The sequence below is a fragment of the Microcaecilia unicolor genome, chromosome 10 (assembly GCF_901765095.1).
Source record: "Microcaecilia unicolor chromosome 10, aMicUni1.1, whole genome shotgun sequence".
Lineage (NCBI taxonomy): Eukaryota > Metazoa > Chordata > Amphibia > Gymnophiona > Siphonopidae > Microcaecilia > Microcaecilia unicolor.
Genome location: NC_044040.1, coordinates 154,555,206 through 154,811,674, shown reverse-complemented (window position 1 = coordinate 154,811,674; position 256,469 = coordinate 154,555,206). Strand labels below are relative to the sequence as shown.

Genomic DNA, 256,469 nt, shown 5'->3' with positions numbered 1-256,469 from the left:
CACATTCTCTGGCAACGAATTCCAAAGTTTAATTACACATTGAGTGAAGAAACCTTTTCTCTGATTTATATTAAATTTACTACTTTGTAGCTTCATCACATGCCCCCTAGTCCTAGTATTTTTTGAAAGAGTAAACAAACGATTCACATCTACCCGTTCCACTCCACTCATTTTATGGACGTCTATCATATCTCCCCTCAACCGTCTTTTCTCCAAGCTGAAGAGCCCTAGCCGCTTCAGCATTTCCTCAGAGGGAAGTCGTCCCATTCGCTTTATCATTTTTGTCACCCTTCTCTGTACCTTGTCTAATTCCACTATATCTTTTTTGAGATGCGGCGACCAGAATTGGACACAATATTTGAGGTACGGTCACACCATGGACCGATACAAAGGCATTATAACATCCTCATTTTTGTTTTCCATTCCTTTCCTAATAATACCTAACATTCTATGTGCTTTCTTAGCTGCAGCAGCACACTGAGCAGAAGGTATCATCAATAACGACACCTAGATCCCTTTCTTGGTCAGTGACTCCTAACATGGAACCTTGCATGACGTAGCTATAATTCGGGTTCCTCTTGCCCACATGCATCACTTTGCACTTGCTCACATTAAATATCATCTGCCATTTAGACGCGCAAGTCTCCCAGTCTCGTGAGGTCCTCTTGTAATTTTTCACAATCCTCTTGTGATTTAACAACTTTGAATACTTTTATGTCGTCAGCAAATTTAATTACCTCACTAGTTACTCCCATCTTTAGATCATTTATAAATATGTTAAAAAGCAGCGGTCCTAGCACAGACCCCTGGGGAACCTCACTATCTACCCTTCTCCATTGAAAATACTAACCATTTAACCCTACTCTCTGTTTTCTATCCTTTAACCAGTTCTTAATCCATAATAGTACACTACCTCCTATCCCATGACTCTCCAGTTTCTTCTGGAGTCTTTCATGAGGTACTTCTTTAAAAAAGCTTGTTCAGAACAAACAAAGATGGGTCTTGAAGTGGAAGTAATAGCAGATATAGTTTTGCTGCAAGAAATAGTTTTGGTCATGAAATCGATAATACATGTGCTTCACCTTAGACTCTGGAGATATTTATAGAGAAGGTAGCAATTAGCCAAGTCAATGAATGAGATAATAAAGAAGAGATAGAATAGTTTTTCTCAATTGCTGTGTATTGTAGCAACCTTACCCTAAGTGAAAATTTGAGTATCTCCATAGGTTCAGACCATTGACATTCAAGCCCAGTCTCTTGCTTCATGGCCTCCTGCTGGCAGGAGGAGTCAGTGAGCAGGGTTCCTTATCTATTCCTGTCTCCTCTGCCAGCATTTCTTCTGAAGTTAGAACCATGCTGGTCCAGCATTTCTTATAAGACGGTGAGGCCCCATGCAGTTCCAACTTCAGAAACAAACCATCAGATGAGAGTGCAGCAGCAGGTAAGGAGCACTACCTGATCGATTTTTCTGTGATGGCAGAGGATTGGCAAAGATTGGAAAATGACGCTGATGTCAGAAAGGATGAGGGGGAGAGAATGAGATATGAATTCCAGAGAGATGGAAAGTACTGCAGTGGTTTAAGAAGGCTGAACTCAAACTTAATTTGGAAAAATCCCATTATATATGGATTAGTAGGTATCAACATGTACTCACTATCATCCCTGTTTACTAAGCATCGTGAAGGACGCACAAGTGTTTTTAGCGTGCACTAACCATTAGTGCATACTAACCATGTAGACACCCATACTATTCCTATGGGCACCTACACAGCGCGCGCTAATTTTAGGCACATGCTTAAAATGCTAACGCACCTTAGTAAACATGTCCCTATATTTCCATCTGCCGAGGGCACCCCTTTGTTGGGGAAAGAGGTTGTAAAGAATCTTTGTGTTAGATCTGACAATGATGTGTCCTTAAATAACTGTATTGCATTGGTTGTTTGCTCTTCTTTTGCAAGCATGAGACTTCTTAGACATATCTTGGCTATATGTAAAGGATGGAGTCAGTCTAGAAAGCAGCTATTAAAATGGTCAGTGGTGTTCTTCATAAAGCATATAGGGACAAACTTATAGATCTCAATATGTATGAAAAGTAGGAGAGGGGAGATATGATACAGATATTTAAATATTGCCATATAGCATAAATACACAGAAAGCAGCCCTCTTTCAACTGAAATGTGGGGGCGAAGAATGAATGTGAAAGGGGATGGACTCAGGAGAAATCTAAGGATATATTTCTTTAAGGCAAGGGTGGTGGATGCGTGGAACATCCTCCCAGTGGAAGTGGTGGAGACAAAAATTGTATGAATTCAAAAAAGCATAGGACAAGCACACAGGATTTCTAAGGGATAGTAGGCAGTATGGATAAACAGATCAATGGGCCATATGATTTTTATCTGCTGTCATGTTTCTTTATCTTTATGTTTCTATGTATGCTAAATCAAGAATAGATTATTGTAATAGCCTTTATGATCTCCCTATATATCAACTGAGGATATTGCAGCTAATCTTTTAATGAGCAAAAAGATTGCTGATCCTATATCCCCAGATTCATTTTGAGCTTCTCTGTTTGGTCTTTTGTGATCTGTATCTGGAAGTTTCCTTGTACTTGTAAAATTCATTACATATGTAACGCTCCTTTGCCTTGGTGCTTCTGGGTCCGGGGTCCGAATGGGCTTGAGCCTCCATGAAGGGCGGACTCCATCGGACCCTCATTCACTTAGTCACTTGCCGCGCGGTGCCTCCACCTCGAGAAAGGTTAGTGGGCGGGGTGACCCTCTTCTCCCCCAGGACACTCAAAATCAGGTTCAAACCCTCTGTGGGAAGCAAAGCTGGCAGTTAAGCATAGGCTGTCTTGAGGGGACAGCCACACACAGTCTAGTCCAAAATGGCCACTCTGTAGTGAGCAGCTTAAAACTCAGTTTATTCTCCAACTTGAAACATCAGGAACATTCAAAGCATGAACTCTTCATCAAATAGTGCAATATTTAAATAAGTCTTCCTATAGAATTCCTCCAATGAAACACCTGTATTTTCCTTCTTTAGGGTATATTTTACAAGGTACTCTAAAATACAGCTATTTACACCCCAGTCCATGCCCATCCCCAAAGGTAGTGTTCCAAAGGCTTTGCTCCTTTCTGTATCAGGTTCAGACCCCTGTGGCCTGACCTCCTCCCAGGATGACCTTTGTGTTGGCTCACCTGGCTACAGGATGAGCTCTTCTGGCTCTGGTGTTCTGTACACAGTGGTGTGCTGGAGCCAGCTCGCACCGGCTCGTAAGAGCCGGTTGTTAAATTGTCTTCCGACTTGCAAGCCGGTTGTTAAAAAGAGCGAGCCGGCTCTCCTCCCTCCCTCCAGATCCGGTCCCTCACCGACCTGACTCTGAGGAGTCACCCTTGTCCTTCGAATTCTTCGGGGCAGGCAGTCTTGCCTGCCCGCAGCCAGCGCTGACTCTCCCCCGCTGCCGGTTTGTGCTTTAAAAATGCCTCGCGAGACTTCTGCCCTCCTTCCCTGTTCCTCTTTACCCTGTAATTCCCTTGCCCATAATGTCTTGTCTGTCTGTTTTACTTAGATTGTAAGCTCTTTGAGCAGGGACTGTCTCTCTATGTCAAGTGTTCAGCGCTGCATGCGGCTGGTAGCGCTATATAAATGTTATTAGTAGTAGTAGTAGTAGAAAAACAGTCACCAGACAACAAAGGTAGAAAAAAATCATTTTATTTTCATTATAGTGTTTGGAATATGTTCACTTTGAGAATCAGGTGCTCAATATTACAAGTTTATATTTATTTACTTATTTATGGCATTTTATCGCACATTAAACATGAATTAGATTGGAACCTGGGATCATTTAATTTTTTTTCCTGCATTGCCACCTCCCCCTAGGCTCTCTCCCCAGCTATAGCCAGCTCTGCAATTTGGGGGGGAGGCGCAGAGGGGGGCTGGGGAGAGAGCCTGTTGTTAAACATTTACCAGCACACCACTGTCTGTACAGATGCATATCACGTAACCATTAAACATTTGGATGGCAAATAAATATACCCTTGTATAAAGTAGAGAGTGTTATCTATTGTTGGGCATCTATGAGGAAGAGGAAGCTCAGAGAAGTTTGTTTTTTCATACTGTTCTCATTGTTTGTGTTGGTTACAGTAAGACACAGGCCTGTATTTAGTACAGGATACACACTGCCAAAATGTTAAATGCAGAGAGTGCCCATGTGGAGTACAGCCACAGAACACATGTAACCAAAATCAAAAACCAAAAACAAGGAATACACAAAATATATGAAAGAGAAAATATCCCCCCAAAATATAACAACAGTGCAAGGGATGCAAGAGATTACAAAAAAAAATCATATAATTGTGTGAAAGAAATAGTGACTCTCAGTTACATAAACAGGAAAAACCTCTACATCAGAAAGAGCAAAGAGGAAAAAGTAGAGACTGATCAAAGGACAAATCCAAAATGTAAATTTGAAAAAACTAACAAATACCAATCACCACTTTACAAATTAACAAATAGAAATAAAACATATACAGAAAATAAAATAATACCATTTTATTGGACTAATACATTTAGCTTTCAGAGGCCAAAACCTCCGTCCTCAGGTCAATACAGTATAGAGCTGTTACAGTATCCTATCCTGACCTGAGGAAGGGGGTTTTGTTCTCCGAAAGTTAGTCAAAATGTATTAAAATTAGTCCAATAAAAAGATTACCTTATTTACATGTTCTATTTATAAACATTTATTAACACATCTACAATACTACTTTATCCTAAAGCAAAATAAATAAAAATATATATTTTATTTACAGTTTGTTGTCTCTGGTTTCTGTTTTCCTCATCTTCTTTTCACCTTTCCATCCAGCATCTGTCTTCGCTCTCTCTCTCTCTCTCTCTCTGCCATCCCTTCCATCCACTGTCTGCCCTTTCTCTCTGCCCCTTCAATCCACCATTTGCCCTCCCTCTCCCATCCATCCAGGGTCTGCCGTCCCTCTTGATGCCTCTTCTTTTCGGCCCCCAGTTCGAGTCCCAGCCCACATCTCCCACCTGCCCCTCCTTTTCAGCCCCCAGTTTCAGCCCCACTAGCCCACCTGTCCCCAATTTCAACCCCAGCACTTTTCTCCCACCAGTCCCGAGCTTCAGCCCCAGCCACTTCTCTCTGTCCCCTTTTCAGGCCCCAGTCCGCACAGTTTCAGGCCCTGCCCCTTTGCAGCCCCCAGTTCCAGTACTAGCCCCCTTATCCCACCTACCCTCCTTTTTAGCCCCCAGTTCCCTTTATCCACATGCCTTGCATTAGGACCCCCCTTTTCAGCCCCAGACCCATTCTCTCACCTGCCCCAGGCATGGCCCCATTCTCTGAGTCCCACTTGTCCCCTTCTCAGACCCCAGACCCGGTCCCCTTCTCCCATCTGAGCCCCTCCTCTCCCCACTCCACCCCACCTACCTACCAGCTCCGTCGATGGGTTGACGACCCTCTTCTCCTGCCACCAGCCCGGCACCCAGCCTTAAGGAAAAAAACCGGTGAAGCGCCTCATGTCTGCTGTGCTCTGCTGTAAAGCAAGCAAGCAAATCGCCTCATCGGTCCTTCAATCACTGTGTCCTGCCCTCGCGGAAATAGAATTTTAGAGGGCGGGACACAGTGATTGAAGAGCCGATGAGACGATCTGCTTGCTTGCTTTACAGCAGCGCAGAGCAGACACAAGGCGCTTCACCGGTTTTGTTCTTTAAGGCTGGGCCTGGGTGCCAGGTGGCAGGAGAATCAGAAGAGGGTCGTCAACCCGTCGACGGAGCTGTGGTAGGCAGGTGGGGTCTGAAGGCGGTCGGAATATTGAGGACGTAGGAGCAGATGGACGGCATAGCGGTGCAGGGCAGGGAGTCGACTCAGAGTCGGGACGGTGCAGGGAACAGGACCGGCGGGAGGGGCTTTATGCCCACGTGCCACTGCCTAATTATTTGGGGTGCTTGAGCACCCACAGCACCCACAGAGTCGGCGCCTATGCTGTGCACCGCTACCTAGGGTACCTGGTTGGTGTCCTGGCATGTGAGGGGGACCAGTGCACTACAAATGCTGGCTCCTCCCATGACCAAATGTCTTGGATTTGGCTGGGTTTGAGATGGCCGGCATCAGTTTCCATTATCGGCAAAAACCGATGCTGGCCATCTTTTTCAATAATACAGTTCAGGACCGCTCTTTGCAGCGCCGGCCATATAGATGGCCGGCGCCGTTCGATTATGCCCCTCTAAATATCCCTGGATAGGCGGCTGAGTGCCATTTACCCGAGCTGGAGCTTTTCCTACCTGGCTAAATGGTTTTGAATATTGGTCCCACCATGATCTACCTTGGGTGATTCACTTAGCCTGCCCTTTGCCATACCAGGTGGTCCTGAGGTTTCATCAGCTAATGAGAACATTACAGCCTCAAAGCCAAGGATTACTGTATTTCTTTTTTGCATATTACTAAAAAAATTCTACTTAAAATCAAGAAATTTATTTTATGGGTCCCATAAAGTTTATGTTGTAGCTAGACCTGAAGTAAGATGTTCATGCAAGGAAACCATCAAGTATCAGAGCTGAAACTGTTCTGTGTGGAAGAATGGGTCAAAATTCCTCAAGAGTGATGTGCAAGACTGATCAACATTTACAAGAAATATTTAGCTGAAATTATTGCTGCTCAGGGAGGTGCCGCCCAGTAATAAAGTGAACGGTTCACTTACTTTTTGCACAAGGATATTTACCATTGAATCTCTTTTTTGAATAACTAATCAAAATAGAATCCTTTGGTTTGTGTTATTTATTCAGTGAGTTTATCTTTCTTCCATCAGTGTTTAGCACTCAATAATGTTTTGAGTATAAATTTTTCTAAAATATAGACCTTCTTAGGTGCTCACAAACCTTTTCTCACAACATCAAAATTTCCATATTGATATAAAAAGTGCTATTAAAATGTATAAGTTGAGCAAGACAGAAGAATTACAGTATTGTAATTTAAGAACTTCTAAAGTCTAGATACAAATTTTAAAAAATACTAGTGTTGGTAACAGCTGAGAGCTGTTACCCACGAGCTCTAGGGGCCCTTTTACTAAGCCACGTAGGCACCAATGTGCACCCAACGTGCATCAATTTGGAGTTACCACCCAGCTACCATGTAGCCCTTGTGGTAATTTCATTTTTGATGCATGTCCGCTACGTGCGCCTAAAAATAATTTTTATTTTCTGGTGTATGGCAGAAACCGGGCGGCAATCATAATTCTACGTGCGTAGACGATTACCGCACAGTTAACACTTGAGACCTTACTGCTAAGTCAATGGCTGGTGGTAAGGTCTCAGACCCAAAATGGACATGTGCCAATTTTTATTTTGCTGCATGTCCATTTTCGGCAAAAATTTTAAAAAGGCCTTTTTTACAGGCTCGCTGACAAATGGATCTGCACGCGCCCAAAACAGCACACCTTAGTAAAAGGACCCTTCAGTGTCAGTGCTGGTGAAGAAGTTGTTTTGGGTCCTACTCTAGTTTTTTATTAGATGCCATCAATTGTTCTTCCAAAAAAAAAAAAACACTCTTGGTTTTAGCAATCTCTTTCATATAAATTGTGAATATTCTTTGCTAAAATTAATCTTTTCTGGGTCTTTCTCTCACTTTTGTTCATGATGCTTACCTGCTGCTTTAAAATTGCAGATGTGAATGGAATCAGGCAGCTTTTTCTGTCATTTGGAGGATGCAAAATATTTTTACCCATAATGCACTTTCTCTTCATTTGCTATAACAGAGCTAATAGTAGGTGAATGACTGTGGCAAGATGTGGCTTTGCGAATAAATATAATTTACCATGACCTTTAAAAAAGCCATCAGTTTGTCATGACATGTGTATAAAAACACACTTTCTTATCCAAACTGTCATCACATTGACATTATCAGTGTTATCTCTGCAGGCAGGGATGGAGCAATGAAGGGGTTAGCAGGTTTCTTAGATATTTGAGGTATTATTCTGCCAGCAGAACTGAGTGTACTACTATGTTGGTGTCTCCATTTTGATCATTTGTAAGAAGGGAAAACTTTCAGGGGTCCTGGGCGTACACAGAATTATTTTTAGTGCACCTACAAAAAAATGCCTTTTTAAACTTTTTGCCAAAAATAGACCTACGGCAAAATGAAAATTGCCATGTGTCCATTTTGGTTCTGAGACCTTACCGCAACCCATTGACCTAGTGGAAAGGTCTCATGCGGTAACCAGGCGGTAATGGTCTATGCACGTCAAATTCCACTTGATGTGTGTAGCTGCCACACGTCAGAAAATAAAAAATACTTTTCAGATGTGCGTAGCAGACGTGCACCAAAAGTGAAATTACTGCAAGGGCCAAGTGGTAACCGGGCAGTAACTCCAATTTGGCGCGCATTGGGCACACGTAGGTGCCTATGCAGCTTAGTAAAAGGGCCCCTCAATTTGGTAATCTCTCCCAACTTCACTCAAATGTAAGAAGGGGTCAAAGGCCCTGTTATTGCAGGGGGGAATGTTTTTCCTGTATGCCAGGGCCCTTTTTACCACATCGGGTAAAATGCCTCCCAAAAAATGGCCACGTGGTAAAATAACCTTTATCGTGTGGCCATGCGGTGGGGAGCACTTACTGGTACCCACTGAGGTGGTGGTAAGGGCTCCCAAGGTAACCCAGCTGTAACCAGGCAGCGCGTGGCGATGCCCGATTTCCTCCAGGTTAGTGCTGTGCTACAGAAAAAATTTGCAGAGCACCGGAAATGGCATGCGCTTCAGCCAGAACTACCACCAGCAGCCACGTTGGTTAGTTTTTGAGCAGGATCTAAATATGATTATGAAACTGTACTTAAAAAATTCTTCTGCACTATTCTGTGGTCAAAAAATATGGGTATACCCAGATGTTACCGAAACAACACAACAAAGAAGGAAACAATTTCTGATTCTGAGAGAAGTGAGAGACCTAGGAGCAACTTTTACATTAGCATATCCTTGGAAATGTTTGTTAGGAATTAAATATGTATTTTTCGAGCCAAACCAGTTAAGGATTTTTCTGGACTAAAAAAAACCATCTAGCCAATGGATTGGAACAACTGAATCAGCTAATAAAGAACAGGACTATGCCAATTTGGACTTTAATTATAATTTTTCTACTGTTAAATCTCCTTAAGTTTTCTAACCCCTCCCCCCCAAGAAATTGTTGTGGTCTAAGGAAGAGTTAAAATGTTACTTTGTTTAAAAATCTTTGAATTTTCCTTTTAATAATTATTTCTCTGTATTGCCTTACAAACTGTTATTCGTTTGTAATAATTTGAAAATCAATCAATCAATCAATACATAAATAAAAAATATTAAATAAAAATAATTTTTTTCTTTTCTACCTTTGTTGTCTGAACACTTTACTTTTCTGGGGGAACTGGTCCCACTCTCTTCCACTTTCCATGTGTCAGTCTTCTAAATTCTTTTCCAGGTTGGCTTTTCCATTTCTTGTCTCTCCTCTTGTCATCATCCTTTCCCATTCAATCACCAAGTCCCACTCATCTTCTGCTCTGTTCCCCTTCCCCCACCCCACCCCTAGTCCCATTCATCTTCTGCTCCCTCTCCCTCCCCTCACATCCCCTAGTCCCATCCATCTTGTGCTCCTTCTCCATCTCTTACTCTCCCCCCCCCCCCCCATGGTCTTTTTTTTTACCCTTCGCCAGCCGGTCTTGCCCCTGTCTCTTTCTTGCTTTTCTTCCAGCACCCCTCCCCCCCCCCGTCGCCGCCGCCAGCACTGGAGTCTTCCAGTTCTTTCTCTCCTTGCAGCCCCGTGGTGCCCGGTATCCCCCCACCGTCTTCCAATCCCTCGAGTCGCCAGCAGCTTCAGTGAGAAAGCAGTACACACACTGCTTTAGACCTACCCCGGAAGTCCTTCTCTCTCCTACAGTTTCCCTCCTACGCGGGAACAGGAAGTTGAAGCAGAAAGAAAGGCTTCTGGCGGCAGGTCTAAAGCAGCATGTGTACTGCTTTCTTGTTGAGGCTGCCGGCGGCTTGGGGATTGGAGGATTCGGGGACGGGGGGGAGCAATACCGGGTGCTGTGATGCTGGAAGGAGAGAAAGATGGATGCTGCTGCAGTTTGTTTAGGGGGGGGGGCAATTGGGCATTCTCGAGAGCTGCTCTTTTTCCTGTTGGCTGTGCACTGATTGGTTGGAGGAGTAAGGAAAACTGGGTGAGCCTGAGCTGTGATGGGGTGGGCCTGGGCCCACCCGCAGCTACACCCCTGTCTGGGTGACTTTATTTTCATTTGTTTCAAATTGTAGAACTGTATACAACAGGGTGATGTTATTTGTCATGATTATAAGCACAAGGAAATCTTTCCAGGGCATAAGATACAATTTAAACCAAAATGACTATTACAGCAGAACCTACTTGAAGTTAATTCATTTCTCATTAAGCAGTTATTGTATGCATGGAAAGCTACAACACGGGCATTCGGCACTCACTCAGTCATACCCCTTCTATATCCAGCACCACTCCAGAAGCCAATTTCTTTAACAAATGTGGATTTATTTAGGCTGCAGCCAGGTCCGCAACAATTTATTTAGCATAAACCTTCACATAAGCAATCTTTGATAAACATCATTGATAAACATCTCACTCCGAGTACACAGCCCTTCTTTCTTATATTACCACAGGCTGTGCCGTCCAAGCACCCTGTTCCTCCTCAGTGCTGTCTGCTATAGCACACGCTGTCAATTCAAATGCATCCCGTACAAGGATACATTTACCAGTTTAACCAAAGCTATTGGCCCCCTGGCCGTCCAAGCCAGGAGACTAGCCGTGTCCATCTTATTCTGTAAGCCTGCCGGCATGCAGGCATACCATTTCGCTCAGTATTGTAACTTTCAACAGCTCATTAACATATATATAGTAACTCACTTTGCCATATTATCCGCTGAGGTGCTGTGTACTCGTCGCTAATGTTACCTAACTCCCATAGCTTACACCACTGCCCACGGCAACGACTCCTCGTTTGCCGTGGGCTCCCCCCCCCCCCCCCCCAAACCCTGGCTGCGACCTACCACTAACGTAATGGCTTCAATATAATTTTGTAAATCACAGTTGAAGATATCCAGACCCACATCAGACAAGTGGACCCCGTCCGCTCTATACAAGCCAGCACAGGATTCTTTGAGCAACTCATGCACAATCACCTGCCCTTTAATTAACCCCATAAATTTTCCCATCCACCTATTAAGTTTCTTGCGCGTACCATCAAGCGCTTTGTGTGACCTCTCGCCCCTCCAAACTCGCTGTGGAATAATATCCGACCAAACGAGCCTGGTCCGGGGCATCAAACATGCCAATTTTAATAAATCATTTTGTATCGTCTTCACCAATAAAACACTATTCATCCCCGCTAAATCATTTCCCCCCAAATGCAGAATAAGAACCTGTGGTGCCACTGCAACCTTCAACTCCCACCCGATGGTCGGCAGCAATTGAGCCCACAGCATCCCTCTCTTACCCAACCATCGGACATCCACCTTCCCCCTGGGAAAGCCCAAATTTACTCCATCCGGTCGTACAGCTGCCCTCTTATGCGCCCAATGCACATAAGAGTGACCACAGATCCATATCTGGTACTGCTCCACCACGTCACCTGCAAGTCACATGCAATTAACATATTATCAACTAGGACAACAACAGGAAAGCAACACAAGTAACCCCAAAATGCAAAAGACCACCCACCATAATATAATAATAACTCACTCACCCTAAGTGCTCCATAAAAAGTCAATGTGAAGGCACAGCGGAATAACCGTACCTCAAATGGAGAGTCACATACCCCATCCATCGCTGCAAACAAGGCAGACATGTCACTATGCAAGATAGGCTGGCGCTTATCCACCGGAGAACCTACCACCCTGTGCCACCCTTTCATCATCCTTGACACTACAAAGGCCTTGGTGGGATTCTCTAAGCCCAACAACTTGGAGAAAAAATTAATACTAGCTATTGTAATAGCCACCTGTGCCCTACTGCGACCCTCCTTTTGAGCCGTTGAGATAAAGTACACTAATGCATCTGTGGTGAACAACCCTCCATTACCGAGCTCCGTCACATGCTGCATATAACAGAGAAAAGCTGAGATATACTTCTTCCTCGTCACCGATGACAATGCCTGCAGAGCTAATTCCCACACTTCACGGGGTCATATGTCCAGACGATGCCTGGCACCGGCGTCAGCCTGTCGTCTGCCATGGGAGCCTTGGATCTGAAATCTGTAAACTTAAAGCGAGAAAGAGCATCCGCTATGATATTCTGTTTTCCAGGAATATGCTTCGCCTGTAACGATATATTCCTACAAAGACACTGCAAAACTATTGCTCTTATTAAATTAATCACTGGCACTGTATTAGCGGATAATCTATTCAACACCACTACCACTGCCATATTATCGGAATTAAAGACAATGGCTTTATTTGCTAATCGCGGTCCCCAGATATGCAAAGCAGCCATTATAGGGAACAATTCCAAAAAGGTGATATCCCGAAAATCCCTGCTTGAATCCACGACTCCGGCCACTTTTCTGCACACCAAGTCCCTTGAAAATAAATCCCAAAACCTTCACCCCCCGCCGCATCTGTAAACAGTTCCAATGCATCTGCGGGCTGCGGAAGGTCATGCCAAAAAGTTCTGCCATTAAACTGCTGTAAAAATAATTCCCAGACCTCTAAATCCTGCTTAATACTCTGAGTCACTCGAATATGATAGTGGGCTTTCAGTACCCCTTTAGTCGCTAAAGCTAGCTTTCTAGCAAAAATGCGGCCCATTGGCATTACCCTGGTCGCAAAGCATAACAAGCCTAATAGCTCCTGAAACTGCCTAAGAGTGGCTTTTTTAACTTGTTGCATCCCTCGTACCACCTCAAGCAGGCGCCTAATTTTGTCAGCTGGCAACCGAGAACACTGTGCCAGCACATCCAATTCTATACCCAGGAACGTTATAACATTCACAGGTCCAACAGTCTTATCCTCAGCCAAAGGTATCCCAAAATGAGTCGCCACTCGCTTAAAGGTGATCAACAAAGCCTCACAGTCCTCTACATCTTTACCCACCAACAAGAAATCATCCAAATAATGGACTACTGCCCCAGCCGAAGCCACCTGCTCAACCACCCAATGTACAAAGGAACTAAATTGCTCAAAAAAGGCACAGGAAATGGAACAGCCCATTGGGACACACTTGTCAAAGTAAAAGTGCTCATTGAACTGGAATCCCAGCAGCGGAAAACAATCTGGATGCACCGGTAACAAGCTAAAGGCCGACTCCATGTCAGCCTTAGCTAAATATGCCTGGCTACCATGACCCCTGATTACTTCTATCGCCTTATCCACAGAAGCATAATGCACCGAACAATTTATAGGATCAATAAAATCATTGACCGACTGTCCCACTGGATAAGAAAGATTATGTATTAAGCAAAACTTCCCAGGCTCCTTTTTGGGGATAATCCCAATTGGGGATATTATCATGGCCTCAAAAGGTGGCTCCCGAAACGGCCCCGCTATCCTACCCATAAACAACTCCTTCCGTATTTTGTCTGCTGCTATCTGATGATGAGTATGTATTGATACCGCATTTCTGGGGTAATGTGTGGAATGTAGTAGAGGGCCCTGATAAGGAATGACATAACCCAAAGCAAAACCTGATGTTATGGCCTGCGCACTTGCTCTATCATAGTACCGTGCGAGCCATACTTTCATATGTTCCAACCTAATTGGCGAAGGAGCCAGTTGACCCCAATGACTGACCAGAGTACTCTGACTGCTGACTCGAGTACCCTGGCTGCTGCTTCCTGTCCCTTTGTTGTCGACATTGGCCTGCTGAATGTCCCCCCCACACACACTGCACAGACATGCCTGAATTTGCAGGGGTGCCAAGTGCAATGTCCATTGTTGAATTGTCTACAGATTCTCTTTCCTGCCGGCGCCCCAAATTGTCTTTGAGATGCCGGCCCAGACTGAAAGGGCTGGCCACCCCGTCACCCTATACCCTCCATGTAATTAAACCCTTTAACCTGTATGAAAGGCCTTTGTACGGACATCTCATCTAACCATAAATCCACTACTCGATGCTTCCAGGAGATATCGGGATTATCAGCCATGCTTTTCCTAAACTTAATATCATAGTTTAGCCAAGCCCACCCCCCATATCTCCTGTGAGCCCGAATAATGGAATCCATGTACCTTACTAAGTACGGACTCATATCCGGCTCCTTTTCAATAACCACGGTCATGAATATATGAAATGCCGATGTCCAATTGGCAATAGACCGGAATATTTTAGGTTTCTTTTCTCTTTCCAAAAAGAGGGTGAGCTTGTCTTTCAAAGAAGCATTCTCATCCTCCTCCTCCCTTAACAAAAGGGAAAAGATATCTATGAATTCACGTTTCCAGATCTTGTCCTTCAAACTCTTGGAAACACAAGATGATAAAGTATATACCCCACAGAGCACATCACGTTTTGGATCTATGACACCTCTTGCCACCTCTTGACTAAGTCCACGCTGTACTCCCATCTCACTTCCCCCCCCCCCCCTACCTGCACTCCCGACCCTTCCCCTGCCTCCCCCACCTGCCCTCTAGTCATTCCTAAGGACCGACCCCTCTCATACTCCAGCAGCGCATTTCGAATGCCTTGTGCTAGTGAGACATCATTATTAATATTATTATTAATATCATGTGCCAGAGTGGTAAGAGTACCACTACTTTGACCAGTAGGCAAAGCACCGCTACACCCAGACTCACCAGCCGACTGCAGCGGCGCCGCACCATCCTGCCTGGACGACGGCCCTGCCTCCGCAAAGTCATCAGCCAATGAGTCAGATGGGCGCACCGGAGCCCCCATAGTTTGCAATCTCTGAGTAACAGATGACACTCCATACTGTTCTATTTGCTTCCTGAGCTCTATCATCAACGCATCCAAATCTTCTTTTTTCTTTCCGGAACTCCCTGTAGCCTGTCTGCTCCGTCCAGGCACCGCCGTGCCTTTCTTAGCCACCGCCTTCCTGGGCACTGGAACTGTTCCCTTTTTTGGTGCTGCCGATCTGGACTTACGCTGAGATGGCATATCTGCAAAACAGAGCTAATATGACACAATTTAAACAAAGCTTGTACACATGCTGTAACCCATCCTGCTCTCTATACCCTGCTATATCTGCAGCTATTCCGAAACATAATAGTGACCTATAGCAGACACCCTTCAATACAATGTGGGATACAAATGCAACAAATAAAATAATATAACTAACATTGCCCCCCAAAGCTGAAAGTCGCATCTTACTATCCCCAATCGCCCGACTGGAATCCCATCACTAAAACATACCCATTCATATTACCTATCCTCTAGATTAACCATTGCACTAATAACAAGGCAAAAATCCTATTAAACCCACATGTTGCTAATATAAGAATCTCCACTAGATGTCAGCAACGCATCACCATCACCAGAAATGGAAATGTCTGCAACTAGCCCTGCTGCCAATATATAAATAACCACTAGATGTCAGCAAAGCACCAGCATTAAATGGAAATATAACATCAGACATCTCCACTAGATGGCAGCACTGCCTTATAGCCTTATTGCAGTGCATTGCAAAGCTAGGATTCATCATATATTTTAAACTAAAGAACTGCTAACATCGGAGCGACACAGAAGCTCTGCCGCAATGGGGAATGCAGTCCACACCGCGGAAAACCCCACCTGGCCTATGATCTCCCGTGGCGCGAAAAATTCATCCTCTGCGCCCCAACGAAATTGCCGGCGACACAAAATGGCCGCTGCAACATCGCAGGTCACCAAAACAAAGGCAGAAAATGGCGCGAAACGCTCCAATCACCCCAAAATCACCGCCCTGACCCTAGAACCAGCATCGCAACGTCCGCAAGGGGAAAGGACAAGGGCAACCTGAAAATAGGCGCAACACACCCGCGCAGCTCACAAACCCTGCTGGCGTCTCCCACCCGGTGTATAACTGAAACAAAGACGCAAAACCGACCCAAATTCCCACCGGGAGCTGTCCATAAGGCAGGTAAGATCTATGCATATAATAACAGCAGCAGCAGCAATATTGATTAACCTGCTCCCCAAACTTCACAGCATTATCCCAATCACCCTCAGGTCTGCCCCCCCCCCCCCCCCCCCGTACCTCATCCCCAAAACCTATATCGAGATGTTAACCCCACACCCACATGTACAGCAAGCATGAAATGTTTTTTTTTTTTTAAACTGTTCCCCCACACCGTACCTGAACAGCTTTCAAAGCACAATATTGAAAACACTATCTTCACTGCCCCACCAACTGCAATGAGTATATAATGTAAGGAGCTTGCTGATACCACACCAATCAATTGTGTCAGCACTGATCCCTTCGCCTGCTTCGCCTGCTGAAAACCAAATGGCGCTGTGTTTCCCTACCAACCCCTTCTTCACCACTCCTCCCTACCCGCCCCTTTTCCCATTAACCCTTCATTCTCCTATCCCTTCTATCTACTCCCCCTCCTCCCCCCCCCCCCCCATATTCTTCCTGAGCCTTCAGCCCGGTTGTAATCGGCCCCCCTTTAAGGGGTGAGCCTTTCAATTTTCCCCACTAATATGTGTCAAGAATGAGAGAAATAGTCAAGATGTATAAGATTAGGGTTACCATATTTGCCCTAAGAAAAAAGAGGACACATGCCCCGCCCCTTGACACACCTCTTCCCCGCCCCCATCCCGCCCATGCCCCACCCCTTGCCCCGCCCCCTATTCAAGACTTCAATGGAAGTCTCATGAAGCTGCCGCTTGAACTGTTAGCAGCAATTTTGAACACAAGGGTTCAGCTTTAATTGGCATCTAAAATCACACCAAACACTACTGGATGTAATAAAACTGGGGTTTTCTTTTATTACCTCAGCATTGCAGTGTTAACACGCTTGTCTTTTAAGGAAAGAAAGAGAGAAGTTAGAACAAACCTTTGTAGCCTTTCTATTCTTTTTTTCTGTATATTCCGCTCCCGTTGCAGGCAGGCAAGTTAGACAGCACTTAAAAGCTGGAGACACAGAATAACAAGTCACCCTGCAACCCACAACAAGATGATTAGTTCCGCATGGCCAGGGGGCGGGGCACTTTTAAGAGAAACAACATTGGGCAATAAAACGTTTAACAGAAAAAGAAAAAAAAACCCAGCCAGCGTGATAGGGACAGAGGATACCACTTGTACAGATAGATGAGGAGAGGAACAGTAAGGAAGCCCTGGAGAGTTGAAAAAGATAGCACAGAGAAGCTGCCCGACATTTGTGCACCTTTGTTCTAATCCAAATGAAATCGAGAACAGGAGGATTTATTTTAACCAACGGGGAGAGAGAAACCAATTGAATTACCCAGCCAGTTCCATTCTGGTCTCCCCCCCCCAGGCGGGCCCCAGTTTTCTTTTACTTGAACAACTACTTGTTTTATTACTCCGGTTTTATTACTTTCCCCCCCCCCCCCCCCCCCCCCCGAATCCCCACACTACTGCGACTGCCTGCCAACTAAGTGAAGTAGCAGCTACATCAAGAAAGTGGCTCAGTCCGTCCGACCCTCACCCAGACCCACACAACTCGGATAAAAAACAAATTTACCTCGTGGCTGCAGCAGGCACTACTAGTTGACTCGTGCGTGCAGGAGGACTGAGGACGGAGGGAGGGCGGATCGATCAACTAATCAGCTGACTGGGGCATGTACGTCATCACGCACGGACGCTGCACGTCGGACGAGGGGAGGAGACTGAAAGTCAGGAGGAGGAGCGGAGGACTCGGAGAAAACCCGGACAAAGCCAGCAAACAAAGAAATCCGCCCGGACTCCCGACAGCGCCCTCAAAAAGAGGACATGTCCGGGGAAATCCGGACAAATGGTAACCCTATATAAGATGGTCATCTACATGCATTTGTAACAAATAAATATATTGCTATTTATTTATTTATTTAGAACTTTGGTTACATGCTTATTCACTGAGGTTGATGCACAGAGAAGCCCTTTTACCAAACTGTGGTAAAAGCTGGCCTCTGTGCACCCTTACACGGGTCTTTCCTGTGCACTGAGGCCATTTTTACCATAGCAGTAAAATGGCCAAAAATCCTAGTTTCTCTATTAATGGCCATGTGGTAATTTTACCATTAGTGTGTGGCTATTAGTACATGAACCTTTAACTATACCTTTTTTGGTGGCGGCAAGAACCACACACTAACCACGAGCTACTCAGTAGTTGCGCTAACCAATTTGCGTAAAATGCATCTACTCTCTAACTCCAAACACTCCCCCAGTGCTAAAAATAAAAAAGTATTTTTTAGCGGGTGGGTAGCAAGCACAGATGGCAAAATTATCGTGGGATGCCTCAGCGCACCCTGCAGTATACCATTTTAAGAGAATATGAAGAAAAACTTGCCATAGAGACAAAAGCTCACAGTAATAACTTTTTTCAAGTAGATCAGAAGCAGAAAGCCTGTGAGGGAATCCATGGGACCATTAGATCATAAAGGTGCAAAAGGAGCACTCAGGAAGGACAAGGCCCAAGCAAAAAGACTGAACTAATTCTTTGCTTTGGTCTTTATAGAAGAAGATGCAAGAGATCTACCTGTACCAGAAATGGTTTTCAAGAGTGACAATGTGGAGAAACTGACAGAAATCTCGGTGAACCTGGAACACATACAAATCGACAAATTAAAGAATAGTAAATCACCTGGACCAGATGGCATGCACTTTAGGGTACTGAAAGAACTCAAACATGAAATTGCTGATTTACTGTGGAGTTTATATTCCTACCCTCAAACTTTTCACAGCATGCACCCCAACCCCATGGTCCAGTGAGCAGGGAGCAGCATTGGCAGAGGATGCCAACATCCTGCTGCCAAAGGCAGATGAGGAATATATTGGAGACACAGGCATGGAGGCATTGAAGTAAGAAGCTGATCTGGATCAGGAGCAGGAGCAGCCACCAGAGGAGAAAAAGCTGCATGAAGATGATGATGAGGAAGTTCTTGCCCACCCTGAACAGGATCAAGAAGAAGATGGAGTGAATGTTAGAGTGCAGGGAACATATAATTCAACAGCAGGTCCTGCTCAGGGAAGAGGTCACTGGCATGTGGGAGGAGCTTGGTGATATCCATCAAGAGCAGGTTGGGGTGTGGCAGGAGATAACAGAAACAATGGAAGGGGGTGGGGAAACACGGGGGGCCATTCTTTATGTTCATTTGTATCACTTATTTGACTGTACTACACAATGGGGGTGAAACAGAAGAGGGAAGAGGGGGAATTGTGGCATGGAATTGACAGCTATGTGCTCGTCACTAATAAATATCTCACCATTGTCACAAAAAAATGATTCCAGACCTCCTGACCTCTTTGTCTTACTTGCTGAGGTGGCAGATCATCTCAGGGTCCCTGGGGGTTTTCCTCTTCATCAATTTCCTCTCTGACCTGTTCCTGGGGTTCAGGCATATGGTGGGATATTGCCAAACTGTGCAGCATGCAGCAGGCAATGAAGATGTTGCAGACCTTTGATGGGCTATACAATAGCTCACCTCCAGAGCAGTTGAGACATCTGAACTGGGACTTTAGGAGTCTAAATGCCCATTAAATCACTGCCTGGGTTGAAGCTTAGACCCTGTTGTATTTTTGCTTCTCTGAGCTCCAGTGGCGTAGCCAGACAGCCAGTTTTGGGTGGGCCTGAGCCCAAAGTGGGTGGGCACAAACGTTTCTCTGCTCCGCCCTCCCTCCACCACTATACCCATTTCTCCCTCCTCTCCACCCCTATGCCTACCATTTCTCCCCCTCCCCACCTATCCCCTCTGTATGCAGCATGTGTCCCTCCCCCCACCTCATACACAGCCAAGACTTCTCCCTTCCTCACCCCTCCACCCCTTTGCTGCATCTCTCCCTTTATCCCCGTGCATCTCCCTCACCCACCAACCAAGCCTCATCTTTCCATCTTCCCTCCCCCCTGTGCAGCATCTTTCTTTCCATCTTCCCTTTCCCATGTGCAGCTGCTATGTCCCCCGTCTTCCCTCCCCCATGCGACATCTTTCCCCCATCATCCCTCCCCCCCCCCCCCCCCCCCGTGCAGCTGCAGCATCTCACCCTCCTTGCAAGCCCGCCCAGCAGCAGTGTTCCTGACGGCAATTCTACTCGCAGGCTCCGCTCGCAGTCGCAGCGATTCCCACACGCTGCCTGCCGGCTGCCGCTCAACAATCTCCTTGCGCTACTAAGCACTAACCCGGAAGTCTCTCCTGCAGAGGAGAGACTTCCGGGTTAACGCTTAGTAGCGCAAGGAGATTGAGCGGCAGCCGGCACTGGCAGGCAGCGTGAGGGAATCGCTGCGACTGCGAGCAGAGCCTGCGACTGGAATCGCCGTCAGGAACTTTGCTGCTGGGCGGGCCTGACCCGAAATTGGGTGGGCCCAGGCCCACCCAGGCCCGCCCGTGGCTACGCCCCTGCTGAGCTCTAGGGGTTCACTATGGGGGGTCATTAGGCAGTTCCTTAGTGGATAGTCACAGTCACCTTCAGTGAGGACAAGAGAGAACAGAAGATATTCCTGCTATGTAGCCACTTAACCAATGTCTACCCATGCTAATGTCATGCTGATGGTCAAGCTGCCCAAGAGCAGGCTGCTGAGAAGGAGGGAGGCCTAGCAGCAGCAGCAGAACTCTAAGTGGAGGAAGTGGAGGGAGCTGAAGCGCTTCAGCCAGAAGAAGAGTTGGAGTGGGATCACCCAGGCCCCATGGAGGAGGAGCAGGAGGAAAGATGAGAGCCCTGAATTATATCAGGCTGACACTCTCCTGGTAAGCACCACTCAGAACATCGACTATGAGCAAAGCCTGCTCATGGAAGAGGTCGAGGAGCTCAACTAGCATCTGAATGCCCTCATTAGGGAACTGAGAACCAGGAGGCCATTTGAGGAGGAATGTATCTCCTGCCTCACCTCCCTTTGTAACTGCCAGGTGGACACACAACGTGCCCTGGAGGACACCCAGATGGTCCTCACCACCTTTCTCCCCAGCTCCTCTGCCAAGCCACATCATAAGGCCCCTCCTGCATCCCTCCCAGCTCTCCATCCCCTAGCCAGTTTCTCACCACCAGACTCTCCACCACCAGGGCCTCCTGCAGCTAGGCCTCCACCCCTGGACCATTCCATGCTATTTATTAATTTTTGCTATTTTTTGGGGAGGGAGCGTGTCATAGACAGGGAATTGGCATGGAAGAGTTATTCAGCTAGCTGGTCTCACACACTAATGGAACAATTAACACTGGACCTGCAAAAAGAAAAAAAAAGCCCTATTTTTGGGCCACATTAAAAATGGGCTTAGCCCATAGGAAAGCCCTGTGGTAAAATGCACAGAGCTCATTTCTTCTTTTTTTATTGTAATTTTAGAAAATAACATACAAGTTATACACTTGAATAAGCAACATGGAACCACAAGCATAAGCATTAAAAAACCCCCAATGTCATTCTTTCTTAGACTTAAAACATCAGAGGGAGACCAGAACACCAAGATAAGGAAACCGTAATAAAGAAAAATAACTAAAGAAAAGGCATTAGCATGAAAATAGAACCCTTCCAATTTATATAAGTCATGCAGTAGAATCCATATTGGACCTTTCTTTCACATGACAATCTTTGTAACATTTAAGAAAGCTCTCAATTGCTCCAGCTGAAAAAACAACAACAACAACAACACAGATTTTATACCCAAATATCTTATCAGGCATTTACAGGTGTACTCTAAAAGAAAAGGCGCTCCCAAAGTCAATGATTCTTGCCTCATAGCTAGAAAGCTTTCCTTCGCTCTTGAGTTTGCCTTGTTACATCAAGATATATCCACACCTTTTTACCATAAAAAAGAGCCTGAGCATTCCAGAAATATAACTTCATAACTGCATTCAAATCCTGCTCAAAAACAAATGATGCCAACAACGTTGCCTTTTCTGAGTATTCAGTCACAGATGATTCAAGTATTGCAGATATATTAAGATTCTCAGTTCTTGGAATTTGAACTTTGGAGGGGCATTTTTGATATGATGTCTAAGTTGAACTTTGTACACTTTGAGCTACATGTCCCAAATCCGAATAGCAAATATAAACATTTTCGAAAAAGCAAAGTGTCTATTTTTTTAAATACCATTTGTAACAAGGTTTTGTGCTCACACATAAAAAAAACTTAGAAAATCAAGTCATTGGGATATAGGAAGGGCCAGAATTTTTAGCAGACTGATTCTCCAGACATCCCAGGAGAGCAATGGGGTACACATCTCACTGGTGCTCCCTTATCTTGTCTGCTGAGCCCTCTAAAACCCACCCAAAACCCACTACCCCCAACTGTACACCACTACAATAGCCCTTATGGGTTAACGGGGTACCTATATATGGGTACTGTGGGTTTCTGGTGAGTTTGAACAGCTCATAGTTTCCACCACAAATGTAACAGGTAGGGGAAGGTATGGGCCTGGGTCCACCTGTCTATAGTGCACTGCACCTACCACTACACTATTCCAGGGGCCTGCATGCTGCGCTAATGGACCTGGCTATAACATCTGAGGCTGGTGAGTATAATTTTTATTCACATTTTTTGGTGGTGGGAGGGGGTCAGTGACCACTAGAGAGTAATGAGTAATTACTCATCACTGAATCTCTTCAGTTGTCATTTAGGGCACCTTTTGTGTCTTATTCATTAGAAAAACAGGTCTAGACCAAAACATTGAAGTTTTCACCCTAAACATTTTGCCTCGGGGCTCGCCCCTCTCACCTACACTGTTTAACATCATGCTGATCCCACTTGCTACCGCCCTCAGCAACCTGGGCCTAAATCCTTACATTTATGCTGATGATGTCACCATTTCCATCCCTTTCCATGACACGGTTGCCGAAATCTCGGACCTGATTGCTACAAGCATATCTACAATGGAACATTGGGCGAGGGTGTTCCGGTTCAAGTTGAATAAGGATAAAATGCAGTGCCTAATTCTCCACTCCCCTTACTATTCTGTCCCTACTGATACCCTCACTATAAATGACTATGTTCGCCCTCTATCCAGCAGTCTGAAGCTCCTTGGGGTGACCTTGGATAAGCATTTGCTTCTAGATGACCAGGTACGAGCTGTCACTAAGAGAATGTTCAATGCAATGTGGAGGCTTCGGCAGGTCAGATACTGCCTAACTAGAGAACTGTTTCGCACCCTTGTTCATTGGTTGGTGCCAGGTGGACACACAACGTGCCCTGGAGGACACAACGTGTACCTGGATTACTGCAGCGGGATTTATGCAGGTTGCCTTGGATACCTTTTGCAGAAACTCCAGACTGCACAAAACACTGCGGCAAGACTAATCCTGGGTAAATCGCGTTTCGAGCATGCTCAACCTCTGCGTTTCCTTCTCCACTGGTTGCCTGTGAGGGAATGTATCTCTTTCAAAATCTGCTCCCTAACTCACAAAATCATATATTTATTTATTTATTTATTTATTGCATTTGTACCCCACATTATCCCACCTTTTTGCAGGCTCAATGTGGCTTACAGAGTGTTGTGATGATGCAGTTATTACATGATCTTAAATACAGACGATAATAAGCTGAAGGTAAATATATGGGTTGGCTCCGGAATATATGCTTCGCCTTATCGACCTGCCTCCCAGGAATGCAGTTGCCACCTCGAGGTCATATCTCAACCTGCACTTTCCAAATTGCAGAGGCATTAGATACAAGAAGATCTTCACTTCGTCCTTCCAATACTCCTGTGCCAAGAATTGGAATGGTTTGCCGAAATGCTTAAAGCTGCAAAATGATCACCAGCTGTTCAAGAGGCTGCTGAAAACCCACCTATTTGGACTGGTCTACTCCCCCCACTCTCTTACCGATCAATAGTCCCACTTTCTTACCCCTGCATCTGTTATGCCCCCTTCCCCTTCCTTGCCTATTCTTGTCTCTTACCATTTTCTCTTATTGCATTGTCATTGTTAATTCTCCTATGTAAGCCACATTGTGCCTGCGTGTGTGGGAAAATGTGGGGTAGAAATGTACTATAAATAAATAAATAAATGCTATCAAAATCCAAGTGTTACGCATGCCCTAAGCCCACCCTAATCCTTCCTTTAAAATGCCCCAACACACCCCGTTCTAATTTGGACACACTGCAGATGAAATGCATTGATAGACGTCTGCAAAACAGGTTTCAAAAATGCCAATTTGGACGTTTTGAGAAGAAATCCATCCAAATGGTGCTTTATGACACTTTTTGGATGTTTTTCTATTTCGAAAATGAGTCTCATAGTCTCTGGCTGGTCCCCTGACAATAATCTTGATGGAACATAGTAAATCTTATTTAATGGAGGAATAGCTTCAGAGGGAAACTTTAAAACTTCTAAGTATCTTTTAAACACATTAACAGGAGTAGATCTAGGAGACTTTGAAAATTTCAAAAAACAGAGGTTTAATCTTCTATTATAATTCTCAATAAGTTTAATCTTTCTGTGGATAATTAATTTATCTTTAATTATAACTGCAGATGCATCTTGCAAAGTTTTTACCTTGCTTTTAAAAGACGTAATCTGGCTAGAAAACTCAGGGGCCCTTTTACTAAGCCACGGTAAAAAGTGGCCTGCGGTAGTGTAGGCGCAGGTTTTGGGTGTGCGCAGAATTATTTTTTTAACGTACCTATAAAAAGGCCTCTTTTTTCGCGAAAATGGATGTCCATTTTGGGTCTCTGACCTTACCGACAGCCATAGACCTAGCAGTAAAGAATTTGGGTGGTAAGGACCAACGAACGTCAGATGCCACTTGGTGTGCGTCCGTTATGCACGTTCGAAAATAAAAATTATTTTTCAGACACGCATATTGGATGCATGCCAAAAATGAACTTACCACAAGAGCCACATGGTAGTCAGGCGGTAAGTCCATTTTGGTGCACGTTGGGTGTGCGTAGGCGCCTACGTGGCTTAGGAAAAGGGGCCCTCACTGTTAGTTCATCCATTTTCTTAGTGAAATCATCAGTTTTACTCACAAGTGTTGAAACTTCTTGTGTTGAGTCCAACCTCTACAAAGTCTCCCAAATACTCTCCAGAGACACTGCCCAAGGAGTCTTATTGCCAGCACCCATTGTTGACTGCTCCCCAACATTGACAGTACCTCCAGCAGGTCAAGCAGCAGCATTGCACCTGACTGGAGCCTCCAAACTAGCACTTTTTGCATGTAGACCCCCGACAGCTGCCACTGAGATTGATGGGTGGGGTGGTGGGTAGCACGCTGGAGTAGAGAGTGACATTTCAGACCCTGAAACCGAAAGTGCTCATTCATTCTAGGTTAGTGCCTGGGATATTTCTTCTCCAGTAGTTGGGGGGGGGGGGGGGGTTCTGGACACGAAGCACTCAATCTTCTGCTGATGAGGGGATAAAATTTTGGTGGTTGAGGAAGCCACCTTAATAGTCCCTTTTCGTTTGGTATGGGGCATAATTATTTGAAGAAACAGGAAGACCAGCAGAAATGTAGAGCCCTTCCAAATGGGACCAGCTTCATGCCACCATACAGTTACAGTTAGGTCTCTTACAGCCCGCTAATACCAATATCGTAGCTCATAGTGGGTTACAACCAAGAAGCTAGAAAAAATAAATCTAGGATGACAAAGTTGGTCAAATATGGTTACAAACAACTAAAATAATTTGTATTAACAAAAAACCATAGTCTTAAAATATAAACTATAATAAATCATTTCCTTAATACATACTTATTAAAAAGCAAAGTCTTCAATCCTTTCTTTAAAAGACCATAAGTGGGCAGGTTCCTTAAGAAAAAGGGAATTCCAGAAGCTAGCTGCCTGATAAGCAAATAGGCAAGTGAATATTTTCTTAGAGGTGATCCCCTGAAGACTAGGAAAAATAAATAAAGATGAAACTTGGGTATTATAAAACTGGTCAGTGATTGAGTAGTGTACTAAAGAAAGCATATATTGTGGGATCAATCCATAAGTAATCTTAAATAACAGACATTCCATCTTGAACCATCCTCAATAGGAAGTCAATGTAACTTCACAAAGTGAAGTGTAATTTTATCTGATTTCTTTAAAGAGAAGATCAAATAAACTGCCACATTTTGAACGGTTTGAATTTTTCTCAACATCCGTCTTGCCAATCCCTCTGGAAAATCATGCACTGAGCCCATTTCTTAATGTTTTTTTTAATAAAAAGCTCTCTAAAAACTGAATAAATTGCAATGTCATTCTATACTTTCTATAGCTCTATCACAGATTTTAATGTGGTTGCCATGTTAGTCCACTTTGAAGGTTCATAGAGAGCAAGAAAATAGCAACAACAAAAAGAATATAAGATGATCTGACTTGAAGAAGGGGGTTGCAAAAAACATATTGTTAGTCCCATAACAGTCATACTTTTTTTTTTTTTGCTACTGTTTTGCTTTATTTTTATCTATTAAGATTTTATGGGGCTGTTGATTTTGAATGATGAAGCTCTATGTTAGCTTTATTTAATTTACTGCCTTCATAAAGAAATTATACAACCTGTAAGAATCTTTGAGACCTGGATAAATAAAGAAACAAAATTCTCGCTCATGACTGAGAGAATCATAAAAGAACAGTTATATGGCAAAGTGCTGTCTTTCAGCACCTGCTTTCAGTTCAACAAAGTCCAGCCCTCTGCTATTATTAGTTGCAGCTCCCTGGACTCATTCCCCTGCCTACTTTTAATTACCATGTTTTTCCCATTCTGTTTTTCTGCCTGCTCATCTGGCAAGCATGAGAAGGCAAGAAAACAGCAGCTACTAAATGGCCACATGGTGGAGCATAAAACAAAGAAATACATTGGTCTTAGGACCCAGGAAGCTCTGAATTTTAACTTGGAAGTAGAGAACATATCTTCCCCTGAATGTATAAGCCACCTCAAAAGTGTACACCTATCTTCTGAACTCAAACTAGTTTGGGATAATGTGGGATATAAATGTCACAAATAAATAAATAAATAAAATTAATAAATGATTTCAAACATGGCATTCTATCCATTCTACCCATTATTTCCCATCATTTGTCAATATTCAAAGCGATTTAACCGTGCAGGGGAGGATCCTGCATGGTTAAATCATTTTTGTGGGGCTATCTGCTGATATTCAATGGCATTTAATTGGACAGTGCTGTTGAATGTCAGCACTAACTCAAAGTCAGCAATTTTCTGGGTAGTCCAGGGGCAGAGTCGTGCTGATATTCAACATTTACCACCAGATTCTATATATGACAACTATAGTTGCATGGTAAATCAGTGTGCATAGCCAATTTGCGTGTGCAACTTAATTGATTAATGAGGCAATCGGTGCCAATTATTAGCTGATAAAACCAATTTGGGGCACTAATAGGCATTAATTGGGAGTTACGCACATATCGTGTGCTGTAATGCTGTGTGCAGAACCCCTATAGTGCATAATTTCAAGGGGGAATGGACAGGGGCATTTTGGAAGCATTCCAGGGACATTCCCAGAATTTACACACTTTCAGCTTTCAGCAGGCATAATATTCTGCACCTAAAGTTAGGTGTTGTTTGCACTTAGCACTATTCTATAAAAAATTTGGATCCTTTATAGAATATGCTTAGGGAGAGATTCTATATATGGTGCCCAAAAAATCGGCAACAACTAAGTGTATGCTATAATCACGCTGATTATAGAATATGATTAGTTGAGATTTCAGTGCCTAAATCTATGCACATCCATTTACACCAATCAAAATGTGGTGTAAATCCCAGTGCATAGATTTAGGTCCACTGGGCCATATTCTATAACTAGGCGTGTAAATTTTAGAACACCCATGAATTGTCTATTTCCCTGTCCATAACAATGCCCCTTTTTGCTTGTGCTTGTTGGAAATTTGGCGCACTTCATTACAGAATACACTTAGCGAGTTGTATGCCTAAATTCTAATCAGTTCATATTCTTGATTTTTAAGTGCTGTTATCAACGCTCATTAGCTTGTTAAGTTATACACATCCTATATAATAATTCTCACCTCCAACGTTCTGAGGCTGCCTGGAACCGTGGAAAGATGGAGTAGATCATCCCACTGATTGGCTGCGACTCGGATGACGTCAGCAGCCCGGCGCACAGCAACAAACCGCGACCCAGGCAGGGGGAGGAGTAGGGAAACAACCCACATAGCCCCCCCTCGGCGCAACACCCAAGTTCCTTCGCGACGGCGCATCACATAAGCACCTACCCCCCCCCCCCCCCATGGCGCAGCACCCAAGTCCCTCCCCTCGGCACATCACCCAAGCTCCTACCCACCCCTTCGGCCACATCAACCCTCTCGCCACAAGCAGACGCAGCAGCCGGTACACAAACAAAAAAACAGAACAAAACTAAAACAGGGCTCCGGAAAGACATCTGCCATTGGCCGTCGTCTCTGCAGCCACTCCTCTCCCCTGCACATCACTGCCCCTGGAGGAAACACCAGAGGAGTACAGCGACGTCTGAGGGGAGAGGAGCGGCTGCAGAGACAACAGCAAATGCTAGCTGCCTGTCGGAGACGTGTTTCACGGAGTTGAGAGGCGCCGCCAACCCCCCCCCAAGCAACGCTCACCCCCCTCAAAGCCCCTGAACCCCCTCTAAACCCCCACCGCTGCTGCTACACACCTCCCACCCTGCCCCCTCCCAGTCCTCCCGATTACTACACAAAGAAAACAGAGCTCATCCAATCAGAAAAAAAGAGGTGAGCCTATTTAGTTTCATGTAAGCAAGGAAGCCAATTTGGTTGATCTCTGTTTCCACTCTCCCGAGCAGCTGTCATTGCTATACACTCAAAATACAACAAGCAAACTTAAGAGCTGCTGCATCCAGGTTGTCATTCTTTATTATTGGTCCATCTGTAACAACTCTAAAGCTGTTTCATTTGGACCCCTCCAAGCCCCTGACTACCATCCAAGCCAATAGCCATTCCCTTACAGTTTGCCATCCGCCCACCCCCCAAACATTCACACACACACACACACACACACACACACACACACACACACACACACACACACACACACACTCTCTCTCTAGCATACACACACAAAAAAAAACCTGACAGCCACCAAAAACACGACCTGAAAGATCCCTCACTTTCAACCCATCACCACAGGAACGCAGACCCCCACTTCCAAAACCCCTCGCCACTCCCTCACAGTTCACCATCCGCCCCGCCACCCCAACCATTCACACACACACACACACTCTCTAGCACAACAACAACAAAAAAACCACAATGACAGCCAACACAAACATGGCATGAACGATTCCTCACTTTCACACCCCCCTCCAAGCACCCCGCCACTCCCTCACACACAAACCCCGCCCCCTCAAACATTCACACATACACACACGCACAATCTCTACCACACCAAAAACCAAAAACCTACACTGACAGCCAGCACAAACACGACCTGAAGGATCCCCCACATTCAACTCATCACCACAGGAACGCAGACCCCCCCTTCCAAGCACCTACTCACTTTCAACCCATCACCACAGGAACACAGACCCCCTCCTTCTAAGCCCTCCCGCCACTCCCTCACAGTTCACCATCCCCCACCCCCTCCCCCTAACATTCTCACTCACACACACCATCACATCCTCCCAACTAGCCAACCCCACCCACCCCTCCCTTTCCCAAACCTCAAACAACATTCTGAAAACAAAAGCACAATATCTATCACACACACAAAAACACTTCACTAATGACAACAACCCACAACACGACCTGAAGGCGGTGGGGCACAAGCAGGTGGCGGCCAACCACATGGCCGTGGAGAACACCTGGAAACCTGTGCACAAAGTGGTGAGTTGCAGGGGAGTGGAAGAGGGGAGGGAGGACGGCCTGTAAATCAGAAGAGAGGAAAGGGGGCCGTGGGACTCGGAGGGGACAGAGGAAGACAGCAAGGGAGGGGGGGATAATCTTGCTAGCGCCCATTTCATTTCGTACAGAAATGGGCATTTTTACTAGTTATTATAGAATACACGCTGATTTTGGCTCAAATCCCTAGGCACGTTATATAGAATCTGGGAGTTAGCAGTTAAAATTTTCAGTGCTGATTTTTCAGCACCATTTGTAGAATCTAGTCTTTTCTGGACAAATAGGACTGCATAATACATAATTCAGCCCATGGTGGTACGTGGCTTGCAAGCCGCTTCCAAAAGCAGGCTAAGCTTATCTTGGTTATTCAGTGCTGGGGCATGCACAGCTCCCAGCATTGAATATCTGGATATGTCTGCTGACTCGGAAGTTAACCAGGCACTGGCCGATATTCAGATTGGTGCCCAGTTAACTCACTGTATAAAGTTAGGACAGCTGTTTTGTTGTGCTAAATTTATGCAGTTACTTAGCCGGTTACCAGGCTGAAAATCTCCACTAACCCCTGGATTCCATATATATCGTGCCGAGATTTCCATGCAAAAATCGAAGTGTATTCCATAACAATGTGTATAACCTAATTAGTTAACAAGACAATCAGTGCTGATATTTGCCAATTAACATGCAATTATTGACACTAATTGGCATTATTAGAATTTACATGCAGAAATGTCTAAGCATATTCTATAACGTGCTGCACGTAAATTCTAAGTTGCATGGTTGAAAAGGGGGTGTGATCATAAATGTGGAATGGGCAGGTCATGGGCATTTCTAAAATCTATGCGCATGGTTATAAAATACACCTTGTATGCACATAATTTAGGCATCAGCATTTACACCAGGTTTTACTTGGCATAACTGCCCATAACTAAATTTAGTTGCATGGACTGGAGCTCAGCATATATTATAAACCATGCAGAAATTTAGGCTTATTCTATAAAATAAAGTCGTAAATTAAGGCATACTTTTTGAAATGCGCTTAGGCAAAATTCATTTTGGTGCTGAATTTTTAGGCATGATATATATAGAATCTAGTCCTAAATGGCTAAGTTGATTTTCTGCCCAACCTCCACTCCCACCTGCCCCTAACCTAGTCAGTTAGGGAATGGCTGGTTAATAGGGATATTCAGTAGCATTAACTGGTTAAGTGCCACTGAATATCCCAAATTGACTAGCACAGTGGGGGTTATCCAGGTAGGAGCCTCTCCTTTCTGGTTAAACTCTTTTGAATATCGATCCCCACAGTCCTGTGTTTGTCTGGTTTAACTTTAAGTGTTGAATATTGCACATATCTGGATAAGTGATAACCAGCTGAACAGACCTGATATTAAGTGCTAGACATGTTCCTGGCATTGGATATCTGGGTATAACACCACTGCTGGCCAAACAAATGCTATCTACCCATAGTCTAAATACAATTCATTATGACATTTTGTTGCTTTCAGGGGAGGAGTCACTAGGACCTCACCCCAGTGACGTCACCAACCCAGTCTTGCTCAAAGCACAGAAAACTCAAACGGAACTCTCTGTGCAGGTCCCTGCCTTCTCGCCACTAATAGCCACTATATATATTGAATGCTCAATCATCCCGCCTTAGTTAATGAAAAAGCTGGTGGCAACTCTGGATGGGAGGGTGGGTCTGTGTGGCTAGATGATCTACTCTCCACGGAGAACCAATGTTACAGGTAAGTAACTATTTTACTCCATGGACATTGATCATCTAGCCACACAGTTGAAGTCTCCCAAGCTATAAAAGGGAACAGTCCAAACAAGTGTATCAAACATATGCATATGCACTGTTAATAGGCCTGTTTCCTTGAAGTGGAGGAGGTAGTGAGTTCATGCCTCCATTTAATGAAAATAAATATTTGTTGCAGAGTCTACTGAATAGGTATCCAGAATATAAGAGTGTTTTGTAAAAAAAACAAAAAACAAACCAGATCTATTTGCTTTTAGTATTATCTAGTAAAAACATGTCAGAAGAACTCCTGATCTCCACATAGTTCTTCTTCTATGTGCTGAGATAAGGATTGTTTGAACAGAATGATAACGGTCAGTAAAGCCCTAGTAGGAAAATGGTAGACGTGAGTCCACCGAGAAAAAAGATGTCCTATGAGACAGGAGGTCAAAGGATGTATTACAAAGCAAAATATAGATGAAAAGGATGAATATATAGAGAGATATGCATTCCTGTGCTAACCAACCCAACATTAGGGAAATGGGCAGCATATTGGTAATAGACAATGCTGGAGTAAGAATAGAACAGCTACTGTAGAACACTTTCCCAGTCATATTTTTGAAAATAGATAACTGTAGGAATAAGAAATATTGAGAAAGAATAAGAAGTTCGAATGCACAACTGAAAGGTCATACTGTGGCCAGAAAAAGGAAGAGGTGTCACAAAAACATTGAGTAAACTGTTGAAGATTTATAGGATTATCAGCCATGGAAACGTGGAATACTGTAATTGTAGGCAGATATCCACTCAGATTGGAAATAGAAATACTGTTTTGAAAGACAAGTAAAGTACTCAACATCTGTAAAATTATATATGTGGTCAGATTCAGGCTGACATACCACATGCAAAAATATAATCAGTGACATCTGAAGAAGGTATTAAACTGGTGAGGTATCGACCTGTACCAAAAGAGTAGATTGAAGAACAAAGAAATTCAGTTAAATTGAATGAGTGATGATCCGTATTGGTAGGGAGAGATTGGAAATCTTGAATAGAGAAGTGTCTGTGGCATGAAAATCAGTACCATTGCAAAGAAAACGGGGTGATACTGAGGTATGAAAATTCAGCATCTATTTACAATGTAATGCAGTGGCGTAGCCAGACAACCAATTTTGGGTGGGCCTGAGCACAAAGTGGGTGGGCACAAAATTTTCTCTCTCCCCCTCTCCCCCAGCACTTCCCCAACTCAAAATATAAATACTTTAGCTGATGAGGATCCCCAATGTCTGTCAGCTGGGGTCCTCCACTAGAGATGGCCAGAACTCCTCTCCGCCAAGCCCAGCAGGCAGCAGCAATTCCTCGAGCCACTGATGCCAGCACCCCATACATGCTTAGTTGTCAGTGGCTCCAGGATGCTGCCCCATCTGCCAAGCTCGGTGGAAGGCAGCTCTGGCCAGCTTCGGAAGAGATCCCCAGCTGGTAGAGCTTGGGGATCCCCACTAGCTATAGCAAGGGTCAGGGCTGCTGTTAACCATGCTGGTGACCAGGGCAGAAAATAAAGAAGCCCCTCCCCAATTCCCTCTCCTCTCTAATCTCTTCATCTGCCGTTACAGTCACACTGACAGACCCTCACAAATTACAGAACAAGGGATCACAAATTAAAAATAAAAATATGTAGACAAAATTGAACTGGGAACCTCAGCATGCACTGCAACACTGGAGAAAAAAAACCCAAAAACAAAAGTGCATTTCCTTTTCTACTTAACACGATAAAAAGACATCCACCATGCACATTTCCCAAAGTTAACATATTCCATTTAAAACATTCAAAATAAAGTGATTTTTCTACCTTTATTGTCTGGACATTTTATTTTTCCATCATGTTGGTTCCAATTTCTCTTTCCCGCTTTCCTGTCTTCTGCTAATTCTTCAAGCGGCTGTCCATTTGTCTTTTTTCTCCTGTCATTTCATTTCCTCACTGTACCTGCCTCTAAAATATTGATCTTTCTTTTCTTTCTTTCTTTTCTGCTTCTGTACACTCAAATTTCATCCTCTTTCTAAATCTTTTCCTTCAGATATCTATCACATTTCCATTTCCTTTCACCCACTAGCTCTCCCATTCCCCATCTCTACTACTACTACTACTATTTAGCATTTCTATAGCGCTACAAGGCATACGCAGCATCTCTCCTTCCCAGCCTATCATTCCTTTCCATCTTCAATCTACGCACCATTACCATATACCTCTGTACTCTCATTTATTTCCTTGCCATCTCCACTCCCTGGGCCTCTCCCCATGCTTTCCACCATTCCCAGTGTCTCCCTCTCTCCACCCTTCCAGCCCAGCATCTGTTCCCTCCTTCTCATAGCCTGATATCTCCCTATCTCTTTTACCACCAGCATTTTCCTGTCCCATCTCTCTCCCCTCTCCTCCTCCATTGTTCAGCATTTTGCCCTTTCTCTTCCCTACCATCCATTGTCCATCTTCTCTCCCTAGATTCATCTTCCCTCTTTCTCCCCTCCCCCGCTTGTGCATCTCTCCTTTCCTCTCCTCCACCTTCATGTCCAACTTTTCTCCCTCTCCCTGCCTTGAGCCCCTGGTCTAACATCTCACAACCCCCGCCCCGCCCCGCCACGCCACGCCACACAGCATCTCTCCATATTTCCTTCCCCTCACCTCAATGCCATGTTCAACATTTCCCCTCTCTTCTCTCCCTCCTTTTCTTCCACTTCCATGTCCAACACTTTTTGTTTTCTCTCTGGTCCTTTACTACTACTACTACTACTTAACTCCTATGCAGCCTTTCCCTCCCTCTCTCCATCCCATCCCACCCCTATCCAACAATTCTCCCTCTCTTTCCCCTTGCAGCATCTCTCCATCCCTCCCCCCACATTGAACAATTATTCCTCCACCCCATCTAGCACTACCCTGTCTCACTCCCTACCCTCATCCCAAGTGCTCCTGTCTCTCCCTCTCTCCTTGATCCCTCAAGAAAACCTGCCAGCATGCTGTAGGTTTATTTCTCTCCCTCCCCCCCTCAGCCAACCACTGCAGTTTTTGCTCTCTCCCACCTTCCAGCCACCCGTGACCCGCCAGCGCGCTGCAGGCCTACTTTCCCCTCACTCCCCTTCCACCTCCATCCATCGGCGATCTAACTCTGCAGCAGTGCAGCGGAGCCGAGCCGCTACATGCCTCCTTCCTTCTGGCTGGCTTCACATTCTCCGACCCGTCCGAAGTTGAACTCTCTGAAGAGGAGGCGGGGCCAGCGCCGCGGCAGAAGAAGCATATTTTGTAGCAGCGTGCAGCTAACACACAGCTGCCCGACGACGCGGATGACGGGAGGGAGCAGGGAGGGAACAAAACCTGCATGCCGGCAGGTGGCTGGGAGGAGGGAAAGCGGAAGTGACGGTAAGCAGCAGCAAGGGAAACGTCGTTTGGGCTTGAGGTGCACTGTTGCTGGGCGGGCCTGAGCCCAAAGTGGGTGGGCCCAGGCCCGCCCAGGCCCACCCGTGGCTACGCCCCTGATGTAATGTTGCGATTCCATTACATAAATGTATTTAATGTGGAATAGTGGAGTGGTAGCAGAGAGAGGGAGCAAAGTACAAACAAAAGTCCAAATAGCAAAAGAAAAAGTACCAGGAGCCTTCAAAAAAGGGGACTTAAGACCTTTAATCACATGCGTTGGTGAAACAATCTTTGGGTGGACCCGACACAGTCCGTGTTTCGGCACGCAACGCCTGCGTCAGGGGTCATGAAGAGTAGCAGAAAACATGCGGCAGTATTGTGAAACTCAATACAGTTGTTAGAAGCAATATGTTGCAACGCCGTGTTATCCCTTTGCACAAAATCAAGTAAAGAAATACTTTAGTGAAAAGACGCACTCCTCCAATCACGGAGTAGGTAAAGCTTTTTTGAAGGCTCCTGGTACTTTTTCTTTTGCTATTTGAATGGTGGAGTGGCCCAGCAGCCAGAGCACAGTCCCTGACATCCAGAAGCGGTCACTTCCTGTGCCACTGCTGCCACCCATGATCCTGGGCAAACCACTCAACCCCCATTACCTCAGGTACAAAACCAGATTATGAGCCCTCCAGGGACAGGGAAATACCCCGTGTACCCGAATGGAACTCCAAGCCACCACTGACAAAGGTGTAAGCAAAATCCAAACAAATTGTATTATATGTAGAAAGTTCTGAGTCCATGATCAGAAATGTAATAGGGTGATAAAATTATTATTCATGATAGTGTGATTTTCTGCCCACAGAAAGTAGCAGAGTGATAAATGTTGAGAAGTTGATTAGCTTGTTTGCTGAGTAAACAAGAGTGTGTGTGATCACCTACTTATTGGCATAATTCATGGTAAACAAGTTGTGTAATGTTGTGAAAGCACAGGAAGCTAAAGAAATAGCCCTCAGTTAAGAGACTGAAGTTTTGCATACACTGCATATTGTCCAATTAGTCTGGCCACATGAAAGTACAAAGCAATTTGTAGTCTTGTGAAGAGATATCTGATATTAGTAAATTGCTCTAGAGGAATCACAACCCCTGTGAATATTTAAGGGAAAAATAAAGTGTTAACTGAACTAGCAAAAAATGCTGAAAAGTTTTAAAGATACATGGGTAAGTACTGGAAGTATGATGTGAAGTCATGCTAAGGGAGAAAAGAAGCAAAATGTTAAATGGTTGAACAATAGTTGAAGGACTATAATGTTCTGACAGAAACCGTTTGAATATTTATAAGAAGATAGATTGTATACAAATTATAAATTGTACAGTAACAGTGATAAAATGATCACTTGCATACTGGCAATAAATGGAATCTGTCAATGAATACAAGAAAAAAAGTTATGGTGCAAGAGAATCATAATCATGTGGAAGGTTTGCTGTAAAATTCTCTAACAGTTGAAAACTGAAATACAAGTAGTCCACTCTGGATAAGGTGGTTTTGTAATGGGCAGTGCTTTTTTTGTAGAAAAAAAGGTGCCGGTACTCATTGTGGGCGGAGTCATCACATATGACCCCCACCCCTATTATAACCACACCCACATTAGCCACACCCCTTATACCAGCCATAGCGCATATAAACATAGTAACATGGTAGATGACGGCAGAAAAAGACCTGCACGGTCCATCCAGTCTGCCCAACAAGATAACTCATATGTGCTACTTTTTGTGTATACCCTACTTTGATTTGTACCTGTGCTCTTCAGGGCACAGACCGTGACATCATTGAAAATATTATACTAGTATAGGAGAAAAAAATAATGTGATTTTTTTTTCATTATAAATAATTTCTGTAAACTGTTACAGTTCCAGTATACCCAGTGCAAAATAAGACAGCAGATGTAAATTCTCAAATTGGACATATTCCAGACACTAAAATGAAAATAAAATGATTTTTTCTACCTTTGTTGTCTGGTGACTTTGTTTTTCTGATCATGCTGGCTCAGTATCTGATTCTGCTGCTATCTGTCCTCTTAACTCCGTTTCCAGGGCTTCCTTTCCATTTAGTTCTTTACTTTTCGCCTTTCTTCTTCATTTCTTGCCCTACATCCGTATGTAAAAGCTGGGTCCTCCGCAGACTTGACTGTCCAGTGGATCCAGCTTCTGCCTATTTTCTACATCCATGTGCAGATTTTCTCCTCTCTTCCTTTTCCGTCATCTCATCTCCTTCCTCACTCTCTTCCCTCGCCTCCATCCATGTCCAGCATTTCTTTTCTCCCCCTGCCCTCCACTCCATCCACCCATGTCCAGCAACCCTCCTCTCCCCCTGCCCCCCTCCAGCCACCCATGCCATGCCCAGTGATTCTCCTCCCTCCCCTGCCCATGTCCAGCATGTATCCTCTCCCCCTGCCCTCCTCTCCACGTCCAGCACTTCTCTCTCCCCTCCCCTGCCCTCCATGCCCAGCATGTTGCCTCCCTCCCCTGCCCTCCCCTCATCCATGTCCAGCAATTCTCCTCTCTCCCCTGCCCATGTCCAGCATGTCTCCTCTTCCCCTGCCCTCCCCTCCATGTACAGCGATTCTGCCCTCCCTTCATCCATGCCCAGCAATTCTCCTCCCTCCCCTGCCCATGGCCAGCATGTCTCCTCTACCCCATGCCCTCCCCTCCATGTCCAGCATTTCTCTCTCCCCTCCCCTGCCCTCCATGCCCAGCATGTCACCTCCCTCCCCTCATCCATGCCCAGCAATTCTCCTCTCTCCCCTGCCCTCCCCTCCATGCCAGCAATTCTCTCTCCCCTGCCCTGCATGTCCAACATGTCCCCTCTCTCCCCTGCCCTCCCCTGCCCTCCATGCCAGCAATTCTCTCTCCCCTGCCCTGCATGTCCGACATGTCCCCTCTCTCCCCTGCCCTCCCCTCCATGCCAGCAATTCTCTCTCCCCTGCCCTGCATGTCCGACATGTCCCCTCTCTCCCCTGCCCTCCATGCCAGCAATTCTCTCTCCCCTGCCCTGCATGTCCCCTCTCTCCCCTGCCCTCCCCTCCCCTCTCCAAATCGCAACGAACCGGCCGGCGGTGAAGACAGCGGTACTCACTGACGAAGGCATGCAGAAGATGCAGGGCGCGCGCAAGCAGGTTCGTCTTTTCCTCTGATCTCGCGTTGCTTCCCTCTCAGTGCGTCCCGCCCTCGAAGGCTGAGAGGGAAGCAACGCGAGATCAGAGGAGAAGACTAACCTGCTTGCGCGCGCCCTGCGTTTTCTGTGTGCCTGCATCAGTGAGTACCTCTGTCTTCACCGCCGGCCAGTTTGTCGCGACTTGGAGAGGGAAGGGGAGGGGAGAGAGGGGACATGTCGGACATGCAGGGCAGGGGAGAGAGAGTTGCTGGCATGGAGGGGAGGGCAGGGGAGAGAGGGGAATCGTGACTGGAAAAATTAAATGGACGGGAGCGGGACCTGAAAAAAAAGGTGCCGGTATGCCGTACCGCCGCGTACCGGCACAAAAAAAGCACTGGTAATGGGAGTTCAGTCTGTGTGCACACTAGGGGATGTGCAAAGAAAATAGAATGACACTGAACAAAAATAACAGCATTGTTGTTAGTAACAAGGTAGTAGCACTACTTGCTATCCAAATATTAAAGGCATAATGGAGACAAGTTCTTACTGGAAGATGTCAAAAGACTAGCTTTGTAGTATGACATCAATAAGAAGGGTGCTGAACTGGACTTTTTGTTCATAATGTTAAAGACATAGTGAAGACAGGCCAGTATACAGATGGTCAAGCAATCATGAAAGGTGGGTAGAACTGAGTCAATGGAGATGGGTAGAGATGGGGCAATCTCTTTTTTTTTTTTTTTTTTAATCTATACAGGTTATTCATGGCTTTAGAGTAATGATACCGAATTACAAGTGTGAAACGTAATACAAGCAGTAAAATATAAAGGAGTGATACTGCACAGTTCTTAGCCTATTATTCATTGTTAGTGCTGAATTTCCACCTCTGTGGAAATCAACTTGTGGAGTTCCTCCAGGCTCTCCTCTATCGCCCACACTCTTCAATATAATGATGATTCCATTGGCCAAGACCTTAAGTAAGTTAGGACTTAACCCATTTATATATGCGGATGATGTTACAATTTATATTCCCTTCAGGTATGATTTGTCCGAGATCTCTAATGAAATCAATCACGGTCTAAACACAATGCACTTTTGGGCATCTTCTTTCAAACAAAAACTAAATGCTGAAAAAACGCACTGTCTTTTTCTATCATCTCTACACAACAAGTACAGACCTTCAACCTTAAACACCTCCACCCTTAACCTTCCAATCTTACAGAGCCTAAAAATATTGGGAGTCACCCTTGATCACAACCTTTCACTAGAAAGCCAAATAAACTCCACTACAAAGAAGATGTTCTTCTCGCTGTGGAAACTAAAACGGATAAAACCTTTTTTCCCGAGAGAGGTATTTCGACATCTAATACAGTCTATCATTTTATGCCACTTGGATTATTGTAACGGAGTATACGCAGGATTTAAAGAGAAACTTATTAAGAAACTGCAGACCACCCAAAACACAGCGGCAAGATTAATTTATGGAAAAACCAAATTTGAAAGTACAAAACCGCTCCGTGAGAAATTGTATTGGCTTCCTGTCAAGGATCGAATTGCATTTAAAATCTGCTCCCTAGTACACAAAATTATCTATGGTGAAGTCACTGATTACATGATTAACCTAATCAGCCTGCCACCCAGGAATGCATTAAGACTATCCCGTTCATATCTTAACCTTCACTATCCAACCTGCAATGGGCTTAAGTATAAATCCACATATGCTTCATCCTTCTCCTTCATTAGCTCACAATTATGGAACTCCTTACCAAAAGCTTTAAAAACAATTCACAATCATCTAAATTTCAGGAAATCTCTTAAGACTTCATTATCTGGAAAAGCCTACACCAAGGACTCAGCATGTGTCTCCACCTCTTGAGTCACATCAATATAATGACAATTTTGGACTCATCAACCCTTCCCTTCTCTCCCATGGTTTCCTGTTCCTTTCTTTCTTTCCCCATCCTCTCCTTTATTTCTTATGCAGGTTTAAAGATGTACTAGCGTAATTTACTGTGTTGGCGGCCGCCTTTGCGGTGCAATGTATGCCACATTGGGCCTGACACAGTGGGAGAACATGGGATATAAATGAGATAATAAATAAATAAATAAATAAAAGAGAGGAATAAGGCTGATCACGAGGCTATAGAAGCTATATACAATCAGATTGCTGCTGTTGTAATAGGAGCCAATGCTTCAAAAATGATTGGGGGTGCTAAACCCAACAGAAATACATCTCCCCCGACAGAGTCAAGGAGTTTGTTCAATCTTGGAGTTACTGAATTACCCACAGAGCCCACTGCTAGATGTGCTGTTATTAAATGATTTAACAGAGTAGCTAAATTATTACAACAATAAGAGGAAGCGTCAAGACTGTGACAATCAGGCTTATTTTCAAAAGTGATCGCCGCTGATCTTCCGACATAAATCGGGAGATAGCCGGCGATCTCTCAAAAGCAGCCAAATCGGTATAATTGAAAGCGGCTTTTTTGACACCATCGCTGCTTTCCCGTCACCGTGCCGGCGAAAGTTCAAGGAGGCGTGTCGGCGGCGTAGCAAAGGCGGGACATAGGTGGGCATGGGCGTGGCTACCAGATGGCCAGCTTTCATGGATAATGGAAAAAAAAGTGGCGTTAAGCAGTATTTCGCCGGGTTTACTTGGTCCTTTTATTTTCACGACCAAGCCTCAAAAAGGTACTGACCAGATGACCACTGGAGGGAATGGGGGATGACCTCCCCATAGTCCCCCAGTGGTCACCAATCCCCTCCCACACTAAAAAAATACAAATAAAAACCTTTTTTTACCAGCCTGTATTCCAGCCTCAAATGTCATACCCAGCTCCCTGACAGCAGTTTGCAAGTCCCTGGAGCAGTTTTTAATGGGTGCAGTGCACTTCAGGCAGGCAGACCCAGGTCCATCCCCCCCTACCTGTTACACTTGTGGTGCTGTGTTGAGCCCTCCAACCGCCCCCTCCCAAGACCCGTTGTACCCACATGTAGGTGCCCTCCTTCACCCATAAGGGCTATGGTAATGGTGTAGAGTTGTGGGGAGTAGGTTTGGGGGGGGGGGATTTGGAGGGCTCAGCACCCAAGGTAAGGGAGCTATGCACCTGGGAGCTATTTGTGTATTTTTAAAACATTTTTAGAAGTGCCCCCTAGGGTGCCCGGTTGGTGTCCTGGCATGTCAGGGGAACCAGTGCACTACAAATGCTGGCTCCTCCCATGACCAAATGCCTAGGATTTCGCCGGGTTTGAGATTGCCGGCATTTTTTTTCCATTATCGCTGAAAAACAAAACCGGCTATCTCAAACCCAGCGAACTCTGGCATTTGGTCGGGCTAAACCGTATTATCGAAAAAAAAAAGATGGCTGGCCATCTTTTTCGATAATACGGTTCCGGCCAGCTGTTGTGCCGCCACCAAAATAGATCGCTGGCGATCTATTTCACCAGCGACGTTCGATTATGCCCCTGAATGTGAACTTGAAGAACATTTTTAAAATAAAAATCTGCATTAGGTTTGCATTACTTTCATAGAGCAGTAGGATTATCAAGTCCATAAAAAAAGTGCAAAGTTTCTGAGACCTCTGTACCCATGGAATATTTTCCCCAAAAAAGTGTGCATTTACTTACCCTTTTAGCCTTCTTATTTTGATTCAATAAAGGCTTTCCATAAATGTTTAAGAAATTATGTACAAAATTTGCACCTAGGTGGACTGATAACACATAAATGGAACACAACAATGGAGTGGAGGAGTGGCCTAGTGGTTAGGGTGGTGGACTTTGGTCCTGAGCAACTGAGTTCGATTCCCACTTAGGCACAGGCAGCTCCTTGTGACTCTGGGCAAGTCACTTAACCCTCCATTGTACCATGTAAGCCACATTGAGCCTACCATGAGTGGGAAAGCACAGGGTACAAATGTAACAAAAAAAAAAATCAATCCTTGTGTACACTGGAAAACAGAAACATTGTTTCAGGATTTTTAATAATAGTAAACTAAAAATAATGATTACAAACTTGAAAAAATCTCTCTTCAGGTTTTTTGCATTCTCTTATCTGTGGTCATGCTTTGTTTGGAAGTTTTCCATTTTATTTTTCACATATCTGCTTTCATCATGAGGAAAAAACTAATTTCATTTATTTTAGAAGAATTTGAAATACAATCTTAATCAGATCTGAAGGACAATTAAATGAGAACTGTATCATTTTCATGCTTCCTCCTTACTCATCCAATTTTCTGTTATTTGCTCCTCACTTACTTGCCTAATCCTTCTTTTTTAATTTGCTTACTTTTACCCTCCTTTTTGCCTCTTTCCTCTTTATCTTAGCTTTCCCTTCTTATTTCTCTACGTTCTGCTTTTCTCTACTCATTCTTCTATCCTAGTCAGGTTTCTCTTCTATTCCTTGTATATAGTACTTGTTCTCTCCAATTCTGACTCTTTAGTTTCTTCTAAAGTATAAAACTCAACTCATCTTCATTGGAAGTCTGACTCCCTTAGGGGAGAACAAATATTTCTTCTCCGGAGCATTTCATATACACATATATTGATATTCTCCTTGAAAATACAAAACTTCCTCTTCAGATAACCAGGTTAAGCACCTTCAGGACATGAAACCACCTACTCCTTCAGTTCTTTTAAAAGTGAGGTGTATATCTATAAGTAGAAATATAAAGGGGATTTGCTGTCCTCCTCAAGAATTTAATTGTAAAACATTTATCAAAAATATAGTAAATAATTGACTGGGAGGCTATGCGTGACTTATATGTGGGTGCATTAGGTTTTTGCTAGGTTTCAGAGGGCAGACACTTTACACCACAAGTGTAATAGAGTGGGTTATGGGCCTGGGTACCCATATCTACAGACCACTGCACCATCCTCTAATCTACTCTAGGAACCTGCTTGCTGCTCTTATAAGCCTAGGCATAACATCTGAAGCTGTCATACAGCCTGGTTTGTACTGTTTCTTTTACATCTTTAAGGGATGGGAGGGGGGTCAGTGACCACTGGGGTAATAAGGGGGGGCCATGCCTTAATCCATCCAGTAGACATTTGGTCATTTGGGGCACCTTTTTGTGACTTAGTCATAATTAAAACCGCTCTAGCTCAAAAGGTCTAGGTTAAGGCAGAAAAATATCCAAGTTAGGAATGCCAAAATCCTGCCTCTAACACACCCCAACATGCACCCTTGTGATTTGGACACACAGCAGATGAACTGCATAGAAAAACATCTAAAAAATGTGTTTTGAAAATAGCAATTTGGACATTTGGTTCTAGCCTTCAGGTTGCAGTTGTTTTGAGTTTATCTGCTCTTGCTATGCCGATCATGATTTGCAAGTATAATGACCAAGTCATTAAGATTTCTGGGGTGTGTTTTAGATGTGATTGTTTCTCAATTTAATAAATAATTTTGTTTTCATTTAATTGTACTTTATAAGAGCTTTCTTTTTTTGTATTGTTTTAACTTAAAATTGTTTGAGGGCTACTAAGTACATAAGTACATAGGTATTGCCATACTAAGACAGACCAAAGGTCCATCAAGCCCAGCATCCTGTTTCCAACAGTGACCAGTCCAGATTACAATCACAAGGCAAAATCCCCCCAAAAGTACAAAACATTTTATGCTGCTTATCCCATAAATAGTGGATTTTCCCCAAGTCCAATTTAATAATGGTCTATAGACTTTTCCGTTAGGAAGCTGGCCAAACCTTTTTTTAAATTCTGCTAAGCTAACTGCCTTTACCACATTTTATTTGTGACTATTATATCCTACATTATCCCAAACAAGTTTGAGTTCAATGTGGCTTACAATAAACAGTATAGGATACATAACAAAGAATAATGCATAAGAAAGTAATTTGTTGTAAGAATCCAATTTTACAATACAGTATCATAAACGTACTGGGATAGCTATGGATGTTTAACTTTTAGAAAATCTGTTATGAATGAGAAATTGTACATGAAACAAAGAGAAGGTTAATGATAAATAGAGTAATAACCAATTCAGTTAATAATTAGTTGTTTGAGATATGGTTCTTTGTGAGGGTTTGTTTGAATAGGAACAATTTCAGAATTTTGCAGAATCTAGATTACTCCTGTTTTATTTCTAATGCATTTCCTGGGAGACTGCAGACAAAAAGATATTACAAACATGCCAGGAAAAATCTGACTAAAACATAGGTTTGAGGACTGTCATTTCAGAGCCTGAACCAAAGTAGGTTGTCAGGCCTGCATAATACCCATAATATACACTACTGCCTTGACACATTGTTTCAGCACCTTAAGATTATCAGACACCATCACCCCAAAGTCCCTCTACTGAACTGTGTTTATTGGTTTCTCACCTCCTTTCTCATACATCTCCTTTGAATTTCTGCACCCCAGGTGCATCACCCTGTACTTCTTTGCATTAAATTTTAACTGCCAGACCTTTGACCATTCTTCTATTTTTTTGGAGATCTCTTTTCATGGTTTCTATTCCCTCCAGGGTATGCACTCTGTTGGCAATGTTCATGTCATCCACAAAAAGGCATACTTTCCTTCTAACTCTTCATCAAAACTGAATAGAAGGACAATTTTTTGCCCCCATAGAGTTTATTATAGAATTAGGATCTATTGTCCCTATACCACAATCTTTTTTAGGAGGGGGGGAGGGAGGTTAGTCAAATTTGTTTGTAAATCTATGGTACTGCTATGGGAACAGCTATAACTCCAGGCACATCAAATTTGTATATGTTATCTTTTGAGGAGTCTTATTTATATATATTGTGCTCGTGTAATCATATGGTGGGATGGCACCAATACAAAGACTATATATATATATATATATTTTTTTTTTTTCAATTGTGGAGCATCCAAGAAGAAACTTTATTCTTTATCAGAATAACTAAATTTATAAGATGCCAATCTGAAATAAACTATAACTTACCATCAATCAGGGATATCAATTTAAGATACTAAAATTTTTAATGAGGTATGATATATGGCATGTTATTTTAAGAGATATGTATTGAGTATGTGCTTTTTATGAGGCTGAGTGGGTTGTTCTGCTTTAGGTTCTTTCAAGTATATCTCTGTCAGATATATACTATAGAGGTGGTCAAAGGCTATTACATAAACTTTATTCAAATAAGTAAATCATAAATCATACATCACCGCTTGAGTTGCCAACATCTCCATCAGCAGCTGGGGAGGCTTGGATTGCAGCCAGGCAGAGAGTCTCAGCAGGCACAAAGGGCCTGGGTAGCACGTCTGCTCCCTTTGAAAAAATCTCCACCTCTCTGCCCTAGCTCCCAGCTTTTATATTGACCAATAAACATGATCTCATTCAATTGAATAAGGCTGATGTGTAGTTAAGGATGTAACAGTTTCTTAATGCATCCCCAGGAACTGGCCAGGTTTCCAGAGATTCATGTGAAACATCATCCTTAGCCCTAAGCATGTTGTCATTCCATTTAGTACAAATCACTTCATCATTTAATATGATAATGCTATAATTCCTGTCCTGAGAGTCCATTATGTACTTTCAAGAGAGCATTAACTATGATATCATTACTTCATTATGCACTTTCAATAAACATTAATTATGATAACAATACTTAGGCAGAACTCAATATCAAGCATAAACCTTTCCATTACAGTTGTATGCTGAATGAGTGTTTCTATGATATGTGTTTAGTAAAGGGTGATATGTGCAGTATATATTAGATGAGGGGGAAGTAGTTGGTTTACACTAGATGGGAAGTTGTGTTGTGTGGTATTTTGAAAAGGTGAACAGGTAGTATATGGGTTGTGATAGTAGTTGTAATATATGTTGTCAGTAATGGGTGACATGCCTGTGCGAGCCTGACCCATACAGAGTCACTGTGGGTAGTCACCAAGGGCCCTCTTTACTAAGGTGCACTAGCGTTTTTAGCGTGTGCTGTGACACCCATAGGAATATTATGGGCATCTACACGCTTAGTGTGCGCTAATGCTTAGCGTGTACTAAAAATGCTAGTGCACCTCTAGCGTGGTTTAGTAAACAGAGCGCCTAGTGTTTACTTCAAAGCATGAGGGTGGGCCAGGTACATAATATTTGAGCCAGGACTGGAGACCTTTCCAGGAGGCCAAAAAAGGCCGGTACTCTTCATGCATAGTTCACACACTCTCCTTCTTAAATAATAGAGACCATATGCTAGATATGCTCTGAACCACTTTTGTTTACTGAATAACTTCAAGTAAATGAAAATGGACATTTCTTCAGCAGAAGCAAGCATCAAACATATTTACAAATGCAAAGGCTCCAAATTTCTCACATAGAAAAACTCCCTTGACTCCATGGGAAAAACAGATCATTTCCCAAAATTCACTTCTGCAATTATCATTACTTTTCATAGCAGTACTGATTATAATAAGTGAACCACACTCACTTAGCTCTGATGATCTCTCTTGTACTTGGGACTCCTCATGCTGGGGATAAGCTGGTGTCCTCTGGGACCTGCCAGGGCACTTCTGGAAGGTATGTGAGGGTTCATTTCCTCAGTCAAGGGTGGAAATTTCAGCTGGATTCCAAGTATGTAAGTTACAAAAAATAAAGTAGCTTACTTCCTCTCATATCTATTAAGTAGGTAGGCAGTATCTGTGTGATGGCTAAAACCTGATAGCTTTATCTTCCTTGTTAGCTATTTTTAAGATTCACTGTGAAGTAAAACACAGCTAACAATTTGCTGTGCTGCTTCTGGCCCTTAAGGCATTAGGTCTGAAGACCTCCGTAACTGTGGGGGTCCTGGTGGGAGGGAAAACCAAAAGATGAAAGGTTTGAATTATGCTCTTTTATATCTAAAGAAAATTCCTTCCTAAACAAAACTTCTCCTTTAATTATAATAACTGACTATCTAATCCCTCATTCCTGGTAGGACAAGAAAGGAAAAATCAGAGCTGTGGTTCTGCCACTGACAGATTATGTCACTGCATACACAATTTGTCCTCTGATTGACTTGGGCTACACTCTCGTCCGCCACCCTTTTGAAAAAATGGAATCGTGTGGACCATATTTTGTTTTGCCCTCAAAACCAGTCATTGATCAACAATATCACAATCAAGTGGAGAAATGTGCTAGGGGGCTCTTCTATTACATCTACTTATTCATGTGAACAGATACCTTTCATAATGCCAATTCAGAATGTCAATGGGACTGCTGGGTGCAAGTCTCAGGTCCTATACTGCTGTAGTCACGCAAAGGAAAAAAAATCAATTTTAGAAAAATTTAGTTCCTTACTATTGAAATATCCAAATAAGAATCATATATGCTTCCACGTGTGAGAGGTGATAACACAGTATTTCTCAAACTTGGGGTTAGTCAACTCACAGGTCCATAGTAATAGCGAGGGGCTAACCACAGGCCAATGGTGCAACTGTCACCAAAGGCTGACCAAAAAGTACAAAAAGAATGTGTCAAAAATTATGTAGGTATCCACCAATGTGTTAGTGTTCATTGCTGGACACATCAAAATATCTTTTAACCCTAAACGTGTTAGTCCCATCAGAAAACTGGAGGACTTATTCACCATCTCAAAGTCTAAGGTAGGTGTCACCATGTGTGAGAAATGATCACAATGCTCATTCAAAAAAAGTTGTGGCACAAATGCCTACCACTCTGGAGTGAGTGCAGAAGAGCATGACACCTGTACTCAAAAATCCAACACTTTGGGGTTGCACTCTTAGGCTCATGCAAAACAACTTAACACCATCAACTTTACTAAGTCATTTGTAAAGACTTCTATAACCAGCACCTCATCATTAATGGGAAAAGTCTCTAAAGTTAGAGACATCCCTTAAACCACATTTTACTCCTTTTTACCATTCATCATGTATCAATACTTATAGAATAATTATTAACCTACTACCCCTAGTTCAAATGAGGTCTACCGACAAAGGAAGACCAATTTAGCCAGAAAATCCCAATTGAAGTGTGTATCTACTTAACTATTTACACTAAAAATTTCCTTTTAAGAAGGAGCTATTCCAGAATGTGATATATTTACATTACAATTTTGAGTAAGTCTGTCATTAAGTTAGACTCACTAATCAAAGTCAGGACACCTCTGTACTAATCACGGTGACTGCCTGAACCCTTTTTCTATTTTATAGTCACAGTTTGTTAGTTTGTCCATATCAATATGTCATCCTGAAATTTAGTATTATCCTGGTATGGAATATAATTTAGAAACAGTAAAGTGTGTGTGAATGGTATACTCAAAAAAGCATGCTCTAGTTCTCCTACTCTTTCATCCCATGAATATATTCTACTGTCAGAAAATCCTAATAATATGGTAATGTATAAAATGAGGGGTTCTTATACTAAGGTGTGCCAAAAAATGGGCTGCTCTAGTGTAGGCGCGTGTTTTGGGCACGCGCAGATCCATTTTTTAGCATGCCTGTTAAAAAGGCCTTTTTTTATTTTTGCCGAAAATGGATGTGAGGCAAAATAAAAATTGGCATGAGTCCATTTTGGGTCTCAGACCTTACCGCCAGCCATTGACTTAGCGGTAAGGTCTCACGTGCTAACTGTACAGTAACCATCTACATGTGTAGAATGATGATTACTGCCCGGTTTCTGCTGCATGCCAGAAAATAAAAATTATTTTCCGGTGCGCATAGCGGACGTGTGTCAAAAATGAAATTACCGCAAGGGCCAAGTGGTAGCCGGGCGGTAATTCCAAATTGATGCACATTGGGTACACGTAGGCACCTACACAGCTTAGTAAAAGGGCCCCTGATTAGTGCTATGCCTCTATCTCTCTTTTCCAATCTGGTCCAATGAGTGATTTTATAACCTGGACGACATAATTCAAGGATTATGAGGTCCTTTTGATTGTGGATCTATGTTTCATTGATAAAGATAAGATCGAGGTTTTCTGAGGTGATCCAGTCTGATACTGTTGTTGTTTTGTTAATTACGGACCTAGCATTGATGTAGCCCACCTGGATATTTTGGTATGAGGCTGCTAGGTTTGGTGTTATGTGGATTTTTGTTAGTTGTTGTTCCTTGGGTGGTGTGTTTGTTGTGGTCATTCCTCCTGTTTTGTTGGTGATGTCCATGTTTAAATAATCTTCCTTTAGTGTGGTGAGTGACAGTTTGATGGAGTGTGGAATGTTTGATCAGTCTTTGGTGATTTTGTAGGATGGGTATGAAGTAATGTTCTGTGAGTGGGATGGATAATGCTAGGTGGATCAGTGAAAGGGAACAGATTACCAGAAGTATTTTTATTGTGCTTATTTTGGTGACAGTTTAGGATAAATAGATTACTCACAGTCAGATGCTCGGGAGTGATGTCCTGGGCACAGAGCACTGTAGCTCTAGACACTGTTCTGCTGGTTGGAGGCAGGAAGGCTCCGTTAGAGAGGTCATAGATTACGCACAGTCAGATGCTCGGGAGCGATGTCCTGGGCACAGAGCACTGTAGCTCTAGACACTGTTCTGCTGGTTGGAGACAGAGAGGCTCCATTAGAAAGGTCGTTATGTTGTTGCTTTGAGGCAGGGACCGGTCAGTAGTCAGTCTGGAGCAGCAATCATGGGCCGTCGTTGTCACCGTGTTTCGAGTTGGTCTGATGCTCGGAGTGATGTCCTGGACGTGTACTCTGGGCACCGTACTGCCGGTTGGGGGCAGGGAGGCTTCATAAAGAGGGTGATAGTTTGTTGGTTTGAGGCAGGGTCCGTTCAGTAGTCAGCCTGGGGCAGTAGTTACAAGCCATCGCTGACGTCGTACTGCAGTTTCTCGGGACTGTATCCGGGGGGTTGTCTCACGCACCTCACTCCACCGCCGCCGTTTCGACCACCCCGACCGTGGCACCGTCAGGTGATTCCTGCTGGTCTTTGATGGTCTTAGGTGGGATCGCCCATCAGTCCTCGTTTCCACTCTCGTCTGGAGAGCTTTGCTGGCCTCGGCTCCTCTCACTCTCTTGCCGCTAGAGGAGGTTGAAGGCTACAGATAGATCCAGAGAGACTGCAAGCACAATTTTATGGCATTCAAAATATGAATGTAGCTTGCTAAGGAGTGCAGTACTGAAATGTTTTCTAACTTGGATTGTCTTGGGTGAAGGGCCTCTCCACTCTCATCTCTCCCTACATTCCTCCACGGGAACTCCATTCACTGGGTAAATCTCTCTTATCTGCAACCTTCTCCTCCACTGCTAACTCCAGACTCTGTTCCTTTTATCTTGCTGCACCATATGCCTGGAATAGACTTCCTGAGCCGGTACGTCAAGCACCATCTCTGGCCGTCTTCAAATCTAAGCTAAAAGCCCACCTTTTTGATGCTGCTTTAAACTCCTAACCCTTATTCACTTGTTCAGAACACTTATTTTATCATCCTCACTTTAATATTCCCTTATCTCTTGTTTGTCCTGTTTGTCTGTCCTAATTAGATTGTAAGCTCTGTCTAGCAGGGACTGTCTCTTCATGTTCAAAGTGTACAGCACTGCGTATGTCTAGTAGCGCTATAGAAATGATAAGTAGCAGTAGTAGTACAAAAGAAGTTAATTGATCAAAAACAGTTTTTTTTCTAGAATTTTTGACATGTAGCAAAGATTTTAAACAGGACGGTAATGACTACTTACTGAAGTGTCCAAGGTTGTTTTTTTAAGAGTAGGGTGGACTATTGTGAGTTTCCAGGGATTTTGGGACTATTTATTACATTAATTATGAGGTCTAGTTCAATCCTCTATAGCAGAGGGGTGGGAATCTCCATTGGCACATTCATAGGCAGCATTATGGTCCAGTACAGTCTTGTTGGCAGGGGCTGAGAACCTTTCTCAACTCTTGCAGTTGGCTCACTGTTCTTCCCAATATTTGGTGCACTTTGGGGCCCTTTTACTAAGCTGCGGTAAAAGGGGCCCTGCACTAGCAGTGATGGCTGTTTTTGCCATGTGCCAGGACCCCTTTACCACAGTGGGTAAAAAGCCTGAAAAAAGAAATGGCTGTGCAGTAAGTTTGCACTTGCTACAGGGCCATTTCAGAGGGAGCGCCAGAAATGGCATGCGCTGGGGGAGGAACTACTGCCAGCACCCGCGTTGGGCCTGCGGTAGTTCTGGGTTGCTATGCGGCAACCCTTTAGTAAAAGTGCCTCTTTCTTCAGTCATACCAAGGTACCTGACAGGATTAGCAGAAAATGATAGAGGAGGTATGCACATTGGGCTATATGCATACCTGTGACATCAAACAGACAAAACCCTGGTGCTATTATATAGATAGACACAAAAAAGCAGTTTAGATACAATCTGTGATTTAGGGTCAGATATAAAATATAAAAAGGTAAAGCATATTTTTGCAGGTCTACCTCTATATAGCTTCTTTAAAGAGGCTGCCAGTGACTTTATAATTTAATACTTCAGGAACTTGCATACTGCCTTCAAAATGGTTAATGGCCTATTAGATGAAGGAACTGTCATTTTTTCCCAATTGCTGTCACCCAACTGAGAAGCTAAAGTTATCTGCTAATGGTAATATAGAAGAACATCAGAGGCAGACCGAAGACTCTGATTCAAATTCCAGAACGCCTTACAATTTGGGGTTCAGTTGTTATGGCAGTCAAATCCTGATCTGTACAGCAGGACATCACCACCACTTGCCCTTGAGCTGATCCCTTACAACAGAATTTTTGACTAACAAATGATACCTTTTTTAAAAATCTCTTAGGTTTCTTTTTTTTCTAATGTTCTGTTCCAATCATAACATCTTTTGATTAATAGGATTAACTGTGATTTTAGAAAACATAATATAAAGAAAATTTCTCATTACACTTCAAGAAGATGAAACCCCTTTTAACTTGAAATACTAAGAAAGTAATCAGCAGCAGGTTATTTTCTGGGGAAATTAGTTTTGTGATATGTATCTGATTCCTTTCCTGAGCAAGTAATTATTAACTTGTGACAGATTAGCTTTCAAAAGATAGAGCCAACCATCCTAAATACTTATATTAAAAAATCAACCTGTTTTACATTTTATCATTTTCCAAATATGTCATTATGATTTATAGTTGTAATGATAAAATAAATTCTAAAAGAAAGGCCATTATAGTTTTCTTCTTCCTATTTTATCTTTAGTTGCATTTATTGTTTACTTTTTTTGCTATTATAATATGGAACTGTATTCTACTGCAAAAACAAAAATAGTTCTTCCTTGCATCATTAAGGGGACCTTTTACAAAGCTGTAGCAAAAAGTAGCCTTAGTGTACCCTTACATGGGTCTTTCCGAGAGAAAGACTGACAGTGATCTGGGCCCCCAGGCAATAAAGGTCATTGGGCCCCCCAGGCCAATGCCCACCACCCTCCTACTGCCATGTTGCTCCCCCACTGCCTCGCTGCCACCGCCCCCTTCCACACACTACAGTCCCCCTACCATTGCAGCTGGTGCCTCCCTCTTGCACACTACAGTCCCCCAAGCCTCAGTGGGCCCTTCCCGGTCTTACCCTGAAGGGGCCTAGTGGTCTAGTGGTGTCTTCAGGGGCAGGAAAGAACCCCACTCTTTCCTGCCCACTACCACTATTCTGCCTGGCACCACCGTGTGTTCAAAATGGGTGCCGAGACTTCCTACAGTGAGGTTCGGCAACCATTTTAAAAACACAACAGTGCAGCACCGAGCAGAATAGGAAAGAGTATTGTTCTTTTCTGCCCCCCGCAGAGTCCACTAGACCACCAGGTCCATTCAAGGTGGGACCAGGGAGGACCCACTGAGGCTGAGGAGGCCGTAGTGTACAGCAGCAGGGGAGAGAGAGCCTCTAGGCCCCCTAGAGTCTCTGAGCTTTCCGGCACTGCCTGGTTGCCTGAATGGTCGGTCCATCCCTGGTGTTTCCAATGCGCTAAAGCCACTTTTTGCTGTGGTTCGAAAATGGCTGATTTTCTATTTTTGGCATTGGTGGCCATGTGCTAATGTTGCCACTTTGTAGGCAGTAAGGGCTTACAGGCTAATCATTTAGTGTGCAGCAATGTGGCTGTGCTGATTGATGCAGACACACCTACTCTCCACTCTCCAGACATGCCCCTTCAGCCAAAAAGTAAAATATATTTTTTAGCATGTGTGTAGCGCACGCACATCAGGATTTTTCTATGGGATACCTCAGCATGCCCCACAGTATACCCTTTTAAGCTACAGTAAGCACACATTAGTGCTTGCCACAGATTGGAAAAAGGACCTCTAAAGCTTAACAAAACTATTATGACAATCTTATAATTAAAATGTGTGCTCCTCCGAAGGGACACCACCTTGTAAGTGGTGGAGGGGCTTCCGTGTTTCAATGACTCAGAGGGCTATGCTGTAGGGTTATCCATATCAGACAGGCCTCTGAGGAGAAACCAGACAAAGAGTGTCCCAACCTGGAGGATCCAAGATGGTGTTGAGGGAGGATGTACGCTAGTTGAGTTCCCGCTTTACACCAGAATGCCTGAAGAAGAGGGTGTGCTCCCCAGAGAATGGGGAAGAGAAAAGGCAAAGCCGTGGTGCTGTCCTCCTCGAACACGGCTGAGGTTCCCACCACTTCTCAGTCTATTTTGGAGAGATTTGGGGTCATAACGTCGGGGATATCGGTTCTTGCTTCGGGGAACAGCAAGGCTTTATTGCCGAATCTCAGTGGAGGAAGTGACTTTGAGTCCCCCTGTTGGCACGACCCCTCCAAGACCCAGAAATAGTAATGCTTCGCTATGGAGGTCAATAATGGAAACGCCCGACGTGGGTTAGGATTTTCATGTGACCCGAGGAGGTCCTGGTGCAGCATCGACTCGGATAATAAACCAACTGGGGGATTGGAGAGTGAGCTCTTCCCCCCGAAGATATCTGGAGCGGTTTCTGTGGAGAAATTGGACTTGGTGAAGCCAATAATGTCATAATGGACGTACTATAGGAACTGCAGCAGAATGTGAATAACTCTCTTCTTCAGATGTTTAAAATTTTTCACTATGTGAGTTAAAGAATTTATATTAATACCCATCTAACAAAGTGGAAGTCCAAGATATAAAAATAGAGACTTTGATTACGGAAATGGTTTCTCTATGAAAATCAGACAATTTGGTAATGAAGAATAGTTATCTTTCTTGTAAAAACTGGACTTTCTGGAGAACCAATTAAGGGAAAAAAAAACTTGAGAATGATAAATTTACCTATAATTTCCTATATATCAGCTACTGAATTCTTGAAGAAATATTTCTCTGATACTTTGCTAATACCTTCTGATAGCCACCTTTTGGTGACTAAAATTATATTTCCTATAAAATCTTTTTTATCAGAGAAAAGAGATGTAAGTTTAACCGACATTTTGGAAAATTCAGAAGTTATAGATAGAGTTATATTATTAGTGACTTTCGTCTTTGATTTAGATGGAACAATGTTTTGAAATTGTATTTCCGATACATGGTTGATAGTTTTTTGGGTTCAAAGATGCATATATTTTTTGACACGCAGTGGTGTGCTGGAGCAGGCTCTCACAGGCTCGTAAGAGCCGGTTGTTAAGCTTTTAAGAATTTTGGGAGCTGGTTGTTAAAGTAGGGCCCTCCATGGCTACTTTAACAACTGGCTCCCAAAATGTGGGCTTGGACCACCTGCTGAATTCTCTTTTACTTTGCTGGTGGGGATGCTGAGCCCTGCTGGCCAAGTAAATAGACTACTGCTGTTCCCTGCTCCTTGTTTCCAGCTCTGGGCAGCAGGCTGGGACTTCTCGAGCATGTGAGAGAAGTTCCAGCATGCTGCTCAGAGCAAGACGTTGGGAGTGGTGGCAGTCCATTTATTGGCTGCCAGCAAAGGTATGCCTAGCGTGCCCGCACGAAGGGAGGGAGGAGAGAGAGGCAAGTGTTGCTCCCCCCCCCCCCACCCCAGCCGCCCCTGGCCCTTCCAACTGCAGAGCTGGCTACGTCCGGAGAAAGAGCCTGTTGTTAAAAATTTACCAGCACACCCCTGACACATCAAGGGAATCGCAGACTGGGAGGTGTGAAGTCTTGGCTTTTAAGCCAGGAATCATTGCCCTAGGTGGGACCTTCCTAGCGCTTTTCTCTTGTAAGTGTTTTATTTCCTTATTACTTATTTGTTTGAACCTAAGAAATTATAAGAGTTTGTGGAAACAGATGAAGAATGCTCTGCAGCAACTTCCTTCAGTTACCACTGTACCGGCTGCAATAACCGATTAACCTTCCTCCCTCAGAAAATGTGAAGTGTAAGATTAACCATTTTGAGTTTTTCTTATTTTCTTTAAGATTGTTTTCCTGATCTTGGATCTTCCAATTGTGGACCATTATGTAATTATATATTGTTGAGAGAAAATGTTTTCCTTTTTATATTAATTTCTGTATTTCCTTACATTTATGTGATAAATGTGAATGTAATTAAGTAAAATGATAAATAAAATAAAAAAAATGTGTGTATATAGATAGTTAGATAAGAAGGGTATCACTAAATATTCTCTGATACAGAACCTAGGGCAGAGGTCCTTGAAATACTCCTATGCAGTGTTAAACTATTTTTACTTTGAGATGTTCACTGTATATGGTCCGTAATGCACAGAATATATAGAGATAGGAATTGTTTATAACTGAAGAATTGTCTGAATTTAAACATTTAAAATACATTTGGGAGTTTTATAAGAACTGATGATGCGATGTCAGGTAAGATTTGATATGGTCATACATGACCATCTCTGGGGAAAAGGTGACTAAAGTCTCTGGAAACAAAAAAATGATGTTTGAATGAATTATGTTAGAGCAAACAATTTGTAATACCCCATCCTTTTATGTGAAAAAATAACAAAGTCACAGATGTTCAAATATACAACTGTATAAATAGTAATTTTTGAGAAACTGAGCACTAAAGTTCAGAAGCGTTTGAAACACATTAATTTTCTACTGAAAATTTTCATATGCTAGTGTGATATATCAAATTAAAGAATAATCTCTCCTGTTTTTGAAAATATACAGCAGGGGACCTTTTACAAAGGCCTGGTAGGGCTACCACATGGGAAACATGCACCAAATCAGCCCTACTGTTGGGGAGTGCAGGAGCCTGGAGGTAGTTTTGAAGTTGGTGTGTACATTGTCCCGCAGTAGAAAATAATTTTCTATTTTCTACTGCAGGGACATTCCCAGCAGTAATCAGCAGCACAGGCATATTGCCGCCTGTGACCCGATTACCGTGGGTTAGTACATGAGCCCTTACTGCCAAGTAAATAGGAGGAAGTAAGGGCTCACGTGGTAAATGGCCAGGAGTTAATTTTGGAGTTAGCACCTGGCCATTATTGCATAAATAGAAATTCAGCTTTTTGGCAGACGTACTAAGAGGTGGCCTGAGTGCATGGGAAAATCATGAGCTAACAGTAGCGCAGGCCACTTTTTAGCTCATTTTTGTAAAAGGACCCCTTGATGGGGAAAATTTTGCATGAAAAGTTACAACTTGAGTTTGAATATCAGATAAAGGCTTTGTCAAGGAAGCTCTTTTTAGGCTGAGATAGTTGAAAGCCGTATGGTCAGTTTGAATCCCTGTAGCTTTATGAGTCTTGCACAGTCAACTCTTCTTCCCTATCTGTATTATTTCAACTCTGTTTATGGTGGAGTTACTGATAAATTGCTAACTAGACTAAAGTTGTTTCGGAATACTTTAGCTAGACTTTTTTCTCCTAAGAAGAAATTTGAGAGATAATCCCTCTTGCTGAAAGGATTGCATTGGTTGTCTGTAAGATCTAGGATCAAATTTAAAATAGCTTGTTTGGTATTCAAATCAATTTATGGTGCTTCTTATGATAGGTTAGTGCACTGTTTGCATTTGCCTAGGAATTTTTCTTCATCTCGAAATACTCAACAACATCTGAAATTAAGTTTTCCATCAGCGAAAATATTTCTAGGAAGAAGCAATTAGAAATTACCTTTGTTATCAGAGTGCTAAAGTATGGAACTCATTACCTCTTTGTGTTAGGCAAATACTTTCCTTTTCAAACAGCTCTTAAAACATATCTGTTTAGTGTTAGTTATAACGATTTCATTTGACACATTCAGTTGTTTTCTTTATTGTCAAGTAATATGTACTTCACTTGTAATTCCCTCAGATGTAGGTGTTTCTTTTGTTTGTGATCCATATTGAATCCAGTGGGAGATGGTGTAGAATACAAGAATCTGTATAGACTAAAATGCGATAGTTTGTCACCCTCTTTCATCATATAAGACACCGAGGGCCCTTTTACAAAGTGGCAGTAAGCCCAACGCGGGCTTACCGTGCGCCAATTTGGAGCTACTGACGGCCCAATGCAGGCACCAATGATAGCTCCAGCCCCAGCACATGCCATTTCCTGTGCTGGGGAAAATAGGGCTCAATTTTATTTTACCCGGCTTCAGGCAGCGCCACACTCTACCTGGTACCACATGGTTAGCATGAGAGCCCTTACCACCACCTCAATGGGTGGTGGTAAATGCTCCCCCCCCCCCCCCTTGGCATGTCTACATGGAAAGAGCAATCTTACCTTATGACCATGTATTTTTGAAGCCTTTTTACCTGCTGCAGTAAAAAGGGCCTCAGCGCAAGGCATAAATGCCCACTGCTGCTACTTTAGGGCCCTTTTTACCACATCTTAGTAAAAGGACCCCTGAAATTGTTAAGTAAAAGATGGTAATATAACACTCTTCTAACAAAACTAAATTCAACCAAACTGCATGCTGTTAAGTATTATTAAGAACAATGTAGCATATCAATTGTATAATTATATATTTGTATAATCACTGAACAGAAACTATTGTTGTTTTTGTCCATCATGCCTTTTGGATACAGTTTTCCTGGGATGTCCATGTCCCCATTTCTTTCCACCTGGTAATTGATCCATATCAGATGAATTGTGAAATTGCAACAGAAGTAGCAACTTCCATAAGGAGTGTCAAAGCAAATGCAAGGCGCAGATAAAGAAGGCCAAGAGGGATTACAAAAAAAGATAGCATTAGAGGCAAAAAAACATAGTAAAAAATGTTTTCGGTATATTAAAAGCAGGAAGCCGGCAAAAGAATCGGTTGGGCCGCTAGATGACCGAGGGGTAAAAGGAGCGATCAAGGAAGACAAAGACGTAGCGGAGAGATTGAATGAATACTTTGCTTCGGTCTTCACCCAGGAAGATTTGGGTGGGATACCGGCGTTTGTCCCGCGTTGGTCTTACATTGCCTGGCACCCTGTCCTGTTTTCAGCGCCATGCACACTCATTTTAATGAAATTGAGTGTGCATGCTCAGTTTCATTAAAACAAGCATGCACTGCACTGAAGACAGGACAGGGCGCCAGGCAATGTAAGACTAGCGTGGGACAAATGCCTTAGCTGTCAGGGGGTTGGAGACCCTTGTCAGCCAAACGGGAGCCCCAGAGCCAATTTTGGGGGGCCCAGACCCCATGGCTCCCCATAGCTACGCCACTGGCACTAACTCTTTTGTGGACTACAGAATAATGGACAGTAGCTAGGGAAGATAGGCAGCTCTCCGCTGGCAGTAGTGGCTCTCTTCCTTCCTTTCTTTCAGCTAAGAGTTGACTTAAAGCAGAAGTATGGCAAAAGGGCAGGAGTATGACCTCTGCAGGATTAGCAAGCAACACAAGGAACAGCAAAGGTGGTCCGACAGAGTAGGGACACAATGATAAAATCATAAAAAAGTTTATTGAAGAAGGACTCAACTTGGCCAAGTTTTGGTGATAGCCTTCATCAAAGGTAATCAAATTCTTCAATAGGGAATAGAAAAGCACACAATTTAAAACAATCTCCCTGCTGTGCTTCATCCAGGGGAAACTCCAAGCACAGTTGGCATTAGGCGGTGGCAAACAGGGCAATTGCCTTGGGCCCCTATACTACAGGGGCCCCCAAACCTGCCTCAAACTGAAGAAGGCATAGGTTGAAGACCAGCTTTAGGGCCCCCTCCCCAGTTTCTGCTCTGGGCCCTTGAATGTCTAACACCAGCCCTGATTCCAAGGCAGATAAACTCAGCTAGCTTGAACCCCTCTGTAGGGGGTGTTAGAATATTCTGTATTTAATTGTCCAGAGAAGAGAACTCATTTTATGATGAAGTATAAAGTTTATTTAAAGCTCCTCTGGTTTAGTTGCTGCATTTTTTTATTTCATTTTTTTCATTTCATTTCACTACACACAAATTAAATTTTACGAGTTTTCATTTTTTGGACATAGAATTCACATAAGCAAAAAAAAACTGCAAAAAAATGTACACACAGAAATGAACGACCAACTCTCTATCAGACCCTGCAGGAGCTATGAGGAAAAGATGTAAGAAAAAGTTAAGAGGGATTGTATGTTAAGGTAAGTGTGTCTATTGGTGGTGGTGGTGGGGGAGGGAAGGGTGTTTAGAGAAATGCATTTATGTGTGTGTGTGTGTGCGCACATGTGCACATTTATGTGCTAAAACTTTCAGCTGCTTCTGCTGTTCTGTACAATTTGTCACTTGCAAATACGTGACACATATATGCATACATTTCCTGGCTGCAGAAACATGGAGGTAAAACTTTTATGCTACCCATATAATTTTCTGCAACCAGGAAATTTATGGATATGTTTGTGCATATGCAGATGAAAAATTATACAGAGTTACATAAGGTAGTACATTACTATAATGAATGCCTACAAAGGACAATATTGTAAGTCATTTGCATGGGTAACTAGTGATTTACGCATAAAAATTAGTAGTCTAAAAATTGCTCTCCCTCAATATGGCTTTGCATCACAAAGATTGGTCCTCCTGCTCTACCTCGGGATGATTCATTGCATAAAGGTTTTGTACTTTAGGAATAAAATGGAATAAGTTGTATTAAGATATTTTTCTCATGTCAATGGCGAATTCACCTAACATAGTTTAACCAATTTCCTGTGTAAATTATTTGTTGCCTGATTTAGTTAGACACAGCGGTGTACCTACCTTATATGGCACCCAGAGTGCAGCATCTCCTGGGCAACGCACACCCCCACCTCCAAGCAAGTGGGTGCACAAAGCAGGCGCGCTGTCAACTCTGCTGGTCCCCTGCCCCCTCAGACGTCAACTTTCTGTTCCAGTGGAGGGGACCAGCAGAGCCGACAGCACATGCCTGCTCCACTCACCCCCTTTTTGCCAAAACCCATGGCGGACCGCCTCTACCACCCTGTCCTAGGTACTCTAGAGGTTAGATCTTTAATTAAAAGGTTTCTAGCAACTTTTAATTGGTCTACTTGAACAATTTTACATGACCGCAACTCCATTTCATTTGGATCATGTGATATGTTCTGTTATAGTGCTCTGTAATACTGGGTACAATTATCTTTACTGTTATACATTCTGTGCCTGTGTCTTTGATGCAGATTTTTCCACTGTAGTTTCATAATGGGGCTGTTTTACTAAGCTGAAGTAGGCACTAAAGCATGCTTACCACAGGTTACAGTCCACTACTGGGGGGAACGTTCAGACGTCCTGCGGTAGTTTTGTGTTCGGCGTATGCTACCCACACACTAAAAAATAGAAAATATTTTTTAGCGCTGGGGGCATGTTTGGGGGCGGAGTGTAGGCATGCCCAATGCTAATTGGTTAGCACACTTGCATCACTGCATGCTAACTGATTAGTGAGGGCTCCCACACTAATCACCACATGCTAATTGGGAAACTAGCACATTTATTTATTTGTTACATTCGTATCCCCCATTTTCCCACCTATTTGCAGGCTCAATGTGGCTTACATAGTACCGTACAGGCGATCGCCAATACCGGTATGAGCAAATACAGAGTGATGTTGTAGTAGAGTACAGTTCATGTGTTACATGGCCATTAATGGGAGAAATAAGAAATGTAACCATTTTACAGCTGTGCTAAAAGTGGTCTCAGCATGTGGGAAAGCCCCGCGCTACCGATGCTGCAGCCCACTTTTTAGTGCAGCTTAGTAAAAGGGCCCCAATGTTTGTTAACCCATGATTAAACCTGTTATTATAGTCATTTCATTAAAAAATACATTCTTTGAATCCTGTCTCTTTGGGATTTTGCATAGTGCTAACAGACTATAACAATCTTGATAGATGTATTCATGACCAAAGAATTTTGGTTTAAATGTGAATGCTTCTGATGAAAGTTGGTTTCAAACGAAGCCAACACCCACAGAAGATGATCTCTCCATGGGAGAAACGAAAGCCAAAACACACAAACAGTGGATCCAAAAGAGTCCTCTCACAAGTGGTGTTTTCTTAAGCAAGGTCTTTATTTCAAATCAATAAAAGCAACCTGCTTTTACTGATTTGAAATAAAAACCTTGTTTAAGAAAACACCACTTGTGAGAGGACTCTTTTGGATCCACTGCTTGTGTGTTTTGAAAGTTGGTTTCAAAACATGGGCCTCTTGGACATGTTTTTGAGTCACTTTTATAATATTTGCTCTAAAGAATAGGTACTGATAACCTCAGGTAGCCGGTTTGAGGCTTGATTTGTCATACACAATAAGGAACTAAGAGCATATTTTAAAATTAAAATGATTTCAACACATAGGTAGTGCTATGGGGTGACACGGGGTGGCAAGTGCCTCCCCAAACAATTGCCTTGCCACTCCAAAATCTGCACACCTCCCATGAGTCCAGCATCACCTTCTTACCTCTCTCTGTTCTCTCTCTCTCTCTGCGGGCTGTACAAACTTGCAGAGTTCACCACTACTGCCTGAAGCAATTACAACAAGCCCTAGCTGGCAAGCACAGGGGTCCTTCCCTCTGTTGCAACTTTCTGTTGCTGCATGGGAAAGACACAGCAGAGCGAAAGTCTAGGAGCCTCTGAAGAGAGTTTGTTGTAATTGCTTCTGGCAGTGCTGGTGAACTCTGCAAATCTGTAGGGCCTGCAGGGAAAGATGGAGGACAGAGAGAGGTAAGGAGGTGATGCTGGACTCGCAGGGGGAAGGAGAGGGGAGAAGCTGCACTTGGATGTATATGGAAGGGAATATGCTACCCATGGATAGAAGGGAAGGGAGATGGGAGGGGGACATGGTGTTAAAAACACAATGAAGGTGACTAACACACACCGGATGACGCTCTATAAATTTAAAAGTTCTTTTATTCACAATATTCAAGTCTCCATGGTGCCCATGGATAGAAGGGAAGGGGGAGGGGATAAGCTGCATATGGATAAAAGGGATGGGCAGGGGGACATGATACCCATAGACGGGAAAGGAGAGGGGTACATGGTGCCCATGAATGAAAGGGAAGGGAGAGCAGAAGGGGACATGCTGAATATAGATGAAAGAGAAGGGAGAGGAGAAGAGAGGGGGACATGCTGCCCATGGATAGAAGAGAAGGGAGAGGGGAAGGAGACATGGTTCCAATAGATGGAAGGGAAGGGAAAGGAGACAAGCTGCATATGGATGGAAGGGAAGGGAGAGGGGAGGGGGACACTGTGCCGATGGATGGAAGGGAATGCAGAGGAGAGGGGGAAATGGTGCCCATGGATGGAAGAAAAGGGAGAGGAGAGGAGGACATGCTGCCCATGGATGGAAGGGAAGGGAGAGGAGAAGGGGACATTGTGCCGATGGATAGATGAGGGGACAAGCTGCACATGGAAGGAAGGGAATGCAGAGGAGAGGTGGAAATGGTGCCCATGGATGGAAGGAAAGGGAGAGGGGAGGAGGATATGGTGCCCATGGATAAAAGGGAAGGAAGAGGGGGCATGCTGCACATGGATGGAAGGGAAGGGAAAGAGGAGAGCTGCACATGAATGGAAAGGAAGCAAGAGGGACATGTTGCACTTAGATGGAAGGGAACGAAAGAGGTGGAAAACTAGATAGATTTGGAAGGAAGCAGAAAAATGGAAGAAAGCTGAAAAATCAGTGCTAAAGATGGTTGTAGGGCAGGAAGTGAAGAAGAAAGGAGGTGAGTAAAGAAATAGAAAATGGACAGGAGGTCCTGGAAGTAGTTAAGCACACAGAGGGAGGGAAACAGAACCAGAGACTGGGAACAAGATAATTAGAAATATAAAATCACCAGACAACAAAAGTTGGAAAAACTATTTTATTTTCTATTAGTGATTGAGTTATATCATTTTTGAGAGTTTACATCTGCCAGCTTTCTTTTGCACCGTACAGGAGGAAATGTATTTCTTTCTATGTCTCTGGTGTTGCACTACATGCAGAGTCTGGCATCTCGGGTTTCCGTTTAATTTTTGTCTACATTCGTACTTTTAGTTTTGTGGTTACTTATCCTGTATTTGAACAGGGGCTCTCTGTGTTCTACATGTATGACCAAAGCCAGGATGGGGTGCTGTAGACGAGTATGAGAGAGGAAGGACATAAGTCCCAAGGGGCTGAGTGAGGGTAGAAATGGTGTCTAAAGAGAGGGGAGATGGCGTAGAAGGTAAGAGACACAATGGCCTGGAGACAAGTGAAAGAAGGAGAGACAGGGATGAAGTTAGAGTTGATGAGGGGTGAGAAGCAGTGGAGGGTATATGAGAGCTGAGATAGTGAGTACATAAGATGAAAATGGGAGATTAGAGAGTGGGTGAAAGAAGGGGATTAGCTGACTGAAAGGAGAAAAACAGAGGAGGCAATGGGATTGCTGGAGAGGGAATAAAAGAGAGAGAGATGAGAAAAGCTGGTAGGTAGATGAGTGGTAAAAAGAAGGTGACTAAGTACTAGAGGATGAAAGAAAGGGAGAATGAAGGTTAAAAATCTTATATGGGTGGATATGGTAGCAGAGAAGAGATACGTAAAAAAAAGATCAGTACCAGGCAGTAGGAAAGGAAAATGGACAAGAAGTTAAGAAAATGAAATGGCAAACCTGGAAAAGAATGTAGAAAACATACACAAAAGTAGATCAAATTGGGACCAACCCTATTAGAGAAGGGCCTAGAGTACTTTTTATGGACTGGTATATGTCTGCTTTGGGAAATGTATATCTTTTTTATTTTTTGTATTTAGCAGAGTACAGGAGAAAATGCATTTCATTAGAACATAAGGGGTCCTTTTACAAAGGCACACTAATCTTTAGCGCAAGCTAAATGCTAGTAAGACCCATTGAAATATATGGGCGACTCTAACGTTTAGTGTGTGCTTATTTTTAGCATGCACTAAGAACACTAACGTGCCTTTGTAAAAGGACCCCTAAGTGTTGCTATACTGGGATAGACCAAAGGTCCAGCAAGACCAGTATCGTGTTTCCAACAGTAGCCAATCCAGGTCACAGGTACCTGACAAGATCTCAGAACAGTAAAACAGATTTTATGCAGCTTATCCTAGAAATAAGCAGTAGATTTTCCCAAGTCCATCTTAATAATTGCTTATGGATTTTCTTTTAGGAAATTATCCAAACCCTTTTAAAATCCTGCTAAGATAACTGCTTTCACCACATTCTCTGGCAATGAATTCCTGAGTTTAATTACATGCTGAGTGAAGAAGTATTTTCTCCTTTTTTTTTTTTTTTAATTTACTACTTAGTAGCTTCATTGTGTGCTCCTTAGTCTTAGCATTTTTGGAAAGAGTAAAGCAGTGATTCATGACTATCAGTTCCACTCCACTCAGTATTTTATAGACCTCTATCATATCTCCCCTCAGCCGTCTCTTCTGTCCCTTTTACCAGTATTTTTACTGCTTATAGAGTCTGATTTCTTGGAGGTCTCCATTTCAGTTTTTGTCTGCATGTTTTTTGTGGTTCCCTATTTTGTGCAGTTGAGGATCTGTCTATGTACCACATGTGTGACTGAGGTGAAGGATTCTGCTAGTATGTAGTGTCTGTAGGAATGTGTAACAGTCCAGCTTGTTTGCTTCCCAGTAGTAGATATATTGATGCTCCTTGGCCCAGTCTAATATTATAACAATGTCTTTTCATAGGTGGGACAGGACTGTTATGGATTGGTAGGTTTTTCCCGTATAGGCTTTGAGTGTCTTTTTGCAGGGTTTTGTGTTGTTTTGCAAAGTGTCTGGCCTGTTTGAAAGCAGTCTCTGGGGCAAGGGCTGCCATTGGGTTTATGTAGAAATTCTGTCCAATCATGTAGAGAAACTCTTCATCAGCAACATTGTGGTATACAAAACCCAATGCTAGACTTGGCAAAAAGTCTTCTGTACTTAATGAAACTTCATAATATTTAGTACTACAACAGACGTTTACTTCATCATCAGCCAGAAAAACCTCCACATATCCCACATATTTTATTATATTCTCTTTTTCTTTTTCCTTTAACTTTTAATTCATCAGTAGGTAACAAAATAATGCCACAAACTATCGGACATGCATTTATGCATTCAAAATGTCTCATCGGCAATATGGCACTTATCTGGTCTTTCCTAAAGGGTTCTCGTTTCACCTTTATCAAGGGAAAACCTCCATTGTGTCAAAACATCAACTTGCCATTTTCCACTTCTTACATTTTATTTTATCAGTATAGTACAATACGTGATAGCTTTTACATGTGTGCACGCTACCCACAAGTTAAAAATAACATTTATTTTTTAACACGGGGAGCGTGTTTGTGGGTAGAGAGTGGGCACAGCTATGCTAATTGGTTAGCACGTGGGCAGGTTTTAGGGGCTCTTTTATTAAGCAGCACTAAAAAGTAGCCTGTGCTATCCCCAGAGCGGGTCTTTCCTGAACGCTAAGGCCATTTTTAGTGCTGCCAGGAAATGGCCAATTTTTCTATTTCGGCAATAATGGCCATGCACTAATGTTCTCATTAGCATGTGACCATTAGCATGTGAGCACTTACTGACATCTATCTTGTAGGCAGTAAGGGCTCATGTGCTAATCAGTTAGCGTGCGGCAATGTAGCTGTGCTGATTAGCGCAGAACATGCCTCATCTCTGCCCCCAGATCCCCAGCCAGCACTAAAAAATAAAAACTAATTTTTAGCATACGGGGTAGCACATGGGGTAGCACACGCACATGCAAAACCTACCCAAGCATGCCCCGTGATACTGCATTTTAACCTGCGGTAAGCACACATTAGTGCTTACCGCAGATTAGTAAAAGGGCTCCTTAATGTGTATTTCTATGTTGTACAACACTTTTTAAAAATCTGTGTGTCCTTCAGTTGGTGCAAACCCCAGTGGGGAATTTTTTCCCCCATAAATGTGCATTCCCTTTGTAAAATGGGAATACATGTGCAGATTTTTGTCCTGCCCAAGGCTTACCCAAACCATGCCTCTGACATGCTCCCTTGAAATTCTGTTATTTACAGAAACAGCCCCTATAGTGTATTTGGATTTTCAGAAGGAATTTGATATAATCCTTCACTACCTTTTTGTGTCTAGTATTTGTTTCCATATTATATATTGTAATAATCAATCCTCATTTAGGGCGTCTTTTACTAAGGTGCGCTCATGTTTTTAGCACGCGCTAAACTTTAGAGACTCCCATAGAAATGAATTGACGTCTTTAATGTTTAGTGCGCTCACAATTTTAGCGTGCGCCAAAAATGTGAGCATGCCTTAGTAAAAGGCCCTCTTACTTTGTTATTACTGCTTAATATATACTATCCTGCATCACTTTTAATTACAATAAGTTTTTAGCCAATCTATTGGGATAATGTGGGATATAAATGAAATTTTAAAAAATGAAAGACTTCTTGCAAAATTAAGAAGTCATAGCATTGCCCTATCATAGATTGGAAACAGGTTAAAAGACAGTAAACAGATAAGTTCAAGTTTTGTTTTGTTTTTATATACTGCTGATCGACATACCTCCTCAGGGGTTTACATACATACATAAGGATACAATAGGAAAAGAACATAGAGGATGAAATGATCAATTTCCCAAAGAGGAAAAGTTCAAAAGTGGAGTGCTATACTAGGACCTGCAAAGATATTAATCTTCATAAATGATCTGGAGAAAGAAGCAATGAGAAACAAAAATTATTCAAATTCTTTAAACAGCCAGAAGGCTGTGAGGAGCTGCAGAAGGATCTTGTTGTGATTAAGACACTGGGAATCTAAATGGCAGATGAAATTTAGGGCCACATGTACTAACCAGAGAAAATGTTTGCAGGTTAGTACTCTTTCTGTGCAAAATTTAGCTATGAGATGCAAATTAATTCATGATACATCTTCATCCAGTAAATAAATTTTGCAAGAAATTTTTCACATATTTCCACAGCTGGGAGCTTCATGCATTTATATTAGCAGCAATGAGCAAAACATTTAAAGAGACACTTCATATGGCAACAGATGTTATTTAAAGGATTCCTATGGCCTGAATCATAGGCCCCTGATACCGCATGAAGGTCACCATACCACCCTTCCCAGAATAATCCATTTCATTCAGACTATGGATACACAGCTGTTACATGGCACTGATGTTTCTTCATCAGCAACAGGATACAATTCCATTTAGTATGCATTTGTGACTCAAGTGTCCTTAAAGCTTTACAGCTAAAAGAGAAGTTTGTCATGCCCTTTCAGGTGTGGAATTGCTCTGGAAGCAGCATAAGGGAATAAAACCTATGATCTGTTCTAGCTGGGACCCTAATTCCCCAAAAATGAAGTTACATGTGTCTCTTAGTTTATTTAAGGCTCCAGTTATCAAGGAAAAAAAACATTTTGTCTTTTTTTTCTAATTCCCTGATAGCAGGCTGAGGGCTGAAAAGTGGGAAGCCTCAGGTCCTGTGGAAAGTGGGTCCTGAATCACCACCCAGCTTCCAGAACAAAGGGAAAAGGGAGCAGCAGAGAGGAATCTTTTTAGGGTTTTTTTCTTTTCATTCTCTCTCCTTTTTTTTTTTTTTGCCTCCCTAACTCCAGCCTAGGTGAGAGGGTGCAAGTCTTAAGTCTATGCAAGGTGAGTCTGAAGTACCACCCAAGTCCCAGGACAAAGTATAAGTAGGACTGTCATAGAAGATGGATAGAACCGGGAGAAGCCTGAGTCAGAGGGAAACTTCCACAAAAGGAGACTATGGAAGTACAGTGAGGATCCTAGTGGTACAGGACTAGAGACAAATTGGAAGTTGGAACCTATGTGAAGGTAACACAGCTGGTGGTAAGGAAGAGAAGAATCCTCCAAGGAATTTAAGAGGATTCTTAAAGAACAAAATTACAGAGCATATTCAAAAGCAGGGCCGTGCCAACATGGTAAGCGAGGTAAGCATGGCAGGGGGGCGCTTCCCTCTGGGGGGCGCCACCACACCATGCTCACCTCGCTCGCCCTCCCGCTCCCACTGTCAGAAGAAGGCAGAACACAGCGAAGGGAAGGCTAGAGACGTCGGGAGCGCCACCTCCTTCACTGACGCTGCGCTGCCGGAACCGCCACGGAGGTAAATTTAAAAAGAAAAAAAAAGAAAAGGGATGTTGGGGGGAGAGAAGAGGGCGGGCAGTTGAACAATGGGAGCGGGAGGGCAGGGGAGAGACGAGAGCATGGATGCGAGGGGGGATCATGGAAGGGTGAGAGGGGAATTGCTGGAAAAGGATGAATGGAGGGGGCAGGGGACACAGGAGCATGGATGGGCATGGATTGGGAGGGCAGGGCTCAGGGAGAGAGGGGAATTGCTGGAAAAGGATGAATGGAGGGGGCAGGGGACACAGGAGCATGGATGGGCATGGATTGGGAGGGCAGGGCTCAGGGAGAGAGGGGAATTGCTGGAAAAGGATGAATGGAGGGGGCAGGGGACAGAGGAGCATGGATGGGCATGGATTGGGAGGGCAGGGCTCAGGGAGAGAGGGGAATTGCTGGATATAAATGAATGGAGGGGGCAGGGGACAGAAGAGCATGGATGGATATGGATTTCAGGGCAGGGCTCAGGGAGAGAGGAGAAATTGCTGGACATAGAGGGGAGGGAAGAAAGATGAAGGAGATGAAATGAGGGAAAAGGAAGAGAGGAGAAAAACTGCACATGGATGAAGAAAATAGGCAGAAGCTGAGGACCAGAAATGAAGAAGAAAGGAGGAAAGGAAAGAAATAAATGGAAAGGAAGCCCTGGAAACGGAGTTAAGAGGACAGATAGCAGCAGAATCAGATACTGGGCCAGCATGATCAGAAAAAGAAAGTCACCAGACAACAAAGGTAGAAAAAAATCATTTTATTTTCATTTTATTGTTTGGAATATGTCCACTTTGAGAATTTACATCTGCTATCTTATTTTGCAATGTATAGCAATTTGTTTCTAAGAATATTGCTGACAATTCCTGTCAGTGTGGCAAGTGGTGAGCGATCATTTTCACGGGGGGGGGGGGGGGGGGGAGGGCCGCCGCCGCCAACTGATAGTCTGCAGGGGGGCGCCAGAGACCCTAGGCACGGCCCTGTTCAAAAGAATGTATGAAAGCCAACATAGATTTAGTGAAGGGAAATCTTGCCTCACCAATCTACTACATTTCTTTAAAGGGGTGAACAAACATGTGGATAAAGGTGAGCCAGTCGATAGTGTGTATCTGGATTTTCAAAAGGCATTTGACAAAGTACCTCATGAAAGACTCCTAAGGAAATTGGAGAGTCATAGGATAGGAGGTAGTGTTCTATGGTGGATTAAAAACTGGTTAAAAAATAGAAAACAGGAGGGTTAAATGGTCAGTATTCTAAATGGAGAAGAATAGATAGTGGGGTTCCCTAGGGGTCTGTGCTGGGACCACTGCTTTTTAACATATTTAAAAATGAACTAGAGATGGGATTAACTAGTGAAGTAATTAAATTTGCTGACAACACAAAGTTATTCAAAGTTGTTAAATCGCAAGAGGATTGTGAAAAATTACAAGAGGACCTTACGAGACTGAAAGATTGGGCATCCAAATGGCAGATGGCGTTTATTGTAAAGAAGTGCAAGTAATGCAAGTGGAGAAGAGGAACCTGAACTACAGCTATGTAATGCAAGGTTCCACATTAGGAGTCACCGACCAGGAAAGGGATCTAGGTGTCATCGTTGATGATATGTTGAAACCTTCTGTTCATTGTGTGGCAGCAGCAGCTAAAAAAGCAAATAGAATTTTAGGTATTATTAGGAAAGGAATGGAAAACAAAAATGAGGCTGCTATAATGCCTTTCTATTGCTCCATGGTGCAACCGCACCTTGAATATTGTATATAATGAACCACACAAAGAACTTTGGTTAAGGATCAGAAATGAGAAGTTGGCCTGTAGGCCCAAGTGTATGTGACACTAGCTTAAACTCCAGTGTGACTCAAGATCTTATGATCTACTGAGACATGCAACTGTCAGCAAGAACAAGGAAGGAGCAGGGGTGCAAGAGCAGAAACCGTTGGGTTGGCAAACTTGTTGTAACAGATGTTCAGGAGAATTACAGAACAAGAAAATGACCAAGTTTCCAAGAAGTGCTAACCAACATATTATCATGTAACCACATTATTAACATATAAACCGCCTAAGAACCGTTGCTTTAAGATACCTGTATAAAAATGATTGTACCAGATATATGCCAGGAGACTCTGTGCAGCTAACACTGATGTGTAACAGCCTGATCTCCCATGAGAAACTATAGCTTGTGATCTGAACTTGATCAATAAAGTAACTATATATCTTTCTCATACGCAGCCTTTGTCTTTCCTCATTCCAATTACTGGATAGCGGATATTTAGTGATTTGGAGTGGGAACTAAAATAAGACCTAAAAACACTTGTGACTCCGACGTGATTCGAACACTGACCCCATGATAACACTGCAGATTCAGAGCATTCCTGTACACTTTTTAGTTGATACTGGAGCTTCCCATTCTGTTTTAGCTAACGCCCCTGAAAAATTACAGCGGTTGCTGAAATTCTCTAAAGAAAACATTACTACAATGGGCTTTTATGGAGTGCCAACTAACACTCCTATGTTACAACCCATGACAATTCATTTTGCAAGTCAGGACATAGTTGCCCCTTTGTTGTACGCCCCTTCCTGCCCCGTTAACTTGCTAGGACGAGACCTGTTAACACAATTCAAATTCCAAATTAATTTTGACATTCCAGAGCTTACTCGGAATACCTCTCTTATATTCTCTGTCACAACCCTTACAGAACAAATCACATCACGCGCTCTGGAAAAATTGCCACTTTTCTTGTGGGCTTCTCCAGATGCACCATACAGTAACGCTGATACTGAATTACACCACATTGAGATAGAGCCCGATTGCGAGGGACCTAAAATAGGGCAATATCCCTTGAAACCCGAGGTTCTACGAGGGGCTAAAGCCCAGATAGAGCAATTGCTAGATCAGGGTATAATAGAAGTCAGTCACTCACCATACAATACCCCACTGTTCCCTGTTAAAAAGAAAGAGCCAGGACAGTGGAGAATTGTCCAAGATTTGCAAGCCTTAAACGATGTAGTGAAACACATTTACCCTAATGCTGAGAACCCCACTACCTTGCTACAGAATGTCACCCTGCAGTCTTACCATTCCACCATTGATTTGTCTAATGCTTTCTTTGCCATTCCCTTACACCCTGAGAGTAGACCCCTCACCGCGTTTCAATTCGACAATGTCACTTACCAATGGACACGATTACCACAGGGCTTTACTGACAGTCCCAAAGTATTTTCACAAACATTGGCAAAGCATATTAATGAGTTTAAAACACTGCGATACACTTGACCCGACAACACTCATTTGCTGCAATATGTGGATGACATGTTAATACCCTCGCCTGATTTTGACACTTGTGTGCAAGTTACCTGTGATTTTTTAGCCTTCCTAGCTGACAAAGACTATAAGGTTAATAGAAAGAAATTGAGAATTGCACAGACACAGGTTACCTTTCTGGGACATGAGATTGGTGTCCAGAAACGTGCCCTAGGACAGGATGCTTTGAAACATGTTTCTAAATTGAATATGCTTTCCACTGTTATTGAACTTAGAGGCATATTGGGTATGTTGAATTTCTGTTGATTGTGGATACCTAATTATTCTGAGCGCACTAGATCATTTTACCATAAATTGTCTGCCCGCCACAGGCTGAATATTGGGCCCAGCGCATCTCTCTTTTAGGACCATTTTTGAAAAAAAATATGTCCAAAGGAAAAATGAACAAAAACAAGCCATTGGGATGTAGGGGGGGGGGGGGGGGGGCAGCAGTCTTAGTAGGCTAGCCACACAGACATACCAGCAAAACAGTGGGGCACCCTTGGGGGCAATGTAGTGGACATTACGTAAAAGGTCCAAAGTACACATTTCACTTTTATCCCCTTATATTGTGTTGAGTTCTCCAAAACCCACCAAAAATCTACTGTACCCAACAGTACACCACTACAATTGACCTCATGTCTCTAGATGTCACCTTTATGTGGGTACAGTAGGTTTTTTGTGGTTTTGGAGGGCTCACCCTTTCCACCACATGTGTACCAGTTGGAGTGGGAAGTGTACCAGCAAAGAGTGACATATGGTCCTGGGTTCCTTTCTCTACACTCCACTGCACCGACCACTAGTCTACTCCAGGGACCTGCTTGTTGCTCTAATAGGACTGGCCATAGCATTTGAATCTGTCAAAGAGGCTAGTATGTACTGTTTCTTTCACATATTTGGGGGGTGGGAGGGGGGTCAGTGACCACTGGAGGAGTAAGGGGGTTATGCCTTAATCCCTCCAGTGGTCATTTTGGTCACTTGGTTGTGATTGAAACAGGTCTAGCAAAAATGTCTTAATTTTGGCCCTAGACGTTTTCACTTTGTTCCATTATTGCAGAAAAATATCTTATCTTTTGGGTCGCCCATGTCCCTCCAAAAGCACACCCAGAGCATGCCCCCTTGAAATTTGGACAAACTGTGGAGCAAAACATCTAAAATTGGGGTGCCAAAAATTGCAACTTGGACGTTTTTGACAGAAAAATGTCCTTGCCACCTTATGAGCCCCATAGAGTGGCAATGTTATAAGATGGTTAGATAACTGTTATTTTCATATGATGGGAAGGGGTTGAAGGAGACAACTGGATAAGGATGGGGATAAAGTGTATTGCGTTCCAAATAATAGCACAAAATAGGTTGTGATTTGTTTACAGTTCAATTAATACTCTATGTCTTATATATACATGTGTCAGTAACCAATAAGATAAATTTTGAATATAAAAAAATGGCCAGACAACGAACATAGAAAAACTTATTTTCAAATTAGTGATTTAAATATCCTCCTTATTGGAATTTACATCTGCTAACTTTATAGTTGTACAGAACAGAAGCATTGCATCTATTTCTCTGGTGTTGTACTGCATGCAGAGTGTGGCTTCTTGGGGGTTCAGTTTAATTTTTGTGTATATATTTATATTTTTACTTGTGGTAATTTATTCTGTACTCTCTGAATGTCTAAGTGTATAACTGAGTTCAGGTATTCTGTTAGCATTGAGATTCTACGTAGGGATGTTTAGTAATCCAACTTGTTTAATTTTCCCAGTAGGAGTATTGATGTTCTAGACTCTAGTCTAGAGCCTTCTTTGTAATGGTGCAAAGGACCCCTAGTGGCAGTTTCATGGTATTATCACTGAGGGGTTCAAGCTGCCATATAAGGTCTTTTTTTTCTGTATGTAGCAGCTTGAGCTCCCTAGCAGAATCATTTTGAAGAAGACAGCCACCAGTGCAGGATCCATCATGCCCCTGGGGTGTGTCGGGATTATGCAGGTGGGCTGACTAGCTGACAGTTGATGTGGGGAAGTGGGGAGGTGTCAAAGCAAAAGTTGTCTCAGGATGCCACAGTCTCTTCAGCTGGCCGGGCTTAAGAATTTAACCCTTGTGCATCTTTTGGTTAGGAGTATAATCTGTGAATTGATTGCAGAAGGAATGATCTAAAGGGACTGAAGCAAGGATATCACACTAACAGGCCGGCTCAAAGGGCTGTAGCGCCCTGAGCCAACTTTTGTTTCTTCCCCCCCACCCCATAAATTTCAGACCTAATCTCGTGGTATGAGCTGTGTATATAATGATCAATCAGCTGGCACGGTTACTGGTCTGTTAAATGTTAGTGCCATGGTTTAACTTAATCCTTATATTCATTGCCACTATCTCTATAGGCAGTAACACTGAATATACAGACAATGCAGTGACTGCAGTCATATAACTTATTGTGATAGTGGCTGAATATCACAGCTATCTGGAGAGGCTTTTGGTCTCCCTCTCTCCTCCTTTAACATGTCCCACAAATATATGATTAATATCTAGCTGATATTATCCATATATTCTTTTTGAAAATACATGGATAGGCTAATGTGTTGTAGTAATTGGCTTTTAATAACAGGCTAACAGAATGTAATTCATTCATATAGAGCAATGATGCAATGCACAAGTAGGATGATTCATTTTCCAACTTGAGGAATAGCACAAAATGGAGATGACTGAACAAACAGAGACTGGCCACACAGATCCAAATGGAAAGTCTTTATTATACTGACCCAACATGGCTGTGTTTCAGCACAATGCCTGCATCAGGGATCCTAAGTAAAATCAAATACATAAATATTTTTTAAAACCCCTTACAATCATAAAAACAAAGCATTAGAACCAAGTAACATACAAGAAAAATTTTGCCACATGAATAGTAAAAGTATTACATCATATTACCCAACTAGATAGACCGAAAGAAAGGGCTACTGTATCAGTAAATGACTGGTAGGGTCAACTCTGTCTCATGAGGAAATATGAAGAAGTTGCTGCAATTAAAAGGTGCAATGTAGCTTCTAGGTTGAAAATCTGGGCATCATTGGATGATTTTTGTAAAATGACAAGTAGTTTACTCTAATTGGATTTGGACGTTTTTCTCCTGCTAAATCACTTTGGGCCCTGTTTACTAAGCCACACTATAGACGCGCTAGCGTTTTTAGTGCACGCTAAAAATTAGCATGCACTAACACTAGAGACACCCATAGGAATATATGGGTGTCTCTAGCATTTAGCGCGCACTAATTTTAGTGTGCTCTAAAAACGCAAGTGCACCTTAGTAAACAGGGTCCTTTTTCCTTATACAATGATGATATGTTGTTGCTCTTTTTACTGTTGTATTAACTTTTGTTTTTCTCTGTGTTTGAACATTTTCAATACAAAGATTGAGTACAAAAATAAAATGCTGCTCTAAATGTATAGTTGGTTGTTATACATTAGAAAAACTTAGATGTCTAACTGGCACCAAATATATGTATAGCTTTAAGTATAAGTTATGAATGGGAGGGGAGAAGGGGTAATTTAATAAAGGATTTTTGCACATGTAAAAGACTTTGTAAAACTGACTCATAGGTTATGGGCCAGATTCTATATAAGGCGCCTAAAAAAATCCACATGGTAAACATTTCCATCTAAGCGTATTCTATAATGGCGCCTAGATTTAGGCGTGGTATATAGAATACATTTAGTTGATATCCCAGCACCTAAAACTAAGCGCCTCCATTTACACCAAGAAAAATGTGGTGTAAATCCCTCTGTGTAGATTAACACACACTGGGCCATATTCAACAACTACTTGCATAAATTTTGGAACAGCCACAAAACACCCATTTCCCTGTCCCCTAACCATGCCCCTTTTAAATTGCGCACAATAGAATTTAAGCGCAGTTCATTATAGAATACACTTAGTGATCTGTGCGCGTAAATTCTAATTATTGCAACTAGTGTTCATTATTGCTTGTTAGGTGCTGTTATCAACGCTGATTAGCCTGCTAAGGCAATTAAGTTACAAGCGGTTATGGAATATGCTTAGATTTCAAAGCGAAACCCTAGGCACACTATTTAGCATCCGGCAGTATGTGTGTAAAAGTATGAGCAGTGACAAGGTACATACTTTTTTGTGACCTCGTGTGGAACACAAGGGGAGTCACAAAGTACATGTGTGCTTTAGAACATACATATATATGCATAATTCACTACTTATATTTACACCTAAGTAGGGGTAAATGCATATTAGAGCATTTTAGCTGGGGTTGTGCAGGTTTCATGAGGCTTTGTAAAGGTACACAGGTGCCTAGGGACCTTATTAAAAGAAGCCCTCTTCACAATTTCCAGGTATACATTTTTATTTATTTAAAATATTCCACTCTATCAACAAACTTCTAGGCGGAGTACACTATTAACAGATATAATAATTTGATATAACAAATAGTATCTAGTACAGTGGTTCCCAAACCTGGTCCTGGAGGCACCCCAGCCAGTCAGGTTTTTCAGAATATCTACAATGAATAATCATGAGAGAAATTTGCATGCACAGTTTCCATTGCATGCAAATCTCTCTCATGAATATTTATTGTGGATATCCTGAAATCCTGACTGGCTGGGGTGCCTCCAGGACCAGGTTTGGGAACCACTGATCTAGTGCATACACAAACAAAACAGAACAAATAGTGCATCACATACTACTCATTATCATATTTTGAGACTGCAACCAGTCCTCCATCCTCAATACAGCATCTTTATCTCCTAACATTATACTGCTTCACATGCCTGTCTAAATAAATGCGTTTTCAACAATGTTTTGAAAGCACCCATCTCCTGAATCTCTCTAACACATAGATGCAGCTGATTCTATAATTGTGCCCAGCAATATAAAAGATGGAACTTTGAAATTCTTCCAGTTTAATATCCAAGGCCACCGAAAGCCTTGGATGTTAAACTGAGCCGGGCCCTCCACCCCAAGATCGTTGCTGCCACCGGGCCCCCCCCCCCCCCCTCAGGATCGTCACCTCCGCCGCTGACCCCCCAGGATTCACCTCCCCATTCTCCCTAATCGCTGCTGCCACCCACCTGCCATATAACTGTTAGGTTCCTTGGCTGGCGGGGATCCCAAGGACCCGCCAGCAGAAGAGTTCATCCTTCAGCGCCACTCTTCTTCCTTCTGCCGTGTGGCCTTCCCCTGCAGCTGCTTTTTCTCTCAGGCTGTGCATGCATGGCCTGAGGGGAAAAGCAGCCTGCATGGGAAGGCAATGCGGCAGACTGTGAAGAAGAGCAGCCTGCTGTGTCTGTTCCTCCAGGTCATCCCCAGAGTTTTCTCTCTCCTGCTCCTGTCGGGACACGATCACCCGGGTCCCATCAGGAGCAGGGGAGAGAGAGAGACCCTAGCGCCGGGCCCGGGCAATTTTGCCCCTCCCCATCTCAGCAGCCCTGCTAACATTGACATGTTGGTACTTCCAGTAAGGCTTTGTTCGCCTTGGCTGGTAAACATATAGCCTCATATTGAAAATAGCTGGTATCCTATTTTGCAACACTTTAAAAATCAGATACAAGTTTTTAAATCTAATTCTGTACTCTACAGTCAGCCAATGTAGCTGTTTGAGCACAGGTGTAATGTGCTTATAGCGACTATATCTTCCTAACACCCTCGCCACAGCGAGTGGCATTTACATCTATATATCAAATAAACATTGAAAACTCAGTTTTAGAAACCTTACATTATACTTGTGTATATCAGCAATACATTCATATGTCAAAAGGATGTGGTTTGGGTGAGATTAGAGCAGGACCAAAAAGTACTTATGTCTTCCCCATTTCAGAAGAAAAATACACATGCATGACCAAAGTCAAGATTTGTAGCTGCACCCAGATATATATAGGTTTTATAAAGGTGCTTGTGTTGGGCAGTGCTCCATAGAAGGGATTAGAGGAGGTCACTGCCCTTAATCATCCAGTGTCTTCCCCCTCCAAACTGACTGTGCTGATTTGCAAGATCTGTACGTAATTGGGAGTATTTATATGTGTAGGTTTCCAAAATGGCACAGATGCATGTCTAATTGTCGGCACTTACATGTCTAAGTTCTGCAATACCAACTTACATGTGAAAATGCAGACACTTGGCCAATTTTACCGCTCGCTCTTTTGGGACTACCACGGCCCAACACATTGGCCGGTGGTAGTCCCACCCTGAGTGCACGCCATTTCTGGGGGAAAAAGAAAACCCCATGAAAGGCTTGTGCAGAAGTAACCCGGTGGTAATCAGACATTGCCGCGTGCTGCCCGGTTACCACCGGGTTAGTGTGGGAGCCCTTATTGCCACCACAATGGGTGGCAGTAAGGGCTCCCCGTCGCATGGCCATGCGGTAAGTGTTCTCTTACTGCATGGCCATGTGTGCTGGGGGCTTTTTTACCTGCTGCGATAAAAAGGGCCCTGACGTGGGAGAAAAACATCCCCGCCACCAGCGTAGGCCCTTTTTCCCGCAGCTTGGTAAAAGGGCCCTATAGCACTTAAATGTAAGCACTATTTGCATGCTAAGATTATAGAATACTAGCACCTATGCATGAGACTGCTGTAGTTACATGCATAAGTACGAGATGGGAACTAAGGGCTGGATTCAGTAATTGACGCCCAAGAACACTGGCACTGAACAGTATTCTATAATGGGCATTCCAGGATTGGTGCCCTTTGTAGAATAGCACATAGCACTAGATCCATGCCCAACTTTGGCATGAGGAATTGCACCAACCCAGGTGTAAATCCTGGTGTGCAAGTTGGGTACGGATCTGCACTATTCCGTAACATTGCATGCATTTTAAGGGAATGCCCTTGACCTGCCCTTGTCCCTCCCATGGCAATGCCCTTTTTACGTATCTGAGCGGAAACACTTAGGCACTATTCTACAAATGGGCGTGTGTGTTTTTGCATGAATCTGCCACATTTAGGCGCCTTGCATTCGCCTAAATGTGGCAGACCCATGCATTCGCCTTTCCGTGGAGAAATGTTGGCGTAGAAGTAGTGGCTAACATTTGGTGCCATATACAGAATTCCCCCTTAAGTTGTATTCTATAAATTTAATACATAGGACATGGGTTGGTCCCACACTTATGTGCATTACTTACAGAATACTGTGATGCACACAAATGCCACATTTATTTGCATGCATTTACAACTGCCATAGAGCTGGCGTAAATGGGCATGAATAAATGTAGGCACATTAGGGCCTGCTTATGCTAGTATTCTGTAATGGAAATTGCATGCATAATTGCTGTTTGTATAGGCTCACAGTCCATGTAAACTGGGCACCAAAACTTTGGTGACATATACAGATTTGCCTCCCTTATGGGCCGATGATCAGAAGCAAACTCAGGTGCTAGAGGCTGTTAGCGCCATACTAGCACCTGCATTTGCTACTGCCCCATGATTAGAGCCCCCGAGCACGTGAAACAACGAGCTTGCTGGCTCTGAATGCAACTAGCATGCAAATGCATGCAAAACAGGGCTCTTTGCACAAGTAGCATTCAAATGCATGTTAAACCTATTATTCCCCATCAGCGACTAGCGTGCCAAACATTGGCTCGCTGGACATGGCAAACCCTACGCCAGCTCAGAGCACTGGGATGCACTGGGTGGGGCTTCACACCATATAAAGGAGTTTCTCCTTCATACGGTGTGAAGTCCCGTCCAGCGTCGAGTTGCGGGAAGTTCAGTGGCCCTACCTGGGCCCGCCTTTGTCTCTCGGTGGCCCAGGGAACACTTACTGCCTCCTATTTATTAGACACTAAGGGTTCCCATGTTATAGATGTGCTAACCAATTAGTGCAGCAGTAATATCTGTGTACTAGCTGATTAATGAACCATGACAATTCTCCACCTCAACATGGCCCCTCCAAAAATTGTACAAAAAAAAAAAAAGCCACGTGTTAGCACGTACAGATGGCAAAACTAACACAGAATGCATTAGTGCATTCTGCGTTAGGCCAATTTTGCTGCGTTGGGTGCGTGTTAGTACCTAACGTAGCTTAGTAAAAGAGCCTCTGAGTTTACCACAGAAATGCTGACATGACCATTTATTTCCTTGCGCCTCAATGATTTGAAAATGTCCAAGCTTAATAATTACCAAATATATTTAAGAAAAGCCTGAATTTGGCAACTAGTTCTTATGTTCCCGATTTCATATGAAACAATTTACACTGTGAGACACAAATGTGTATTTTCAAACAAAACACATGAAGAACAGATACCACTTAGAACATTTGAATAAATCATTTCCTCTTATGTACCTCAGGACATTTATAAAACTAACCAAAAAAAAATCCTTCCAAAATGAAGTTAATTTGAGGTCAAAGTGTTTAAATGTTACAAACCAACTTTTCAAACACTTCCCCTTTAAAAAAACCAAAAACAATCAGGGCATCCATTCAAGGTGAAAACAACCCCCATTATTAAAGCTATTTAACCTGCCAGATACGGCCGCTGATGGGTTAAATAGCATACTGGCGCCTAACTGCTAGTATTCAGCGGCAGATAACTGGTTATCTCTGCTGAATATTGCCGGTTAGCACCTAGTGCATAACTGGCTATATCGTGTGACTTATCCAATTACACATCGATATTCAGCGCCTAACCTGATAAGTTTAGCGGTCAAACAGGATTGCACAAATAGCAGTCCTAACTAACTGCTAAAAAGTTAATTGGGCAGCGCTGAATATTAGCATAGCCGGTTCATTTTTTAGTGGTTATAAAAATCCAGGATATTCAAAGCTGGTCACCAGAAATGGCCCGTCACTGATTATCCAGGTTAACACTGGCGGCAGACAAAAGCACTGCCCTCTGCCGGCTGAATAATGGGTCCAAAGGTCTTTGCAACCCAAAGAATTTCATCACCATGAGGTTCTTTTACGGGGCAGTGTCTCCAAATGTTTTTTTTTTTTTTTGCATGAAAACAGAAAACAACTACTCAAAGTGGAGGAACACTCAGTCCCTACGAGCATCGGCAGAAGAAGTCCAAAGAGTAGGGTAGATTGGCTATTCCTAAAAACACCAAAGGAGAAACTTGCTCAAAAGAATCTTTATTTGAACATCAACAAAGGACTCGACACAGCTGCTGTGTTTCGGCGCAGAGGCGCCTGCCTCAGGAATCTTATGGTGTAGGTTGTACAATTGCAAATGGTATTTCCAAGACCACAAATAACCATAAGCAAATTGTATTTGTCCTAGGTATAAAGTGAATGATTTCAGCACATTTAATCACAAACCGGCTTGTGATTCCATGTGCTGAAAGCGTTCGCTTGATACCTAGGACAAATACAATTTGCTTATGGTTATTTGTGGTCTTGAAAATAGCATTTGCAATTGTACAACCTACACCATAAGATTCCTGAGGCAGGCGCTTCTGCGCCGAAACACAGCAGCTGTGTCGAGTCCTTTGGTGATTTTCAAATAAAGATTCTTTTGAGCAAGTGCCTCCTTTGGTGTTTTTTGGAAGAGCCAATCTACCCTAGTCTTTGGACTTCTTTATTTTTGTGCAAACCATGACAGTAATGAACCTCACTCCTAAGCCAGGGTATGTGGAGTATGAAGTTTTCTCTTTGAAGCTAACAGTGTATTTTTCTAAAACCAGGCAAAGTCACTCTGCCCTTCACATAAATGTGTTCATCCTCTCCTTGACTGATCTTCTTTACCAGGTTCTTCTCAAACAGCAAGGGATGATAGGCACCCATGACACAAGCACGATCTTGAAACTTTTGATAGTAATGGCAAATGTCCGTCTGTCGCTTTGAAGGGATGAATTCATACACATTTACCTCATCACAGAGATCCATCATTAGCAGAATACCTGAGTGGGAAAATGACCAGAAATCAGATCTACAAGTGAAGGCCATTTAGGAGTCAAATTTCAGCCTGCACAGTACGAGTGTATACTCAACAATTTTAAATTCTGTTTTGTTGTTTGTTTCATTTTCTTTTTTGAAGAGTGTGTAATGAAATGAAACAAACAACTAAAGAAAACCCAATAAACAAACTGAAAAACAAAAAATGAAAAATAAAAACAAAATTATAGTCCCTTACCCCTACCACAAAAATTTAAAAAGAAAGGCCCCCAAAGATCAGAAATGAGTCCTCCTGACCTTCCACGCCCCATTACATACCCTATCTGCAGCCAATGAGACTACTATGGGCAAGTACCATAGATGGGATATACCATGCAGAATATACTGAAAAAGAAAATGGTGCTGGTCTCGGGTTGGTCAGTGCCATTTTGAAAACTGGGGCAGGAGTCACAAGGGATCACTCCTGCTCATAAAAGACCTGGTTAAAAATCAGAGCAGAAGAGTCTCATATAAACAACAAGCAAAGCAAAATAAAAAACAAAAGTCAGACCGAAGGGTGGACAACAAAGTTTAATAAAACCCATTACAAAAACAAACAAAACATAAAACCTGACATGACCATGTTTCGGCTCATGCACATTTACAAAATCCTTTTGAATATTGGACAACTAATGATGCACTGAGGTGTCTGGTCTGATTTATTTAATACATTTGTACCCCACGCTTTCCCACACATGGCAGGCTTACATAGTAACAATATAAAGAATTACAGAGTCGTAAGAAAAATATACAGTTTGTGGTAAACGCAAAACTAATGGGGTTAACGGATAAGTAAGTAAACATAGGAGGAATTGGGTTCGGAAGGAAATGAGCGTTGAGAGGTAGGCGTAGAAAGATGGAAAGGAATGGACATGGGATGGCAAAAGGATAATGGGAAACATGGTCGGTGTATAACTATTATCAATAAGAATCATGTGGACAAGTTTTAGTTAAGTTGGATCGTTAGGGTAGGCTATCTTGAAGAGATGGGTCTTCAGTGCTTTTCTGAAGGGCAAAAGGCCGTGAATGGTATGGATAGGTCTTGGTAGAGCTGGCTACCTAAAAAGGAAAAATTGGATGCGTAGAAGGATTTGCACTTAATACATTTGCAGTTGGGGAGGTGTAGATTAAGGTAAGTACGTGAAGACGTCAAACTGTTCCTGGCTGGGAGGTCAATAAGGTGATTCATGTAGGTGGGGCCTTCTCTGTGTAATATTCTGTAGATCATTGTGTGGACTTTGTGAAGGGGAGGACAAGGGGGTGGAGCAGATGGAAGTGGAAGGGGAAGAAGTGAGGAGGCTCAAGAGCAGAAGGAGACAGAACAGAGCCTTGCCTTTACTACTTCCCCAGAGAGAGAGAAGAGAAAGGGTAGTGCCCCCTGAAAAATGGAGGAGAGAAAAAGACTACACTACCCAGCAGCCCCGGCACAAGCCCTGGTACAGAGATTACCTTCCCCAGCAGGCCACAGGGGAGAACTCTGACAAGGCAAGGGAGGGGCCCCTGGAGGGTAATCAAGTGAAAGAGGAACAGCTGAAAAGTGGGTGGGACGAGGAGCCTATGGAGTGGCAAGAAGCCGAGGAGAGAGAGAGAGGAGGGCCCGGAGGAACCAATGAACCTCACAGCCTGGGCTCATTCCTTAGGGAAAAAACTGAGAAAGCAGGTGAACTCGTGGTATGGCAGCTGGACTGCGAAGGGAAAGAGAGAGGGTCATGCGGGAGCAGGGTCAGTGTATTGAGAGAGTGACCCAAGAAAGGGTGGGACCTTTTTTCTCCCCAAAGCGAGTTCAGGCTGTTTTGAACTGTGTGTTAAAGAGTGCTGTTTGAAGAGGGATTATCGACTTCCCCTGTGTGAACTGTTCATAGCGGGAGGAAGCTGTTTGTGGGAAAGTATTTGCTGAAGCCTGAAGTAGTTGTTTATTGGGAGCTGTTTATTGGGGACTGTTTTCCAAAGCACCAGGAGGAAACCGGGAGCAGTTTCTTTCTTTTTCTTGTGGTTTTTTTTTTTCGAATGCCCTTCACGGACACTTCCTCCCTTTCCAAAGGGTAGGAGGGGGAGAAGGAGAGCACGGGGCTGTGGACTGCTTAGGGTGGAACAAACTGAGTTCTGGAAGCAGTGGAGTGGAGTTGGTTTTTACCCTACTGTGCTGTGGCTCTGAAAGGAGAAACAGTGGGATTGTGGTTTTTTTTTTGCCTGCTTTATTTCTGAACTGCTGGACTGTGAATCCCAAGGGAATAAAGATACTGACTGATTTTGCTTTCTGGAGTTTGGATTTCTTTGAGCCCTGCCCTGTGGACTGCAGTGGTCCAGGAAGCTGAGCCAGGTCTCCTGATTCTTAACCGGAGTGGCCAGGGCAGAGGCAAGATCCTGAGGACCCCGGAAGGAGGGACGGATCTTTCACAACTTTAAAGTTAATTCTTTCTCTGATGGGGAGCCAGTGAAGTTTCTCTCGAAGAGGTGTTGCGCTGTCAAATCTTGACTTACTAAAAATAAGTCTGGCTGCTGTGTTTTGGGAAGTCTGGAGCTTTTTCAATATTAGGGACTTACAACCTAGAAAAACACTACTGCAGTAATTTACGTGTGTAAGAGCAGTGGATTGTACTAGGTTCCGGAAGGTGTCTAAGGGAAGATATAATTTCACTTTTTTCAAAATCCACATTATGTTAAACATTTTCTTGTTGATGACTTTAGCATGGTTTTCAAATGATAAATGACTATCAATCGTTACTCCAAGGATTTTCAAGTTGTCAGATATGGGAAGTTTAACCTCTGGGGTGCTAAGAGTAGTTGGGATGAATGGAGAATGTTGAGAAGATAGGACTAAACACTGTGTTTTCTCTTTATTTAATTTCATCCTGAAACCATCAGCCCAAGAGGTTAAAGTTGTCATACCTATGTTAATTTTGTCGTTGATTTCAGATAGGTCAGTTGTAAAAGGGATGATAAGAGACTTCTGTCAGTCGTAATACACACAACCTCCTTGATTTGGAGAATCCATTTGTATTTACATCATTTCACATCCAAGCTGTTTGTTTCCAAAGACAGATACATCTGACATTTTAAACCCCTGAAGCAGCTGCAAGTCGAAATACGGCACTGTCTGGTTTTATGTTTTTTTGATGTTTTATTAAAATTCTGTATCCAGTGTATAATCTCACATTCATTGTTGATTTTAATCTTGAATTGATAATGAATATGCCTGTTGGACAGACTGGATGGACCATTCAGGTCTTTATCTGCATCACTTACTTCAATTCAATTTAGGTCTTATATACCGCTAATATCCCCTGTTTAGGGTTCATTGTGGTTTACAACATTAGTGGGACAACAGTTACAGATTTATAAGTAAGACATTGGGTGAATACATTCTTATTGGTTAGATATAGTGTTGTTAAGCGTTATGCAGTAAGATTATAGTCTGTGTTAAATTAAATTATTTCTAAAGTTATTGGGGACTAGGAGAGCCAGTGTGTTTTTTCTAGCGAAAAAGGTGCTGGTACTCAAATGCCAGGCCACCCTTCAGCAATGGGGTGATCACTGAGGGACCTACCCCACAATAGCCAGGCCCCTTGCAACCAGTCACAGAATATATGACAAGGCATAATTGGTGTGTAGAGCCTGAGCTCTTTTATTAAAACTTGGGGTCCATGGGTCAATTTTAGCAGACAATGGAAAAGGTGCCGGTACTCAGTACCCCAAGTACCCACTCAAAAAAAGCCCTGAGGAGAGCTATTGGTCATCCCTGGAAATGAACTAAGGTAGTGGTTCGCAAACCTGGTCCCGGAGGCACCCCAGCCAGTCAGGTTCTCACGATATCCACAAAGAATATTCAAGAGCAAGTATATGTTACTATCGGGCTCATTTTCAAAAGAGAAGGACGCCCATCTTTCGACATAAATCGGAAGATGAGCGTCCTTCTCCCAGGGTCATCCAAATCGGTATAATCGAAAGCCGATTTTGGACGTCCCCAACTGCTTTCCGTCGCAGGGACTGCCAAAGTTCACGGGGGTGTGTTGGAGCCATAGTGAAGGCGGGACTTGGGCATGCCTAACACTTGGACGTCCTTCACCCATAGTCGAAAAAAACAAGGACGTCCCTGATGAACACTTGGACGACTTTACCTAGTTGTGTTTTTCTTACGACCAAGGCACAAAAAGGTGCCCGAAATGATCAGATGACCACCGGACGGAATCGGGGATGACCTCCCCTTACTCCCCCAATGGTCACTAACCCCCTCCCACCCTCAAAAAACATCTTTAAAAATATGTCCTGCCAGCCTCAGATGTCATACTCAGGTCTATCACAGCAGTATGCAGGCCCCTGGAGCAGTTTTAATGGGTACTGCAGTGCACTTCAGGCAGGCAGACCCAGGCCCTTCCCCTCTACCTGTTACGTTTGTGGAGGAAACAGCGAGCCCTCCAAAACCCACCACAAACCCACTGTACTCACATCTAGGTGCCCCCCTTCACCGTAAGGGCTACGGTAGTGGTGTACAGTTGGGGCTACTGGGTTTTGGGGGGGGGGGGGTTGGGGGGCTCAGCACACAAGGTAAGGGAGCTATGTTCCTGGGAGTAATTTCTGAAGTCCACTGCAGTGCTCCCTAGTGTGCCCGGTTGGTGTCCTGGCATGTTAGGGGGAGCAGTGCACTAGAAATGCTGGCTCCTTCCACGACCAAATGGACGTCCATCTTGTTTCAAAAATACGGGTTTCCCCACACCTGGATTGGGTGTTTTGCGAGGACGTCCATATCAAAACATGGACATCCCTTTCGAAAATGCCCCTCCACGTAAGCCCTTTGTCTGACTTTTTTACTTTGACTAAAAAGATCCATAGGTGAGGTGGAAAGATACAGGCAATCACCAAAGGAGGTTGCAGAGGTTCATGAGAGTCCAGCAGGCTACAGGGAGGATGGCCAAAGTTCTGTTGTTTATTTATTTATTTTTTTAATGATAGTGATAAACAGAACAACATTTTGCTTTTGTTTTATTTGAAAAATAAAATGTAATAGGATATACATAGCTGGGGTATTTGAAAACAGAATGTACAGTATCCACTCTAGACCTGGTACAAGTAGTTCAATCAAAACAAAAGTTAATGTACTTAAAGCATCCGTGTATTTTGCTATTAATATTTGCATAGATACACTTTTGAAAATCCCATCCATACGTGCTGTTTACTTCGCTGACTTTACAAGGCTTCCAGAAACTCCTATTTTTCATTTTAAACCCTGCTACAAATATGCATAATCCAAACTGAATGAAGACATTTTCAAATAGGTATTATTTACTGAGGTAGATTAAACTATTTATCCAAAATAGTTGACCTCAGAGTATTAAAAATTGACCTATGGTTTTGATGTGGGACTTTCGGGGGGGGGGGGGGGGAGGAGGGGGAAAGGGGCCATGAGGGTTCAAACAATTTTGATGAAGCTAAAAATAATACTGTGATTTAGTAATCAACGTTTGATTTCTATTTTCTTCTGTATTAGTTGGTGTATTATCTTGCTATTGGTTTTTCAGTAAACAAATTATATTAAAAAAAATCCTAACCTTTGATGTATGAACTCCTGTGATGCTGCGCCCCCCCCCCCCCAAAAAAAAAAATACTGCTGCCCTAGGAAAAGGAAGGGAAATGCTGGGCCCATAAACAGTTGGGGTGACCTATATGTGAGTCATCATATGGGCATTGAAATTAAGGGGAAAGTAGGGATACAACATGCATGTGGGCACCTGGACCACATGGTATATACATCTCAGAGTGCTAACAGAACTGAATAACGAACTTGCAGAACAATTGTTACTAATAGGTAATTTATCTTTAAAATCAAGCATGGTACCGGAAGATTGGAGGATGACTAATGTAATGACAATTCTAAAAAAAAGGGTTCCAGAGGTGATCCAGGAAATTATAAACCAGTGAGCCTGACATCGGTGCCGTGCAGAACGGTAGAGAATATTATAAAGAACAAAATTAAAGACTATATACAAAAGCATGGATTAATGAGACAAAGAAAACATAGATTTAGACGGGGCAAATCTTGCCTCACCGATCTACTACATTTCTTTGAAGGGGTAATAAACATATGGATAAAAGTGAGCCGGTTGATATTGTATATCTGGATTTTCAAAAGACATTTGACAATGTACCTCATGAATGACTCCTGAGGAAATTAGAAAGTATTGGGATAGGAGGTAATGTCCTATTGTGGATTAAACACTGGTTAAAAAGATAGATAGAGTAGGATTAAATGGTCAGTATTCTCAATGGAGAAGAATAGATAGTGAGGTTCCTCAGGAGTCTGTGCTGGGACTGCTGCTTTTTAACATATTTATAAATGATCTAGAGACAGGAATAACTAGTGAGGTAATTAAATTTCCTGATGAGACAAAGTTATTCAAAGTTGTTAAATTGCAAGAGGATTGTGAAAAATTACAAGATGACTTTAGGAGACTGGGTATTTCAGTGGTTAATGTGAGCAAGTGCAAAGTGATGCATATGGGAAAGAGGAACCCAAATTATAGCTAGCTATCCTGCTTATTTTTGAAGGAGAAGGGCAGCCATCTTCCGAAACAAATCGGGAGATGGCCGTCCTTCTCCTAAGGCCGGCCAAATCGGTATAATCGAAAGCCGATTTTGGCCGGCTTCAACTGCTTTCCATCGCAGGGCCGGCCAAAGTTCAAGGGGGGCGTGTCGGCAGTGTACCGAAGGTGGGACGGGGGCGTGGTTAAGAGATAGCCGTCCTCAGCTGATAATGGAAAAAAGATGGCCGGCCCTGACGAGCGTTTGGCCGGCTTTACTTTTTGTTTACGACAAAGCCTTGAAAAGGTGCCCAAACTGACCAGATGACCACCGGAGGGCATCACCAACCCCCTCCCACCCCCCAAAAAAAATTAAAAAACATTTTTTTGCCAGCCTCTATGCAAGCCTCAAATGTCATATCCAGCTCCATCACAGCACTATGCAGGTCCCTGAAGCAGTTTTTAGTGGGTACTGCAGTGCACTTCAGGCAGGCTGACCCAGGCCCATCCCCCCCCCCACCTGTTACACTTGTGGTGGTAAATGGGAGCCCTCCAAAACCCACCAGAAACCCACTGTACCCACATGTAGGTGACCCCCTTCACCCATAACGGCTATGGCAGTGGTGTACAGTTGTGGGGAGTGGGTTTTGGGGGCTCAGCACACAAGGGAAGGGAGCTATGGACTTGGGAGCAATTTTTAAAGTCCACTGCAGTGCCCCCTAGGGTGCCCGGTTGGTGTCCTGGCATGTGAGGGGGACCAGTGCACTACAAATGCTGGCTTCTCCCACGACCAAATGGCTTGAATTTGGCCGGGGTTGAGATGGCCGCCATTAGTTTCCATTATCGGCGAAAACCAATGTCGGCCATCTCTAAGGGTGGTTCAAATGTTGAGATTTGGCCGGCCCCGACCGTATTATCAAAACGAAAGATGGCCGCCCATCTTTTTCGATAATACGGTCGGGTACGCCGCTTTACGGGGCTGTCATTAGAGATGGCCGCCCTTATAGATGGCTGGCCCCGTTTGATTATGTCCCTCTATGTGATGCAAAGTTTCACATTAGGAGTCACTGCCCAGGAAAAGGATTTACGTGTCATCGTTGATGATATGTTGAAACCCCCTGCCTAGTGGGCAGCGGTGGCTAAGAAAGTAAATAGAATGTTAGGAATTGTTAGAAAAGGAATGAAAAACAAAAATGAGAATTTATAATGCCATTATATTGTTCAAATGCTGTGTGCAATTCTGGTCACCACATATCAAAAAAGATATAACGGAACTAAAAAAGTTACAGAGAAGGGTAAAGCAGCTAGGTCTCTTTAGCCTGGAGAAGAAATGGCAGAGGAATGATATGACAGAGGTCTATAAAATACCAAGTGGAGTGGAATGGGTAGATGTGAATCGCTTGCTTACTCTTTCCAAAGCAGAGGGCATGCAATGAAGCTACTAAGTAGCAAATTTCAAACAAGCCAGAGAAAATATTTCTTCACTCAACATGTAATTAAATCTGGAATTTGTTGCCACAGACTGATAGCTTAGCAGGGTTTAAAAAATGTTTGGATAATTTCCTAAAAGAAAAGTGAATAAGCGATTGTTAAGATGGACTTAGGAAAATCCACTGCTTATTTCTAGGATAAGCAGCATAAAATCTGTTTTTACTCTTTTAGGATCTTACCAGGTACTTGTGACCTGGATTTGCCACTGTTGGAAACAGGATACTGGGCTTGATGGACCTCTGGTCTGTTCCAGTATGGAAAAGCTTATGTTCAAGTACCTGTGGTAACTGCAGAGATTTGCACTTGCTTTTCTATGTATACATTTTTGACAAAAACAACATGTATAGTTTTGAAAATTCAAAACTGTGCATGTTGTTTTCTCCTCTGATATCAGATGCACAGTTATTTTCCTCTCATCTGCACTCACCAAGCATTCCAGAAGATGGTGGATTGGGCTGAATGTTCTCTGGAGTGTTCTCCTGAAGAATATCCCAGATCTGCCACGGTGCTTGGGGGTGCAGGATATAAAATGGCTGATCAGGATGCTTTTGACGATATATCTTGTAGTTGCCAAAAAAGTCATAGTCAGGTTTTCTGTACCACTGAAACAAAATAGAATAGGATCTTTAAGATGCTACTGAAAAGACCTCCCCATCCCCATCAGCTTCTTAGCTCAGCAAGAGGGGCATAATCGACGACGTCCTCGCAGGACGTCCCGGCGAATGGGCGGGGAAACCCGTATTATTGAAACAATATGGGCGTCCATCTTTCGTTTCAATAATATGGTTGGGGATGCCCAAATCTCACCATTTAGGTCGACCTTAGAGATGGTTGTCCTTAGAGATGGTCGTCCCCGTTTTTCAGCGATAATGGAAACCGAGGACGCCCATCTCAGAAACGACCAAATGCAAGCCCTTTCGTCGTGGGAGGAGCCAGCATTCGTAGTGCACTGGTCCCCCTGACATGCCAGGACACCAACCGGGCACCCTAGGGGGCACTGCAGTGGACTTCAGAAATTGCTCCAAGGTGCATAGCTCCCTTACCTTGGGTGCTGAGCCCCCCAAAACCCACTCCTCACAACTGCACACCACTATCATAGCCCTAAGGGGTGAAGGGGGGCACCTACATGTGGGTACAGTGGATTTCTGGTGGGTTTTGAAGGGCTCACATTTACCACCACAGGCGTAAAAGGTAGGGGGGATGGGCCTGGGTCCGCCTACCTGAAGTGCGCTGCACCCACTAAAACTGCTCCAGGGACCTGCATACTGCTGTCAGGGAGCTAGGTATGACATTTGAGGCTGGCAAAAAATATTTTAAAAGTTTTTTTTTTTTAGGGTGGGAAGGGGTTAGTGACCACTGGGGGAGTAAGGGGAGGCCATCCCCGATTCCCTCCGGTGGTCATCTGGCCAGTTCGGGCACCTTTTTGAGGTTTGGTCGCAAGAAAAAATGGACCAGGTAAAGTCGGCCAAGTGCTTGTCAGGGACGCCCTTCTTTTTTCCATTATCAGCCGAGGACGCCCATATGTTAAGCACGCCCCAGTCCCGCCTTCGCTATGCTTCCAACACGCCCCCATGAACTTTGGTCGTCCCCACGACGGAAAGCAGTTGAGGACGCCCAAAATCGGCTTTCGATTATGCTGATTTGGGCGACCCTGGGAGAAGAACGCCCATCTTGCGATTTGTGTTGAAAGATGGGCACCCTTCTCTTTCGAAAATAAGCCTGCAAGTCTCCTCTGACTATATTCAGTGACAAGAAAAGTTTGTGAACTTTAAATATAATAATAAGAATTACATGTTCTTAACGGAAGATCCTTGTTAATTGAAACCTGGCTCTTTTGTGCAATAAAAAGGAAACATATTCAACAACTCTGTTTTCTTATGATACTGTAACGTACAAGGTAAGAACAATAAGCGAAGATACTTACCTTTAGCAGGTATTCCCTGAGGTCAACAGGCCATATATTCTGACATGTGGGTGACATGTCCCATGTCGTTCAGTTCGGAGCTTGAAAAAAGCTTAGTACAGTTTTAAGAGAGCTTGGGACCACTATGTAATGAAATAGAAGAGAGACAACTCCAAGGGGACGAGGGAGGGTATGTGAGAATACATGGACTGCTGTCCTCGAAGAATACCTGCTAAAGGTAAGTAACTTTGCTTTCTCCGAGGACAAGCAGGTCAATAATTCTCACATGTAGGAATCCTTACCTACCAGGCAAATCAAAAACAACAACAGTGGTCAATTGAACCTCATAACGATAAGGTCAACATAGAGATTAACCTGAAAACTACATACAAACTGTGTAAGAGTGCAACCTGAAACAGAACAAAACGGGCCTAGGAGGGTGGAGTTGGATTTTAGAACCCAAATTCTGCAGTACCGTTTGTCCAAACCGACTGTCTTGTCGGGTATCCTGCTCAAGGCAGTAGTGAGATGTGAATGTGGACGGAAGACTACGTTGCAGCCTTGCACATTTCTTCAATGGAAGCTGACCTCAAGTGGGCTACCGACGCAGCCATGGTTCTGACATTGTGACCCTTGACATGACCCTCAAGAGTCAGCCCATTCTGGGCATAAGTGAAGGAAATGCAGCCTACCAGACAATTAGAAATGGTGTGTTTCCCAATGGCGACTCCCATCTTGTTGGGATGAAAAGAAACAAAAAGCTGAGTGGACTGTCTGTAGGGCCTAGACCACTCCAAGTAAAAGGTGAATGCTCGCTTGCAGTCCAAGGTGTGCAGTGCGCTCTCGCCAGGATGGGCATGAAGTCTGGGAAAGAATGTTGGCAAGAAAATTGACTAGTTCAGATAGGCAGGAACTTAGGATGCATGCAGAGAACTACTCTGTTGTGATGAAACTTTGTAAAAGTTGGATCCACCACTAAGGCCTGAAGCTCACTGACTCTGCAAGCTGAAGTAACAGCCACAAAAACAAGACGTTTCAGGTCAAGTACTTTAGTTGACAGGAATCAAGTGGCTCAAAAGGAGCTTTCATCAGCTGGGTGAGGACAACGTTGAGGTCCCATGACACAGGTGGAGGTTTGACAGGGGACTGTCAACAGCAAACCTCTCATGAATTGAACTAGGGCTGTCCAGAGATGGGCTTACCTTCTACACAACGATAAGCACTAATTGCACTGAGCTTACAGAGTTGGTCTTGAGACCAGACTCAGAGAGGTATAGAAGGTATTGAAGGAGGGTCTGTGCAGGATAGAAAATGGGATTTAGGGCCTTGCTCTCACACGAAACAGCAAACCTCCATTTGAAAGAGTAACATCTCTTACTGGAATCTTTCCTGGAAGCCAGCAAAATTCTGGAGATACCCTCTGTAAGATGCAAGGAAGCAAATTCTAAGCGCTCAACATCCAGGTCTTGAGGGCCAGAGACTGGAGGTTAGGATGCAGAAGAGATGCCTCATTCAGTGTGATCAGGGTCAGAAAACAGTCCAATCTCCACGGTTCTTTGGAGGATAACTGCAGAAGAGGAAACCAGATCTGCTGGAGCCAATATGGTGAGATCATAATCATGGTCCCTTGGTCTTGCATGAATTTCAGCAAAGTGTTCCTCACAAGAGATATGGGAGGATACACATACAGAAGACTGTTCTACCAGTGAAGGACAAAGGCATCTGATGCTAGTCTGTTGTGGACCTGGAGCCTGGAAAAGTACTGGGGAACTTTGTGATTGAACTGAGTGGCAAAGAGATCCACCGAGGGGGTGCCACACACTCAGAAGATCTCACAGGCAACGCCCATGCTGAGAGACCACAAGTGAATGCTAACAGGCTACCGCAAAACACATTAAACTTTTTATTTTTATTTTGCCTATTTGCATGCACTAACCTGCATATTATAAATTTTTTAGAAATATGTTTTGCAGGGGGGGGGGGGGGGTGTCATGGGAAGAGAGTGGGTATTCCCGCATTATCCGGTTAGTTTGCACTAACTGGATAATGCAGAGATAACTCAAGAGCTAATTTTTTGCAGGTACTGCATGATAATGGAAAGCATCAGTCATATGTAAGATACTGTGCACACATTTAGTGAAGTTCTTTTTAAGTAAAACTCTGCACGCTTGCAGAAGCAGCTTCTCGCCTATAGGCCCCGACTCAAGGAAATCAATGCCAGATTCGGCATGTTTTACCCCATGTACATAAGGGTCACAATTAACAACTGTACCAAAGACTTTATGGAACCTAAAGAGTTAGCAAATTTTCTTGAACCCATAGCACCCAGCTTTATTGACAAAACTTAGCTGCACTGCTTGGAAAACTGCATGTGACACCTAACAAACTATGTATTAACTAGTAGTACTGCCTTACCTGTTCTCACAAATGCATAGATTTACAGTTACCCATATAGCAAGAGTAGTGATTATGTAAATTCCTCTGAAGTTAATTTTGCTCGCTTTCATGTTGTTTGGTTTTTAACATTGGACATTCATAGCAAAATGTTATGTGTTTTGCCACAAATCACTGTCTGCTCTTTTGCTCTTGAGTTGAGATCTCTGTCCTTGCTGACCCATAGCTCGTTCACCATCCCAACATGTGTAGTACTTGGCATGGTTTTGTTGGGAATCATGATTGTACTCTTCCTGTAACCAGTTCCATGCCATATCTCCTAATGCTCACTCAATTGTGTTATGATGTCACTTAATTGTATTTTATTAAATTTTAAGGGTATATACAATCCCATTTAAAAGAAACAAAATTATTTCTTATATATCCAAGTTTAATCCGGACATTGCTCTTTTACAAGAGACTCATTTACCCTCCTCAGAGGCTATTAAAGTAACATCTCGCTGGGTGATGCCTCTCCTCTTCTCTCCAGTAGAGGGTAAAAAGAATGGTGTACTGAATTCTTTGATGAAATAGCTGACTTAATTACTGAGGAGGGTGGCACTCCTTGCATAATTGGTGGCTATTTTAACTTAATTGTTGACCCAGATCTTCATAGAACATCCACCGTAGCTTACAAAAAGAGTAAATATTGGTATAAACTTCAAGATATTATGACTTGAACTTAATTGACATATGGAAAACTTTACATCAAACATCTAAAGAATTCACCTTCTTTTCACCTCCTCATTCCTGAATTGACTTTTTCCTGATCTCTAGCCAATTGTTACAATATGTTTCTGCTGCTGATATAGCATCTATTGCAATATCTATATCTGTTCAGTTTGGTGGTATTGCTAAATGAAATAAGAAAAGTTTGGTGTTTCAACTCCTCTTTGCTAGACGAACAGGGATTTCTCCTCCACATAACGTCTTCTATCAATGACTTTTTTTAATATAATATATTAATAGATGTAGGATGGATATGTCTTTGGGATACCTTAAAAACTTATATAAGGGGTGCAATAATCTCATTTTTCTGCACATTTAAATAAGAAATTTAAGTATAATAACATTCTCAGCAAGAAAGCAGGAGGGTCTGTGTTTCAACAATCAGCATTACACTATACTGAGCAAGACAGAGCAGGACATTTATTGGCCAACTACTTAAAAACCAAATAAAAAAGATCCAATATATCTACTATTCAAACTTTGTCTAACGCACTTGTTATAGATGACACTGTGATTTTGAACTGCTTTCATATATACTACAAAGAACTATACATGACTCAACAGAAACAATGTTTCTACCTCTTCTTTCTTACAAAACTTACCCCATCCAACTATTACTAAACCTGTTACTGAACAAGAGGTCTTCGAAGCTTTAACTAATATGGCAAAAAGAAAAACTCCTGGACCTGATGGTTTTCCAGGAGAATTCTACTTGGCTTTCAAAACAATACTGATATCTAAAGTGACATCCTCTTTTAGAAATCTAATTGAAATTAATAAGGTTTCTGTTCCTTCACCAAAGCATAAATGTGGATGCAAAAATACTTGCCAAATTATTGCCTATCTACCTTCAAACTATATTACCAAAAATAATCCCCTTATGTCACTATTGTTCTGGACATGGAAAAGGCCTTTCACCACATGGAATGGCCTTTTCTATTTGACACTCTCTGATAGTTTGGCTTCAATCAATATGCTATTAATATCATCAAGGTCCTCTATCAATCATCAACAACAACTTGTAACAAATCAACAACAAGTTATCAAGACCTTTCCATCCAACAAGAGGCACGGCAAGGCTGCCCGCTCTCACCACCACTCTTCAATATAGCGCTTTAGCCATTACTAACTGCAATATGTGATAACCCATCAATACAGGGAGTTACATGTGGGTCACTTACTATACAGCTATCAGCGTATGCTGATGACATTCTGCTTTACACAACACCAAATTCAATTCCTCATCTACTTGATACCATCAGGGTGTATTCAGTGCCCTCTGGATACAAACATAACTAAACTAAACTAAAACTGAAATCATGCCAATCAACTGTGCAACTTCAAACGGGCTCCTACTAAGCTGAAATATCTTGAAGTCTATTTTGGTCCTACTATTGGAGAAACTTAGCGAATCAATAGTGATCTACTGCTTAAGATTGTCAAAGAATTAAAATCTGAATGGTCCCCATTAAGACTGTTTTGGTGGGGCAAATCAAGATGATGGCACCAAAGATCAATTATATATTAAGCATGTTACCACTTCTACTGGATCATGATATCTATAACAAAATTGCGAAAATGCTGGTGGCATTCCCATGGAGAAACAAACCCCCCACGCAGTACTCTAAAAAAAAAAAAACTGAAAGCAAGCAAGGAAAACAGAGGTGCTAATTTCCCCCATTTCTACAACTACCACCTTGCTTTTATTTTGAAACAGACTATCTTATAGTTCAATGACACTGATAATACATCCCAACCAGCCAGATTATTATTTGAATATGACAGATGGAATGGATATTCACTGCGCTTTCATATCATACCCTTCGCAACATTTACAGATCCCCTCATGAAAGATGTTATAACAACAAGTGCAATGATAGCTATTTAAGTCATAGAAAATGGATTACAAATTAAGAGTTCTCAGATGACCCACACGTCTATATAGAATAAAAGTTCCTTTAAAATACAAAGTAAAACTATTAATTGAAAAAATTGTCGAGTCGCTGTAAAATGGACAATAGGTCAGTTAAGAGATGGCGATACTTGGCTTGCGTTCGATAAACTTCAGGAGAAATATCATCTTCATCATCAGCAGCATTTTAGATGGCTCCAACTGATTCATTGTTTAGTAATGTCTAACACAATTACATCTATGACTAATACCACTCCAAGCATTGATGCCTTATATAACACAACTCGTGCACTCGGCACTTGCTCCGCCTCACTCGCAAACACTACACCAAAACGCATCTTAAAGAATGTTGGATTTATTTTTGGCCGCAGCCAGGAACATTTTACATTACAATTCAAAACAACATTATAACATATTATAACATAATTATTGTCATAACCACATAACTAACATTTATCATCAATTAATAACTTGGGGGTACACAGCTTCGGGTCTCGCAAATGCTTAGTATGCCCCACAGGTTGCCGCCCAAGCAGCCTGTGGGTTCCCTGTGCCAATTACCAGCACCCGTAGACTCCTGGCGCATCCCGCTTAAGGATGCCCAGCCATAATATCCAAAACGGTGTTCTGGCCCCCCGGCCGCCTAAGCCAGGAGACACGCTGTCCAGATTTTCCTGCTGCCACTATGCAGCCGTACTGTTGCTTATGCTTATCACTTTGCAAGAGGTCTTTCTGCCCCTGTAATCAGCATCTCAGTTAGTAGTGTTACTGGTATGTTGCTGTGTACCCCCTGGTGTTATTGCGTCAACCTCTCCTCTTACCGCCTGCTGCGACAATTAGTGCCTTCTGACTGGGCGGGTGGGTGGGAGAATGCTGCTCTCTCCTTGCTGTCCCGAATGGAAAGGAAATTCCCCTTTCCTTCCCTTCCTTTAACTTTTCTTTTCTCTCCGCCCCTCCCCTCCCCTTCCATGCTTTAACCCTTTGCCTGCTATATCTCTACCTTTCTATCCTCCCTGCACCCTCCTCCCGCCTCCCCCCTCCCTCCCCCCGTCGCAGGCCATCGGCCCGGTTGTGCCCAGCCTCCCTTTAGGAGGTGTGGCTGGGTTCTCAACTCGTGCACTCGGCACTTGCTCCGCCTCACTCGCAAACACTACACCAAAACGCATCTTAAAGAATGTTGGATTTATTTTTGGCCGCAGCCAGGAACATTTTACATTACAATTCAAAACAACATTATAACATATTATAACATAATTATTGTCATAACCACATAACTAACATTTATCATCAATTAATAACTTGGGGGTACACAGCTTCGGGTCTCGCAAATGCTTAGTATGCCCCACAGGTTGCCGCCCAAGCAGCCTGTGGGTTCCCTGTGCCAATTACCAGCACCCGTAGACTCCTGGCGCATCCCGCTTAAGGATGCCCAGCCATAATATCCAAAACGGCGTTCTGGCCCCCCGGCCGCCTAAGCCAGGAGACACGCTGTCCAGATTTTCCTGCTGCCACTATGCAGCCGTACTGTTGCTTATGCTTATCACTTTGCAAGAGGTCTTTCTGCCCCTGTAATCAGCATCTCAGTTAGTAGTGTTACTGGTATGTTGCTGTGTACCCCCTGGTGTCATTGCGTCAACCTCTCCTCTTACCGCCACTGACCACGGCCACGACACCTCGTTCGCCGTGGTCCCCCATTGTTCCTGACTGCGACCTGCTCAGAACATAAGCGCCTCGATATAACCCTGTAAGTCAGAATTAAATATATCGAGCCCTATGTCTGACAAGTGTACTCCATCTGCCCTGTATAATCTTGCACATGACTCTTTGATCAATTCGTGCGTTATCGTATGCCCTTTAATTGATATCATAAACTTAATGGTATCCATATATCGTACTAAGTATGGTCCCAATTCTGGCTCCCTCTCAATTATAACCGTCATAAATATGTGAAAAGCCGATAACCAATTGCTAATGGATTTATAAATTTTTGGCTTTCTTTCCCGCTCCCATGGCGGGATAAGGCTGTCCTTCCCAAGGCTATTTTCCTCATCGGTATCCCGTAGCAACAGAGAAAAAATGTCTATGAACTCATTCCTCCAAATTTTCTCTTTCATAGCCTTGGGAACACAAGTGGAAAGGGTAAAGACCCCACATAAAGCGTCACTGCTAGGATTGAATACTTGGCCTACCCCTTCATGTGTGACTATGGACTGTGCCCCAGACTCGGCGGCGCTCGGCGCGCTACCCATCGCTGGGTGCCCGCCCTGCCGCGCCCCCGACTCTGTGGCACCCAGGGCACCTGCTTGTCCACTCTGCACTGTTGCCGCAGGAACGACCAGTGCTGCCTCATAATCTTGTACAGCTTTTCTAATGACCTGTAAGAAGGCCGTGTGTTGGCTCTGTGCCATGTGTAGTACGGCGCTGTCCTGCGACTTACCCCCTGCAGGAATTTGCGGGGCATTCTGAATCGCCGCCATCTGTGCTGGCGTCCGTGCCTGCATATGCTGCAACCTGGAATCTTGGAGCTGCGATGCCCGCTCCGTATCAGCTCTGTCCTCAGTCGACTCTGGTACTCCCATGTCCCTCAATTGCTGCGTAACCGTGGACACGCCATGCTGTTCTATCTGCCTTCTGAGCTCGACCATCAAAGCATCCATGTCTGTTGCTGGTTGTGCTTGTGTTGCCGGCGCCTGCTGCGTAGTTCCTGATCGACTGCTCCGTCGCGGCATCGCTCGGCTCGCCTCTCCATCTCGCTCCTGGATAGCCTTGCTCTTCTTGTGCGATGCTGCCTTCGTGGCGGCTTTCCTCGCTGCCCCTTGCTTCTTGGCGCGTTGTGATGGCATAGTTGCTCTGCAAAAGACTAACTAAAAGTCAACAAACAAATTTTATATACATATTATTATTATTTTTTTTTTAATGTTTATTTTAATGCCCTCTCGTTGTGAATCCTGCTCTGCTGCGTGTCTGCCACACCAGTCTGACAAAATTCCTGCTGCTATGAGGTAAAAATCCTCTGCCTGCCTTCCATTCCACTTTGTAAAGTGCTGCTGCCCTCTAGTGGTGGAATCGCCACATATGCTTAGAGTATTCTAAATCCCCCATTATTAGTGTACCACCGCCCTCTAGTGTCTGCTTCGCGCTACTACCACCTCGCATATAAATTGTTAAACTGGGAAAACATGCTGTGTACCACGTGGAGCTGAGAGCCCAAGCTCCCCCTGCCAAAATGGCTGCCACCACGTTTTTCTCTCTCTCTTTTTTTTTTTTTTTTGAATCCTCCTGCTTGCTCCCAGCTCCCCCCACACCTTCTGGACGCGCCGCTCTAGCCCATAGTAGCCTTAGCTAGGGTTACCATATGGCTCCAGAAAAAGGAGGACAGATTGAGCCAGCCGGGTTTTACTTCCATTGCTTTCAATGGAAAAGCAATGGAAGTAAAACCCGGCTGGCTCAATTACTTCCATTGAAAGCAATGGAAGTAAAACCCGGCTGGCTCAATCCGTCCTCCTTTTTCTGGAGCCATATGGTAACCCTAGCCTTAGCCTGAGCTAGGCTGTAGAAATTGCTGCTCGCCCTGCAACTGCCGTGCCCTCGCTCACCACCTCTGTCCTCTGCTCCCCCCTAACATGTGGAGCCCTCTCCGGAGCACAACCCGGGCGGCAAGAGCCAGACCACACCGCCGATCGCGCGGTCGCGAGACCACACCGCCGAACGCGCGCTGGCAAAATCTCTATCCCCTGCTCCCACCGCTGCTCGCCCGTCTCTTTCCTGGGAGCGCCATGCACCATACACACGCCGCACCCCGATGCGGAAAACCCCCTCCCTTGTTATATTTCTTTTGTTTTTTACTTCTCCTACTCCTCGCGATCCGCTGCACCCCGTGCACCCCAGCGATCCCCTCAGCCGCCGCGCCCTCGGACGGCCATTGCCCTTATCCAATACATTTATAATTTTTCTAACATACCGCTCACCACGTCGCGAATCGCGATGTCGGTACTCGTTGCCCGCCTAGAGGAGCGACCACGGGTTTTTCCCAGGCACGCTTGCGCTGCTCCCTGCCTGCCTCGACCTTGTCTACCCACGCGGCGACGGGGGATCAAAAGGAACACAGCGGTACTCTCCGATGGATCAAGGTAAGAACGCTGCTCTCTCCTTGCTGTCCCGAATGGAAAGGAAATTCCCCTTTCCTTCCCTTCCTTTAACTTTTCTCTCCGCCCCTCCCCTCCCCTTCCATGCTTTAACCCTTTGCCTGCCTATCTCTACCTTTCTATCCTCCCTGCACCCTCCTCCCGCCTCCCCCCTCCCTCCCCCCGTCGCAGGCCATCGGCCCGGTTGTGCCCAGCCTCCCTTTAGGAGGTGTGGCTGGGTTCTTTCTTTCCATTAGCAAAGGTGCCATATCCAAATGGTATAAACTTTTACAAAGCTTTAAATACACAAGGCCTACGGATAGTGAAGGTGTCTGGGAAAACAACCTATACATTAAACTAACTGACAAATAATAAGAACACTTCTGGCTTACCAACTTCAAAAGTGTTTTATTCTGCAGCCAGCGTCACCCAATTGATTTATTTTCTTATGCATAGTGCTACATGGACGCCTTATAAATTCTCTAAGTTTAAACAAGATGAAAATGGAAAATGTTGATCCTGTATTCATGAGATAGGAACTCTGCCATACCTATAGTTCCAGTGCTCACAATTTGACTCTTTTTGGCAACCTGTATAGAAATCCATTAGTAATCTGTTGAATATTACTGAAAAACTAGCATATAGTATCATTATATTAGGTAAGGATGGCTTACATATGCCACTGATGGACAATGAAGCTGCCTTATTGAAAATTTTATTAACTATTGCTGTCAGAGTAATACTACAAAACTGAAAAGACAACACTATTTTGGAATACAATGATTGGTGCAATACAGTATGCATTATTGCCAAATATGAACAAGTAGCTGCAGAGAAACGCAACTCTATATCCAGTTATGTAATGAACTGGAAACCTGTAATTGAATATAGCATGCTATTCTATTAACATTGTTTATGTTTAATCATTGCTCAAATACTTTATCTTATATGCTTAAACACCTTTTTCATGGTGTTTACAATATGGCATGTCAATTATCAGTTTAATTTCTTATCTACTTGGTGCAATCATGCTTTTACCCTCTGTCCTCTTTAATTTTCGAGTTGTTGTGCTTCCCTTGGAGGTGCTTATATATTGAACTTATTGTTACAAAATTCTAATAAGCATTTTGAACTTAAAAAAAAAAAAGCACAGGCTCAAACTAGGCAAATTTTTGGCACTACAAATAGGTACATTTATAGAATTGCTTTCATAATGTGTATCAGATCATGGAGACAACTGGAAATACAAATGTATATAGTTAAGAGAAGAATAAAAAGATAGGAAAAAGATTACCTCAAGAGAGAGAATCATAATACCTTTAATGAGTGTCATATGCACTGTTGAACAATATCCCTCTCATTCTATAACCTTGCATGCATTTTCGTGCTTAGCGCACAAACTTGCTAGTTCCAGATATTCATATAAGTTAATTGGCATATTAGGCACTAATTGGCAGAACCAATAATCACTGATAATTGGAATTAATTGGTGCTAATTAGCACCAATTTGCAGTTATGTGCATAATTGCACGTACTTGCTATTCTAGAAAGCCCCAGAGTCTATGTATGGCGCCCAGATTCGAGTACCCAAATTGGTGTACTCCCAAGATGCGTGCACAACAGAACTGTCTAACAAGCTGCTAACCATCAATAGCTGGATACTAACAACCAATTGCACTGGTAAACGGCATTTTTGTTACAAAGAATGTGAATGGTGTTCTTAGCTAAGTCATGAGTGCTGAATTCGAAAATGAAATCAGTTTTTGCCTATCGGGCTCAGTTTTCTTGTGACACTCTACCCTTTTTTTTAAAAATCCTTGAAAACGCTGCATTTTGGTACCCTGCTGTGCAGGGCCGCCGAGAGGGGGGGGCGGGGGGGACAAAATCCCCAGGGCCCGGGCCTTCAAGGGGGGCCTGGTGCCAGTCTCACCCGCCCTCTGACCGTCTGCCACCGGGCCGGCCCCCTGTATTTAAATCACCGCGCGGTGCGACTCTCCCTCTCACCTCCCTGTGAGGCGGAACTCCTCCCTTCAGGTCTCCTTCCCTCCCTGTATCCTGCCCTCAGGGGAGCAGCAGCAGCGGCGACCTAGGAGGGGGGAGGGGAGTGGCGACCTCGGGGGCGGGGCTGCAGCGGGGGCGAGGCGGCCTTGTCCCGGCCCCGGCCAAGTTTCTCGGCGGCCCTGCTGCCAAACCTCCCTTATTTCCTGGTGGTGGCTTTCTAAACTAAGGGTTTTGTATTGTAATTCCTAGTATATTTCAATTGTTTTTCCAACAATTGAAATATACTAGGAATTACAATACAAAACCCTTAGTTTAGAAAGCCACCACCAGGAAATAAGGGAGGTTTGGCAACATTGCCCATAAGTCATGCTCGAACATGTTCAAACACATTCTGTTGCGTCAGTTGCCACCTGTATCTCAGCATTGAGAGTTCAGTCAACAATTGCTGTTGGAAGTGACTGCTTGTAGTTCTACGTTTGTGAAGGTTTGTGTTTTGTGTCATTTTAGAAGAAATGCTTCGTACCTGTGCAAATAGCCCAAATTCTTTTTGTTATATCTGTGGAGAGTTTACTCTGAAATCGCAAAAACGAAAACTTAATCCTCTTGCAAAAAAGTGCTGCGAACTATATTTCGGGTGTAAGGTTGGTGAACAGGACCGCAAATGGGCTCCCCACATTTGCTGTTTGAGGTGTGTTACACTCCTGACAGGCTGGTTATAAGGAAGACGTCGCATGCCCTTTGCTGTTCCCATGATTTGGAGGGAACCAACGGATCACAGAACAGACTGTTATTTCTGTCTGACAAAAATAGCAGGAATCACCTCGAAAACAAGGAAAACTGTGCAATATCCTAACTTACCACCTGCTATAAGACCTGTATGTCACAGTGAAGAATTGCCAGTACCAGTGCCTCCTGAGAATTTGATAGTGAGTGAAGATGAATACAGTGACGAACATGCAGAAGACAGAGAAGGGGATATGCATACCGACCCATAATTTCAGGACCTCTGTGAATCAAATGTGCCCCACTTTTTGACACAAGGGGATCTCAACGATCTTGTTCGTGATTTAAATTTGTCAAAACAACAGGCTGAGCTTTTAGGTTCGAGATTAAAAGGATGGAATCTTCTTTCTTGCGATACGAAAGTGAGTGTTTTTCGTGACCGACATGCTATTTTTTCTGAATATTTCTCCAAGGAAGGTGACATGGTCTTTTGTAATGATATCGAATCCGTTAGAACTGTTCCACCAGGACATTTCTCAAATGGAAAAGCGTTATCAAGGCAAATGGAATGCCGCAATGTTGTCCGACTACTGCTGGACCTTACGGAGAGACGTTCCCGAGGCAAAGTACCACAGGAAATCAGGAAGGAAATCCTTTTAGGTATGTTTCTTCACTTCTCTTTACTCTTATGTTGCTTATATCTTTGATTTCTTTGTGAACTGTCACAGTTTTTTTGGAACTCTTGTAGCAGAAGCGTGTCATTTTGCCAGATACATATAAGCTACATACGCAGACACAAGCATTTACAAAAACCATTATCACATGAAAACTGAGGCTGATACAGAAATTCTGAAATGAGATCTGGATTCAGGGAAGAATTATCTTCCAGAAAAAGTATGTTTTGTTCTTGTTACAGAAAAAAAGTTTTTTTTTGTAGACCAGTGTTATTGATGGTACCAATTAGGATTTGCACACACATCTGGCTGCATGCTATTCTATAATGCTGGGAACCTAAATCCCATAGTGTGCAACCAAAAAGGGGGCATGGCCTTGGGAGGGGCATGGGCGGGTCTGGAGCATTCCAAAAAGTTGCATTGAGTGTTACAGAATAATGGGTCAGTGTGCCCTACTTGGGTGCCTTGATTTATACCAGATTTCACAGGCATAAGTCTGGTGCGCAGAGAATCAGTGCTAAGCAGCATTCTATAAAGGGTGCGTGCCCTTTATAGAATAGCATTTCGCGCCAATCTTTTCTGGTGCCCATTTTTGAGCGTCATTTATAGAATTTTCCCCCAGTGTGCAAAAGCTATGGGGTGGGGGGGAGTGGATTTTATAAATGGTGCTCAAAAATGGACACTGAAAAAATAGGTACTATGAGTAATTCTACAAAGGGCACATGTCCTTTATAGAATAGCATTTAGCGCTCATTCCTGTGCCTTTTAGGCACCAGACTTTAAGTTGCTGAACCCTGGTGTAATTGCTGGTGCCCAATTTAGGCACACTGAGGTAGTATTCTACAACTATGCACACAACGTTTTGGAATGCCCCTGACACGTCCATGGCCATGCCCCCTTTTGAATTATGTGCTAGTAGATTTAGGCACCATGCCTTATAGAATAGCGTGCAGCCAGATGTGTCCGCAAATTTTAATGAGTGCCAATTAACTTCAATAATTGGCTGTTAGCACTCAATTATTGATACTTAAGGGCTCATTACACAATTAATTTGTGTGCTCATCTTGGGTGTGCGCACAAATTTGGGCGAGAATCCAGGAGATAGTGTGTAACCAGTGCATTCTTTCTAGCAAAAAAGGTGCCGGTACTGAAATGCCAGATCACCCTTCAGGGTTGGGGTGATCCCTGAGGAACCCACCCCACAATAGCCAGGCCCCCTGCAACCAGTCACAGAATCTATGACAAAGCAAAATTATATATTTATTTATTGCATTTGTATCCCACATTTTCCCACCTTTTTGCGGGTTCAATTAGTGTGTAGAGCCTGAGCTCTTTCATTAAAATTTGTGGACCATGGGTCAATTTTAGCAGGCAATGGAAAAGGTGCCGGTACTCAGTACCCCAAGTATCCCCTCAAAAAAAGCCCTGTGTGTAACTGTAAGGGGACATGGATGTGGGAGGAGCATGAGCAGGTCAGGGGCATGACCAGCACTCATGTGCTAAAATTCTAGAATACTATCAGTTAACACACAACTGCATCATTTAGACATAGCCATTTACACCAGCCATTGACATAAGTATCCACACCTATATGTTGGCACGTAACTGTAGACTTATTCTAGTATTCTATAACCGCAATTACATGCACAATTGCCAATACAGAATGTGCCTTTAGAATGCAGCATCCTAGCACCTAAATTTCAATGACCCTTCCAGAGGATCAATGATTTTTTTCCTACTTACCTCAGAAGGTTCAGCATGATATGGTGCAGGATCCCACATAACTAAAATTCCAGAATTATACAAGTCATTTTTAAGAAACTGATGCTCTTCTAATGTCACCAGCTAAAAGAATGACAAAAAAAGGCAGTTCAAATTAAAAAAAACTCATAAAATACCATCAAGGCAATTTTACAGTATATCACATAGATTGTCCAAACTCCCGTGACCTTGATTTAGGGTTTGCCATAATAAAATGTTGACAGACACCCACTTGGTCTACTGCCATCATGTGTCCTTCTTATTTCTTCTCATGCTTACCCAAGATGTGTAAACTTTAACAACTATTTCTTTAAAAACATCTAGCATAGATTTAATGAGAACATTTTAACAATGTAGAATTTGCCAGGTCTCTGGTACTTCAAAGTCTTGAACAAGGGCACATTTTGCCATTTTCATTTGTTTTGTCAAGCATGTTCTTTTCAAAGAATCTCATAAAAGCGACATTTTTCAAAGCAATTTGAACATGTAAGACTCATTTGCCCTAAAAAGAAACTAATACTTTAGCACAAGCAGCTTATCAAATAAAAACAGAAATGAGCGAGTCCAATAGGGTGGTGTTTCTCAATCTTATCTTGCAGTTCCTCCTAATCACTTTGGGTTTTCAGGACATGCAAAAAAATACATATAAGATAGCTTTGCTTGCGGTGTCAATCAACCTCAGGCATATTTACTATGAATATCCTAAAAACCACACTGCCCAGGGGTTACTCCAAGGCTGACCTGAGAAATACTACAATAGGAAAAGTAATGGGATGTCTGAGAAACCTAGGGTGCAACCAGAAGAGGTGGAGATTCACAACCTAACAGCAAATCAAGGTACACAAGCAGGAGGAATGATTTTGAAACTTTATTAAATAAAACTATTTAAACACCCAACATGGCCATTTTTTGAAAATTATTCACCAGGGGTATAACAATATCACAAAATCATACAAATGTCTGACAAGCAGTGGGAAACACTGTGTTCAACCATATGATGTGACAGAAAATTCTCAATTGTACTTCCAGTTCCTAAAAGTCTTCTAACAACTTCTCTAAAACTGTATTTAAAGTATTATGGGACAAACCTCAGTGACACAGTGCTTGCATTTGTAGAGGAACCAAAATGTTTGGTTAATAGAAAAGATTTTTAAAAGTGTTGGCATAACAAGCAGTGGCATAGCCAAGGGTGGGCTGGGGGGCCAGGCCCACCCAGTAGCAGCACACCTATGATATGGCTGGCAGGGATCCCCAAGCCCACCAGCCAAAAACTCTCAACAACCATCCCTCCTGCATACCTTGTATAGAGCAAATCTTCACCTGCAGTGAACAGCGACTGATACATACTGTTCGCTCTGATGTATTCCTGCCTATGCGTAAACAGGAAGTTGCATCAGAGGGAAGTCTGTGGGGCCAATATGAGCAGTGTGCATTAGTTGCTGCTTGCTGCAGGTGAAAATCTGCTATTTAAAAGGTATGCGGGGGAGGGGGGATGATTGAGATTGAGAGACTCATATGGCATGCAGGCAAGAGAATGAGAGACCAAATCACTTGTGGGACAGGGCAGAGTTCTGCCCACCCATCTTTGGCCCAGGCCCACCCAAAGTTGGCTGTCTGGCTACGCCCCTGATAACAAACATTTTGCACTGATTACAATCAATAAAAATAGTGCCTAAATACAGTAAACAAAATTAACATTCTCACACTCCTTGAAGAATGAACTGTGCTTCTATGTTCTCTTAGCAATAAAAACAGAGCAGCAGCCTCGTGTTTAGAGCAATTGGTTGAGATCATAGAAGGCAAGGGACTGAATCCTGCTTTCCTCACTTCAATATCCCTTTCCTCAAGTAAAAACTTAGGGGCCCATTTACTAAAACTTAGCACAAGCATATTTGCCAATTGATTGGATATAACATCTGATTTTTTTGTCCTTAAGACAGGAATTTTTAATGCAATGCATGTTAAATAATAATGAGCTGAAGTAGAGTGCTTCTCTGTATATTGCCAGAGGGTAGTGCGCGCATGCAAGCATGCACTGGAGTTGAGTCAGTAAATAGTGCCTAAAGTCAGGCACCAAAAACAACAGGGTTGCTGAACACAAAATTCCCACGGGAAAAAATAAAACATCAAAAAAGTGGGAAGCAGAAAGCTCAACCAAATAGGAAACTTGAGGAATAAACAGTACTTCAATTCATATATGGTATACAAATTGCATAGAGAGACACTTCATATGTTGTAATTACATAAAAGACTCGACATAGCACCATGTTTCGTCACTGCGTGCCTGTCTCAGGGGTCCTAGACGTACACAGCACTGTACACTAGAACATGAAGAGACAGTCCCTGCTCGATAGAGCTTGTCCTGCAGTCATCTCTCCAATGATAAAAGTGGAGAGCTACAAAAAGTGACGACTGATGGTCTTTAAGACTGTACACGAAATGTAAATGTGTACGTGAAACAGACCCTCAAAAAACACTTGAAAATTCTGTAAAGATTACGATGTGTTCCATGTGTCAGGCGCCAGGATACTCAGCTCTAAGCGTGAATTCTATAATGGCAGTTCTAGATGGAACTGCCATTATAGAATATTAGCTTAAGTCTACATTGTTATGCTTAACTTTAGGGGGCCCTTTTTCCACCGCAAGCTCACTGTGTGCCAAGCAGGAACTACCGCCGGGCTACCACAGCAGCCCAGTGATAGTTCCCACCCCCAGTGCATGACACTTCCGGTGCTACAAAAATATTTTCTATTTTTGTAGCACTGGTGTTTACCCAGTGGTAATCGGGCGGTGCCATGCGCTACCCAGTTACTGTCGGGTTAGTGCAGGAGCCCTTACTGTCAACTTCAATGGGTGGCAGTAATTGCTCCCCCCTGAAATGGCCATGCAGTAACTGCAGCTTAATAAAAGGACCCTTAGGTGAGAGCACTTACAACTACTGGCATTTAGGCACGTAAATATAAGTATTCTATAATACGTTGTGTAAATAGTGGGCATGCCCCAACTGGCTAATGCTCATCCGTTGGCCATGCTCTCTTTGGAGTTACGTGCTATAAAAATTAGGCATGTAGTTTATAGAACAGGGCATAGATTAGCTATGCATGTAACTTCTACTATGTGCCAATTAGTGACTGTTAAAGCCAAATATTGATCGCCATTTAAGACAATTAATTTACATCCACAACTGAGCCTATTCTATAATTGCATACCCAATTGCACATCTATATTTGGAAAACAAACAACCAAGCATCCAGAACCCTAGGACCATTATGGAGGCACGCTGTTCACATCATCGGAACCCTCCAAATGTGACATTTGGTTTTGTATGATGGGAAGAGTTGGGTGAGGACAGTAAGCTGTGAATGGGTCAAAACAGCACAGTAATGCACCTGGCCAGCTACCCCTTTGTACCCTGAATCATGTGGTTGCTGCAGTGGTACTCCTGGGAGGCTCATGGCCCACTGTTACACATCCTCTACCCAGATTTGCTAAGTTACCCATCTCTGGAGGGGGACCTCTTGGCCAGTATGGGATGTCTGTCTACCTCATCCTAGTGCATTATGGGACCTGCAGCACTGATTGGAATGGATATAATCGGGACGACAAATATTATACTGCCAATCGAACACCAGGACCAGAAAAAACATCTCACTCCTGGAATGGGTAACTTGGCTGCTCTGAATCCCCGATAATAATATGCCTATGACTAAATTAGGATCTTCTGTGGCACCAAGGATGTGGTCAAGAGAACAAGTTCTAGTACTCACCCACCCCTTGCTGCAGATGAGGCTGAGTCAGCAGTAAGTCACTGCAAGGAGACAGTTAGAAGAAGGGGGACAGGCTCTGGTGAGAGCCCCACATATAAGAGGGATCTGCCAATACCAGAAACGTCCACCTGCTGTTCTGACAGGAAATGGCTTCCCAATATAGAACAGGCCTACAGCATAGGTATCCCGTTCAACAGGAATATAAAGCAAATGTCTACTGCACTGCTTATCTACACTCAATAGTTATGATAATCCACAGGTTAGAGACCTGAGCCTTTTACTCAGAGTTTCCAGGTTTGAGTCCCACCAGAGAGGTAGGACTTTGGCATCAGGGGATTCTATCTTTTGGTCTCAGAGCTGCTTTGTATCTCTGATCAAAGGTTCCACAAGTTAGAAGGCTTGCTCTCTCCTTCTAGGTTGGCCGGTTCAAATGCAGTCACCAGTGCTTGTGCACCTGTCTCCTCATAGACACAGGCTTTCTCACTATGAGAGAGATCCTTCCCCAGGGAAGAAAGTGGCAGAGTGGCAGGAGCCTTGCTTGCACCTTCTGGGGTAGCTAATTCACCTCCTGTCTCTGTTGCTTGTGCACCTGTCTCCTCATGGACACATGTTTTCCTACTATGAGAGAGATTCGTCCCCAGGGAAGAAAACGGCAGAGTAGTTAGAAAGTTTGTTTATCCCCTCTGAAGTGGCTGGTTCAAATCCTGTCACTGGTGCTTTTTTTATTATTATTATTTGCACAGGTCTCCTCATGGACACAGGCTTTCACACTGTGAGAGAAATCCTTTCCCCCTAGGGAAGAAAGTGGCAGAGTAGTTAGAACTACTTGCTTCCTCTGTCTAGGGTAGCCAGTTCAAATCTAGTCACCAGTGCCTGTGCCCCTGCTCTCATTTTGCAGTTGGGCATCTTGGACACAGGCTGTCCCACTGTAACAGAGATCCTTACCCAGGAAAGGAGGTGGCAGAGTGGTTAAAAGCTGTCCTTCCCAGCCTGTCACCGTTTTGCACTTGACTCCTCAGTGGTACAGTAATGCTCCACCCCGCATGGATCCAGATAGTACATTTCATTACAAACTGTGTTCTCAGACCTAGATTTTGAAACACACTTTTGCAATACTTAGCTCTTGTAGTAAGATCATGTTGGCAGAAGGTCCCGATAACAGCCATTGAAATCTTACTGTAACAGTTAAGTATTGCAAAAGCATTTTGAAGAATCTGGGTCTGAGAAAAAACTGAAAAGTATCTGGATCTATGAGGGGTGGGGTAGTACTGTACTAACCATAATTTGGTGGTTTAAGCATGCCCTATGTTCTGAGGACCTGTGAAAGCAATAATAACAATATGAGGCATTTCTAGATACACTTCATTTGGTGTTCAAGACTATAGTTTACTGGAATCCATGCATCATGCCTAATAGGGGAGAAAGTGAACCACTACAATCATGAACATAAATTTGGGACAGTACTTAGTATACTTATATCCCTGCGGACTTTGGCTTCCTCATTGAAGCTCCTGATAAGTCTCTCCCAGGCCCTTCTGTAAAGGTAGAATGACCTTCTTAGGTCTGGGAGGACAAAATACAGTTCCTTCTTGCAGAGGAACAGCCTGGCAACGAGCTTGCAATCTTCTGGGGAGAAGCTGGGCAACCTCCTTTTTGGCACCATAGCGAGAAATGTCCCCACAGATATGATGTTATGATGTCATGATGTCGTTACACATTGACATCTTTTTTGTGCATAATTCCAGGAATATTCTTTATACTGTGCGTACATCCACATGTATTCTACATAACGGGTGAAGCACGAAAATATACCCGGCATATTTGTATCGCTCATAGATTTCAGTGTAGGCTTAGTCCTAAGTGTATTCTATATATCATGCATGCAATTTACAGAATACACTGCAGTGAAATTTAATTCCAAACGGTAAATTTAGGCACCATTTATAAAATCTAGTCCTTTAGGCTTTCCTCATAGGGAAGTCATTCCATCCCCTTTATCATTTTTGTCACTCTTCTTGGTAGCTTTTCTATTTCCGTTATATCTTTTTTGAAATTACAGTGACCAGAATTGCACACAGTATTCAAGGTGGAGGGTTTATTGTTGCTGTTGGTGGTGATGAGTGGTGGTGGTGGAGGAATTGAAGTGAATGAGTCCCCTGAAGTGAATTCACTAGGCTGTTATTTCTTCTCATATTCCACTCTGTTTTGGACAGTTTGTATTATATTCTTCAGTGTATAACCTCCAATCCAGGCTAGCCTAGGAAAGACTTAGGGTGGATGTTATCAAGCCGGGCTATTTTAGCACAAGACCCATTTTATTCAGAGACCTAGCTATTAATAACCTGGGTTAACAGTAAACTAACCCATCCTAATGGTAGCCCACTTCCCATTGCCCTTTGTAAACAAGTAAGTCTCAGTTTTGTGAAAGGTCACAGTGTGTGCAGTCTGTGAAGAAATGTACCTCCTTAATAACACTGAAATTCTGATAAGTACAAAAGTGAATTTCCTCTTTTTTTTCCCTTGACCTCAGCATTCATGTGACATTTCCCAATGTGTGTTATTTCCTGCTAAATATGAAGATGCTTTTGCACTAGAAATGAAACATTTAAACATTATTTGGTTACACAAATTTATTTGTATTTATTATTATTATTTATTATTATTTTTTTTTCTATTGCAGCTCATTTTTAGGTTAAATAACGCAGCTTGAGTTAAACTTGGAAAGCTGCCTAAGAAAGTTAACAAAATCTCAAGAAGTATTGTTAACTTTCTCCCAGTATAAGCAGCCCTACAATACATAAGCTAATGATTCCAGGAGCAAATTTAAGACCACAATGAGAAAACGTTCCCCTCAGCTCCCTGATGCCTTATTAAACCACAGCATCCCTTCAAGACCCACAACCCATCTCCTATGTCTTAAAATAATAAAAGGTGTCTCTCATGCAATACTATTGTTAGGGGTCTATGACTGTCATTTTGAAGAGGCAGTCATCAAGGTAGGACTGTTAGGGATGGCACCTTCAGAGGGTAGGGGTGAATGCAGATTGACCCTGATTTTTGTGAAAAAAGGATAGGGAGGCTGTCCTGATTTTTGTAAAAAATAAAATTAAATTTAAAAATGGATACTAGGAGGCTTCCTTCATTGTTCCAAAGTATCAGGGGAGGTGTCGGGAATGGGTTATAGGTTTGGAAGTAAGTGGCCATTAGATTCCTTAGGGACTTGGTGCTGTAAGGCAATTTTTTAAAAATCAGGGCCTGGCCCTTTACAATATTTATAGCTGCAGCAATTCAAAAATAACTTTGGTACTATGGGTAAGTACATTCTACTGTAATTTTTCACATGATAAATCAGTGCACAAATGTTTTGTTTTACAATGGATTAGGGGCCTTAGCTTGCAAGTCCTTTGGCACCGAGATCCGACTACTGTACCTGATTCATTAAATTGCTTTGAATTTGGATTTTGAAAGGTAAATAACTAAATCTAACATTCAAATCCAAATCCTGTGCTCTTCCTCCAGGAACAGCAGAAAATATGTATAGCTCATTTATTTCTCTCTACAATGGCATGCTCATTTGAATAATTAAACCATTCAGGTGCACTAGTGGTTATTTACTACCGTCAATAAGGAGACATTTCTGAGATTCAAAGAAAATTCATAGAATCACAGAAAATTCATATTAAACCACGGCTATAAAATATAGAGAAAGGCCAGAGGTATGAACCAATTTCCACAATACAAAATCAGAGAAACCCCTTAGGACGCTTGACCCAATGCATTCAAATAAGGCTGATGTGTTCTTCCTCTAATTTATTTTGGCCTATTACCTGAGAGTTAATAAGTCGAATTGTAGTTTTGTTTCCTACATCCTGATGATATCCTACTGTAGGGGCACCATTAAACCTCAAAACAGCATCATGGCTATCTGAAAGGAGCAAAAAATGAAACATAGTTAATGAACTCTATGACATTGGTCTAGTAATTATGTTGATACTTCTCCATTTTTATAGCAGAAAACAAAGATGAAGAAATTAAATGTCACAAGTAAGAAAACCTAGGCCATAGCCACAGGATGTGGGGGGAAAGCTTTTTCCATTTTTTACTCTTGGGAGATTTAAAAATTATATTTGTTTACTTTTCTTTTGACACTATTTCTTTCCCCTTCCTTTCTAACATTTTCTTCTCACCTTCAGCTTTTCTTTCCCACTTCCACTTTTCTGCAGTATGAAAAAACACTTAAGGTAATAGTACAATTTAGTGGATAAAGGGAAAACACTATTACCTCCCCTGAAGTCTCTTGTGAGATCCCACTTGAGAACTGTGTTCAGATCTCAAGACCTACATCTGCCTAAAGATAATTGACAAGGCAGAAGCAGTTCAGAGAACGGCCATCTAAATGGTACACGGTCTTCATTATAAGGCATATACAGAAAGTCTAAGAGCGGAATTTTAGAAAGAACATCCAACTAAGAATACAAACATCTAAGTCTGTATGTCAGAAATGGATGTCCAGGATCTACTGACTGCGTGCGTCTGGTAGCGCTATACAAATGCTAATAATAATACAACATGTTCTAAAATACGAGGCATGGACATCCAAATGCTGGCCACATCCAGCATGAATATCCATTTACACACTGAAATGTCCAAACTATGAATGGGGCAAAACATGGGATAGGACAACCATGTGGTAGCATAGTAATATCCATATATAAAATGGCCCCATATCCATGTGGAAGAGTAAGTAACTTAATGGATAGAACAGAACACCAAGAATCAACACAAAGAAGCAGAAGTTGCAGGTTCAAATTCCACTGTAGTTATCTGTAAATTCTTTTCTTTTTTTAATTGTGAGCCCTCCAGAAGAATAACTACTGTGATTTCCCTTACTTTCTCCAGTGGAAAACTGTTCAATTGGAATAGCTTTCTGTAATCTGGATGTGCCAAGTACCAAATCTAAATATGGACATCCATCTCTTTGGACATGGACATCCCTTCCCCTTCTGCAATCAGAGTTGGATATTGAACCTTTGGCTCCTCCCTAGTCCCACTCAAAACACACCTAGACAACGTCCCTTTGCCATATGAATGCACTGCAGTTTTAAACGTCTATATATTGGCTTTATAAAAGCGGGATTTGGACATCCATACAATATGGGCATCTAAATGTCAGTTTTGAGACGTCCAAAACAGGAATAAAGTTTCTAAAATAACCACCTAAAACAGATAAAGATGTTCCCCCCAATATTCAAAACTATTTAAACGGCCAGGAACGGCTCCTGGCCAGTTAACCCTAGAACGCATATTGGGGGCCTTTTAGGCCCCCATGCTTACATTTTTGCTATTATCTGCAAAATTACTTTAGTTAGAATTTTTAAACTCAAGGTATTACTCAAGTATGTCATTGTTGATAATATCCAGTTGTTCATATAATTTTTTTTCATAGGCATTATGGTGTAACAATGCTTGTTTGGTGAAAACTACATCTGTACGAATTGGGGGCCTTTTAGGCCCCCGCTGTTTTTATCATGTTCTCAGAAGTGTTTGTGTCTCAAGTTACTTTATTTGTACTCAGTAATGCTGGTGGAGGGGCCAGGGTGTGGATAATAACATGTGAGGATGTCATGTGATTTTTGGAGGGAGTGATAAGGCCAGGTCCTCTGAACACTGAGGACAGTATACACTGTGAGCTAATTGCTGAAGGACCTGTGATAAGATAAGCTGTTGAGAGGAAATCTGTTTCATTTTCTAACATCTAGTCAGCAATGGCACAGTCTTCCTCCAAGTGTCTGACTGACCAAGAGATTGAAGCGATTATGTTTCAAAGCGATGATGAAAGTGAAACTATCTTTGTCTGATGAAGAATATCTGCCACCAGCTAATCAAACATCCTCATCCAGTGATTCTTCTGATGATGAAGAAGTGAATCTAGTGGATCCTCAAGAAGTGATAAGTAGAACATCCAAAACGAATGTTTTTTGGGACAGTAATCCTACATTAGTCGGACGTACTCCAATACACAATATTGTGAGACAGGCTCAAGGAGCTGTGGGAAGTCCCAGTTACTTTACCCCTAAAGATGTATTCTGTACTTATTTTTCTGACAAGATCTCCCACTGAATATCCCAGTTAGCGACATAGCAGGGATATTCAACACCTGATTGGCTATGTTGAGCAGTCAAAATAATCTTTGACCGCTAAAAAGTTAACCGGTTAGCACTGAATATCAGCATAGCCGGTTAACTTTTTAGCGGTCAATGCCGGTCGCCAGATATATCCTGACTCTGAATATCCAGGTTTAATGTTGGATGATAGCAAATGCGCTGCCCACTGCCGGCTGAATTATCAGGCCCGTACTCTCTTACAGCAATGGTTCCCAAATCTATCCTGGAAGACTCCAAGCCAGTTCAGGCTATCCACAATAAATATGTATGAGATAAAATCTGCATGCAATAGAGGAAGTGTATGCAAATCTCATTAATAGTTATTGTAGATATCCTGAAAACCAAACTAGCTAAACAGGTTTGGGAGCCACTACTCTAGAAGAAAGCAAGAAAAGGGAAGATATTAGATCAAATGATTTTGGAGTCAGTTATGTGAAATGAACAAATACCCTTTTTATATATGCTACTCCAGTAATCACTTGGAGCTCCTTCATACTTTGACCCTTGAGATTTTTAATATTTGAATGACTTGCAGCAGTGGTGGCAGTGTATCAAGACTAAGGCTGCTCCCCAACTTCTAGCTGGTATTCTAGAGCCAATGTATATTCATTCTGTAGAAGTATTTTTAAGAATAAACTACTCAGCACATAACTACTAATTTTTTGTAATATTACATTTCATATAGAAATATAAAGGATGGATTATATGCAGGCAAGTGTAGAAAATGGCTGGAGAGAAAGGAGGGAAGGGACAGAGAGAACTGGTATTGCCAAGTTAACTTCAAGTAACAGCCTGAGGTGCTGTGGTCTCCCCTCCTTCCCAACACCCCTCCCCCAAGAACAGGCCCTATCCCTGACATCTTTAATCCCCCATAGCCCCCCCCCCCCCCCCCACTGAGATGCTGGTGTGTATCTTATAGAATAGCACCTAGCACTTACATGTGTGATTGCCAAGTATTTTACATCACATTCATTGTTAATTTAATCATGAACTGATGAGTGTGTCAGTTGGGCAGACTGGATAGGCTGTTCAGGTCTTTATTTGCCATCACTTACTATGTTACTATCATACATCTTATCTATACTTTCATGTCAGGCTTCCCCTATGTCTATCTCAATAGCAGACTATAGCCACTGCTTGCCCTGGGATCGGTAGCATGGAATGTTGCTACTATTTGGGATTCTGCCAGGTACTTGTGACCTGGATTGGCCACTGTTGGAAACAGGATACTGGCCTAGATGGACCATTGGTCTACCCAGTATGGCTATTCTTATGTTCTTATGTCATTTATGTGTGTAGCTTATAACTGTACAAAGTATAAACCCAAAGTGTATCTTCAGGAGCATATCTCATTAAAGATGCAATCTATACCACACAAGAGCATTGGAATCCTTTCTTTCTTATGTACGGTATAGTTGTACTAGGTATAGTTGAATTGTATTGTGCTATCTTTAGATAAGCGAGGGAGAAGGTACACGGCTGATATGCAAAACTGATTAAAATGGGCAGGAGAGGCTCCTGTCCACTGAACCAGTTGCCAATATTTAGCGGTACTTAACCAGACAGTACTGCTTAATATCGGCACTAAATGACCATGTGAAATCTGGACAGGAGAAGGGCAGTTTGGGGATGCGGTCAGAAAGGAGCCAAGAGTTATGTGGGTACCAGCAATATTCAGTGCTGGTGCCCATATAACTAAAAGGCAGAGAGGACCACATGATAAATAAGGCTCTTGGAGGATTCAAAAGCCCCCACCTCGGTGATCTGGCATCTTTCCCTCTCCCCTTCTCCCCCCCCCCCCCCCCACCTGGCCATTTTCTACTGTTGCCTGGGTTACGGGAAGCATCTGCAATGTAAGCAGGCTTTGTTCACCGACTCCGAGAGCTTTCCTGCAGCCACATCCCACCCTCGCAGAACCAGGAAGTTGTATTAGAGGAGGCATGATGTGGCTGCAGTATGGGTCTCGGGGCTAGCAGAGAAAGCCTTTTGCACTGCAGATGCTGCCTATAACCCAGGCAACTGAAGAAAATGGCTGGAGGGAGAGGAAGGGGAGAGAGAGAACTGCCATTGTCCGGTTAACTTCAAGTAACAGCTTGTTGTGGTCTCCCCTCCTTCCCAACATCCTTCAACACCCCCTCCGAAGAGGATCAGCATCCCTTCCCTCCTCTCTGACCCTCCCCCTCTGTCCCAAGAACAGGCCCTACCCCTGACATCTCTACCCCCCAGTAGACCTCCCCCCCCCCGAGATGCTGGCATGTATCTTATAGAATAGCACCAACCACTTACATGTGTAATTGCCAATTAGTGATGCCAATTACATGCGTGAGTGCTATTGTATAATTTATTTCCTCAATTGGTTCCTATATTTAGATGCCAATTTACAGAATTGTCCTTTTAATTCTATGTCCTTCAACTGCCCTACAATCCCCTTAGAAATGATATATTCCATGCTATCCTAGACAAGGTGTAGTATAAAATGAAGCCATAGATTTGTCAAAGGTCACAATGTGCAGTTTAGGAAGGTAATGTGCCTCTTATACAGTGCTACTGATAGGTAAGTAGAAAAGTGAAACCCTTTTCTTTTTCTTCTTTGACCTCAGTATGCATGTGATAGTTCTCTAACTTGTGTTTAACACTGTTATATCCTTCCAAATATGAAACTGCTTTTGCACTACAAATAAAACTTTTTATTATTTATGAATCATGTAGGAATTTTCTTCTCAATTTTACTTTTAGTGAAATATTTCAAATAACATTCAAGTAACAACTTGTTACAAAAATACAGTGAAAAAGAAACAATATAATGAAAGGAAACCATTCTTCTATGCAATTTTAATCACTGAATCAGTCCACAAACCGAACACACAAATCCACTATAACAAAAATGATACTAACAGTTAAACTTATACAAGAATCCAGCAGAGAAGAACCAGGCAGTCAGCTACTATATAGAGGCATGTTCCTGCTAAGGTGAAGTTGCAATTTCAAAAGCAGTGGATACTGATCTAGAATTCAAAAATGCCATCAAATGAGTTAACCAGAATAGGACTCCCATCTGAATCACCATGGGATGAAAACACAAAAACTGGTATCTTATTTTCTGCATAGTCTAAGCCTCATAAGGAAAAGCCAGCAAATTGCAATTCAGGAACTGAAAACTACGATTATGAAATGAAAAGGCCACAGTATCCAGTCTCTGTCTGTTTGCAGCACAAAATCACAAAACTGCTAATATTACAGATTCTAATATGTAATTCCCAATAAAACCACTGGTATATACACCTACTAACCACAAAAAAACCAGGGTACTTACTGTATAATTATCATGAAGGACACGTGGGAAAATTCCACAATCCACATCAATATGTAAACAGTGATGTGTGTGAAACAGAAAAAACTACATCAAAGTATTCAGGAGAAATTCTCAGAGGTGTAACTCACCCAAGCAGAGTGTCAACCCTAAGGTAAAAGGCTACTCTTAGAGGGTGGATAAGCTTCTCAATCATGGAAATTGCACCCCTTGTGCCCCAATATTTTATATGAGTTTTATACTAGTAGGGTAGCAAGAGAGAATAGCCTGGAAGAAGTTTCCTTATCCTACTAGCCTACCTTTACAAAATCAACAGAAAGAAACCTATTTCCCTAACCTATTTAGTTAAAGGTTTCAGACGTGTAAGAATTGTTTTGTTTTTTTAACTTTCCGGCTAACTAGCTCCCCAAAATAAAGGCTAATTCATTATCCAAAAATAACACTCCCACATAAGCCGCACACCCACGTTCAATTTTCCTTGCAACATAGAGGACTGTTCATTCACTAAAAGATATCCTACAATTCCAGCTCTTATATGTAGACAGTATCCCAACCTTAGGCCAGTAACTCTGTATATTAAGCTTCTGTCATCCATGTTAGGACATGGCTAAAAAGACTTTTTAAATATCTTAATTGTTTTACAGCTCAGGATTTTTATAGGCAGCTCACTTTAAGTGTGACCAATAACATAAATTTTTATGTCCCCCCCCCCCCCCCATCCTTACTCACAGGCTCATAGCATACAACCTTGAGCCAAAAATCGCTGCGGACTCAGAAACTTTAACTAGTCACTCATACTTCCCACCAGGCACTCAACTTCTTCTAAGTTTCACTTTAAAATACTTCCTTCAAAAGCTTCAACAGACAGGCACCCAGTCACACATCTGTTCTCTGTAAACAGTCCCTCCCAACTATCAGGCAGTGGCTGTTCAGAATTTTCAAGTTCTCCCCTTGGCGTTAGTGACAGCCATGTGGCAGAACATGCTACAGCCAAATGCTGCACACACACAGTGCTGCATGCACACCTCCAATCTGAAGTCACCTGTACCCTCCTTAATTCTCTTTACTCTCTTTCTACAGCTCATTCCCAGCACTACTCTCCACTGCATGGCTCTGCCTAAAGATGAACCAGCAACACAATTTCCCTCACAGCTCAAGCACGTGCACACACACTCCCTGACCTCATAGTTCCGAATCTGCCGGAGAGGCTTCCAGGGCTTCTTTGCCACTTCTGCCATCCTCCCCGAGCCCTCCCTCCCTCTCTTAGCTCCTCTCCAGGTCACCCAACGCTGAAAATCATGCAGCCTCATGCCTCCGCACATGCTCTGGGACTTCCTGATCTTTGCGCATGCATGGAGGGCAACTCTCCGGTCTCGCTTCAACATGAATCTGGAGGCCCCAACGCAGCTCCAGACTCTACTGTGGCCGGTCTGTGTACTCAAGTGGCATGCAAATACACCCAACTTTGCTTGCTGACCCGAAAGAAATGGAAACAGCCAGGACCTACAGCCTCTGCCCACACCACCAGAAGGAGCAAAACTGCAGGCTCTCAAAACATTGGCATTATCAACCTCAGAAGCCTGCCAGCAGCTGTGGGGCTCTTAAATTCAGGAGGGAATTTTTCCTTTTTTTAACCCCAGTTTTAGTCTTACTTATCATAGCTCATTTGTGATTATCAAACCGGCTTTGTAAAAGGACAACACTTCGTTTTAAATGTCAGAAATGTGCTGTTGGTTATGTCTCATTGTCAGAAACAGGATTGCTCTGGTGGTCGGCCTGAATGCAGAAAAAACATTTGATAGGGTTACCTGGGGTTTTTTTTTCCCCCAACACTTTGTCCCATATTGGCATAGAAGGCTAGTTTTTGGGAGCTACTGAAACCTTGTATTCGTAGCCCAAAGCTTCCTTACTGGTCAATGGGGTACACACCGCAATGTTCATAATTGAGAGGGGCACTCAACAGGGATGCCCCTGTCACTTCTCTTGTTTATATCACTGGAACCCTTAGTTCAAATGCTATGTTCAACCCTTGTTGCTTCATACCTCTAGAAAACTGCAAATATGGCAGGCCTATTCTTTATCTTTAATGGGCAGGCTTGCTCTTTTCAACATAATGATTATCCCCCACTTGTTATATATATATTTCAAATGTTACCTTTTGTTTCTTTTGGGGAAGGATGAGAAAAGGCTTCATAAGTTGGTGCACAATTACCTATGACAAGGAAAAAGGATGTGATTCCCTTTGTTTACAGTCATAACAATGAAAGACTTGGGGGGATGGGCCTCTTAAATCTTAGACAAATGACGGTAGCCTGCTGTATAAGGCACATAAATGATTGGTTTTGTAACATCCCTGTCTTTTCTATCCCATAAGTAAAAACATATGAGTCCCAGGAGGACACTTTATTTATTGATTGAATGCCCTCTCCAATAAACCTACGCAGCCCGGATCGGTTACTTTATTTATTTTAAAATTTTCTATTCTGCCTATAAACTAAGCAGAGTCCAATCAAAATACATAATTAAAATATTTTTAAAACAGACAAGTGCCCATACATATACCTTTTCATCATCCTATCCAATTCCTGTTCACTTAACTCACCTCACCTTCTTTTTTACCCCCTTCCTCCTTCTCAGCTTTTAATCTGAACCCTCCATTGACCCATGTCACTTAACCCTCCATTGACCCATGTAAGCCGCATTGAGCCTGCCATGAGTGGGAAAGCGCGGGGTACAAATGTAACAAAAAAAAAAAAATCTTCATCTCTTTCTTCCCTCCATTGTGCCTTCCCCATTCTACCTAAGTACCTCTCGCCTTTGACGCCTTCGTGGCCACACCTCTCCTACTCTCCTCCGCTCTCTTTTACTCCTTCTCTTACTCCAGCTGGTGATATCAATCCCGATCCTGATCCTCCTCTTCTGCCTTCTTCCTGCCTATGCAAGTCACATGGTCCTCCTCTTCTGCCTTCTTCCTGCCTATGCAAATCACATGGTCCTCCTCTTCTGCCTTCTTCCTGCCTATGCAGGCCACTTTGTAACGTCTCTAATCTCATCTCCATTCCTCTTATTCCCCTTTCCTCCTTACCCTTCTCTTGCGCCCTATGGAATGCCCACTCCATCTGCAATAAACTTCCCTACATTCATGACCTCTTCATTTCTCGTTCCCTCCATCTGCTGGCCTTAACTGAAACTTGGCTCTCCCCTGATGATTCTACTTCTGTCGCGGCCCTTTGCCATGGTGGTTATCTTTTTTCTCATACCCCTCGAACTACCGGTCGCGGCGGTGGCGTGGGATTGCTGCTCTCTCCCTCCTACAAATTCCAACCTCTTCTTCCACACTAATCTCACTGCTTTTTGTCCTTTGAAGTCCATTCCATCCGCCTTTTCACTCCTCTGCCTCTCCGACTAGCTGTCATTTATCGACCCCCTGATAAATCTCTCTCATCCTTTCTCACTGACTTTGACGCCTGGCTTTCCTTCTTCCATGAACCTACATCCCCTCCATCATCCTTGGTGACTTTAACATCCACGCTGATGATTCCTCTGACTCTTATGCTTCCCAATTCCTTGCCTTAACGTCCTCATTCAATCTTCAGCTATGCTCCTCTGCACCCACTCACCAAAATGGTCACTGTCTCCACCTTATCCTCTCCTCTAACTGCTTTCCCTCCAACTTCTGTTCCTCAGATCTCCCCCTTTCTGACCATCACCTATTAACCTTCACACTTAAGCATCCTCCTTCCCAGTCCCACCCAATCTCAACCCCCACATCTAGGAATCTTCAGGCAATTGACCCCTTACTCTATCCTCTTGTGTCTCTAACCTTTTCTCTACCATTACTCTATCTAAACCTGTCAATGAAGCCGTTTCCTCCTATGATACTATTCTCTCCTCTGCACTGGACACTCTTGCCCCTCCCATGCCCCGTCCTACTAGGCGTACCAAACCCCAGCCTTGGCTAACCTCTAAAATCAGCTACTTTCATTCCTGTGCCCGCTCTGCTGAACATTCTTGGCTTAAATCCCGCACCCTTACCGACTTCATTCATTTCAAATTCATGCTTAACTCCTTCCAATCTGCCCTTTCACTTGCCGAACAGGATTACTTCACCCAATTGACCAACTCCCTTGGCTCCAACCCTCGACTTCTCTTCACCACACTGAACTCTCTTCTCAAGGTACCTCCGTCCCCAAATCCCCCATCTCTTTCTCCTCACACCCTTGCTGAACACTTTCACGATAAAATCCGTAAGATTAACCTTGAATTTTCATCCAAACCCTCCCCCACCTCTCACCCCTACTCTCCTTCTCTTTCCTCCTTCTCTGAAGTTTCTACTGAGGAAACTGCCCTTCTTCTTTCCTTCTCCAAATGTACTACCTGTTCCTCTGATCCCATCCCCACTTATCTACTTAACACTATCTCTCCTATTATCCCAGTCATCTGTCACATCCTTAATCTTTCACTCTCCACTGCAACTGTTCCTACGGCCTTCAAACATGCTGTTGTTACTCAACTCCTTAAAAAAAAACCCTCACTGGATCCTACCTGTCCCTCCAACTATCGCCCCATCTCCCTTTTCCCTTTCCTCTCCAAATTACTTGAATGTGTCATTCACCGCCGTTGTCTTCACTTTCTTTCTTCACAACCTATTCTTGACCCACTCCAATCTGGTTTTCGCCCTCTTCACTCTACTGAAACTGCACTTACCAAAGTCTCTAATGAACTGCTACTGGCTAAATCCAGAGGTCTCTATTCTATCCTTATCCTTCTTGATCTATCTGCTGCTTTCGACACCGTCGACCACACTATACTCCTGGATACGCTGTCCTCACTTGGATTCCAGGGCCCTGTTCTTTCCTGGTTCTCCTCTTACCTCTCACTTCGTTCTTTCAGTGTTCACTCTGGTGGATCCTCTTCAATTTCCATCCCACTTTCAGTTGGTGTGCCTCAGGGTTCTGTCCTTGGACCCCTCCTTTTCTCCATCTATACCTCTTCCCTTGGTACCCTGATTTCCTCCCATGGCTTTCAATACCATCTTTATGCAGATGACTCTCAGATCTACATCTCCACCCCTGAAATATCAACCTCAATTCAGGACAAAATTTCAGCCTGCTTGTCCGACATTGCTGCTTAGATGTCTCAATGCCATCTGAAGCTAAACATGACCAAAACTGAACTTCTCATTTTTCCCCCTAAGCCCACCTCCCCTTTTCCCCCTTTCTCTATCTCTGTTAATGGCTCTCACATCCTCCCTGTCTCCTCAGCTCGTAACCTTGGAGTCATCTTTGATTCCTCTCTCTCCTTCTCTGCACACATTCAACAGATCGCCAAAATCTGTCATTTCTTTATCTACAATATTAGCAAAATCCGCCCCTTCCTTTCTGATTACGCTACCAGAACCCTTATCTACTCCCTTGTCACCTCTCGCTTAGACTATTGCAATTTACTTCTCACTGGTCTTCCGCTCAGCCATCTCTCTCCTCTCCAATCTGTCCAAAATTCTGCGGCACGACTTATTTTCCACCAGAATCGTTATACCCACACTAGCCCACTCAAGTCACTTCACTGGTTCCCTGTCCGCTTCCGCATACAGTTTAAACTTCTCTTACTGACCTTTAAATGCATCCACTCTGCAGCCCCCCATTACCTCTCCACTCTCATCTCTCCCTACATTCCTCCCCATGAACTCCGCTCTCTGGACAAATCTCTCTTGTCGTCTCCCTTCTCCTCCACTGCTAACTCCAGGCTTCGTTCCTTTTCTCTCGCGGCACCTTATGCCTGGAATCGTCTTCCTGGACCTATACGTCTAGCTCCATCTCTACCTGTTTTCAAATCCATGCTGAAAACCCACCTTTTCACTGCTGTTTTTGGCTCCTAGCCTCTACTCATTTGCCCTCCCCTTGCTCCTTCCTTCCTTCTCACCCAGTACTTCCCTCACCCTTAACTGTCTTGTCTGTCTGTATTATTTAGATTGTAAGCTCTTTTGAGCAGGGACTGTCTCTTTGTGTCAGGTGTTCAGTGCTGTGTGTGTCCGGTAGCGCTATACAAATACTACTAATAATAAAATAATAATAATCGTAGACATCCGTGGTAATCTTTGCTACTTAAGCTGCAAAGGGCGACGGGGAGGTGAGTGTGCAAGCAATTAGACCACCCCTTTCTTACCAATTTGCAAAAATCCTGTGTTACTGCCTGGAATAACATCCAATTCTTCAGGAAGTTGGAAAGAAAAGAGATGCATTATCTATATCATATGTTAGAAGAGTCGGGCAAGCTTAAAACATTCTAAACATTGTGGAAGGAGTTTAGTCTGGGTAATCAGAACATCTTCATCTATATGCAGCTTCAACCTTATGTGGAGAGTTTGGACAAGGCTTATTTACATACTGACATATAGGAAAACTTCACTACAGCTTACATACTTGACTCAGAATTAAAGGTACATCTTCCCTATCAGCACAAATTCCTGAAAAAGTCTAATGTTCCCGGTAGATGATAAATTGACCAAGCTATGGGAACTTGAGTCACACTGTGATCTGCCAAAGGGTGAGATTAAATCATGTTTAAGGGGTGTGAAGGCTATGACTGACAATGTTACGCTATGGGAAATGCTATATAAGATTGGCATGCGCCTCTAATATTTCCCAAGGCGGGCATTCTGTGCCGGTGGTGGCCGGTTCAAATCCTGCTGCTGCTCCTTGTGATCTTGGGCAAGTCACTTAACCCTCCATTGCCTCAGGTACAAACTTAGATTGTGAGCCCTCCTGGGACAGAGAAATATCCAGTGTACCTGAATGTAACTCAACTTGAGCTACTACTGAAAAAGGTGTGAGCAAAATCTAAATAAATAATAAATAAATTGCACTACAGATAAGTGTTCTAAGTTCCAACAGGATGCTGCCACATTGAGTGGCATAATCGAACATCGCCGGCGAAATAGATCACCGGCGATCTATTTTGGCGGCGGCGCTACAGCTGGCCGGAACCATATTATCGAAAAAGATGGCCGGCCATCTTTTTTTTTCAATAATACAGTTTAGCCCGGCCAAATGCCAGAGTTCGCCAGGTTTGAGATGGCCGGTTTTGTTTTTCAGCGATAATGGAAAAAAATGCCGGCAATCTCAAACCCGGCGAAATCCAAGGCATTTGGTCGTGGGAGGAGCCAGCATTTGTAGTGCACTGGTCCCCCTGACATGCCAGGACACCAACCGGGCACCCTAGGGGGCACTTTTAAAAAATTTTTAAAAATATACAAATACCTCCCAGGTGCATAGCTCCCTTACCTTGGGTGCTGAGCCCCCCAAAACCCACTCCCCACAACTCTACACCACTGGGTTTTGGGGGGGGGGGGGGGTTTGGAGGGCTCAACACTTACCACCACAAGTGTATCCGTAAAAGCCGGCCATCTGGTAGCCCCACCCATGCCCGCCTTCGCTTCACCGCCGACACGCCCCCTTGAACTTTTGCCGGCTTGGCAACGGGAAAGCGGCGATGGTGTCAAAAAAGCAGCTTTCGATTATACCAATTTCGCCGCTTTTGTGAGATCACCGGCCATCTCCCGATTTATGTCGGAAGATCGCCAGCGATCACTTTGGAAAATAAGCCTGATTGAGTCATATGTTTTGGCTCTGCCCTCAGGTGATGTTATTTTGGCAGCAACTTTTGTCTTCTATCTCGAATATGTGGTCAACCACAGTAAGAATACTACCAGGTCTGTTGTTTGATAAATTTGATGTCTCGTTCCCTGTCCCACTGGCAGTTAAAGGTTTTTTTGAAAAGAGCGGTCTTAATGTAAAAAAAAAAAAAAAAAAGCCATCCTTACAAACTGGATATCAGCAGAGGCTCCGTCATTGCCTTTGTGGTGGTCCCATATGATACATTTTTTAACGATGGATGGTATTCGACATATGACATCCTCTAAAGGATGCAGAAGACATGGGAACCCTTTTGAAGAAGTAATTATCTCCCTGAATTCTGATACTTTTTAAAAGGGCCAACAAAGTAGCTAGAGGGCCATTCACCAACAGTTACTGTACAGTAATGCCACTGTCAAGCAATATTTGCCATAGGACCCTGTACAAAAAGTAGCACATATGAGTTTGTCTTGTTGGGCAGACTGGATGGACCGTGCAGGTCTTTTTCTGCCGTCATCTACTATGTTACTATGTCACACATAACACATGTTAGTGGCACTACCATGCTATAACCATTAGTAAATGATCCCCTTAGTCTATAAAGCACCATCAGCCTCTTGGCCTCTTTTGCTGCTACAGCCTAACAGGGTCTCTGGAAATCTTCATGACAAAAGGAAAGGTGTGATAGTACATGCATTTTCAAGACTCCACAGTTCCCTTCCTCAGTCTTTTTACAAGATGGCTGTGGCATATATCTGTATAAACTGTTGAGCTTTTCATTTTACATTTTTATACAGGAATTTTGTCAGCTTTATTTTTAAAGCCCCCATTTCCTGTCAGAACTAAATAATGTGCACTGTATAAACTGTCAGGTGCTATCTTCCCCTTAGCTATTCTGTGGTATCACAATCACTCTCCCTAATACCAGACGGCTCATCCTTCAATTTTAGAGAAACTCTAATAACCCTATTAACATACTGCTGGATGGCATTCAATTATTCTACTTCATGTATTTTTTGAAGATACTAGCCAAAGGTCAGAAAGACTTGGAACTATCAGAAAAGTATAAGCCCATTAGAACCATTCAAAAGTCTGTCTTATTTTTGAAATTCTTTTGAGTTGCATGTATAACAGATCATTAACACTTCATTCCCTGAGGTAACTGATTCTACTGTCATAATGACCCTTATCAATCCCTTACCAATCCCTCCGCTCCAGCTGTTGCAGCCCGCCTGATCCAGCTTCTCCCTGCTCATTCCTGTCCATCTACACCAGCTTGTTCCAGCCCACCTGCTAGCTTGTTAGCCATTGACTTACTTGCCTGCCTGCTAGCTTGTCAGCCATTGACTTACCTGCTCTCCAGCCTCTCCCTGCTTGTTCCTGTCCATCTGCACCAGCCTGCTCCAGCCCGCCTGCTAGCTTGTCAGCCACTGACTTACTTGCCTGCCTGCTAACTTGTCAGCCATTGACTTACCTGCTCTCCAGCTTCTCCCTGCTTCTCCCTACTCGTTCCTGTCCATCTGCACCAGCTTGCTCCAGCCCACCTGCTAGCTTGGCAGCCATTGCCTTACTTGCCTGCTTGCTAACTTGTCAGCCATTGACTTACCTGCTCTCCAGTCCATCAATTCCACCAATTCCAAGCCTCCAATCCAGCTTTTCCGCTCTATCTGCTTCTCACCTCAGTCACTACACATACACCTGTTACACCGCAATCACTACTTATGGCCCCAGTCCACATTCTCTTCCTTGCCCTGTCCCTTCCTAATCTTTTTCCCCTCCCCCTACCGCTGTCTACCGCTGGAACTCATTGCCCACCCATTTCCCCTCCCGTCCTGCTCGCTACGGCAATACCCTATTCACCCCCATCCTTCACCACCTCACCATCTCTCTTGTTCCCCTCCTCCTTCCTAGCTCTTAACCTTCAACACTTCCTTCCTGCCATTAACCCATCACCATTCCTCCTAAGTGCATCCCGTCTTCGTCGCCCGACCTCCCCCACCCTCCTCCGCACTCTCTTGCTCCTCCTCTTGCTATCTGCGGGAGACATTAATCCTAATCCAGGCCCCCCTCACCTGTCCTCTTGACGCCAAGCCCCCTCCCTGCCCAGCTTCAAGTCTTTGCTTAAAGCCCACCTCTTCAATGCTGCGTTCGGCACCTAACTCTTACCATTCAGGAAATCCAGACTGCCCCAATTTGACTGCCCCTATCAGACTGACTGTTCACTTGTCTTTTAGATTGTAAGCTCTTTGAGCAGAGACTGTCCCTCTATGTTAAATTGTACAGCGCTGCGTAACCCTAGTAGCGCTTTAGAAATGTTAAGTAGTAGTAGTGATTATCATCACCATCAGGTACTGAAGGACTGGGCCATTTCTCTGTACAAATCATCCCCTTCTTCAATTAGGGGCCTTCACTTTTTAACTTAAGACATCTGACTAGAGCAGCAGGAAATAAATAAGTGATAGAATCCACAACTCATGGGCACTACTGTTTGAATCATAATGAAGCACACTGTTGACTAAATACAATTGATTATTCGGGCCTCAAGTCAAATCTTCCAATCCCTGGGTCAGCTTGGGCTAAGATATTACAGAGCTAATATTCAAAACACCTGGTGGATGTGGGGGGGGGGGGGGGAGGAAAGAGCACGAGGCTCATGGTCATAGCTTAAGGGTAACACCTAGTACTGGATTCAGGTTCTATGATTGTGGGATTCTGGAAGAATCTCTGGTACATCTTCCCCTTGGTCAGGATCATCGCTGTAATAACTATATTAAGTACGTTAGTGATGATGGTGTGATTATGAAACAAGGCAAAAATTCTGGGCAGTTATAAAGACTCATGTCTCCAAATCCCAGTTCTCCTAACTGAGCTAAAAGTACAAATGATCAGGAGTGTAAGAGGCCCTGTTTTAGCCAAATTTTCCATGTATATATACTGTAAATTTAATACATTACATTTGGTATGAAGCATATTATCAGATTTATTTCTTGAACAATAAGTTAATTCCTAAGGTTCCATTGGTCTCTTCTCTAACTCCACCAGTGATGACTATTTAATCCTATCCAGATAGTTAGGATCACTCACAAGAGATGTTAAGTTTCAACTTGCTTTACACCTATTTATTTTCTTCTTAGAGTTTTGGTGGATTTTTCACTAAGCATTAAAGGGGCCCTTTTACTAAGCCGTGTAAGAGTCTACACACACCCAACGTGTGCCAAAATGGAGTTACCGCATAGCTACCACGTGGCTCTTGTGGTAATTTCACTTTTGCCGCACGTCCAATAAGTGCGGCTGAAAAACAATTTTTATTTTCTGCTGCGCTTATCGGCGTTTGGCACGTGTAGGTCATTACTGCCCAGTTACCACGTGAGACTTTACTGCTAGGTCAATGGCTGGTGGTAAGGTCTCAGACCCAAAATGGACATGCGGCAATTTTCATTTTGCCGCACGTCCATTTTTGGCAAAATTTTTTTAAAAGGCCTTTTTTACAGGTGCGATGAAAAATGATTCTGCGCACATCCAAAACCTGCTACTACTGCTACTGGAGGCCATTTTTCAGAGCACCTTAGTAAAAGGACCCCAATGTTAGTAGCTGGAATAGGAAAATAAGTCAAATTTATTTTACATTTTTGGATAGCATTTTTTCCAGTGCTGTTTTATGACAAGATTTATTCCTTGGCTATTTGTTTAAAATGTTAATAAAATAATAAAACAAAAGAAAGCAAAGAGATTTCCTGTAAGCAAACTTTTGCCGAAATCAGGCCCTTGTCCAATCTAGATGTGATGGCCAAACTAGACCAAATTTACCTTTATGTAAAGAAAAATATTTGACCTTGTTACAATCCTGTGTCATTGGGCAAAGGTAAATTTTAAAGACAATGTGTGAGAATTTAGTAAATAATATCCAAAGTTAGGTGCTGGGAAGATCCGTGCTAAACTAGTATTCTGCAAAAGTCACTCTGCGCAGAGCATCTTTTCCAGAATACTAGCTTGGTGTGAATCTTGCGCCTAACCGTGGACACTAGATTTACACCCACTAAAACATGGTGTAATACTGGCACCCAACTTAAGCACAGAAATAACAATACTGTATAACATTGCAACTAAATCCTGGGAATGCCCCGACCTGCACATTTTTTTCCCATGGCCACACCACCCCCTTTGCAGTTGTACCCATGATAAGTTAGGCACTCAGTTTAGAGTCAGTTACATGTGCAACTGTTAATTAGTGCCCATTCTACTACTACTACTACTATTTAGCATTTCTATAGCGCTACAAGGCATACGCAGCGCTGTACAAACATAGAAGAAAGACAGTCCCTGCTCAAAGAGCTTACAATCTAATAGACAAAAAATAAATAAAGTAAGCAAATCAAATCAATTAATGTGAACGGGAAGGAAGAGAGGAGGGTAGGTGGAGGCGAGTGGTTACAAGTGGTTACGAGTCAAAAGCAATGTTAAAGAGGTGGGTTTTCAGTCTAGATTTAAAGGTGGCCAAGGATGGGGCAAGACGTAGGGGCTCAGGAAGTTTATTCCAGGCGTAGGGTGCAGCGAGACAGAAGGCGCGAAGTCTGGAGTTGGCAGTAGTGGAGAAGGGAACAGATAAGAAGGATTTATCCATGGAGCGGAGTGCACGGGAAGGGGTGTAGGGAAGGACGAGTGTGGAGAGATACTGGGGAGCAGCAGAGTGAATACATTTATAGGTTAGTAGAAGAAGTTTGAACAGGATGCGAAAACGGATAGGGAGCCAGTGAAGGGTCTTGAGGAGAGGGGTAGTATGAGTAAAGCGACCCTGGCGGAAGATGAGACGGGCAGCAGAGTTTTGAACCGACTGGAGAGGGGAGAGGTGACTAAGTGGGAGGCCAGCAAGAAGCAGATTGCAGTAGTCTAAACGAGAGGTGACAAGGGTGTGGATGAGGGTTTTGGTAGAGTGCTCGGAAAGAAGGGGCGGATTTTACGGATGTTGTAAAGAAAGAAACGACAGGTCTTGGCGGTCTGCTGGATATGAGCAGAGAAGGAGAGAGAAGAGTCAAAGATGACCCCAAGGTTTCGAGCTGAGGAGACAGGGAGAATGAGAGAGCCATCAACAGAAATAGAAAACGGGGGGAGCGGGGAGGTGGGTTTGGGGGGGAAAATGAGAAGCTCGGTTTTGGTCATATTTAATTTCAGGTGGCGTTGAGACATCCAGGCAGCAATGTCAGACAAGCACGCTGAAACTTTGGTTTGGATGCAAGGTGAGATATCAGGGGTAGAAAGGTAGATTTGGGAGTCATCAGCATAGAGGTGGTAGGAAAAGCCATGGGATGAGATTAATGAACCAAGGGAAGAAGTGTAGATAGAAAAGAGGAGGGGACCAAGAACAGAACCCTGAGGTACGCCGACAGGCAGAGGGATAGAAGTAGAAAAGGATCCACCAGAGTGAACACTAAAGGTGCGGAGGGAGAGGTAGGAAGAGAACCAGGAAAGGACAGAGCCCTGGAATCCAAGTGAGGACAGGGTATCGAGAAGTATGCTGTGATCGACAGTGTCAAAAGCAGCGGAAAGATCAAGAAGAATGAGGATGGAATATTGACCTCTGGATTTAGCCAGTAATAGGTCATTGGAGACTTTAGTAAGCGCAGTTTCGGTTGAGTGGAGAGGGCGAAAACCAGATTGTAATGGGTCAAGTATAGCATGTGAGGAGAGAAAATCAAGGCAGCGGCGGTGAACAGCACGCTCAAGTAATTTGGAGAGAAAAGGAAGGAGGGAGATGGGTCGGTAATTAGAGGGACAAGTAGGGTCAAGTGAAGGCTTCTTAAGGAGAGGTGTGACCACAGCATGTTTAAAGGCAGCAGGGACAGTCGCAGTGGAAAGTGAGAGGTTGAGAATGTGACAGATAAAAGGAATAAGAGCAGGAGAGATGGCATTAAGAAGGTGGGTGGGAATGGGATCAGAGGAACAGGTGGTACATTTTGAGGAAGAAAGGAGAAGTGTAGTTTCCTCAATAGTAACTTCAGGAAAGGAGGAAAGGGAATGAGGGGAAGGAGAGAGAGGGGAACGGACTAGTGGAGGGAGAGCTGGTGAGGTAGAGAAAGCAAGGTTTATCTTTTGAACCTTGTTGTGAAAGAATTCAGCAAGGGTCTGAGGAGATAATGAAGGGGGAGTTGGGGGAGGGGGCACCTTGAGGAGAGAGTTCAATGTGGTGAAGAGAAGTCGAGGATTAGAGCCAAGAGAGTTGGTCAGTTGGATATAATAATCCTGTTTGGCACGTAAAAGAGCCCATTAGTGCTTGTTAAGATCAATTATTGGTAATTATCCCCAATTAAGAACCAATTTAGTGACAACTAATTATGTTACACGCGTAAATGACCCTATTCTTTAACAGGACTTGCAAATGGGTGCCTAATTTTAGGAATCATTTATAGAAATTAGGAGAAAATGCAAATGTTAATACAAACCTATTTCAGACCCAAGTCCTGATGACTTTATGGATCCTGCAGATGACACCACAGCACAACGTCCCAGCTGTCTCGCTTCTTCACCAAGGCTTTTCACGGGCAGATATTCCTTCCACTCAGAATCATCAGAAGGAATTTCTGTCCTTTTGAGCATTGTCACATTCACCTTGTTTTTAAGTTCACACAGTAACTTCTCAGCATGCAGTTTACTACTCTGTTTTTTGCCAAGGAAGGTCACATTATATTTGTTCATTTTTAAGTAATTTTGTCTGGCCTTTTGGAGTCTGAATATGAGACTGTTAGATGAGCTGTCCTCGTTCCAAACTTTAAAGTTAGGCTTTGGTTTTTCAAGTTTAAGAAGTTTTTTTGCTGTTTTGCTATATTGTACATCTGTGGTGGATATGTTACTTTTTGCTCTCTCCTGAATAATTTCTGTGACATCTTTATTCTTAGTCACGTTGAATTCTGATACATCCCACTGCATGCTGAAGAATATAGTTTTCTCAGAATGTATATTTTCCATGTTCCAAGATGCACGGATGACTTTTCTGGTTTCATTCCACAAGCAAAAAGTCAAAAGGACAAAGATGACGAACAGCACATATACACAATTTTTCAGAATGTTTATTTGGACCATAGCGTGCTGTATGATTCTGTAACTGATGTGGGCAGGAAGGAGAAGAGTACCAATTCTGAATGAAAAGATAAAAAAAATAATTATGGAATAAAGCTATTGTCATCTTTCTGGCACACACTCTCTTCTTTCTCAGAAGCTATAATTAGATTGTGTATGTTCTTTATTAGAATAAAGTCTGATATCAATAAAAGCATCAACTATAAATTAGAGAAACAGTGCTGACCAATCCAATACACAAATACTAAGATGACCTGTCTGGTGCAAAGGTGACAGCTATGAACCAGTACAACAGGAGTCCACAAGGTGTCAATCTGAAGCCTATTTTATAAAGGTAAAATAGCCATCTGTGTATATCTGCAAAATAGGCTCCCAGACTCAAGCCTAACAGCAAGCAAATGCCTAGGGGCAAATTTGTGCCTGATCTAAAAAATCTGCATGCACATTCAACTCTGTCTCTATCCATTCATCTTAAATTATGCCCCCCAGGAATACATCACATAAAAGCAGGCATGCTGGGATGGATATTCAAAGTGATTTAACTATGCAAGAGAAGCTCCTGCCTGGTTAAGGGGCCCTTTTACAAAGATGGGGTAGGGCTGCCTTGTGGGTGGCTCAGGCCAATTCTGAAGTTGGCATGGGGTTTCCTGCAGTAGAAAATAATTTTCTATTTTCCACCACAGGGGGGGGGGGGGGGCGTTCCCAGCAGTAACTGGCAGCGTGGCCACATTTCCATGTGCTTCCCAATTACCACGGGGCTAGTGTGTAAGCCCTAAATGCCAAATAAACAAGAGGCGGTAAGGGCTCACGTGGTAAATGACCAAGCACTAATTTTAGACTTTGTGCCTGGCCATTATTGCCATAAATAGAAATTCAGCTTTTTGGCAGACACACTAATAGGTGGCCTCAGCACGTGGGAAAATCATTCATACAAGAAGCGCAGGCCACTTTTTAGTATGTCTTTGTAAAAGGACTCAAAATAACCTGTGTGGGTCTATCAAGGGATATTCAGCAGCACATAATCGAACAGAGTTGCTGAATATCCCTTCTAACCACCTAAGCAGAAACCAGCTATGTTGTGAGCGATCCAGGGGCGGAGTCAGGGAAGAGTCTGCACTTACGCGGTTAAGTGCTGATATTCAGCAATTAACCACATAAGGTAACCAGACAAATCAGATTTCATAAAACACGGTACTATCTTTGTCCAGTTTCACTTCTCCGCATACCCCCCCCCCCCCCCGGATTCTATATAGCACACCTAAAGATTTGGCGCAGATTCTATAACAATGCGCCTAACTTAACAAACTTAACAAGTTAATGAGCACTGATAACAGCACTTAACAAGCAATAATGAGCATTAATTGGCACTGATTAGAATTTAGGCGCAGAAGTCACGAAGCATATTCTGTAACAATGTGCACCGAACATCTACTGTGCGCAGGCAAAGAGGGGCGTGGTTATGGGCATGGAAATGGGCATTTTGTTGGCGTTCCAAAATTTACACACCTAGTTATATAGTATGGCCCAGTGAGCCCAGATCTACGCGCTGGGATTTACGCTACGTTTTCGTTAGTGTAAGTGCCTAGGCACTGATTATAGAATACGCTTACTCAGCACTGATTTCAGCACTGATTTTTTAGGCACCATATATAGAATCTCCCCCTTAAGGGCTAAATATTAGCCTTAACCAGATAAGTGTCAGCTAGCCGCAGATACACGGATATTCAATGCTGGTGTCCACCACAAGTTCAATAATAAGTTGCTAAAACTTGAATGTACCCAATTTGAGCGTGCAATTTAATTGAATAATGATCGAATTAGTGCTGATAATTGGCTTGTTAATAAGCAATTATTGGTGCTAAGTGGATTAAAATTTACACGTGGGTCAAAAAAGGGGCGTAGCCATCAGAGGGTCATGGGCAACTCAGAGGCATTCCCACAATTTATGAGTACTGCTATAGAATAATGGGGATCCGCGACTAATTTAGGCACTGTGATTTACACCAAGGCACTGTGATTTGCACAGTTCCTGGCATCAAGGAGTGGAGGAGTGGCCTAGTGGTTAGGGTGGTGGACTTTGGTATTGAGGAACTGAGTTCAATTCCCACTTCAGGCACAGGCAGCTCCTTGTGACTCTGGGCAAGTCACTTAACCCTCCATTGCCCCATGTAAGCCGCATTGAGCCTGCCATGAGTGGGAAAGCGCGGGGTACAAATGTAACAAAAAAATTAAAAAATTCTATAAAGGGCACCTAACTTTAAGAGCCATTTAAAGAATACAGCTAAGCGCTATTTTTTTTTCAGCGCCAATTTTTTGGGTGCTATTTATAGAATTTAGACCCTTATGTGCATATGTAAGAATAATTTTTACCACATGGCCACGTCTTTTTTAGGGGCTTTTTACCCACTGTGGTAAAATGGCCCCCAACCGCTACCCAGGGCCCTTTTTACCGCAGCTTGGTAAAAGGACTCCTTTGTGCACAAAAGAGAAGCAGGACTTGGATGTGATCACGTGTGATGATATTAAGATGGCCAACAGGTAGAAAAGTTAAGAACAAAATGATATCATAGAGACGTTTAAATACCACTCAGGCTTATTTTTCAAAGGGATCGCCGGTGATCTTCCGACACAAATCGGGAGATCGCCGGCGATCTCTCAATCCCGGCCAAATCGGTATTATAGAAAGCCGATTTGGCCAGCCCCAATTGCTTTTTCATTGCAGCGCCAGTCAACCTTCAAGGGGGTGTGTTGGTAGGGTAGAGAAGGCGGGAAGGGGGGGGGGGGGTGGCGTGGGGTTACGAAATGGCCGGATTCACCTTATTATGAAAAAAAAGGCCGGCTCAAACAAACATTTCACCAGCTGGACTTGGTCCATGTATTTTTAGGACCAAGTCCCAAAAAAGAGCCCCAACTGACCAGATGACCACCAGAGGGAAGCGGGGATCACCTCTCTTTACTCTCCCAGTGGTCACCAACCCCCTCCCACACACACAAAAAAAATTTAAAACATTTTTTGCCAGCCTGTATGCCAGCCTGAAATGTCATACCCAGCTCCCTGACAGCAGTATGCAGGTCCCTGGAGCAGTTTTTAGTGGGTGCAGTGCACTTCAGGCAGGTGGGCCCAGGCCCATCCCCCCCCCCCCCCCCCCACCTGTTACACTTGTGGTGGTTAATATTGAGCCCTCCAAAAAACCCCAAAACCCACATGTAGGTGCCCTCCTTCACCCCTTAGGGCTATAGTAATGGTGTAGACTTGTGGGCAGTGGGATTTGGGGGGCTCAGCACACAAGGGAAGGGTGCTATGCATCTGGAAGCTAATTTTGTTTTTTTTTAAAGATTTTTTAAGGGCCCCCTAGGGTGCCCAGTTGGTGTCCTGGCATGTCAGGGGGGCCAGTGCACTACAAATGCTGGCTCCTCCCACGGCCAAATGCCTTGCATTTCGCTGGGTTTGAGATGGCCGGGTCCGGTTTCCATTATGGCTGAAAATCGGAGCTGGCCATCTCATCTAAACTTGGCGATCCTGTTGCAAACCCGGCGAGCGATTTGGCCGGTGCCAAGCGTATTTCGAAAATACGCTTGGCTCTGCCCGCTCGCGGAGCCGGCCCCGAAGATGGCCGGCCATCGATTTGGCCGGCGCCGTTCGATTATGCCCCTTACTGTGACTTTGATACATGTGAGTCTCTTTTAATTGAAAGGAGACTGGAATGAGGGGGCATACAATGAAGGTGAAAGAGAATAGACTTAGGAATAACCTGAGAAAATACTTTTTCAAGGAAAGTGAATGATACATACTTGTAGCAGGTGTTCTCCGAGGACAGGAGGCTGATTGTTCTCACGACTGGGTTGACGTCCACGGCAGCCCCTCAAACCAGAAAAAAATCTCGAGGGAGGTCCCGCACGCGGGGCACGCCCACCGCGCATGCGCGGCCGTCTTCCCGCCCGTGCGCGACCGCTCCTGCTCAGTTAAATGACAAGCAAAGAAATGAGGGAAAAAACGCAACTCCAAAGGGGAGGAGGGAGGGTAGGTGAGAACAATCAGCCTTCCCTCCTCGGAGAACACCTGCTACAGGTATGTATCATTCGCTTTCTCCGAGGAGAAGCAGGCTGCTTGTTCTCACGACTGGGGTATCCCTAGCTCCCAGGCTCACTCAAAACAATAAACATGGTCAATTGGGCCTCACAACAGCGAGGGCATAACAGAAATTGACCTACGAAGAACAGCTAACTGGGAGTGCAGCCTGAACAGAATAAAACCGGGTCCAGGAGGGTGGAGTTGGATTCAAACCCCAAATAGATTCTGCAGCACCGACTGCCTAAACTGACTGTCGCGTCGGGTATCCTGCTGAAGGCAGTAATGAGATGTGAATGTGTGGACAGATGACCACGTCGCAGCCTTGCAAATCTCTTCAATAGTGGCTGACTTCAAGTGGGCCACTGACGCTGCCATGGCTCTAACACTATGAGCCATGACATGACCCTCAAGAGCCAGCCCAGCCTGGGCGTAAGTGAAGGAAATGCAATCTGCTAGCCAATTGGAGATGGTGCGTTTCCCGACAGCGACCCCCTTCCTATTGGGGTCGAAAGAAACAAACAATTGGGCGGACTGTCTGTGGGGCTGCGTCCGCTCCAGATAGAAGGCCAATGCTCGCTTGCAGTCCAATGTGTGCAACTGACGTTCAGCAGGGCGGGTATGCGGTCTGGGAAAGAATGTTGGCAAGACGATTGACTGGTTAAGATGGAACTCCGACACCACCTTCGGCAGGAACGTAGGGTGAGTGCGGAGGACTACTCTGTTATGATGAAATTTTGTATAAGGAGCATGAGTTACCAGGGCTTGAAGCTCACTGACTCTACGAGCTGAAGTAACTGCCACCAAGAAAATGACCTTCCAGGTCAAGTACTTCAGATGGCATGAATTCAGTTGCTCAAAAGGAGGTTTCATCAGCTGGGTGAGGACGACGTTGAGATCCCATGACACTGCAGGAGGCATGACAGGGGGCTTTGACAAAAGCAAGCCTCTCATGAATCGAACGACTAAAGGCTCTCCAGAGATGGCTTTACCCTCTACACGATGATGGTAAGCACTAATTGCACTAAGGCATAGGAGCCAACTTTTCAAAATTATTGGGGGTGTTAAGCCCAATGAAAATAACCCCTCCCTGGACACAAACAAGGAATTTTCTCAATATTGGGGGTGCTCAAGCACCCACAGCACCCACAGAGTCGGCTCCAATGCACTAAGGTGATTCCTTACTGAGTTGGTCTTGAGACCCGACTCTGATAAGCGTAGAAGGTATTCAAGCAGGTTCTGTGCAGGACAAGAACGAGGTTCTAGGGCCTTGCTCTCACACCAAACGACAAACCTCCTCCACTTAAAAAAGTAACTCTTTTTAGTGGAATCCTTCCTAGAGGCAAGCAAGGGAGACACCCTCAGACAGACCCAATGAAGCAAAATCTACGCCCTCAACATCCAGGCCGTGAGAGCCAGAGACTGAAGGTTGGGGTGCAGAAGCGCTCCGTCATTCTGCAAAATGAGAGTTGGAAAACACTCCAATCTCCACGGTTCTTCGGAGGACAACTCCAGGAGAAGAGGGAACCAGATCTGACGGGGCCAAAAGGGCGCGATCAGAATCATGGTGCCGCGGTCTTGCTTGAGCTTCAGTAAGGTATTCCCCACCAAAGGTATGGGAGGATATGCATACAGGAGGCCATTCCCCCAATGGAGGAGAAAGGCATCCGACGCCAGTCTGCCGTGTGCCTGAAGTCTGGAACAGAACTGAGGCAGTTTGTGATTGGTCTGGGAGGCGAAAAGGTCCACCGAGGGAGTGCCCCACTCTCGGAAGACCTTACGTACCACCCGGGAATGGAGCGACCACTCGTGCGGTTGCATGAGTCTGCTCAGCCTGTCGGCCAGACTGTTGTTTACGCCTGCCGGGTACGTGGCCTGGAGAAGCATGCCGTGCTGGCCTGCGCATCGTCACATCCTGATGGCTTCCTGACACAGGGGACGAGATCCGGTGCCCCCCTGCTTGTTGATGTAGTACATTGCAACCTGATTTACTGTCCGAATTTGGATAATTTGGAAGGACAGCCGATCCCTGAAGGCCTTCAGCGCGTTCCAGACCACTCGGACACAGGGGACGAGATCCGGTGCCCCCCTGCTTGTTGATGTAGTACATTGCAACCTGATTTACTGTCCGAATTTGGATAATTTGGAAGGACAGCCGATCCCTGAAGGCCTTCAGCGCGTTCCAGACCACTCGGAGCTCCAGGAGATTGATCTGAAGACCGTGTTCCTGGAGGGACCACACCCCTTGGGTGTGGAGCCCATCGACATGAGCTCCCCACCCCAGCAGAGATGCATCCGTCGTCAGCACTTTTTGCGGCTGAGGAATTTGGAACGGGCGTCCTAGGGTCAAAATGGTCCAAATCGTCCACCAGCGCAGCGAATTGCGACAACTGGTGGGCAGGCGGATGATATCTTCCAGATTCCCTGTGACTTGGCACCACTGGGAAGCTAGGGTCCATTGAGCTGATCTCATGTGAAGACGAGCCATGGGAGTCACATGGACTGTAGAGGCCATATGGCCCAGGAGTCTCAACATCTGCCGAGCTGTGAGCTGCTGGGACGCTCTGGCCTGGGAGGCGAGGGACAGAAGGTTCTGAGCCCTCGCCTCGGGAAGATAGGCCTGAGCCGTCTGTGAATTCAGCAGAGCTCCTATGAATTCCAGAGACTGGACTGGCTGGAGATGGAACTTCGGGTAATTTATCACAAACCCCAGCAGCTCCAGTAGTTGAATAGTGCACTGCATGGACCGAAGAGCTCCCGCCTCTGAGGTGCTCTTCACCAGCCAATCGTCGAGATACGGGAACACGTGCACCCCCAGCTTGCGCAGGTAAGCCGCAACCACCACGAGACACTTCGTAAACACCCGTGGTGCAGAGGCGAGCCCAAAGGGCAGCAGACAATACTGGAAGTGACGTGTCCCCAGACGGAATCTCAGATACTGTCTGTGAGCTGGCAGTATCGGGATGTGAGTATAAGCATCCTTTAAATCCAGGGAACAAAGCCAATCGTCTTTCTGAATCATGAGGAGAAGGGTGCCCAAGGAAAGCATCCTGAACTTTTCTTGCACCAGATACTTGTTCAGGCCTCTCAGGTCTAGGATGGGGCGCAACCCACCCCCCCCCTGTTTTCTTTTCCACAAGGAAGTACCTGGAATAGAATCCTGCCCGGGTGGCACGGGCTCGACCGCATTGGCGCTGAGAAGGGCAGAGAGTTCCTCTGCAAGTACCTGCTTGTGGTGGGAGCTGAAGGATTGAGCTCCCGGTGGACAATTTGGTGGGGTGGAGACCAAATTTAGGGTGTATCCGCACCGCACTATTTGGAGAACCCACTGGTCGGCGGTTATGAGAGGCCACCTTTGGTGAAAAACTGTCAACTTCCCCCCGACCGGCAGGCCGTCCGGCACAGCTACTTTGATGGCGGCTATGTTCCCATTCAAAAGCCCGTCCCCTGCTTTTGATGTGGAGGCGCAGGGGGCTGCTTAGGCGCACGCTGTTGACGGGAACGAGCGCGCTGGGACTGTCCCTGTGCCTGAGGAGGCCTTCGGGCCGGTTGGTTGTATCTACGCTTGCTGTAAGCGTAAGGTGCAGCCTGCCTGGTCTGAGAAAAATGTCCACCAGTGGGGGCGGATGCTGAAGGCGCCCGGTGGGAGAGCTTGTCGAGAGCGGTTTCCCGCTGGTGTAGTTGTTCCACCAACTGCTCGACCTTCTCGTCAAAAATGTTATCCCCCTGGCAAGGGACATCCGTCAGCCTTTGCTGGGTGCGGTTGTCCAGGTCAGAGGCACGCAGCCATGAGAGTCTGCGCATCACTATACCTTGAGCCGCGGCTCTGGATGCCACATCACAGGTGTCATAGACACCCCTGGACAGGAATTTTCTGCACGCCTTCAGCTGCCTGACCACCTCCTGAAAGGGCCTGGACTGCTCCGGGGGGAGCTTGTCAACCAGGTCCGCCAGTTGCCGCACATTGTTCTGCATGTGGATGCTTGTGTAGAGCTGGTATGATTGGATCCTGGTCATGAGCATGGAAGAATGGTAGGCCTTCCTCTCAAACAAGTCCAGAGTGCGAGACTCCCGCCCTGGGGGCGCCGAGGCGGTATCCCTCGAACTCCTTGTCCTTTTGAGAGCAGAGTCCACGACCGCTGAGTCATGTGGCAGCTGAGGCCGCATCAACTCTGGGTCTGTGTGGACTCTGTATTAGGACTCCGCTTTCTTAGGGATGGTGGGATTAGATAAAGGCTTCAACCAGTTCCGTAGCAGTGTCTCCTTAAGGACATTGTGCAACGGTGCCGTGGAAGACTCTCTAGGTGGTGATGGATTGTCGAGGACCTCGAGCATCTCAGCCCTCGGCTCATCCACGGTGACCACTGGGAAGGGAATGCTAATAGACATGTCCCGGACAAAAGAGGCGAAGGATAGGCTCTCTGGAGGCGACAGCTTCCTCTCCGGTGAAGGTGTGGGGTCGGAGGGAAGACCCACAGACTCCTCGGAGGAGCGAGATTTTTCTTCTGGTTTGAGTGGCTGCCATGGACGTCAACCCAGTCGTGAGAACAAGCAGTCTGCTTGTCCTCGGAGAAAGGTGGTTAATTAATGGAACAAGCCCCCCAGTGGAAGTGATGGAGACAAAGACTGTATCTGAATTGAAGAAAGCTTGGGACAAGTACATAGGATCTCTCAAGGAAAGGAAGGGATAGTGGATAGCATGGATGAGCAGATTGGATAGGCCATATGGTCTTTATCTGCCTTCATTTTTCACTGTTTCTATGTCTTGGCCAAAATGAGCACTTTTGTAATATATATGCGTGCTTTTGAGCTGATGTAAAACCTGTTGAGATTTATACCCATACACATGCGTTTCCTATATAACAATTCTCACCACCAATGCTCTAAAGTAGCTGCCTGTGTCCGTGGCTCCTGGAGTTGCTGAGCTAGGCTCCGTAGCTAGGCTGACGTCACTCACAGCTGATTCCCAGGCAGGGGGAGGAGTAGGGAAACACGCGGAGCAACTTGCGTGCGCCACTCAAACACCCCCTCAGCGCATCACCCAAGCCCCCCCCGGGGCGCATCAAACACCCCCTCCCCATCCCGAAATAAATCAACACCCCCCCCCCCAAGCACATCAACCCCCTCGCTGTCCGGCCGCTGCTGCTTCTCCTGGAGAAGCAGCAGCGGCTGGACAGCGTTACCAGTGGCAGCTGCGGGTGGCGAGGGGGTTTGATGTGCGGTGGGGAGGAGAGAGTCGCTGGTTATGGATGGCTGGAGGGGGGGCAGGGGAGAGGGAGGTGGGAAGGGGGTCCTGAGACCAGAGAGGTGGGGGTGGGGAGGGGGCCCTGCGAGAGGGGGGGCACATACTCACTGTCTCTTACATACACTCTCTCTGACACACTCTCTGTCTATCACACTTTATCTCTCTGTCACACAGACACTCTGTCTCTCACACACAAACATACACACACTCTGTCTCTCTCTCATTCTCTCTCTGACACACACACTTCATCTCTCATACACACTCAAGCATACAGACTCCGAGGAAAACCTTGCTAGCGCCCGTTTCATTTCTGTCAGAAACGGGCCTTTTTTACTAGTCTTATATATAATGTGTAGATTTTATTCCCACCCAAGAATTGCCTAAAACACACCCCTTTGAAATCTCTGCATGGTGCTGATCTCCACATGTAAATAGCAGCCTTCAGAAACTGGTAATGAAAAGATATGATATGCATGTGTAAATGCAGTGTATTATTTTTAAGTTAGCTTGTTTGATATTTAAATTATTTCATGGCACTTCTCCAGAACATCTAATAGGACTGTTTCCATTTCCTCTTCACACTAACATTTCACAAGCAGGGTCCTCAGAGCTACTTTTCATTCACTCCTTTTCTGGAATACAAACGATTTCTGGAAAAATCCATTATTTATCAAGCAGTTCAGATTTGGAGTGTTTGTCCAACTGTGTTGAAAATGTCATCTTCTCATTTGAACTTTCAAAAGGAGTTAAAAATGTGGGGGTCTTTTTACTAAGGTGCACCGAAAAATGGCCCTATAGGAAATACAGGGTTTGGTTCCTGCATTGGACAACACATAACAAAAACCAGAGAAACATACTGTGTTGCAAAAAATACATATTTTTATTTGTGAACCATTTATAGTACTGTAGTAACGAGTGTAGTAACACTCTTAAAGAAAATAAATACTGTACAGTATTGCACAACAGTAAGTACTATACTGTACCATGGTTTTGCTGAACCATTTACAGTACTGCAGTAACAATCTTAAAGAAATTATTCAGAATAGTGCTGGAAAATAAATACTATACCATAGTTTTGCCACCATATTTTACAGTCCTTGCAGTTGATAACATTTTAAGAAAAAAAGAGCTTGATACACATTGCTGCGTAAGAGCTTGATACGCATTGCTGCGTAACCAGAACATTACAGAAATGGTACTGTACCATATGAAACACTGCTGAATAACCAGGCTACAGACATCGTACTGTGCCATATGAAAACATTGCTTGAAAAAACAGCTTTACACAACAGTAATAAAGTGCTGTATTGTACTGGTTTTATAAACATTAAATCACCAACACTATGAAAACAGTGTTTGAAAACTACAGATCTGCTTGGAAGGGGGACAGGGACAGGGAGATTTGCTCCTCCTGCATACATGGAGACTATGAGGCAGGCAGGTGGACCTTTGGAGAGTGACAGCCTTGCAGAATGATAATAGATGATGATGGCCATAACCCTGGGAGGTCAACTTTTGTGTGATCTGTCTCAGGTGTCTGGGTCTCCCACATCACTGACTGAAAAAACTGTGTTAGCCTTATCTGTTTGGCTTTCCTTCTCAAGTCCTTAAGTGTTTCATTGTAAGGAGTAAATGCAGAGCTTGTGAGATTCTTAGATTTTAGACTGCGCTCCAGCATAGGATCACATTTCTCCATGCCACTGAACATTTTTTCCAGTGTTGACGCCCACTGTGCTATTTTAGCAGAAGTAAGAGACATGATTTTTGTAGTCTCAGCTGTCTCTTCTTCCTTACCATTGCCCCTGAGGCTTTGTTGTGCCACCTCCTCCAGGTCTTCACTGCTGGGTTCTATTGCAGTCTCTGCCAAAATTTCCTCCACATCTTCTTGTCATGTCCTAGAAGCCTTCTCCAGAGATTTTTCACGCAAAGCACATGATGTTTTCCACATTTCTACTCATGTGTTCTGCTACTCTTTCAAATCCCTCAAAGTTCAATACTCACTCCAGCCAAGTCTTTTTCCAAAAATTGTTTATAGCAGCCTGTGTGACGGTGTCCCAGGCTAACCCAACATAGTCGATTAAATTATGTATTGTCACTGTCTTCCAGAACTCCAGCATGGTGGTTTCCTCCTCAGCTTCTAGAGCTTCATAGGCTTTGCTGTAAAGCTCCCACATGTAGTGGCACTTGAAAGCCTTTTTTGTTCACTGATCACGGGGCTAGATGTTGGAAGTTGTGTTCGGGGGAATGACCAGAACTTCAGCGTCAGGGCATGCATTTTCTAAGTCTGCACGACAGTGTACTGGTGCATTATCCAAAATCAGCAGTACCTTATAGTACATAAGTATTGCCATACTGGGACGACCAAAGGTCCATCAAGCCCAGCATCCTGTTTCCAACAGTGGCCAATCCAGGTCACAAATACCTGGCAAGATTCCAAAAAAAGTACAAAACATTTTATGCTGTTTATTCCAGAAATTGTGGATTTTCCCCCAAGTCCAATTTAATAATGGGCTATGGACCTTTCCTTTAGGAAGTTGTCCAAACCCTTTTTTAAACTCTGTTAAGCTAACCGCCTTTATCACATTTTCTGTCAACGAATTCCAGAGTTGAATTACATGCAGAGTAAAGAAAGATTTTCTGCGATTCATGTTAAATTTACTACTTTGTAGCATCATCACATGCCCCCTAGTTCTACTATTTTTGGAAAGCATAAACAGACGCTTTACGTTTACTCGTTCCACTCCACTCATTATTTTATAGACCTCTATCTTATCTCCCCTCAGCTGTCTTTTCTCCAAGCTGAAGAGCCCCAGTCACTTTATCCTTTCCTCATAGGGAAGTCATCCCATCCCCTTTATCATTTTCTTCACCTTTCTCTGCACCTTTTCTAATTCCACTATATCTTTTATGAGATGCGGTGACCAGAAATGAACACAATATTCGAGGTGCGGTCGTACCATGGAGTGATACAAAGGCATTATAATGTCCTCATTTTTGTTTTCCATTCCTTTCCTAGTAATACCTAACATTCTATTTGCTTTCTTAGCCGCTGCAGCACACTGAGCAGAAGATTTCAACGTATCGTCAATGACGATACCTAGATCCCTTTCTTGGTTGGAGACTCCTAACGTGGAACCTTGCATGACGTAGCTATAATTCGGGTTCCTCTTTCCCACATGATTCACTTTGCACTTGTTCACATTAAACATCATCTGCTATTTAGATGCCCAGTCTCCCAGCCTCGTAAGGTCCTCTTGTAATTTTCCACAATCCTCCTGTGATTTAACTACTTTGAATAACTTTGTGTCATCAGCAAATTTAATTACCTCACTAGTTACTCCCATCTCTAGGTCATTTATAAATATGTTAAAAAGCAGCGGTCCCTTCTCCATTGAGAATACTGACCATTTAACCTTACTCTGTGTTTTCTATCTTTTAACCAGTTTTTAATCCACAATAGGACACCACCTCCTATCCCATGACTCTCAATTTCCTCTGGAGTCTTTCATGAGGTACTTTGTCAAATGCCTTCTGAAAATCCAGATACACAATATCAACCGGCTCCCCTTTATCCACGTTTGTTCACCCCTTCAAAGAAATGTAATAGATTGGTGAGGCAAGATTTCCCTTCACTAAATCCATGTTGGCTTTGTCTCAATAATCCATGCTTTTGAATATGGTTTGTAAGGATCTTACGATTGAGATACCATTCAACTTCTGGAACAAAACAGGTCTGAACCAATCCCAGAATAATTCGGACATCATCCAAGCTTTGCGGTTCCATTTCCAATGGACTGGCATGCAGTTCAGGTTCATTCCTTTAAGAGCATGAGGATTTGGGGCTAGGTACACCAAGCTTGTATTTGAAATCACCCTTGGCATTGCTGTACAACAACAGGGGGTCTTTTACTAATGTGCGCTAGCGTTTTTAGGTCATGCTAAACATTGAGACACCCATTACATTCCTATGGGCGTGTCAGCGTTTAGTGCAGGCCTCAAAATTTTTCTTAGGACCTAGGAGCCAGCTGAAAAATTTAGGAGCCAGATTTGAACCAACTGTAATTTATGTACTTATGCATACTTATGGATCACCCAAGGTGATAGTACATAGTAGATGATGGCAGATAAAGACCTGTACGGTCCATCCAGTCTGCCCAACAAGATAAACTCATATGTGCTAATTTATAAGTATACCTGACCTTGATTTATCCTTAGGCTACTTATTTCTACATTAAATGTGTACACAAGTAATAAAGCAATTTTTTTATTTATTTTTTAAATGTGTATAAATGTGCTCAGTCCATTCCCATTACAACCATTATGCCCCCAAGGGAAACATGTGGCAGTGTCTGTGTTGGAACCATCATGGCACATAGAGTGTTCCACCTCCTTTCAAATGTATGCGCATACAATTCAAGATCTTTAAATATCTAGACTTCCACTCTAGACTTAACGTGATAATGTACTATGAATGTAAAGATAAACCTTATGTTGCACACACCTAATTATAACATATCGGCTCATACACTCTAATCAACCTCATTTCATGTCCTCTAGTTCTACCGCCTTCCCATCTCCAGAAAAGATTTGTTTGTAGATTAATTCCTTTCAAATATTTGAATGTCTGTATCATATCACCCCTGTTTCTCCTTTATTCCAGGGCATACATGTTCAGATCAGCAAGTCTCTCCTTTTATGTCTTGTAACGCAAATCCCATACCATTTTTGTAGCTTTTCTTTGCACCGCCTAAATTCTTTTTACATCCTTAACAAGATACGGCCTCCAAAACTGAACACAATACTCCAAGTGGGGCCTCACCAACGACCTGTACAGGCGCATCAACACCTCCTTTCTTCTGCTGGTCACACCTCTCTCTAAATAGCCTAGCATCCTTCTGGCTATGGCCACCGCCTTGTCACACTGTTTTGTCGCCTTCAGATTCTCAGATACTATCACTCCAAGATCCCTCTCCCTGTCTGTACATATCAGACTCTCACCGCCTAACACATACGTCTCCCATGGATCTCTACTCACTAAGTGCATCACTTTGCCTTTCTTCGCATTGAATTTTAATTGCCAAACATTAGACCATTCTTCTAGCTTCTGCAGATCCTTTTTCATGTTTTTCACTCCCTCCAGGGTGTCCACTCTGTTACAAATCTTGGTATCATCTGCAAAAAGGCAAACTTTTCCTTCTAACCCTCCGGCAATGTCGCTCACAAATATATTGAACAAAATCGGCCCCATCACCGATCCCTGAGGTACTCCGCTACTCACCTTTCCCTCATCCGAGCGAGTTCCATTAACCACCACCCTCTGGCGTCTGTCTGTCAACCAGTTCCTAATCCAGTTCACCACGTTGGGTCCTATCTTCAGCCTGCCAAGTTTATTCGAGCCTCCTGTGAGGAACCATGTCAAAGGCTTTGCTGAAATCTAAGTACATTACATCTATTGCATGTCCTTGATTCAATTCCCTGGTCACCCAGTCAAAGAATTCAATGAGCTTCGTTTGGCACGACTTACCTTTGGTAAAACCATGTTGTCTCGGATCTTGCAACTTATTGGATTCCAGGAAATTCACTATCCTTTCCTTCAGAATTGCTTCCATTACTTTTCCAATAACCGAAGTGAGGCTTACCGGCCTGTAGTTTCCAGCTTCTTCCCTATCACCACTTTTGTGAAGAGGGTCCACATCCGTTGTTCTCCAATCCCACGGAACCTCCCCGTCTCCAAGAATTTATTAAACAAATCTTTCAGAGGACCCGCCAGAACCTGTCTGAGCTTCCTCAATATTCTGGGATGGATCCCATCCGGTCCCATGGCTTTGTCCACTTAGATTTTCAAGTTGTTCATAAACACTCTCTTCTGTGAACGGTGCTATATCTGCTCCATTCTCATATGTACTTTTGCCAATCAATCGAGATCCTTCTCCAGGATTTTCTTCAGTGAAAACAGAACAGAAGTATTTGTTTAGCACATTTGCTTTTTCTTCATCATTATCCACATAGCAGTTTGCATCATCATTTTTAATCTTCCTCCTTTCACTAATATATACCTGAAGAAATTTTTGTCGCCCCTCCTTACATTTCTAGCCATTTGTTCTTCCGCTTGCGCTTTCGCCAGACGTATCTCTCTCTTGGCTTCTTTGTTTCATCTGGTATTCCTCTGTATTCCTTGAGTTTTTCTGTATTTCAGGAATGCCAACTCTTTAGCCTTTATTTTCTCAGCCACTTGCTTGGAGAACCATATTGGTTTCCTTTTTCTCTTGCTTTTATTTACTCTCCTTACATAAAGGTTTGTGGCCATATTTATAGCTTCTTTCAACCTGGACCACTATCCTTCCACTTCTCGTATGTCCTCCCATAATACAAAAAACTACTTATTACAGCATCAGTTTAAACATAGAAAAAAGAAAAAGGTATAAAGCAATAGTAAACACGGAGATGTAAAAAAGGTTTTCTCCCTCTCCTGATTTCCCCTATTACTGGCATATATGTCACACTGAGTAGCAAATTTAAACAAAATTTAATATTAGACAAAGGGGAAATGAGTAAACACAATATTGAGATGGAAGGAAACTGTTGTGAGAATGCAATACTGTTAAACAAACAAAAACATAAGGCAGGCCTATAACTATAAAATTTATATTAATTCAGACCAAATGCATTACCTCCACCAGAACCAAGGTATGCAAAGTATTCCAAAGAGTGAGATTTACTACCACAATGAGGAAGGTAAAAACCTCACTGATTGGATTTCATTCTCACAGAAAGGGAAGAGGGCATTTTAGGGATAAATGTGGCATGATAGAGGAGGGTCTGAGGCCTGAGGAAGGGGCTGCTGACTACAATTATTGATAAGTAATACCTACACATTACTCCTCTATCATGCCACATGTATCCCTGGTCCTTCAACAAATATAAAACAAGGCAGCAAGAGCACTATAGAGGTGTGAAGGCAATTCAAAAAATTAAAGCCTCAAGTCAGACCCTGCATGCAAAGCAATACTAGAGACATAGGGACTGGAATGAAAGATATCAGAAATGTGCATTTCCCAAAACTGAAATATATCAATAAATTCAGAAAAAAAAATGTTTTACATTTGTTGTCTGAGCATATTTTCCCCATTCACTTTGGTCCCAGGGTCTCTTTTCTACTTTTCTCAGTTTTCACTATCTTTCTAGGATCTCCACTCCATTTGACATTTCTCCTCTTTTTATGTGCAACAACCATCTTCCCTCTGTGAACCTATCCTGCTTATAATCGAAAGAGAAAAACGCCTATATTGCGACCAAAAACAGGAGATGGGCGTCTTTCTCCCGTGGGCGCCCAAATCGGTATAATCGAAAGCTGATTTTGGGCGTTTCCAACTGCAATCCGTCGCAGAAATGGGTAAAGTTGACAGGGGCGTTCGGAGGCGTGGTGAAGGCGGAACTGGGGTGTGGTTATCGGCCAAGGAGAGATGGGCGCCTTTAGCTGGTAATCGAAAAAAAAAAAAGGCGTTTTTACTGCGATTTTGGGTCACTTTTTTTTACCCTTTTTTTTTCACGAACAGGTCCCAAAAAAGTGCCCCAACTGACCAGATGACCACTGGAGGGAATCAGGGATGACCTCCCCGGACTCCCCCAGTGGTCACTAACCCCCTCCCACCAAAAAAACCCCACTTTAAATACTTTTTTTCCAGCCTGTATGCCAGCCTCAAATGCCGTACCCACCTCCATGACAGCAGAATGTGTTCTATCCTGTGACAGCCTTTCCCTGGTTCTGATGTGGCTCTCGGGTGCGTGTGACACCTTTTCTGTTATGCGTACTGCAGAGTCACATCAGCAATGCATTGTGGTGGATGTAGGGTATTGGGCTCCGTGATTCCACTAGCTTGTGGCAAATGCTCACGATGTTGGTAGTCTCTACTCCATGTTGCTTTTCCCCCTGCTTACTGGGTCAGACTGTGCCCTGTTTTGTTTCTGGTAGTCCATGAGGTAGTGGCCATTTTTGTAAGCCAGTTTTAGATCCTTTCACGTGTTAGCCACGTTACAGAACTTAGTCCACCTCACCAGGATGAACAGGTAGACGCAGAAATGATAAAAGAAATCAGAGACGCGAACAAAATGGGCAATGTGATAATAATGGGTGACTTCAATTATCCAAATATAGACTGGGTAAATGTAACATCGGGACACGCTACAGAGGTACAATTCCTTGATGAAATCAAGGACAGCTTTATGGAGCAGCTGGTGCAGGAGCCGACGAGAGAAGGAAAAATTCTGGAGCGCATGATCTGGTGAGGAACGTTATGGTACTGGGGCCGCTTGATAACAATGATCATAATATGATCAGTTTTGATATCGACCTTGAAGTAACTGTACACAGAAAGTCAAATACGTTAGCGTTTAACTTTAAAAAAGGAGACTATGATAAAATGAGAAGAATGGTAAAAAAAAAAACTTAGGGGGGCAACTGAGAGAGTAAAAACTGTACAACAGGCGTGGACGCTGTTCAAAAATACCATCCTGGAGGCCCAGGCCATACATATTCTATGAATTAGAAAAGAAAGACGGAAGTCCAAAAGGCAGCCGGCCTGGTTGAAAAGTGAGGTGAAGGAAGCTATTAGGGCTAAAAGAAACGCCTTCAGAAAATGGAAGAAGGAACCATCTGAAAATAACAAGAAGCAGCATAAGGAGTGTCAAAGCAAATGCAAGGCGCAGATAAAGAAGGCCAAGAGGGATTACGAAAAAAAGATAGCATTAGAGGCAAAAAAACATAGTAAAAAATTTTTTCGGTATATTAGAAGCAGGAAGCCGGCAAAAGAATCGGTTGGGCCGCTGGATGACCGAGAGGTAAAAGGGGCGATCAAGGAAGACAAAGACGTAGCGGAGAGACTGAATGAATTCTTTGCTTCGGTCTTCACAGAGGAAGATTTGGGTGGGATACCAGTGTTGGAAATGGTATTTCAAGCGGACGAGTCGGAGAAACTTACTGACTTCATGGTAAACCTGGAGGATGTAATGGGGCAGTTCAGCAAACTGAAGAGTAGCAAATCTCCTGGACCGGATGGTATTCATCCTACAGAACTGATAGAACTGAAAAATGAGCTTGCGGAGCTACTGCTAGTGATATGCAACTTATTCTTAAAATCGAGCGTGGTACCGGAAGATTGGAGGGTGGCCAATGTAACGCCGATTTTTTTAAAAAGGCTCCAGGGGAGATCCGGGAAATTATAGACCGGTGAGTCTGACGTCAGTGCCGGGGAAAATGGTAAAGGCTATTATTAAAAACAAAATTACACAGCACATCCGAGGACATAGATTACTGAGACCAAGTCAGCACGGCTTTTGTGTGGGGAAATCGTGCCTGACCAATTTACTTCAATTCTTTGAAGGAGAAAACAAACATGTGGACAAAGGGGAGCCGGTTGATATTGTGTATCTGGATTTTCAAAAGGCGTTTGACAAGGTACCTCATGAAAGGCTACAAAGGAAATTGGAGGGTCATGGGATAGAAGGAAATGTCCTATTGTGGATTAAAAACTGGTTGAAGGATAGGAAACAGAGAGTGGGGTTAAATGGGCAGTATTCACAATGGAGAAGGGTAGTTAGTGGGGTTCCTCAGGGGTCTATGCTAGGACCGCTGCTTTTTAATATATTTATAAATGATTTAGAGATGGGAGTAACTAGCGAGGTAATTAAATTTGCTGATGACACAAAGTTATTCAAAGTTGTTAAATCGCGACAGGATTGTGAAAAATTACAAGAGGACCTCACGAGACTGGGAGACTGGGCGGCTAAATGGCAGATGACGTTTAATGTGAGCAAGTGCAAGGTGATGCATGTGGGAAAAAAGAACCCGAATTATAGCTACGTCATGCAAGGTTCCACGTTAGGAGTTACGGACCAAGAAAGGGATCTGGTGTCGTCGTCGATAATACACTGAAACCTTCTGCTCAGTGTGCTGCTGCGACTAGCAAAGCGAATAGAATGTTGGGTATTATAAGGAAAGGGTATGGAAAACAGGTGTGAGGATGTTATAATGCTGTTGTATCGCTCCATGGTGCGCCCGCACCTTGAGTATTGTGTTCAATTCTGGTCGCCGCATTTCAAAAAAGATATAGTAGAATTGGAAAAGGTGCAGCAAAGGGCGACTAAAATGATAGCGGGGATGGGACGACTTCCCTATGAAGAAAGATTAAGGAGGCTAAAGCTATTCAGCTTGGAGAAGAGACGGCTGAGGGGAGACATGATAGAAGTATATAAAATAATGAGTGGAGTGGAACAGGTGGATGTGAAGCATCTGTTCACGCTTTCCAAAAATACTAGGACTAGGGGGCATGCGATGAAACTACAGTGTAGTAAATTTAAAACAAATCGGAGAAAATTTTTCTTCACCCAACGTATAATTAAACTCTGGAATTTGTTGCCGGAGAAAGTGGTGAAGGCGGTTAGCTTAGCAGAGTTTAAAAAGGGCTTGGACGATTTCCTAAAGGACAAGTCCATATAGCGCTACTAAATGGACTTGGGAAAAATCCACAATTCCAGGAATAACATGTATAGAATGTTTGTACGTTTGGGAAGCTTGCCAGGTGCCCTTGGCCTGGATTGGCCGCTGTCGTGGACAGGATGCTGGGCTCGATGGACCCTTGGTCTTTTCCCAGTATGGCATTACTTATGTACTTATGTACTTGAATGTGGCTGAAAGAGGGCATTGTACACCATTCTGCCAGCTCTGACCTACTGCTAATCTCAGTACCAGGGAGACTCGTTGCCAGTGGGGCACAATCTCTGATCTGCAGTTAACTGTGAGTAAGTATGCTTATTCCAATAAAGGATGTTTTCGGAGAGATTAGTCTTCAGGTGTCAACTGGTGTGCCAATGTTATATAGCAGCAACAAGTCCTAGAGGCCTGCGAGTATGCAGGTCCCTGGAGCACTTTTAGTGGGTACCGCAGTGCACTTCAGCCAGGTGGACCCAGGCCCATCCCCCCCTACCTGTAACACTTGTGCTGGTAAATGGGAGGCCTCCAAAACCCACTGTACCCACATGTAGGTGCCCCCTTCACACCTAAGAGCTATGGTAGTGTTGTACATTTGTGGGTAGTGGGTTTTGGGGGAGGGGGGTTGGGTGCTCAGCACCCGTGGTAACGGAGCTATGCATGTGGGATCGTTGCTGAAGTCCACCACACTGACCTCTAGGGTGCCCAGTTGGTGTCCTGGCATGTCAGGGGGGCGAGTGTACTACGAATCGTGGCCCCTCCCACGACCAAATGGCTCGGATTAGGACGTTTTTGAGCTGGGCGTTTTTAGTTTCCATTATCGCTAAAAAAAAAAAACAAACGCCCAGCTCAAAAACGTCCATTTTTCAAAAATACGGTCTGTCCCGCCTCTTCACGTACCTGTTTTCAGACATAGACGCCCATGGAGATAGGCGTTCGCGTTCAATTATGCCCCTCTATGTCTCCTGTTCAGTATCTTCCATCTGTACCCCTGTGTGTCCTTATCTCTATGCTCCTTCCCCATACAGTATTTCTTCTCCATGTCCCTGTCTCACCTCAGAGTCAGCATCTCACACTCCCCCCCCCCCCCAACAATAATCTGGTTCCTCTACTCTCCAGCACAAGTCAGGCATCTATTCTAGCTCAATCCCCCCCCCCCCCCCCGCGTTTCTCTGTCCCTCCCACTCACAAACTCTGTGGACCCATAGAGAATGAGTGGGAGGTGAAGAGACAGAAAAATGCTGGACCCACAGGAGCAGCCATTTTCAATCCCTCATTTCTACTCCAAACCTGCACAGTAGTCTCTCTCATGGCCCCCCATCACATCTCACACAGTAGTCTCTCATGCTTCCCACCCTCACCCTATATCACATCCCACACAGTATTCTCTCATGATCCCCCCACCATCTCTCTCAAGACCCCCCACCCCACATGGTAATCTCTCATGGCCCCCCACCCTCACCCCACATCACATCCCACACAGTAGTCTCCTATGATCCACCCTACGCCACCCAGTAGTATCTCATGATCCACCCCGCCCCCCCATCTACACACGTATACATACAACAAACCAGAGGATCCTTGAAAGTAAATTTAAGCAGTCTTACCAAAGGTTGGAGACACTTCCTCTGCCAGCTGTACTGCTCCCACTGATCCCAACGCTCTTCTCTTCCTGCTCTTGCCAATCTCCCCGATGCTGCTCTCGCCAGTACATGCACTGTTTCTGCTGGTTCCCGACGCTGCTGCTCCTGCCGGACCCCCAATGCTGCTCCTGCTGGTTGCCTGATGCTGCTCTGCTGCTCCTGCCGGTCACCGCACAAACACCACATGGAAAAAAAATGTCCTCTACTTCTGCACAGCCGCCGCTGATCCGTCTTTTGTCCTCTCCCAGTCCGTATGGCATGGGCTTCCAAAAGGCTCCACTGGTTGCTGCCTTGCCAGCCAATGAGATGCTGCTTTCATTCTCAAGCAAAGGAAAGCAGCATCTCATTGGCCAGAAAAAAGAGTTTTGTCTGCTTTGTTAGGAAGAGAGAGAGAAGAGGTTGCCTGCACTCTTCATCGGGTATGTTTTTGTACCGGCTGCAAACTTTAGCGTCGGGTCTGATTTTTTTGTCGCCACTGCGACCTGGCACCCAGGGTTTGTTGAGCCCTGGTTTAGTGTCAGCTGATTTTTAGCATGAACACAGTACCGCAAATGGCTTCTTATATTTGCACCTCCGCGGATAAGCAAAATAGCGAATGCAGAACATGCGAATAATGAAAATGGACTGTATTAATTTATTCTTCCAAAAAACAACAAGGCAAACAATCTGCAAACTACAACGTGGAAAACAACACAGCAGATCTATATAACAAATTGAAAATTTATTAATAGTACCATATATCAAAATGTATTTTAGTTTATATTTTTATGTATGCATTTTATATGCAAGTGAAGTATCAATTTATATACACTGGTGCAATTTATTAGGATGTGGGTATAGTATATTCATGGTTCTCCTTTTGTTTATTGTTATTTCTATTTTTATTGTTTATTGTTTATTTGTTCATTAATTATAATTTTAAATGTAATTGTTTATTAACTAAACATATTTTTATTATTGATAATTATATATTACCGGATTGGCTTTCCATGTTTATATGTATATATTAGTTTTACATGTTTATACATATTGTTATATATTCTTGGATTGTATATGTTTTGCTTATTCTAGCCCCTGGGCGAAACACAGCCTGTGTCGGGCAACATTTTGATATATGGCACTATTAATAAAGGTTCAATTTATTTATTTTATGGCATTTGTATCCCACATTATCCCACCCAATGTGGCTTACATTTCGTTATGGATACTGGAAATAGCATTGAATATACATTTGGTTTACAGAGGGTTTTGTGATACATGGTAGTAAGATAGATGAGGGCATTAGAGCAGAAAGACATTATACCACATTATAAGACAGTCTGGAAGTTTTAAGACTATACAATTACACATGTTGAATTATACAGTTACACATGCTGATCTTTGTGATATATCTTGTCGAAGAGATAGGTTTTCAATAGTTTGCGGAAATTGGTCAATTGGTCAATTCATAGACCGTTTTCAGGTTACGTGGCAGCACGTTCCAGAGTTGCGTGCTCGTATAGGAAAAGGTAGATGCATGCATTGATTTGTATTTCAGACCCTTGCATTTGGGAGGATGTAAATTAAGGAATGTGCGAGAGGATCTTTTTGCGTCCTGGGTGGTAGGTCTATCAGGTCTGACATATAGGCTGGGGCGTCACCATGGATGATCTTGTGGACCAGGGTGCAAAGTTTGAATGTGATACGTTCCTTTAGTGGGAGCCAGTGTAATTTTTCCCGCAAGGGTTTCGCGCTTTCGTATTTTGGTGTGCCGAATATTAGTCTGGCTGCTGTATTCTGGGCTGTCTGGAGTTTAAGTATTTGTTCTTTACAGCCAGCGTAAAGTGAGTTGCAGTAATCCAGATGACTAAATACCAATGATTGTACCAGATTGCGAAAGACAGTTCTTGGAAAAAATGGTCTGACTCTTTTTAGTTTCCACATTGCATGAATCATCTTTTTAGTAGTGTTATTTGCGTGGTTCTCAAGTGTTCAATTTGTTATATAAAGGTTCAATTTGTTATATAGATCTGCTTAATTTATTCTTCTGAAGGATTTTTTATAACACTAATATACTTTTCTTTCTTAACCCATACTGAAGCATCTTTGAAGTTAAAAAAAAAGAGATTTTCATTACCTGTTTTTCCACAATAATGAAACTTTCCCCTCCTTTCTTTCCATCACCTGAATGTAATCACAGTACACAATGCTACCCCAGACACTGTACCTGTAAAAACAATATTTGTTGTATTTATGGAATAGTCAAATAGAATACACACAAATTATTTTTTGTTAGAAATTGAGCAGGTAACAGTCAGCCAATGGTGGTCAGCATTTTATTAGACACTGGACGAGTAGCCTAATGGTTAGTGTAGAGGACTGAGAACCTGCAGAACTGGGTTCTAGCTCCCATTATAACTCCTTGTGATACTGGGCAAATCACTTAACCCTCCATTGTCCCAGGTACAGAATAAGTACATGTATATAGTATGTAAGCCACTTAGATTGTAACCACAGAAAAGCAGTATATCAAATCCCATCCCTTGTACCTGATACTAAGTGCTGACAACTATCCAGGTACCACCACTGAACATCTGGGCACAATGCAGTTGCAGGGAGTTACCCAGGTACCACCAATATTCATTTGTGGTACCCAGACTGCTACCAGGTTAACTTAAGACAGTATTTTTGCTATCTCACATTAACTAGATAGGTTATCCACTGAATATCAATGGTGCCCAAGTAACTCCCAGCTGCACCCAGACTCTAACCCTGGACCACCCCAGCATCAACCTCTCCTACCTAGTTAAGTACTACTGAATATCAGGCCTGTTTTTTCTTGTAAAATTCACACCTATGAATTTACAGCTGTCTTACAAATTAGATATCTTCTATTGACCAAGGTGTGTTGCTTTTTTACTGCTGCCTTTAACATCATGCAAACCATGAGCTTTGCTGGCACATTTGATGGATTACAGTGCCCAAGCCTGCTTTTGACAGGTAAGAAGCAGTATTCTCTGATCCGTGGGAATGACAGTAAGAGATCCCCCAGGGATCAATCCTATCTCCAATATTGTATAATTTATATGTGTGCCACAAATTGAGATACTTAATGTGAATTATACTATGCACACTGACAATCCTCAACTTTATTGTTCTTATGGGTTAAACCATGAAGCATATATTAACAACTCAAACAAGTTCTTTCACTCCCTTTCATGAATGGTTTTTCAATATATTTGGTGGAATAAGCCCCCTTGAGTGCCACAGTCAGTGTTGTATTTACCTAAAGGGAAAGGAGGCATGGCAATCCCCACTTTTCAGCACTATCATCAAGCAGCCCAACTGAAATCCTTTTTAGCTTGGCACAAGGATGGTCACAAAACCTGGGTTTAGATAGAGTGGGGCTCTTTACCCTGCCTTAATGTGTGAGCGGGTCCCATGGCTTCCCTTGGGCGAGTTGGGTACTCTTGCGGGGTCCGCTAACCCTTACTTGAAGCTGACTTTGGAGCCTTGGATCCGAGCCCGTGCACATCTTTTGAAAGGCAGACAATATTTTCGGGCTACCCCAATTGCAGTGGTGCCTGGTTTTCCACCAGGCTGTTTGGATCCTTGGTACCAAGCCTGGGAGGTGGGTGGGTTGTCCCAATTAGGGAAATGTATTTATTAGGATTTAGGATTTATTTACTGCCTTTTTGAAGGAATTCACTCACTTGATGGATGATGGCAAACTGGTGACCTTCTCTGAGTTGGAGGAGTAATTTGGGTTGGGCCCTAAGGACTTTTTCCACTACGAGCAAGTCTCTGATTTTATTCGCAGGCAGGCCCTCCCAGAATTAGAGAATGATGAAACCTTTTTGGAATGGGCAGTGAATGGGAGAAGTGGGAGGGGCAGTATTTCTAGATTTTACCATGCTTTGGTGCAACAGCTTTCCCCGCCTATTAAATACAACCCTCTCTGGGAAGGTCGCTTAGGTTGTACTTACACTCCTAAGGTTTAGAATAAAATCTTTAAACACCTTCCAGAACTTTCTATTGCTAGCAATCTAGTGGAGAATGGTTACAAAATATATCAGTGGTATCTTACTCCTGCTCGCTTACAGAAAATGTATGGTCATGTCTCGGCTGCCTGCTGGCGGGCCTGTGGTAACAGGGGCACCTTTGTTCATATTTGATGGACCTGCCCTCAGACAATGGTCTACTGGGATTTGGGTTTTGGCTTGATTAGTGACATCACTAGGTTGTACCTCCAAAAATCCATGGGATGTGGCTTCCTTCATGTCAAGCCACTGGAGATTCTAGAGAAATACGTCCTAGTATTTCATATCACTACAGCAGCTAGACTGTTGTTTGCTGTGGCCTGAAGGAAGCCCCTTTTACCATCCCAATCACTAATTTTAACTAAAGTGAACTTTATTTTGCAGGATGTCTCATCTAACAGCACTTTGACGGAATTGCTTGGTGAACTTTCTTTGAAACTGGGATCCCTATGTTAAATGGGTACTTGATTCTCCTTCTTATCTGGACTTGTTCGTGTGACTTTTACCCTTGCCACCTTTGCAGTTTGCTGTAGGGGGGGGGGGTTGATGGGGGTATTGCAATCCACTATGCTCCACGTTGCCTTATGCCTAAGAGTGTTGGTATGAATGTCTTGCTGTACAGAACTTCTCTGTAGTTGTATAGTTTTTCAGTTGTATTTTGTTACCAAGAAATGTGTTAGTAAATACATTTAAATACATAAATGACCTGTGCAACTTGCATAGCATATAAATGCAAGGGAGTGCTCACAGTGAAGGAGCATGGGTGAAACAAACATTTACATGCGTAACTTACAGAATACTGTAAGTTTTCAGTGCGCCTAATATTCATGTACTTGCAGTTACATCAGCCATAGATCTGGTAACATAGTAACATAGTAGATGACGGCAGAAAAAGACCTGCAAGGTCCATCCAGTCTGCCCAACAAGATAAACTCATATGTGCTACTTTTTGTGTATACCTTACCTTGATTTGTACCTGTCCTTTTCAGGGCACAGACCGTATAAGTCTGCCCAGCACTATCCCTGCCTCCCAACCACCAGCCCCGCCTCCCACTACCGGCTCTGACACAGACCATATAAGTCTGCCCAGCACCATCCCCACCTCCCGCCACTGGCTTTGCCACCCAATCTCGGCTAAGCTCCTTAGGATCCATAACTGCAGCCACATAAATGTGATAGGAATATGCGTAACAGTATTCCGTAAAGTAGCAGTAAGTAGGATTCCAACCTTCTCTCCCTATGTGTACACTCCCCTTGCATTTATGCGCTCTTTCACCTAAATGAGCTGTTACAGAATAGCATTTCAGCACCCTGCAGGCACTTTCATGGGTAAGCGTACACTTATGCGAGAGCTAGTATTCTATATATTTATGCGTGCAAGGGGCAATTAAATGCAGGCACTCAGTATATGGAATTGTCCTTTATGTGTCTTAGGCTTAATGTGATCTGCCTCAGGGGTCTTAGCTCCTTTCTCTCTGTATAACATTTAAATGAGACCACTTTATAATATTTACTAAGTAGTCTGGGATGGACTTCCTTTTTCGACCAATGACATTCAGCTGTTTTTGTCTTTAAGATTATGTTATAGAATTATAAGCCTTTGCCTAATACCAAGCTGAAACATAACTCTGAGAAATCACAGGTACTTTGGGTATGGAGGACTGGCCTGGATTTTGGGGTTCAATTTACTTTGGTACTGTGTAAAGCAGATCTGGCATTGTGAACACAGCTGAAATAAAATTCTTAATCCTTGGAAAGGAAAATGAACTGAGAATGTTGGTCAGCTACTGCACAGATGATTGAGACAGATAATGAGACTGTCAGTTGTTTTCCATTTTGTTGTTTTTCTGTTCTGGGTGTCATGTGGCTTTTCGCACGTACATAGTTTCACAAAAGCTGATGAGGGAAAAATTTTAGAAAGATAATACATAGGGAAATCAAACAAACCGATTTCAGATAAACCTAAAATCAGTGTGGCATTGTAAGTCCTTGTGAAGTCGCTCTGCTTTCAAGCAGTGTGAGCAAGGTAAAAAATGACATTAGGAGAGGAATAAATATTGCATTTGTGAATGGAACAAATGGAGGAGTCACAAAAAATGGTTTATTTTTTATTTATGTAGTTTAATATGGGGGTGGGATTGTGACTGGTTTCAAGCAGTTATTGATGCTTCATTGAAAGTAAGCATCCACGTCTCATTAAGCAAACATTAATTAAACCATTATTAAAATGTATTTCAGTTTTCTGCTAGCTTTGGTGGGAAAATGTGGGATACAAATGCAACTAAATAAAATAAATAAATTATGAAACTATGGGCCCTGTTTACTAAGGTGGGTTAGCATTTTTAACGCACCTACAATTAGCGAGCGCGTTAAATATGTAGGTGCCTATAGGGATATTGTAGGTGCCTACACGGTTAACGCGTGTATATGTTTAAAGTGCATTAAAAATGAGGCTTAGTAAACAGGGCCCTATGAGTGGTATAGCGACCTTTATTGTAAGTACATGGTCTAATAGAAAACACTGAAGCTGTATCAATACTGATTTATTCTAATTGTGTATCCTATATACTAAATAATTGTATTTCAAACATTAGGTCTAATTTATTCAAGAGTGTTCCCTATTTGTGTCTATGAGAAATTGTTTTGTACACATATCCCAAAATAATGTATTCCATCTGTATAGCAACATATGTTTTCACACTCTCTCTGTCCATGTTCTTTTGCTACAGCAGCTGTCAAAAAGCATTCCAAGATATTTGTGAACTTACAATTGCATTGTATCCATCTAGCAGCATATTGCTTTCTTATACATGAAACCAGATTGTTATGATGGTCTGGTTCCCTTCTGACTCTCAGCCAGTTAGATTTTACCAGTTATACATACTACAGATACCAATCACCCAAGGAAACAGCACTGTTTCCATTCTACTTTGCATATCATAAAAATAAGAATAATTTAATTTCACTTTTACTACTGGTGGTTTTCAGTAATGATCTACCTATTTCTTAGCAATGTTTCCTGTAAACCTCCCTCCCTACAACTTCAGGGCAAAGGGTCATGATCTGGGATTGCCAGAAGATTCAGGAAAAATAAGAAAAATCCTTTTTTTTTCTACTGAGAGGATGCTGGATGACCAGATGTGGTAGAAATTACTACTGTGACAGAATTCGGCAGAGACAAGAAGGAGAGAAGGAGAAAACAGAGTACAAACAGCAAAAGCAGAAGTTAGTGACACTATAGACCAGGGCTAACTGGGTGGAAAACCAGAAAGTTATACATCCCCAGAGAACAATAGGAGTTATGCTGGCAGGTTGGTGGAGGTCAGGTATGGTCCAGCAAGTCCACTGAGATAAATAGGTAGATGTTTGAGTAATAGTCTGATTAGCTGGTATTATTACAAAACTAATGGGGGATATGAGACTGCTTACCCCCTTCTCTGCCAACAAGTTTAAGTGACTTAGATATCTGCAACCTAAAGACATGGCTAAAGCCATGTCTTTAGGTTGCTGAGTTGTCTGAAGAGTTCAGACAACTGAGTGAAGTAAAACTTGGCCACACTTTCGTTTACTGGTGAACACTTTCCTCAAGTTATGAGGTGTGAAATACATAATAACCAAACAACAGGACTACTGACTGTGGCTAGTAATAAATAATTGAATATGCCATACCCTGTCATAACAGCTGGAGCTAAAGGCTCATATGAACCTCCAATGCTTGTGTTTAGAAGTTGTGAGCCTAATATTCATCACCTGATAAATATTAAGACCCTGTTCTAAAGGACTGCCTTTAGAATGTGACTTTTAGCTTGAGTATTCCCTAAGCCAGAATCAACAAAAGTCCATAAACCATTATTAAGATGTACTTGGCCACTGCTTATTTCTAGGAAAATCTGTTTTACTTTTCTGGGATTTTGCCTAGTACTTGTGACCTGGAGTGGCCACTGTTGGAAACAGGATATTGGGCTTGATGGATCTTCGGTTTGTCCAAGTATAGCAACGCTTATGTTCTTATCTAACAAGAAAAAAAGGGAAGGTGGGGTGGGTGAATGAGCCACCTCAAAGGAGCTGGAAAGATCCTAAGCCTCAGAAGTACTTGTTTAAATCTGGAGCAAAAATGTCCTCACCTGGTGCTAAGGAAAGACTCCTACTTGGGGGAATTTCCCGCCGCACTATTTTTTGAAAGAAAACTGCCCAATCCGGGCTTTGCCCTCCTCAATTTCTGGCTCTTTATCAAGCCATCAGCAGACCTAACCTCCCCCCCCCCCCCACCGCCATCACCATTCCCCTGGCCCCCGAATCCTCTCTCAGTTAGGCCCAAGACAATTTGGGCCTGCCATTGCCATGAATTGGTCCATCCAGAGAATAAGCTCATCCCCCTGTTAAGAACAGGTTTCCAGACAAGCCATCGCCCTCAAGACTTGTTGGTAAGACATGAGGAATGGGAGGGCCCGAGTGTTGGATTAGCATGAGAACATCTATGGGAAGCCAACAAAAACTGATTTGAGCAAGAGTGATGTCTTACAAGCAATTCCAGCTTCTATGGCTGGCAGCTGGGATTATCCAACTGGTCTTCATTTATTTATTTTATTTCATAAAACTTGATATACCACTGTGCCTAATCAAATAGGCATAAAGCGGTTTATATTTTTTTAAAAATTAAAAACAATTATGGTATACATAAAATACAATGCAATAAAAGAAAACAGTCTTATAATTAAAAAACAAAACAAAAAAAATAAGAATTGCATCACAATGTAGAAGAGAAAGTTAAAGTGAACAAGGGCTCGTTTAAAGGTCTAGAGAATGGGTTGATTACCCATACTTAATTAATTGTGTATCTACTCTTGAATGACGCTTGATATGATGTAATGTTGTAAGCCACATTGAGCCTGCAAATAGGTGGGAAAATGTGGGATACAAATGCAACAAATAAATAAATTAAATACTTGAAAGATTTTTCCAAAGTTTGGGCCCAACATAACTGAAAGCGGTGTGACAAGTAATTGTTAGCTGGAGTTGCGTAGGGGAGGGAAAAGTAAGAAGGTTGTTGTCTGCTGATGGAAGAAAACGCATTGGTGTGTAGGGAATAAGAAGATTAGAGAGATAAGAAGGCATAGAGAAAAGTCTTGCCTTGAAAACTAGAGTAAGGATTTTGAATTGTATACGTACAAATAATGGAAGACAGTGTTCAGTAACAAGAAAGAGGGGTAATATGATCAAACCTGCATGCACTGTAAAGAAGTTTGACAGCTATTGATTGGATTAACTGTAAACGCTTAAAGGAATGCAAATGGAGACCAGAATAGAGAGAGTTACAGTAATCCAAATGAGAAATGACTAGTGCAGCGTTTCCCAACCTGTGCAGCACGGTAAACTCACAGGGGTGCCGTGGGGCAGATGGGAAGCTCACAGCCATGTGCTGGGACATCACCTAATTTCAACATATTTAAAGAAAGTTGTATGGAGTTCCAGGAAACCTACATACACCATGGCTGGGGCAAGCTACCGACCACAGCTCAGCTGTGATTGGTCATGGAGCCTGTCTGGCTCCTAAAAGGGCGATCCTGATTGGGAAGCAAGGCGTGAGGCTCTTTGTTTCCAAATCAGGATTGCCCTTTTATGCACCAGACAGGCTTCATGACCAATGACAGCTGAGCTGTGATTGGTAGCTTGCCCCAGCCATGTGTGGCAGGAAAACAGCAGTCCTCCATTGATGAGAAAGATTTTGTATGCAGCTGGCACAGAGAAAGAGATAAAGGTAAGCACCAATAATCCTGACCCTGTAAGAACGGCCAGTTAAAAAAATCACGCAACCAAGGGGAGGCTTCTGGGTTAGCAACAGGCACCATGTGGGAATTGCTGTCACTGCCAGGGACCTGTTGAAGCACAGGGATAATTGTGGGTGGGGTGGGGGAGGGAAAGAGAGATGCTGTAGGAGGAATGAGGGGCATAAGTGTTGGGCATGAGTTGGAATGGGAGGAAGGGGATAAATCTTGTATATGGGGGTCGAGGGGAGGGGTAGATGCTGCATGGAGAGGGACCGGAGAGGGAGAAATATTGGACATAGGGGTGCAGGGCAGGGAGAAATACTGGACATGATGTGTAGCGGGGGGGGCAGAGGAGAGTTGTGTGGCTGTGGGGGGTGGAGACCTGTGTGGTGGCGGAGGGTGCCACAAAACATTTCTCAGGCACTAAGGTGCCGTGAACCATAAGCGTTTGGGAACCACTGGACTAGCGCAAAAATCAAAGGACGAAGGGAAGTGGCTGGAATAAATGGACGAACTGCACAGATTCGATGAAGAGTAAAAAATGAAGACCAAAGAACTGCATCGATTTGGGATTTGGGGTTTGAAGGAGAGCTCAGATTCGAAAATAACACTCAGCATTTTAATAGTATTTTAAAAGGGAACTGTAAAACCACCTAGTGAAGGAGGAGAGATGTGTAAAACCCATGAATATGAAAAAGAATAGACACATTTTGTTTCATTCAAGAAAAGAAGATTGACCTTAAGCCATAGAGACACCTGAAACAAATAAGAATTAAACTGGGCTGGAGATTCTGCCCACTTAAGTCATTTACTATGTAATGTTATGTTATTTTGAATATCGGCCCAACAGTTTATAGAATATTATAAATTATGCGTTTCACTTGTCGCACTTAGGCACGCTAGCTTAGGCCTACCATTGACATATGTAAGAGGGCATGCCTAAATATGGGCACACCAATGCCAACATTATGTTAATGTTCTATAACAGAATCTTGACGCCAAGATGAAATTTTAGAATTGGCGCTAAGTGCAGGGCATTGGGACACCTAAACTGAGGCGACAATTTATAGAATTATGCTGATAGTCAGCAACACTAAATATACCTATTCACCACTGACCACTTGGAAAAGTGCTTCTTTTTGGTGTGCTCTTGTTTGGTGGAATTGGTTTCTGTTGGAATTGAGAAGGGAGGTGTCATTTAAACAATTGAAAGTAAACTTAAAAACGTTTTTGTTTCCAAAAATGTTTGGGTCTGTGAGCTGACTTGCAGCAGTGTCATTGGGTAATCTGTAAAAATGATTACTGTAAAAGTTGTGCATTTGGGATTTTATTTGGGGTCTGATCTTTGGTTATGAGTGATTGTTTGCTTTTCTTTCATACTTTGGCATTCTTTTATACTATACTTTGGCATCAATGAACTTTATCGTTATACCTCTATACTTCTAATTCCAGGAATTAACTCTGTACACTTGATTGCTTAACTTTCCCTGTCACTCAGGAACTCTATAGCAATACCACTCTATTTCTCATGCCAGAAATGAACTTGCGATACCTGATTGCATAACCTACTCTGTCACTTAATAACCATTTTGTATTTCTCAATCCGGATATGGCAATCGCCATTACGGCATTATGTAAGCCACACTGAGCCTGCAAATAGGTGGGAAAATGTGGGATACAAATGCAACAAATAAATAAATATGTAATTTCAGATTGTAAACCACTCTGACTTGTGTTAAAAGGGTAGTATATCAAATCTTTTAAAACTATTAATCTGTTTAATGTAGACCTGCTCTTAAGCAGACTTAAACTAAACCTATACCCTCCAAAATTCAGCTGGCAGTGGTCAGCAATTTTTAAAATACTGATTGTCGCTGGCTAAATTATCCCCCAGAATTCAGTGCCATGCCATGTCTGGGCACCGGCACTGAATACTGGGGGATAGATTTGGGCAGGCAGGTTGCTGGGACTTATGCAGACCCAGCCAATATTCAGCTGAGCCCACATAAGAAAGTTATGCAGGCTCCAACTGAATATCGGGTCAGGACCATTAAAAAAAAAAAAAAGGATTTTTCCACCCTCCCACAGCATAGCCCCAGACGACAGCCTCCTGGGCGGCCCTTCCCAACAACATCTGCCCCCCCAACATCTCCACTCCACACAACATCCCTCACCTCCAGGCAGCAGCCCATCCTACCCCCCCCCCCCCCCCCTCCCGGGGCACACCTGTCCTCCCTGGTGGTCCAGTGAGACGTCAGGGGCAGGAGAGAATCCTCCTTGTTCCTGACCCTAGCAGCAGCTTCTCGAAAATGGCTGCCGCGACCTCTCGCTATAGCCTCGCTGTAGTACTGCGGTAGTACTTAACCCTCCATTGCCCTAGGTACAAAAACTTAGACTGTGAGCCCACTAGGGACACAGAAAGCACCTGCATATAATAAATGCAAACCACTCTGACACCACAGAAAGACAATATACCAAACCCCTTTACCCTTTAAAAAGAAATCATTTTAATGTCTGAACAGGGCCACATTAACACTATGTTGGGCCCTAGACAAACACATCTGTAGACCTTCCTACTATGGACCCATCCCGCCCTCCCTTCCCCTCAGATTTACTCTTTTTCACACCACTGCCTCCTCCCATCTGCCAACACCCATTATCCAACATGAATTTTAGTGTTTTTCTAATTGTTATAAGGTAAAATTATGTATCATACCTGATAATTTTCTTTCCATTAATCATAGCTGATCAATCCATAGACTGGTGGGTTGTGTCCATCTACCAGCAGGTGGAGATAGAGAGCAAACTTTTGCCTCCCTATATGTGGTCATGTGCTGCCGGAAACTCCTCAGTATGTCGATATCAAAGCTCCATCCGCAGGACTCAGCACTTAGAGAATTACACCCACAAAGGGACGCTCTGCCCAGCTCACCACCGCCGAAACGGGGGAGGGGAATTACCCAGCTCATCCCCACACAAGTGGGGGAGGGGAATCCGTCCAGCTCATCCCCGCGGAGCGGGGGAGGGACACCACCCCGCCGATGCGGGGGGATCTGGCTTATCCTGCAACCGCAACCGCGGGAGGAGCTGACTGACCCTAACACCGCTGAAGCGGGAGGGTACAAAGCTGCCCTACAGCCGCACGAAGCGGGAGGGAGTGCCGGCAGAATTTATGTCTCAATCCAGCCCTGTAAAACGGAGGGGAGAGGAATGCAGCAGCTCACTGTAACACAAACTCGTCTCAACTCTTGAAGAATCCAATTGAAAAAACTTGAACACGAAGTCTTCCTGAACAGGAACTGAAGACTAAACTTGAATCTGAAATGCAACCAGAATATAAACAGTACAGATATCTGGGAAGGGCTATGGATTGATCAGCTATGATTAATGGAAAGAAAATTATCAGGTATGATACATAATTTTACCTTCCATATCATCAAGCTGATCAATCCATAGACTGGTGGGATGTACCGAAGCAGTACTCACCCAGGGCGGGACATTGAAATCCCTGACCGCAACACTGAAGCTCCAAACCGGGCCTCCGCCCGAGCAGCCACAGTCAAGCGGTAATGCCTGGAGAAGGTATGGGCCGATGCCCAAGTTGCCGCCTTGCATATCTCTTCCAAGGAGACGGACCCGGCCTCTGCCATTGAGGCCGCCAGAGCTCTAGTGGAGTGAGCCTTCAGCTGGACAGGCGGCACCTTCCCCGCGGCCACATAAGCCGCTGCAATGGCTTCCTTGACCCATCTTGCCACTGTAGGCTTAGAAGCCTGCAGACCCTTACGAGGACCTGTAAACAGGACAAACAGATGATCCGATTTCCGGAAATCATTGGTCACTTCCAAGTATCTGATGATGACTCGTCTCACATCCAGAAATTTGAGAGCAGAGTATTCCTCTGGGTAGTCCTCTCTACGAAAGGAAGGGAGACAGAGCTGCTGATTCACATGGAAGCGAGAAACAATCTTGGGCAGGAAGGAAGGCACTGTGCGAATAGTCACTCCTGCCTCAGTGAACTGCAGAAAAGGCTCTCGACATGAGAGTGCCTGGAGCTCGGAAACCCTTCTGGCTGAAGAGATAGCCACCAAAAAGACTGCTTTCAACGTCAGGTCTTTCAGAGATGCCCTAGACAAGGGTTCAAAAGGCGGCTTCTGCAAGGCTCTTAGCACCAGGTTGAGATTCCACGCAGGCACCACTGAGTGCAGAGGAGGGCGCAGGTGATTAACTCCCTTGAGAAAGCGCACCACATCTGGCTGCGAAGCCAGGGAAGCACCCTTCAGGCGGCCCCTGAAGCAAGCCAGAGCCGCTACCTGGACTTTAAGGGAACTGAGCGACAGGCCTTTCTCCAGACCTTCTTGCAGGAACGCCAACACTGAAGAAATTGGAGCAGTGAAGGGAGAAAGTGAGCCTGCTTCACACCACGCTGCAAAGGTACGCCAAACCCTGGCGTAAGCAGTAGAAGTAGAGCGCTTCCTCGCTCTCAGCATAGTGGCGATGACCTTGTCTGAGAAGCCCTTCTTTCTCAGACGCTGCCGCTCAATAGCCAGGCCGTAAGACCAAAGGGGGAGGGATCCTCCATCACCACGGGACCCTGATGTAACAGGCCCTGCTCTACTGGCAGCTGCAGAGGAACGTCGACTGAGAGCCTGATCAGGTCTGCATACCAGGGACGTCTGGGCCAGTCCGGACCCACCAGGATTATCCGGCCCGGATGCTTTGCCACCCGGCCTAGCACCCTGCCCAACATGGGCCAGGGCGGGAACACATAGAGAAGCTCTTGTGTCGGCCACTGTTGGAGAAGAGCATCTACTCCCAGGGATCGAGGTTCCCGTCCTCTGCTGAAAAAGCGCGGCACTTGGCAATTGGCCGATGACGCCATCAGATCTAGGCTGGACTGGCCCCAGCGCTTCGTGATGTCCAAGAACGCCTGAGCAGATAGCTGCCACTCTCCGGGCTCCAAGGTATGGCGACTGAGAAAGTCCGCCTTGACATTCATGACTCCGGCAATGTGAGCCGCTGACAGCTGTTCCAGGTTCGCTTCCGCCCACTGGCATAGATTCATGGCCTCCTTGGCTAGAGGGGCGCTCTTGGTACCTCCCTGGCGGTTGACATAGGCCACAGCCGTGGCATTGTCCGACAGGACCCGTACTGGCTTCAACGCCAGTACCGGGAGGAACTCCAAAAGCGCCAACCGAATGGCTCTGAGTTCCAGGAGGTTGATAGACCACTTTGCCTCTGCAGGAGACCAGAGCCCCTGCGCTGTCCTTCCCAAGCAGTGGGCTCCCCAGCCCGTCAAAGAGGCGTCCGTCGTGACGACAATCCACTCCGGGGTCACGAGAGGCATCCCTGCAGACAACTTGTCTGTCTGCAACCACCAGCTCAGCGCCTTGCGCACTGCTGGGTCCAAGGGAAGGCGCACAGCATAATCCTCCGACACCGGAGTCCAGCGCTGCAGCAGAGAGTGTTGTAGTGGTCTCATATGAGCCCTGGCCCAGGGCACTACTTCCATCGTGGCCGTCATAGAGCCCAACAGCTGCACATAGTCCCAAGCCCGAAGTGGAGAGGCTACTAGGAACTGGTCCACCTGAGCCTGAAGTTTGACAATCCGATTGTCTGGCAGGAACACTCTGCCCACTTGGGTGTCGAATCGAACTCCCAGATACTCCAGGGACTGAGTCGGGCGCAGCTGGCTTTTCTCCCAGTTGATGATCCATCCCAGGGAGCTCAAAAGAGCAACCACCCGGTCCACAGCCTTGCCACACTCTGCATAAGAGGGGGCTCGGATCAACCAGTCGTCCAGATAAGGATGGACTTGTACTCCTTCCTTTCTCAGGAAGGCCGCAATGACCACCATTACTTTGGAGAAGGTCCGCGGAGCAGTAGCCAACCCGAACGGGAGGGCTCTGAACTGGAAGTGTCGGCCCAGTACTGCAAAACGCAGGAAGCGTTGATGAGGAGGCCAGATGGGAATATGCAGGTACGCTTCCTTGATGTCCAAGGATGCTAGGTACTCCCCTGCCTTCACTGCCGCTATAACAGAGCGGAGAGTCTCCATGCGAAAGTGCCGAACTTTCAAGGCCCGATTGACCCCTTTGAGGTCGAGGATAGGCCGTACAGAACCTCCTTTCTTTGGCACCACAAAGTAAATGGAGTAACGTCCCTTGCCAAGCTGATTTTCTGGCACCGGAACGACCGCCCCCAGGCGGATCAGATTTTCCAAGGTCTGCTGCACTGCCACAGCTTTGACCGGAGACTTGCAGGGAGAGAGTACAAACCCGTCTCTTAAGGGTCGGCAGAACGCTAGCTTGTAGCCGTCTCTGATGACTTCCAGCACCCAAGCGTCTGAAGTTACCCTGGTCCACTCGCCCAGAAACGAGGACAGGCGTCCTCCAATCTGCACTGGGCCATGGACCAAGACCCCGTCATTGGGTACGAGACCCTGGTGGAGGAGCGGAGGGCGCACCTCCGGGACGGCGGTCTCTGCGAAAGGAATGCTGCTTTGGGGAGAAGTTCCTCTTGAAGGAAGAGGAGGCAGAGGAGCCCGACTTGCCCGGGCGGTACCGACGGACCTCCTGAAACCGTCCTCTGGAGTTACCGGGGCGAGCACTAGGCCGAGCCCTGGCCTCTGGTAACCTCTTGCCCTTAGACGTGCCGAGATCGGTCACAATTTTGTCCAGCTCGACCCCAAAGAGCAGCTTGCCTTTAAAAGGCAACATAGCCAGGCGGGACTTAGAGGCGTAGTCAGCAGACCAATGCTTCAGCCAAAGCCACCGCCGCGCAGAGACTATCTGAGCCATACCTTTAGCTGAGGCTCTCAAGACATCATACAGTAAGTCTGCCAAATAAGCCAAGCCCGATTCCAGGGCCGGCCAATCAGCCCTCAAGGAAGGATCCGAGGGGGAAGCCCGCTGTACAATCGTCAGGCACGCCCTGGCCACATAGGAGCCGCAAACTGAGGCCTGCAAACTTAAAGCAGCCGCCTCGAAGGACGACCTTAAGGCCGCCTCCAATCTTCTATCTTGGGCGTCCTTTAGGGCCGTGCCACCTTCCACTGGCAACGCCGTTTTCTTAGTCACCGCAGTGATTAAAGAATCCACGGTAGGCCAAATAAAGGCCTCACGTTCACTTTCAGGCAAAGGATAGAGGCGGGACATAGCCCTAGCCACTTTGAGGCTCGCTTCCGGGACATCCCATTGAGCCGAAATTAAGGTGTGCATGGCATCATGCACGTGGAAGGTTCTAGGCGGGCGCTTCGTTCCCAGCATAGTGGCGGAGCCAACAGGGGCTGAGGGAGAGACGTCCTCCGGAGAGGAAATCTTCAAAATGCCCATGGCCTGCATTAACAGGTTGGGCAAATCCTCTGAGCGAAAGATCCGCGCTGCAGAGGGGTCATCCGCTCCATCCGAGCGGGAATCCGTCTCCTCCAAGGAATCCCCAAAGGACCGTTGGGAGAACTCAGATACGCTGCCCTCATCTACATCCGAGGAGACAAAGTCCTCTAAGGTCTGGGAATCCACCCGAGGGCGTTTATTTCCGGAGGCCTCAATCCCTTTATCGGACAAGGGAGCAGGGGCAGCGTTTTGCATAAGAAAAGCCTGATGCAGCAGCAAAATAAACTCGGGGGAGAAACCCCCTAGACTGTGCACTTCAGCAGCCTGGGCCACAGCCCTAGACGCACCCTCAACCGGCGCTCGCAAGAGCGGGGGAGAAACATGCTGCGCATCCAAGATGGCGTCCGGCGCGACACTCCGAGAAGGAGCCGCGCGGGAAGAACGGCGCTTAATTTTAGCCGCCTTTTTGCCGTCGCCCAAATCAAGGGCGGCCAAGGCATTAACGTCTCCCAGCTCAAGGGCGGTCCAAGAAGAAGCCGTCCGAGCAGAGTGGCCGGCCAAGATGGCGGAGGCGAGCAGCGGGGGGTGGGCGTTTATGGCGGGAAAAACCGCCGCGCCAGAGGGAGAACCGGGACACTGACCGGCCTCCGAACTGACACCCAACAAGGACGAATCAGACTTTAAGACCCCCGCATCCCCGCTAGGAGCGTACACGCGGTCCGGGGAGCGATTCTTCGCACCCTCGCACTCCGACGCCATAGGCCACGTGGAGATCGATCGGGGAACCCCCTACCCGCTATAAAAAGGTAAAAATTACCTGCTTCTTGCTCCGAGCTGTAACGACCTGGTGTCCCAGTGAGTAGCTGCAATAAACGTTTAAATAAACGTCGAAAATAAACGTCTTTAAAAGACGTCAAAATTTTTTTTTTTTTTTTTAAACGGAGCCAGCGGGAGGGGGGAGAAAAGGAGGGACCTGGCGCCACCAGGTTTGCACTTGCTCAAGAAGAGCCCTCAACCCCAGGCACTCAACAAAACCTAAAAATTAGGCTTGGAGGCCTAGCCAGAGCTGCTGCTGTGTGTGACCACCACCTGCTGAGATAGAGAACATACTGAGGAGTTTCCGGCAGCACATGACCACATATAGGGAGGCAAAAGTTTGCTCTCTATCTCCACCTGCTGGTAGATGGACACAACCCACCAGTCTATGGATTGATCAGCTTGATGATATGGAAATATATATTATGTTTTGTTTCATACAGTAATGATATTTCTCAGCACCTTTTGAGTCTTAAACTCTTACTGGCCGATATTCAGCACGCTTTATCCAGCCAGAAACAGCCACTGACTACTTAAATTGCATTTCGGCTCACCTGTTGTTAAAATGCCTTTGCATCCCCCTCCGAAGGGACACCACCTTGTAAGTGGTGGAGGGGCTTCCGTGTTTCAATGACTTAGAGGGCTATGCTGAAGGGTTACCCATATCAGACAGGCCTCTGAGAAGAAACCAGACAAAGAGTGTCCCAAACTGGAGGATCCAAGATGGCGTCGAGGGAGGACGTACGTTAGTTGAGTTCCCGTTTTACACCAGACTACCTGAAGTAGGCACGCTCCCCAGAGAATGGGGAAGAAAAAAGGCAAAGCCGTGGTGTTGTCCTCCTCGAACACGGCTGGGGTTCCCACCACTTCTAAGTCTACTTTGGAGAGATTCGGGGTCATAACGTCGGGGATATCGGTTCCTGCTTCGGGGAACAGCAAGGCTTTATTGCCGAATCTCAGTGGAGAGGGAGTGACTTTGAGTCCCCCTGTTGGCATGACCTCTCCAAGACTCGGAAACAGTAACGCTTCGCTATGGAGGTCGACAGTGGAAACACCCGAAGTGGGTTAGGATTCTCACGCGATCCGAGGAGGTCCTGGCGCAGCATTGACTCCGGATAATAAACCAACTGGGGGATTGGAAAGTGAGCTCTTCCCCCCGAAGATATCTGGAGCGGTTTCTGTGGAGAAATTGGACCTGGTGAAGCCAAAAAATGTCATAATGGACGCACTATGGGAAGTGCTGCAGAGTGTGAATAATTCTCTTCTTCAGATGTCAAAACTTTTTCAGGAATAAATATGTGATTATATCAATACTTATCTAACAAAGTGGAAGTCCAAGATATAAAAATAGAGACTTTGATTACGGAAATGGTTTCTCTACGAAAATCAGTTAATCTAGTAATGAAGGACAGTCATGTTTCTTGTAAAAAAGTGGAACTTCTGGAGAACCAATTAAGGAAAAATAACTTGAGAATGATAGATCTTCCTAAAATACCCTATATAGAGAGTTATATTACTAGTGACTTTTGCCTTTGATTTAGATAGGAACAATGTTTTGAAATTGTATTTCCGATACATGGCTGATAGTTTTTTGGGTTCAAAGATAAATATATTTCCTGATATATCAAGGGAATCGCAGACTAGGAGGTGTGAACTCTTGGCTTTTAAGCCAAGAATCATTGCCCTAGGTGGGACCTTCCTAGAGCGATTCCTTTGTAAGTGTTTTATTTCCTTATTACCTATTTGTTGAACCCAAGAAATTACAAGAGTTTGTGGAGTTAAAAGAACAGATGAAGAACCCTCTGCAGCAACTTCCTTTAGTTACCACTGTGCCGGCTGCAATTACCGATTAACCTTCCTCCCTCAGAAAATATGAATTTGTAAGATTAACCACTTGGTGTTTTTCTTATTTTCTTTGAGATTGTTTTCCTGATCTTGGATCCCCCAATTGTGGACAATTATATATATTGTTGTGAGAAAATGTTTTTTCTTTTTCCTTATATTAATTTCTGTTTTTCCTTACATTTACGTGATAAATGTGAATGTAATTAAAGTAAAATGATAAATTAAATTTTTTTTTTTTTAAATGCCTTTGCATCGCTCCATGGTGCGACCGCACCTTGAATACTGTGTGCAATTCTGGTCACCGCATCTCAAAAAAGATATAGTGGAATTAGAAAAGGTACAGAGGAGGGTGACGAAAATGATAAATGGTATGGGACGACTTCCCTATGAGGAAAGGCTGAAGTGGTTAGGGCTCTTCAGCTTGGAGAAAAGAAGGCTAAGGGGAGATATGATAGAGGTAGATAAAATAATGAGTGGAGTGGAATGGGTAGATGTTAATTGCTTGTTTACTCTTTCCAAAAATACTAGGTCTAGGGAGCACGCAACGAAGCTACAAAGTAGTAAATTTTAAACAAATCGGAGAAAATATTTCTTCACTCAACGTGTAATTAAAGTCTAGAATTTGTCGCCAGAGAATGTGGTAAAAAAGCAGTTAGCTTAGCAGGGTTTAAAAAAGGTTTGAATATCTTCCTAAAAGAGAAGTTCATACACCATTATTAAGATGGACTTGGGATAAGCAACATAAAATGTATTGTACTGTTTTCGGATCTTGACAGATACGTGTAACCTGGCTTGGCCTGGAAACTGGGCTTGATGGACCTTTGGTCTGTCCCAGTATGACAATGCTTATCTTATTAAGCGCGGGATATCCAGTTATCTCCACTGAATACTGCCAGTTAACAATGAAAAGATAACCAGCTATATCGCGCAATAACCGGCAATATTCAGCGCTGACTGGCTACGTTTAGCAGCCACATTCGACAGCCTAAATAGCAGTCCTATCTTTGGCCGCTGTAAACCTAACCGGTCAGGAGTGAATATTGACATAGCCGGTTAAGCTTGAGCAGCCATTAAAACCCCAGATATTCAAATCCGGTCACAGAAACGGCCCGGCATTGAATATCTGGGGTCAGTGCCGATCGCAGCACTTAGGCAGGCTGCCTCCCGTGGGCTGAAAGCCTCTCAATGTCATTTCAGTTAAGCAATGGAAGGGCAAAGGGGCACCATCATTTGGTGGTGTTTAGGGCATTAGTTGGGCAATCTGGCCCTGGGTATAAATTTACAAAGTTTTGCATGTACAAAAGCTTCACAAATGGAATCAGCAAAATAAAATACTCAGCTTTCTTTGGTGCTTCTAAAAGGATACAGACAGAACGGAGGCAGTTTTAGGCCAAAGAAATTTGCCCAGGAAACACAGGGGTCGACATTCAAAGTGATTTAAATGGCCAGAGACAGCTTCTAGCCATTTACATCGCTTGCCCAGGGCTAACCGGTCATATTCAGTGGCGCGTAACCTGATAGTGCCACTGAAAATGCCCGGTTAGTGCCTAGGCCAAAACCGGCTACTTTGTGGGTGTTCTGGGGGTGGAACTGGCACTTAGCCACTTGAGTGCCAGTATTCAGCCTTTAAACAGGATAACTACATAAATAGAACTCCATAAAACAGTCCTATCTTTATACGGTTCATCGCAGCTGGTAAACTGCTAAGTATCACACTTAACTGGCTATGTTTTAGCCGGCTGCATATGCCCAGATATTCGGTGCTGGTGCCTGCCATTGACTAGCAAAAGCTGACCGCTGCCAGCTGAATACAGACCCCTTAATAGTCAGCTCGGTAAATTCCCTGTGTTGAAAATGTCCTTCACTTGAAATGAGAAGTATATTTTTTTTAGCAGTGAGTGTACTTCTCCACTCAGCTCAAATTTTCAAGTGTAAGCTCTGTTTATAGGAAGCTGTTCCCAGCAGAGACACATAAACATATACACAGGCACATCTCAGGCTGTGCCCCACAGCTACCACAACTGCCTCCCATTATGTAAAGTTCTTGCATTTGGTACCAATTTGTTTTCTCAGCCTCCAGCAAACTGTTCATATCCCCCCCCCCCCCCCCCTTCTTCTTAAAGTCCTATTCCTTTTCAAGACTCCCCCCCCCCCCCAGTACACTCACTGGCTCCACAGCTCTCTCCAAAGCTCCACCTCTTCCCTCACTCCAGCAATTCAACAGCTCCTTCTTCCTGTTACTAGAGCAGCCTTCCCATTGGCTGGGTCCTACCACAGTCTCGGAACTGGAAGGGAGAGGAATGGAGAGCCACAGGGGGCTAGGATATGAAAAATATCCAGACACTTTAGCCTTCATTTTGGCTTTGAGACAGGTAAGTTAAAAATTTGTAAAATGCTGAAAAATCCAGACAGTTGGTAATTTTAGGCTCTTGAATGCTCAGCACATCTGACAAGGTCCCCCTAAATGTATGGGCCCTAAGCACATGGCTAGTTTGCCTATGCCTTAATCTGCCTCTATGTCTGAAATAATACTTAAGAATTCAACTCTTATCAAATCCTATAGCAAATATCACTAATGAATGTCTTGGTCAGCAGCACTTACCCAATTAGTAAATACTGCCTAACCGGATGAATAATTACATAGAAAAAAAATCTATCTGCCCGACATTCATCTCCCAGAGATCCCAGTTTTTTTAAATGCTGACCATGGCCAGCTAAATTAGCCTAGGATATTCAGTGCTGGCCAGGTGCAGGCCCTGGCACTGAATATCCAGGGCTAACTGCTTAATGCTAGGCACTGGAGCTTATGTGAGTTCCGGCCGATATTTAGCTGGGGTCCAAATAAGACAGTTATGTGAACTCCGGCTGAATATTGGCTGACACCTGTGTAACTATGAAAAAACAGTCTGCAGCCGTGGGCACCCTTTGCTTCCCTTCCCCTTACCCCAGCCTGGGAAAATCTGAACCCCCCCCCCCCAACTGCCCCTGTAATGTTCCCCTAATCCACCCCTACTCTAGAAAGGCTTCCCCTGGGCCTACCTTCCATCCCTGGTGGTCCACTTGGGGCGACTGGGGCAAGAGTGAAGCCCACTCGCTTCTGCCCCTTGAGGCTGCCTGCAAAAAATTGTATTTGTGTAGTATCAAGGCTACCGTGAGAGGTCACGACAGCCATTTTCTGCTGACAGCCACAAGGGGCAGGAGTAGGGTTACCATATTTTGTCCTCTGAAAAAGAGGACACATGTCACGCCCCTGCCCCGCCCCTTTCACATCCTCACCCCGCCCTCTCGCTCTCACCCTGCCCCCTGTCACATATTCCCCTCCCCCTAGGTCACATATTCCGTCACCTCCCCTCCATCACCTCCCCTCCCCGGGTCACATATTCCCCTCCCCTGCCCCCCCGTCACCTCCCCTCCCCTGGGTCACATATTCCCCTCCCCTCCCCCGTCACCTCCGCTCCCCTTACTTACTATCTTCTGTCCTGGTGGTCTAGTGACCTCTTCGGGGCAGGAAAGAGCCCCCTCTTTCCTGCCCGGAGCACTGCCCTTGCCCTGCATCCTGTTGCTGTGATGGTTTCGGGATTCAAAATGGCCGCCGAGAGTTGAAGTCTTGCGAGGCTGCTTCAACTCTCGGCGGCCATTTTGAATCCCGAGACCGTCACACAGCAACAGGATGCAGGCAAGGGCAGCGCTCCGGGCAAGAAAGAGGGGGTTCTTTCCTGTCCCGATTAAGAGGTCACTAGAAATCCGGACAAAAAGACGGCATGTCCGGGTAAATCCGGACGTATGGTAACCCTAGGCAGGAGTTGACTTTGTAGGGGCCTATCTAGAGCGGGGGGGATTGGTGGGACTTCTGATTGGGCTAGGGGGAAGGGAAACAGGAGGCTCTCAGGGCTCCAGGCTACTCTTCCATAGTTATGCGGGTCCTAGCTGATATTCAGTGCCAGCCAGGGGTGGCCCGATGATTAGGCGGGGGCCTCAGGCGGCACTCTTCAGGAGCATCTCCCCAGCATTACCTGGCAACGGCAGCGTTACTCGGCAGCAGAAGTGATTCCCTTTACTGTGGCCGCCTCTCTGACGTAACTTCCTGTTTCATCAGAGGCTCAGGCAGCCGCAGTAAAGGGAAGAGGCAGGTGCTGGCGGCAGGGCAACGTATAGGAATCACTGCTGCTGCTGGGTAACACTGTGAAGGGGAGATGCTGTGTGCCGGCAGCAGGTAGGAAAGGGGGCAGCATCTCAGCCCGGGGGGGGCGGCATCCTAGCTCTGCCTCAGGCAGCATCTTGCCTTGGACCAGCCCTGGTGCCAGCACCCGCATATGCAGGGGTCTATCTAAAGCGAGAGGTTTGGGGCACATTCTGGGGGTGTGGGTTGGGGCAGTTCTGATTGTCATAGGCTGGGGGGGGGGGGGGGGGGGGGGAAACAGGAAGCAGGAGGGGTCTCCCAGGGCTCCAGACTGCTCTTTCATAGTTATGCAGGTCCCGGCTGATATTCAGTGCCAGCACTGGAATAGCTAAGTGGTCAAAATTAGTACAGCTTTGAGCCACTTTTCAGCCGCTTAGCTATGCAGGCCCCAGCACTGAATATTGCTGGCTCCTCCCCAACGCCGCCCCCTGTACCGCTCCTGCCCTGCCCACTTTTTGAGGGCCAGTCGTAGCCGATATATTCAGTGGCACTGCCCGGTTAAGTGCCGCATAATATCGGTAGTTGGGCAGCTCCAGGCGATATAAGCAGGCAAGAGCCTCTCCTGCCCTTTGAATATCAGGCAGTATATCTATATCTATATAGAGAAAAATGCATCCAGTTCTCTGAATACAAAGTGCTAAAAGTACATAGTCTCCAACTTTTGTGCATACTATTTCTAATACAATATTCAGAATACCCTGCTTCAGGGGCATAAATTCCACCTAAGCAAGCCCCACAGTGGGGGAGGACCAGTCAAGAAGTAAACCCATCAACCCTCACATATGGGAATGGAGGCAGAGCAGGGCAGACACTATTTACTATTAACAAGGTTGTCATTTCAGCTTTCTTTAGTGAAATTACTCAATCACCATCTTCCCTCCATCTCACCTCTTTGATGGGGAAGCACTCAAGCACCTCCACTCTCACTGCCAGTACAAAGTCTCACAATAAGTGCTGCAAAATTGCATGGCTCTCATAGTGAGGTTTCAGCTAAGCTGTGGAATGTGTTTAAGTGCCTCTCTGGCTACTGGCAGACATACAAAACTAGTGCAAAGGAGGGAAGCAACTTTGTTGAAAATAAATACAGTACTGTCTGCTATACTCTACCCTCTTAAAACCTAAGACTAGAGTGTGTGTGTGTGGGGGGGGGGGGGGGTGCTTTCAACTAAAGTTTGCTTGGAGGCACCATATTTGAAGCTGAACCACTTCCCAGCTGATTAACCTGTTTATTTTCTGTATATTAACACCCCCACACACAATATTCAAAAGCATTTGTTTATTTATTTGGATTTTGCTTACGCCTTTTTTGGATTTTGCTTACCTAGCTGATGGTGAGTTACATTCAGGTACACTGGGTATTTCCATTTAACCGACCAGGATCGGCACCTTCAGCTATCTCCCACTGAATATCACCGGTTAGCTGATAGGTGGTTATATTGGGCAATATAAGCGGCTATCCACTGATTTTCAGCCCCACTTTAGCAGCTATATTTGGCCGCGTGAATACATGGGATATCTTTGGCCAGTTTAAACATAACCAGCTAAGTTTGAATATCGATTATTATTATGTTTAAACCGGCCAAAAATAAACTGAATGTTCAATGCTGGTCACCGGAAACAACCTGGTATTGAATATTTGGGTTTAGCGCTGATCGTGGGAGTTAGCCCGGCTAATTCCCGTGGTCTGAATATTCGTCCCTAAGAGAATAACAGAAGGTCTACACAAGGTGTTCTGAAGTGTAATTTTTGTTAATTGCCCAGTCTGAGCAATGTGGAGTAGCCCAGCACAGGTGCTTTCAGAGATTGCTGTGGGTTCATTAGGAACCAAACTTGGAGACTGAGTCCATAAAAAAGAGGACACTGCAAACAGGGCAACGCCATTTGGGTGGAAAGGTATAGGCACAGCCCCTTGAGGACTCATACACATCTGGATACCCAAATAGGCAGCATCTAAAAGTTCCGCCCCCCCCCCCCCCATTCCCCACCAGGGGCATAGCTACGGGTGGGCCTGGATGGGCCCAGGCCCACCCAATTTTGAGTCAGGCCCATCCAGATTGAAGTCCCTCGCCTCCGTCACCGTGACTCCTCACCCTCTCCCACCCCCGCCATAGCGCTTGTATTCAACGCTATCGGCGCTGCCTCCTCCACCTCACACAGTCTCCGTCTCCCACTCCTGTGGCAGCGCTTGCGATTTGCTACCGGCACTGCCTGACAGCTGACAGACGCGGCGCAACATCCTGCTCCGGGGCCTTCCCTCTGCTGTGCTGATTCAACTTCCTGTTTACGCAGGGCAGAACGCATGCGGCAGAGGGAAGGTCCTGGAGCAGGTCGTCGGCTCCGCGTCTGTCAGCTGTCAGGCAGTGCCGGTAGCAAATCGCAAGCACTGCCATGGGAGTGGAGACTGTGTGAGGTGGAGGAGGCAGCGCCGATAGCGTTGAATACATGCGCTGCGGCGCAGCGGTGGGGGTGGGAGAGGGTGAGGAAGACAGTGGTCAGCTTGCCCTGCAAGGGGAGGCGGCTGAAGGGAAGGGAGAAGTTCTGGACGTGTGTCTGTGGGGGGGGGGGGGTGAGGAAGACAAAGGGGAGCGGGCTGAAGGGAAGGGAGAGGTGCTGGACTTTTTTTGGGGGGGTAAGGAAGATACAGAGGTGCTGGCTCTTGGAGGGGAGGGGCCTGAAGGGACGAGAAAGGTGCTAGACTTGTGAGGGGCAGGGGGTTGGAGAGAACGGAAGGGAGAGAGGTACTGGACTTGCAGGGGGGAGGTTTGAGGGAAGGGGAGAGGTGCTGGATTTGCAGGGGGGTTGGAGGGAAGGGGAGAGGAGCTGGATATGGGGGGTTGGAGGGAAAGGGGAGATGTGCTGGATATGCAGAGGGTTGAAATGAAGGGGAGAGGAGAGGTGCTGGACACTTAGGGGGGCTGGATAAAAGGGAGAGAGGTGCTGGACATGTGGGGGGGGGGGCTGGAGGAGAGGTGCTGGATATGCTGGGGATGGCTGGAGGGAAAGGAGAGATGTGGACCTGCAAAGAGGGCTGGAGCAAAGAGAAAGGTGCTGGACCTGTGGGAGGGGTTAGAGGGAAGGGAGAGAGATGCTGGACAAGGGGATAAAGGAAGAGGGAGTCAAATGTTGAACCCATAGTGAGAGAAAGAGCCAGATGCATAAGTGGAAGGAAAGAGAGAGGAAGAGAAGCTGGTTGGGGTGGGATCAGAGAGGAGAGGGACACATTGGTGTGGAGGACGGAGAAAAGGGACATAGGGAGGTGTACAGATACAGAAGGGAGATGATAGGCATTAAGTAGGAGCATGGGGACAGGCACACAAATGTGAGATGCTGTATGGGGATGGCAATGGCATATGGGCACAGAGGGGCAATGCCTGACAAGGGGGGGATATGGAATAGAGATAATGCTGGACACTGGAGAAGGGGGTATATGGACACAGAGAAGGGGAAGAGATACCAGACAAGGGGGAGAATAGGAACACAGAAGGGATATGCTGGGCATGGGGGGCATAGGTGCACAGAGGAATGATGATGGATGAGGGGATATGAACACAGGGGAGATACTGGACAAGGAAATATAAGAAAACAGAGATGGATGATGGACATTGTAATATCTGTAATCCCGGTAGCAAACCTTCAGGGGTGGTAGGCTCCCTTCAGCAGTCCCCAAAACAAAGTCCTTCCACATAACACAGCTTTTAGTTCCAAACAGTTTATTTCCCCTCCTCCACAAAATCTCAGTTCAAGAGGGTTAAAGTCCTATTCAGTTTCCAAAATAAAGGAACAAGAAAAAACTTCCCTTTAAATCCAAGTTCTCCCCCAGTTCAACAGCCTGGGTTTCAGTTTTCAAAGTCTTTCTGCTTGGGTGGTTGCAGAATGGCAGTACACCGCCCACAACACAGCTAATTGACTCCTGTGACCACCCACTGTGACCACCCGCTATAATATTTAATGCACTTCCTTTTCATAGGTAGAATCCTTGTTTTTGGAAGTTAGTGTTGGCATTGTAGATTTGCTGTCGGTTCTCAGTGACTTTTGTTTTATAGATTTTTTAAAAATTAATTTATAATATGTCTGTTATTGAGATTACACTAGAAACCAAAATTTCTTTGTATGATGAGTTTTATGGGGAAATGTCCTTGCTGCGCTCTGTATCCATTGTTGGTGGAGGGCCAGGAGGTCCTCTGGATGCAGAATGTGTTTGGCTTCAATACCATATGTATGTTGGAGGACCATGGCTCAATGGGGCTGACGTGCAATCTATTGTACTGCCCTTAGCTCTCAATTGGCCTGCAGCCACTGAAGCCTGCACTGCTACCCTCATTGAAGTTATGGGGGGCATGGTAGGGACAGAGCATGGGTGCATCAGGTTTCTGTTTTTTTCTCTTTCAAAAAAGTTGTAGTGCCCACCCATCCAACCTATTGGCCCACCCAAAAATTGCCTTCTGGCTACGCCACTGGTAACCCACTTGTATATTTTGGTATTGGGCTGCTAGGTTTGATGTTGTGTGGATTCTTGTAAGTTGTTGTTCGTTGGATGGTGTCTATTTGTTGTGAGATTTCCTTCCATTGCGTTGGTAATGATCGTGTTTGGATAGACTTCCTTTACTTTGATGGGTGTCAAATTGGTGGAGTGTGGAGTGTTTGATCAGTCTCTGGTGGTTTTGAAGGATGGGTATGATATTATATTCGGTAGTGGGATGGATAGTGTTAAGTGGGTCAATATGAGGGAGTAGATAGCTAGGAATATTTTGATTATATTCATTTTGGTGGCGATTTGGGGTCAGGTAGCTCACGGTCAGATGCTCGAGAGTGATGCCTGGACTCAGCGCTCTGTAACTCTGGGCACTGTCTCCTTCCTGTTCTTCCTATGAGCAGCTTAATGCCGCACCTTTGTGGTCATCATTGGGCTGCTCCTCGTAGCTATCATCTGTGTTTACGTATACTGCTACTTCCACCCGCTGTACCTTGTTCTGCTGATCTCCTGTAAGCAATCTCCTGTAAGCAATCCTCCCATGATTTAACGAATTTGAATAACTATCAGGCTTATTTTCGAAAGAGATCGCCGGCGATCTTCCGACACAAATCGGGAGATGGCCGGCCATCTCCTAAAACCGGCCAAATCGGTATAATCGAAAGCCGATTTTTGGACACACTCGCCGGCATTCCGTTGCGGAGGCGGCTAAACTTCAAGGGGGCGTGTCGGCAGGGTAGTGAAGGCGGGATGTGGGCGTGCTTACGAGATGGCCGGCTTCAGCTGATAATGGAAAAAAGAAAACCGGTGATGATGAGCATTTGGCCGGTTTTACTTGGTCTATTTATTTTCACGACCAAGTCTCAAAAAGATGCCCAAACTGACCAGATGACCACCGGAAGGAATCGGGGATGACCTCCCCATACTCCTCCAGTGGTCACCAACCCCCTCCCACCCAAAAAAAACCTTTAAAACGTTTCCTTCCTAGGAGGGGAAGCCAGTCGGCCAGCTCGTAAAAAAAAAAAAAAAAAGGATCTTGCTGATCAGTTATGTTATGACTTACTTGTTCTGGAGTGCTGTATTTTGTGATACTGTTTTGAGAAATGTTCAAGAAACACTTCATACAAATTAAAGAAGTCCCTGCAGTTCATTTTCCCTTGATGGCCATCCCTGACGTGCACTTCCCTTAATAGCCGTCTTTCTCTCCGAAAGTGCACTTCTCTTAATCTCCGAAAGTGCACTTCTCTTAATGGCCGGCTTTCTCCCCAAACAGGGAAATCAAAACAGTTTTTGCTCACAGTTTTTTTAGTAGTAACAGTGGGATTTGGACCAGCCACCTCTGCATTACAAGAGCCATGATGTAACCACTGGGCCACAGCTCCACTTACTGGGCTGTCCCGCCCTTTTGATTATACCCCTTCAGGTCTCTCTCAGCCAATCACAGTGCATTAAGCTGTCTGTGAGTGGCTGAGAGAGACCTGAAGGAGTATAATCAAAAGGGAGGAACACCCAAATAAGTAGAGCTGTGGCCAAGTGGTTACATCACTGGTCTTGTAATGCAGAGGTGGCTGGTTCAAATCCCACTGTTACTGCAAAAAAAGCAGTGTGCAAAAACTTTTGATTTCCCTGTTCAGGGAGAAAGATGGCCATTAAGAAAAGTGCACTTTCGGAGAGAAAGACGGCTATTAAGGGAAGTGCACAGCAGGGACTTTTTTCATTTGTATGAAGTCTTTCTTGAACATATCTCCAAACAGTATCACAAAATACAGCACTCCTGAACAAGTAAGTCATAACATAACTGATCAGCAAGATCTAAACATCCAGAAGTACCTGTGCACTACGAATGCTGGCCCCTCCCATGGCCAAATGCCTTGGATTTGGCCAGGTTTGAGATGGCCGGTTCCAGTTTCCATTATCGCTGAAAACAAAGTCGGCCATCTCAAACCCGGCGATCTGTGGCATTTGGCCGGCCCCAACCGTATTATCGAAACAAAAGCTGGCCGGCCATCTTTTTCGATAATACGGTTCCAGCCAGCTGTTGCGGCGGCGCCAAAATAGATCGCCGGCGATCGATTTCGCCGGCGCCGTTTGATAATGCCCCTCTTTGTGTCATCAGCAAATTTAATTACCTCACTAGTTACTCCCATCTCTAGGTCATTTATAAATATGTTAAAAAGCAGCGGTCCCTCCCAGCACAGACCCCTGGGGAACCCCACTAACTACCCTTCTTTATTGAGAATACTGACCATTTAACCCTACTCTCTGTTTTCTATCTTTTAACCTGTTTTTAATCCACAATAGAACACTACCTCCTATCCCATGACTCTCCAATTTCCTCTAGAGTCTTTCATGAGGTACTTTCAGGGGAATTTTCGAAAGAGAAGGGCGCCCAAACCACACAGATAAGGTATACAGCATACATAGAAAGTATACAAACAAAAAAAGCAACACTGGGCCTTCAAGACTGAGACAACAGGAGTATTTTATTGACAAATGACCTGACACGGGCTGTGTTTCTGCGTTAGACAACGACTGCCTCAGGGGTCTATCAACAAAACATATAAATGACTATGAATAATCAAGCAATTAAAAATATTAATTTCATAAAAACAATGTAAAAAAATAATAAAAAACATGTATAGAATATATATTGCAATGAAAAATAAAATAAGAAAGCATCACTATGAATTATAGATACACAAAAGATGTTGTTTTGAATTACTTTTAACAACTGGTAATTAAAAGGACACTTTTTTATATAAAGATCCATATATCAAAAAATGATTCCAAAGTAATAAGATATAAACAATTACATGTATGTCAAACATGTTCATAAACAAACATTCATATCTGAATATTAAAAACGAAAATAATGATAATAATAGAAACTTTTAAGTTGTGTATAAATAATTCAATTAGAACTACATAACATTTAAATATAATGTTCATGTTTGTTTATGTAACTTGTTATATAGCTTAAATAAAGAATTAATTATATACACTGCACAAATAGCTGGAAAACAAACACATTAATGAGGCTGTAATGGAGTCATTGTTTAATGTAATTTTGTTGATTTATAGAACTTAACTAAGATTATAAATTGTGTTTGGAATTTTGTTTATTTCTGGTTTAAATAAAGCTGTTTTTGTAATCACATATTTAAAATAATTAACTATAAAGGCTGGTAAGTTAACTATATTTATGATTATTTGTATATTTCTTTTGCTAAATGGATTTTCATTAAGTCTCATATACTTTTATGGAAAAAAACTATGCTTCTTACCTAGGTTTTGTCCTTAAGGTATATGAAGTGTATATGTGTCCAATGCCTCAGGAGATAATGCGATATGAAGATCAAAAAATTGAAAATATAATAAAAAAGGGGGGGGGCATCCTCTCAGGGTCGCCCAAATCGGCATAATCGAAAGCCGATTTTGGGTGCCCTCAACTGCTTTCCGTCGCGGGTACGACCAAAGTTCATGGAGGCATGTTGGCAGCGTACCGAAGGCGAGACTGCAGCGTGATTAAGAGATGGGTGTCCTCGGCCAATAATGGAAAAAAGAAGGATGTCTCTGACGAGCATTTGGCCAACTTTACTTGGTCCATTTTTTTTCACGACCAAGCCTCGAAAAGCTGCCCGTACTGACCAGATGACCACAGGAGGGAATCGAGGATGACCTCCCCTTACTCCCCCAGTGGTCACCAACCCCCCTCCCACCCTAAAAAAAAAAATTAAAAAACATTTTTTGCCAGCCTCTATGCCAGCCTCAAATGTCACACCCAGTTCCATCACTGCAGTATGCAGGTCCCTGGAGCAGTTTTTAGTGGGTTAAGTGCACTTCAGGCAGGCAGATCCAGGCCCACCCCCTCCACCTGTTACACTTGTGGTTTTAAATGTGAGCCCTTCAAAACCCACCCGAAACCCACTGTACCCACATGTAGGTGCCCCCCTTCACCCCTTAGGGCTATGGTAGTGGTGTACAGTTGTGGGGAATGGGTTTTGGGGGGGGGGAGTTAGGGGAATCAGCACCGAAGGTAAGGGAGCTATGCAGCTGGGAACAATTTGTGAAGTCCACTGCAGTGCCCCCTAGGGTGCCTGGTTGGTGTCCTGGCATATCAGGGGGACCATTGCACTACGAATGCTGGCTCCTCCCATGACCAAATGCCTTGGATTTGGTCGTTTATGAGATGGGCATCTTCGGTTTCCATTATGGCTGAAAACCGGGGACGACCATCTCTAAGGTCGACCATCTCTAAGGTCGACCTAAATGTTGAGATTTGGATGTCCCCGTCCATATTATCGAAACGAAAGATGGACGCACATCTTGTTTCGATAATGGAGTTTCCCCGCCTCTTCGCCGGGACGTCCTTAGAGATGGACGCCCTTAGAGATGGTCATCCCTGTTCGAAAATGCCCCTCCACGTCAAACGCCTTCTGAAAATCCAGATACACAATATCAACTGGCTCACCTTTATCCACATGTTTATTCACCCCTTCAAAGAAATGTAGTTGATTGGTGAGGCAAGATTTCCCTTCACTAAATCCATGTTGACTTTGTCCCATTAATCCATGCTTTTGAATATGCTCTGTAATTTTGTTCTTTATAATAGTCTCTACCATTTTGCCCGGCACCGACATCAGACTCACCGGCCTATAATTTCCCGGATCTCCTCTGGAACCTTTTTTAAAAATCGGCATTACATTGGCCACCCTCCAATCTTCCAGTACCACATTCGATTACTAACAATAGCTCTGAAAGTTCATTTTTCAGTTCTATCAGTACTCTCGGATGAATACCATCCAGTCCAGGAGATTTGCTACTCTTCAGATTGTAGAACTGCCCCATTACATCCTCCAGGTTTACAGAGAATTCATTAAGTTTCTCCGACTCGTCAGCTTCGAATATCATTTCTGGCACCAGTATCCCACCCAAATCTTCCTCGGTGAAGACCGAAGCAAAGAATTCATTTAATCTCTCCACTACGGCTTTGTCTTCCCTGATCGCCCCTTTTACTCCTCGGACATCTAGCGGTCCAACCGATTCTTTTGTCGGCTTCCTGCGTTTAATATACCTAATAAAACATTTTACTATATGTTTTTGCCTTCAACACAATCTTTTTTTTGAAGTCCCTCTTAGCCTTCCTTATCAGCGCTTTGCATTTGAGTTGACATTCCTTGTGCTGTTTCTTATTATTTTCAGTTGGTTCCTTCTTCCATTTTCTAGAGGATTTTCTTGTAACTCTATTAGCTTCCTTCACCTCAGTTTTTAACCATGCCTGCTGTCGTTTGGTCTTCCGTCCTCCTTTTTTAATACATAGAATATATTTGGCCTTGGCTTCCAGGATGGTGTTTTTGAACAGAATCCACGCCTGATGTAAATTTTTGACCCTCGCAGTCGCTCCTCTAAGTTTTTTTTTCACCGTTCCTCTCATTTTATTATAATCTCCTTTTTTAAAGTTAAACGCTAACGTATTTGATTTCCTATGTATACTTACTTCAAAGCTAATATCATATCCGATCATATTATGATCACTGTTATCAAGCGGCCCCAGCACCATTACCTCACGCACCAGATCATGTGCTCCACTAAGGACTAGGTCTAGAATTTTTCCTTCTCTCGTCGGCTCCTGTACCAGCTGCTCCATAAAGCAGTCCTTGATAACATCAAGGAATTTTATCTCCCTAGCGTGCCCCGATGTTACATTTACCCAGTCAATATCGGGGTAATTGAAATCACCCATTATTATTGTGTTGCCCAGTTTGTTTGCATCCCTAATTTTCTTTAACATTTCTGCATCCGTCTGTTTATCCTGGCCAGGCAGACGGTAGTACACTCCTATCACTATCCTTTTCCCCTTTACACATGGAATTTCAATCCATAGTGATTCCAAGATGTGTTTTGTTTCCTGCAGAATTTTCAATCTATTTGATTCAAGGCTCTCCTTAATATACAATGCTACCCCTCCACCAATTCGATCCACCCTATCACTACGATATAATTTGTACCCCGGTATGACAGTGTCCCATTGGTTATCCTCCTTCCACCAGGTCTCAGAGATGCCTATTATATCAAATTTTTCATTTCGTGCAATATATTCTAACTCTCCCATCTTATTTCTTAGTCTCCTGGCATTCACATATAGACATTTCAAACTATGTTTGTTGTTCCTATTTACATCATGCTCATTACTTGACAGTATTAATTTGCAATCTTTTGTCTGATTTATTTTTATTTAAGGACAACTGATCTACTACGGTCTCTTTTGCAACCTCACTATCAGGATACCCTATCTTCCCTGTTTTGGTGATATCTTTGAAAGATACCTTATCCCGAACTATTCGCTTTTGAGCGACTGTCAGCCTTCCCCCTGTTTCTAGTTTAAAAGCTGCTCTATCTCCTTTTTAATTGCCGATGCCAGCAGCCTTGTCTCACCCTAGTTAAGGTGGAGCCTATCCTTTTGGAATAGGCTCCCCCTTCCCCAGAATGTTGCCCAATTCCTAACAAATCTAAAACCCTGCTCCCTGTACCATCGTCTCATCCAGCATTGAGACTCTAGAGCTCTGCCTGTCTCTTGGGCCCTGCGCGTGGAACAGGTAGCATTTCAGAAAAAGCTACCCTAGAGGTTCTGGATTTGAGCTTTCTACCTAAGAGCATAAATTTGGCTTCCAGAACCTCTCTCCCACATTTTCCTATGTCATTGGTACCCACATGTACCAAGACAGCCGACTCCTTCCCAGCACTATCTAAAATCCTATCTAGGTGACGCATGAGGTTCACCACCTTCGCACCAGGCAGGCAAGTCACCAGGTGATCCTCACATCCACCAGCCACCCAGCTATCTATATGCCTAATGATTGAATCACCAACTACAACAGGTGTCCTAACCCTTCTCTCCCGGGCAGCACTTGGAGACATATCCTCGGTGCGAGAGGATAGTACATCCCCTGGTGGGCAGGTTCTGGCTACAGGAGTACTTCCTACTTCACCAGGGTGATGCTCTCCTTCTAGGAGACCTCCCTCCTCCAAGGTAGCACAGAGACTACCAGACTGGAGGTGGGACTTCTTAGGTCTCCTCTATGTACCTCTCTGTCTCCCTCAGCTCCACCAAGTCTGCTACTCTAGCCTCAAGAGAACGGACACGTTCTCTGAGAGCTAGGAACTCTTTGCATCAGGCACACACATATGACATCTCACCACTTGGGAGATAATCATAGATGTGACACTCAATGCAAAAGACTGGATAGCACCCCTCTCGCTGCTGGACTGCTGGCTCCATCTTAGTGTTTTTGAGTTTTTCAATAATTTAAAACTTGCTACTGTATTAAGGATATTAGCCTAACATAAAAATGTCTTTTAGTTTATATAGTATATTGTATGATTTATTTAGTGTTTCCTTCTTAGATGTTAATGAAATGTATTTAAAACTCTGTAAGAGCACTCCTTGCTTGTTACCCTAATTACAATAGCTGACTATAAATGAAGAGTTGTCCTAGGGATGGGTGGGAAGACTAAACTAGTTCCTGCAGTGCCTGCTAGTGTCTGTTAATGCTGTGGTACAAAGTTTTTAAAACTAAAGAGAAAAGACTATGGAGATTAGTTGATAAAATTTGCTTTGGTATATATTTATATTTTGCCTATCACTAACCTACAATTCCTCCTTTAAACCCCAATCTTTAAGTTCCCAAAGCACAAAGCAAAATAGAGTTCACTTACCAGAGAAATGTCCTCTTCTCTCAGAACTTCTCAGAAAGAAAGTTCAGTGGGACCTTTCCTCTTTATATACCGTATTTTTCAGACTATAAGACGCACCGGACCATAAGACGCACCTAGGTTTTAGAGGAGGGAAATAGGAAAAAAAAAAAATTTCCTTTTTCCCTCCTCTAAAACCTAGGTGCTCCGGTGCTCCGGTGCGTCTTGTCCGAGTTTTGGACCGCCGTCCCGAGATTCTCGGCGGCCATTTTGAATCTCGCCGAGACCGTCAGAAAAGCAGTGAGGAGCACGGAGAGCAGCGCGATGGGCAGGAAAGAGAGGGCTCTTTCCTGCCCCGACGTCACTAGACCACCAGGGAACATGGAATCGTGTAAGGACGGGACGCCGGTCCAAAAACGCTACCTTCGGACTATAAGACGCACCCCCCATTTTCCTCCCAAATTTTGGGGGAAAAAAGTGCTTCTTATAGTCTGAAAAATACGGTAGTTTTGAATCTAAGAGGCCTTTTTTAAACAGGCTCTTTGAAGCTAACTCAGCAACCTATGCAAATATTCTACTTCCTCACACCTTAGTTTGCACCTAATTGAGGTTGTTGGATGTGCTACCTCTCCAGCAGCCAATGTACAGAAAATAACTGCCTTTTAGAACAAGTTTTTGGCTGTTAAGTTTCTACCTCTAGAAAAGGTTTAAGTTTGAAACTATGGGAAAAATGCCTATCTCTAGAGAAAATTTCAATTTAAAACTATGGGAAAAGGGTTGTACACTATGGCAACTAGTTAATAACGCTTGCTTTTCTCTCTGCCTCGCTCTCTCCCCCCCCCCCCCCCCCCCCCCCCCCCCCTTAATACTAAACTAGATCCTGCAGTGCCTGCTAGAGTCTATCTGTTAATGCTGTGGTACAAAGTTTTTAAAACTAAGGGGAAAGACCAGTGATGTAATGATTGTTTATAGGTATTGTTTCTTTTCAGTTATATAGCTAATCATTGTATATATATAAATCATTGTGTATCTTAGATTTTAGAACCTCTAATAAAGGTCTCATTTACCTAATACGAATCCAAAAGACTCCACAGTAATTGCTGAGTAGTCTGTGTCAGTAAAGCAGGTTGTAAAACCAGGGCAGTACAGCCCCATATCCAGAGACCCATTCTGCTGTGATCAGATCCTGAATATCAGGATGCATCGGAAAGACCATAGAAGGACCACTAAGTCACCTCATGATCAACGAACATGGAACTCCTGACGCTGAAGTAGAAGGCTCCTCAATGGAAAGCACCACCAGTGCATCAGAAATAAGAGTATTGAGCTCCACTTTATGAAACAACCTCATTAATTTTGGGCCATCCCCCTCTTCAGGAGGGAGCTCTCCCTCCTCTAACGGTTCCTTCAATGATGGCTCCTATGAATAGACTGCGGGCACATCAGACAAGGAGGAAGAAACAGAGTGCCTCATCTGCCCACTCCTGAAGGTCTAAACGAGATCTCTTAGGAGCTGGAAGGGCAGCGGAGTGAAAAACTGAAGCACCTTGGCTGCCGAGACCTCCAGCGGCGGCCTCGCGAGACGTCTGCTAGAATCTTGCAAGGCCACCCTTCTAAGTCTTGGCAGCCATTTTAAAGAGTGATGCGGCAGCAGGAGGGTCAGCGCAGGCAGTGGGCAGGAAAGACTGGAGATCTTTCCTGCCCCGAAGAATCCACTAGACCACCAGGATGGCTGCCTTCAGGTATGTGCTGGGACCCTTTGGCTCTGGGGACTGTGGGAGTGGGGAGGAGGTCTGGAATAGGGGGGGGGGGGTGGAGTGGGGAACGTGGGGAGGATACAGTAAAAAAAAAGTTGTATTTTCAAACATGCCAGCTTCTGCATACGGATGTACACAGAGGAAGTATAATAAGGGAATAATTTTTCATGGGTAGAGTAGTAATTTGTTATCAATTGTAATCGGTATGTTATTTGGAGGGGCTGGTTATAGGGACACCCTAACCCTGTTATTTTGGTGCAGAGATTTTTTTTTCTCCTGGTAAAGGGCTTCTAAAACAGACATCATGTTATGAGAATCAGGTGCTCAACAGAGTTTCTATCTGTTTATTTACTTATTTATAGCATTTTATCCCACATTAAACATGAATTAGATTGGAAACTGGGAGCATTTAAAATCTTTTTTTTTCCTGGAGAGAGTAATGAATTGCCCCCCCCCCCCCCCAGGCTCTCTCCCCGGGTATAGCCAGCTCTGCAATTTGGGGGGGGGGGCACAGAGGTGGACTGGAACCACCAGTCCACCTCTGCGCCTCCCCCTAAATATTGCAGGGCTGGCTATACCCGGGGAGAGAGCCTGTTGTTAAAAATTTACCAGTACACCACTGATAGCAATACACCCTGCTACCGTGAATATGGGGGCAGAACATAAACATAAACATGCATATGTTTATTCAGCATTTGTTATACCACCTTTCAAATGGAGATAATCAAAATAGTTCATATAACTAAAATAGAAAAAAATGAAAGGAACTACAAATCTCAGGAAAGAGAAAATGTAATCAGGACTTTTCTGCTGCCAGAGCCAGTCCCCGTTCGTCTTCCTAACCCAGAAAGGCCTGACAAAAAAGATGAGTTTTTAGCCCCACTTTAAATTTTGAGCACTAGAGTTCAGCCCAGAGAAGAAGTAGGAGGTAATTCCACAGGAGAGGAGTCAAGTAGAAAAATGCAGTATGATGAGTCAATGCAAACTGAGCATGGTAGATAGAAGAAATGGTTAATCAATGTTCCGAACTAGATCTGAGAGTCCGAGCAGGGACGTAGGGGGAAATCAAAGAGGAGGGCTGACTAATGTGGAGTACCTTCTGTGTTAGGTTTAGAACCTTATATTGAATCTTGTGGGTAATGTAGAACCAGTGATGGTGATGAAAACGAAGTGTAAGTCTGTCAAAGCAGCCAGCAGATGAAAGAAGATGGATAGAGGTATTTTGGACCCACTGGAGTTGCTTTAGAAGAGGATGCACAAGGAAATGCCAGCATAGAAAATATTACATTAGTCTAATCTGGATGCAATCAGGGCATACAAGAGTGGCACACATGGATTCATCACAGTAGCTCCACAGTGAACGTACAAGACAAAGCGCGTGAAAACTGGATTTGCCAACATGAATAATTTGGCTTTCTAAAGAAAGATGATAGTCTTTGTACACTCCGAGATATCAGTAAGAAACAACAAAGGTAATTGGACTACCTGAGATGGTGAGTGAAATTGAAGAATGAAGGGGACCACCAGTCAGCCAGGAGCAATAGTTTTTTGTGGATTAGAATGGAGCCAGGAACCAGTTGCATCCACATAGAGAGGACTACTACTACTACTTATCATTTCTAAAGCGCTACTAGACTTACGTAGTGCTGTACACTTGAACATGAAGAGACAGTCCCTGCTCGACGGAGCTGACAATCTAATTAGGACAGACAAACAGGACAAATAAGAGTTAAGAGAATTACTAACGTGGGAATGAAAAAACACGGGTACTGAACAAGTAAGGGTTAGGAGTTAAAAACAGCATCAAAAAGGTGGGCTTTTAGCCTAGATTTGAAGACAGTCAGGTAGGAAAGTGAAGTAGGTCACAAAAAATTTTTGATAGTCCACCCCATCCATTTGAAAAAGTTTTAATCTCCATGGTTCGTTTTTATTTTATTGGAAAAAAGTCACAGGTTAAGAAACCAAAGAGGAGAGGTCAGGAATTTCAGGGTATATGCCCAGATATTCAGTGCTAGGCCATGTCTGGGCACTGGCACTGACTATCCAGGTATGTGCAGATGGCTGGCACTTAACCGGTTAAATGCCAATATTCAGCCTTAACAGGTTAAGTTAAACCGACCAAAGATAGGACTGCTATTTAGTTGGTTAAGTGCCAACTCTGACCACAGATCGACCACCTACTGAATAGCCGCTCTCATCTTAGGCGGCTAATGCTATATTCAGTAGCACTATCTGGTTAAGTGCCGCTGAATAGCAGGAGATAACCCTGCAAAAGCAATTTAACTTAACAGGAGCCTTTCCTGCCTAGTTAAATTGCTTTGAATATTGAACCCATGTAAGTATGCTAAAGCAAATCCAATTATACTCATAAGACTCAAGGTTCTCTTAATTCTTTAAAATATCAGTTGAAAAGTGAAAATAAATCATTTATCATATCCGTAGCCTAACTCTTTTCCATACTGCTAACTCCAGGCTTCGCTCCTTTTCTCTCGTGGCACCTTATGCCTGGAATAAACTTCCTGAATCTATACGTCTAGCTCCATCTCTACCTGTTTTCAAATCTATGCTGAAAACCCACCTTTTCAATGCTGCCTTTAGCTCCTAGCCAATACTCAATTGCCCTCCCCTTGTCCCTTCCTTCCTTCTCACCCATTACTTCCCTCACCCATAACTGTCTTGTCTGTCTGTATTATTTAGATTGTAAGCTCTTTCGAGCAGGGACTGTCTCTTTATGTCAGGTGTTCAGCGCTGCATGCGTCTGGTAGCGCTATACAACTGCTAATAATAATAATAATAATCTATGAGCTGAAATCCTATATTACTGAACATTTTGTTAACCTGAGAAAATGTTAATGTTTGTTTAATCTAAGAAAATGTTTCTACAAGGTGTCAACAAGAAATAAGGCTGTGACTCAGGATACTGAAAAGCAAACACACACACAAAAAAATAGTTTTTGTTTTGATATAAGCAGTGTTTCCGTTGTGTGTGTTATAAAGGTAGCTACTGACCTTGCATCTGGAGTTCTGTATAACACTGGTGCTCTTCCAGAGCTGGTAGATGGAGGAGAAGACCAGAGACCTCTTGGCTGATGCTAACTTGTGTAGCTGAAGAGCCCCCAGCATAGAAAAAGTACAAAGAAACAGCCAGGGGTCTAAGGTGTACAAGGGAAGGCAGATTGGGCAGTGTTTTAATTTCCTTCACTAAGGGTATTTTATTGGTTAAAATCCGTAAAACATATATCCTAAATAACCATCAGGAAGGTTTACAATGTCTACAACACCACAGAATAAGCCCTCACAAAGAACAACCATATCTCAAACAATTAATTATTACCTGAATTGATTATTACTCTGTTTACCATTAACTTTCTCTTTGTTTCATCTCTTTCATAATAGATTTTCTAAATGTTAAACATCCATAGCTATCCCAGTATGTTTATGATACTGTATTGTAAAATTGGATTCTTGCAACAAATTATTTTCTTATGCATTATTCTTTGTTATGTATCCAGTACTGCTTATTGTAAGCCACATTGAACTCAAACTTGTTTTGGGATGTGGGCTATAACTGTCATAAATAAATAAATAAATAAATAAATAATAAATTAATAAATGAACAGCTTTTCCCAGATAATCAGATCTCCTCTCCTCCTTCCTGTACACATTAATTGATTTGATTTGCTTACTTTATTTTTTGTCTATTAGATTGTAAGCTCTTTGAGCAGGGACTGTGTTTCTTCTATGTTTGTGCAGCGCTGCGTACGCCTTGTAGCGCTATAGAAATGCTAAATAGTAGTAGTAGTAGTATGTTTTGCTATTTAGAAATACTAGTTTTATAAAGCTGACAGTATCAAGCTTTCTTGACATTATATAGCCAATTTTGCTTTTCAAATCTTTACTTTTCTCATGTTTTCCTTATTACACGACATCAGAAACTATCAAAATGTTCAGGACTGAAATACAGAATCCAATAGGAGGACAAAGGTTAATATGCATGGACCAGGAGAGGGACTTTTGGGTGATAGTGTCTCAAGGTGGCAAAACAATGTGACAAGACAGTTGCCAATGCCAAAAGATACCGGTCTGTACAGAAAAGAGCCTATCCAGCAGAAGGGAGACGGTGATAATGTCCCTGTACAAGTCATTGGTTAGTCCTCACTTGGAGTACCGTGTTCAGTTTTGGAGGCCATCCTGCTTATTTTCGAAGGAGAAGGGCGCTCATCTTCGGACACAAATCGGAAGATTTATTTATTTATTTATTGTATCCCACATTTTCTCCTAAGTTCGCCCAAATTGTCATAAACGAAAGCCAATTTTGGGCGTCCTCAACTGCTTTCCGTCGTGGGGATGACCAAAGTTCAAGGGGGCGTGTCAGCAGTGTACCGAAGGCGAGATGGGGGTGTGGTTAACAGATGGGTGTCCTCGGCCGATAATGGAAAAAAGAAGGGCATCCCTGACGAGCATTTAGCCGACTTTACTTGGTCCATTTTTTTTTCACGACCAAGCATCAAAAAGGTGCCCAAACTGACCAGATGACCACCGGAGGGATTTGGGGATGACCTCCCCTGATTTTCCCCAGTGGTCACTAACCACCTCCCACCCTGAAAAAAACAACTTCAAAAATTTTGTCTTTTTTTTTTTTTAGAGTATGTCCTTTACTATGCCTCTGTCCCTGCGACAGCAGTTGAGGATGTCCAAAATGTGGATGTTTCTGTGAGAAGGACATCCATGCCTTTGCTATGACTCTAACATCCTCTTTATTTAGATTGTGGATCACAAGTGGAAGTAGTGGGATTTGAACCAGCCATCTCTGGAGTGCAAGACCAGTGCTCTAACCACTAGGCCACTCTGACACTCCTTCACTCCCTTGAAATTTGGGCACCCCTGTGGGGGGGGGGGGGCAGTATGCAGGTCCCTGGGGGGGAGGTATGTGTATGTCAGCGGAGGCATAACGAAGGCATGGACGTCCTTCTTTCAAACATTTTGGACGTCCTCAACTGCCCTCCACAGGGATGGCCAAATTTCAAGGGAGTGGAATAGAGTGGAGCAGCAGCCTAGTGGTTACAGCACTCATCTTGCAATCTAGAGGTGGCCAGTTCAAACCCCACTGCTACTACTTGTGATCCAAAATCCAAATAAATAAAGAGGGTATCGGAGGCATAACAAAGGCATGGATGCTCTCACAGAAACATCCACATTTTAGACATTCTCAACTGTTGTCACTTCCCCTCCTTAGGAAGGAAATCATGTGCAAATGAGTAACAGCGAGCAGCTCATTTGCATGCAATTTCCTTCATGCATGCCAGTTCCTTTCTGGATTGGTAAGGGAAGGCCTTTTACATTCAGTTAGTGGGACCAGTGCACTATGAATGCTGGCTCATCCCACGACCAAATGGCTTGGATTTGGTCGTTTCTGAGATGGGCGTCCTCGTTTTCCATTATCGCCGAAAACCGGGGACGACCATCTCTAAGGTCAACCTAAATTTCATGATTTGGGCATCTCCGACCATATTATCGAAACAAAAGATGGACATCCATCTTGTTTTGATAATACGGGTTGCCCTGCCCCTTTACGGGGCCATCCTTAGAGATGGACGCCCTTAGAGATGGGTGCCCCTGTTCGATTATCCCCCTCCATATCTCACTAAGGATATAGAAAGGCTTGGAATGGTTCAGAGAAAAGCAATAAAAATGGTTTGGGGTCTGCACCAGAAGATGCATGAGATGAAATGAAGACCTAAATATATATACCCATAGAGCAGGGGTTCTTAACTCAGTCCTTGGGATACACCCAGCCAGTCAGGTTTTCAGGATATCCACACTAAATTATGCATGAGATAGATTTGCAAATAATGGAGGTAGTGTATGTAAATTTATTTCCAGCATATTCATCATAGGTATCCTGAAAACCTGAGTGGTCGGGTGTGTCTCGAGGACTGGGTTGAGAACACCTGCCTCAGAGGAAAGGAGGGACAGAGGAAATAAAGTACAGCTGTTTAAATACTTGAAAGGTATTAATGAGCAAACAAATCTTTTTGAAAGACAGGAATGCTGTGCAATTAGAGAACATGAAATGAAGCTGCAAGGAAATAAACTTAAAAGCAACATCAGGAAGTACTTTTTCATGGAAAGAGTGGTGGATGTCTGGAATGCCATCCTGATAGATGTGTTGGGGACAAAAGCAGTGAAAGTATTTCAAAGGCATGGACAAACATAGAGGATCCGTATATAGCAGGAGGATGGAATCAAAGCATGAAATCAATTCTGGTCACCACATCTCAAAAAAGATATAGTGGAATTAGAAAAGGTACAGAGAAGGGTGACAAAAATGATAAAGGGGATGGGACGACTTCCCTATGAGCAAAGGCTGAAGCGGCTAGGGCTCATCAGCTTGCAGAAGAGAAGGCTGAGGGGAGATATGATAGAGGTAGATAAAATAATGAGTGGAGTGGAATGGGTAGACATGAATCGTTTGTTTACTCTTTCCAAAAATACTAGGACTAGGGGGCATGTGATGAAGCTACAAAGTAGTAAATTTAAAACAAATCAGAGAAAACTTTTCTTCATTCAATGTGTAATTAAACTCTGGAATTCGTTGCCAGAGAATGTGGTAAAGGTGGTTAGCTTAGCAGGGTTTAAAAAAGGTTTGGATGGCTTCCTAAAGGAAAAGTCCATAGACCATTATTAAAGTGACTTGGGGAAAATCCACTGCTTATTTCTGGGATAAGCAGCATAAAATGTATTGAACTTTTTTGGGATCCTGCCAGGTATTTGTGACCTGGATTGGCCACTGTTGGAAACAGGATGCTGGGCTTGATGGACCTTTGGTCAGTTCCATTGTGTCAATTCCTAGGTACTTATATCCTTATCCAAGCTTGGCCTCAACCCATTCATCTATGCTGATGATGTCACAATCTACATTCCCTTTAGAAAGAGCCTGCCTGAAATCTCCAAAGAAATCAATATTGGCTTGCACACCATGAACAAATGGGCTAATACCTTTCAGTTCAAACTGAATACTGAGAAAACACACTGCCTTATCCTTTCATCTTTACATAATAGGTTCGAACCTTCATCACTAATCACGCCAGACCTTACCCTTCCTATCTCTGAAAGCCTAAAAATACTTGGAGTAATCATCGATCGCAACCTATCACTTGTTAGCCAAATTAATTCCGTAACAAAGAAAATGTTCTTCTCTTTGTGGAAACTCAAGCGGATAAAACCTTTCTTTTCTAGAGAAGTTTTTCGACACCTAGTTAAATCAATGGTATTAAGTCACCTAGACTACTGTAATGGAATATATGCTAGATGCAAAGAACAACTTAAGAGATTCCAGACTGCCCAAAATACAGCAGCCAGATTAATCTTTGGTAAATCCAAATTTGAAAATTCTAAGCCCCTTCGAGAAAAATTACACTGGTTCCCAATAAAGGAAAGAATTAACTTCAAAATTTGTGCCCTAGTCCACAAAATTCTCTATGGAGAAGTCCCAGGATACATGAGTAACCTAATCAACTTTCCTTCTAGGAATACATGAAGAACATCCCGTTCATTCCTAAACCTCCATATCCTACCTGCAACAGCCTCAAGTATAAATCTACTTACGCTACCTCCTTTTCCTTTATCAGCACCCAATTATGGAATGCTTTACCAAAAGCTGTCAAAACTACCCAAAATCATCTTAACTTTAGGAAATTACTGAAGACCAGCTTATTCAAGAAAGCCTACTCCCAGGATCCAACATAAATCCTAAAGTCCTCCAAAGCAATACATTAATGGACTATTTTGGACTCTTTTTCCTTTCCCTTTTCCCTCCTTTCAACTTATTCTTCTACACTCTCTGTTTACAACAATATATTGTAATTGATTAATAACCGGGTTGGCGATTGCCTTCTCGGTTTAATGTGAGCCACATTGAGCCTGCAAACATACTACTACTACTACTTAACATTTGTAAAGCGCTACTAGGGTTATGCAGCGCTGTACAATTTAACATGGAAGGACAGTCCCTGCTCAAGGAGCTTACAATCTAAAAGACAGGTGTACAATCTAAAGACAATCTAAACAATCTAAAGACAAGTGTAGAGTCCGTCTGATAGGGCATACTATATTTCACGAAAGGTTAGGTGCCGAAAGCAGCATTGAAGAGGTGAGTTTTAAGCAGAGATTTGAAGATGGGTAGGGAGGGGGCTTGGCGTAGGGGTTGAGGAAGATTGTTCCAAGGATAGGGTGAGGCAAGGCAGAATGAACGGAGCCTGGAGTTGGCAGTGGTGGAGAAGGGAACTGAAAGGAGGGATTTGTCCTGTGAGCGGAGGTTACGAGCGGGAACATAGGGGGAGATGAGGGTAGAGAGATAGTGAGGAGCCACAGACCGGGTGCATTTGTAGGTAAGGAGGAGGATCTTGAATTGTATGCGGTATCTGATCGGAAGCCAGTGAAGTGACTTGAGGAGAGGGGTGATATGAGTATATCGGTTCTGGCGGAATATAAGACGTGCGGCAGCGTTCTGAATGGATTGAAGGGGGGATAGATGGCTAAGTGGGAGGCCGGTGAGGAGTAAGTTGCAGTAGTCAAGGCGAGAGGTAATGAGAGCAGGACAAGAGTTCGTTTGTGGTGTGCTCAGATAGGAAAGGGCAAATTTTGCTGATGTTGAAGAGGAAGAAGCGACAGGTCTTGGCAGTCTGTTGGATCTGCGCAGAGAAGGAGGAGAGGAGGAATCGAAGATGACTCTGAGGTTGCGGGCAGATGGGACGGGGTGGATGAGGGTGTTATTAACTGAGATAGAGAGTGGAGGAAACATGTGGCAAAATGTGGGGTATAAATGTGATAATAAATAAATAAATATCAATGTCTTTCACATTTCAAAAAAAGTCATAGAGGAGTGTAACCTGCACCAAGCAGCAAGTACAACTCTACACACCTTACTCGGCAGACTACATGGATCATACTGGTCTTTATCCGTATTGTTTACTGTGCTACTATGAAATGTGACTGCCTTGTACATCTACTATTCATATTCCTCTGCCTGAGTTAAAAAGTTGTTTGATGCATACTGGTAATTGAACAAGCATTTATAAATTTGCATTTCCTCAGGTTTAATAGACTAACCCCAAGTTTTTTTCTTTCTAATGTGCAAGACTGATGTGATTGTAAGCTCTGTGGAGCAGGGACTGTCTCTTCACGTTCAAGTGTACAGCGCTGCGTACGTCTAATAGCGCTATAGAAATGATAAGTAGTAGTAGTAGTTTCCAGAGAGCTGAAAGGTTCAGGTTACAGTATACACAGTGACTCTCATCCACCTGATTTTATGCACATTGAGGACAATCAATGTTTTCTGCACTTCAAAGATATTATGGTCACAGCTAACAGGGATGGGCCTGGATATTTTATTTTTGTTACATTTGTACCCCGCGCTTTCCCACTCATGGCAGGCTCAATGCAGCGGGCAATGGAGGGTTAAGTGACTTGCCCAGAGTCTTTTCTCAATTATAGAAATTATGGAAATACAGCACCTAATAGCAGACACACAAAATATTTTTTTCTTTAGCAAATCATCCTCAGCACTAGTAAGCTTAAATCCCAGTTAGGTCATATCCTTTTAAGAATGAATGTGCATTGCAAGTTCAGGCAACTCATAGATCACATATTTGGAACAAAGAGAATCATTTTAAAGCTTTTAGTACCTTAACCACCTGTGTCTGTATACGAATTTTTATAATAACCCCCCCCCCCCCAAAAAAAAAAAAACCCAGAATGTCTTGTGACAAAACAAAGACACAGACATGCACATCTATACAAGGATGCATTTCTAATATATTTTACATTACATTAGATTTCACATTTATACCCTGCTTTACTCCACGGAGTTTCAAAAGGGGGTTGTTTACACCTTAATAATAGCACAAAGTTAAGCACAACAATGCAATAAAAAATTTATATACAATATAAAAATGATGGTTCCCGAAACAAACTGTTTCCCGAATTTTTAGTAGACTAAAATATTCCTACTGTAGCCTTTTATTGAGCCAAACATATAAATCATAAATGAGCTTTCCTTTCCTGTACCACATCCCTCATTCATAAGCACTCTACGGGAATCAGCGTGGTCCTGGCCGGGAGCTTATGTGCATTATCCTTAAACTGCCCTACGCAAAAGAGGTCACACAGCCTGCATGGAATCCAGTTTTCTCCAGTACTGATTATAGCTTACTCTGATTTCGCCCTGGTAAAGATTACCCTTAACGTTCTACTAGAAGTAAAAATATAAAGTGATACAAAGAAATGTCTGGCTTCTATCTGCAAATGGTCAGCCTTGCTTAGGCAGCTACATCTTTCTTTGTTGACTAGACATGGGGGAAGACATGAAATGTTTAGCTGTGGGAAGGGGGTCCGCCTCCAGAATGTTTCTCCTGGACGGAGATCCCTTGCTGTTCAGCAGGTTACTCACGGGCTTCTCCGGCCATTTCTCAGCACATCCACGATCACCGTAGTCGCCCGGCTCTGTGCCTCCCCAGCGCTTCTTTATTGTCTCACGGAGACCCGCATGATCCCAGCAGCAGGCAGAGAGACTGAGTGAGTTAAAGAGCACAGAGTGAGGAGAGGGGAGGGGGACAGGAACAAGCAGTGTAGGAAGCACGTTTAATACTACCATCGACCACAGATCGCTTGCAAAGTGCACAGAGGAAGCTGCCGGGGGCTGGGGGACCGGCTAATTGTGAAGCATGCCATTCCCCCTCCCATAGAGACAAAGCAGAACTGAGCGCAGCAGCTGTAAATTCCGTTCTCGCTGCCTGTTGTTTCCCTCTGAGAGCAGATCAGACAACAGCCCTTTATAAAACTTCAATCAGCAAAAGATGAGGGGAAAAAAAATAAAACCTAAATGCAAAACACTAGTGTAAACGGCCCTGGACCACAAAGCAAGATTAGTCACATTTCAGGACCACTCCCCCCTCACTCATCAATTCCTGTACAATACAAATTTTGGTTGGGAGTGGGTCAATGGTCCTGAATAAAGATCTGGGGGGTGGGAGTAGAGAATGACATGGAACAGGGACAGAGACTGTGGGGACAGGGTGGGGCCAGGGACAGATCCACAGGGACGGGGCGCGGATGGGATGGAACCTGTGGGGACGGGGACCAAACTTGTCCCCTTTTCTACTATTGGATCTTTTCTTTAAGAATGATGTCACCCAATGGGACCTTAATGTAGAAATCGATTGGGCTTCATTATTGTAATGTAGATTGTTGAGTGGGAGGAGTTCCATAGGGTGGGATTATTCAGAAAACAGGATTTAAAGAGCGTGCGTTATTGATGTTTATGCATAGTTACTGAAGGAGACGCCAAAGTTGTATGGCATCTTAGTTGTGGAATCTTAGCGGAGATTGGGTGGCGACGCGGTAATGGAAACAAAACGGGAGCTGGGCAGCCTTCTATGGTCTGCGCCCTGATTGTGACTGAATAGATAGGATGGGATGGGCTGGAGTGTAAATTTTAAGGGGCTTCGATGTTAGCTTCAGAACTTAGTACAAGAACCGTACTGGGCAGATTTCTACGGTCTGTGCCCTGAGAAAGGCAAGGACAAATCAAACTCGGGTTATACATATAAAGTATCACATTACCATGTAAAATGAGTATCTTGTTGGGCAGACTGGATGGACCCGTACAGGTCTTTATCTGCCGTCATGTACTATGTTACTATGTATGTGGGTTAAGTCTGTTTGTGTATATTTGGAGGGGTTTAACAATACTGATATTGCATATTTATTTGTATTTTAGACCCTAGCCCTGACGCAGCATGGTGACACATGGACATGTTGGCGTGGTCTGATATATGCTGAAATTTAATGAAGATTATATGAGTGAAGATGTTTTAAGAGTTTCTAATGATAGTTGAAGATGTTTCAATAAAAACTTTCAAATCGGACTATTCACCTATTGTAGATTTTTTTTAAAATAAACAAATACAGTGCAAGGGTTATTAATCACTTCAGTAGTCATCTGGTCATTTAGGACTCATGTTATGACTTAGTCATGATTGAAACAGGTCCAGGCCAAAAATGTCCAACTTTTAGCCGTGGAAGTTTTTGCTTATGAACATGTAAAGGAAAGTCTCTTGGGAGGACCTATCAAGAAGTGGCTGGATAATTCGAAATTTTAAAGGGCAACTCTTGATTGATAATAATATCAAGATATTTGAAAGATGAAACCTAGTTTGACTGCACAACCTTGAATCAATGGCACACAGGGTGAGCGCAGTAGTCCTTTCCTCTTATTTAGGTAGCTACCATCTGGTATGTTTGAGAATGAGGCGGTGGTCAGTTAACCAGGAGGAAAATGGAAGTCAAAGCAGCATTCAGTTTCTGAAGATGAGATCAGTGGGGAAAACTATCAAAATGTCATCTGCATAATAAATGTTTGCAGCTCAAGATCCTGTATAAGTGTAGTAAGAGGAATAAGGAATAGATCGAATAGTATTGAACCAGGACCAACCCTGGGGGACACCACATGGGCTAGGAAAACTATCAGAAGTGAAACCTGAAAAAGAGACAGAGAAGGTATGTTCTGACAGAAGGGAAGAGAACCAATGGAAGACAGGCCAGTAATACCCATACCTGAAAGTCCAGAGATGAGAGAGTGATCAACAGTATCAAATGCCACAGTAAGATCAAGAGAGACAAGAAGAGAAATGTCACCACAGTCAATAGTAGAATGTAAGGTATGACCAGATTGTTGAGGATGTAAAAGATTTTGTTTATCTGCAAGATCTGTATTTATATAACACTTAGCAATATTATATGTATGACTAGCAGTATTTCAAGCCTTTGTTAATAAATAATAATAAATGTCCTGAAAACATGTCATTGCTCTGGATGGTGAGCCCTTGGGCACTCACTGGGTTCCCTACCTGGCAGTCAGGAGGATCCCGACAGATGGCAGATGAGTCACTTGAAAGTAGAGTAGTCCAGTGGGTGGCCCTAAAAAGGGCTCTTGGGGGCAGGCCCAGCAGAACTGGGCCTGGAGTGGCCCTACAAAGGACCCTTGGGGCAGCCCCGGCAGAACCGGGACCTGGACTGGCCCTGAAAAGGACCTAGGGGCAGGCCCTGAGAACTTGAAATAGAACACAGGAATGCAGAAGCAGGACCGGAGACAGGAACACCAAGGATGGCCTGGAGACAGAACACTGAAGCTGGACTGGACTGGAGACTGAACGCTAAGGCTGGACTGGACTGAAGACAGGACACTAAGGCTGGACTAGAATGGAGACAGGAAGTTGGGGGGCACCTTCCAGGCATACAATCTATGGAGCAATCGTATTCCCGATCCAGGGGAAAGGGTCTCAGCAAAGGCCCTGTAAGCCGGGGGTAACCCTGCCAGAGACTCCATCCCAGTGCTGGCAATAAGCTGGCAGGAAGCACTGCATCCAGATACCGATGTTGGGAGGACATACTCCAGGCAGAGCGCTCCCACTTGTCCCATTCAATTCTAGCATTATGCTTTTTGGAGCCAGGGGAGTTCTAAAATAATGGTGATAACGCCTTTTGAAGGACATGCAAGGCGATAGTTTTTTCTATAAATTACTCTGATTTTCAGACATAGAGGTACTGTTTTAGCCTTGATATGCCCCTGGATGTTCCCATATATGAGGAGACCGATATAGGATTGGGGAGTTCTCAGGATGAGATGTTGCAGTGTCAGACGAGCGCCTCATTGATGAAGCTCCCTCCTGCTCTGGAATCGATGAAGGACTTGGTGGCAGGTGACGCCTAGTTCAGTTCGAGAGAAGTGGGAACCAGAAGTTTGGGTGTGGGGAATCTGTGCATGGGGGTCTAGTTATTTTTCCCTGGCCAAGGCTAGGCCCAAAGTTTCCTGGTCTTTTGAGGCCGGCCCTGGGACTGGCATCACTATTTCTCCTGGTCAAGGAGGGTAGATCAGTCCACTTGCATGGGCTCCCTGACATTGGCCAGTGAGGAAATCTCAGTAGGCTTACGAAAGGACTGCATCTCCTGAGCCTCTCACAAAATCGGATGTCCACGCGGGTACACAAACGAATGAGGTCATCCAATGATGTTGGAAGATCTTGCCTAGCCAGCTCATCTTTGATCTGGGGTACCAGCCCCTGCCAAAATACAGCAACCAGGCTTTAATTATTCCACTCCATCTCAAACGCCAGGGTCTGGAACTGAATGGCATAGGCACCCAATGTTTGCGACCCTTGTTGCAGGTTAAGCAGTTCAGAGGCTGTGGAAGAGGTCTTCCCTCGTTCCTCAAAGATTCTTTGGAACTCTTCTAGGAAACTTGTTCAGGAGATTTAGCATTGGGTCGTTTATGCTCCCAGATAGGAGAAGCCCAAGCAAGGGCTGGACCTGAGAGGAGTGAGATGATATACGCCACCTGGGCCCTATTATTTATTTATTTTTTGTTTATTATTTAGAGACAAAATTCCATGCCTGAAGCTTAAAGATATTTGTCACTGGTTGAGGAGAAAACCCCTGCAGGTCTTCAGGTTTCAATATACTGGGGGGGGGGGGGGGGAACGAGGTACCAACGGATCCCTGATACGGTTGATTGTAACAAGGGAGCTGGCTCAGAGCTGGGCTATCATGGATGAAGGACCTGTGGCCTAGGGTGCTGCAGGACTCTGGAGGTGGTCCATCTGTCGGGTCAATCCTGACCTCCCTGGAGAGCTTTTGGAGCTGCAGAGGCAGCTGCTGAAGGAACTACAAGGCTGGTGACTTGGTCGAGTCATAGCCTCTGCAATTTATCACTACTCTGGATGGTGAGCCCCTTGGACTGCCACCAGGTTCCCTACCCGGCAGTAGAGAGGATCCCGACAGACAGCAGATGAGTCACTCGAGAGTAGAGTAGTCCAGCAGGTGGTCCTGAAAAGGGCCCGTTTGGGCATGTATGGCAGAACTGTGATCCGGAGTCCTGAAAGGACTCTTGGGGGCAGGCCCGATGGAACCAGGACTGGAGTTGCCCAGAAAGGACCCTTGGGGGTAGGTACGCTGGAACCAGGACCTGTAGTAGACCTGAAAAGGACCCTTGGGGGAAGGCCCTGCCAGAACCGGGATGTGGAGTAGGGCACAAGAACATTAGAGAAGGGCTGGAGACAGGAACATGAAGGGTGGGCTGGAGACAGGATGCCAAGGCTGGACTGGACTGGAGACAGGATGTTGAGGCAGGGTCGACTGGGAAAGAAGGCAGAGGCACTTCATTGCAGAGCCAAGGCGGGAGAGGAGGCACCCCATAGCACAGGAGCTGGGAACCTCCCCAATGGTGGAGAGGCAGTGATACCCCAAGGGAGGTAGAGGATGGCACCCTGGGACCCCGAGGTAAGTCGGGTGTCCGGAACCACGGCCCTAGCCGTGACATGTGGTTGCTAAAGGTTGAATGGTTTGGAAAATAATGCGTACCCATAGAAACACACAAGTAACTGCATACTGTAATTGGGGGTTCCTTTGGGTAAATACACTAAAAATTTGATTTTCTCTCAACCCTTCCTTTCCAGACAAATTATATCCAGCTGCAAAACCATTCTTCTAATGATACTTAAATATCCGAAGAAAACTTCTTAAATGTTTGCAACTTGAATACTCAGTTCTTTCTGATCCAAGTATGGGGTAAGTACAGTAGTGTGCTGATGTTCAGGATCCTCTCTCAAACTGTACATTTAAATAAACTCCTAACTGAACAGTACTTGACCCCTTGAAACTACCACTAGGAGTCAAGCCTAATGGAGCAGGAAAGACTGGAGATTACTCCTGCCCTAAACACCAGAGAAAATCTTAGTAGGTTCTCGGGGGTGGGGGGGGGGGGGGGTCTGGGTCTGAAGGAGTCTTTAGAGGGTCTTGCCTTCAGGTCTTGGGGTGGGGGCCTTCATGGGATGGTAGGAGTCTGGTGGTCTTCAAGGGGTTAGGGATCTTTGGTAAGGGAAAAGATTTGTGCTACTCTATCCTCTTTAAGATGGTGCCTGGGAGTATTGACGTATAGCAAAGAGAGAGAGCAAAGTACAAACAAAAGTCCAAACAGCAAACAAAAAGTACAGGAGCCTTCAAAAAAGGGGATAGGAATTTTAATCAAATGTATAGATGAAACAATCCTAGAATGGACCCAACACGGTCCGTGTTTCGGCGCACAGCGCCTGCGTCACTGATCTTGTGACCAGAAGAAGTTGTTTCGTGAGAGTATCTCTGTGTTTGATATTGTATGAAGGGATAACACGGTGGTGCATCATATTGCATCCAGCTCACAGCGTTACGCTTTCTGCTACACTGGTGATCCCTGACGCAGGCGCTGTGTGCCGAAACACGGACCATGTCGGGTCCATTCTAGGATTGTTTCATCTATACATTTGATTAAAATTCTTATCCCCTTTTTTGAAGGCTCCTGGTACTTTTTGTTTTGCTGTTTGGCCTGGAAGTATTGAGCCATGTATGATCAGCCAATGCTCGTGAGACAAAAAATAATGCCAGCGTAAAGGTGATGTTTATTTTTCTACACATAAAGCAGCATGCACACTTCAATGGAAGCTATGTTATTAACTATTCTCCTAAGGCAGGTAAATCAATATTTACAAGTAGGTTGCCCTGGTTGAAAATTGTGCTCCTTACCGTGGTTAAAAATACATTAACAGCACAAATATCTCCTCTTTCCTGAGTTTCAAAAAAATCGGGGTATGGAGAGCTGATCCCCACATCTCATAACCTCTCTCCACCCCAAAAGCCAACGCTCCTGCTAAGGTGCATGGGAGTCCACTGTTCAAGTTCCTACTGTCAGGGTGATGATTAAAATATCATGGTTGCAATCATGTGGGGAAGGCAAGTCCCTTGAGAGTTCCATAGAACTTGCCTGACCTGCTCAACTGAAACTGCAATTTTGCTGTATTGTCCTGAAGGCATGAAAACAAGTGGCTGACTCCCATGCATTTTAGGGATATTCAACCTCTGGCACCCAGTAGAAGGCCCACAGGCCTTCCAAAGCCAAGTGAGGGGAGTGTCCTTCCCAATTTGGCACCCTCTTTTGTTCTGTCAACATTGTTCTCAGGGCAACAGTAAATGCCAAACTGGGTCACAGGCAGTAGTTGCCAGGATGGGTGGGTTTCCCACCCAATTGGGCTGGTTTTTAAGCCAGGATGCTGGAAATTTTCGAAGGCTGCGGGCTGCGGGAAATTGGGCTTCTTTTTCGTTTGAAGCTGTGCGGGGTTTGCGCTTTTTTCGGGGGCTTCTATTGGAACCAAAGCTTTTTCCGGGGTAGGGTTGACATCAGGGGCGGGGTTAATGACCTCAGAGGTGATGTCGGGGGGCTGGGGTCCGTGACATTGGGGGCGGGGCGGGTGATGTTGGAGGCGGGGCAGGTGACGCTGGGGGCGGGGTGGTGATGTTGGAGGCGGGGTCGGTGACGTTGGAGGCGGGGTTTGACTTTGGGTGGGTTTTGGGCTGGTTTTAGAGCCGATTTTGGGTGGGGAAAATTTTTCCCATCTGCCCATGCTGGTCACAGGATGACATGAGGGGTCTAGTACTGCCCCACCCCTCACTTAGGATTTTTTTAAGTCTTTGGGGAGGGAGATGTCTGGGTCTGGATTGGTAACCCTCCTGGACACATCATTTTATTCTTTTTAGGGAGGAGAAAGGATGTCTGAGACTGACCAAATTACGGTGTCTATTTTCAGATAAGGCTTGTGCCTAAATCTAGGCAGCCAAAATTTGGTCACCTAGTTTTCAGATTGTAAGTCAACAGTCAAGGCAATTAGATTTGGCTGAAAATGTTCCTAAAGTTAAAAAGCCAAATTTTGGTTTGCTTATATATGTGCTCTCAGCCTTACCGGTAATTGAAAATCAGCCTGTTTCCTAGCTATCAGTTCTGAATGCTTTCAAGAAAGGTGATTTGAGAATACAGAGACGCTCAGATACTTGAAATAATAAAGTGGGGGGGGGGGGGTCTATTTACTATCTTGTGGTGTGGTTCTGCTGTCACTGCATTGTAATTGCCAAATGGCCATACAGTAACTACAAAACTTCTGTGTAGGTTGTAACAGCAGTTCCCATTCAGGTAAGACTTATAAAACAATTTTAATGCACTTTAACCACACTGTAGATACTGCAATGCAGTTAACTGTAACCATTGAAGTAGGGTTTACTGCATTAACAAGCTAACTACCTCTGCATTAACTACCTTTGGTGTGCTATTTCTGCATTTTGTAAGGCGCTTTGCCATCCATTCTATATTCAGTTCTTAAGTCACCAGGTTTTGCTCATTTTCAAAAGACAAAAGCATCCAAAAAAGTGGCATAAATCTGCATTTGGATGTTTTTCTCACTAAAACATCCAAATTGGTATTTTCAAAACCAATTTTTAGACATTTTTCTATGAAGTCCGACAGAAGTGCATTCAAATCACAAGGGGGGTTGTCAAGGGCATGTTAAGGTTGGATGTTTTTCAGCCATAATGGAACAAAACAAAAACATCCAGGACTAAACCTAAGATGTTTTGAGCTAGACCTGGTTTTTATAACGAATAAGGCGCAAAATGTTGCCATGAATGACCAGATGAGAACTGCAGGGAATTAGAGATGACCTCTCCTTACTCCTCCAGTGGTCACTAACCCCCTCCCACTCCCCCAAAAATGTGATTTAAAACATTACTTGCCAGCCTATATGCCACCCTCAGATGTTATACTCAGGTCCATTAGAACAGCATGCAGGTCCCTGGAGTAGTCTACTTGTTTGTACAGTGCACTGCAGATAGGTGGACTGAGACCCATACCCTACCTGTTAAACTGTAGGAAGAAAATGTGAGCCCTCCAAAATTTACTGGAAACCCATTGTACCCACATATAGGTGCCCCTTCACCCATAAAGGCTATGGTAGTAGTGTACAGTTGGGGATTGGGGTTTCGGGTGGTTTTGGGGGGCTCAGCAGACAAGATAAGGGAGCAACAGTGAGATGTGTACCAGGCATTATTTTGTGAAGTCTACTGCAGTGCCCCTAGGGTGACCTATTGCTTTCCTGGGATGTCTGGGGGACCAGTCTACTAAAAATGCTACATCCCAATGGCTGATTTTGTGCGTTTTACACTTGGACTTTTTTTTTTTTTCAAAAATGGACCAAAAAAACAGAACGTCCAAATCACAAAACCTTGTTCTAAACCAGTATTTTTTGAAAATGACCTTCTTTCCTATTCAGATTTTGGATGTTAGACGTCATATCGAAATGCTCCTCTATGTGTTAGCTGGCTCAGAAATAACCAGATATTCACAGCTAAAGTCCGGACAGGGTCTGGCTTTGACTATCCGGGAATAACTCCGTCAGTGGTGAGCAAGATACTCACCCCTGCCGGTTGAATATCAGGCTCTATGCTAATTGTTAGCATGCAATAACTGCTGTGTTAAAACTAATTTAACTCAATAAATAGGCCCCAGAATATGATGGTAGATAAAACTAGCATAGTCCATCCAGAAAGTTGGTCAGGGTTGCACCTGCCGCTCCATGCAGGTTATCTCCCTTCTATTCTCTCTCTCTCTCTCTCTCTCTCTCTCTCTCTCTCTTTCCTTGATGTGAGTCATTTATGTTTTACTTTGGGTGGAAATACTCTATACTGTCATTCCATCTCCTTCACATATATGGATCCTCTGTTTATATCCCATTCCTTTTTGCATTCCTTCACTGTTTCATCTCCACCACCTACCACCATTCCAGGCATTCACCACCCTCTCTGCTTTCAGCTTCAGTTGCTTGCAGCTTACTGGGATACAGTGGGAACATGTGTGAAGCAGTACATAACAGTCTGAGTCAAAAAAAAGAGTGAGTCTCCCAAAAGTGAAAATTGATAACAGGCTCAGGTTTCTCACTAGCAAGGTGACGAAACAGAAGCAAAACACTCTGCAGACTCAACACAAGCAACAACACAGAGCAGAGGTAGTCCAGAGAAGAAGCAGACTCAGGGATCTCCACAAACAAATTTATGGGGCAATGACTACATCTGCTTTGTGTTGTTGCTTCAGATTTCTCACTAGGCAGTACAGGCAGTGGCACCAGGGTGAAAAGGATGCCTCCTTCACCTGTGTCCCACTGGTACTTCCTTCTTAGTGTCACTCAGTCTGAGCAACAGAGTCCAATTGGAGCCAGTCAGTTTCAGGTACAACAAGAGCCAGGCCACTGCCATTCAGAGCACTTTAGAACTACTATTGGATCATATTTGCATTATTATAAGTGCAGGTCTGATGAGACACTGCTGCTCCAGGATGGAGGAGGAAGTGCTCTTTTAACAGTAGTGCTGATCACCTAGGAGCACTAAGGGCCAGATAGTCAGCAAGGAGCAGTCAGCATATTCTCACCGCCAGCAGTTTTTATCCTTGGGCTCCGGCATTGAATATCTGGGCATACACGATCAGACAAAACTTAGCTGGTTAAGTGCAATATCTAGAACTTAATTAGTTAAGAAGAACCACATAAAGGGCCCTGTTTACTAAGGTGCGCTAGCCTTTTTAGCGCATTCACAAAATTAGTATGCGCTAATTGTGTAGGCGCCCATAGGAATATTGTGGGCGCCTACACAGTTAGTGTGCGCTAACCATTAGCGTGCGCTAAAAGCACTAACGCGCCTCTAGCGCAGCTTAGTATATGGGGCCCAAAGATTGGAGTGCATTGTCATAACTGGCTAAGTGCTGACTCTGCCCCCGGAACGGCCACAAAATAGCTGGTTTCATCTTGTGCACTAACTGAGCATTTTCAGCAGCACTATCTGGTTAAATGCCGCTGAAAATGCCTGGTTAACCCCAGAAAGGCAATTTAAATGACCACCTTTTCTGGCTGTTTAAGGGCCCTTTTACAAGGTCTGATAGGTGCCTACGCACGTCCAATGTGCATCAATTTGGAACTACCGCCCGGCTAACGTGTGGCCCGGGCTGTATTTCCATTTTTTACACGCATCTGATATGCGCGCCGGAAAATATTTTTAAAGTTCTGGCATGCGGCACTAACTGGGCGGTAATCGGCAGTGTACGTACGTGTGCTGACGATTACCGCCCAGTTAACACATGAGACCTTACCGCTAAGTCAATGGGAGGCGGTAAGGTCTCAGGTCCAAAATGGACGCACACCAATTTTTATCTTGTCACATGTCCATTTTTGGCCCCAGAAAAGGCCTTTTTTACAAGTGTGCTGAAAAATTGACCTGCGTGCGTCAAAAACACACGCCTACACTAGTGCAGGCCTTAGTAAAATGACCCCTAAATTATTTGAATAGTAGGGCCCTAAAAAGATACATCTGACCCTGCTTTGGAAATCTGTAGACCAGTATTCAAAGGGTGTATATATTTAGAGGCAGCTGCTAAAATCCTCTATCTTCTAACCAGTGATCTTCACAATTTTTCTAATGAGGACCAGGTGGCAAAAAAAAAAAAAAAAAAAACTTCAGTGTGAAAGCCAATATCATTACTGGACATAGGCGTAGTTTGACTGTTTCATTTTTGGGGGGGGGCAAAGGATGGTCAGAGCATATTAGCATATTCATTTGCATATATACATATGCAAATGAATATGCTAATATGGAGGAAGGAATTGAAATTTACAGGCAAAATATCACAGATGCACATTTCAAAAAGCTGACATATTTCAATTAAAAAATTCTGAATAAAATACTTTTATCTACCTTTGTTGTCTGATCATTTAGTTTTTCTAATCGCTTTGGTCCCAGTGTCTTCTGTTTTATGCAGTGTCTTCTTTCCAGTAGGCTTCCCTCTGCTCCCCACCCTCCCAGTCCCATCCATCTCTTGCTCCTTCCCTCTGCTCCCCACCCCTCCTAGTCCCATCCATCTTCTGTTCCTTCCCTCTGCTGTATCTGACCTCTCCCAATCCCATCCATCTCCTGGTCCATCCCTCTGCTCCCCACCCCTCCCAGTCCCATCCATCTTCCCTCTGCTCCCCACCCCTCCCAGTCCCAACCATCTCTTGCTCCTTCCCTCTGCTCCCCCCCCTCCCAGGCCAATCCATCTTCCTTCTGCTGCGCACCCCCCCCCCCGCGAGGTCCAAGATCAGACTCCGTCTACCCCCATCCCTCCCTCCCTCCGCAGCAGGCAGCAGGTCTTTTTCAGCGTTCCCTGGCAGCGGTAGCGATGTCATGCTGCCTTCGGTCTGCCCCGGAAGCCTTCTCTTCAAAGTCTCCGTTCCCACCTATGTGGGAACAGGAACTTGAAGAGAAGGCTTCGGGGCAGAGCTGAAGGCAGCGTGTATATCGCTACCGCTGCCAGGAACGCTGAAAAAGACTGCTGCCTGCGCCGGAGGGAGGGAGGAAGAGAGGGGGGTAGACGGACACGCTCCTCTCCATCCGCTTGGCTTCCCTGCCCTCTCTGTCTGCGTCCCACCCGAAAGGAAATGACATCAGAGGAAGGCGGGACGCAGACAGAGGGCAGGGAAGCCAAGCGGATGGAGAGGAGCGCGTGCCTGCTTTTTTTTTTTTAAACTACTGGCGCGGCGGTGCCTCGTCGTCGTTTGAGGGGCATTGCCCCCCTGGCCCCCCCAGTCTACGCCCATGTTACTGGACAAAGCAGATACAGCACACTGAAGATGGGGTGGGGAGGGGGCCCTCCTCCTCCAATAACTCAACTATCCTGACAGACCCTACTCTGATATGGCCAGCATAGCTGCTCAGCTACATTGAGAGTAATTTGTGTAACTAAAAATAAAATCTAATCCCACACATTTTTACTTTCCCTAAACCCATCTTTCTCCTTATCCCTGTTCCTAGCTCCTCTTGCCAAAACACTCTCCTCCAAGTCCATCTCAGTTAGTGTCAATGCCCATCCTTATCACATCCCTACCAGTCAGCCTTACCATCCTGTTTCCACTTTCATCCACTTCCAGCTGGCTGTTCTCTCAGTTTTTTAATCATTGTATATTTGCTCCATAGAGTGTTTTGGCAGTGTCACATCTAGAATGGTTATTTTGTTTTCTTTTGGTGCCACTGCTGTCTCAGTCTTATGAGAAGAGTGAAGGAGTTTGTCAGAAGGAAAACAGAAATATTGTTATGGATGTAGTGCCATTAGCAAGACTCTGCAGAGGGGTGGAAAGAATTCACAATTGGGGTTTATAGAGACCACCACTGGCTCCTGAGATTTGCAATGAAAAACACTGCTCTAAACGGAGTAAAGGCAATTTGCCTATCGGCCTCATTTTATAAAGGACGTAGAAGTCAGAATTAAGGCTGTTCTAAAATACAGGAGAAATGGACATTTATACACCAAGTGCAGGTGGCATAAACACCCATTTTATAAAAAAGGACTCAAAATTTCATTGAGTTGAAAATCAGCACATAAATGTGTTTGTGCTGACACATATTCATTTTTACCATTTTAGAAAAATAAATGCGTATTTTCCCAGCGCTGTCACAGAGACTGTTTTCCCTTGCATTAGCATTGGGGAGAAGGGAGAAAAAACCTCTAGGGGATTGAGGCAGAACTTCCCCTAATCCCGCCACTGGAATAGCAGCTCTTTACTGATCTTTTTGACATAGACGTTACGGGATCGAATTCAGCCGACAGTGCTCAGTGCTTTGCTGCTCTGCCAATGTATGCCTGGAAATTCAATGCCGGGCTATATAGAGGCTTTGACATTGAATTTCTGGGTTTGTCGAGCATAGCCAGTAAGTTCGATATCAGCACTTAATCAGCAATGGGGAACCGCATAAAGATAAGTCTGACTTTCATGTGATCCAGTTTATGCAGTGACCTTGGCTGGTTAAGTGCTGAATATCGACACTTAACCAGCCAAGTGCTGACTCCATCCCTGGAATGCCTCCAAAATAGCCAGTTTCACTTTAAGCATTAACTGGTCCTTTGTAACAGCACTAACTGGTTAAGTGCTGCTGAAAATGACTGGTTAGCCCCAAGCAGGCAATTTAACCAACCAGGATCCATATCTGGCCAGTTCAATTGTTTTTAATATCAATCCCTTAGTTCCCTTGTGAAATGAGGACTACATGTCTGTCTACTTGCCAGTCCTGCCCAAAACACTCCCAGACCACACCCCCTTATTATTTATATGTCCCCGGCTTTGCAAAATGGGGACTTACACGTTTATGCAAAATCAACGTTTAAGTGCGAGTTTATGCACATAAACTTGAACAAGGCTTGTAAATAAGGTCCATATATGAATAGCGATGCTATTCTGCTGCTATGCATACAGTTAAGTGGTTTAAGTTAGGCCAGAAACCTTCCCCTTCCCCCTCCCTCCGATATTCAAAACTATTTAACTGGCCACTAATGGTACATGGCCAGTTACATAAGTAAATAAGTATTGCCATACTGGGACAGACTGAAGGTCCATCAAGCCCAGCATCCTGTTTCCAACAGTGGCTAAACCAGGTTACAAGTACCTGGCAAGATCCCGAAACAGTACAATACATTTTATGCTGCTTATCCTATAAATATAAATTAGAAAAGGAGAGCTAATTGGCTCAACAGCAATGTATTGAAAAAAGGGCGTCTCATCCAGTCACAGCGACACTTGTATGCGTCTGGCTTATATTGAGCCTATGTGCTCGTGACGAAATGTAATCATCGACTGCCCCCAACCACCAGTGATGCACTAGAATTATTTGCTGTGAAGTTTCTTGTACTGAATTCTAAATATATGTGCTTTGATATCGCATTATGATCATCACTCTTTTTTTATTGTGATTTTTTCGCTCTAGTGCATTCACGGGGTTTAAAGTCTTTATTTACAGTGCTAGTTATGCTGTTAAAGTCAAATAAAGCAATGTGTAAAGGACAAGTATCAACTTATCTCAATTGTCCTTGGAAGCTGTGGGTTCTTTGTGTTACTTTCAATCCAGCGATTGTTGTACCCCTCAGGCTTCACTTATAGAACTTGATCCAATCTCCGAAATTAATGCCCACCCGACAGGAGCCTGTTTCGCTATTGTTTGCTTTGTCAAGGGCGCTAGGCATATATCTATAAAAATGGAGAACATGTATTAATCTATAGAGCTGTAACTATATATTAAATGTAGGACATACCGTGTAAATTAATGACGTCCGGTCTCACTTTGGCAGAGTTCTATGGCGGCAGTATCTGCTGGAAAAATGGCGCTGGTATTCAGTTTTTAAATACAGAGAACTCCACCTCTCAATTATGACGTATAGGTCAGCTGTGTGTTACCGATCTTAAAAGAAACATGCCCAGTGTAAGAAAGCGTTGAGGCCATAAGGTTCTACTGTGTTGATGCGGTATAATCCATCGTGCCTCTCTTTGTAAAAGTAACCTATCGATATTGCCGCCTCGAGCATTGGGAATTAAATGGTCAATAACCATACATTTTAAAGATTCACAGGAGTGTTGGTTATTGATGCAATGTTGTACTAATGGGGCACCCATATTCTTTGCTGCTATGCGTGATCTGTGTTCTATCATCCGTGCGTTTAAAGATCTTTTAGTTTTACCAATATATGCCTTGTCACAAGGGCATTTAATATAATATATGATATGAGTGGTACGGCAGGTGGTTTGATGATGTAATTGGTATAAGGTGCCATTATGGCAAAACTGGGCTGACTCAATGGTTGAAGGACAAGTTTACAGCCAGTTTTATTGCATTTGGAATGGCTGCCTTGCTGACTGGTGGGTGCCAGACCCATTGGAGGGAGGTCTGCTGGACTTAATATTTCACTTAAGTTGCGTGATCGTGAGAAGGCTGTTCTCATACGATAGTTAGCGAAGACAGGATGAGCACGCATAATATCCCAGTGCTGTTTGATGATTTTAGAGGCAGTTTCTCCACCTTGCACATATCGCATTACGAATGTCATAACTTGATCTTCTTGGGAGTCCCGTTTTGTGCCTTGAAGTCATAAATTTCTGTTAACATATTTAGCCCTAGTGTAAGCCCGTTTAAGGACCTTCTTGGGGTATCTTCTATGCAATAATTTTGAACTGAAAATGTGAGCTTGTTGTTTGAAATCGGTATCCTCAGTACATATACGCTTGAACCGTAGGAATTGCGAGATTTTGAACAAGTGTTCACTAGATTTAATGCTCTTAATAATAGAACAATCTCGTTCTGCTCTTCAACAAGAAAAAGAGGTGCTAGACAAAGAACTGAATCGTTTAAAAGAAGGCATTTCAGATCAAGTTTTTCAACAAAGATACATGCAATTGAAAGAATCTCTTGAACAATTTAAAGAACAATTGAGAAAATCTAAGATTAAAAAATTAAATCGAGACAAAAATGATTATGCCAAACATTCTATATATCCCTGGACCAAGAATCAGGAACAGCAAGATACCACAAGAACTGATGTACAAGTTACAGACACCAGCTCAAAAAGAGTAATGTTTGAATTTTCTGAAAGCTCTTCAGGTAGTAGTGATCAAGAGAATTTTTTAGACAGCAGACAAGCACCAGGTACCGGAAGAAGAAGAGGCCGGCGCGGGGGATACCGGGGGCAGCCCAGAACCAGACCCCGGACTCGCTCACAATTCTAACAGATGACAATGTTATCAATTTGACCAATGATCCCCTAACAGAAGCCCAGACGTCCCTGTTAGCCAGGGGTCTATCTTTCGTTCCAACTAATACCTTCGATGCGTTCCAATTCCGAGTAGACCTTGAAAAATTTATTAGAAGTCTACAACTGAAGATATATTTTGCAGACTCTGCTTTATTAAATACACACTCCAGAGTTTACAATAAATCTCAATGGTCTCCTCCGATTCCTCTGGACCCTATAGTGTCTGCCTTCAAACAAGTAGTTCTACGGGACATACATAAGTTCTATGATAAACAAACATATAGCACCCGTGATAACTTAACTAAAAATGAACGCCAAGCTCTCAAACAGTTAAAAAATAATTCTTCGATTGTAATCAAAAGAGCCGATAAAGGCGGAGCCGTTGTAGTACAAAACAAGTCCCAATATCTAATGGAGGCAGAACTTCAATTATCTGATACAACATCCTATATTGAATTACAACACGATTGTACTTTTCAATTACAACAAATCATTCGAGACATCACACAAGAAGGTCTAGAACATGGCTTCCTTACATCTAAAGAATATCAGTTCCTTAACAACAAAACTCCAATAATACCTGTCATGTACTTATTACCAAAAATTCACAAGAATGAAAAAAATCCTCCTGGCAGGCCCATTATGTCATCTAAAGGTTCCCTTCTAGAACCACTATCGATCTATCTAGACACGTTTTTGAAAGACGAGGTACAACTATGTCCCTCTTACATTAAGACACAAACCATTTTCTTCAGATTTTGCAAGAGATACATTTGCCACAATCTAGCTGTATTATGGCAACATTTGACATCAAATCTCTTTATACCATGATCCCCCAAGATGAATTGCTAGAAATAGTGGGTAGAAGACTTGAGGAAAGACAAAGACCACATGCAGTACCAACTGATTTTCTTGTATCTCTACTTAAGTTAGCTTTATGCAAGAATTTCTTCAAATTCGGAGAAAAAATTTACATGCAAACCTCGGGAGTAGCGATGGGCGCTACTTTCGCCCCCACAATGGCGAATTTGTTTATGCATGAATTTGAAAAACGTTGGTTATTGATTTCTCCATTTAAACACAACATTCTGACATGGCGTAGATATATTGATGACATCTTTATGATCTGGACAGGCACCAACACAGAGCTCAGCGATTTTCAATTATGGCTTAATAACTGCCACCCACGCATAAAATTTACTGCTACATCATCAGACAGTATTATACATTTTTTAGACGTGGAAATATGTTTACAGCAGTGTACCTTTCAGACCAAGGTACATACTAAATCCACAGACAGAAACACCATTCTTGAATATGGTAGCTGTCACCCAAGAACTCTACGTGACAGTCTCCCCTTCTCGCAATTCCTACGGTTCAAGCGTATATGTACTGAGGATACCGATTTCAAACAACAAGCTCACATTTTCAGTTCAAAATTATTGCATAGAAGATACCCCAAGAAGGTCCTTAACAGGCTTACACTAGGGCTAAATATGTTAACAGAATTTATGACTTCAAGGCACAAAACGGGACTCCCAAGAAGATCAAGTTATGACATTCGTAATGCGATATGTGCAAGGTGGAGAAACTGCCTCTAAAATCATCAAACAGCACTGGGATATTATGCGTGCTCATCCTGTCTTCGCTAACTATCGTATGAGAACAGCCTTCTCACGATCACGCAACTTAAGTGAAATATTAAGTCCAGCAGACCTCCCTCCAATGGGTCTGGCACCCACCAGTCAGCAAGGCAGCCATTCCAAATGCAATAAAACTGGCTGTAAAACTTGTCCTTCAACCATTGAGTCAGCCCAGTTTTGCCATAATGGCACCTTATACCAATTACATCATCAAACCACCTGCCGTACCACTCATATCATATATTATATTAAATGCCCTTGTGACAAGGCATATATTGGTAAAACTAAAAGATCTTTAAACGCACGGATGATAGAACACAGATCACGCATAGCAGCAAAGAATATGGGTGCCCCATTAGTACAACATTGCATCAATAACCAACACTCCTGTGAATCTTTAAAATGTATGGTTATTGACCATTTAATTCCCAATGCTCGAGGCGGCAATATCGATAGGTTACTTTTACAAAGAGAGGCACGATGGATATACCGCCTCAACACAGTAGAACCTTATGGCCTCAACGCTTTCTTACACTGGGCATGTTTCTTTTAAGATCGGTAACACACAGCTGACCTATACATCATAATTGAGAGGTGGAGTTCTCTGTATTTAAAAACTGAATACCAGCGCCATTTTTCCAGCAGATACTGCCGCCATAGAACTCTGCCAAAGTGAGACCGGACGTCATTAATTTACACGGTATGTCCTACATTTAATATATAGTTACAGCTCTATAGATTAAATACATGTTCTCCATTTTTTATAGATATATGCCTAGCGCCCTTGACAAAGCAAACAATAGCGAAACAGGCTCCTGTCGGGTGGGCATTAATTTCGGAGATTGGATCAAGTTCTATAAGTGAAGCCTGAGGGGTACAACAATCGCTGGATTGAAAGTAACACAAGAACCCACAGCTTCCAAGGACAATTGAGATAAGTTGATACTTGTCCTTTACACATTGCTTTATTTGACTTTAACAGCATAACTAGCACTGTAAATAAAGACTTTAAACCCCGTGAATGCACTAGAGCGAAAAAAATCACAATAAAAAAAGAGTGATGATCATAATGCGATATCAAAGCACATATATTTAGAATTCAGTACAAGAAACTTCACAGCAAATAATTCTAGTGCATCACTGGTGGTTGGGGGCAGTCGATGATTACATTTCGTCACGAGCACATAGGCTCAATATAAGCCAGACGCATACAAGTGTCGCTGTGACTGGATGAGACGCCCTTTTTTCAATACATTGCTGTTGAGCCAATTAGCTCTCCTTTTCTAATTTATGTATGCTACAACTACTCTGAGGTAGAGCTCAGCCATTTATTTTTCTTTTTGTATATCCTATAAATAAGCAGTGGATTTTCCTGTCCATTTTAATAATGGTCCATGGACTTTCCCTTTAGGAAGCCAGCCAAACCTTTTTTAAACTCCACTAAGCTAACTGCTTTTATTACATTCTCAGTTAACGAATTCCAAGCTTAATTACATGTTGAATGAAGAAATATTTTCTCTGATTCGTTTTAAATTTACTACTTTGTAGCTTCATTGTGTACCCCTAGTCCTAGTATTTTTGGAAAGAGTAAACAAGTGATTCACGTCTACTCATTCCACTCCACTCATTATTTTATAGACCTCTAATATATCTCCTCTCAACTGTCTTTTCTCCAAGTCTCCACTTTAGTCTTTCCTCATAAGGAAGTCGTCCCATCCCCTTTATCATTTTCGTCCTTCTCTGTAACTTTTCTAATTCCACTATATCTTTTTTTAGATGTGGTGACTAGAATTGAACAGAATATTCGAGATGCAGTCGCACCATGGAGCGATACAAAGTCATTATAACGTCCTCATTTTTGTTTTCCATTCCTTTCCTAATAATATCTAACGTTCTATTTGCTTTCTTAGCCGCCACCGCACACTGAGCAGAGGGTTTCAACGTATCATCAACGATGACGTCTAGATCCCTTTCCTGGTCGGTGACTTCTAATGTGGAACCGTGAAGTACATAGCTATAATTTGGGTTCCTCTTTCCCACATGCATCACTTTGCACTTGCTCACATTAAACGTAATCTGCCATTTAGATGCACAATCTCCCAGTCTCGTAAGGTCCTCTTGTAATTTTTCACAATCCTCCCGCGATTTAACAACCTTGAATAACTTTGTGTTGTCAACAAATTTAATTACCTCACTAGTTACTAGATCATTTATAAATATGTTAAAAAGCAGCAGTCCCAGACCCCTAGGGAACCCCACCATCTACTCTTCTCCATTGAGAATACTGACCAATTAATCCTACTCTCTGTTTTCTATCTTTTAACCAGTTTTTAATCCACAATAGGACACTACCTCTTATCCAATGACTCTCTAATTTCCTATGGAGTCTTTGTTAAATGCCTTTTGAAAATCCAGATACACGATATCGACCAGCTCACCTTTATCCACATGTTTGTTCACCCCTTCAATGAAACATAATAGATTGGCGAGGCAAGATTTTCCTTCACTAAATGCATGTTGGCTTTGTCTCTTTAATCCATGCTTCTGAATATGCGCTGAAATTACCATGATTTTGCCCGGCACCAACATCAGGCTCACTGGTCTGTAATTTCCTGGATCTCCTCTGGAACCATTTTAAAAAATCGGCGTTAGATTGGCCACCCTCTAATCTTACTTGATTTTAAAGATAAATTACATATTACTAACAATAGTTCCACAATTTCATTTTTCAATTCTATCAGCACTCTGGGATGAATATCATCTGGTCCAGGAGATTTGCTACTCTTCAATTTGGTCAAATTGTGCCATTACATCCTCCAGTTTTATAGAGATTTCATTCAGTTTCTCTGACTCGTCAGCACTGAATACCATTTCTGGCACCGTTATCTCTCTCAAATCTTCCTCGGTGAAGACCAAAGCAAAGGATTCATTTAATCTCTCCGCTATGGCTTTGTCTTCCCTGAGTGCACCTTTTACCCCTTCGTCATCTAGCGGTCCAACCAATTCTTTTGCCGGCTTCTTGCTTTTAATATACCTAAACAAATTTTTACTATGTGCTTTTGCCTCCATCGTAGTCTTTTTTTCAAAGTCCCTCTTTGCCTTCCTTATCAATGCTTTGCATTTGAGTTGCCATTCTTTATTCTATTTCTTTCTATTTCTTACTATTTTCGGTCAGATCCTTCTTCTATTTTCTGAAGGATTTTCTTTTAGCTCTAATAGCTTCCTTGACCATGTCAGCTGTTGTTTGGTCTTCCTTCCTCCTTTTTTAATCCACAGAATATATTTGGCCTGGGCTTCCAGGATGGTATTTTTAAACAGATTCCACTCCTGATGTAAATTTTTGACTTTCACAGCTGCTTCTCTAAGTTTCTTTTTTCACCGTTTCTCTCATTTTATCATAGCCTCCTTTTTGAAAGTTAAATGCTAACGTATTGGATTTCCTGTGTGTACTTACTCCAAAGCCGATATCAAATCCGGTCATATTATGATCACTCTTATCAAGCGGCCTCAACACCATTACTTCCCGCACCAGATCATGAGCTCCACTAAGGACTAGGTATAGAATTTTTCCTACTCTTGTTGGCTTCTCTACCAGCTTCTCCATAAAGCAGTCCCTGATTTCGTCAATGAATTTTACCTCCATAGCATACCCTGATGTTACATTTACCCAGTCAATATCGGGGTAATTGAAATCACCCATTATTATTGTGTTGCTCAGTTTGTTACCAACATTTCTACATCCGTCTGTTCATCCTGACCAGGTGGATGGTAGTACACTCCTATCACTATCCTTTTCCCCTTTACACATGGAATTTCAATCCATAGGGATTCCAAGAAGTTTTTTGTTACCTACAGAATTTTCAATCTATTTGATTCAAGGCCCTGCTTAACATACAATGCTACCAATCCACCAATTCAATCCACCCTATCTATCACTATGATATAATTTGTACCTTGGTATGACAGTGTCCCACTGGATATCCTCCTTCCACCAGGTCTCAGAGTTGCCTATTATATCTAATTTTTCATTTAGTGCAATATATTCTAACTCTTCCTTCTTATTTCTTCGGCTCCTGGCATTCGCATATAGACATTTCAAACTATGTTTGCTGTTTCTATTTGCATGTTGCTCAATAGTTGACAGTGTTAATTTGCAATCTTTTGTCTGATTTTTTATTTAAAGACACCTGATCTACTATGGTCTCTTTTGCAACCTTGCTATCGGTTCTTAGCCAGTTATCTGGTGATATTCAGTGGGGGATAGCCAGATGTCTCCCACTGAATATTGGTGGTTATCAGCTAGTCGGTTATATCGGGCGATATAACCAGCTATCTGCCAATTTTCAGCACATTTGGTGGTCAAATATGGCCATGTGAATACCTGGAATATCTTTGGCCCGTTCAGACTTAACCGGCCAGCGCTCAATATCCGCTTGGCCACTTAAGTTGGGACCGGCCACAAATAAACTGGGTTTTCAATGCCTGTCACCGGACCTGGCCTGGCATTGAATATCCAGGCTCAGCAGTGACCACAGGAGGCAGCCTGGGTACCTCCTGAGGTCTCAATATTGGGCCCATATTGTATAGCCAAACATCATCATATGAAGGGCAGTTTTGTAACTGGGTGTCTCAGGGGCATAGCCAGACACCCAAATTTGGGTGGGCTGGGCCCAAGATGGGTAGGTACAAGAACCCTGCCCTGTCCCACAAGTGATTTGGTCTCTCCCTCTGTTGCCTGCATGCCATATGGTTTCTCATACATCCTCCCTTCTCTGCATACCTTTTAAATAGCAGATTTTCACCGGCAATGAACAGCAACTACTACACACTGCTCATGTTGGCCCTACAGCCTTCCCTCTGATGCAACTTCCTATTTCCGCATAGGCGGGAATACATCAGAGGGAAGGCTGTGGGGCTGGTGAGAGCAGTATGTATCAGTTGCTGCTCGTCACAGGCGAAGATCTGCTATTTACCAGGTATGCAGGAGGGACAGTTGTTGGGATTTTTTGGCTGGTGGGGCTTAGGGATCCCTGCCACCCACATCATAGGTGTGGTGCTACTGGGTGGGCCTGAGCCCAAAGTGGGTGGGCCTGGGCCCACCCTTGGCTATGCCACTGGGGTATCTGCATGTACATGCCTCTTGTGCGTGTAAATGTACAGAATACTGGAATTAAGTGGCAGCAAAATGACTAAGTGCTATTGTATAAGGGTATGTAAGTGGCATAGTATATAAATGTCAGGGGGTGCTCACATGGGGGGGGGAGCATGGGAGAGACATGGGTGGGGCTTCCATTTACATGTACAATTTACAGAATACTGCAAGTTATGCAAGTAGCTGCCCCACCAACTGGAGGAGTGGCCTAGTAGTTAGAGCACCGGTCTTGACATCCACTACTGCTCCTTGTGATCTTGGATAAGTCACTTAACCCTCCACTGCCTTAGATACAAACTTAGATTGTGAGCCCTTCAGGGACAGGGAAATGCCTAGAGTATCTGAATGTAACTCACCTTGAGCTACTATTGAAAGGTATGAGCAAAATCTAAATAAGCAAAAATTTAGGCACCTGAAGTTAAGCCAGGTCTATGGCTGGTATAACTGCAGGGACTTAAATATAAGGAACACCAATACCACTTTATGCAAGGATTATATAAGGGAATTTTGAAGGCCAGATGCCATTATAGAATAGGCTCTCACCATGCCTCCTGCATGTATAGCTTTAGCTGCTGGCAGCAAACACTCTCCATGCATTTTCAGCACCAACCCCTAGCCACATAGCAGACATCACAGTGTTTACAGATCAATGGTGTCTGTAGGCAGAAATATTTTGAGGTGGCACCAGGGGGGCAAGCTAGGTTTAGGGGGAGGGGAGAGTCAAACTGACATTTTTGCACATCATACTCCTCTCCCCCCCCCCCCCCCTTGACTTTTCAATTAGCATGATAATTGATAGTGTCATTCAACAAATTCTTCTGCATGGGAGTGTTCTGTATTCTCTACAGGATTGGTCAGAATGGGGTGCTCACATTGGGGGGGGGGGGAGCATGGGAGAGACATGGGTGGAGCTTCCATTTACATATACAACTTACAGAATACTACAAGTTATGCAGTATTCTTTAAATCTAGACTGAAAGCCCACCTCTTTGACATTGCTTTTGACTCGTAACCACTTGTAACCACTCGCCTCCACCTACCCTCCTCTCCTCCTTCCTGTACACATTAATTGATTTGATTTGCTTACTTTATTTTTTGTCTATTAGATTGTAAGCTCTTTGAGCAGGGACTGTCTTTCTTCTATGTTTGTGCAGCGCTGCGTACGCCTTGTAGCGCTATAGAAATGCTAAATAGTAGTAGTAGTAGTAGAATCTCTATACTACTACTACTACTACTATTTAGCATTTCTATAGCGCTACAAGGCGTACGCAGCGCTGCATAAACATAGAAGAAAGACAGTCCCTGCTCAAAGAGCTTACAATCTAATAGAGAAAAAATAAAGTAAGCAAATCAAATCAATTAATGTGTACAGGAAGGAGGAGAGGAGGGTAGGTGGAGGCGAGTAGTTACAAGTGGTTACGAGTCAAAAGCAATGTTAAAGAGGTGGGCTTTCAGTCTAGATTTAAAGGTGGCCAAGGATGGGGCAAGACGTAGGGGCTCAGGAAGTTTATTCCAGGCGTAGGGTGCAGCGAGACAGAAGGCGTGAAGTCTGGAGTTGGCAGTAGTGGAGAAGGGAACAGATAAGAAAGATTTATCCATGGAGCGGAGTGCACGGAAAGGGGTGTAGGGAAGGACGAGTGTGGAGAGATACTGGGGAGCAGCAGAGTGAGGGGGGAAAGAAGGAAGAGGGAGAGGTGCTGGCCCTTGAGTGAGGAACATGTGCTAGAACTCAGTGGGGGGCGCAGAGGGAGGGAAGAGATGCTGGCCAGGAGAGGGAGACAGGAGGGAAGGAAGACAGAGAGAGAGGTGCTGGCACATGGGGGGGGGGGGGGGGGGGAGAGAGAATAGGGACACAAAATGATGTTGGATAGGGCAAGAATAGGGACACAGAGATGGGTCGGTTAGATAGGGATGAAGAAAAAAGATGGATGGTGGACATTGAGAGAGAAGAAGTTCCAAATGGATAAGAAGACTGGCTAGACAGTTAATAGAAGAAAGAGGAAAGCAGAAATCAGAGACTAGGACCAACACAATAAGAAAAATAAAATGACCAGACAACAATTGGAATATATCAGTTTTTGGAATGTGCATCTGCCAGAACTAGTTTTAGACATGGCTGAGGCCCTCAAAAAAAATCTCACTCATTGGCAAGTCCAATCGCTATACAAAGTACCTATCAGAAGGAAGCAGTAAGAAATCAAATAGCATCAGCTTCACCATAGAAGTAGTTTTATATCAACATACATCCAACTTAAGACTCCTGAGGAAGGCCTTCGGGCTGAAACACGACTCATGTCGAGTCTTTGGATATTGAAATTAAAGGTGTTATTTTGGACATCGTCTGCTGTCCTTTCTTTTGTCATCCTTGTTTTGATTGTTTTGTCTGCGTGTTCACAAGGGTCATTGCTCTTCTGTTTTCCTGCCATTTAAACATAGGCCACCATGGTTACATGCCTGGCAGCTAAGTTTGCTTCTCACTTGCAAGTTCAGTGGTGCCGTATAAAAACACTAGGCCCAATAGTCAAAGGCCCAGTTCTATATCACAAACTTCATATTCCCCAATGGAGCTATCCTTCTCAGTTTTTAGTTAAAATTGAGAATTCTTTACATGAAACTTTTGATAATTTATGGTTTTATCTAAGAGTGATCAATGGTTAAAAGGCAATCATTTAAAACTTAGGGCCCTGTTTACTAAGCCACACTATAGGTGCTTGCTAATGCTAGAGATACCTATGTGACCCCCCCCTCCCCCCCCCCCCCCCCCCCCCCCGTTTGAGTATTGGCTCCTGGTCATCACTCACATCAAATATAAAATCCTCCTTCTTGTCTATAAATTCTGTCAATCACTTGCCTCCTCCAGCCTCTCTTCTCTCATCATTCCCTAAACCCCTCTCCGATGACTCTGTTCTGTGGCTCAGATCCTGCTGACCCTCCCCTGACCCTCGGTCCTTTATCTCAAAGTCTCAAGGAACTCTGCCTTTAGATACATAGGACCCAAACTTTGGAACAACTTGCCCTTCTCCATAAGAAACCAATCAATCCTCACGTCTTTTAAGAAAGTACTTAAGACCTACCTTTTCCTAGAGTCCTTTCCCTCCTCTGCTACTTAGGTCTGTGCTTGGCTATATTCTGTCTGGTAACTCCTTTTCTCTTAACTCCTATTTATTGTAAACCATTGTGTTGCCTATGCAGAGGCTAATGTATAGTATATCAAGTGGCATATATAAACAAATATATGCCACATGTAGTAAGTTATCTGTTTCACTTATCTGCAGTACGCAGTTAGAAATTAAGAAAACAGATCTTCCTGTGAATGTTGGCTTGGTATAACTGACTCTTTAAAGATTCATGGAAACACATTGTAGAATATGTACAGGTAGGCCCAGTCCTGGATCTAACAACTTTGAAAAAGCAGCACAGTGCTCACTTTTCAGCTGGTAAGTTTTTTGGTTCAACTCACTGCATCACTAACCACCCCCAATAATTTGGGGCAGTGGCGTAAAGTGCCTGTGTTAAGGCACTACTGGTTGCCCTCCCGCTCCCTGCACCACTGTCCCGCTCCCTGCCCTGCACCGCTATCCTTCAATTTTCCGGGCCGCCGGCGGCATCAGTGAGGTAAACACACTGCCTTTGGCGGCCTGGAAGCTTTCCCTCTGCTACAATTTCCTGTTCCACATAGGCGGAATGCTACAACAGAGTGAGAGCTTCTGGGGCTGCAGAAGGCAGTGTGCTTACCTCACTGATGCTGCCAGCGGCCTGGAAAATTGAAGAAGGGCAACGGTACAGGAAGCCAGAACAGGCGACGTTAAAAAGCTGAAGCCAATTAGGTAAGTCTATTTTTCCCTCTCCTCTGCGTAGTTGTCGGTCATCCCCATTCATGCAAAACAAAGCAAGCAAACCTATGAGCTGTTCTATCCATGTTGTTGTTTTTTTTATTTTTGGTACATTTTTATTTGATCTCGCTCATTTTTTCAGACATGCCAACTTTGCAGCATACAGATGTACACAGGGAAGTATTGAGTAATTAATTCTAAATTGTAAATCATTGTGTCATTTGGAGGGGATGGTTATAGGGACTCACTGTATTTGTGCAGAGATGTTTTCACCTAGTAAAGAATCACCAAAACAGATATCATGTTATGAGAATCAGGTGCTTAAAAATCAGACTTACTATTTATAACTACAATTTAAAAAAATACAAAACATTAATTAGGTTGAGACCTGGGAGCATTTAATGTCTTTTTGTCCTGTGCCTATATCAAAAGAAAAAGATGGCATGTGGGAACTGTTAGCACACTGTTAGCCACCAATTTCATACAAAGTTAATTATGTTCAGTGGAAAATAAATCTGTTGGATGAGGCTGCCTGATATGTGAATATTCAGTTATTATTGCTACCAAGTGTTACATATTAGGGGCATTTACTTTAAACTTTGTTTTAATTCATTTATTCAGTCCTTACATGCACATGGTTGTGCTTTTTAAACCCAAAGGTGAATCCTAAGGGTGGTGAATCCTAAGGTGTAAACTGTGTTTATTCTGAATTAATTAATTGGAATATGTCAGTTTTTGGAAATGCACATCTCTGATGTTTTCCATTTTAGCTGACTTCTTGAGGTTTCTTGTTCAGTTCTTTTGCCTTCATATTGATTTTTGGTCCCTTGTGATATCTTTGTTTTGTCATGTGTTTTTCATGTATGACCATGGTGTGGTATTCTGCATAGAGGTCTTATTTGTTTTGTTTTTTCCATTAGGTAGTGTATTGGTGTTTTAGGGCCCAGTGTAATATTTACACTGCTGCCTTTTCACACATGAGGTTGTAGCTCTTCATGTCTTGGCAGTTAGTGCTATTATGGTATGGTAATGTTCTGAGTGTGTCTTTGCCCAGGTTGGTATATACCAGTGATGGCGAACCTTTCAGAGACCGAGTGCCCAAACAGCAACCCAGAATCGAATTATTTATCGCAAAGTGCCTGTACTCATTATGGGCGGGGTCACCACATATTACTCCACCCCTATGATAGCCACATCCCTTACACCAGCCATGGCGCATATAAACAGACATCATTGAAACTATTATACTAGTATAGGAGAAAAAAAATAACATGATTTTTTTTCATTATAAATCATTTCTGTAAGCTGTTACAGCTCCAGTATACCCAGTGCAAAATAAGGCAGCAGAAGTAAATTCTCAAATTGGACATATTCCAAACACTAAAATGAAAATAAAGTGATTTTTTTTCTATCTTTGTTGTCTGGTGACTTTATTTTTCTGATCATGCTGGCCCAGTATCCGATTCTGCTGCTATCTGTCCTCTTAACTCCGTTTCCAGGGCTTCCTTTCCATTTATTTCTTTACTTTCCTCCTTTCTTCTTCATTTCTTGCCCTCCATCCATGTCCAGCAACCCTCCGCTCCCCTCCAGCCACAAATGTCCAGCCACCCTCCTCTCCCCTCCAGCCACCCATATCCAGCCACCCTCCCCTCCAGCCACCCATGTCCAGCCACCCTCCTCTCCCCCTGCCCTCCCTCTCAGCACCCAGCATCAGGCCGGCCTCCCTCCCACCCAGCACCCAACATCAGGGCTCCCTCCCACCCAGCACCCAACATTAGGGCTCCCACCCAGCACCCAACATCAGGGCTCGCACCCAACATCAGGGCTCCCACCCTCCCACCCAGCAGGGCTCCCTCCCTCCCACCTTGCACCCAACATCAGGGCTTCCACCCTCCCACCCAGCACCCAACATCAGGGCTCTCTCCCTCCAACCCAGCACCCTGCATCAGACCTCCCTCCCTCCTAGCACCCAGCAGCAGCAGCACCCAGTAGCAGGCCTCCCTCCCACCTAGCATCAGGCCTCCCTATCACCCACCCACCCAGCAACACACAGCACGAAGCCTCCCACCCAGCACCAGGCCTGCCTCCCTCCGAGCACCAGTTCACCCTCCCTCCCTCCCGCCCTCCCTCCAACCAAAGAAGCATCAGGCCGCCCGCCCGTCCTCCCTCCCAGCACCAGGAACCCCCTCCACCTCTGAAATTTAAAAAGCGTAACGTCCTCGGGGTTAAAGCGGCATGCGTCGGCAGCGAAGCACGTGTTCTTCGCTCGGCACGCCTTCGGCCTTCCCTAATGTCTCTCAAGCTCTGGTCCCGCCCCTTAGGCAGGACCAGAGCTTGAGAGACAGAAAGGAAGGCCGAAGGCACACAGCATGAAGAACACGTGTTTTGCTGCCGCTGCACGCCGCCTTAACCCCGAGGAGTAGGACGGTACGCTTTTTAAATGTCAGAGGAGGAGGAGGGTTCCTGGTGCTGGGAGGGAGGACGGACGGGCGGGCAGCCTGATGCTTCTTTGGTTGGAGGGAGGGCAGGAGGGAGGGCGAACTGGTGCTCGGAGGGAGGGAGAGTGGGCGGACCAGCGACAGCATGCGTGCCAAGGGAGAGGGCTCTGCGTGCCCTCTCTGGCACGCGTGCCATTGGTTCACCATCACCGGTTTATACTGTTAATATGTCTTAATAAGGAGTGGTTTGGATTTTAAACATGCAGGGGACAGTGCTTTGATGGTGTAGTAATGTCTCAGGAATATGGCAAGCTAAAGTTCAGGAAATGGAGCCTCATGTTATCTGTGAATGCAATCTAGGACTATTTCTTTTTTGGTGGTGGCAGGTGGAGGGAGACTATTGGGTTGTGTTCAGCACCCCCAATCATTTTGACAAGTTGGCTCCTATGATTAGAGAGATTCCAGATTGGGGGGGGGAGGAGTTAATGGGCAGGGAAGGACATTAATGTAAGAATGTGGGGTGGGGTAGGTAGGGGAAGGGAAGGGAAAGGAAGGGGATAGATGCTAGAAGGACATTGATGCCAGACTGGAGGGGAGGGGAAGGACATTGATGCCAAACTGTGAGGTGGGGTATGGTGCGGTAGGGGAAGGGGAAGGGGAAGGGAAGGAGAGAGATGCCATTATATGGGGGAGGACAGAGGAGAAGAAAAGGGAAGGAGATTGATGACAGACTGGAGGGGAGGGAAGGGATGGAGAGAGATGATAGACAATGAAGGGAAGGGGAAGAAGAGAGATGCCAGACCGTGGGGGGGGGGGGGGGGGGGGAGGGGAAAGGAGCAGGAAATGGATGGGGTTAGGGGGTATGGTCGACCTAAATGTTGAGATGGTCGACCTTAGAGATGGTCGTCCCTGGTTTTCGGCCATAATGGAAACCGAGGACGCCCATCTCAAAAACGACCAAATCCAAGCCCTTTGGTCATGGGAGGAGCCAGCATTTGTAGTGCACTGGTCCTCCTCACATGCTAGGGCACCAACTGGGTACCCTAGGGGGCACTGCAGTGGACTTCAGAAAAAGCTCCCAGGTGCATAGCTCCCTTACCTTGGGTGCTGAGCCCCCAACCCCCCCCCTAAAACCCACTCCCCACAACTGTACACCAAGACTCATAGAGACAGCACAGTCTTCTGTACCCCTCCCTCATCTTTCACCCACTTCCTTAGTCCCCTATTTCTATCCTCTGTACTCACTCTTTCAGCCCTCACCTACCCTCCACTGCATCTCATCACCCTATCAGTCCCAGCTTTATTCCTGTCTCTCCTTCCCTTGCCTCCAAGGCCATTCTTCTGTCTGTTACCCTATACCCCATGCCCAATAGCCTCTCTTTCACCATCTTTTTGACACCATTCCCACCCTCACTCAACCCCTTCAGAGACCCATCCCCTTCCTTCCTCAGTACCCCGATCCTTTTCAGTGCCTCTCATCCTCTCTCCTGTCATAAGTACATAAATGCATAAGTACATAAGTAATGCCACACTGGAAAAAGACCAAGGGTCCATCGAGCCCAGCATCCTATCCACGACAGCAGCCAATCCAGGCCAAGGGCACCTGGCAAGCTTCCTAAACGTACAAACATTCTATACATGTTATTCCTGGAATTGTGGATTTTTCCCAAGTCCATTTAGTAGCGGTTTATGGACTTGTCCTTTAGGAAACAGTCTAACCCCTTTTAAAACTCTGCCAAGCTAACCGCCTTCACCATGTTCTCCGGCAACGAATTCCAGAGTTTAATTACGTGTTGGGTGAAGAAAAAATTTCTCCAATTTGTTTTACATTTACTACACTGTAGTTTCATCGCATGCCCCCTAGTCCTAGTATTTTTGGAAAGCGTGAACAGACGCTTCACATCCACCTGTTCCACTCCACTCATTATTTTATATTCCTCTATCATGTCTCCCCTCAGCCGTCTCTTCTCCAAGCTAAAAAGCCCTAGCCTCCTTAGTCTTTCTTCTTAGGGAAGTCGTCCCAGCCCCTCTATCATTTTAGTCACCCTTCGCTGCACCTTTTCCAGTTCCACTATATCTTTCTTGAGATGCGGCGACCAGAATTGAACACAATACTCAAGGTGCGGTTGCACCATTGAGCGATATAACGGCATTATAACATCCTCACACCTGTTTTCCATACCTTTCCTAATAATACCCAACATTCTATTCGCTTTCCGAGCCACAGCAGCACACTGAGCAGAAGGTTTCAGTGTATTATCGACGACGACACCCAGATCCCTTTCTTGGTCCGTAACTCCTTTTCTAATTAGTGGAATATGTTTGGCCTGGGCCTCCAGGATGGTATTTTTGAACAGCGTCCGTGCCTGTTGTACAGTTTTTACCCTCTCAGTTGTCCGCCTAGTTTTTTTTAACACCGTTCTTCTCATTTTATCAGTCTCCTTTTTTAAAGTTAAACGCTAACGTATTTGACTTCCTGTGTATAGTTACTTCAAGGTTGATATTAAAACTGATCATATTATGATCACTGTTATCAAGCGGCCCCAGTACCATAACGTCCCTCACCAGATCATGCACTCCACCAAGGACCAAGTCTAGAATTTTTCCTTCTCTCGTCGGCTCCTGCACCAGCTGCTCCATAAAGCTGTCCTTGATTTCATCAAGGAATTGTACCCCTCTGGCATGTCCCGATGTTACATTTACCCAGTCTATATTTGGATAATTGAAGTCACCCATTATTATCACATTGCCCATTTTGTTTGCGTCTCTGATTTCTTTTATCATTTCCGCGTCTACCTGCTCATCCTTGCGAGGCAGACGGTAGTACACTCCTATCACCGTCCTTTTCCCTTTTATACATGTCTGCAAGATCATTCACATCATCAGGCTTATTTTCAAAATGGAAGGACGCCCATCTTCCGACACAAATCGGGAGATGGGTGTCCTTCTCCCGAGGTCGCCCAAATTGGCATAATCGAAAGTCGATTTTTTTGTGTCCTCAACTGCTTTCCGTCGCGGGGACGACCAAAGTTCACGGGGGTGTGTTGGCAGTGTACCGAAGGTGGGACGGGGGCGCAGTTAAGAGATGGGCATCCTCGGACGATAATGTAAAAAAGAAGGGCGTCCCTCACGAGCATTTGGTCGACTTTACTTGGTCCCTTTTTTTCACGACCAAGCCAACCACCGGAGGGAATTGGAGATGACCTCCCCTTACTCCCCCAGTGGTCACCAACCCCCTCCCACCATAAAAAAATTTTTAAACATTTTTTCCAGCCTCTATGCCAGCCTCAAATGTCATACTCAGCTCCCTGACAGCAATATGCAGGTCCCTGGAGCAGTTTTTAGTGGGTGCAGTGCACTTCAGGCAGGCAGACCCAGGCCCCTCCACCCCTCCCCACCTGTTACACTTGTGGTGGTAAATGTGAGCCCTCCAAAACCCACCAGAAACCCACTGTACCCACATCTAGGTGCCCCCCTTCATCCCTAAGGGCTATGGAAGTGGTGTACAGTTGTGGGTAGTGGGTTTTGAGGGGCTCAGCACACAAGGTAAGGGAGCTATGTTTCTGGGAGCAATTTCTGAAGTCCACTGCAGTGCCCCCTAGGGTGCCCGGTTGGTGTCCTGGCATGTCAGGGGGCCAGTGCACTAGAAATGCTGGCTCCTCCCACAACCAAAGGGCTTGCATTTGGTCGTTTCAGAGATGGACGTCCTTGGTTTCCATTATTGCCGAAAATCAGAAACGGCAAAGTCTAGGGACGACCATCTCTAAGGATGACCAAAATTTCAAGATTTGGACATCCCTGACTGTATTATCGAAACGAAAGATGGACGTCCATCTTGTTTTCATAATACGGGTTTCCCCGCCCCTGCATCGGGATGTTTTGCGAGGACGTCCTCATGAAAACTTGGACATCCCTTTTGATTATGCTTCTCCATGTCTCCCATTCATCTTCCCTCTGTGCATAGGCGCCCCGTATAAGAGGCTTGGGGAGGCTAAGCCTCCCCAGCCCAGCTCTGACCTTCCCCGCGGCCTGCCCCTGCCGAAATCTTCTGCTGCCGCCGCTTCTATTGAGCAGCGGCGGCCAGGAACGACATCTATGCAGCTGATCCGCTGCCACCACTTCTCTCAGAGCCAGCACAAGAAGAAAAAGCAGCGCGGGGCCGCAGCAGCGTTCAGACATGCGCTGTCGGCTCTGCCGGTCTCTGCCCCGTGACGTCAATTTCCCGTTCCGGGGGTAGAGGACCGGCAGAGCCGACAGCGCATGTCTGAATGCTGCTGCGGCCCCGCGCTGCTTTTTCTTTTGTCAGCTAAAGAGGCCCGGGCCGGAGGGAGAGAAGAGAACGTGGCCACTGGCTGGAAACGGTAGGAGGGGAGAGAAGGAGAGCAGGGGAGAGCCAGGGGACATGGCCAGTGCAGTGGAGAGCCAGAGAGCAATAGGGAGAGAAAGAGGGGACATGGAAAAAAGCAGGGCAGAGCCAGTGACATGGAAAAAAGCAGGGGAGAGCCAGAAAGAGATGGGGAGAGAAAGAGGGGCCATGGAAAAGAGCAGGGGAGAGCCAGGGACATGGAAAAAAGCAAGGGAGAGCCAGAAAGAGATGGGGAGAGAAAGAGGGGCCATGGAAAAGAGCAGGGGAGAGCCAGGGACATGGAAAAAAGCAAGGGAGAGCCAGAAAGAGATGGGGAGAGAAAGAGGGGCCATGGAAAAGAGCAGGGGAGAGCCAGGGACATGGAAAAAAAAGCAAGGGAGAGCCAGAAAGAGATGGGGAGAGAAAGAGGGGCCATGGGCAGGAGAGAGAGAGAAGCTGCTGGGGAGAAACTGGGGGAGACCCTAGCTGTCAGACTGAGAAATGCTGGCTGGATGAAAGGAGGGAGAAAGAGGAAAAATGCTGGAAGGAGGGAAGAAACTGGTAGGGAGGGAAAGAGGAAAGACACTGGAAGGATGGGGTGAGAGAAGACATGCTGAATGGAAAAGGGTCAAGAGAGAACTGTCTAGAAGGAAGGGGAGATAGAGGAAGACAATGGACGGAAGGATTGGGAGAGGATAATGGGTGGAAGGATGGAGAGAGAAAGAGGGATAACACTGGATGGCATGGTAGGAGAGAAAGAGGGAAGGTGCTGGACATGGATGGAGGGGAGGGGAGTATATGCACATGGATGGAGGGAAGTGAGGAGAAATGATGGATATGGATGGAGGGAAAACTGTTGAATTTAAGAGCTGGATAGGGACATGGCTACAGATGGTAGACAGGACGCATAAGGACACAGGAGGATGGTGGACATGGTGAGAGAAAAAATATCAAATGGAAAGAAGACACTGCATAAAACAGAAGACACTGGGACCAAAGCGAATAGAAAAACTAAATGATCAGACAACAAAGGTAGAAAAAAGTATTTTATTCAGAATTTATTAACTGGAATATGTCAGCTTTTGGAAATGTGCATCTGTGATGTTTTGCATGTAAATTTCAATTTTTCTAGTATTGCTGCATGCTGAGTCTGACTTCTTCAGGTAACTTTCCAGTTCAGTATTTTGCCTTCATATCTGTTGTGTCATGTATTTTTCATGTGTGATCAAGGTGCAGTATTCTGCTAGCGTGTAGTATTTTCAGCCCTTTTTGGGTTTTTTTTTGTTTCACTAGGTTGTACACTGGAGTTTTAGAGTCCCGTGTAATTACAGTGCTGCCTTTCCACGCATAAGGTTTAGCTCGTCGTGTCCTTGGAATTAGTACTGTTATGGTTTGGTAAGGCTATATGAGTGTGTTTTTGCACAAGTTTGTGTATAGTGTTTTGCAGTGGAGAGATTGTGTATTGGCCTTACTGAGGTGGCACCAAATCATCAGAAAGGGTTTTAGAGCCTAAATCATGACACACTACCTCTTGAAGGATCTACATATAGTCGTTCATAAAAGGAGCTCATTGTGAACACTTTCCACCCTAAAAGGGTGTATTGTGGCTCTACATGAGAATTGTGATATTATGATCCCTTGTTTCATATTGTTGACGGTCTGCATTTTCCGTATGGGTGGTATATTGGTTTATTAGGGTCTGCCCAGTGTTAAAGTACAGTAAGGTTTATGAGTGTGTTTTTGCACAAATTTGTGCATAGTGTTTTGCAGTTGAGCAATTGTGGTTAGTACATGCTTTGAGCAACCACTTTATTCTTTGACATATGATACATATTTGATATCTAACTTTAATAAAAGGTATTAATTGTGACTTATTTTTACTTATTTTTTTTCTGTTGTCAGACAATTATGGATGTAAGCCCCGCCTCTGGCCCCACCCCTAACCCCGCCCCCTTTAGCCTCCCCAATCAGTTGGGCCACCGACCGCCTATGCCTCTGTGGCACTTATTTGTCTTTTCCAGCATCTCACCTCTGTTTTCCAGTCCCTGTCCTCACCCATGTACAACATCTGCCCTTTCAGTGTCCCTATCTTCCCCTCGTATTCAGCATCTTTCCTTTATATTCCTATGTTACTCTGTCCAGCATATCTTTTCTGTGTCCCTGTCCCTCCCCATGTCCAGATTCTCCCCTGTCCCTTACTTTCTTGCTACACATATGGGGGCTCATTTTCGAAAGAGAAAGATGTCCATCTTTTGACATAAATCAGAAGATGGATATCCTTCTCCCAGGGACTTCCAAGTCAGTATAATCGAAACCCGATTTAGGACGTCTCCAATTGCACTCCGTCCCAAGGACGGCCAAAGTTCAAGGGGGCGTGTTGGAGGCATAGCGAAGGCGGGACTTGGGCGTACCTAACACTTGGACGTCCTTGACCCATAATCGAAAAAAAACAAGGACGTCCCTGATGAACACTTGGACGTTTTCACCCAGACCTGGTTTTTCTTATGACTAAGGTACAAAAAGGTGCCCGAAATGACCACATGACCACCAGAGAGAATCGTGGATGACCTCCCGTTACTCCCCAGTAGTCACTAACCCCTCCCACCCTCAAAAAACATCTTTCAAAATATGTTGTGCCAGCCGCTATGCCAGGTCCCTGGAGCAGTTTTAGTGGGTACTGCAGTGCACTTTAGACAGGCGGACCCAGGCCCATACCCCCCTACCTGTTACATTTGGGGAAGAAAAAATGAGCTCTCCAAAACCCACCACAAACCCACTCTACCCACATAAACGTGTCCCTCTTCACCCATAAGGGCTATGGTAGTGGTGTACAGTTGTGGGTAGTGAGTTTTGGGGGGCTCAGCACACAAAGTAAGGGAGCTATGTTCCTGGGAGCAATTTATAACATCCACTGAAGTGCCCCCTAGGGTGCCCGGTTGGTGTCCTGGCATGTCAGGGGGACCAGTGCACTAGAAATGCTGGCTCCTCCCATGACCAAATGGCTTGCATTTGGACGTTTTTGACATGGACGTCTTTGGTTTTGAAAATCTCCGAAATTCAGAAATGTCCATGTCTAGGGACGACCAAATCTAGGGACATCCAAATTTAAGGATTTGGATGACCCTGGCGGTATTTTCGAAACAAAACATGGACGTCCATCTTGTTTCGAAAATACGGGTTTCTCTGCCCCTGGATTTTGCCGTTTTGCAAGGACGTCCAAATCGCAACTTGGACATTCCTTTTGAAAATGCACCTCATGGTCCAGCATCTCTCCCCCTCTCTTCCCCCAGTCCAGTCTCTCTCTCTCTATCTCTCTCTCTCTCTCTCTCTCTCTCTCAAATATCAGGTACCTCCAGTATTTTACAATGTACTTGGGTTGTGATTGGAAAAGGGAACTGAGAGAAGGAGACATGATTTTGGAGAGAGTAAGAAAAGTAGGCAGGTGAAAGAGCAGCTAAAAGAGATGGAGATTAGCTGTCTGGATCCAGGCAAAAAAAAAAAGAGGGCCTGAGAGAAAGGTGAGAGGAAAAGTCATAATGGTGAGAAAAGTGAGAGAAGTGGCATGATGGGGGTGAGACTAGAAGGGAATGAGAAAAAGAGAAGGTAGAGATGGGGTATGGAGAAACAAACCCATGGAGGAAAAAAGAAATGGGAGGATGACTGGAAAAGAAGTGATAACATAGAAAAAATGTGAAAGCAAAGGAAACATAAGAGAAGATCAAGAACAAGCAGAGACAGAGGATAGAAAACTATAGACACAAAAGATTGCTGGCTGGGCTGGGCCTTGGGGAGTATCTGGCATTTTGTCCTCCTCCAGCACTACAATCACCAGAACAAATTTACTAGAGGGACATGGGAGAGCAAAAGAGAGTTGTAGCTTATGTTTTGCCATGGTCTAAAAAATCTTTTTAAAATTGTTCCTGTTTGGCAGCTCTGTAATGGAGAGAATCTATTCAAGTCTCAAATTGAAAGAGCAATGGAGATGAACATCCCTCCATTACATCCTGAGCAGGCTCATTATGCTGCATCAACCCAAAAAACTAGCATGAAGAGGTGACAGGAGAGATAGATGGAGTTTGAAAACATGCAAGTGGTACACTGCCTCCAAACTATATGTGTTTCTTGGTTTGGTTTCCCTTTTCATCAGCTACTGTGCCCTGACTTCCTTTCTTGCTCTTTTGGGAATTTATTTTTTTATTTATGTAGAGGATTAGGTTTTGTTATGTTTGAATTATTCTCTTTATTGCAGGTACAGAGTGTTCATTTCTACGGAACGTAGCTAAAGCAGAAATATAGCTAGATGAGGATTCCATACATCAGAAGGGAGGATCGTCTTATATAATTCCCATGCTGTTCCAATGATTGCTGTTCAAAGGTAAGGCTTCTTTTCATGACCCTTCCAAGTAGGTAGTTTAGATTTTAGGATCTTCTTATTAACCAGCATTAGAACAATACAATATCAGCTAAAAGAGGGACCCTTTTGCTAAAGGGTTGGCGCATGGCAAAAGGCTTGCCAAGCGCCAATCCAGAACTACCACCAGGCTATCGCAGGAGCCTGGCAGTAGTTCCCACACCCAGCATGCGCCATTTCCAGTGCTACAAAAATATTTTCTATTTTTGTAGCGCTAGTGCTTACCTGGTGGTAATCGGTTAGCTTGGGAGCCCTTACCGCCATCTCAATGGGTGGCAATAAGTGCTCCCTCCCAAAATGGCAGTGCGGAAAGTGGTTCACTTACCTCACGGCCATTTCTTTTTGAGAAAAAAGCCTTTTACCCACTGCAGTAAAAGAGGGGCCTCAGTTCACATCAAAAACACGCGCTGACACTAACGCATGCCCCCTTTTATAGCAGCTTAGTAAAAGGACCCCAGAGTAAGAGTTGCTCAAAACAGAATACTTCATATCCATATGTTCTTTTGTTTGGTTCCTTTTCTTTGGAAACTCTAACCCGTTGTCTTACAGGAATTTTCTTACAGGAAGTAGAGGTTCCAGTTGAAAACTTACAGTATTTATTTTCACTAGCCTTTCCAGGATGTTTTTTTTTTTTTCTAACAAGGGAGGAAACCAGTTGCTTGACTTGCAGACACTGGGATGGAGGAGGCTTTTCTTTAGTCTTTCTCTTACATAAGTACATAAGTACATAAGTAGTGCCATACTGGGAAAGACCAAAGGTCCATCTAGCCCAGCATCCTGTCACCGACAGTGGCCAATCCAGGTCAAGGGCACCTGGCACGCTCCCCAAACGTAAAAACATTCCAGACAAGTTATACCTAAAAATGCGGAATTTTTCCAAGTCCATTTAATAGCGGTCTATGGACTTGTCCTTTAGGAATCTATCTAACCCCTTTTTAAACTCCGTCAAGCTAACCGCCCGTACCACGTTCTCCGGCAACGAATTCCAGAGTCTAATTACACGTTGGGTGAAGAAAAATTTTCTCCGATTCGTTTTAAATTTACCACACTGTAGCTTCAACTCATGCCCTCTAGTCCTAGTATTTTTGGATAGCGTGAACAGTCGCTTCACATCCACCCGATCCATTCCACTCATTATTTTATACACTTCTATCATATCTCCCCTCAGCCGTCTCTTCTCCAAGCTGAAAAGCCCTAGCCTTCTCAGCCTCTCTTCATAGGAAAGTCGTCCCATCCCCACTATCATTTTCGTCGCCCTTCGCTGTACCTTTTCCAATTCTACTATATCTTTTTTGAGATACGGAGACCAGTACTGAACACAATACTCCAGGTGCGGTCACACCATGGAGCGATACAACGGCATTATAACATCCGCACACCTGGACTCCATACCCTTCCTAATAACACCCAACATTCTATTCGCTTTCCTAGCCGCAGCAGCACACTGAGCAGAAGGTTTCAGCGTATCATCGACGACGACACCCAGATCCCTTTCTTGATCCGTAACTCCTAACGCGGAACCTTGCAAGACGTAGCTATAATTCGGGTTCCTCTTACCCACATGCATCACTTTGCACTTGTCAACATTGAACTTCATCTGCCACTTGCACGCCCATTCTCCCAGTCTCGCAAGGTCCTCCTGTAATCGTTCACATTCCTCCTGCGACTTGACGACCCTGAATAATTTTGTGTCATCGGCGAATTTAATTACCTCACTAGTTATTCCCATCTCTAGGTCATTTATAAATACATTAAAAAGCAACGGACCCAGCACAGACCCCTGCGGGACCCCACTAACTACCCTCCTCCACTGAGAATACTGGCCACGCAATCCTACTCTCTGCTTCCTATCTTTCAACCAGTTCTTAATCCATAATAATACCCTACCTCCGATTCCATGACTCTGCAATTTCTTCAGGAGTCTTTCGTGCGGCACTTTGTCAAATGCCTTCTGAAAATCCAGATATACAATATCAACCGGCTCCCCATTGTCCACATGTTTGCTTACCCCCTTTGACCTATCATGTGATGGAGTTTGTTTCTATGACTTTTTATCTGCAAACCACTTTGACATATTGCTTGAAAAGGCAGTATAGCAGTGAATAAACAATAAATAACTGTCAGCAGCAAAAGCAATAAGGGCACAAAGCACACAGGCAAAGCTCAATCAGAGCCACAACAAGTCAAAGTATCAAGAAATTTATTCAAAGCAGGTATTCCAAGTTTCAGTCCAGGTAATCCATCAACACTGCAGTACACAAAGTGAGAATGGGAGTGGATGGACCTGCTAGCCATACTTTGGGGCCTTTTTACCAAACTGCGGTAAAAGTGGCCTTAGCACATCCTTATGCTGGTTATTCCCATGTGCTAAGGCCACTTTTACCGTAGAAGTAAAATGGACAATTTTTCTATTTTCCTATTAGCGTGTGACCATTATTTTGTAGGTGGTAAGGGTTCATGTGCTAAGCACATGCTAATTGGTTAGCATACAGCAATGTAGTTGCACTAATCAATTAGCATAGAACATGCCCACTCTCCACCCCCAGACCCTCCCTAGCACTAAAAAAAATGTTATTTTTAGCATATAAGTAGCGCATGGTCATTATTCTCAGTGGAGAAGGGTAGTTAGTGGGGTTCCCCAGGGGTCTGTGCTGGGACTGCTGCTTTTTAACATATTTATAAATGACCTAGAGATGGGAGTAACTAGTGAGGTAATTAAGTTTGCTGATGACACAAAGTTATTCAAAGTCGTTAAATCGCGGGAGGATTGTGAAAAATTACAAGAGGACCTTACGAGACTGGGAGACTGGACATCTAAATGGCAGGTGACATTTAATGTGAGCAAGTGCAAAGTGATGCATGTGGGAAAGTGGAACCCGAATTATAGCTACATCATGCAAGGTTCCACGTTAGGAGTCACGGACCAAGAAAGGGATCTAGGTGTCATCGTTGATGATACGTTGAAACTTTCTGCTCAGTGTGCTGCTGTGACTAAGAAAGCAAATAGAATGTTAGGTATTATTAGGAAAGGAATGGAAAACAAAAATGAGGATGTTATAATGCCTTTGTATCGGTCCATGGTGCGACCGCACCTCGAATATTGCATTCAATTCTGGTCGCAGTATCTCAAAAAAGTATATAGTGGAATTAGAAAAGGTGCAGAGAAGGGCGACGAAAATTATAAAGGGGATGGGACAACTTCCATATTAGGAAAGGCTAAAGCGGCTAGGGCTCTTTAGGTTGGAGAAAAAGCGGCTGAGGGAAGATATGATAGAGGTCTATAAAATAATGAGTGGAGTTGAACGGGTAGATGTGAAGCATCTGTTCACGCTTTCCAAAAATACTAGGACTAGGGGGCATGCGATGATGCTAACATTTTTCTTCACCCAACGCGTAATTAAACTCTGGAATTCGTTGCTGAAGAATGTGGTAAAGGCGGTTAGCTTAGCAGAGTTTAAAAAAGGTTTGGACGGCTTCCTAAAGGAAAAGTCCATAGACCGTTATTAAATGAACTTGGGTTAAATCCACTATTTCTGGGATAAGCAGTATAAAATGTTTTGTACTTTTTGGGATCTTGCCAGGTATTTGTGATCTGGATTGGCCACTGTTGGAAACAGGATGCTGGGCTTGATGGACCTTTGGTCTTTTCCAGTATGGCAATACTTATGTACTTATGCCAATCCCACAATTACTGCAGAGTGCCTGAGGGCGCCCTGTGGTTAGGTATTGTTTGCTGCGGTAAGCACACATTAGTGCATACTGCAGCTTATAACAGGACCCTTTCTAAGTAAAGATTCCTCTGAAATAAAAAGCCACATTTTAAGGTGCTAATATATGTGTAAAGTATGATATAAGAATGTTACAGTTCTGCATTAGTTCTAATATAATTCTCTCTTACTTTACACTTCTTCCTATAAATATGTATATTCTTCTGTTATTAATTCATAGTTTTTACAAAGTTGTACATTAGAAAGGATCAAATATAAAGTAGGATAAGATAGAAAAAAGGATGAACGATAGTATATTTAGAAAATGACCTCAGATAGGATGGCTAAGTTGGAAACTGGCTTCCAATTAAATCAAAAATCTCCCCACTGGTAAATTTTACCGAGCCCCGAAAACCTCAGCGGTTTTGACAATTAGTGCTCGTTATTGCTTGTTAAGAGCTGTTTACAATACTTAACACCTTATTGAAACAATTAGTTATAAAATACACCTGGATTATTGCGCATAAATGCACGTAAATCTAGGCGCGATATATAGAATCTGGGGAATAATTTGAAATATGTCTCAGATTAAATAATGTTCTATTCTTTGTGCTAATCAACCAGCAACATGTTCAAGAAGGAGGAGCCAACATCTCCTGTGAAGACCACAAGCTTCGAGAAGGTCAGTACTTGATAATCATACCAACTAAATACCCAGGACTCAATCCTGAGTTTGATTGCCACTTCAGGCACAGGCAGCTCCTTGTGACTCTGGGCAAGTCACTTAACCCTCCATTGGCCCATGTAAGCCGCATTGAGCCTGTCATGAATGTGAAAGCGCGGGGTACAAATGTAACAAAAAAAAATCCATATAAAATTTTAAAAATAAAAATTTGACATTCAATCCTTACCCTTATGGGTAACCAATGTAACTCCTGCAAAAATAGAGTTGCATGGTTATTATTTACTACCATTCAAAATCAATTAGCAGACACATTTTGCAAAACATGAAGCCTATGTTATTGCTTAAATGGCAAACCCAGCAAACAAACATTACAGTAATCAAGTAATGTAAGCATAACCACATGAATAATGATCTGTAACAATTTTAGTTTAAACAACATTTTTTGAACCGAATGATTAACATGAGTTTCCATGGTGAGGCCAGAATCCAGCCATAAGGACATAAGTAATGCCAAACTGGTTAAAGATCAAGGGTCCGTCGAGCCCAGCATCCTGTCCATGACAGCGGCCAATCCAGGCCAAGGGCACCTGGCAAGCTTCCTAAACATACAAACATTCTATACGTGTTATTCCTGGAGTTGTGGATTTTTCCCAGGTCCATTTAGTAGTGGTTTACTAACCCCTTTTTAAACTCTGCCAAGCTAACCTCCGTCACCATGTTCTCAGTCAACAAATTCCAGAGTTTAATTACGTGTTGGGTGAAGAAAAAATTTCTCCGATTTGTTATAAATTTACTACACTGTAGTTTCATCGCATGCCCCCTAGTCCTAGTATTTTTGGAAAGCGTGAACAGACACTTCACATCCACCTGTTCCACTCCACTCATTATTTTATATACCTCTATCATGTCTCCCCTCAGCCATCTCTTCTCCAAGCTGAAAAGCCCTAGCTTCCTTAGTCTTTCTTCATAGGGAAGTCGTCCCATCCTCGCTATCATTTTAGTCGCCCTTTGCTGCACCTTTTCCAATTCTACTATATCTTTCTTGAGATGCAGCGACCAGAATTGAACACAATACTCAAGGTGCGGTCGCACCATGGAGCGATACAATGGCATTATAACATCCTCACACCTGTTTTCCATACCTTTCCTAATAATACCCAACATTCTATTCACTTTCCTAGCCGCAGCAGCACACTGAGCAGAAGGTTTCAGTGTATTATCGACGACGACACCCAGATCCCTTTCTTGGTCCGTAACTCCTAATGTGGAACCTTGCATGCCGTAGCTATAATTCGGGTTCTTTTTTCCCACATGCATCACCTTGCACTTGCTCACATTAAACGTCATCTGCCATTTAGCCGCCCAGTCTCCCAGTCTCGTAAGGTCCTTCTGTAATTCTACGTCTTGCCCCATCCTTGGCCACCTTTAAATCTACTATTATATAGATATGCCCGATTGCAGATCGACTTACTATTAAACAAAACAAAACACTAAGACCTGCTGTCAAAAAAATGACTAATAGCCAAATAATGCAATAGCGGAAAAAGCCTCAAAAAGCTTCTGGGTCTTGAATTGACTTAAAGAAGCTATAACGGGTCAAAGGACCTCACTTTCATCACAGGCATAAAAAACCGCTACTGTAATTTTACTTATATTCAACTTATGATCATCTATGGTTTATACTTTATATAAACACCACACTTATCTTTGCAGTGGGTGCTTGTAGCGTGCAAATGCTGATATCATTCCTCTCCACAAGTGCGGGGCCGACGATGGCCAGCGTTTCGCAAGGCTGCTTCAGGGCCTTTAACGCACAGTCTACGGAGAGAAACATTAAACATTAAACACGCCAAAACAAATCTAAAACACAGAGGATCATAGAAAAACAACACACTCACTGGGACAGAGGACAGCTCAATACTACGCTTTCCTAGCAATTAACTGACTTGTCAAAATGGCTGCTTTATAGAAAATTTGACGTCAGACGCTGTTAGATCAAAAGCGCCAATGGGAAAGCTCTAAAAGAAATGACTCCACTCTACCCGATGGTTTAATCCTGACGGGTGCAAAGAATGTAGTTTAAATATCCATTTTTGCTCGCTTTGCAAAAGGAGTTTCTGATAATCTCCCCCTCTTCTAGACTAAATAATGGATTAAAGTACCACACATTTAAGGTCTTCAAAGGTATGTTGATGGGTATTGCAGTGCATCGCTAACAGGAGCCCAATCCGATTAGTGCTGATAGAGCTTTTATGTTCGCTTAATCTTACTATTAACATCCTCTTTGTTTGCCCTACATAGATCTTATTGCAAGGACATCTTAAGCAATAAATCACGCCTCTTGATCTGCAATTAGTGCATTGTTTTAATGCATATTTCTTATTGTCAGTGGGATTAATGAACTCACAAGTTTCCTCCATGATAAAACAGTAATTGCAATCACTGCATCTCCGGTGACCTTTCATCTCATCGGAGGGTGTAACGGTGGATGGCAAAACTGCTGGACAGAGGTGTTCTTTCAAATTTAAACTTCTACTGTAAGCTAACCTCAATTTGGTCTTCTCAAAGCATGGCAATGTGTTAATCAAGGACCAATGCTTTTTCAAAGTCTTAATTAATTTCTGAGAGTCCATATTGTACTGAGTCACATACGTAATGTAATCATCTGGATCATACTGCCTGTCAGCCTTTGGAGTCAATAACAGTTCTCTGGTGTTCCATCTTGCTCTTTTATAGGCTTTCCGAAGTATGTATTCAGGATAGTCTCTTTTAACTAATTTTTGTGACAGTCTTCTGGATTGCATTTTGAACTCTTTATCTGTAGAGCATATGCGCCGGTGTCTTAAAAATTGGGAAAACGGTAAATTGTCTTTTAAAGATCTAGGATGACAACTACTATAGTTTAAAAACGTATTTCTATCGGTGGGTTTATGAAATACGGTAGTGCTAATCTCTCCATTGATGTTAATAATTAATACGTCCAAAAATGAGATCTGTGTTGCATTTATCTGTGCTGTAAACTTGATCCGCGGATGGCTTCTGTTCAAAGCTGACACGAACTGAACAAGATGTTCTTCATCGCTGGTCCATAATAAGAAGATATCATCGATAAATCTAACCCAAAGGGCTACATATTGATAAAGCTCAGTTGTGTAGATAAACTTCTGTTCAAATGCCCTCATGTACAGATTCGCCACTGACGGTGCCATGGTTGCTCCCATGGCTACACCTGACACTTGTTGGTACAGTTGCTCATCGAACAGGAAAAAATTTTTCTTCATCGCTACTTCTGCTAGAGACAGGATGAAAGATGTAGGGAACCGGCTCGGTTCTCGGTCATTTAGAAACATTTCAATCACCTCTAAAGCTTCATCTTGTGGTATGATTGTATAAAGAGAGGACACATCTAAAGTGACCATCAACATACCACTTACTCTGCCATTGTATGAATCTAATAATTGCAGAAAGTGGGTAGTATCTTTTAAGTATGATGCTCCACTTTTCACAAAAGGTTGCAGGAAACAATCAACAATCGAGAGAGGTTCTAATAAAGAACCTCTACTTGATATAATAGGTCTCCCTGGCGGATCTACGAGTCTTTTATGGATTTTGGGCAACGTATAGATGACTGGTATCTTGGGGTTCAATGTATTCAAAAAATGGAATTCTTTTTGTGTCAGAATACCTGATGCATAAGCTCCCTTAGTTATTCTCAAGATATGTTCTTGAAGCTGAGGCGTTGGATCTGCTGACAAGGGCAAATAATCAGTAGATACTGATAATTGAGCCTGAATCTCTGCTATATATTGATGTCGATTCAAAACCACTACAGCCCCACCCTTGTCTGCTCTTCTAATAATAATTTCTCTGTTGTTCTTGAGAGACTCCATGGCGTCATTCTCTTTTCTTGTTAAATTGCTTCTAAAGCTTCTATGTGGAGCTTGTTCGATTTCTCCAAACTCTTGGAGCACTAATATACGAAAAGCAGATAGAATGGGATGTAGTGGTCCGGGTGGAAACCATTTAGATTCTCTTTTCACAATTGAAATATCTGGTCTTCGATCCTCGTTCTCACCAAAAAACAACTTCAATTGTAGTTTCCTTATGAACTTTTCTAGTTCCATTCTAATTTGAAAGGAATCTACATATTTGGCCGGAACGAAGGAAAGACCCTTAGAAAGTAACTTAATCTCCTCTACTGATAGTGTATAATTAGATAGATTTACTACTACAGTTTCTTCTATTGAGGTCGAGACCGCGTCATTGGCCGCTGTTGACCCGACTCTTGTGTAGGATAATCCCCTGTTCTTCCACCTCTCTTCGCTTTGCTCCCTCGACCTCTGCCCCGTCTCCCTCTGCCCTGCCCCGTCTCCCTCTGCCCCTCGATAAAAAAGGTCGTTCTGTACTGGATGAACTTTCTTCAGAAATGTCTCTTTCATCTTCTTCGAAGGGTACTGGGGTGCTTTCGTCAATCTTATCTAACCAGGGATAAATATTCTTTTCATGATCTTTCGTATCTCTTTGAAACTTCTTGACTTTAAGTTTTTGCAAGTCTAACCTAAACTGATCAATCTTATACTGAAGATCATCATGTTGCCGTTGAGACGTTTCTATTGTCTGTTTCCCTTTTAAACCTTCAATTAATGTATTGATTTCCGTTTTAATAATTGAGGTAATTTCTGTGGTTTTATCTATGATCAAGACCATTAGATCCAATGAACATTTGTTTAGTATACCTGCCCATTTTTGCAAAAAATCAACATCATTCAAAAATATCTTTGGTTCTTTAATCATTCGCAGGCCACGTGGTATGATTTCATTTTTGCAATATTCGATCAATGTGGCACTATGCAATTCCGATTTTACTAATCTCTTCATTACATTTGATAAAGCACTCCAAGAGGTTGTTGAACATTGAGATTCTTGCATCTGCATTAGAGACAGCCCCTTCAAAGTATCCGATATGTGGTCAGTGGAGAAGCCATGTCCTGTCTTCCAAGATTGTGTATGGGATTGAGCAGTCATTCTTCAAAACGAACCCAATAACTAGAATCAACTATTATATAGATATGCCCGATTGCAGATCGACTTACTATTAAACAAAACAAAACACTAAGACCTGCTGTCAAAAAAATGACTAATAGCCAAATAATGCAATAGCGGAAAAAGCCTCAAAAAGCTTCTGGGTCTTGAATTGACTTAAAGAAGCTATAACGGGTCAAAGGACCTCACTTTCATCACAGGCATAAAAAACCGCTACTGTAATTTTACTTATACTCAACTTATGATCATCTATGGTTTATACTTTAAATCTAGACTGAAAGTCCACCTCTTTAACATTGCTTTTGACTCGTAACCACTTGTAACCACTCACCTCCACCTACCCTCCTCTCCTCCTTCCTGTACACATTAATTGATTTGATTTGCTTACTTTATTTCTTGTCTATTAGATTGTAAGCTCTTTGACCAGGGACTGTCTTTCTTCTATGTTTGTGCAGCGCTGCGTACGCCTATAGAAATGCTAAATAGTAGTAGTAGTAGTAGTAGTAATTTTTCACAATCCTGTCGCGAGTTAACGATTTTGAATAACTTTGTGTCATCAGCAAATTTAATTACCTCGCTAGTTACTCCCATCTCTAAATCATTTATAAATATATTAAAAAGCAGCGGTCCTAGCACAGACCCCTGAGGAACCCCACTACCCTTCTCCATTGTGAATACTGCCCATTTAACCCCACTCTCTGTTTTCTATCCTTCAACCAATTTTTAATCCACAATAGGACTTTTCCTCCTATCCCATGACCCTCCAATTTCCTCTGTAGCCTTTCATGAGGTACCTAGTCAAACGTCTTTTGAAAATCCAGATACTGTACACAATATCAACCGGCTCACCTTTGTCCACATGTTTGTTTACTCCTTCAAAGAATTGAAGTAAATTGGTCAGGCAAGATTTCCCAACACAAAAGCTGTGATGACTTGGTCTCAGTAATCCATGTCCTTGGATGTGCTCTGTAATTTTGTTTTTGATAATAGTCTCTACCATTTTCCCCGGCACCGACGTCAGACTCACCGGTCTATAATTTCACGGATCTCCCCTGGAACCTTTTTTAAAAATGGGCGTTACATTGGCCACCCTCCAATCTTCCGGTACCACGCTCGATTTTAAGGATAAATTGCATATCACTAACAGTAGCTCTGCAAGCTCATTTTTCAGTTCTATCAGTACTCTAGGATGAATACCATCCGGTCCAGAAGATTTGCTACTCTTCATTTTGCTGAACTGCCCCATTATGTCCTCCAGGTTTACCGTGAAGTCAGTAAGTTTCTCCGACTCGTCCGCTTGAAATACCATTTCCGACACCGGTATCCCACCCAAACCTTCCTCGGTGAAGACCTAAGCAAAGAATTCATTCAATCTCTCCGCTACGTCTTTATCTTCCTTGATCGCCCCTTTTACTCCTCGGTCAGCCAGACTTCAGAAAGTTTACATGTTTTATGAATACATTAGAATCATGAAGCCATACTACACCCAGATTTGAGGTCAGCAGATGTCTGACCCCCGGCAATTGCTCACCTTTCCTAGACCTTACCCATAGAACATTAGTCTTATCAGGATTCATCTAAAATGCTGAGACATCCAAACAAAAATTTCCATAAAAACGGAATTCATCAGCATTTTCACATCATTAAAACTCGACAAAATAGAAAAAAAATCAAAACAATATCATGTGCATAGGAGAAGTATTCAATACCGCTCATATGCAGAATTAATCCCAGTTCACTCACATATAAATTAAAAAGAACTGGGGGAAGGGGTGAACCCTGAGGGACACCCTGTTGCCTATGCCATGGATCAGAAAGTCCATCCTGCCAGCAGATCTGCATATGTCTCATCTTCAAAAGACCTTCAAACCACTTTTGTGTACTTCCTCCCACACCAATACCCTCCACTTTACTGAAAAGCACATTATGATTCACCAGGTGAAATGTTGCTGGTAAATTTAATTTCATTGGCAGCACCTCAACCTTTCTATCAAGATAACCCCAAAATATATGACAGATGAAACCCTGACTGTGAAGAGTCTATTAGATCAAAGTAATCTAAGTACTCTTGAAATTGTGATGTCACAATTGCTTCCACTATTTTTAACAATGTAGGAAGGTTAGCAACTGACCGGTAGTTACGTAATCCATTGGATCCAATTTATTCCCCTTAAGCAAAGGTCTAAGAGTAATAACCCCTATATCTTCTGAGTATGAACCTTCTTTCAAAAAAGAATTTACCAAATTTGTAAGCCAGTGACATACCTGATCCAGCAGAGATCCTAATAAATCTGCTGCACATGGTTCTAGAGAGCAATACCCTTTGGCAAATCAATTTAAAATAGCTCATACATCCTCTAAGCAGCTGATACTATGACCTGAGCTTTTGGAGGCATATAGCCTTGGAGGAGACTGTTTCAGTAAAATAAGGGGAAACTTTGTGTTTTGTATGAGCTGCTGAGTTATTGGGAGTTTCCTAGAAAACCCGGTGTGGATTTGTGCTCCGGGACTGGATAAGGCAGAGCACAACCAAACCACGGAGAAGTGGTGATATTAGGCATATATAAATCTAGTGGTAGCTGTGGCAATTGGAATCCAACTTCCCTTCAAAGGCAAGTTGCATCTATTCGACCTCTTGTAGTGATCACCCTGTCTGGCCTTATACTCCTATGAGTTTGTGACATCAAATAAATGTTGAATTCATGTAGAGTATGATATGACCAGGGGACTACTCGAGAGTTCTAGTTGCCTGCTACCATATGTCCAGTAATAAAGCAGGTGGAAGCTATCACATCCAACTTATCAGCAGCTGAATGGGCACCACCTTCCTTAATTACATAAAGGCCCAAATCAGAAAAAAAAATTGTTGCAATAAATGAACATCATGGTTTGACACCAATTCCAAATGTAGATTAAGGTCCCCAGGAATAACATATAATCCACTCTCAATTTTGCCTGTAGTACAAAAGTATTGAATTCTTCTTCTATCAAATTCCATAAACCCGGTGGTCTATAGTCCAGTAGAATTCCAACAGTTCTTAAGAGGACATAAATTTCATCTGAACATACATTCAAACCAGGTACTTGAAGTGAATCAATCACCTCAAAATCCAGAACAGTTTTGTACACCACAGCAATACCTTCTCCCCGTTTCCCAGCTCTAGAGAAAGCGTAGCATATCCCCATGGACATAAAAAATTCTGAATCATAATATCTCCTCTCTCCAACCATGTGTCTGTGAAAAGGTCTAAACTTAAAGCTTTTTCTTCTATTAAATCTCAGATGATATATTTGTTCTGCAATGATCATGCATTTATATAACAAACAGGAATAGGGATTAAATCAGTACTCAATTTGGGCAAGGCTAACTTCTTGATTTGGATCAAGACACGTTGTCTTCTACAGTATAAAGTGTTTGTGGATTCTAGGAGTTATTTGTTTCTCCTTGCTTTGTGAACTATCCTGAGCTAATAGCTGATGATGGTATACAAAAAATACTATTATTATTTACAGCTTGGAGGTAGCCAAAGGGCGCCACACCACTGTGGCTCAACGTTATTTTGAATGGTTATGCTGTCATTGTAATGTCAGCTCACCTCATACAGTTGTTCACTATTTCTATACTGAAAGAAGTGTTCTCCAGTGATACAGGTTCCATTCTCTGTCTTCAAAAACATGCTGTCTTCTGTGCTGGAAATAGCACTCCTCTTCCTAGAGGCTTCCACAGCACCCACAGAGTTGGCACCTGTGTCTCTGATTCCATCCTCCCCTCCCCTCCCACATGGTCTCTCATCTCTCTCCTTCCCTTCACCCCCCCCCCTCGCAGTCTGGCATCTCTATCCTTCCCTCCCTTCTACCCCTGGTGATGTGGTGGTTCTCTTCCCCCACACCACAATCAGCGGGTGCAGCATTCCTTGCTTTCTCCATCCCCTCCCCTTTGGGATCTGGTACTATTCTCTCTTTTCCCGTTTCCCGTTTCCCACTTCCCGTTCCCTACACTACTGCCCTCGTTTAATCATCTGTGCCACTGGTAGCGTCAATGAAGTAAGCACACTGCCTTCAGCAGCCCTGGAAGTTTTCTCTCTGCTATAACGTCCTGTCCCACGTAAGCGGGATGCATTGTAGCAGAGGGAAAGCTCCCAGGGCCACTGAAGGCAGTGTGCTTACATCACTGACTCTGCTAGTGGCACGGAAAATTAAACAAGTGCAGGGAGCGGGAATCGGGAAGGGAGAGAATAGTACTAGATCTAATGGGGAGGGAGATTGATAGGCCAGACAGGCAGCTCGTTTTGGGGGGGGGGGGCAATGCCCTCTCATCTCCCCAAACTATGTGTTACGTCTGTGCTTTCCTCGCCCTCTGGTGGCCAGTACAGGTGGCTGCTATGGACCATCACCCGTTCCAGATTTTAGCTGAGTCCGGTCCGGATCTTCCAGGCTGCCAGGTTTGCTTGCTTGGATTGAGCCTGCACAGCCACCATAGCTTCCTGGTGATTGCTGCAGCTGAGTCTTTCCTGTCTGGGCTTATTAGCCATTTTGAAACTCTCTGGCTTTGCCTTTGCATCGCGTCTAAGGCCCTGGTATGTTGGGGTACTGGTGCACTTCTGCTGAGTCCAGTTTCTAGTTTGGTTTCCTGCCCTGATTCTTGTCTGTTCTAGTTAGTCTGTGGCAGTGGCGTAGCTACATGGGGCCTGAGGGGGCCCGGGCCCCCATAGATTTGGCCCTGGCCCCCTGCCCCACGATCCCCTTCAACCCCCCTCCCGCCATCAACTCTCCCCCACCGTCGCTGCCCGCCCCATCGCCGCAAATGATACCTATTTTGAAGAGAGAGACTTTCTTCCGCGCTCGAGTAGCGCCTTTCTTCGACGAAGTTCCGGCGATCAGCTGTTTTGATGCCGTCTGTCACCGCAAATGATACCTTTTTTGAAGAGAGAGACTTTCTTCCGCACTCGAGTAGCGCCTTTCTTCGACGAAGTTCCGGCGATCAGCTGTTTTGACGCCGGCGTCGAAACAGCTGATCGCTGGAACTTCGTCGAAGAAAGGCGCTACTCGAGCGCGGAAGAAAGTCTCTCTCTTCAAAAAAGGTATCATTTGTGGCAACGGGGCGGGCGGTGACGGCGGGGGAGAGTTGGTGGCGGGAGGGGGGTTGAAGGAAATCGTGGGCAGGCCGGCAGGGGGGGTCCGATGTGATGGCAGCGGCTCGGAGGGGGACGGTGGGGGGTGGCTAAACAGTGCCCCCCCCCCCACCTCGGGCTCTGGCCCCCCTCCCGGTGAGGTCTGGCTATGCCCCTGGTCTGTGGATAGTTAGATTAGCTTGTTGTTTGTTTGTTAGTCTTGTCTCTGGGTTATAGTTTTGTGTGTAGTCCTTGTCTGTTTGTATCTTAGTGGTTGCTCTGCAGCTTTTAGTTTTGTGTCTTGTTAGTCAGTATTTTGCTCCCTGTTTTAGTGGCTGTTTTCAGCTTTCAGTCCTATCCTTTATTTTACCCTTTCCTTGCCCTGCTGTCCCTGTATGTTCCTTTCCCCTCTGACCCTCAGTCCCTGTTCAGTCTAGTTGGGATCCTGTTCCTGCCCTGTCCTACAAGTCCTGCCGGCCACCTGAAGCCAAGGGCTCAACCTTTGGTGAAAAGTGGCCAGGTGCAGGTGAAGCCTAACTG

The 256,469-nt window shown here is 44.0% G+C and overlaps 1 protein-coding gene across 3 annotated transcripts; it reads right to left on the bottom strand.

Annotated features, from left to right (window-relative positions):
• Positions 1-81,041: 81,041 nt before the first annotated feature.
• On the bottom strand, positions 81,042-203,867 carry ST6GAL1 (ST6 beta-galactoside alpha-2,6-sialyltransferase 1). Of its 3 annotated transcripts, none has more exons than XM_030215759.1 (7): positions 203,506-203,867; positions 157,293-157,382; positions 133,100-133,791; positions 113,382-113,479; positions 105,770-105,871; positions 89,955-90,129; positions 81,042-81,487 (listed from the first exon to the last, which is right to left on the bottom strand). In XM_030215759.1, the coding sequence occupies exons 2-7, from the start codon at positions 157,334-157,336 to the stop codon at positions 81,246-81,248; spliced, it is 1,353 nt and encodes a 450-aa protein (XP_030071619.1). In that variant the 5' UTR covers positions 157,337-157,382; positions 203,506-203,867; the 3' UTR covers positions 81,042-81,245. The 3 variants fall into 3 exon arrangements, with proteins under 3 accessions (XP_030071619.1, XP_030071620.1, XP_030071618.1); XM_030215760.1 differs by lacking the exon at positions 203,506-203,867 and adding an exon at positions 167,190-167,286; XM_030215758.1 differs by lacking the exon at positions 203,506-203,867 and adding an exon at positions 161,964-162,029.
• Between the last annotated feature and the right edge of the window lie 52,602 nt (positions 203,868-256,469).

What these genes read in the sequence shown, in the direction of transcription:
- ST6GAL1 (XM_030215758.1), bottom strand. An exon ending in TCATTATTGTGGAAAAACAG is followed by an intron (nt 133,792 to 157,292) that starts GTAATGAAAATC and finishes CTTTTCATTCAG; the next exon opens with AATTGGTACTCTTCTCCTTC. An exon ending in ATCATGCTGAACCTTCTGAG is followed by an intron (nt 90,130 to 105,769) that starts GTAAGTAGGAAA and finishes ATTTTGTTTCAG; the next exon opens with TGGTACAGAAAACCTGACTA.